Below are 263,778 nucleotides of genomic sequence, written 5' to 3'. Positions count from 1 at the left end.
CACGTCCACCAATGTTATATATGCCAGCAATGCCCCTCTGCTATGTACATCGGCCAAACTGGACAGTCTCTACGGAAAAGGATAAATGGACACAAATCAGACATTAGGAATGGCAATATACAAAAACCTGTAGGCGAACACTTCAACCTCCCTGGCCACTCTATAGCAGATCTTAAGGTAGCCACCCTGCAGCAAAAAAACTTCAGGAACAGACTTCAAAGAGAAACTGCTGAGCTTCAGTTCATCTGCAAATCTGACACCATCAGCTCAGGATTAAACAGACTGTGAATGGCTTGCCAATTACAGAACCAGTTTCTCCTCCCTTGGTTTTCACACCTCAACTGCTAGAACAGGGCCTCATCCTCCTTGATTGAACTAACCTCGTTATCTAGGTAATAGGTAATAATTGGAGATATACCAATCTCCTAGAACTGGAAGGGACCTTGAAAGGTCATCTAGTCCAGCCCCTGCCTTCACTAGCAGGACCAATTTTTTCCCCAGATCCCTAAGTGGCCTCCTCAAGGATTGAACTCACAACCCTGGGTTTAGCAGGCCAATGCTCAAACCACTGAGCTATCCCTCCCCCCTCTAGCTTGCTTCTTGCTTGCATCTATAAACCTGCCCCTGGAAATTTCCACCACTTGCATCCGAAGAAGTGGGTATTCACCCATGAAAGCTCATGCTGCAAAACGTCTGTTAGTCTATAAGGTGCCACAGGATTCTTTGTTGCTTTTACAGATCCAGACTAACACGGCTACCCCTCTGATACCTTACAAGGTCGGGTTTCTCCTCGCCCCTGTCTCTGCCTCTTTGCCTTAGATTCCTGCCCAGCCTCACCTTTGCTGAAAACTGTAACTCCTAGAACCCATCACTGGACGTTTGCAGACTGAGGCAGCTCAGGGTACCTTTAAGCCAAGGTAAGATGATGAGAACCAGGTTCCTGCACCCCCAGAAAAAGCTCCAGATCTCAGCTTCCCTGCAGTGGGTTGGGAATGGCTCTGAAAAGCCGGGGGGCATGTGCCTGCCGCAGTGTCCCACACAGGATCACTGGCCTGGGTCCTGTCTCTCTTACTCCAGTTTTTACATCAGTGTAAGTCCCCTGACTTTGGTGGAGTTACTACTGATCTGCGCGGCTGGAAGCGAGGAGAGAATCGGGCCTGGTGTTTCTTTGGGAAGATCTCGGTGCCGGCTGCCTCCCTGTAGAAGACCAGGCGTCAAGGCACCAGGCCAGGCCCTGGATTTCTAGCATGGCATTGTCTTGATTTCAGCAGAGGCAGGAGAATTACTCAGCTTTGCTTCATGCTCTTAGCACATCCACCTCTCCCCCAGGAGAAAGCAACAGCAGCCCTGGATTACAAACCCAGGGTAGGGAATGCAACCCCACCGGGTTCCTGACTGGCCTCTCCCTTCTTCTCACGTGGGGGGGCTGGGCTGGGATTACCTAGTGGGACCTTCTGAATTGCTAAAGGCTCTTTTATTGCGTAGCCAGGTTGGCTTGTGCCATCCCCCTTAGTCATCACTAAATCCTCCTGCCAGGCTGCGTTCCTGCAGCGCCGGGCAGCTGGGGAAGCAAAGCGCTTGGCTGGCAGGAGTGAGACACAAACATCACAGATTAACTCCTTGCTTTGCAGCAGGGGGGGCGGGGCAGGCCATTCCCATCGCTTCTGTTAGGAAATGCCCCACGCGGGGGAAAACATGGGCCCCACCCTCGTTTCTGGGGGCCCGGGGGCGCTCAGCGCCCGCCCTAAGGCCGGGGTGAGGGGCGGGGCGGGGGGGCGTGGAAAGGGTTAAATGGCCGATGTCACATCGTGCGTTCCCGGCTCCGCCCCCACCCGTGATGCGGAGCGGTTTGAAAATCACCCCACTCGAAACCCCTCCCCCCGCAGCCCATTGAAAGGCGAGTCCCCGGCCCCACGTGCACTTGCAAGCGGCCAGGGCTCCCGCCTGCCCGGCTCCGGATTAACGCGCCCAGGGCTCCCGCCTGCCCGGCTCCGGATTAACGCGCCCAGGGCTCCCGCCTGCCCGGCTCCGGATTAACGCGCCCAGGGACTCCCGTCTGCCCGGCTCCGGATTAACGCGCCCAGGGACTCCCGGCCCCACGCGAGCATGGGACGGGCAGGGGTCGCCGCCTCGCTGCTGGCTCTGGGGTTCCTCGCCCTGCGCGGGCTCGCGGCGAGCTCCGGTAAGAGCCCGCCTGGTCGGGGGGGGGGGGGGGGCTCCGAAGTGCCCGGTTCGGCTGCAGCCCTGGGGGTGCACGTGGGGCGCGGGGCTGGGGGGTTCCACAGTGTCATGTTGGGGCTTGGAGCCCCCGGCTGCAGCGAGATGGGGGGACCCCGCTTTCCTGGGGGGGGGGCTTTTCTACCCCCCATTGCCTCGGGGGGGGTTACTGTGAAACCGCTTCCTCCCTGCAGTGTTTCTCATTCACTCTCCGGGGGGGGGCACCTGGCCAGGGCGGGGCTGGGAAGTCTGGGGGGGCTCCGCCCCTCTGGACCCCCCCGAGCCCATCTGTCTCCACCTGTTGCTTGTGTTCTCACCCCGTTTACACCCATGGCTCCCCCCGGCTGGGCTCGAACCGAGTGACTTACTCCGGATTGACACCCGAGCGCCGACTCAGACCCTAGATCTTGCTGGGGGGGAGGAGGGCTCAGTTCCCCCCCCCCTATGAGTTACTGATCAGCTGTGCTCGGATGCAGCGGGGACGCGCCTGTGGGTTGAACGGGGGGGTTGGGGTCCGAAGTGCCGTCGAGGGGCGTTAGGAGCCCGAAGCCCCCTGGGGAGCTGGGCCCGAAGGGAAGGGCTGCGGGACCCAGCGGGGAGGGGGCTCTTCCCCCGGGGGGGGGGAACGAACAGCTGATGACCCCTGGCTGGTCGCAGGGGAGCGGGGGCTGGCCGTAGCATCTCGCCGGGGGCGCGGGGAGGGGTCTGAGGGGTGCTTGGTGGGGCTGTTTCTGGGGTCTGAGGGGTGTAAGGTGGAGGGTCCTGCTGGGGCTCTGAGGCCAATGGGGTGCTGGGTGGGGAGCTGGGGTGCTGGGTGGAGATCTGAGGTGAATGGGGGTCTGGGGTGCATGCTGGGGTTTGGTGGCTGTTCTGGGGGTGTAAGGTGGAGGGTCCCTGGTGGCGATCTGAGGTCAATGGGGGTGCTGGGTGGGGCTGTTTTGGGTGGGGAGCTGGGGGGTGCATGGTGGGGCTCTGAGGCCAATGGGGGGGGCTGGGGGCTCTGAGGGGGGCCTGGTCTGTGGGGGGCTCTGGGGGTAACAGGGTTTCACACAGCGGGGGCACTGTCAGGGTGGGGACTGGAGAACATGGCGGGGACTTGGCTCTGGGGGGGCGGGGCCACTAGGATGGGCGGGAAGGGACGGGGGCGGGGCCCCGCTCCACCCCAGCCTGTGCGCACTGGGCTCTCCCCTCGCTCATTGGCTGTGGCTGCAACTGGCCACCCGGGTGGCCCTCCCCCTTTGGCCAATGGCAGCTGAGGTGGGCGGAGCCCAGCCTAGGAGCCCCCATCGCAGCCCCCTCCCCACATGACCCCTGACCCCCAGGGTCTCTCTGTGACCCCATATGGCCCCTCCAGTGTCTGCATCAACCCCTCCCACATGAGCCCCCCCAGTGGGTGTTTACCCCCCCATCCCATTCTCTCCCCCCATAAACCCAGGGCTGCCTCCCCCAAGAGCCCCATGGTGCAGTGTCACCCCCCCAGCCAGGGGGAGCGGGACCCAGGGCATCGGCCCCTTTGCTGACTTGGGGTTGTGGCTGATCCCGATATGTCAGGGGGGTGGGGGGGGATGGTTGCCCTGACTGCGGCAGGGCCCTGGGGAGCTGGAGCCTGGAGTTGTCCTTAGTCACCGATTCTTAAAATCCATAAACGAGCCTCAGGGTCACGGCCCTGAGTGCAGAGCCCCTTGTCAGGCAGCCTGTGGCGTGTGTCCGAGGGGCCCTGCTTGGAAATGCCCAGGCCTGGTCCTGGTACACAGGCACATTTCCGTGTCATCCCCAGAGTGCTCAGTGCTTCATGAGCCAGGATCCTGCGTCGCTCTGCATCTTGTGTCCTTGCTTACACCAGTGCAAGGGGCTAAACCTTTCTGACTTGGCAGCATCCTGCACCTCAGTGTTCGGAAGGGCTTTGTCTGCACCCAAATGCCTGTTGCTTAGAGTGTCAGATGGGCGTTTCCTTGCTTACACTGAGTGGTGTTTCACTGCAGTCTTTTTATGACCCCCTCCCCCCATTTTTGTGCAAAATCGGGTGCCTGGCAAAATTTCACATTCCGCATTCTTGAGTGTCTAGCAGTGTAGTCTGCACGTTGGCGCTTTGGAAGCGTTTGCTAGGTCTCTAAATGCTCCTGGCCTGAGGTTTACATGGGTTTGGTTCAGGAGCTCTCACCACCCCAGGAGTTCACTCCTGCATGCGATGTTTTTACACAGCCCTCTCCTCAGGCGCTGCTCCCTGCAGCCGGGGAATGGGCACTTGTGCTCTGTCCAAGAAAGCAGCGCAACTCGGTTGTGTGTGAATTTGTAGATAGTTGTTATGCCTCTGCAGGGAAACATCTACCTGTATGTTCAGCAACCCCAGGTGTGGCTGTAGCATGGCTGTGCACTCCCAGTTATCTCTGTAGCCAAAAATCCTAGTTAGCTGAATCCACAGCCTCCCCCGGTGCAAACACTGGATCTGGATAGCGAACATTGCTGAAAATTGGGAGTGTCCTGGATAAGCTGTAGTGAGTGTAGGGTGTTTCATTCAGCAGGAAAGGAAACTTGTTGCTCATTTTACAAATCTGGCTCATCTGGGATTTCCCTGCCTGTTGTGTAGAGAGTTTCCACAAAAGGCTGCCTGTCGAATTGGGGCTGCTTCTCCCCGGAGCTGAACTGCGCGGGCATAAGGTTAGACAAAGGGCTAAACTGATGCACCTAGAGATGCTGATAGGTTCTCCTGTAAATTCCTCTAGGCGTCTGTCTGCCATTGACTGTCAGCCGAACTCGGGTGCCTCTGTAAATCTGGTCCGAAGTCTGTAGAGTCATTACAGTTACTTTGTAATTACTCGGCTTTGGCCTGATTTCCCTCTTCCCCCACCCTGGACTCCTGCCAGCTGGGCTAATTGACTGGTGCCCTTGGTCTTCTGGAGTGGGATTCCAGGAAAGGATTCCAGGCCCTCTGGATCCGTTCCCTTGCTTCTCAGCTTCCTTCTGAAGGCTGAATGGCACCACGCTGGGTTTCAATTGCTCCTGCTCCAGTGCAACCCACAGCACAATGCCACTAATGAATGCACATGGCTTTTTGGATCGAGTACAGGCTCTGGAGTGAGTGTTACTCATTCATCTGTCCAGGCGCTGTCAAGGGCATGATGCCGTTGCTACACGGAGGTGATGCTCCAGACTCCTGTGCCAGGCAAAGGGGCTTTGCAGTTGGCTTTGCCAGTGGTTTGAGGAATTTGACTGTGTTCCAGGCATTCTTACAAACTAGGCAGGGACTCGAGTGATGTTTTATCCTGAACTTGTGACATGAGACTGATGAAATGGAGAGTAGCTACAGGCTTCTATAACCAGGACTTGCTAACAGTCTGTAGCAAAGTGGAACCTGCCATGGAAGTGGGCTGTCATGTGAAAGGGTGACTTGAGCTGCCAAAAAAAAATCCAGCCCTAAATCTACAGCTGGAGCAAACAGAACATCACAGTTCTGCAGTGAAAAGCGTTTAAAACTTGCCTAGATTATTGTCATACCACATGCATCTGCTGTCTGCACAGAGCGTGGAGAGCAAAAGGAATTATTGCCTAGTGGCAACATGTGTATTTTTCTCACCTGGTCCTAGAAACAAGAAATTAATTTTTTATTTGATTTTTAGGGAAGATAATTGAGGATGTCGATTTGAAAAGGAAGTGGGGGCTTTTGGGGTTTTCTTTGAGTTGCTTAAACTTTTTAATGTAAATTTCAAAGGGTTTCCCAGATGTGTGTGTCTGTTCTGACCAATATGGCAGCGTCTCTTCCATTTAGAGCCCAAAATACCATCTGCAAACCACCCATTCCCAGGGTCAGTTGACCATGGTCCGATGGGATGCTGGGTGCCCCGAGGCTGGGTTCAGAAAATCAGTTCGGAGAGTCTTGTCATCTCACTCTCTTCTCCTGGGGCTCAGCGGTCGAAAAGTCTCCTCAGTGCTTTCTAGTTTTCTGTTGGCACAGCAATAAACTGGTGAGCCATGGTTCAGTATGTAGAACATAAATCGCCATCAGGCTGCACCCCTTGCTGTACAACCAGCCGTGCAAAGAGATGGAAACCTGGGGAGGGCTGCTCTCCGCCGTCAGTCGCAGACAGGGCCTCGTGGGCAGAGCAGAACGAGTGGCTTTCTCTGGCAGTGCGTTGGCTGAAGTATTCGTTCGAGCAGCCTCCGTCTCTTGCTGGGTTAAAGGGAAGTAGGCTGCCTTTACTGGCAGCGCTGTTGCAAATTGTGCCCGACAACCCTTCTAATAACCTTGCTTGTGCCCTGCCAGTTTCCCACATCAAAGCTCTGTGTCGGCTCAGCATTACCGTGGTGTGGCAGCGCTGTATGGCTCTCGCAATTGAGGCATGCGAGGGGCGGGAAACGTTGAAATCTGCAAGTGTCGCTCCCACTTGCCCGGGGGGAGCTTTTAGGGGCACATCGCCAAGTGAAGTTCTCGAGCCCTGATCCTGGTGGGCTTAGCTCTGCTGCGGGAGCAGCCCCAAAGCGAAGCAAGTGCATGGATGTTCCCGGGCCGCATCGAACAGGGAAACTGCGGTGTCTCCAAAGTGAAGTGAAACCAGGGGATGTCTCAAGTGCCGCTTTGATGTGTCTGACCTAGTAACAGACGGAGCTGCGAGCTCCTGCTGGGCGGTTGTAGGACAGAAGCCTCTGATCCCCCGAGGGTCTAGCATTTGGCATGGCTGCGTGGGGTTAAATGGACCGCTCTAGAGGTTGATGTCCAAGGCTTTCGACCGCATTAGGCGACCGTCACGTTGCTGAGAACTGGCTTCCCTGGATGCAGATGCTGTCTGCTTTCTTGGATCCTTCTGCCCATCAGCTGACGCGCGTCTGACCCTTAAAACACTTGTGCAGAGTAGAGTCTCCCCTCAGCACCGGTGATCCCTCTCCAAGAGGCGGTAGCTAGACGGACGGAAGAATTCGTCCGTCCACCTAGCGCTGTCTCCACGGGGACGTGGGTCAGTGGAACTATGTGCTCAGTGGGGTGGATTTTTCCCACCCCGAGGGACGTAGTTAAACCGACCTCACTGTTTGGCGTAGCCAGGCCTTTGTGGTGTCTGTTTTTGCAGCTCCCCTCAAAAGAGGCAGGGTTTTGGAGCTGGGTGTCAGTGACCTTCCCCAGGGCGAAGTCCGATCCAGCAAAGCCCTGTTAAAAACCGAAGGCAAGTCCCAGGTGGCGTGTGGTGCCTGTCGAGAGGAGAGGTGGTGTGTGGGTTGCACTTTTCAATGCCTTCCTGCCGGAGCCGCAGCTGCCATTTTGTGTCTCTTCCTTCACAGGAAGAACGTTACCAAGCAGCCAACTCTTGGCCTCTCAGGGGGCCTTGCTACCTGATCGCTCTTGTTCTGAGGCCAGGTGAAATAAGCCATCTAGGCTGCCCGGCGCACATCTGTTTCAGTGCCACACGATTTGCAAATCCGTCCCAGTTCCAGATCCTGGGAAAGGCACTATGGTCAGGGCTGGCTAGAAAATACTCCTTTCTAGAAAGGCTCCAGTCTGCCAGTGTCCCTCATTATTGGTGCAACCCAATAAAACCCGTAACAAGGGGTCTACTAGAAATGGACCAGCAGCTGCAAAATCCAGCTGGGGGTGTGGGGAGGCTTTTACTTCAGGCCGTCTGATCACCGGATTTAAACTCCGGTGACACGCCCGGGGGTGCGTGTGAAGGCAGGGGATAGATTTCCACCTTGTGCCAGAGATGTCCCCATGGCTCGGTCGCCTGATGGTGTCTTGTTTGCGTAAGGCTACGGCCGGCAAACACAGAAGCAGCGGTGGAGCCAGGCAGGAGAAGTAATTTGCCCTTTGAGAGCTTATCTCGGAAGACGAATAGCTGGGCCGGGCGCTGGTGGCGTGATCCTGGCTCCTCCTCGCTGGGACGTCTGTGACACGGAGCCGGGGCCGTTCTAAGGGCGTGTGTGAAGTGAGGGCTTGTGAATCAGCTGAAACTCGGTGGCGTGCAGCAGAGCGGAAGCTGTAGTAACAGTACAAGCGGCCGTGGGAGGGAAACCCAGTGCGCCGTGAGTCAGCTCATGCCTGCGATGTGCGTGTGTGTTTCACGGGGTGTGGCGGATGCCAGTCAGGTGCTTCCCCGGGGCTGGTCCATGGGGTGCGGGAGCGGGAGCCTGCCAGGGCAGAACAGCCTAGTGCCCAGCTAGCCTGGTCTCTTGGAATCATTGCAGTCCAGTGTAACTCTCTGCGGCCTGCAGCGGGACTGTCCCTTCAGCTACAGCTCGGTGGCTGGAGCACTGGCCTGCCAAACCCAGGGCTGGGAGCTCAGCCCTTGAGGGGGCCACTTGGGGGTCTGGGGATTGGCCCTGCTTTGAGCAGGGGGTTGGACTAGGTGATCTCCTGAGATCCCACAATCCTGAGTTGAGCCCCATGAGATCTCAAAAGTGGAGTCTCTTGGTGTAGGACCTGGGTGGTCCAGCAGTTAGAGCACTAGCTCTGGGTTCAAATCCCGGCTCTGCCACAGACTCCCTGTGTGACCTTGGCCCAGTCTCTGCGCCTCTGTTCCCACCTGGATAATGGCCCTGCCCTGCCTCTCAGGGGTGTTTTGTGAGGATAGACACTAAACACTGTCAGGTGCTCAGCTGTTCTGGTGCTGGGGGCCAGAGAGGGACCTTGGGTATGGCTGACATGTTTGAGATTCCCCCAGCAGCCGGGGGCAGAGACGGCTTCTCTTTTAAAGCTGATTTTGGGGGGAAGGGGTAGGAATGTAAATCACCAGACCCCAGAAGCTGGGTCTTCACAAAGGCTGTCAAATATCCCAAGACATGGCAAGCATGGGCAGGGCTGAGCCGTTCTGTTCTCGAGTCCGGCTTCTGTCCCACCGGAGCAAGGCGCCGTCTGTCTCCTAAATCCCGTGTTCTCCACGGGCTGCCGTTCCCCTGCAGCAGCACCGAGCATGGCCCCGTTGGGTCCCTTTTAGACTGGCGCACGCGGCGTGCTTTGTAGCCGCGAGCCAAGACGTGGGAACTTCGGAGCGGAAAAGGTACCCTGCTTTCCTACCAAAAACTCCCAGCTCCTCTGGTAGCTTTCACAGCCAAGCAGAGAACGTTTAAACAATCTGCTGAAACTCTGTCACTCCCCCTCCGGCCCCTGGATCCTTTTCATCCCGTGCGGTAGCGCGTCTGGCTCGGACCCTTCACGGGTGCTGTCGTCCCTGACCCAACACCCACTTCTGCTTAGAAAATAATTTTGTGGGTGGGTCATAAACCAGTGGGCAGACACAGGAAGAAGGGGGGGTCTCTAGTCTGGTGAGGGTATTTCTTAGCACTGGCTGAACACCGGCTCCCTCTCTCCTGTGGCTGGTGAGGAGAGTTAACTTCCTTTCCTCTCCAGCGATGCTTTTCCCGAGGCGTCTGCTTGCGTTGGCGAAAGGGACCGAGGCTGGAGGAGCGATTCTCTAATGCCCAGCTGGCGTAGGGAGACGGGGAATTGCTGGGTTACGCTTCACGGCCGCGCGCAATGCCCGGGCGGGTTCTGTAGCACCACACGGGGACACGGTGCTTTGCAGAACGCCTGTAAATAGACACTGGTGAAATCTGGGCCCACTGAAGCCACAAATTCACTCCCTGCATCTGCCGTGAAGATCTTTAAAATGTGGATGCGCCCAAGTGGGGGACCCCATCCCCATGGAAAGTGGGGATCCGGCTGGAGCTGGGATAACGGCTTGTGTCCACAGATACTGAGACCTTGGTTGGCCCCTCCCATTCTCAGCTGGGTTTAGGGGCCAGATGCTCAGCTGGTGTGAATCAGGATGGCTCCCTTGGCATCAGTGGGTCTGTGCTGATTTACACCAGCTCTGGCCCGTTCTCTCTCCTGCTGCAGCAGACAGGCAGATGGGGGATCTGACGGGCTTAGGGAACTTGGCCTGTAGGGTCTGGTCTGTCTCCGGCAATGCAGCTGGTTCCTGATGAACGTTCCCGAGCGGCTGCTGCTCCCCATGGGAGCCCGTCTCACTGGCCTCTCCACAGCTAACCCGGGGGCCTCTTGTTTCCCTGGCAGCAGAGGAGAAATGCAGCAAGACGGAGTTCCAGTGCCAGGACGGCGAGTGCATCCCCTCCAAGTGGGTGTGCGACGGCAGCCCGGAGTGCAAGGACGAGTCCGACGAGTGGCAGGAGACCTGCAGTAAGTGGCCGCTCCGGGTGGCCGAGCGGGGAATCGAGGGCCGATCTCTTTGCGGGAGGAGATGCAGAGCTTGGCTGGCTCTGCCTAGCGAGGGGGGGCACCCCTGGGGGAGGGTGAAGAGCTGATAAAGGCCAAAGTTGGCCCAAGAAGAAATGGAGACAAACTGGCCAGGGATCGACGGTGGCCAGAAAGGAGAGGGAGGCTTTGAACTGTGGGAGGGAGGGTCTGGGCCGGCCGGGGGGAGATGACAGGGCAGCCCGTGCTAGCAGGGACTGGCCTCGTGGTCCGTGTTCCCTGCACCCAGTGCCTCTTCGTTGTCTCCTCCAGAGTTGGTGACGTGCAAGTCGGAGGAGTTCAGCTGCGGGGGCCGCGTTAACCGGTGCATCCCGGCCTCCTGGAGGTGCGACACCAAGGCAGACTGCGAGAACGGCTCGGACGAGCGGGATTGTGGTGAGTCGCGCTCGGTGTCAGCGCCGACGGCTCGAACAGGACGTCCTGCACGCCTGGCTTTACAAGGCAGCACGGCCTGGCGTGCGAGCAGGCGGGCGGGGAGTTTCTGGTGCTGGAGGAACTGGCTGGGTCTAGGGGAACACTGGGAATTGTGATTTGCGGGCGGGGGGGGTCTGCTCCCAGCTCTGGGAGGGGAGTGGGGGCTAGTGGCTACATCGGGGGGGACTGGGAGTCAGGCCACGTGGGTCCTATCCCCAGCTCTGTTGCTGCTTTGTGGTGACCTTGGGCACCTCGCTGCACGTCAAACAGGGCTGGTGCCTAGGCTGCAGTCAGAGGCGCAACCGCTGCAGGCGTAGACGGAGCTGCAGCCGCTCCGGGAACGGCCTCCCAAGCTGTTAGGGGGGCCGAGTCTCCCTCTCCAGTCCCCCGGCGTGGGCTGCCGATTCCCCCCCTGCCCCGCCTTGCCCCTCTCTTCAGCCCCCCCCGGCGTGGGCTGCCGATTCCCTCCCCCCCCCCGCCTTGCCGCTCATTTCAGCCCCCCCCCCCCCCCCCGGCATGGGCCGCCGATCACCCCCCTGCCTTGCCCCTCTCTCCAGCCCCGAAGAGCTGCATGGACGACCAGTTCCAGTGCCACAACGGGCAGTGCGTCTCCTTGGCCTTCGTCTGCGACGAGGACCACGACTGCGAGGACGGGAGCGACGAGGCCGACTGCCCCGCTCCGACCTGCAACCCCGACATGTTCCAGTGCAACAGCTCCCTCTGCATCCCCAAGCTCTGGGCCTGCGACGACGACCCCGACTGCCCGGACGACTCCGACGAGTGGCCCCAGAACTGCGGCGGGCGGGCGGCCCCCACCCCCGGGCCCTGCTCGCCGCTGGAGTTCCACTGCGGCTCCGGGGAGTGCATCCACGCGCAGTGGCGCTGCGACGGGGGCCTGGACTGCCGGGATCGCTCGGACGAGGAGAACTGTGGTACGTCGGGCGCTGCCGATCCCTAGCCGCACGGGGAGGGCCTGACGCCTGTTGCCGGCTGGTGGCCAGGCAGAGGCTCCCGGGAAACTTCCTACTGGCCCAGTCCCCTTCCTCCCAAGTGCCTCTAGTGGGGCAGCCTCGGGAGAAGCCTGGGACCGCCCCACATACTGGTTTGGTGTGGGCGCGTCCAGGCTGACGCATGGTGGGGGTGGGGAAACCAGACTGGGTCAGGCCAAAGGTCCATCCAGCCCAGTGTCCTGGCTGCCGACAGAGGGAGTGACCAGAACAGGGCCGTTCTCGTGTGCTCCGCTCCCAGCTTCTGGCAAACCCCATCCCTGCCTGGCTGACCCTGCTCAGGGGATGAATTGGGAGTGGCTGATCTGATAGTCAGGTCGCCCACCTGCCTCCTGGCAAGCGACCGCTGCGAGCGCCCCTCGTTCAGCTGGCACGTGCCCCCACCGGGGCCGGCTCCAGCCCAGAGACGCTGTGCGCTCTTTGGGGTCGGATTTAAATAGAAACCTGCATTGGCTTTCCCTGGGCGCCGGGCTGCCTTTGCGGCTGGGTCCCCAAGTCTCTGCCTTCCTCTCCGTCCCCTCAGCGAAGCCCACGTGCCGCCCGGACGAGTTTCAGTGCAACGACGGGGCCTGCGTGCACGGCAGCCGGCAGTGCGACCAGGAGTACGACTGCAAAGACCTGAGTGACGAGGTCGGCTGCAAGAACGGTGAGTGGCGCAGGGTGGGCACGGCCGGCAGACCCGCGTGGCCTGGCATTCGCCGAGCCCAGGGCCGCCACCTGCCGGCTTGAGCCGGGTCACCGCTGCTCTCCAAGCTGTTCTGAGATCAATAGTTCCCGTTCTGGCCAGAATCTCTAGCCAAACAAGCTCCTGCAGTCACAGGTAGTGCCGCCTGGGACCTCGCATTGTGATTTGATGGCAGAATGCTGATGTGGGACTATAATGTAACTGAGATGTGCTTCATGCAAAAGGTCTCTTGTAAGGGATCATTACAAAGCTTATAATCTACTGCGGGTGATCATCCTATTTGTCTAAATGTACCACTCGTGTATCTGAAACAAGGATTAGAACTCCGGGGCCTATTGTGATTATGCAAAGTGGGGGCCATTAATGGCAGTTTGGAATCTTGCTGGCTCCCATTAATCAGGACAATTGACTGTAAATGGCTGTTTACTTCCTGTATCCCTGTGTGCTGGCAAGGGGGCAATGGAGTCTTGCAGTGACATGTGATCACGTCACCTGAACTGGAATCCATCTTTAACCTGGTGCTTTTCCAGTGAGAAGGAGGGGGTGGGAACCCAGAGAGGGACAAAGGATTCCCGCCGTATGCAAAGGATATTTAAGGGGGTGGAACAGAGCAAAGGGGAGGCCATCTCGAGGAATCCCCCAGCTACCACCTGAGCTGGAACAAGGCTGGACCAGGGGAAAGGATCAGGCCCAGACTAGGAAGGTGTCTAGTCTGTGAAAGAAGCTTCTTGAAACATCTGAGGGTGAGCTTGTATCTGTATTCAGTTTTATTAGTGTACTAGGCTTACACTTGCGTGTTTTGTTTTATTTTGCTCAGTAATTCACTTTGTTCTGTCTGTTACTACTTGGAACCACTTAAATCCCACTTCCTGTATTTAATAAAATCACTTTTTACTTAACCCAGAGTATCTATTAATACCTGGGGGGGGCAAATGGCCGTGCACATCTCTCAGTGTTTAGAGGGCCAGCAGTGTGACTTTAGACCCCATTGAGAATTGGGCATCTGAGTGTGAAAGACAAGAACGCTTCTTAGTGGCTTTCAGTTAAGTCTGCAGTTTTGGGGCACGTGGTTCAGATCTGGGTGTCTTGGAGCAGATGGGTATGTCTGGCTCTACGAGACAGGGTGCTGGATTCCCAGGCTGGCAGGGAAAGCAGGGGCAGAAAGGCAAAAAATATCTGCCGGGGGACACGCACCTCCTCCCTGGCAGCGTGTCCGTTCCAGCGTGCCTGGAGCAGCCTCGGACTGGAGGGGGGCGCTGGGTGTGCGTGCCTGTGTGACTGATCGCCATCGGGGGGGGAGGGGTTGCGGGGCTGGGTGTACAAGCGTGCCAATGAGAGAGACAGACAGACAGACTCTGTCCCTGTCCCTTGCTACTGCAGCTGGCTGGCGTGGCAGGCTCGGGCTTTTTGTTATGCACGAGGCAGGCTGGAGGCAGAAATGTAGCAGCCTGCCTGCTAGGAACATTGTTAACGTCCCTATTGTTAGTTAACGGTTCCCATTCTCGGTCAATTCCCCTGAGAGTTTGAAGACCCCTCCAATTGCCAGAGTGGTGTCAAGGAGCAACTTCCTACCTGACGGGAAGGGATCCTCCGCTAGGAAGATCTGCGCTTTCTCGCTCGTTTCCTGTGCCAAGGTGGCATCATGGGGTTTGATTTCGGCTCTGGATTTATTTTTACTTTGAGGGCAAGTAAAACCCTTCCCAAGCAGTCAATACAATGTCAGGACAGTCGGAACCCGGCACCTCCCAGAGTACCCAGCTGGGTCCAGGACAATGATTGATTAGCAAAACTGTGTGACTTCCATGTGGAGTTAGATGCTGTGCTGAGCTCCTAGCTGGAGGAGAGGGAAGACTGACCACCCCAGCCCTGGCCTCTCTGCACTGCTGGAGGTGGGGCGCTCCGCTGGCAGACCTCTCCAGGGCTCGTCTCTCTTGCAAGAGAAGCCCAGCATGAAACTCAAGAGTCTCCTTCCTTCCTTCCTTCCAGTGACTGCCTGCGAAGGGCCTGACAAGTTTAAGTGCCGCTCTGGGGAGTGCATCCCTCTGGACAAAGTGTGCAACCGGCAGCGGGACTGCAGGGACTGGTCCGACGAGCCCATCAAGGAGTGCGGTAAGAGTTTGCTCGGTCGCGCGTTGGCCGTGCTCGAAGACGCACAGCTAGTCAGACGAGGGCGTCGTCCTTTCCGGGGAGCCCAGCTGGCTCCCCAAGTTTCTTGCAATTGGGTCTCTCGCCTTTGCTGTTGACATGCTGGATCCTACAGACTCTCGGGTGGGTTTCAAGAAGGGGGTGGTGAGTGTCGCGCTTACAAACGCCTCCGCTTGGGGCCAGCGCGGTGTGTCGATGGCCTTGGAGGGACGGGCGGGTTAGGTGACCATGCTGGACAAAGCTTTTCAGCTCACGCACGTCGGTCTCTTTCCAGATACAAACGAGTGCCTGGCCAACAAAGGCGGCTGCTCCCACATATGCAAAGATCTCAAGCTTGGCTACGAGTGCCTGTGTCCTGAGGGCTACCAGCTGGTTGGCCAGAAGAAATGTGAAGGTAGGTTCTCCACCCTCCCGCCAACTGCTGTATATGGCTTTAAAACCCACCCCCAGCTGCGGGGACCAGTCCGGAGCAGTATTTTTAATTGCCTCTCGCTGGCCATGGGGGAGATTTCTGTGGCTTTGAGGGGTAATGTCTGCTTCTAAGCAGCATGCGCGGAGTCCGGGCACCGCTCCCAACGGCACCGCGGCTGCAAGTGCCGTCTGACGAGTGGGGCCTGATCTGGCCACGTTCCGCACAAAGGCAGGTCTCCTTGGTGTAAACAGACATGTGGCTGCCAGTCCCGCCTGGCTTCGCTCAGCTGACTTTGCACAGGGCCCTGCTGATGAGTAAGGCGACCTCTGGCCTAGCCCTGAAATTGGGGCAAGTCGGTTTTTATTACGGTGGTAAATGTAAATGCTCCTCTGGGATTGGGACACAGCGAATGCATGCGGCTCTCAGCCTCCTGGGAGTTAAAGAAATAACTTGATTTCTCTCTTTTAAAATCTCTGCTGGGACATCCTGTCTCTTGCGTTTCGAGGGGTTTTTAACTGCTTCCTCTTGGGGGTTTGCAGATATTGACGAGTGTCTGAGCCCCGATACGTGTAGCCAGATCTGCGTGAACCTGGAGGGAAGCTACAAGTGTGAATGTAACGAAGGCTACCAGCTTGACCTCACTACCAAAACCTGCAAAGCCATCGGTAAGTCAGCGACTCCTGGTTCTTGGGGATGCCTCGTTTGAGCGACACTCCTGTGTCTGGGCCAGGCTGCAGTATTCTTGGAAAACGGGGGGGTTGCGTCCCAGTGCGATGCAGCATCTGGTTCCTAGTCCCTCCGTGAAGCCAGGCTGTTTCGGGCCTGCCAGGCCTGGCTCTCGGCAGTCCCTGCTTTTCAGACGCTTCCCTACCTTAAGATCAGGTGACTCTCGCGGAATTGGAGAGCGGGACGTTTGCTTAAGAAAACTGTTGCGAGTGGTTAATGAGAAACCGACTGGCTGTTTCCCAGCGCCTGGCGGTGTCAGGCGGAAACAACCCTGCGGGATGGGGGCTGTGGCCACAGTTGTCGCCACGGCGACAGCAGGTGTCTTGGTATTACTGTCTCTGTCGCTGTGAACTTCCAGCTCTGCCTGGCGGTTCCCCGTTCCCGTCCGTGAAGGGCCCTGGCCCGTCTTGCCCGGTGGCTGCCTGCTGGCTGGCCCTGTCTCATGGCCCCTGTCTTCCTTCCCGGCCCTGCCAGGCACCATCGCGTACCTGTTCTTCACCAACCGCAACGAAGTGAGGCGCATGACGCTGGATCGCAGCGACTACGGCAGCCTCATCTCCCACCTGAAACACGTGGTGGCCCTGGACCTGGAAATCGCCCAGCGCAAAATCTACTGGTCTGACCTGTCTCAGAAGAAAATCTACAGGTAAAGCCGGTTCTGCCAGGGCAGCCTGGCTCTGCTAGCGCCGGGCACGGCCCCAGAGCCCCACTGAGCAGGGGGAGCCCGACCCGGCAGGGTGTGAAACTCGCCCCAGCTGATGGACCCTCCAGCGAAGAAACTAATCCCGTTTCCCAGTGGAGGGGGGTCCACATAGTGAAACCACGAGCCCCTTCATGGGAGCCCCAGCAGAGATGCCTGTGAGGTCTCCTCCCTAGGCTGGGAGCGGGGCTGGGGGGAAGCTGGCCCCACGGCTTAGAGCCGTCGGTCTTCAGGACTGTTGATCTGGCGTCTTCTCACCAGTGCCAGTTTGCCCTTGATTCTCCGCGGGCGGAAACTGACGCAGTTCCTTGGCGTTCGTTGGCGCTGCACCGACGGGCCCGTTGGCGCTTGGTACCGCTCCTCCAGTGCCGCTGGGTCTGAGCCCCTGGCTCTAACCCGTCTCCTCTCCCCTGCAGCACCCGGCTAGACCAGGCTGACAACTCCACCCACCACACCACTGTGATCAGCACCGGCCTCCGAGCCCCCGACGGCATCGCCGTCGACTGGGTCCACGGGAACATCTACTGGACGGACTCAGCGCTGGGCACCGTCTCCGTGGCCGACAGGGAGGGCGCCAAGAGGAAAACCCTGATCGAGGAGCCCGGCTCCAAGCCACGTGCCATCGTGGTGGACCCCAGCCACGGGTAGGTGGCCTTGAAGCCGTCTCGTGTGCAATGGGAGGAGGGGAAGGGGCAGTCGGAGCGTCCCTGAGCAACGCAGACCGAAGAGACGTCTGGTGCCCTGACAGGAGAATCCAAATGGAGATGGGCTCGAACTCCGTGACCAGACTCGGAGCTGTCTCCCCCGTGTTGCGCTAGCTTGGCGGGTCCCCGGTGAGTGGTGCTTTCTAATCTCCTTGTGCCTCCCTCCTGGCAGCTTCATGTACTGGACGGACTGGGGCAGCTCTGCCAAGATTGCCAAGAGCGGGCTGAACGGCGTGGACAGCTTCCCCCTGGTGAAAGACGGCATCGAGTGGCCGAATGGAATAACTCTAGGTACGTGGGGGGGGTGTACGTGGGTCCCACTGTTCCCCGCCAGGCGGGCGCACGGAACTGAAGGAACCTTCCCTTGAGGAGAGCGCAGGTGGAAACGGATCGCAAACCAAAGGGAATCTGACCAATGTGGTTTCACTGGCCTGGGCACATGATGCAGTGACCCCTTTCAGCCCCACGTTTCCATGGGTCGAAGAACCACCATCAGGGCTAGAGTCTAGAGGAGATGCTTAAAGCTCTTTCCGGTGTAACGAGCTGGGCAGGGGAGGGCGTCAGTAACACACAGAGGGGGGTTTATTGGCTAAGTCTGGGAGCCCAACACTAAGCTCCTCAGGGAGTGAGTTTCTTGGGAGCTTCTGAAAATCCGTCCAGGCCACTTACTGAAGGCCAGAAATTGTCTAAAGTGAGGCTCCCGCCTCGATCGATGACGTGTCCCGTTTAAATCGGCCGCGTGGAGGTTTCAGCACACGTACGAGGGGCGCTGCTGGGTCTCTGGCCGCTCTTTGCTCCCCAAAGCTCTGGGAGCGTTGGCCCAGACTGGAGCGTAACGTGTTCCTTTCACGTGGCTGGATTCTCCGTGGCTTGGCTGAATGGGGAGTCGGCTTGTCTGAAGGTCTCTGCTGTCCTGGAGCCTCCGGAGCCTTCACCAGCCCTGGGTCTATTTCAGATCTGGTAAACCAGCGCCTCTACTGGGTGGACTCCAAGCTGCACTCCATCTCCAGCGTGGGTGTCGACGGGGGCAGCAGGAAAACCATCCTCGAGGACCAGGAGAGACTGGCTCACCCTTTCGCGGTCACCGTCTTTGAGGTGAGTCTTGGGTCGAAGCTCCTCTGTCTTGGATCCGCCTTGCGAAATCCACGGTGGAAACTTAAACGTCCCAGGCACAAAATCAAGGGACCTGCCCCTGGCGTCATGGGGCTCCCCACTTTCAAAGGCAGCTAGTGACGCGGGTGCCTCGAAAGAGGCCGGGCTTTTCCCCCTGCCACTGACCAGTCGCTAAAGCTCTAGCCCCTCTCCAACCCTAATTCAATCCATGGGGTCGACTGTCCCACTTAGAGGAGGAATGTCTGGGACTGCCTGGACCTTGCACCATGCAGAGATCAGTGATGCAACTTGCTCTGGATACAGAGGCCAGGCGTTTGTCTGCCTCTTTCAATATTTGCTCATGTCACTGGCACACGCTGTTGGGTTTTTTCGGTGGGTGGGTGTCACGAGGAACCTGTGGCTAACGAGAGGGGCCTCTTTTTTGATTCTCCATCTCGAATCCCACTTCAGGATAAAGTGTTCTGGACGGATATCCTCAATGAAGCCATCTTCAGCGCCAACCGCCTGACCGGCACCAACGTCACCCTGGTGGCGGAAGACTTGTTTTCCCCGGAAGATATCGTCCTGTATCACAACCTGCGGCAGCCGGCAGGTACGGCAGGTGCTCGGACCGGGGTGTGTGGGACTCTCTGCCGCCGCGTTGGGATCTCCTTGCAGAATCCCTCCGTCCGTCCCCGGAGTCCCACCCTGTAGCTTTTGGTGCTCAGGCCTATGCTCTCTGTGCCCTCCCAGGCGTCAACTGGTGCGAGAACCACCCTCTCCCGAATGGCGGCTGCGAGTACCTGTGCCTGCCTGCCCCCCAGATCACACGCCACTCACCCAAGTACACCTGTGCCTGCCCCGATGGCCTGCACCTCGCTGCGGACATGAGGAGCTGCTCCAAAGGTACATGGGGGAATCGGCCAACGCTTGTGGGGCCAGCTGCCGGCTCGATGGCTTTCCCGGTGCGTCTGTGCCGAGCTTTCTGTAGCCGGCCCGGTCCTGTTGGAGAGGGAGAGTGTTCCCTGGTGGTTAGAGCAAGGGAGCGGGGAGCCAGGACTCCTGGGTCCTAGTCTCAGAGTGGTCGTTGACTTTCCCTGTGTGATGCCGGGTGTCACTTGACCTCCCTAGGCTGCCAGTAAAGGGGGCAGAGAAACCTCTCTTCCCTCCCCTCCGCTAAGTATTAAATTCCCCTCCCAGATCCGGAAGTCCCCGCCGCCGCCGCCAGCACCACGCCTCTGGCCCGGCTGCTCACCACGACCAGTGCGCTGAAGCAGACGGCAAGGCCACCGGCTGCCACGGCTGGGGTGCCGAGCACCCATGCCAGGGACGGCCCCAACCCCGACCTCACCACGTCAGAGATGGTCACTCTATCCCAGCAGGGTAAGAATGCCTTTCTATTGGGGGGGGGGCCCGACATCCTCCCTTGTCCAGAACCATAGCTAGAAATGTGCTCTAGCGGTTAGAGCAGAGGGGACTGGGAGTCCCGACTCCTAGGTTATGCTCCCAACTCGGGGAGGGCAGGTGGTCTAATGGTTAGAGCTGGGTGTTCTTGGTGTCAGGACACCTGGCTTCTGTTTTCGGTTCTGGGAGAGGAGTGTAGTCTCATGAGTAGACGCCGGGGAGAATGGGAGTTGGGACTCCTGGGTTCTAATCCTGCCTAGGCACCAACTTGCCTGAGGTCACTGGGCTTCCATGCCTCAGTTTCCCCACCTGTAAAAGGAGGCTGCCGCAATCAGCGGCAGAAGAGCCGGGAGTCAGCCAGTCGCTCTGCCAGATGCTGTGACCAGTGGGATTTCTGTGCAGCGCCTGGGATAGACAAACCATCCTGTCTCGAATGGCCGCTTGGCTCCGGCCCCTCTGCTGCAGCTAACTGGCTTCTCCCCTCTTCCAGCTCGCAACGAGGTTGCTGCTGAGACCAACCAGGACAAGCACAGCGGCCGCACTGCACTCTCCGTTGTCTTGCCACTGGGTAAGTTCCTGTTCCTAAAACGCTGGGTGCCCAGAGCAGCCGCCGCCTCCTCTCTCTGTGAACAAAATCGCCGGGGGTTGGATCCTGGCTGTTCCTCGCCTTGGCTGCCGAGGCGTCTGGCCGTGGCCATTGGGTTCAGCGGCCCACCCTGGTCTGGAGGCGGGAAGGAATCCCTCCTAGGAATGCGTGAGGGACCCCTGGGGTGGGTGCCTGCCTCAGTTTCCCCATCGGTGCAGTGGGGAATAGCAGCGCTGCTGTGGGGATGAACACATCGTGAGTCAGTCATAGTCCCCAGCAGCAGGGTCTAAGTACCAGAGAGAGAGACCTCAGTTACCTCTGATCCTTCCTCCCCTCCCAGCGGTGACTCACTCTGACCTCCGCTGAAATGCTTTGCTGGATCAGGACCGGCTGGGGGGTCCTCTGTGCTCCATGGGGATTTCACATCCCACTGTACCATTGCCTCACGGGAGCAGGGATTGACTAGAACTTCTCGGGGCTTGTTTAATTCCTGCCATTACAATGTTCCCCCTCCCCCCTTAGTGCTCATTAGCTTAATCGCCTTTGGTGCTTTCCTGGTGTGGAAGAACTGGCGCCTCAAGAACATCAACAGCATCAACTTCGACAACCCCGTCTATCAGAAAACGACGGAGGACGAGGTTCACATCTGTCGGAGCCAGGATGGATACACGTACCCGTCGGTAAGCGGCTCCCTGCCTCGGCTGGCCTCCCAAATCCAGCCGCACAAGCCAGTCCCGCCCAGTACGCGAGCCGGGAGGTCTGCAGTGCCCCTGAGGGGCAGGTGGCAAGGAGCCCGTGGCCCGAGTATGTCCAAGAGCCGCAGGCGTGGCCGCGCGCAGGGCTGGCAGCCAGCAGGGCTGGGCCAAAACAACGGGTCTGCTGTGTCGGCAACTCCTGAAAAGACACAAAATAAGTTTCTGGGTTTTTTGTCACCTGCCTTGGCCCTGAAAGGAATTGCGTAGACACAAAGCTGATCCACACGCCCACATTTCACGTGGGACGGGGCCAAGTTCCCTGCTTCAAAACTGCAGGGAAATTGACTCCTGTAGTTGAGAAATATTTGTGCGGTCGCTGAATGTGCTTTGTCAAAAGTTTTGGGTGGTTTTTCCCCACCCAGCTTGGGGCTTTGGCAAAGTCCCTGCTCGTCTCACTGATAATATTTCACACCTTCTCAGGATGCCTGGGAATACACTGCCCCCACCCAATTGGAATTGGAGTAGCTTAACTGTGTCCTAGCCCCTATACTGCCAGCAGCTAAGAGGAGTTCTCCTTTAGCACAAGCAATTTCTGAAGCAGAAGTTCCTGCATCCTATTTCCCAATGGCCGATGCATCCTGGCTAGTCAGAGCTTCACCCAATAGGTCTGAAGCAGCCGCTTCGTTTGGTTTCTGAGGCTTAGCTGGATCCCTGCCCCGTATCTCGTCCGAAGGAGAAACCTTGGGTAACGGCTGAAATGTGTTTCCTTAACAGAGACAGATCGTCAGCTTGGAAGACGACGTCGCGTGAACCTGGGACGTGCCTCCTGCCAGACTTTGCTGCTCGTTTCACGGGAGGGAGGGACGCACCACGTCTTTCTCCTCCCTGACTTTCTTTGATTCTTTAACGACCGTCCAACCCGCCCGCAGCGCCGCGCCGCTTCCTGAGTAACTTGATGGCCTGCGCTGCTTGTCCCGAACACACCGTTCGCGTGGCTCTCGGGGGAGGAGACGCATCTGGTTTGACTCCTGGGTTTTTATGTTTTATATATTTAATACTTTCTGTATCAGATGCAGTCTATTCCCCCACCCCCCTCCGGGACGTACCTGCTGGTTTTCTTCCATTTGATCTGGGACAGGAGGAGGATTTTTCTTACGTGTGAAGGAGAAAAGAAATCGGGCCGGTGGAAAGAAACACGACTTCTCTGGCTGTAAGCTGGGAGTCCACACGCCTGCAGCGGGTCAGTTTCACTGACGGACTAACGGCAGGGAGGCAGGATGGAGCCAGATCTGTATCAGGGACTTAAAAACCAAATCGGTGCTGCCATCCCGTCTGTACTCGGTGTCTGTCTGCGTGCGCCCCCTCTGGGGGATGGATGTTTGCTTAGATCTGGAATCCCGACACACACGTACCATGTCCCTATCCTGCTTGGAGAAAAGTCTTCAGACCCTCTCTTTCCCTCCCGGGGCAGATACGGCACGACCCAGGTGCTTCTCTCGGTCGGTGACGCTGGCATGGCTCGTGCTGAACACGACGGTTCCTCAGAGATGGGCTGGTTGGTGCAGTCGCCCTTCGCCGATTGTCATCTCCGGGTTCCACTTCTCCCCCACCCGCCTTGCACTTTTTTGGGTTCTTTTCAGGGGGGGTGTGTATTTTTGGTAACATTTTTTGCACAGTCTTTTTTGATTTTTCCGTCCCTGCCACCCTCTTGCGCTGCAGGGCTGGCGGAGCGCAGGGGCCGCAGGGAAGAAATCCAGGTCGGGCTCGAAGAGGCCTCGTTGCGTTGGCCTCTGCGTGTCTGGCTGGGAGGGCAGAGAGGAACGGCCTGTGCTGGCCGGGGCAGGAGGAAACGTGCCATGAGCGTCTCCTGCCTCGTTTTACCGTTTACAGTTGCCACTTGCCTTAGCACTTTGAGTCTTGATAAGGTCTAAGCCGGCCGCACCCCCCCCCCCCTTCTGCTTAGTCTGAATCCCTTTTACAGCCCCCCCCCCCGAAACTGCCTTTTTTATTTAAAATACAAACACAAAGTGCAGGACTCGAGTCAGCTCGATTCTGCACCTACCAAAAATACCCAGAACGCAAAGTCTCTTCTAAGCCTTCCTGAGCGAGGGAGCTTTGTGCTCTAGCGCGTCCGTGAGTTACTGGCGTTCCCTGTGCGCGGATATGGACCGATAGCCTGGTCCTGCACTGGGGCCACTTGCCTCGCAAACGTTCGCAGGGTCAGGGCTTAAATGTGGCCTTGCTGCTTGGAGTCGGCCCCGTCCCCATTCAGTCTGCGGGGGGGACTCTGCACGGAGGAGTTTGAATGATCGAAGTGCAGGGAAGCCGGCGGAATGTTACGAGATCTAAAGGTTAAAGTTCACAAAGGGACACCTCTCCCCGCCTCGGCGTAGCGCTCGCGGTCCCTCGGCCGGGGACCAGGGCTACGGAGCAACGCAAAGAACTCGCCTCTTGGCCTGAAGCTGTGACAGATTCAACGTCTCTTATTTTGAAGGGTGTAAATAGCCGTGTACAGCTTATATATAGTATCTATTGCCACACACCATGGCCTGTGTGTGTTTGTATATGTTTGGTCGGAGCTGTTTCCTGTATGTAAAATATGATTTATTTATTTTCTTGATTTTCATGGCTGCTGAGTTAATTCCATCCTTCATCCCCTCTTTCTGTTTTGTTTTTGGGGGAGGTGGGGAGGTGTCTCCAGCTGCCATCAAATCTTTCACTGTCTAAAGGGACGTTTGCACTACTGACCGGACTCCATGCCACAACCAGCGCCTACTGGGGAAAAGCGTCGGCTACAGTCGATAAGTGTCACAGATTTTTTTTTTTTTTTTAAATCTTAAGTGTTTAAAATTTCTAGTCTAATATGATCAATTAAATTTTTGGAATGGAAACGATCAGTAGAAATATCACTGTGTCCTTCTCTTCGTAATTAATAGAATCTGAATTAGTCGCTTCTCCCTTCCTAATTGGGGGTGGGGTGGGGCGGTAATGTTGTGGGGGTGGTTTTGTTTTTCCTTCAGTTCTTCTGACTCTCAGTTCAGGAAAGCTTGAATTGCCTGAGACCTTAGCCTGTGCTCAAAGCTAAGGGCCTGCTCTCCTGAACTGGCTCATTTTTAATTTATATAAAACCCAAAGGAGCCTCTTACGAGGTCTGTAGGCTGCATGTTTCCAGGTTATCTCCCCACTGGGCACACCTACTTGTAAACTGCCTGGCTGATATTAATCATTAACTGTGTGGCATAGATTAATCTATTGATCTGTCAGCTGCCCTCTAACAGCATAACCCGTGCATTTAAATGTGACCGTCTGGCTCCATAGCCAAAGAGAACCCTTACCCTGGCACTTTTTTATTTATTTTTTTAAATAGACATTACTTGTGTACTACTCCCCAGCCACTTACCCTCCAGCAAGGGGGTTTGATGGTAGCTGAGTGGATGCAATACGATCAATCATCAGATGCTAGCTACCGGGCGCACGACTTTCCTGCTGATTTCAGCAAGGGCTGCTGTGAGCCAGCCTGCCTTGCTTGCAGGCGGAGATGGATCAGAATAGGCTGCGGTCTGTTTCATTCCCCTCCTCGCCTGTAGTATCTGTTGTAACCAAACCTGAGCTTGTTCTTCAGTGATTTCGGATGCATCCCCTGAAGTCTCGCATGTGACTTCAGAATAAGGCACAGATTGGCTGCACTCACACAGCCCTGAACCACAGGTACTTAAAGGAGATAAAAACACCCTCTGGTAACTCTTTTTCCCCTCTAAACTTTGCCTTCTCTATGACGACTGCAACCTATACCCGGAACGCAGGTTTTGTTCTGCAGCTTCTGTCCTCCGTTACCTAAACCAACTTCTAATAGTGGGCCCTCGATCCACCGTGAACTGGGGGCTTTCTGTCAAATACAGAGACCTGTCTAAGGAGGGGAGTTCTGCACTCGGGTCCTGGGGCGCTGCTGAGGAAAGGGGGCCCCAGATGTTAACTCCACACGTGGTTCTTGGCTTTACCAACAAGTGATGGATGGCAGGAGAGATTTCATTTATTTATTGTGATGGACAAAACTTTTCCCCTAGGCTGTGGCTCAGGCCCAGAGGACAGAGCCTGCAGCATGGAGAACGTTCCCTTCCCCTTGCAGAGATGCATCCAAAAATCAGCTTACTCTCCTCCCCTTCTCTGCCCCCAGCTGGCCTCCTGCTGAAAGCCGGGAGCGCTGCCTGTTGGAAAGGGACAGGAGCGTAAAAATCGCACTAGTGATTTGAGGGGGAGACGGGTGCCTGGCTCGTCCACAGCAGGTTTAGTGATGTGGCATGTTCTTGTTAACTGCATTTGCCCTGATCTTAGCACCACAGGCCCCGGCTCTGCTCCTGGGGCTCTCGAAGGACCTGTGGGTTTCTGAGCTCTAGCCAAGCCTCCCAGTGAGACAAGGGAGAGGAATCGAATAGGGACAAGCAGGGATGTTTCAAAGGAACCTAAGGGAATTAAACACCAGCTCGGGTGGGATTTGGGTGCTAAGCTGTTCTAAGACTGTTGGAAAAACCCTGCCTGAAAACTGCTCAGGTGAAACTTGTCCTAACTCTGGTTCCACAAGCTAAACCCACCTGCCTTGTGTGTGTTCTCTTCCCCTCCTTCCCTTCCAGCTGTGTGGCCTGTTTCTACACAGATTCTTCATATGGTGCTAAAGTGATCTCCTGGCACTTGCCTCCTTCAACAGCCCTGCTTCGAAATGTTGCAGCAAGTTCCTTTTATGCTCATATAAACAATCAAAATGCACCAAAGAAGTTCTACCTTCCCCACCCCCCACCCCCAGGTAAATTCCTCCTTTCCTGAAGGCTTGGGGGGGGAGCCTGAAAGTTGTAGGGCCCAGGACTAGTTGGGGTTTCTTAGCTGCTCACTAGTGGGGAAAGGGGTGAGTGAGGTATTGGAGGGGTAGGGGAGCTGCAGTGAGAGGGGCTTCTTTCTCCAGGAAGCAGCCCCCAGGGCCATCTGTCCTGCCCCCCGTCACAGCTCAGTCTGTGCCCTTCAAGCCTTAGGAGGAAGGAAGCTTCCCCTGTAGCTGAGCTGCTGTTAACATTAACCCTAGCACTAGTGGGTGCCCTGGTGTAGACAGGCCTCCTGCGTTCCCACTGCTGTTCGCTAAGCCAGCTTGGAACAGGTTTTGCCGTCGCTGCCAGTGCCCGGGCTTCCCCTGTACGGGGGAGAGTTTGGAACCGGTGACCTCTGGGGGGGCTGCCTTCTGCAGCATCAGCAAGAGACTGAGCTGGGGCAGGAAGCAAACCCAAAGCTGGCAAAGGGCTTATCCCCCCTGGGCCTTTGGCTGGTGCAAAAACCCCAGGGCTCTCGACCCAGATCCCACTGACTCCAGGGGAAGCTGGAGCCCACGTGCTGCTGCAGCGCTGGTTCTAGACTAGCAGGTTCTTGGGGGTGGGGATTCTGGCCCTGGTGAGGGCCGTTTAACCAGCTGGTCTCCCCCCCCCCCCCATCACTTCAGGCACTTTCTGCTTCCCCCTCCTGCCAGGGGCCCTGGGTGCTGGGGGAGGCCCAGGCAGAGCCCCTGGGGTACTTGGGCCGGGAGCAGGGTTTGCAGAAAGGCTCGGGCCGGGCTCCTCCGCAGGAGGGGAGATGTCTCAAGGTCCCGCTCCTCAGGCAGGGCCCAAGTCACGGCTGTGTGATCGCCCGGGGGGGCTTTCAGGGCCGGCTGCCGCCTCGTGCCTGGGTTTGGGTCGTGCTTTGGGAGCCAGGGCGAGGAGGAATCTGCTTGGAGGGAGGTGCCCTGGCCTGGCCTCAGCTGTGTTAAAACCTGCCTTAGCCCCACCCCCTCCCTGCCAGACAGCACTGACCGAATCAAACTTTAAATGCCACAAACCAGCCCCTGGTGTCTTTCCTCTTCATTGCGCTGATGTTCCCATTGGCCTGGGCCGGGGGAGGGGGGTTGAGGAGCTCAAGGGGGGGTCCCAAAACTCTCTCCCTGGCAGCTCTGTGGAATGAGCCGGAATGCTCCCCTCCCACTGTTAACCACCGTGCTTTCCACGGGGCCAGCCCCAGTTTGCAGACAGGGAAACTGAGGCACAGAGAGGGGGCGGGGAATTGACTTGCCCAAGGTCACCTTGCAGGCTGGTGGTAGCTCTGCTGAACTAACAGCGATTCGGTTGAGGCTGCCTGAGCGCAGTGAAGCTGCTTCGCTTTCTGTCTCCAGGGGCGAGTTGCGTTAACACGTGGGAGAGCTGCAGTTTGATGTAGATTTGCTGCTGGGGGTGGGGGAGGCAATTGGACTCTGCGCTGCTGTTGTGCAAATATCTTCTGCAAATCATTTTATAGGCGAGTTTGCAAAGGGCGGCTGTTACCCTCACGGCATCGCGCTGCAAACATAACCGCACCGGCTGGCAGCCTGCAGCGTGTAAGCTTTCTGCTTGAGAATCCCCAGCGCCACCCCCACAAACCCAAAACCAGCGCGAGACAAAGCAGGCTGCTCCCTCTGGCAGAGGTGCACAATTTCCCCCCCCTTATGCTAGGCTGGGACACAGATCACAGCGTTTCCTGCTGCGTCTCCCTGCTAGCAGCACCAGGAGACCCCTGGGACGTACGGTATCAGCCTGCAATTTTAACACACTTTGCCCTAGGCCAGGCTCCGGGTGCCGCTTGCCTCTCCCTGCTGCCAGAGAGGGAAGCAGATAAATAAGGCTTGAACTTTGTGCCAGTGGGCACTGCTCCCTGCCCGCCAGCCTACGCCACAGGGCAGGGGACAAGGACGCTCACCAGCCATCGCTCCCACTGGGGCTTGTCCATGAGCCCGGCCAGCTGTGTTTGAAGAGCGAGAGCTGCAGGGACACTAGAGCCGGCCTCACCGCTCGCTCCCACCTCTGAAAGGGCCTCGGGATTTGTCAGCAGAGACAGCTGGGGAGTGCGATTTGGGAGCTGGGCGTCAGGACTCCTGGGTTCTATCCCAGCTCGGGGGGGGTTGAGCGTCAGGACTCCTGGGTTCTATCCCAGCTCTGGGAGGGCAGTGGGGTGCAGTGCTCAGAGCAGGGTGTCGGGACTAGACCCGGGAGAGGTGGTTTGGGTTGGGCACGGGCAGGGTTATTCACAGCATCGATACCCATGAATGTCAGACCCCAACCCCTGAGACTGGCTGACAAATGCAGACTTGTTGGAGAGAGTGTGTGTGAGAGAGAGAGAGAGAGTGAGTGTGTGTGTGTGTGTGTGTGTGTGAGATGCTCTTTTCTCCACAACCAAGAGGGTGAGAAATCAATTCATTTTTTAAACTGAAACCTGCGAGTCTCCCTGTCCCTGTCTGGGGTGCACCCAGGCTGTCGCCCCCTGCCCCGTACCCCCGAGTGCCTCCCCAGACCATGCCACTGGCCACGACAAGCCTGAGCTCTGGGTACCGTGCAGCCCTAGGCCGAGGCGTTGTGGGGTGCTGGAGCCTGGATCTCCGCTGGCTTCCCCCAGCCTCGGTTACCTGGGCCAGTGCCGCCTCGCCCAGCCCCAAGCCGTGCGTGTGGGACAGGCCAGCCCCGGCCAGGCCCGCTCAGCCGGACGGTCACCTTCATTGCCCCGTTAAGGCGTCGCTAGTCAACGGTTTGTTCCGTTATGCGGCTGTTCACACACAGAGTGAAACTAACCCCGGGTGGTACCAAGAGGAGGCAGGAGTTTGCGTGAATTCCCGGCTCCGAGGTGACGACAGACGCAGCAAAACGTCTCATCCTACAAGTGGGGGGCCCGGGCTTTGCTCATGGCGGCTGTTACCCCCCACCGCCCGTCCCCTCGGCCCGGCTCGCGCCCAAAGCCCCCGGGGCCTTTGGCTCCACAGGTGAAAGGGGGTCTCTGCCCCTGTCTTTTATAGTCCTGTGAGCCGCTGGCGGCTTCGGCAGGGGCCCCGCGAAAGGCCGTTGAGTGGAGCTGTGACAAAGGCAACGGGAAGGCGGCTCCGGGCTCTTCAAATGCAAACTGCTCCGAGTCCTGCCAGCGCCTCCCCAGCGACCCTGAGGCCCGTTTAACGCCCCCGCCCGTGTTTAGACCAGGCCTGTTGGATGCCATTTGCCGGGGCAGCACTGCCGGGTTTTTGAGCAGATGCTAATAGCGTCGTACAGGGAGCTGCTGAATTTACCCATCACAGGGCCCTGGACATTTCACTATCCGGGTAGCGACGGGCCGGGTTGTTAGTTTTCAAACGAGCCCCCACAAGGCAGGATGTGCGTGAAGACTATTGCAATAGTGTGTCGGGGTCAACTGGGTGGGGGGCTGAGGGGTTCGGTCACACTCACATAATAACATGACTCCAGGAGCTGGGGCTTTAGGAAAGCCGGGAAATAGTGCAATGCTTGATTTACAAGCAGTCAAGCTGGTGGCACTGCAGCCCCTGCCAAAGCTGGGGTAGAACCCAGGAGTCCTGGTGCCCAGCCCACTGCTCTGTTAGTTCAGTGCTGGTAAATCCCAGCGGCTCCAGCTAACGCCAGCCCAGGGAGGGCAGCCAGTGGCCAGGTGGAGGGCTAGAGCTGTGTATGACTGGCACGAGGGCACCCCCTAGCGGTGGGAGACAGGGTAGCCCTGTTTTCCACCAGGGCAGCTAGCCAGTGACCCTGTCAGGGGAGCAGGGGCTAGTGGTTAGAGCGGGGGGGGGGCGCAGCTGAGAGTCAGGACCTAGGGGCTCTAGCCCTAGCTTGGGGGGATGTACTGCTTAGTGCAGTGTGATCGTGAGGCAGTTGCTATACCGTTCTGTGCCTCAGTTTCCCCCTCCAGCAATGAGGCTGGGCCCAATGCCCCCCCCGCCCCACCCCTTCAGGTGATTTGTGAGCTCCCTGCTAAGGCCTCCCATGTGCCCCAGTGACTTTCATTGGCACACAGACACCTAAGTCACTTAGGCTCAGGTGCCCAGCCCCCCCCCCCAGTTGCTGGCACCTAAATCCCATGGGGGCGCAGGGCCTGAGGCACGGCCGAAGCTGGTCCCGTGCGGGGGGGATGGGCCATAGGGCGGCAGCAGCTCCAGGCTCCTGGCCCTTCACCCTCGCCCCAGGGGCTCCCTGCTGCTGCGGGACGGGACGTGCTGCCCCCCCCCAGCTGGGGACGCTTGGCCTGGGGGGGGTCCAGCCCTGGCCTGTGCTGGCGTCGAGCAGCCTGTGTGGCCAGTGCCAGGGGCTCCCCTGCGGGGGCAGGAGCCTGGGGCTGGCTTTGCCCTGCCCTGGGCAGGGAGCGTCGCTGGCCCGGGGTTTGAGACGAGAGCGTGAAGGCCGAGCGCTGGCTGGCCAATAACGCGCCCCAGGTGAGGCTGCGATTGCATGGCTAGACGGCCCCGTCCATAGGAGCTGTATTACGGCAGCAGTTAGAGATACAGAGACTGAGATTGTCCACATGGCCTGCTGGGTGCTGCCGAGAGCGGGGCCCCGTCACACCGGGCACCGCCCAGACCCCGGCTGAGATCAGGGCCTCGTCGCGCCGGGCGCTGCCCAGACCCCGGCCGAGATCAGGGCCCCGTCGGGCCGGGCGCTGCCCAGACCCCAGCCGAGATCAGGGCTGGCGCCGCCCAGACCCGGCCGAGATCAGGGCCCCGTCGGGCCGGGCGCCGCCAGACCCGCCGAGATCAGGGCCCGTCGGCCGGGCGCCGCCCAGACCCGGCCGAGATCAGGGCCCGTCGGGCCGGGCGCCGCCAGACCCCAGCTGAGATCAGGGCCCGTCGGGCCGGGCGCCGCCCAGACCCGGCCGAGATCAGGGCCCCGTCGGGCCGGGTGCCACCCAGACCCCGGCCGAGATCAGGCCCGTCGGGCCGGGCGCTGCCCAGACCCCAGCTGAGATCAGGGCCCGTCGGGCCGGGCGCCGCCCAGACCCGGCCGAGATCAGGGCCCGGCCGGGCGCCGCCCAGACCCCGGCTCAGATCAGGGCCCCGTCGCGCCGGGCGCCGCCCAGACCCCAACCAAGATCAGGGCCCCGTCGGGCCGGGTGGTGCCCAGACCCCGTCGCGCCAGGCCCTGCACTGACGTGCTGTGAGAAAGTCTTTGCCCTAAGCGCTCACAGTCTAACCAGACAAAGGGAGGGAGGGGAAACTGAGGCATGGAGGGCAAAGTGGCTCAGCCTAGGTCACCCAGCAGGCCAGTAGCAGAGCTGGGCCCAGCCCCACCCGTCACTGCCCTGATGTTTAACGGCCCCAACCCAGCGCATCGGTTTCCCAATAGCTTTATTTTGAGCAGGTTACAAGTGGGCTGCAGGTAATACTGACATCAGCGAATACACCTCTTGGTATGTGCGACTAAACAGGCCCCCCCCCCCCCCCCCGCCACAGCCCAGTGTGCGGGGGAGGGGACCGATACCCTGGGCAATAAACACGCCGGGGGTGGGGGCGGGGGGGGTCAGGCAGCAAACAGAAGCTACAGAGATAGGTTTGTACCGCGGCTCTGCCCCGAGCCCCCAATGTTCGGGGGGGGGGGGGAAGACGTCACCCTAAAAGCCCACCTGGATCGTACCAAGGCAGCGTGTAGCTGTGGGAACTAAACCGCTGCAGCCAGCCGGGCCCTGCTCCGCGGCACCCGCCTGCACCCGCCTGCACCCGCCGAGCCCCAGCCCCGGCCGGGCGGTGAATCACCTCGCGCCTTCGGGGCGTTCGTGGCGTCGATTCATCTACAGACCGGCCTGGTGCCTCGGCTGGGAATTGCTGTTTAAAGCGCTGGCCACACACCTCGGGGCCAAGGCCTTGCCCGGCCTCTGCCCGGCCAGCAACGCCTCTGGGGAGGGGCTGGTATCGAAAAACGTTTTGTCGTTGCAGTTAAAAGCGATATAGCGCTAGGTAGGTACATAGAGCGAGGAGGTGCTGCCCCCTACTGGCCAGGTAGGGTAATGAAGCCATCCAAATTGCCCAGCCTGGCATTTTTAGGAAGGGTTTTTTTTTAAAAACCTGCTCCCTTTAAAGTCGATTCTAGAAACAGAGCCCCAGCTGCTTCCATCACAGAAATAACACTGAGTAGAGAGAGCTGTTTTAAGTGGGGAAAAAAATCCAGAGGGGAAACTGAGGCACAGAGCGACAGACTGTGACTTGCCCAAGGTGTCACACACAGGAGGAGTCTGGGTCTGTCACCTGATGCTGGACGGAGAACCCACAATGCAGCAAAGAGCCCCCCCCATCTCCAGCCAGACGGGGGGACGGGAGGGGAGCCCCCGGCTCGCGTGACTTTCCATGACGTGTGGAATGGCCCCGGATGGGAATCCGGTGTCTGCCGGAGGCAGGCCAGGGCGATGCAGCTGCTGCTGGAGTGGAGCCTATCAACCTGGCCGTGGCAGGCCCAGTGGTTGTGGGTCCTTCCCCGTGGGACCAAAGCCAGCGGAGACACAGAAAACGCAGCTGCCAGATTTCCGCCGCCGAGCTTGTCTCCGGCTTCCTTCGTCTCGCGTCCGTGCTGCCCCCAACGCCCAGCAGCAAGCAGCAGCCGCCCCCGGCTCCGGCTGGGGCAGAGGTTCCAGTGGCTCGGCTCGGCCCACAGGAGGGACGGGCCTGCGTGAGTCTCAGTGCTCGGGGTGGACGGGTTCCCTCGAGACCCACCCTCTTCCTCCCCCCACATCTTGATCGGTGTCTTCGGGGCTGCCGGGGATGGGGGCCGAGGGGACACGGCAGGTCCCTCCTCCGCTACTGAGCCTCGGGGGGCAGGACGGCTGCTGCGGCCTCGGCTTTCAGCGGCTTTGGGGTCCCCTGGAAAGAACGTTTCGGCTTCAGTGTCGACCTTGGCCCCGTCCGCCTGCTCCCTGGCCCCATTTTACAGCTGGGGAAACTGAGGCCTGGAGTGGGGCCGGGACACGCCACTGGTCATGCACAACAGATCCAGAATTCGGACCCAGGGCTGCCGAGTCCCGGCCCAGGTCGGCCGCTCAGCCGTGCTCAGGGAACGTCTCTGAGAGCCGGGATAACGGCCCGGCCCGGGGTCCAGCCGGCTCCAAGCTGCGCCGGCTGCTCCAGAAGAGCCCAGCATGTGTGTGGCCCACCCGGCTCTGTCTGCATCTGCAGGTGTCTGTGTGTGTGACACGCTTCCCCACAGACCCCCTGGGTACCGCCTGCCCCCCAGGCAAGACACTGCCCCCCCATCCCACCCCCGAGAGAGGACACCAGGCTCTGCAGGCACTGGGCTGACCCACCCGCTCCCGCCTGGCCGAGGGGCTGCCGGCCCCCAGCTCCGCCTGGCCCGCTTGCTGCCTCTGCCCCCCGGCTCCCCCTGCTAGAGCCACTGGGGGCTGGGGGAGCCGGCGGGGGGCACCGGAAAACAGGGCCCAAGCCCAGGAAAGCTGGACACCCCCTTGGCATGGCCCTGCTCCGGGAGGGCGGGGGGGGTTACACGCCCCAGGCCAGGCTCTGTCTGCACCCGGGGGAGCCATGCGGGGGGCGGGGGGGCACCCGTCACTCACCGGGGAGGGTGGCTTGGCGGAGTTCATGTGGGCGTACAGCATGACGGCAATGTCGTTCTGCCCGGCCTCCAGCGCGATGGACAGGGCCGTGCTGCCGTCCTGCCGGAGGGACGGGGTCAGCGGCGGCCGGCGGGGACGGCAGGGGACTGACTCGCCCGGGCCCCGCAGCCCCCCCGATGCGCCTGCCCCCTCTGGCTGCCCCGAAGCAGCGAGCACCCACCCTGCCCGGCCCGAGACGTGGGGCTCCCGCCCGTAGGGGAATGGGTACGCGGTGGGCTGATGCATAGGCCAATATGCAAATCAGGACATCGCCTCGTTAGCACAAGCTCCCCCGACCCCCGCAGAGTATCTGCACAGCTGGGGCTCCCCCCGTCCCCACCTCGAGGGCCCCGGCCGGGCGTGGCACTCACGTGGTCGGCCAGGCCCACGTGGCAGGCGGGCGTGGCCAGCAGCAGGCGGGCGATCTCGGCGTGGCCGTGTTCGCAGGCGCACATCAGGGCCGTTGAGCCGTCGGCGTCCTGCAGGTTCACGTCGGCCGCGCAGGCCAGCAGAGCCCGCACCATGTCCTGACGCCCGTGACTGACGGCCAGCATCAGCGCCGTCTGCCCCGCCTGCGGGGAGCCCGGGGTTAGGGCACTGTGGGCTGGATCCATGGGGCGGGGGGGCAGGGCCGGGGGGCCGGATCTCTTGAGAGATCCGTGGGGCGGGGCGGGGCAGGGCTGGGGCCGGATCTCAGGAGAGATCCATGGGGCGGGGGGGGCAGGGCCTGGGGGCTGTATCTCAGGAGAGATCCATGGGGCGGGGGGGCAGTGCCGGGGGGCCGGATCTCAGGAGAGATCCATGGGGCGGGCGGGGGGGGGGGCAGGGCCGGGGGGCCGGATCTCCGGAGACATCCATGGGGGGGAGGAGTCCACAGGGGACAGGAGGGTTGGGGGATGCCTGTGCGGGGAGGGGAGAGCGAGCGGGAGGGGTTGAGGGAGGAGACCGTAGGGAAGGTGGGTGGGACGGGGGCTGTGTGGGGTTGAAGGGGTCGCACCCAGACTAGTTCAGCTGCCTCCCCGGCTGCGCACCGGGGCGCCACCGCGGCCAGGAAACGGCTCCTAGCCACAAGCCAGGGCATTTATCATCATTAGCCAGCGAGACCCCAGGCCCCTGTGCATCCAGCCCCCACCGGCCAGTCCCGGCCTGCCCCCAGCCCCCCGCACTCCCAGCCAGATCCCCCCCCCGCGCCCCCGGCCTGCCCCCGCCCACACCTGGCTGGCTTTGGCGTTGACGTCCCCCAGCTGCAGCAGCTGCCGGATGGTGGCCATGTCGGCGGCGGCGCGGGTGGCGGCCAGCGCCGTCAGCATGATGGCCGTGTAGCCCGCCTTGTTCTGCTTGTCCACGTTGCACAGGCCTGGGGAGGGAAACAGAGTCAGTAGAGGGGAGACCCCCCTGGGCTAGAATAGAGCCCAGGCGTCCGGGCTCCACCCCGCTCTAACCACTAGGCCCCAACCCCACCCCCCAGTGCTGGAAAAGAAACCAGGAGTCCAGGCTCCACCCCTCCCCACTCTAACCACTAGCCCCCACAGCCCAGCTCCCTGGGCTGGAATAGAACCCAGGCGTCCGGGCTCTACCCCCGCCCTGCTCTAACCACTAGCCCCCACCCCCCGGGCCGGACCTCCCCGCCGTGGCCCCTCACCGGTCTCCAGGAGGCGCTGGACCACGGGGAAGTTGGAGTGCGAGACGCTGTAGTGCAGCGCCGTGTTCCCGTTCCCGTCCGCCATGTTGAGGACGAACTCCAGCAGGCGGGGCGAGAGGGCGCGGTACGCGGCCAGGCGCCCCCCCACGGCCTCGGGGGCGGCCTCCCTGTGGCACGACAGCTGCAGCCAGTCCTGCAGCACCAGGGTGTAGGCGGCCTTCTGGGGGGAGATGGGGAGAGGGGGGTCGCCTGCAGCCTTTGGGAGGAAGTGACATGGCCCCTGCTCTAACCACTAGACTCCACTCCCTTCTCAGAGCCGGGGAGAGAACCCAGGAGTCCTGGCTCCCAGCCCCCCTGCTCTGACCAGCAGCCCCCACTTTCCTCCCGGAGCCAGGACAAAACTCAGGAGTCCTGGCTCCCAGCCCCCCTGCTCTAACCACCAGCCCCCACTGCCCTCCCAGAGCCAGGACAGAACCCAGGAGTCCTGGCTCCCAGCCCCCCTGCTCTGACCACCAGCCCCCACTGCCCTCCCAGAGCCAGGACAGAACCCAGGAGTCCTGGCTCCCAGCCCCCCTGCTCTGACCACCAGCCCCCACTTTCCTCCCAGAGCCAGGACAGAACCCAGGAGTCCTGGTGTGACGTCGCACTCCATATGCTTATGGAAATATGCTAATGAGTGTGACTATAATGTAACTGGAACACGTTTTATGCAAAAGGTCTCTTGTGCGGGGTCATTACGAAGCTGTGCATCTCTCTGTCAGTGTGACAGAGGACGGACACTTTACCCTGGATACGCTTTATACGGAGTAAAACGGCTGATTTGGGGTTTGGATCCCCATGGGAGCTGGGGGTCTGGGTGCTGGAGACAGGTGACTTGCTGAGCTGCTTTCAGTTAAGGCTGCAGCTTTGGGGGGCCGTGGTTCAGACCTGGGTCTGGGTTGCAGCAGGCTGGTGTGTCTGGCTCAACAGGGCAGGGTGCTGGAGTCCCAGGCTGGCAGGGAAAACGGGCGCAGAGGTAGACTCAGCACAACAGGCCAAGGGGGTCTCTGTGACCGACCCCGTCACCCCTGGCTCCCAGACCCCCTGCTCTGACCCAGGACAACGGGGCCCTGGGGTCTTTACCCTCTAACCCTAGTACAAGGAATGAACAGGAGCAAATCTTTGCTGTTTAACTCGCCACCCCCACCCCCGTTTCTCTCAGCGGACATGAACGAGGATCCTCATTTCACGGTGGGGCCACGGCAGTTTCACCTCCTGGTGCTGCTCTGCTTTGCTGGCAGAATCCTGCTGGGGAATTTCCCGGTTTGAGCCCCGCTGCGGCCCCTTTGGCCGGGCTTCGCGTTGTATAACCCCTGGCCTGGCCCTTCCCGGGGTGCTCCCTGCAGCTGGCCAAGAGGGAGGCAGCATGGCCCAATGGGTAGCGCACTGGCCCTCAGGAGCCTGGGGATCTCCTCCCAGCTCTGCCCCAGGCCCGCTGGGTGAGCTGGGGCAGGTCACGGCCCCTCCCGGGCCTCAGTTTCTCAGATGATGAACCTGTGACCTGCTTTGCAAAGGGATCTGAGCTTTAGGGATTATTCTTGTTAATTCCTCTGCGTCCATTAAACCACCTGCCGGGCAGGAAGCTGGGCCGTGGCTTGCGGCCCTCGGCTGGCGGGGTGTGTGCTGGGCCAGCAGAAAGCAGCGAGGACCCCGGAGTCCTGCCTGCACCCGCCGCCTGCACCAGGAGAGTTCACTGTCGTCCCCCCCAGTCGCTGCTCTGTGAACGGCCCTGGGTTTAGATCCCGCAGCTCAGGCAGCAGCAGCCTGGGCTGTCGCACCCTGAGGTCCCAGGTTCGAGACCCGCACACAGGCCCCTTCTCTCTCCCTACCATCTCCTTGTCCATGAGCATGGCCGGGCTCTCCAGGTACTTCTGCAGGGTTTCACAGGCCGCTAACAGCTCCGGGCTGAGTCCTGTCCTGCAACGAGAGGTGGGAGCTAGTGGGGTCTTCCCCACTGGGGGGGGGGTCCTGAATCTGGGAGGGATGGAGCAGGGGGTCTATATGGGGCAGTGCTGCTCCTGAGCCCTGCAGAGGCAGCTGGTCACTGAAAGTGGCACCCAAGGGGTTATGTCGGGTCTAACGGGCAGCAGGGCCAGGGCAAGGCAGCCGGAGGTGAGAGCTGCACGGCCGTGGGGGTGCAGGACAGACGGAAGCCATTAGCCCAACCAGGTGCCGAAGACGTTAGCCCAGCTAGGATCCAGACAAATCCCTGCCACAACATTCCCCTCTCAGAGCTGGGAGAGAACCCAGGAGTCCTGGCTCCCTGGTCTAACCCCTGCACCCCCACCCCCCTGCTCTAGCCACTAGCCCCCACTCCCCTTGCACGAGGGTGCAGACCCCTGTATAGTTACCCAGTGTCGTGTCCTGGTGCTGCTCTGGGGGGTTCCCCTGCTGTTACCATGTCGCTCTCTGCAGGGACTCTCTGGGGGGCCGGCGCCGGGGGCCTGGGGGTCTCCGTCTGCCCCGCAGGGAGCCCCTCACTGGCCTCATGGTATTCGCTCTCCGTGCTCTCGTTGTCAGAGGAGTTCTCGGCCGTGCTGGAGCCCGAGGAGGTGGACTCATACCTGAGGTGGGGAGCGGGCTCAGAGCTGGCAGGGCAGCACCAGGCCTCACGCCCCTCCCAGAACCCAGGAGTCCTGGCTCCGCCCCCCCCCCCCCGCTCTAACCACTAGACCCCACTCCCCACCACAGCTGGCAAATAGAACCCTGGAGTCCTAGCGCCCAGCCCCCCTGCTCTAACCACTAGGCCCCTGTGACGTTATTGACATGAACTGTGACCGTATAGATCATTGTTGCAGCCACCGGGATATAGTTGCAGCAAATCTTGTACCAAGGAGGCCCCGTGAGGTGTCTGTACAGAGGTGATGATTTGCTGGTTACGATGATGCTGTGTGTGTGTGGGTGGGTGTGTGTGTGGACTGTTGGCTCTGTACTTGTGGCTCAATGTGCTTTGATGCTAAGTAGCCTCAGTGAAGCGTTTGGTCGGCGTCTTGAGAAGGGGCTTGGGACGAGCAGGGAGCCGGGCGGATTTGACCTGGGAATGTCGCAGGGGGGTTACACTGGGGATGGGGGCGTCCCTTGAAGGAAGATCCCTGAGCTGTTACCTGAGCCAGGACGGGGGTGGGGAGAAGTGACACCTGCCCGGGAGACTGAACAGAGGAGAGGAGGAGCGGGGTGGGGGGGAGAGCTGCTGGAGGGGTTTTAGTTTCAGTTGGGGCTGGGGGTGCAATGCAGGGAACCCCAGGCTGGGGTCTAAGCTCCCTGGACCCCCCAGAAGGATTTGATTGAGGGGTCCTGGCTGTGCCTACACGCTCCGCTTGGGCCCGTGTTCCTGTCGGCCAATAACCCTGCTGTGTGACTGGCTGGCCGAGAGTCCCGGGGAATCGCAGGAGTGGGGTGCAGGGCCCCGACTCCCCCCCACTCCGTGACAGGGCTATTTTCAGAAAGTGCCCAGTCAAGAAACACCTAACGGACACTGGACGTTGGGAGACGCCAACCCACCGCTGAGCTGTCCTGGGAACATTCAGACTAACATGGACACGATGGCGTCGGCCTGTAAACTGAGTCCTGCAGGGACATGTGACCTGCCCATGTGACTCCAGACTCCATCTTGCTGCTGTGATTTTCCACAGTAAGAATGGAGGGGCCTTTCCACAGCCAGAGAGTATAAAAGGCCCTAGAAACCCCTCCATTTTGTCTTCAGTCCTGCTTCTGACCTCTGGAGGGACCTGCTACAAACTGAAGCTCTGACCAAAGGCCTGACTGACCCGTCCCAGCGGGGGATGTTCCAGAGACTTGATTTGAACCTGCCGTTTACTCCATCCCTGCTCCAAGCCTGAACCCAGAACTTTGCCCTTACAGGATGTCACTGATCCCATGTAACCAGTTCTAGCCCTCGGCTGTATCTGTTCCCTGATTTTAGATCCTAAAGGCTTGGCACCAGCGTGATTTGTGGGTCTGATTTGTAGAGTGACCTGGGTCTGGGGCTTGGTCCTTTGGGGTCGGCAGAACCTTTTCCCTTTTCCTGGGGCCTTGGTTTTCATAACCATTCGGCCCCATAGCGAGTGGCCCTGGTGGGGACACTGGAGTGTCTGAGGGAATTGCGTGTGTGACGTGTGGTTCGCCAGTGGGGTGAGACCGACGTCCCCTCTGGCTGGCTGGTTTGGTGCCCCCCAGCCTGGGCTCTGACTGCCCGGCTCTCGGCCATTTGTCCTGAACTGACGCTCTCAGAAGTGTCCCACCAAAGGCAGCATCATTACAACCCCATTTCCTGAAACGCCAATAGAACCCAGGAGTCCTGGCCACCCCCCCCCCTCTCCTGCTCTAACCCCCTACACGACATGGCCACCGGGGGCGGGGGCGGCTCCGCCCCCCAGCGGCCGTGCAGCCGGCTCCGTGGTTCCCCTTACCCGCCGTTCACACCCACAAACTGGAGACGTTTCTTGCCCGCCAGCTCCGGGGCCTCCTCCTGCCTCTTCGTGCCAGATCTGAGGCCCCCCTGAGCCGAGGCTGCGGGGAGACGAGCAGAGAGGCAGGATCAGGGTGGGGAATGGGACATGGGGCCTTTCCCTGCTGCGGGGGGCTGGATGGGGGGGCCTGGCACGGGGGGGTGAGGAATGGGCTACGGGGCCTTTCCCCTCTGGGGGTGCTGGATGGGGGGAGCCTGGCATGGGGGGACACGGGGCCTTTCCCCTCTGGGGGTGCTGGATGGGGGGAGCCTGGCATGGGGGAACACAGGGCCTTTCCCCTCTGGGGGTGCTGGATGGGGAGCCTGGCATGGGGACACGGGGCCTTTCTCTGGGGGTGCTGGATGGGGAGCCTGGCACGGGGAACACGAGGCCTTTCCTGCTGGGGGTGCTGGATGGGGAGCCTGGCATGGGGGAACAGGCCTTTCCCCTCTGGGGGTGCTGGATGGGGGCCTGGCACCGGGGGACACGAGGCCTTTCCCTGCTGGGGCTGGATGGGGGCCTGGCATGGGGGGGGAACACGGGGCCTTTCCTCTCTGGGGGTGCTGGATTGGGGGGGGACAGGGCACAGGGCCTTTCTCCTCCATTTAGCCCAGCCCCCCAGTAATCCCCCCCAGCACTGACCGGGGGCAGGGAGCCCCTAGCTGACGGGGGAGGCAGGCCACGGCCCCCCCCCGATGCCTGCGCTGGGCCCTACCTGGCGAGGCTCCGCCGCCCGGGCCCGTCTCCCCCCCGCCGGGCTCGGCCGCGATGCTGATCTTCTTGACGCCGTGGACGGGGGCGGCGTGGGGCGCGGCGGCGTGGACGGGGAAGGCCGTCTCCACCACCACGGCCTGGGGCGGCTCCCCCAGCGTCAGGGCCCGCAGGCTGCCGTACGGCTCCTTGGTCTCCAGGCTCTGCGCCCGCTGCGGCCGGTGGGCCACGCCCGTGGCGGTGCTGGCGGCGATCTCCGGCTCCCGCTGCACCTGGATCACCTTGACCGTGTCCGCCTTGACGGGCACCTCCTGCTGCTGCCAGCCGGGGCGTCCCTCCTGCCCGGCCGTGCCCGGCGGGGCCCCCTGCAGCTCCCGGAGCGCCTGCTGCAGCTGCTTCTCCAGCACGGCCACCTTGGCCGCCAGGGCGAGCTCAGCCTGGCGCTGCCCCTCCGGTGCCAGCTCCTCCTCGCACACCCCCACCCCCACGCTCCGCCTGGCCCCCGGCTCCGACGTCCCCACCCCCACCGACCTCACCTCCCGCCGCTCTGCCGCCGGCGGGGGGCTCAGGGGGGCCGAGCCCTCCGTGCCCCCCAGCGGCGAGGGGACCCCCTCCTCCTCCGGGATCTCGATGTAGAGCTCGCTCCTGCCTTTGCCCTTCCCAAACCCGCCCGGGTGGCCCAGGAATTTCTGGCTCTTCAGCTGGACGCTGAGCTGCCGCTTCTCCTCCTGGAGCACCGAGATCTTCACCTGCAGCACCGGGATGATCTTCACCTGCTCCTCCAGCTGCCGCAGCTTCTGCAGCGCCACGGCCATCTGCTCCCGCACGTGCTGCAGGTGCCCGGGGCTGGGGGACACGGGCGTCGACAGCCCCGAGCTCAGCGGGGTGAAGCCGGCCTGCGAGCCGTTCAGCCTGCCCGGGGGCTGCCCGCCCACCAGGGAGCTGGTGGAGCCCGAGAGGCTCCCCAAGCCCCCCGGCCCGGCCCGCTCGCCCGCCTGGTCCTCCAGCTTCTTGCGGGCGTCCAGCAGGGTCTTCTCCACGCGGGCGTTGAAGGCGCCCGTCCCGCACTGGGGGTAGAAGCCGGGGGCGCAGTAGGAGTAGGAGGAGTGGCGGCTGTCCAGGCTGGCGTTGGAGCACAGCGACTCGGTGGACGTCCACCAGGAGCCGGCACCGCGGGGCAGGGAGCCGTAGCGGGGCCGCCGGTGCACCGGGACCCGCCGGATGGTGTTGCCTTTCTCGATGTCGTCCACGTACTTCAGGAAGTCCAGGTCGAGGCGGTAGCCGTACGGCGTCTCCACCGAGTAGGGCAGCTGCGGCTCCTGGGCCCCGAAGGCGGTGGGGGAGGTCGGGGTGGGCTTCCCTGCAAGCGGGGGGAGGGCAGGGGTCCATGGGGGGCACTGGGACTGCACAGGCATTAGCTGACTCCCCCGCCCCCGTTTGCAGAGAGAGAAACTGAGCCACTAGACCCCCAGAGTCCTGGCACCCAGCCCCCATTTCACCAACCCACTCCCCCCCCAAGCTGGGGATAGAACCCAGGAGTCCTGGCACCCAGCCCCCACTTCACCAACCCACTCCCCTCCCCGAGCTGGGGATAGAACCCAGGAGTCCTGGCACCCAGCCCCCACTTCACCAACCCACTCCCCTCCCCGAGCTGGGGGTAGAACCCAGGAGTCCTGGCACCCAGCCCCCACTTCACCAACCCACTCCCCTCCCCGAGCTGGGGGTAGAACCCAGGAGTCCTGGCGTCCAGCCCCCACTTCACCAACCCACTCCCCTCCCCGAGCTGGGGACAGAACCCAGGAGTCCTGGCTCCTAGCCCCTCCCACACATTAACCACTAGACCCCACTCCCCTAGCTGGGAAGAGAACCCAGGAACACTGTTAGGCCCATGGGATCTGGGTTTATCCAGCTCCTTGAGCCCTGGAGAAACCCAAAGATCCTTAGAAAACTCATTTACCATCTCTAGGTGCCCAGGCAGCTTCCTTATCACATGGGTAGAGTGCAGCCACCTCTGGGGTGGGGCACAGCAGCCGTTAATACTGCGATCACTTGCCCAGCACTGCAATGCACCCGCCTCTGGGGTGGAGCGCAGCTGCTGACAACACCCCACAGCACCGCTGCACCGGGCAGGAAGCGAGGCTGCTGTATTCTACCAAAACCACATTCAGGGCAGACTTAGGCCCTGACTCCTGGTTTCACACCTGAGCTCTGGAAAGCCCCGAGCACAAGCACTCACCGGGGAAGCCAGACTCCATGTGCAGCACCTGCGCCATCCTGGCCCGTGTCCGAGCCTCAGCCCGTCACCGAAATCCCGGGAGCTCTTAGCAAGCGGGACGACGCGGCCCCTCGACCTGCAATGAGAGGCAGCGACGCGGCTGGGAACACGGCTGGGGGAGGAGACAGAGCAGGGGGCCCATCGAGCTCCAGGCCCCCCTATTCCCGAGGGGTCTGCCTGGCCCAGGAGTCCTGCCTCAAACCGCTACACGCCCATGCCCCTCCCAGGGCCGGGGAGAGAACCCAGGAGTCCTGGCTCCCAGCCCCCCTGCTCTAACCCACCAGTCCCCACTCCCCTCCCCTCCCCTCCCCTCCCAGGGGCCAGGGAGAGAACCCAGGAGTCCTGGCTCCCAGCCCCCCTGCTCTAACCCACCAGCCCCCACGCCACTCCCAGGGCCGGGGAGAGAACCCAGGAGTCCTGGCTCCCAGCCCCCCTGCTCTAACCCACCAGCCCCCACGCCCCTCCCAGAGCCGGGGAGAGAACCCAGGAGTCCTGGCTCCCAGCCCCCCTGCTCTAACCCACCAGCCCCCACGCCACTCCCAGAGCCGGGCAGAGAATCCAGGAGTCCTTGCTCCCCGCCCCCACTCCTCCTCCCAGGGGCCAGGAGAGAACCCAGGAGTCCTGGCTCCGTCCTAGCCCCCACCCCGCTCTAACCCCAGCCCCCACTCCTCCCAGGGCTGCGGGAGAACCCCGGCGTCCTGGCTCTCCCAGCCCCCGTCCCCCAATCCCAGTTTGCTTAAAGCCTGACTCTCCAAGTCCGCCCCCCGCCCCCCGGCTCTCGCCCTCCCGGTGACCCAGCGCCCAGACCCCCCCAGCACTTTCCCATCTGCTGCGTCTGGTTTCCTGGCCCCGCCAGGCTGGGCCGGGTGCCAGCAGCCTGGATCCCGTCCTCCCCCATCCGCTCGCTGGGGGGTCCTATGGGGCGTCCGGCCCCAGCCTGCTCAGCCAGCCGCGGGGGCAGGGACATGGCCTCCCGCTGACCCACTGCGTCCCCTGCCCGGCGCCTCCGGACCTCCCCAACCTACACGGGCTGAGACTCAACCAACTCGTTCCACTCCTGCCCCCAAGAGCCCTGGGCCGGGGCGGAGGGGGACAGGGGGGCCCTTCCCCACTCCAGCCACGCCTGGATCCCAGAGCAGGGACCCCCCACCCAGTGTGGAGCCTGGGACCCTCCACCAGCTCCCACTCCCCTCCCAGAGCCGGGGAGAGAACCCAGGAGTCCTGGCTCCCAGCCCCCCTGTTCTAACCACCAGCCCCCACTGCCCTCCCAGAGCCGGGGAGAGAACCCAGGAGTCCTGGCTCCCAGCCCCCCTGTTCTAACCACCAGCCCCCACTCTCCTCCCAGAGCCAGGGAGAGAACCCAGGAGTCCTGGCTCCCAGCCCCCCTGGTCTAATCACCAGCCCCCACTCTCCTCCCAGAGCTGGGGAGAGAACCCAGGAGTCCTGGCTCCCAGCCCCCCTGTTCTAACCACCAGCCCCCACTCTCCTCCCAGAGCTGGGGAGAGAACCCAGGAGTCCTGGCTCTCACCCCCACCTGCTCTAACCACTGGACCCCACACCCAAGCCAGGCATTAACGTGAGCTGCTTGGCCTGGCAGCTCAGCTGGGGCCTGCTGGGGATCTGGCCCCCTGGCACCGTCATGCCAAGGGCATTTCTGCCACGGAGCCGGGCGCAGAGAACCGGGGATGGGGGCCAGGGAGCCACAGGGATTTTCCAGCCCCCTGGCCAGGCTGAGCTCCTGGCAGGGTCATTCCCGGTGCCAGGCCTCTGGAAAGTCTGACGCTGGGCAGGGGAGGGGGCTGGGAACTGGGCCATGACAGCGTCTCGCTGGGAGGGGGAAAGCGGCCCCCCCGGGGTCGGTCCGGCCTCCCTGGGATGGGGCTGGATCCCTCTGCCCAGCACATCGACGCCTGGCAGCGGGACAGGAGCGCGGCTCGGGGTGGGAGATGGCGCTCCTTTCCCAGAGCCGGGGAGAGAACCCCGGAGTCCTGGCTCCCGGCCCCCGGCTCTAACCACCAGCCCCCGCTCCCCTCCCAGAGCCGCGGAGAGAACCCAGGAGTCCTGGCTCCCAGCCCCCCTGTTCTAACCACCAGCCCCCACTCCCCTCCCCGAGCCGGGGAGAGAACCCAGGAGTCCTGGCTCCCAGCGCCCCCGCTCTACCCATTAGCCCCCACTCCCCTTCCAGAGCCAGGGAGAGAACCCAGGAGTCCTGGCTCCCAGCCCCTCCGCTCTACCCATTAGCCCCCACTCCCGTCCCAGAGCCAGGGAGAGAACCCAGGAGTCCTGGCTGCCACCCCGGCTCTAACCACTAGACCCCACTCCCCTCCCAGAGCCGGGGAGAGAACCCAGGAGTGGGGAGCTGGGGTTGGGCTCTCGGGGTGCACCCGCCCCCCCCCCAGCCCCGCGTTCGCCCGCGCCCCCCACGCACCTCGGCAGAGCCCTGCGCCGGGGAAGCTGCCGGGCCAGGGGGGAGACACACGGCCCCTCCCGCCAGCGGAAACGCACCAATGGCCTTGCTGGACGGGGGCTGTTCACAGCCCCCCCCCCCCGCCCCCCCCGGGCAGCCGCCCATTGATTTTTCCATGTCCCGCTGGGGTCGATGGGCCTTTGCCTGCCCCCTCCCCCAACAGCCAACCAGGGAGCAACAAAATCAAGGAGGGAAAATAGTTCACAGCCCCCGCCGTGGCCATGGTGACCGAGGTGGCATCACCCGCCGGTTGCCGGGGTTCACCGGGCTGCCGGGGCCCAAGCGATCTGGTAATGGGGGGGGGGGGGCGCCAGCAGGCGGGCGGCTGGGGCTGGGTGGGAGAGTGTAGGGGCTGGGCGGGGTGTAAGTGCTGGTGGGGCTGGGCGGGGGTGTGAGGGGCTGGGGGCCTAGGGGTGTAAGGGTGAGGGTCTGGGCAGAGAGTGTAAGGGGTGGGGGCGGCTGGGCAGGGTGTAAGGGGCGGGGGTGCAAGGACAGGGCGGCGGGGATGTAAGGGGGGGCTGGTGTTTTGAAAATCTGGCCCGACTGTGAGTGCCGTGTCCTTGGCCCTTGTCCCCGCACATGCTCCCATCTCGCCAGACGCTGCCCCCCAGGCCCTGCTGCAGCGATAAGGCCCATGGGGACAGGAGGGTCCCGGACCCGCCCCAGGAAGAGCAGGCCCAGCCCCACCCGTGCCGGCAGCCCTGGGGGGGGGGGGGCTCCAGAGCTAAAGCATCAGATGGAAAATAAAACAAGCGGTTTAAAAATAGAAGCGGGGAGGGGCGGGGGCTTTGAGGCACAAACCCAGGAAGCAGCTTCTGGGGCCGGAAGCCGCCTTGGCCTGGGGGGGGCGGGGGGGCAGAGCGCAGGGATCAGGCCCTCTGCCCATTTCACCAGAGCCCTGCCCCCCCCCAGCTCTGCCGGTGCCCCTCACTCCCGACCCGCAGCCCCCGCCAGCCCAGCCCTGGGCTCCCCCCAGCTCTGCAGCCCCCCCTGCTCTGCCGGTGCCCCTCAGTCAAGGAGCTGGGGGGGCACAGAAGTGGAAACCCAAGTCTCTTTCCCAGCCCAAGGCCCCCCCGGCCCCAGCCCCGGCCCCTTTGGTGACTGATTTGAGAAACAATCTGGGGTTTATAACCCAGCTGGAGGGAGCGGGAGGAAGCAGGAGAAATGGGGGGTGGGGGGAGAGCAGGGGAGGTGTGGGGAGGGAAGAAGGAGCAGATAGGGCAGTGGAGGTGGGGGGATGGGCGATAGGGGAGACTGCAGCAGGCAAAGGGGGATCATGGGAGTGGGGATGAAGGGGTGGGTGGGAGCACAGGGAGGGGTGGCGGAGGGGATGGGCAGTGGGGTAGCACAGGGGCTGCGGGATGGGCAGCAGGGGAGCAGAGAGGGTGGGGATGGGCAGCGGGGAAGAACAGGTGGGGGCAGGAGAGAGGATGGGCAGTGGGGAGGAGCACAGGCAGTGGGGGCAGGAGAGAGGGATGGGCAGTGGGGTGCACAGGCAGTGGGCGGGCAGGAGAGAGGATGGGCAGTGGGGAGCACAGGCAGTGGGGGCAGGAAAGGGGATGGGCAGTGGGGAGCACCGGGAGGGGGATGGGCAGCGGGGATGGGAGCACAGGCGGCGGGGATGGGCAGTGGGGAGCACAGGCAGTGGGGTGGGGATGGGCAGTGGGGAGCAGAGGGTGAGGGGTGCGGGATGGGCAGCGGGGATGGGAGCACTGGGGCGGGGATGGGAAGTGGGAGCAGAAGGAGGTGGGGATGGGCAGCGGGGATGGGAGCACAGGCGGCGGGGATGGGCAGTGGGGCGGATGGGAGCACAGGCAGCGGGGATGGGCAGTGGGGATGGGAGCACAGGCGGCAGGGGCTGGGCAGCGGGGGGATGGGAGCACAGGCGGCGGGGGATGGGCAATGGGGGGGATGGGAGCACAGGCGGCGGGGGATGGGCAATGGGGGGGGAGCACTGGGGGCGGGGGCGGCCCGCACAGCCCGGGTCCTTTCCGTATATGGCAGCGATTTGCTCTAAAAATAAACAGTTTCACAGGCGGCTACGTGAGAATTTCCTGCCGCTGGGGCCAGGCTCAGCCCCCCCCCGACCCCCCTGCAGCCCCCCCAGTCGGGGACACTGAGGCAAAGGCAACTCGTGGCCCTTCCCCTAGGGGGCGCTGGCTCCCATCCAGCCCCGGCCGGGGGGCTCGGGCCTGTGTGTGCCCCCCTGTGCGCCGAGCGTGGCAGGTCTCAGCCCAGGCCCGGGGGGGGGCGTTACCCCCAGGGCGCCAGACAGGGAGGCAGCCCGGGGCCTTGGCTCTGGGACCGGCTGGGACACAGCCCCCCCCCCCCCACGCTCCCCCCTGCCCTGCCCAGAGCGGGGTGCCCCCTCCCCCCGGCCAGCCCTTAGCAAAGCTGGGGACCCCCCTGCCCCGCCCACCCGAGGGGCAGCTGCTTCGGGGGGGGGATGTTGGGGGAGGGGTCCTCAGGGGAGCCCCACGGGGGGAAATGAACCAGGCCCGGCTGTGTCGAGGACGTTACCTAACTGCCCATCCCCCCACGGGTCCCCGTCCCTTCCCTCCCGAGCCCCTCGCCCCACAGCTGCGCCCAAAGGCTCCCCCCGACCCCCCACGGCCGGCGACCCGCTCTCACCCCAGCCAGCGGCGCCTCCCGATGGCTCTGCCTGTGCCGGGGCAGACGGGACGCCAGCACCATGCTGCCCCCGGGCACTTCGCCCGCCCGAGCCGTCTCCACCTGCCCAGCGACGGGCGCTGCCCTGCGGAGCAAAGGCACCGAGTGTCAGCCACCGAATGGAGGAGAACCCAGGAGTCCTGACTCCCAGCCCCCTTCCCGCTCTAACCACTCGACCCCACTGCTCTCCCAGAGCTGGGGAGAGAACCCAGGAGTCCTGGCTCCCAGCCCCCTTCCCGCTCTAACCACTCGACCCCACTGCTCTCCGAGAGCTGGGGAGAGAACCCAGGAGTCCTGGCTCCCAGCCCCCTACTCTAACCACTAATCCCCACTCCCCTCCCAGAGCTAGAGAGAGAACCCAGGAGTCCTGGCTCCCAGCCCCCTGCTCTAACCACTAATCCCCACTCCCCTCCCAGAGCTAGAGAGAGAACCCAGGAGTCCTGGCACCCCTCCCCCTTCCCGCTCTAACCACTCTGCTCTCCCAGAGCTGGGGAGAGAACCCAGGAGTCCTGGCTCCCAGCCCCCTTCCCGCTCTAACCACTCGACCCCACTGCTCTCCCAGAGCTGGGGAGAGAACCCAGGAGTCCTGGCTCTCAGCCCCCTGCTCTGACCACTAATCCCCCCTCCCCAAGCCAGGGAGACCCCAGGAGTCCTGGCTCCCAGCCCCCCCCCACGCTAACCACCAGCCCCCAGCCCCCTCCCCGAGCCAGGCGAGACCCCAGGGCTGCTCTTGTCCCCACCCCCGCAGCAAGCTGCCAGCTGGTGCATTTAGAAAAATCAGCTCTGCTCCCAGCCTCTGCCCCCTGCCCCCCCCGTGGTGTGGGGGGGTTGATCCCCCCTCCCGAAAGCCCCACTGAAGTGACTGGGGGAGGGACAGACCGCGGGGGAGGGAACGGAGCCGGCGGGGGCTGGCGAGCTGCTGGGGGGGGGACGCCCCCTTCTCCTTCCCTCCGATGAGTCACCCCGGAGGCCCGGCCGGCGCTGGCTGGAGCTGGGCCCGGGAGAGGGGGGCTGGGCCGGGGCTTGTCCGGCACTGGGGGGGCCAGGCTCAGGGCAGGCCTGGCACGGAGCCCGTCACTTTCCAGCCAGGCTGGGCAGGGGCCGCCGGGCCGCTGGGGGGGGCTTGGCCGGTTCCCGGGGCCCCGGCTCCCACACACTGGAAAATCCGTCGCTCCTGACCACAGCCGGTGCCCTGGGCCCCACCAAGCCCTGGCTCCCGCCCCAAGTGCAGCCACCTCTGGGGTGGGAGGCGGCCGGCAGGCGACCCCCTGGCCAATGCCCCAGTGCAGCGCTAGGGGGCGCTGTGCTGCAGGGTGGGGGTGGGGCAGCAGGGGACCGAGCCCCCTCCCCCGCCATGGGGATCTCCTCCGTTGAAGGAGCCAGAGTGGGGCTGGGGGGGGGGACAGGCAACCCCCCCCCACCGCCCTTGGATCCCTGCTGGGAGCATTTTGTGGGGGGGACACTTCACCCAGCAATGCCAGTGCCCCTCAATCCAGACTCAGCCCCCTGAAACCCCAGCCCTGGGTCCCCCCCCCACCTCAGCTCTGCCGGTGCCCCTCACTCCCGACCCGCAGCCCCTGCTAGCCCAGCCCTGGGGTCCCCCCCACCAACTAGCTCTGCCGGTGCCCCTCACTCCCGACCCGCAGCCCCCCGTGTGGCTTTGTCTATAGAAGGCCAGGAGGCCGGGGCGAAGCTGCCACATTCCTGCTTGTTTTGCAGCCGGGAGCTGCTGGGCGCTGGCTCCGGGACACACCCGAGGGGCGGGGGCCGCGCTGCCGGGGTGTGTGTCTGTGTCTGTGTTTTCCATCCCCCCCCCCACCCCGTCCCTCCAGCCCAGCTCAGGGTGTCCGGAACCCCCAGGGCACCCGGGAGTTGGGGTGGATCCAATGGGGTTAAAGGGACCCCCTGCCCACCACCAGCCTTGCTGCATGTGCCGGGTGGGTGGGGGGTGGCCTGGGCGTCAGGACGCCTGGGTTCTAGATCCAGGCCTGGGAGGCGGGTTCTGGGCCCCCAGCTCACACCCCGGGGCCCTGTGTCCCAGTGCTCTCCTCACAGGTGCCCCGTACAGGGCCAGGCTGCCAGGCTGCGGCTTTGGGGGGTCACAGAAGGGAAACTCTCCCCCACCCCAGACTTCAGCACGGCCCCTTTAAGGCAGATCCGCTCCCCCCGCCTCCCCGCTGCACAGCCCTGGGCAGCACATGGAACCAATTAGTCCGGGCTGGGCTCACATGGGTCCGGGCGGGGGCTCAGGTTTCAGCATCAGCCGCTCACGCCCGGAGCTGTATGCATGGGATCCCAGCGCTGCCGCGCAGAAAGGCAGCTGCCTCTGGGGTGGGGCACAGGGGCTGGTTATACAGGGATCCTTCCTCTGGTGCGGAGATGCAGCTACCTCTGGGGTGGAGCATGGGGGGCTGGTTATACAGGGATCCTTCCTCTGGCGCGGAGATGCAGCTGCCTCTGGGGTGGAGCATGGGGGCTGGTTATACAGGGATCCTTCCTCTGGCGCTGAGATGCAGCTGCCTCTGGGGTGGAGCATGGAGGGCTGGTTATACAGGGACTCTTTGCCTGGTGCTGAGATGCAGCCACCTCTGGGGTGGGGCGCAGGGTGGTTATACAGGGATCCCAGCTGGCGGACTCAGCTACACAGCTGGGCAGGATGGTGCTGGCGCCGGGCTGGGCTGGTGCCAGGGGTGGAGCGGGTCAGCTGGGCCCAGCCTCGGGGGGGGGGTTGGGGGCAGGGGGGGGCAGTGAATCTGAAACCCGTGATTGCTCCTGGCTGAGGCACCGCAGTGGGTTTTCTCAGACGCCTGCGTCCAGCTCTGTTCTAAGCCACGGGGGCCCCCAGTGACCACCTGACCTGCCCGGCTCTGACCCCCGCTGACCCCCCCCACAGCAAGTGCCCCAAAAGAGGAGGGGCCATGGCTGGGGGCACCTGCCTAGCAGGAGCTCCGGGCGCGGCAGCCCTGGCAAGGCCGGTCTGGTCCCACCCACGGCGCGCTGGGCCCTGGGCCGCTGCTGAGAGCAGTGACCCCTCCACGGTGCCCATCCCCGGGGCGTCCAGGCCTCGGACGCCACCCTCAAAGCCGGCCCTGTGGCAAAGACCTGGACGGGCTGCCCCGAATCCCAGGCCAGTGTCCCACAGTGGGGATGGGGTCAGAGGCCGGGTGAGGGGCTGCAATGGGGGGGGGCCACGCGGCAGCCCCACAGATTTTGGATCTCCTGCCCCGTCTCTGCCCCAGGGAGGAGCTGCAGGAGCAAAGGGACTGAACCGAGCCCCCACCCCCATCCCGGCCGGAATCCCCCCCCCAGCTCCCCAGCCCCATGCTCCAAGCTCCCCCCACAGCCACAGGCCCCGCCCGGCCCCCTTAGGGACTTTTCCTACTTCCGCCTGGGCCTGGCGTGAAAGCAGCGATTGTCCGACCTTCCCCCGCCGCCTGCACCTCGCTCGCACAACGGAGCCATTCAGCCCCCTCCCCCTGCAGCGGGGTCCGGCCAGTGCACAGGGACCGGGGGGGGGGGCCGTGGGGAGAGCTGCACCTTGGGAGACGGGCCCCCCAAAATGGGGGCGTCCGTGTGAATCCTCCCCTTCCGGCCGGCAGCAGTGGGGCTCCACAGAGCTGGGGCTGGGAGGGAGGGGCAGCAGGTTGTGGGGCAGATTCTGAAATAGGGGGAAGGTTGGGGGACCCTTTCCACTCTCCCCACATGGCCCAGAGCCCCCCCCAGCAGGCAGGACCTAGGCCAACCCCCCCGATGCCGTTCCTGGCCCTAGCGCTGAGACTGGGGAGGGGGGGCAGAGAGGCTGCAAAGGGGAAAAAACAGCCGCATGCTTCAGGGCTTCAGCAGCCGCAGGGGTCAGGAAGGACCCACCGCTAATGCAGGGGCGGGGTCCTCTGGGGCATCAAGTGCTGGGTCCAGGGATCCAAACTGGGGTGGCAAGGAACAGGGGGAGCTGGGCCCATGGGGCTGGGCTGGGGGGGGGCTGGTCTGGGGAGATGGGCTGTGCCAGGAAGGATCCCACAATTCCCATGGCCCCTGGGAACAGGCTCACCCCCCTGCCCAGAGCAGCCCCAGCCCAGACCCTCCCCCCAAACCCAGCCAGTCCCAGCTGGGGCCGCCGCCCCCAGTCCAGACAGAACTGGGCCAAGCAGCCCCCACGGCCCAGGGCAGTGACTGGGGGGGGGTCAGGCTGGGGGCTCCTCGAGCTCCAATGAGGGGAGACAGAGATTGGCTGATGTAGGTCGGACCCCCAATCCTCCCTGCAGGCCAGGACCCCCAGTCTTCTGCCCCGTCCCTCCCCTGCCCACAGCCCTACGACCCCACAAGCCAACCCCTTCCCATGGTCCAGCCCCGCAGGCTGAGCCCCCAACCAGCTCAAGGTCGTCTCCCAGCACGACTGGGCCCAGCTACCCGCGGCCCCTCCCTGCCCAGCGCTGAGGCCGGGGGTCGGGGGGGGTGCGTCTCCTGCCCCATTGTCGTGCCTGGGGCGGGGCAGGATCGGGGCCCAGCCCCCTGCTTGGCCCCCCCAGCCCCTCGGCTACCCCGCAAGGGGCCTGCGCAGAAGCTGAAAGCAGCAGCTGTTGGGGCCGGGCGGCCGCCCCCGCGGTGCTGCAGTCTGGCTTGGGAGCCCGGACACCTGGGTTCCATTCCTGCCTCTGATCCCCTGGCTGAGTCCTTCCCCCCCCCGTGCCTCAGTTTCCCCCATGTCTAGTGAGACTGTGAGGTCTCCAGGACCGGCGCAGCCTTGCAGGACGCGTCCCAGTGCCCAGCACAATGTGGGGACACAACGGGGCCCTGATCTCAGCTGCGGTCTGGGCAGCGCCCGGCACGACGGGGGCCCTGAATTTGGGGGGACACACAATGGGGGGTCCCTGGTCCCAGCCACGGCTGCCCGAGGACTTTCCCCGAGCAGCTCCTAGCGTCCCCCAGGACGTGGCCACGGAGGAGTTAAGTGCTAATCGCCCCTAATCGGCTAATCCCGGTTCTGATCCTTCCCTTCTGACATCACACGTCTCAGCTGCTCCTTGGCAGTGTCCGTACAGCCGCCGCGCCCAGCCTGCCTGCCGGGGCGGGGGCCTGGCCGGTCACCGGGCCCTGGCCACCCACCGAAACGCCGCCCGAGCCAGACCTTCGCCTCCTGAACTTAGCACTGGCCCCGCCCCCTAAATTCCACCCCCTTAACGGCCCCCAGAGCTGGGATTCTCCCTCACTTCCTGTCCCAAACGGCTGCCGCGGTGCACACCAGAGGCAGCTGCATTCCATGCAGGAAACAGGCTCTTGTGATTTACGGCCCCGATTCTGCAACTGCTTTTGCTGGTGCAGAACTGGGATTTTAGCCTGGGAGCTCTAGGCTCTGCCCCTCTGTGTCTGCAGCACCCGGCCTGCCAGGGCCCCAAACTCAGCCGTGGCCTGGGGGCGCTGCTCCGACATACGCCGTAAACCTCCCCTGCTTCTTAAACCAGGGGCATTTCCACCCGGGAGGGGGCGTCCAGGGGAGATCTGGCCTCCAGCGACCGCAGGAGAAATGAGGTATCCCTTGCTAGATACTTAGTGTCCAGAGACCCGGGCAAGGTTGTGACTCCCCATCGGGCCGGGTGCCGCCCAGACCCCGGCCGAGATCAGGGCCCCGTCGCGCCGGGCGCTGCCCAGACCCAGCCGAGATCAGGGCCCCGTCGCGCCGGGCGCTGCCCAGACCCAGCCGAGATCAGGGCCCCGTCGCGCCAACCGAGATCAGCTCCCTTGAGCTGGGTGCTGCCCAGACTCACAGTCAGACCCAGTCCCTGCCTCTGGGATCTCCCAATCAAGGGGTCACGCCCCCCACGTTACCCCCGGAGAGGCAAAGTGAGCAGCCCAGGGCCACCCAGCAAGTCGCTGGCAGAGCTGGGGGGTTTGACCCCGATCTCCCAGCCCGGCCATGTGCCAGAAGCACGACACCGTCTGCCCTCTCTCCCCTGGCCCCCCTGGCCGCCCCGTATCCCCTCCCCCCTCGCCCGGCACCCTCACCTGGCGCCCAGATGTGCACGAAGAAGCCAAGATGCCCATCCCAGGGCGGCTGGCCAAAGCCTCTATGGTGGGAGGCCAGGCCGGGCCCAGGGACCTGACTCTGGCGGGGGCGAGCTAAGAACCAGACGGGGGTGGGGGCCCCGGGACCCTGACCGGGAATCGAACTGCAGGCCGGGGGGGGGAGCCCCCATCCCCCTCCGATCTCAGCCCCCAGAACTGGGCCGCTCCCGCGTTTCCCGTCCCCAGGGCTGGGGAAGCCGCTCAGTGAGCCCCTGCCCGGCTGGCCCAGCCCCCCCGCCCGCCCGCGAGGGGTAAAGCCGCTGGAGTCTGATGACAAACATCTGGAGCTGGGAGAATGACCAGAGCTCCCCTCCCCCCGGCTCAGTCCAGCGCAGAACTGGGCCCTTTACAAATCTATCCGCTGGCTTCCGCCCGGAGCCCTCCCCGCCCCCGGCTCCCCCTCGCCGGGCTGCTGCAAGGGGACCCCAGCAAATCCGCTTCCAGCCTCTTGCAGAGCCGCTTGGCCGGGAGTCGGGGCCCCTGAGGCCGCCCTGGGCCCCTCGGATGGACCCCGGCCGGCCCCATCGCCGCCCCGGTGCACTTAGATTTCCCGACCCTCCGGGCCCCTCTCCGGCTCCTGCCCCACGAGGGGCCGGGGAATTGGGCTGGAAAGTCGCCCGGCGAAGCAGGGCCGGGCTCGTGGCTCGCTTACCTTGGGAGAAAGCCCGTCCCCGCGTGGGACTCGCCGCCCGGCCGACCCGGCGAAGGGAGGAGACGGCGTCGGCTTAACGAGACCCAGCGGGTCGGGGGCGTCGGGTCGGGAGACCAGACGGGACGGGGGTGGGGGGTAACGGGGCCTATGTAAGACAAAGCCCCCCAGATCGGGACCGTCCCTGTGAAATCGGGGGACGGCGACGCCTCGCGGGGCCCAAATGGGCTTTGACCAGGGGCAGAGAAGCGGGTGAAGTGCCCTGAGCGAAGGTCCCTGGAGCCGGGACGGACGAGCCCTGCTGGCCGCAGGCCCCAAAGGCGCCGCGGTTCCCTCCGGTTCCCCGCCTTCACCCTCGACGCCGCGCCGGCCAGGAGCCCCCCAGGCTGGCACCGAACCAGCCGGGCGCCGTGGGGGGAACGGGCGGGTTGCCCGGGTCTCTGGCCTGCCCAGGGCCCAGCTGTGCCCCGGGGGCCCGGCGGCAGGGGGCTCGGGGGGGTTTCGCAGGGGCTGGTACCTTTCCCTCCGCTGTCAGTTTCCAGGGCTCCCCGGCACAGACTCCAGAGCTCTGCAGTGACCAGCCAGCCCAGCTCCCGGGGGCTGCCTTGGTCCCGCCCCCCCCGCCCGGGACACACCCCCCAGCTAAAAGGGGCAGCGCCCGAGCGAGCAGGGCCCGATCCGGCCTGCGAGGAGCAGAACCAGTCCCCGGCTGCAGCCCACCGGGGAGCCGCAGAACCAGGAGCCCAGAGCGGCTGGGGATGGGCCTCGGGTCCGGCTGCCCCCGCGCTCCAGGCAACGGGGATTTGGGCAAAGGGGGTGCGCTGGGCTGGGCCCATCAGGGCAACGGGCACGTCCTGCTGGGGGGCTGGGAAACGCCCGGCACGACGGGGCCCCGATCTCGGCCGGGTCTGGGCAGCGCCTGGCGTGACGGGGCCCTGATCTCAGCCGGGGTCTGGGCAGCGCCCGGCACGACGGGGCCCCGCTCTCGGCCGGGGTCTGGGCAGCGCCCGGCGCGACGGGGCCCTGATCTCGGCCGGGGTCTGGGCGGCGCCTGGCGCGACGGGGCCCCGATCTCGGCCGGGGTCTGGGCGGCGCCCGGCCCGACGGGGCCCTGATCTCGGTTGGGGTCGGGCAGCACCCGGCGCGACGGGCCCTGGTTGGGCCGGTCGAGGCCCCTGCTGTGCTGTGTAACGTTCCAGGGGAATCTGTGAGGATTGAGGGGCCCAGTTTCAGCCTCCAGCAGCACAGCGAGTGGCATTTATTAGGCGTATTACGGTAGTGCCCAGGGTGCCCGTCCCCATGGCGGGCGCTGCACAGACCCAGAACACAGCGCCAGCCCCTGCCCCTTGCGCTGCCCCACTGCTGGGCTCCCCGGGCGGCTGGGAACGAGCCTGGCAGGAGTTAATTGGCAGCGGCTGGTGACCGGCTCCACGGGCCTGGTTCTAATTTAGCTGCTTTTCCAGCTCTTGGTGCATTTTTGCTTGGAGCTGAAACGTCGCACGAGGAGTTTGTGGCTAGTGATAATGACGTGGGTTAGAGTTACATGGGTGGAGCCCGGCCGAGATCGGGGCCCCGTCGGGCCGGGCGCCGCCCAGACCCCGGCCGAGATCAGGGCCCCGTCGGGCCGGGTGCTGCCCAGACACCGGCCGAGATCAGGGCCCCGTCGCGCCGGGCGCCGCCCAGACCCCGGCCAAGATCAGGGCCCGTCGCGGGCGCCGCCCAGACCCAGCCGAGATCAGGGCCCCGTCGTGCGGGCGCTGCCCAGACCCGGCCGAGATCAGGGCCCGCCGGGCCGGGCGCCGCCCAGACCCGGCCGAGATCGGGCCCGTCGCGCCGGCGCCGCCCAGACCCCAACTGAGATCAGGGCCCCGTCGCCGGGCGCCGCCCAGACCCCGGCGATCGGGGCCCCGTCAGGCGCTGCCCAGAGCCCGGCGAGATCAGGGCCCGTCGGCCGGGTGGTGCCCAGACCCCAGCCGAGATCAGGGCCCCGTCGCGCCGGGCGCTGCCCAGACCCAGCCGAGATCGGGGCCCCGTCGTGCCGGGCGCCGCCCAGACCCCGGCCGAGATCAGGGCCCCGTCGGGCCGGGCGCCGCCCAGACCCCGGCCGAGATCAGGGCCCCGTCGCGCCGGGCGCCGCCCAGACCCCAGCCGAGATCGGGGCCCCGTCACGCTGGGCGCTGCCCAGACCCCGAATCAGAGACGTTCCAGTCCCCAAGCAGCTCCCAGTCTGCCCGAAGGAGACTCGCTGCTCAGCCACTTGGGGAATGGGGTGCGGGCAGGACCTGGTCGGGGCCCCCGGGAACCAGTGGCAGAGGTGGGGGCAGGACCCATCGGCACAGTGCCCCTCCCCCGAGCGGCTCTGCCTCCTGAGGCTGGGGTTCGGCTGCACCAAACCGCTGGGTGCTGCTGCCAAACACGGGCCCCGATCCTGGAGCCTGGACTCCACCGGGCAGCCCGGGGCAGATCCTGGACGGGTCGGGCCCTTGGCCTGCACTGGGGCTCCGGGGGAGGGTGCAGGGAGAGTTGGGTTCTGCAGCTGCCTCGGCCCCGACCCAGTGGGGGCAAGTTACACCGTCCCGCTGGGCCGCTGGCTGCCCAGTTAGACTGCGCGCTTCGGGGGTCGGGGTGCGGGCGGCGCCCGGCCCGACGGGGCCCTGATCTCGGCCGGGGTCTGGGCGGCGCCCAGCGCGACGGGGCCCTGATCTCGGTTGGGGTCTGGGCGGCGCCCGGCCCGACGGGGCCCTGATCTCGGCTGGGTCTGGGCGGCGCCCGGCCCGATGGGGCCCCGATCTCGGCTGGGTCTGGGCGGCCCCTGGCACAGTGGGGGCCCCGATCTTGTTTGTTGCTCCAGCTGCCTCCTCCCCCCCCCAGGGGTAGCCGGCAAACCCAGCTGTGCCGATTCCTCACCCAGCTCGGCTGGATTTCGGCCGAGGCCTGGGGCAGGCGGCGTTGGGCCCTGTGAACAGCAGCTCAGGTGGCCCCAGCTCTGCCCTGCCCCCAGGAGAAGGCGCCCGGCCCTGCCGACGGGGCTCGGCCCAGCGGGGGCAGAGAGAGGGGCTGGCAAGGGACATTTATCCCCGGGCCCCGCGAGCCCCATGGAGCCTGGGCTGCAGCCAGATGCATTTGGCACCATCCTGTGCTGGCTTCGTTTCACTCGGCTGCGCCCGGCCGCTCCTGCCGGGGGCCCATCGCACCCCTGGGCCGGGCCGGCAGCTCTAGGGCTGGAAAATCCCCCCTGCCCCCCCGGGAACAGGCCCAGCCCGACCCAGCGACTGGCCCAGGGGCCTGGCACTGAGCTGGGCATTGATCCCAACGTCCCGGCCTCCATCTCAGGGCCCCTCCTCCCCCTCCCCACACCTGGCCTGCTGGGGCGACTCGCCGATACCGGCACCTCGCGCCCTCCCCGCGAGGGTCCCGTCAGCCCAGCCCCTAACCCTGCTGAGGCCCTTCACTGCCCCCCGCACCCATCAGCAACTCCTGCCCCGGTGCCCGTGCCTGAGCCGGGCCCCCTCCCCTGCGCCAGCCGTTGGGGCTATCAGGGCTGGGCGCTATCACCCAGCACATGCCGCCCTGGCAGGGGCCTGGCCAGATCAGATGCCACAAGCTGCAAGCGGGCGGGGTCGGTGCTCCAGGGAAAGGGGGTGAGGCCTGGCTCTGCCACTGGCCTCAGTTTCCCCTCCAAAGCCTTGGTGAGCGTCAGCTCTTCAGGCAGGGACTGTTGGCCCAGCGCTCGGCCCGAGGGGGGCCCCACACTCCTGGGGGGCTGGCAGGGGGGGCTGCCCAGCCCCCTTCTTTCCCCCAGGGCCCCGCTCTCCCTCGGCCCCACAAACCAGACTCGGCTCCCGGGAATTCAAACAATCCAAAGGTTTTTGGTTTTATTGTTAAATCACTTTATAAATAAACCCCCGGCCGGCGCCTCTCCGCAGCCGGGCAGACGCGGGGGGACGGGCCTGGGCTGGGGAGGATGCTGAGGGGAGACCACGTCCCCCTGGCCTGGCCCAGAGCAAGGCAGGAGCCAAATTCAATGGGGTGCACGGGGGGGGGGGGTCCAGTTTGGGGTTAACGCTGGTGGCTCAGACAGCGAAGAGGGTAGGGGTGGGGTAACAGCCCGGGGGCAGCTGTGTTTGGAGGGGGGCAGGGAAGGCCTGGGCTCCCCCCCGGGCCCTGGTGGAGGTGAAGGGGGCAGCAGGGCCCCCCAGGGTACAGCTGGCTGCTGCTGGGGGGCGCGGGGGGCCTGGCGTTGATGCTGCCGGGCCTGGGAATCCCCTGCCCGCCCCATACGTGGAGGGGCCCATGCCTGGCAGCCCCCCCTCCCCAAATCTCTGTCCCCCTTTGCTGGGGGCACCGCCCACCCCTCTGCCAATACACCAGCCCCCCCCACTCACTTCAAACAGCCTCCCCTGTGTCCCCCCCCGCCCCACTCCTGCCACCCCTGGGTTAATGAACATCCCAGCTGCCCCCCCCCCCACCAGGGGGTCAAGGGACGAGATCGCAGAGCCGGGGGCAGGGGGGGGGCTCCTCCGGGTGAGAACAGAAACACACAGAGGCGAGTGGGGCAGGAAGTGAGGCCCCCCCCACCCCAGAGGTTGGGCTTGCCAGGCACTTGGGGGGTTGGAAGGCTCCTGACGGCCCCCCAGGCACGGGCGTCTCGCCGCCGCCCCAGGAGGTGTGGGGGGGAGGGGCAGGATCCTCAGGCACCACAAGGGCCGTGGGGCCCCTGGCTTCAGACAGGAGGGGGGTGGGGGGGGATGAGGAGCCAGGACTCCTGGGTTCCCTTCCCAGCGCTGGGAGGGGGGCCTCCGCGGCCTGCCCCGCTCTCTAGCCACAGGACCCAGTCGGCCCACGGGCGGGATCCTGGCCAGGTGCTGCCCGTGTCCGGGGATCCGCAGGGGGAGACGCCCCGGGGGCAGCTCGCTGAGCTTTGGTCCAGATGCAGGGTCCCCGGCAGGATCGGGGCCACCCCACCTCTGCCCCAGCTCCTGGGTAAACAGGCTCCCGCAGCACCGGGCCCGGCCCTGAGCCCCTGCCCGGAACGCCCCCCCCACACCCCACGGCCTTTGACTGGGTCGAGTGGTCTCCCCGCAGAGGGCAGGGTTTGCGAGTGGGCCTGGAGCCGGGGGAGGCGGGTTGGGCTGGCTCCACGGGGGGGGGCTCAGCAAGGCACGCTGGAGGCTGGGAGGGGTGTCTCCCCCCCGCCCCCTCCCCCCGGGCTGGAAGAGCGGACGCAGCCGGTCCTAGGTCCTCGGGGATCCCGCTGGCTCCTCCTGGCACCTCCAGCTTGACCTGTTCAGAGCGTTTCAGGGGGGACGGGACCCCCCAATGAATCCAATGGGTGAAATGAACACATGGCAAATCCGCCCCCTACCGAGCGGGTGGGGGACCCCGGTCACTGCCGGCTGTGGAGAGACCCCAGGGAACAAGCCAGTCCTGGATTCCCAGCTCGGGGAAGGGAGTGGGGTGGAGTGGTGAGAGCCAGGACTCCTGGGTCCCATTCCTGGCTCTGCCACAGGATTCCCTGCGTGATCCTGGGCAAGTCCCGGCTCTTCTCTGCCTCAGTTTCTCCTCTGGTCCTGCGTGTTGCGGCTGGGAAGGAGCTGGCCTGGCGCTGGGGGGGGCTCACTGGTGGGCGGCGCGCGGGACGAGGGGGGCGTAGAGCTGGGGGATCCGGCGGCTCAGCAGCGGGAGCAGCGACTCCCGGAGGCGCAGGTAGTTACGCTCCAGCTCCCGGTGATACTCGCGCTGGTCCGGCCCGATCAGCGACTTGTTCTTCCGCAGGGCGTCCTCGCACCTGGAACCGGGGGGGCTCTGAGCACGGCCACCAGGGGTCCCAGCATGCACTGCTGCTCCCCCCGCGGAGTGCAGGCTCAGGGCCAGAGGAGAGGGATCTGGGGGGCTCGGAGCCCACAGGAGGGACCCCAGGAGGGGGGAGGGGGATCCCTTCTCCCTTCAGGGAAGCCCCTGCCCCAGGGGCCAGGACCCACCTCCTGGGGGTGAGGCCGGCCCTGGAGAAGGGGGGTGAGGGGCTGGGCAGGGGGATGGGTGGGCCGTGCGGGTGGGGAGATGGGGGTGACGGAGGGGGAGGGGGGGCTGGTACCGTTTGGTGAAGTCCCTGAAGCAGAGACGCAGCTTGTTGTGGTGCCGGTAGAGCCGGGGGTCGTCCGGGATCTCGGCCAGGAACACCTGGGCCACCTCCAGCGGGCCCTGGGCAACGGGCAGTGGGTCAGCGCCCTGCCGGTGCCCCTCACTCCCGACCTGCAGCCCCCGCTACCCCAGTCCTGCCCCCCAGCTCTGCCGGTGCCCCTCACTCCCGACCCGCAGCCCCCGCTACCCCAGTCCTGCCCCCCAGCTCTGCCGGTGCCCCTCACTCCCGACCCGCAGCTCCCGCTTCCCCAGCCCTGCCCCCTCCCCCTCAGCTCTGCCGGTGCCCCTCACTCCCGACCCGCAGCCCCCGCTACCCCAGCCCTGCCCCCCAGCTCTGCCGGTGCCCCTCACTCCCGACCCGCATGATTCAAGTCCTGGCACAAGGGTGAAAGCTGCCCTGGGGCAGGCCCAGCGGGGCAGGGAAGGATCTGTGCCCCCTCCCAGGCCGTGGCCGGTGCGTGACCCCCGACCCCCCCGCCCTGCCCGGGGCGCCGCCCGACCTGGTTGACGGTGGTGCCGACGCAGCCCTGCAGCACCATCTGCAGCATCTTGGCGTCAGCCGGCTCCTGGTGGGTGGCGAAGGCCAATTCCTGCATCTTCTTCTGCAGGTCCTCGATGGCCACCTCGATGGGGGTCAGGATGATCTGGGGGCACCGGGGGGGGTCAGCTCAGCCCCCCCAGTCCCTCAGGCCCCTGCAGCATCCTGCCCCCAGCTGAGGCCCCCCCATCCCACGGTGCCCCCTGCCGAGTCCCCACTCCCACCCCACCCCACAGTGCCCCCTGCCGAGCCCCCCCCTCGCTCCCCCCAGCCCGGCACCCACTGCCCACCCCACCCCACCCCACGGTGCCCCTGCCGAGCCCCCACCTCACTCCCCACAGCCCGGCACCCCTGCCGACCCCCACCCCACCCCACAGTGCCCCCTGCCGAGGCCCCACCTCATGCCCCATAGCCTGGCACCCACTGCTGACCCCACCCCACCCCACAGTGCCCCCTGCCGAGCCCCCACCTCACTCCCTGCAGCCCGATGCCCCTGCCGAGCGCCCCTCCCCCACCCCACAGTGCCCCCGGCAAGCCCCCACCTCACTCCCCGCAGCCCGATGCCCCCTGCCGAGGCCCCACCTCATGCCCCATAGCCCAGCACCCACTGCCGAGCGCCCCTGGCAAGCCCCCACCCCCCGGCGCCCCCCAGCGGCACCTCCTCCTTGTGGACGACGGGCAGGCGGGTTCGGATGTAGGGGAAGGCGTGCGAGGTGGTGAGCAGCGTCTTGCGCTTGTGCTGCTCGTGCAGCTCCCCGTGCGCCCGCCCGTCCCGCGTGAAGGGGGTGCAGAACAGGAAGCAGCGCAGGCCGTAGTTCTTCTCGAAGTAGGTGACTCGCTCCTTCAGCTCGTAGGTGTCGAAGAACGGCTCCACGTAGGTCAGCTGGATGTAGGCCTGGGGGGCGGGGGGAGGCCGTGGGGATCTGCCCCCCAGCCCCAGGGAGCCCCATGCCCACACCGCCCTCCTCACGGCCCCAGAGCTGGGCGAGTCCTTGTCCTGCTCCGTGCCTCGGTTTCCCCCCCGCCTCGTGTCAGGGCCTGTCTCGCTGTGTCCAGGCAGCACCCGGCACGACGGGGACCCCCAATCTCAGCTGGGGTCCGTGCAGCACCTGGGGTGTGACGGGGGGCCCTGATCTTGGCAGCCTCCGCTGCAGTGGGGGAGGGAGGGGCCCGATCTCGGCCGTGTACCCCAATGGGCCCAGGCAATTTACCTTGTTGGGGTCCAGCTTGCCCTTGTCCACGGGGTTCGAGTCCTTGATGATCTCGACCAGGTCGTCCCCGAAGCGCTCGGCGTAGAACTCCTGTGTGGGGAGAGACCCCCCCTTCTATGGGGCCGGGCCTGGAACCGGCCACTTTCCAGCCAAGGAGCCTCCGGCCGGCACCCCCAGAACAGCCCTGGGTCCCCCTGGCTGGCAGCGGAGGGACCATGGAGGCCCAGTGTGTGTCCTCCCCCACCCCACTGTCCCGGGGCAGAGCTGCCCGAGCCGCAGACAGGATTCGCCTCGGTGCCCAGGGACCACAATGACGGGCAGAGGGGGCAGGGTTGCCTGGGGATCAGGGGTCTGTGAAGGGGGGGCACCGAGTCAGGCTCCCGGGAGAGCTGCCAAAATCCAGCAGGATTTCCCCCCACCCCGCTGTGGGGAGCCGGGGGGCAGCGCGAGGGGCAGAACCAGCCCACGGGACACCCCGCGCCCACCCCGACGGGGCTCCGGCCGAGGGGGAGAGCAGGGGCCATTTCCAACCGAGTCACAGCCCCCAGGTCCCCCAGTCCTGGGCTCCCCCCCGATCCTGCCAGTGCCCCTCGCTCCCAGCCCCCCGCCCCCGCCTCACCTCCAGCCGGTGGGAGATCTCGGCCAGCTTGGTGATGGACGGTTCTTTATACACAAACTCCTGCTCGTCCAGGTCCCCGAACTTGCTGCCGTAAAACCCGACCCGGAAATACGTCCCGAACATGCGCTGGGGCCTGGGGCAGAGCAGGGCCGGTGAGTGTGGACGGGCAGGGCCCGGGGGGCTGGGCAGAGGCCAAGAGCCGGGGGCCACAAGCACCTCATGGGCTCGGCTCTCCCTTAAGTGCGGCCACCTCTGGGGTGCAGCACGACAGCTGGATACAGCAACAGCTTGGGGGCAGGCGCGAGCGCCCCCTACTGAGCCCCCACCCCTGCCCACGGCCCAGGGAACCCCCCCAAATGGGTGGGATGCCCCAGGGGGGCGACTTACCGCAGCATCGAGGCCGGGGAGCAGCAGCGGGCAGGACCGGCGGCCGGGGAGAGAAGACGAGAGGCAGCAGGTTAGCAGGGGGCAGCGAGTGGCTCCTGGCATGGCGCTGGGGGGGGGGGGGCCCAGGACAGATTGCCACCCCCGTTGCAACCATGCAGCCCCCCCCCGAGGCACTGCCACCCCCAGCCACCTCCACTTTGACCCCCTGTTCAGAGGTGAAAGGTCACCAGGGTCACAGCCGGGGGTCGCCCTGGACACACTGGGGCGGGGGGGGGCTGCACCCCCACCCCCTTTGGGGATTCCCTGTCCTGACCCATAGCTCTTCCCAGCCAGGGCTACCCGGCCCCCCAGCACGGAAGTGGGTGCTAAGCAGGGACCAGCCGAGCCTGGTGACTCATCACGCCCAGGACGACCGCCCATGGCCGCGGTCACTAACCACTAACCGCTAGGCCTCGCCCCCCTCCCTGAGCCAGGGAGAGAACCCCAGAGTCCTGGCTCCCAGCCCCACCCCCCCCACCAGCCCCTACTCCCCTCCCAGAGCTGGGAGAGAACCCAGGAGTCCTGGCTCCTAGCCCCCTCTGCTCTCACCACCAGCCCCCACTCCCCTCCCAGAGCCGGGGATAGAACCCAAGAGTCCTGGCTCCCAGCCCCTCCATTCTAACCCACCAGCGCCCACTCCCCTCCCAGAGCCGGGCAGAGAACCCAGGAGTCCTGGCTCGCAGCCCCCCACCCCACGTTCTAACCACTAGACCCCACTTCCCAAGCTGGGCAGGGTTAGAAACAGGCCCTTCCGCCAGGCAGCCCGGCCCATGCAGGGGGTGGGGGTCGGGGGCTGCACACACTGGCTTGGGGGGGGGCGGGGGCGCACACACATACGTGTCCTACCTCCCAGCCAGCGCTCTGACAGGACGGGCGCAGGGTGGGGGAGAGAGCAGGAGAGAGAGCACGTCAATTGCCGTCGGGACCCCCCCGCCCCCTCCCCCCGCAGCGCAGGATCGGGGCCGCGCCCGCATCACGCCCCGACCCCCCCGGACGCTGCAGGCGGGGCTCGGGGGTGAGGCCTGACCCATCGGAAAACACTGCCCCCCACCCCACCCCACCCCAGAGAACCGGGCATCCCCGAGGCAGCTCCCCACTGCAGCCAGCCGGGCACCCCCCCTTCCGCCTTCAGGGGAGGCTGGGGTCCACTCCCCTGCAATGCACATCTCTGCCAGAAGGGGGCGCTCCCACCAAGGGACCATGCCCACACGACAGCCAAGGGCCCCCCCTTCAGGCTAACAGAAATCACTCCATGGTGCAGTGCGGGAAACTGAGGCACAGACAGGCAGGGACCTGCCCAGGGACGCAGGCAGACAGTAGCAGAGGCAGGGAGAGAACCCAGGAGTCCTGGCTACCAGCCCCTGCCGCTCGAACCACTAGACCCCACTCCCCTCCCCGAGCCGGGGAGAGAACCCAGGAGTCCCGGCTCCCAGCCCCCTGCTCTAAGCACACCCGTCCCCTCCCCGAGCCAGGGAGAGGACCCAGGAGTCCTGGCTCCCAGGCCCCCTGCTCTAAGCGCACCCGTCCCCTCCCCGAGCCAGGGAGAGGACCCAGGAGTCCTGGCTCCCAGGCCCCCTGCTCTAAGCACACCCGTCCCCTCCCCGGGGAGAGGACCCAGGAGTCCCGGCTTCCAGCCCCCTGCTCTAAGCACACCTGTCCCCTCCCCGAGCCAGGGAGAGGACCCAGGAGTCCTGGCTCCCAGGCCCCCTGCTCTAAGCACACCCGTCCCCTCCCCGAGCCAGGGAGAGGACCCAGGAGTCCTGGCTCCCAAGCCCCCTGCTCTAAGCACACCCGTCCCCTCCCCGAGCCAGGGAGAGGACCCAGGAGTCCTGGCTCCCAGCCCCCTGCTCTAAGCGCACCCGTCCCCTCCCCGAGCCAGGGAGAGGACCCAGGAGTTCCGGCGGGCGCCCACCTGGCTGCTGATCTTGCCGAAGGCGTCCTGCAGTTTGCCGTGCAGAGCCGCCAGCTTCTTGAACTCCCGGTTGGCCTCGTGGATGGGGATGAGGATCTTGTACACTTGGTTCACTGCCTCGTACAGGCCGCCCTGGGGGGGGTCAGACGGGGGTCGCAGCCCCGCAGGCACGTGAGCAAAGGGGGCAGGGACCGTAGAGGCCAGGCCCTGCCCCTGCCCGGCTCCCCCAGGCCCAGACACCCCCTGGCAACCCCCCGCACTGCCCCCCCCCCAGGCAGGCTCCCTCCCTTGGCCGGCAGCGGCAGTAGGGCCGTTCCCTGGGCGCTCACCATGGTGAAGAAGGCGGCCGCCTGCTCCAGCAGCCCCACCAGCCCCAGCTCGGTGAAGAACTTCCCGGAGCAGATCCCCTCCTCGTCCGGGGCCAGCACGTCGTCCGAGACGGCCGACTCCTCCAGCACGTTGGACGAGATGCCCTGCCGGAGACGGGCGGTGAGAGGGGCTGGGGGGTCGGTCAGCGCGCAGGCCTGCCTGGGGATGGGGCAGGGAGGGGACTCTAGTGGGGGGGCTGAGAGCCAGGACTCCTGGGTTCCCCCCCCAGCTCTGGGAGGTGAGTGGGGTCTAGTGGTCAGAGCAGGGGGCTGGGAGCCAGGACTCCTGGGTTCCCCCCCCAGCTCAGGGAGGGGAGCGGGGTCTGGTGGTTAGAGCAGGGAGCCAGGACTCCTGGGTTCTCTCCTCAGCTCTGGGAGGTGAGCGGGGTCTGGTGGTCAGAGCAGGGGGCTGGGAGCCAGGACTCCTGGGTTCTCTCCCCGGGTCTGGGAGGTGAGCAGGGTCTGCTGGTCAGAGCAGGGGGCTGGGAGCCAGGACTCCTGGGTTCTCTCCCCAGCTCAGGGAGGGGAGTGGGGTCTGGTGGTGGGAGCTGGGAGCCAGGACTCCTGGGTTCTCTCCCCGGGTCTGGGAGGGGAGTGGGGTCTGGTGGTCAGAGCAGGGGGCTGGGAGCCAGGACTCCTGGGTTCTCTCCCCGGGTCTGGGAGGGGAGCGGGGTCTGGTGGTCAGAGCAGGGGGGGCTGGGAGCCAGGACTCCTGGGTTCTCTCCCCGGGTCTGGGAGGTGAGCAGGGTCTGGTGGTCAGAGCAGGGGGCTGGGAGCCAGGACTCCTGGGTTCTCTCCCCGGGTCTGGGAGGTGAGCAGGGTCTGGTGGTCAGAGCAGGGGTCTGGGAGCCAGGACTCCTGGGTTCTCTCCCCGGGTCTGGGAGGTGAGCAGGGTCTGGTGGTCAGAGCAGGGGGCTGGGAGCCAGGATTCCTGGGTTCTCTCCCCGGGTCTGGGAGGTGAGCGGGGTCTGGTGGTCAGAGCAGGGGCTGGGAGCCAGGACTCCTGGGTTCTCGCCCCGGGTCTGGGTGGTGAGCTGGGTGTGGTGGTCAGAGCCGGGGGCTGGGAGCCAGGACTCCTGGGTTCTCTCCCCGGGTCTGGGAGGTGAGCGGGGTCTGGTGGTCAGAGCAGGGGGCTGGGAGCCAGGACGCCTGGGTTCTCTCCCCGGGTCTGGGAGGTGAGCGGGGTCTGGTGGTCAGAGCAGGGGGCTGGGAGCCAGGACTCCTGGGTTCTCTCCCCGGGTCTGGGAGGTGAGCGGGGTCTGGTGGTCAGAGCAGGGGGCTGGGAGCCAGGACTCCTGGGTTCTCTCCCCGGGTCTGGGAGGTGAGCGGGGTCTGGTGGTCAGAGCAGGGGGCTGGGAGCCAGGACTCCTGGGTTCTCTCCCCGGGTCTGGGAGGTGAGCGGGGTCTGGTGGTCAGAGCAGGGGGCTGGGAGCCAGGACTCCTGGGTTCTCTCCCCGGGTCTGGGAGGTGAGCGGGGTCTGGTGGTCAGAGCAGGGGGCTGGGAGCCAGGACGCCTGGGTTCTCTCCCGCTCCCCCTGGCAGGTGGGGCTCACCTGGAAGGAGACGCAGCCCACGGGCAGGTGGCGGGAGTCCTCCAGCATGCTCAGGTACTCGGCCACCAGCGCGGCCGCGTGCACCATGCACTGCGCCGCCTCGGCGTGGTTCCCCTGCGACGAGTGCTTGGCCGCCATGTTCTGCAGCCACGTCAGCCGCAGGTCCGGGGAGTTCTGGTAGCCCTTGGCGATCCTGGGAGAGAGACGGGCTGGGAGCCAGGACGCCTGGGTTCTCTCCCCAGTCTGGGGATGGGGGGGCTGGGAGCCAGGATGCCTGGGTTCTCTCCCCGGTCCGGGGAGGGGGGGCCTGGGAGCCAGGACGCCTGGGTTCTCTCCCCAGTCTGGGGATGGGGGGGCTGGGAGCCAGGACGCCTGGGTTCTCTCCCCAGTCTGGGGATGGGGGGGCTGGGAGCCAGGATGCCTGGGTTCTCTCACCGGTCCAGGGAGGGGGTGTCTGGAGGGGCTGGGAGCCAGGATGCCTGGGTTCTCTCCCCAGTCCTGAGAGGGGAGGGGGTCTAGTGGGTTAGAGCGGTGGGGGCAGGGCTGGGAGCTTGCGGCAAGTCTCCCCTCTCTGCTCCTCAGCCCCCCACTTCTCTACCGGGAGGTGCCACTTCCAGGGAGTTGGGGGGGGCTGTATTCCTGCATGGAGGGGGGTGGGCAGCGGGTGAGGGCAGGACCATGAACCTGGCTGGGGGGTGGAGAGGGCTTGTGGGAGGATGGGGGCGTGGCCGGGCAGGGGGCGTGGCCATGGCCGGGGCGTGGCCGGGCAGGGGGCGTGGCCGGGCGCTCACCTGTACATCAGGTCTATCAGCATCTCCGGATCCTCCTGATGCTCTTTCATCTTGACGGTGTCGGTGAGGATCATGTGGAGGTTGAAGACGAGGTCCTGCACCTGGGGAGGCAGCGGGCTCAGACTCCCCCCTCCCTGCCCATCACCCCACACTCTGGGGGCACGGCTGGGCCGGGGGGCCGAGAGTCGGGGAGCCCTTGGCCGGGCCAGCCCCAGGCTGTAGAGTGAATCCTGTGCCCCCCCCCGCTACCTTGGGGACAGGCCCCACCCGGTACCCACTCAGCTACAGGAATGGGCCCTGGGGGGGGGAGCCTGTCAATGGGGGCAGGTCCCACCCCCACTCGGGGCCGCCCCCCGTACCTGCTCAGAGAAGCTGCTGTCCCGCAGCCCGGCGTCCTCCTCGGCGTAGGTCAGGATGGTTTTCAGCGAGCGCCGGAGATGCTCCTCGTTGAAGTTGGACGAGGTCCCGACGAGTGAGGACAGCGACATGGTCACCTGCATCTTCACCCGGGCAAAGTTCTGCGGGAGGACGGGGGGGGGGTCTGAGCCGAGGAACCCGCAGCGCCCCCTGCTGCTTGGGCACAGCGCGCCAGGCTCCTGGCATGGGGGGGAGGGCAGGGGATGCCCAGACAGCCCCTGGGATCCCGCTGGCTGGCTGTGCCCAAGTTCCCTGGCGGCCTGGCCCAGGGGGGATCCCCAGAGTCTCCAACAAACCGCCCCCCTCTTCCACCTGCAAAGGAGCCGGCGGCGTGGCCCAGCCGACTGCTGAACTCCACCCCAGAGACAGCCGCATGGCCGGGGGGCCTGCACTCACGTGGCCGATCTCGAAGTTCTGGCGCATGAGCAGGTAGAGGGAGGCGCTGGCGTGGGCACGGATGGCAGCCACCCGGCTGCTGCAGTGCCCCAGGAGCCGCAGACACAGGTCGGCGCAGAGCTCCGTGTCCTCCTCGAACAGCATCTCTGGGAACTGTGCCGCGGGGAGAGGGGTTAGAGCCCCTGGACGCCTGGGTTCTCGCCCGGCGCTGGCAGGGAGCGGGGGGCACTGGGAGCCAGGACGCCTGGGTTCTCGCCCGGCGCTGGCAGGGAGCAGGGTCCAGTGGCTGGAGCAGGGGGCGCTGGGAGCCAGGACGCCTGGGTTCTCGCCCAGCGCTGGCAGGAAGTGGGGTCCAGTGGCTGGAATGTGGGGGGGGGCGCTAGGAGACGGGATGCTTGGGTTCTCGCTTGGCACTGGCAGGGAGCGGGGGGCACTGGGAGCCAGGACGCCTGGGTTCTCACCCAGTGCTGGCCGGGAGTGGGGTCCAGTGGGCAGGGGGTTGGGGTCCCGTCCTGGCTTCCCCACTCCCTCTGGATGGAATGACACGAACCCGGGTGCGACCCCCCCAGAGCCAGCCCAGCCCAGCCGCCTGTGGGATGGGCCCAGGCGAACCCCTCCCCCCTCCGATCTCCCTTCTCCCCGGCAGCCCGGTCACCCCCCAGCTCCCCTGGCTCTATGCTGGGGAGCCGCGGGGGCCCCGCTCACCTTGCTCACCAGCGCCCTCTGGGAGGCGAAGCAGTGCTGCAGGAAGAGGGCGCTGGGCGTGCAGGCCATGCTGTGCAGCAGCACCCGCAGCACCCCGTCCAGCACGCTCTCCCGGGCCTCCGCCAGCAGCACCGTCTGCGGGGACACGGCCGTGAGGGCGGAGCTCGGGGGCAGGGGGCGGAGCTCGGGGGCCGTGAGGGCGGAGCTCAGGGGAGCAGAGGGGCGGAGCTCGGGGGAGCAGAGGGGCGGAGCTCAGAGGGGCCTGAGGGCGGAGCTCGGGGGCAGGGGGCGGAGCTCGGGGAGCAGGGGCGGAGCTCGGGACACGGCCGTGAGGGCGGAGCTCGGGGGCAGTGGGGCGGCGCTCGGGGGCAGGGGGCGGAGCTCGGGGGAGCAGTGGGGCGGAGCTCAGGGACACGGCCGTGAGGGCGGAGCTCAGGGGCAGTGGGGCGGAGCTCAGAGGGGCCTGAGGGCGGAGCTCGGGCAGGGGCGGAGCTCGGGGAGCAGGGGCGGAGCTCGGGGACACGGCCGTGCGGGCGGAGCTCGGGGGCAGTGGGGCGGAGCTCGGGGGCAGGGGCGGAGCTCCCAGGGGAGGGGAGCCTGCCATGGGGCAGAGCTTGTGGGGTATTGCCAGGGTGGGGGGCCGGGAGGCTGAAGTCTCCTAGGGAAACCAGTGCCTGATGTTCACAGGGGGCAGAGGCTGGGAGCCAGGACTCCTGGGTTCCATCCCCAGCTCTGGGAGGGGGCAGGACAGGTCAGCAGCAGCTGCTGGGGGGCGCTGGGAGGGAAGGGGGTAACTCCACCTTGCCCCCACCTGGACGATGATCTCCAGCGTGTCCAGCACCACCAGGTTGGCCTCGGTCGCCAGGTTCCCCTCCACCAGCACCTCCTGCTCCACCTCCTCCCGGCTCCTGGGGGCAGAGTGGAGCATCAGCGTCCACCCCTCCCACCCCCAGCCCGGTGCCCCCCACCCCTCCACCTCCCAGCCTGGAGCCCCCCAGGGGCAGCCCCCCACAGTGCCCGGGGCTCCCTGGCGTCGCTCCCTGCCCGGTGCCCCCAGCGCCCACCCACCCCATGGCCCCCCAGCATCCATCCCCCACCTCGACACCTCCCCAGCAGCCCCCAGCCTGGAGCCCCCCAGGGCCAGCCCCCCACAGGGCCCTGGGCTCCCTGGCATCACTCCCATCCTGGTCCCTGCCTGGTGCCCCCAGCGCCCACCCACCCCATGGCCCCCCAGCCTCCATGCCCCACCTCGACACCGCCCCAGCAGCCCCCAGCCTGGAGCCCCCCAGGGCCAGCCCCCCACAGTGCCCGGGGCTCCCTGGCATCACTTCCATCCTGGTCGCTGCCTGGCTCTCCCCAGCCCAGGGCCCCCCAGCACCCCCCACTGCCCCGCCCCCAGCATGGCACCCCCCAGCATCCTCCCACACCACCCCCCCCCCCCCCAGTGCCCCCAGAGCCCCCCCTCCCCTCCCAGCCCGGGGCCCCCGGCGCCGCAGCACACGCACTTGTCCACCTTGTCGGAGTTCGGGCGCCAGTGGGCGAGGTTCTTCCTCCAGCGGACGCTCTCCTGGCCCCCCAGGGGGCGGCGCTCTGCGGGAAGGGGGTGTCAGGAGCCGCACGGCAGGGGCAGGGCTGGCGGGGTGGGGCGAGGGCAGGGCTGGCGGGGGGCAGGGGCAGGCTGGCGGGGCGGGGGCAGGGCCATGGCTCACCCCGGCTGCGCCGCACCATCTCCTGGCGCGCGCCGACGGTGCCCAGAATGGCCTCCTCCAGCCGCGCCTTCATGTCCAGCGACTTCTTGAAGGCCAGGCTGCTGATGCGCTCGAAGGCCTTCCTGCCCTGGGGGTGGGGGGCGGGTTAAGCACTGGGGGGGCTGATGGAAAGTCCCCTGGGGAATCGGACCCCCGGGGAATCCCCCCAGCCCACTGGGTCCCCCCCCAGATCTGCCCCCCGCCCGCTGGATCCCTGCCCCCAGATCCCCCCAGTCCACTGGGTCCCCCAGATCCACCCCTGCCCGCTGGATCCCTGCCCCAGATCCCCAGTCCACTGGGTCCCGCCCCCCGAGATCTGCCCCCGCCCGCTGGATCCCTGCCCCCAGATCCCCTGCTGGCCCACTGGGTCCCCCAGATCCACCCCCACCCGCTGGAACCCTGCCCCAGATCCCCTGCCGCCCACTGGGTTCCCCAGATCCACCCCTGCCTGTTGTATCCCTGCCCCCAGATCCACCCAGTGCACTGGGTCCCCCAAGATCTGCCCCCCGCCAGCTGGATCCCTGCTTCCAGATCCCCCCGATCTGCTCCCCACCCGCTGGATCCCTGCCCCCAGATCCCCCCGGCCCGCTGGGTCCCCCCCAGCCCCCCACCTTGTACTCGAAGCAGGCCACGCAGAGGTAGAGCAGGTCGAGGAGGCGGCCGAGGTGCAGGGGGGGCAGCTCCGCACACCAACTGTGCAGCGCCCCCGCGTCCCCGTTCTTCAGCACCCACAGCAGGCAGGCCAGCAGGGTGCGGCTGGCCTCCGCCGACAGAGTGCCGCCCGGGCGGGGGGGCTGGGGGGAGAGACCGGGTCAGTGCCCATCCCCCACCCGGGCGGGGGGGAGAGACGGGGTCAGCGCCCATCCCCCCTGGGCGGGGGGGCTGCGGGGAGAGACGGGGTCAGCGCCCATCCCCCGTCCAGCTGGGGGGAGAGACGGGGTCAGCGCCCATCCCCCCTGGGGGGGGGGGCTGCGGGAGACGGGTCAGCGCCATCCCCGCCCAGCTGGGGAGAGACGGGTCAGCGCCCATCCCCATCTGGGCGGGGGCTGCGGGAGGACGGGGTCAGCGCCCATCCCCCGTCCAGCTGGGGGGAGAGACGGGGTCAGCGCCCATCCCCCGTCCAGCTGGGGGGAGAGACGGGGTCAGCGCCCATCCCCCGCCCGGCCGGGGGGAGAGACGGGGTCAGCGCCCATCCCCCGCCCGGCCGGGGGGAGAGACGGGGTCAGCGCCCATCCCCCGCCCGGCCGGGGGGAGAGACGGGGTCAGCGCCCATCCCCCGCCTGGCTGGGGGGAGCTCAGGACCGTACCCCGTGGGGCGCCCTCCAGCAGCTGCCCTGGTTTCACTCACACAGCCGGGGCCGGGCCCTTCGGGGGGCCTAGGATCGATCCTGGGGGCAGGCCCCCCGCCCGGCTGCTCACTGGGGACAGGCCTGCAAGGCCAAACGAGCCCACAGATGCCACCCACCCCCAGGGGGCGCTGTGCTCGAAGGGGCTCCCGGCTCTGGGTGGGGGCTGGCAGCCAGGACGCCTGGGTTCTCTCCCTGGCTCTGGGAGGGAGGGGGGACCCCGGGAAGGGACGCTCCGTCTCGAGATCGGGGTGCTCCGACTTCCCCCCCCCCCCACGGGTACTCACGGCCGCTGGTGGCGGGAAGGGGCTGGCCCGGTGGGCGTGGGGCAGGGGGGAGCCGGCAATGGCCATGGCCACCGACTGGCTGATGGTGCCGCTGTCGCCGTCTCCTTCGTCCCCCAGCACGGTGACCAGGCGCCCGCGCGGACTGTGGTTCTCTGCGGGGGGAGAGCGCAGGGCTGGGGGGCGTCGGGCACAGCCAGCCCGGGGGCTCCCCGGACAGAGGAAACAGGACAGGCTCAGGAGCTCGGACGCCTGGGTCCTCTCCCTAGCCTTGGGAGCAGGGGGATGGGAGCCAGAACTCCTGGGTTCACTCCCCAGCTCTGGGAGGGGGGTGGTGTCTAGTGGTTAGAGCCAGGAGGGGGGGTGAGAGCGAGACAGGACTCCTGGGTTCTCTCCCCGGCTCTGGGAGGGGAGTGGAGTCTAGTGGTTAGAGCCGGGGGAGGCTGAGAGGCAGGACTCCTGGGTTCTCTCCCCGGCTCTGGGAGGGGAGTGGAGTCTAGTGGTTAGAGCCGGGGGGCGGTGCTCACCGGTGAAGTCATAGAGCTGTGGCAGGGCATCCAGCACGATGCTGAGGAGGGGCAGGTAGAGCTGGGCCACGTGGGCGCGGGCGGGGGGGGTGGCGTAGCGGGCGTCGGCGTCGTGGCTGCACAGCAGGTTGTGCAGGGCGCTGATGACCTTCTTGTGCAGGAAGAAAACGCTGGCAGGGGGGAGAGCGGGCCTGGGAATGAGACTTCCCCACTCGAACCACTGCACCCCACTCCCCTCCCAGAGCCGGGATAGAACCCAGGAGTCCGGGCTCCCGGCCCCCACCTGCTCTAACCCACCAGTCCCCACTCCCCTCCCAGAGCCGGGGAGAGAACCCAGGAGTCCTGGCTCCCAGCCCCCTCTGCTCTAACCACTGCACCCCACTCCCCTCCCAGAGCCAGGGATAGAACCCAGGAGTTGTGGCTCCCCCCTCCCTCTAACCACTGCACCCCAGTCCCCTCCCAGAGCCGGGATAGAACCCAGGAGTCCGGGCTCCTGGCCCCCACCTGCTCTAACCCACCAGTCCCCACTCCCCTCCCAGGGCCGGGATAGAACCCAGGAGTCCTGGCTCCCAGCCCCCTGCTCTGACCACTGCACCCCACTCCCCTCCCAGAGCCGGGATAGAACCCAGGAGTCCTGGCTCCCAGCCCCCTGCTCTAACCACTGCACCCCACTCCCCTCCCAGAGCCGGGATAGAACCCAGGAGTCCTGGCTCCCAGCCCCCCCCCGCTCTAACCACTGCACCCCACTCCCCTCCCAGAGCCGGGATAGAACCCAGGAGTCCTGGCTTCCCCCTCCCTCTAACCACTGCACCCCACTCCCCTCCCAGAGCCGGGATAGAACCCAGGAGTCCTGGCCCCACCCCCGGGAAGCTCTCACTAGCTCTGGGCTGGAGCCCGGGGGGACCCCGCTCACCCTTCAGCGTCCGGCTCCAGGATGAGCGCCAGCTCCGTGAGCACCAGCCCCGCCAGGAAGTGCTGCCGGCGGTAGGGCCCGGACAGCTCGAACATGCCGGCCACCCGCTGGTCCTGCGCCGGGCTGGAGAAGGCCGAGCCCTGGGGGAGCCGGCGGGAGTGAGCCGGGAGCACGGGGGGGGGGGGAGCCATGGGGGCGCGGGAACCGCCTGGCCAGGATCCCCCCCCCCCGGCAGTCCCGCCCACCGGCCGGGGGCTCCCCCCAGCTGTGATGGCCGGGCCAGGGCTGCCAGAGCTCGGAGTGGCACCTCCCGGCCCAGCCCCCGACCCCCCCCGAGACAGAGCCCCCCGGGCCCAGGACACAAGATGGCGCCGGGCGGGACTGGTACCTGGGAGGTGGCGGAGGAGACGGAGGGCGAGGGGGAGGCGGGCGGCGAGAGGCGGTGCCAGGGCAGGTTCAGGCTGACGTAGTGCTCGTGGCTGCAGACGATACGCAGGAAATCCACGCGCAGCGCCACCAGCGCGGGGGGGTTCTGGGCGCTCGGCAGCCGGTTACCGATCTGGGGGGGGGCGCAGCCTGTGACGGGGGGCTGGGCTCCCAGGGACAGCCCAGCGGCCGACAGCTCCCCAGTTAATCCCCCCGGCTCAGATGTCCCCCTCTGACCAGTCCCTTTCCTGCCTTCCCCCCATCACCCCCTTTCCCGCCTGTCTCCTCCCCGGCCCAGCTGTCCTCCCCGATTGCCCCCTTTCCCGCCTGCCCCCCACAATCACCCCCTTTCCTGCCTGTCCCCCCCAGCCCAGCTGTCCCTCCGACCGCCCCCTTTCCCGCCTGCCCCCCACAATCACCCCCTTTCCCGCCTGTCCCCAGCCCAGCTGTCCTCCCGATTGCCCCTTTCCCGCCTGCCCCACAATCACCCCCTTTCCCGCCTGTCCCCAGCCCAGCTGTCCCTCCGACCGCCCCTTTCCTGCCTTCCCCACAATCACCCCTTTCCCGCCTGTCTCCTCCCCGGCCCAGCTGTCCCTCCGACTGCCCCCGTTCCCGCCTGCCCCCCACCATCACCCCCTTTCCTGCCCGCCCCCCCCGCCCAGCGGTACAAGCCGCCATGCCCCGTGCTGGGAGGTCCCTGGCTGGCCTCCCGTAGCCCAGGGGCACATCCCCCCCCACCCCGGTTCCGAGGCTGCAGCTCCAAGTGGAGAACCGCCCACCCCCAGCCGGCCCTGCCCGGGCCTGGGGAACTCCCAGCCACAGGACGTCCGACGGGAAGCTGCCCCAGCCCACCTGCTTGTAGTAGATGCGGACGAGGCTGAAGACGAAGCCGCGGTCCATCAGGGAGAGCAGGTCGTTGAGGAAAAAGGCCAGGCTGCTGTTGAGACGCTCCACCAGCTCCACATCCTGCTGAGGCAAGGCCGGGGGGTGGGGGTTAATGCCCCCCAGGGACACGGGGCTCCTGGCAGCACAGGAGCAACGGGTGGGGTGAGAGCGCAGCCGGGGCTGGGGGCGAGCAAGGGCAGGCGGAGGGAGGGGCAGCCAGGGGATGGGGATGGATAATAGGGGGCTGGCCGGGGGGCGGCCGGACAGGGAGGGGGACACTGGGGGGTTACAGGAGGCTGGCTGGATGGACAGATGAGCAGGGGATAGATGAAGGCGGCGGGGGTGGGTAGCTAAGCGGGAAGGGGGGCAGGGGGGCCAGAGCCGTGGGGCAGGTACAGTGTCCAGGGGCCGGGGGGGGGAGGGGGCACCGACCTTCTGGTAACGGCTGACGATCTCGAGGCTGACGGCGCCCACCAGGGCGGCGACGTCGTCCACGAAGCGGCTGGGGAAGCGCAGCCGGCGCGGCGCCTCCAGCTTCTCGGCCTGGTGCAGGTGCAGCGCCATGGACTTCCCCTGCGGGCGAGAGCCGCCGGCGCTGGGCACGGGGACCCCTCCCTGGAGCCTCGCTCCCCGCCCCCCGGACTGCCCCAGGGGCCAGACGGAGCGGGGGGGGGGCAGGACAGTGCTAGGGGGGCGGCTCACTGGGCCAGGGGCCCCCGCGTCTGGACCCTCCCCAAGAGGCGGTGCTGGGGGGCTGCCAGGCCAAGGCCGACGGGGGGCGGGAGCCCGGACACTAGGGGGGCTGCCGGGGCAAGGCTGACGCAGGGCGGGGGGGGGAGCCTGGACACTACGGGGGCTGCCAGGCCAAGGCCGACGCGGGGGGGGACACTGGGGGGCTGCCGAGCCAAGGCTGAGGGAGGGGCCCCGCCCCCCAGCACTCACCAGCAGCCGGAAGAAGAACCAGGCCTGGCGTATCACGGCCTCGCGCACGGTGCTGGTGCTCACCACCCACTGCAGGGCCAGCTCCTCGTGCAGCAGCTGGGAGGACACAGCCGGGCGGTTACCGGGGGGGGGGCACGGCCCGGCACCATGGGGGTAACACCAGGGGGTGGGGGGAGCTCGTCTTCCCCTCCCCGCACTGCTCCTAGGCCTGGCCCCAGCAGGAATTTACCCCGCTGCCTGCGGTGCTCAGCCGGCCCCCATCACCCTTCCTGCTCTGCAAGCCACTCGGCCTCCCCACCGCCCCGCGGCAGGCCGGGCTCTGACCCCGCAGCACAGGAGGGAAACCGAGGCCCAGGGAGATTGAGCTACGTCGGTCCAGCCCCGGTGCCACGAGCCGGGCCTGGCTCCGGCAGTTCTCCCGGCCTGGGAACGGTTCCCCGCTCCCCACCGACGCCTGCCTGGGCGGGTCACGCAGCCGAAACGCTCTGGAGAGGCGCCTGGGGTGGAGGTGTTAGCGGCTCCGGCCGGGACAGACCCTGGGCTGAGCACGGCCCTGCCGGGATCCCTTACGGCACGCGGCCGGTCTGCAGCGCATTCCCCCCCCCCCCGTGACACACTGGGCCCCCCCGTTAGCTCATGGCTATCCCTGGGCACCGGGCCTGCCCTTGGCTAGCGGGACCCCCCCCACCGGCCTGAGGCTGCGAACCCGGAGGGGAACGCGGCCCAGCCGAGCGCTCCCTGGGCACGCCGGCGCGGGAGGCGGCTCACACAGACATGGCGAAGGAGGGGTCGATGGTGACGGGGCACAGGGCAGAAGATGGATGGAGAGTAACAGGCAGGAGATTTTAGCTGGCGGGTGATAGATGGAACCTGTCCGAAAGGAACCTCCCCCCGACCCGGATTCTCTCGCTGTCCGGCCGGGGAGACCCAGGGCTCGGAGCCATTGTGGAGCTCGGGGATTCTGAATAATGCATCGGGCGCGGGTGGGATCAGAGCCCGGTACCGATTCAAGGCTTTACCGACACTGGGATTCTCCAGGGCAGGGCTCCGTGCACGGACTTGGCGTTCATTAACGAGGCCTCGTGTCACCTCAGTGAGCCTCAGGCAAGCATTATCAATGGGGAAACTGAGGCACGGAAAAGCGACATGATGTACCCCAGGCCACACAGGACGTCAGTGGCAGGGCTGGGCTGAGGGCAGGGGACCGGACTCTGGGCTCCCAGTGCTCCAGCTCTAGCCATTACATCACTTCCCGCTCCTAGAGCCAGGGATGGAACCCAGGAGTCCGGGCCCCCAGCCCCTGCTGCTCTGACCACTAGACCCCACTCCCCTGCCAGCACTGGGGACAGAACCCAGGAGTCCGGGCCCCCGTGTCTGTTCCACGGGTGGATGCAGGGGTGTCGGGGGGGGGGTGTCTTTCCCAGGAGCCCGAGGATCAGCTGTAGCTGGGCAAGAATCATTTACCCCCCCCTCAGCCCCCCGACTTTTGCTCGGCCGCCCTCCCGCCCCCTCTACCTTCTTGGCGGTCGGCCTGGTGGGGGCGGCGGGCGCGGAGGAGCGCTCCAGGAAGGAGGAGAGGCGGTTCGAGCTTCGCTCGCAGGCCTGTGGGACGCGGCGGGCGGTGATGATGGAGGAGAGGAGCGAATGGAATGAGAGGATGGAGCAGAGGAGAGATGTGATGGACGAGCCCCCCCCCACCAGTGCCCCATGGGGGTCTGCGCCGGATCTACCCACCCACCCCGGGCGGAGGTGCAGAGCGACGTGGAGAGGCGCCGCAGTCCTCGCCCCTCCCCACTGGGGGTCAGCGCTGCGCGGGGGGGGGCCCGGCCGGCAAGCGAAGCGGAGAGGGGGAAGGGCACCTGTTTGAGGTCGGCGCTGGAGCTGGGCGGGTTCCGGCGGAGCACGGCCTTGGGCCCGCCGGGGGCGTAGGCCGAGGTCACCCAGGAGTGCGAGCGGTCGATCCCCTGCACCGCGGCCGCCGGGAGAGGAGAGAGCAGCGAGAACCGTCACCGGGGGAGGGCGGATTCAGAGCCAAGAGCAGGACCCCCCCCCAGCCCCCTCCTGCCCAGCCAGCCCCCTGCCCACGGCGGGATTTCAGACGGGAACCGGCCGGAAACGCCCCACCCAGAGCCCCCAGCCCGAAAGCACCAAGCGGGGACGGTGGCAGGGGACGGGGGAGCCGTGCCCGACCGGCGGCGAGCAGGGATCCCAGGGGGCTGATTCCACCCCGGGGGGTGCAGAGCGGCAGAGCCGGGAAGGGGGTGGGGGTGCCCCTGCCCTGGGGCACAGCCAGCGCCGGCCTTACTTTGCTGCCCAGGATCTTCTGGACCTCGTCGTCGGGGGAGCCGGGCGTGGTGGCCAGGTCGGGGTTGCTGTTGCTGATGCTCTTGGAGCGCGCCAGGTTGAGGCTGGCGGGGCGGCCGGTGGCGCGGGACAGGGTGGCACATTGGATGGCAGCCCCCTGGGGCGGCGTCCCGGCCTCTGGAACAATCACCCGGGGGGAGTCAAGGGGGTGGGGAGGCATTTTAACCCCCTTGGAGAGCCGAGGAGTCCTGGCTCCCAGCCCCCCGCTCCCCTCCCAGGGCCGGGGAGAGAACCCAGGAGTCCTGGCTCCCAGCCCCCTGCTCTAACCACCAGCCCCCACTCCCCTCCCAGGGCCAGGGAGAGAACCCAGGAGTCCTGGCTCCCAGTCCCCCCTGCTCTAACCACCAGCCCCCGCTCCCCTCCCAGGGCCAGGAGAGAACCCAGGAGTCCTGGCTCCCAGCCCCCTGCTCTAACCACCAGCCCCCACTCCCCTCCCAGGGCCAGGAGAGAACCCAGGAGTTCTGCATCTCAGCGCGGTTTCCCTCCTCAACTCTGCTCCCCTTCCCGAGGATCCCCCCGAGGAAACACTCCCAGACCCCTCCTGGGATCAGACCCCCCCATCCCCCCTGGGAGCAGCCCGCCTCCTCCCACCCGCCCCTCCCCAGAAGCAGCGCCTGCCTCCATCACACCCCTGGGAACTGGCCCCCAGCAGCCGCCCCTGCCCTGCCCCCCCCAGACACACAGCCCCATGGATGTTAAGGGGCCCCCCAGGGGCCCTGCCCCCCCAGGACACACAGCCCCACGGATGTTAAGGGCCCCCCCGGGAGCCCTGCCCCCCCCAGGACACACAGCCCCACGGATGAAGGGCCCCCCAGGGGCCCTGCCCCCCCAGACACACAGCCCCACGGATGTTAAGGGCCCCCCCGGGAGCCCTGCCCCCCCAGCTCACCGTTCCCCGCGGGCGGCGTCTCGGCGGGCAGGCGGAAGGCGAAGTGGACGTAGGCGGCCAGCAGCGGGTTGTGGCCGTGCTGGCCCTGGCCGGCCTCCAGGCCCCGGTGGATCTGGTTCACCATGATGGCCACGGCCTCGAAGGCGGCGCGGCCCAGGTTGACTGAGGGAAGACGTGAAGGGGGCAGGGGTGAGCCAGGGTTGGGGGCAGGGCTGGGCCGCAGGACTCCTGGGTTCCTCTCCCTGGGGCACGGGTGCAGGTCCCCATCAGTCCTGGCCCCGTGGGGGGAGCCCAGCACTGGCACACGGGACTCCTTGGCTCTGCCTCTGGCCTGCTGGCTGAGCACATGCAAGCCACTGCCCCGCCCGGTGCCTCAGTTTCCCCATCGGGACAGCAGGGCTAATGCTCCCCTGGGGCTTGGGCCGATTGCGGGGGCTCCGACACGCCGGCGTCACGCGGCCCGGGTCACACACGGGAAATCCACTGCAAAACGCCCCCCCGATTGGCTGTCTTCCCCTCTGCCCTGCCCCTTGGGGAGAACAGCCAATCAGAGCAGCTGCAGAATTCTCCCCCCCCCCCCGGATCACAGGGCGAGGTCCCCGCAGGGTGGGGGCTCCGGGCACCCCCTGCTCACAGGGCGGGGTGGGGGCCCCGGGCACTCACCGATCTGGCCCCCGATGACGGGCGGGCGGGCGATGAGCAGCAGCAGCTTGTCCAGGAGCCGGTGGCAGTGGGCGAGCAGTGGCCCCAGCCTGGCTCCCCGTAGCCCGGCCACGCTGGCCCGCAGCTCCCCCTCCACGCTGCCCTCGGTCAGCACGGCATCCCGCAGCCGCACCGGGAAGTGCCCCTCCTCCAGCACGTGGCCCAGCGTGAAGAACTTATCCAGGGCGGGGTCCTGCCGGGGCACAGGGGCAGGTGGCACCGGGGGGCTCCCGCCTCCTGGGACCTCCGGGCACCGGCCGGCGCCGCTCTGGCCTCTCGCACTAGCATCCGTCCCCCAGCGCGGGGGGGCCAAGGAAATGAACCCAGGAGTCCTGGCCCCCCAAGCCAGGCTCCAGCTCCCCACGGGCGGGCGGGCACGTAGCGCGGGCACAGAGGGATCAGCCCCGTCAGCCCCAGAGACGCCGTGTCCGGCAGCCCAGGAGGGGCCGCGAGCGGGCACGGCGGGATTGCCAAGAGCTGGGGCGGCGGGTCCGGAGCTGATCCCAGCCCCAGAGACAGGCTGGGCCTGAGGCCGGGGGGCAGGGCCCAGATCCTCAGCCAGGCCCCCGGCCCCCCCGCAGCCTGGCAAAGCGCCCCCCATGCAGTAACTAGACGCGGTGCCCCCCATCCATACAGAGCACCCCCAGCCTCCCTACCCCCCACTCCCTGACCTGCCCCCTGGGGAGCCCAGTTCCCACCCACCCCATTCCCCCCCCCAGCTCCAGCCCCCCAGGACGTCGGCCCCAGCCCCGCCCTCACCTGCGTGTGCACCGAGGACACGGCCAGCAGCTCCACGTGAAACACCCCTTTGTGGTTATCGACCCACTTCATGCCGGGGAGCTGCACCTGCCGGCGGGGAGGGAGAGCCGTGGGCCCCGGCTCCTGACCGCTCCCGGCCCGGCCCCCACTCCTTCCCCCTACCCCCAGGTCCCAGCTACCACCCCATCCCCACGGGCAGAGGGCACGGATGCCAGGCAGGGGTGCAGCGGCGCTCCGTCCCGGGATCTGACCATGCCCCTGCGACTCAGTTTCCCTGCCAGCTGCAGGGTGGGTGGTGCCCAAAGGCAGGACATTTCCCCCCCCGACGTAGCTCCGGTCTCAAGGGGGCTGGCTCCCCGATCCCGGCCTCACTGGGGCAGGTCCAGACTGGGTCTGCCGGCCTGGATGGCCACCTCCCAGACCCCAGCCCGAGCCAGCCGGTGCCCCCTAGGGCCAGGGCTGCCCCAGACCTGCCGCGCCTACTTACGTCGGGGGTGAGGACGGAGTAGCTGGGCGGGGGCTTCTCCACTGACACGGGCAGGCAGAGGGGCCCCGTCCGCAGGCGGCCGTGCTGCAGCAGCGGGACCCACTGGCAGGAGAGAGCAGGGATGAGACCGGGGACCCCAGGGCTGGGGAGGCGCCCGGGGGGCAGGGACAAGGGCTGGGGGCCCCAGGGCTGGAGAGGGATCGGGCGGGGACAGCGGGGCCTCCAGCGGCAGGGCTCTGCTTGGGCTGGGAGGCGCCCGGGGCAGGGATCGGGCAGGGGGCCCCAGGCTGGGAGGCTCCCGGGGCAGGGATTGGGGCGGGGGCAGGGATCGGGGCAGGGGCCCCGGGCGGCCGGACCGTGTATCCGACGGGCGTCTCAGCGGGCGCTCGGCAGGCTGGGAGGCGCCCAGGGGCAGGGATCGGGGCGGGGGGCCCCCCGGGCGGCCGCACCGTGTAGCCGACGGGCGTCTCCAGCGGGGCGCTCGGCTTGGGCTGGCAGCTGACGTGGGAGAAGGTGAAGAGCAGGTGGTGATTGTCCGTCAGGGCGGGCGGGAGCTGCAGCTTGAACTCCTCGTAGAACTCGGGGCACCTGGGGGGGCAGCAGGCAGTGAGCCCCCCGCGGCGTCCCCCGACCCCCACGCTCAGGCACTGAAACCCCCCAGTCTCCAGGCTGGGGGGCTGCCCTGGGGCCCGGCCCACGTCCTGGGGAGCCCCAGGCAGAGACCGGCCCGGCCCGGTGCTCCCCACCCAGACACCCTCGGACAGGTTACCGTATTACCTGAAATAGCCCCCCATCCAGCTTAGCACCCCCACCCCCTGACACCCCCGGACGGGTTACCGTATTACCTGAAATAGCCCCCCCCCCGCCATGCCTCGACAGCTCACCTGTTGTGATACACCACGGCCGTGTAGGCCTCTTTGGTAAACTCGCTGCAGCTCGACTTGCCGAAGATCACCTGGGGAAAGAAACGTTACACCGGGCAAGGGGGGGCAGACAGGCAGGACAGCCCCAGACTGACACAGCTGCGAGAGATGGGAGAGGGACAGCGCTGCCTAGGGGGTTCAGGCACCGGGCCTAACCTCCCTGGGATCCTGGAGAGACTTTAAGCTCTGGCCAGACGTTTCGGGTGCCCCCATGTAGCATCGCTGAGCTGGGGCCCCCCCCGATCTTGGGGCTGACGTGAAGCGCCTCAAAGGGCCCTGAGTTTGCAGGCACCGCGTCCCCCCCCCGGCAGCCCCGGTGTTTTTGGGGTCTCAGGCCGGGCAACCGGGGGGGGGGGCAAAGCTCTCCGGCCAGCCCCTGAAATCCCGAGATCCCTTTGAAACTCCCCAGCTGGGCTGGAGGCTGCGGCTCGGTGAAGCCCCAAGAAGAGCCGGAGCCTGTTGGTGCCACGGACCCAGCACCCCCGGGTGCCCCGGGACGGTGCTTTGCTATAGGGCCAAGGCCCCCCAGCCTCCTGCTCGGCCAGACTCCGCTGCCGGGCCGCAAGCAGGGAGGGGCGGTGCCAGGCCCATCTCCGCTTCACCCCATGAGCCGTGGCTCCATCTCCGCTGCCCCCGAACCGGGCTGGGGGCAGGTGTGTCAGGCCGAGGCCGGGCGCCAGGAGCCGGGTGCCCTGGCGGCTGTCGCTCCGGGGAGCTGGGGGCTGGGGCCGGCACTCACCGACAGGGCCTGGCTGGGCTCCTCGCCCGCCATGAACTGCACTTTCACGGCGATGTTGCGCACGGAGCCCTGGCGGCTGCTGAAGTTCAGGCTCTGGGGGTAGACGTAGAGCAGGTTCCTGGGAGGGGGCGGGAGAGAGACACGCAGGGGGTCAACAGGGGCCTGGCAATGTCCATTCACAGGGTCCTGCCTCCCAGAGGCCTGTGGGAAGAGCAGCAGCCCCATTGCAGGGAGGGAAACTGAGGCACCAAGAGGGGAGGGGGCTTGGTGCCGAGGCAGAGGAGAGAACCCAGGTATCCTAGCTCCCAGATGGCGCTGCGCCCCCACCCCCGGCTGTGCCGTGGTGCCTCCTGACCTGACCCCCAGCCCGCACATGGCTGCCCGCTGGTGACCCAGGTCACACTGATCACGGGGCCGCTCCGGGGCGGGCATGCAGCTGAGCAGGCCAAGAGCCAACGGGCAGCAGGGGCCCAGGAGTGCGGGGGAGGGGGATGAAAAGGCGGAGGGGGGGGATTTGCTTTGAGACCCCCAGCTCAGGTGCCCTCCCCTGCTACCCTGCACTGGACTGGACTGCCCCAGATCCTGTCTCAGCCGGAACCCCAGTCTGGGAGGGCAGTTGGAGGGGGGGGCTGGGAGCCAGGACTCCTGGGTTCCCTCCCCGGCTCCGGGAGTGGAGCGGGGTCTAGTGGTTAGAGCGCGGGGAGGGGCAGGGCTGGGAGCCAGGACTCCTGGGTTCTCTCCCCGGCTCCGGGAGGGGAACAGGGTCTAGTGGTTAGAGCGTGGGGGGGCGGGGCTGGGAGCCAGGACTCCTGGGTTCTCTCCCCGGCTCCGGGAGTGGAGCGGGGTCTAGCTGTGTGTGTCAGGAGCTCTATGGTCGCCCGCTGGGGCTCTGCTCCGTTATTAACCCTTCGCTGCTGCCTCTCTGACGCAATCCCCTTTCGCAACTGCCCTGCCCCAGCCAGGGGCTCCGTGCCCCGGGGCAGCCGTCAGGACAGGGCGCTGGACCCGCGCCAGCTGCCAAAGTCTGCTGGCACCGGAGCCCCGGGGGCGGGGAGGAGTCTCACCAGACACCCAATGCCCTGCCCCACACCTCCCCCCGCCCCCAGGCCTGTATAAGGCCATCTCCTGCCCTCCGGCGCCCGGTGCCGGAGCGATGCTGAGCCTGCTGCTGCTGCTGCTGCCCCTGCTGCCCCCTGGCGCGGCCCTGCCCCCCCCGGGGGTGGCCCCGCAGGAGGAGGTGGACATCCTGGTCTATGGGGTGCTGCAGTTCAGCCAGGCGCTGCACGAGACCTACGGTGCCACGGGGCAGCGGCTGGAGCAGGCCGGGCGCCGGCTCAGGCGCTGCCAGCACCTGCTGTGGGCCGTGCAGCACCAGGCGCGCCAGGCCCGGCAGACCATGGACGAGCTGCGCGAGGCAGTGGAGGGGCTCAAGGTACCCGCCTGGGGGAAGTAGGGGTGAGGGGGTTGGGAGCCAGGACTCCTGGGTTCTATTCCTGGCTCTGGCACTTCCTCAGCTTGAAACCTCGAGGTTCACATCTCTGCCTCGGTTTCCCCGGCTGTACGGCAGGGGGTGATGGGTTAGAGTCTGCAAAGCCTGCGGGAGGCCAGGCGGGGAGGAGGAGGAGACCGCTGGATCCTGGCCCTGGGGCTAAGAGGATTTGGGGGTGTCTCCGCGGCTGGGGCCAGGTGTCTATTAACCCCCAAGTCTCCAGGTCTCCCACTTCACCTGCCCAACGGAGGGCGCCCGCAGCCCCGAGGGCAGGATTACCAGCCCCAGATGGGGAAACTGAGGCACAGGGCAAGATGCTTTTGCTGCTCTCCCCTCCCCCCGCCAGGCCGAGGAGACGGCGCTGGGGCTGCAGACCCACAGCATGGCCCAGGCCTTCCAGGCAACGCTAGCGGGGCGCCTCCTGCTGGCAGAGCGGTTGAAGGAGCTGGAGGAGACGCTGGCTGGCCTGGAGGGGAGGGGCCCCCGGCATGGGGCCACGGAGCTGGCTGCTCTCAAGGTAACACGCGCACGCTGGGGTCCTTCCACACCTGGGCCCCGGGAATTCCCGGCTCCAGATGCTGCCCTGACCCCCCCTCGCCCCGGGCCTGGGCGTGAGACAACCCTAAACCCAGCCCTGGCCCGGCCTGCACCGCTGCTGCCAGCAGGGGGGGCTCTGAACCGTGGGCTCAACCCTCGCCTGGGGGGGGGATCAGCACGACCCTGTCGAGGGGGGGGGGAAGCGACCCCAGCCAGGATCTGGCCCCAGCAACCCCCAGGGAGTGACGCCGACCCACCCCCGCTGGGATCCGGGCACCATGATCCGTTGAGCCCCAGGCCCTGATCCCCCCGGGCTGCTGGGCCCCCAGCTCAGGGGTGATGGGGGGAGGCAGCCCCCGGAGGGGGGGCATGGGGGAACACAAGGGGAGCGGGGGAGGGAGTGGCTGGTGGGGGAGGGGGAGCAAAGGGTCACCTGGCACGTGCCCCCGGGAGCGTCTGACCCCCGGCTCTCCCCAGACGCACGTGGAGCGGCAGAACCTCACCCTCCAGTCCCTGGCCGACGTGGCCAGGCAGCAGCAGCAGCAAGCGGCCAGGCAGGCAGAGCAGCTGGCCCGGCTCCGGGAGCAGGCAAGGCCCCCACGGAGGGGCGGGTGGGGGGGGGCTCGGCTTGGGGGAGCATGGGGGGGGCATGCTGCCCACGATCCCTGGCTCAGGCACAACCCCACCCCCACCCCCGGCCTCTGCAGCCAGGGGGTCTGAGCCAGGCTGGGGACCCTGGGTCTGCCCGGAGCCCGAGCGGGGGCGGCTCCCTTGGGTGCTGCTTGTGGGGGCGGAGCCCAGGTAGTTTCCCTGAAAAGCCAGTGGGTCCCCCCCCCTCCGGCTGCCCCACGATGCCCATCGCCCCCCCCACCTGCTCTCAGCCTGCCCGCTCCCCCCGGCAGATGGAGGGTCGCGCCGGCGCCAGGACATGAACGGGCCGCGCGGGACGGCTGAGGAAAGCCACACGGAGCGAGGGACCCCGGCTCCAGGGGCCGCTGCGACAAGGGGCCAGGCAGCGCCAGCCGGGCCGCTGGAGCTGGGAGGACCCCTGGCTCCCGAGGGACGGACACGCCTCCCGAGGGCTCTGGCACCGAGCGCCGGAGCCTCCCCCCCCCCGGAAATAAATGAACCCCGGGCCGGGGGGAGCCGCCCTCCTCCTGGGGCTTATTGGAGAGAAAGTGACTCCAGCTTCTACAGGGGTGTTGGGGAAAAGCTCCCCCCCAATACAGCCCTGCTGGTGCCCCTCACTCGCAACCTGCAGCCCCCGCTATCCCAGCTCCACCAGAGAACCTGTCCTGACCCACAATCCCCCTTCTCCCAGCCCTGCCCCCCTGCTCTGCCGGTGCCCCTCATTCCCGACCCGCAGCCCTCCACTATCCCAGCCCTGCCCCCCCCAGCTCCACCAGAAAACCTCAATCCTGACCCAGAATCCCCCTTCTCCCAGCCCTGCCCCCCAAGCTCTGCCGGTGCCCCTCACTCCCGACCCGCAGCCCCCCACTATCCCAGCCCTGCCCCCCAGCTCCACCAGAGAACCTGTCCTGACCACAATCCCCCTTCTCCCAGCCCTGTCCCCTGCTCTGCCGGGTGCCCCACTCCCGACCCCAGCCCCCACTATCCCAGCCCTGCCCCAGCTCCACCATAGAACATGTCCTGACCTCATTCCCCCTTCTCCCTGCCCTGTCCCCCTGCTCTGCCGGTGCCCCTCACTCCCGACCCGCAGCCCCCCACTATCCCAGCCCTGCCCCCCCAGCTCCACCAGAGAACCTCAATCCTGACCCACAATCCCCCTTCTCCCAGCTCTGCCCCCCCACAGCTCTGCCGGTGCCCCTCACTCCCGACCCGCAGCCCCCTGCTATCCCAGCCCCTGCTCCCCACACCCCATCTTTGTCGTTGGCCCTTCGGGGCCAAAGATCAGACTAACCCCCAGTCACATTTTCCCAGTGGCTTTTGTGGGTGCACTCGGGGTTCAGGGCTGGTAGCCAGCCCCCCCCCTCGCCGTCCCAGGGGTCCCAGCAGACGCGCCCGGCCCTGCTGATCAGCAAAGTGCCCATGTGATGGCCGATGACGCCATGCCCGGGCGTCACTGGGCGGCCAGTGACGCCCCAGGAGAGGGCAGCGGTGCCCACGGGTGCCCACCTGTAGGTGGTGTGGGGGACATACACCTCCCGGGCCGGGAACTCCAGGATCTCCTTGGTGGGCCGCACCCGGGGGTCCGGGTAGGGCTGGACGTGCAGCAGCTCCGGGGAGAGGCAGTAGTGGGGGCTCTCGGGCGCCGGCGAGATGTCCACCTTGAGCTGAGCTGGGGAGAGGAGGCGACGGGCCGTGAGGATCTCAGCGCTATGGGGCCGGTGCGTGGGGCAGACCCCCACGGCCAGAGCCGGCCCGGTGGCTGATGGGAAGGGAGGGCCGTGGCTACGCTAACCCACAGGACTGAGCCCAGGGGCTCGAGGAAGACGTCAACAGGGGATGGTGCTGGGTGCCTGGCCCAGGGCAGGGAGAAGGTGGGACCTGGGAGGGGCGGGGCTTGGGGGATCCATGGGGCGGGGCTTGGAGCTCCCCTCCCCCAGGGCTGCCGGAGGTTCCTTTGGCCTCGATGTAGGTTAGAGCAGCCGTGAGGGCTGCCCTGGGTGCAGCAGCCCCCGTGGGTGTGGCTCTGCGGCTGCCCCTGGGGGGCCTTACTGCTGCATTCGGGCCCCTAACCCCCCCGCAGTACACAGAGCCCGGCGGTGCCCAGCCGTCCCCACCGCCCGCGCCGCCCCCGCCAGCCGCACCTGTGATGGGCCGCAGCCGGCGCAGCAGCGAGGACGGACGCCTCATGTCCGCCAGGAACTTGTACAGGTCCTCGGCGCTCAGCCGGTCGCCCTCCTGCCGGGGCCGCGCGGGCGTTAGAGCAGAGCAGGCTGCGGCGTCTGGCCCCACCCCCCAGAGCCACACGGCTGCCAGGCCCCCGAAGCAGACACCCCCTGGCCCCGCCCCCAAAGCAGACACCCCCCTCTGCCCCCTGGGGGCCCCAAGCTCCGTCCCCAAACCAAATGCAGCCCATCCCACCCAGACAGCGCCACCCCCAAGCACCCTCCATCAATCCCCCGCGGCCAGCAGGGGGCGCCGCCCGTTACCTGTTTGAAGAAGTTGGTGACGGTGAGGGTGGCCGGGCGGAAGCCGGCGAAGCTGCACAGCTCCTCCCCGGCGCTCATGCGCTCCAGCGTCCTCCGCTTGCGCTCGTTCCAGGTGCCCCGGCGCTCTGCCGGGGGGAGGGGAGGGGTCAGCCGGGCAAAGGGGGCTCCCGGCGGGCGGGCCCAGCAAAGCCCCACGGGACGCGCCAGCCAGAGACTCCACGGGGCCTGCCGGCCACCCAGGGAGAAGCCCGGCAGCACCCAGCCTCCTCCCTGGTGGCCCCCAGCTGAGCTGGACAACGAAGGATTTTTTTGCAGCCACCTCTGGGGTGGGAGGCAGCAGCTGCCTGAACAGCCACTGGCAAGAAACCTGCAGCGCAGTGTTCCCATGGGGAGTACTGGGGTGCGGCCGGCGCTCGGCCACGGGTAACAGGAGCCGTTAACCACCAGCAGCAGCCAGGACCCGGCTTTAGCTCAAAACCTCCTGCCCCACAGCGCCCCCTAGTGCCGCCCTGGGGACCTCTGCCCCACTCCCTGCCCCACAGCGCCCCCTACTGGGGACCTCCCTGCTTGCCAGGGGAGAGTGCCCCCTGGGGACCTCCACCCCACTTCCTGCCCCACAGCGCCCCCTAGCGCCGCCCTGGGGACCTCTGCCCTACTCCCTGCCCCACAGCGCCCCCTAGCGCTGCCCTGGGGACCTCCCTGCCTGCCACGGGAGAGCGCCCCCTGGGGACCTCTGCCCCACTCCCTGCCCCACAGTGCCCCCTGGTGACCTCTGCCCCACAGCGCCCCCTACTGCCACCCTGGGGACCTCCCTGCCTGCCAGGGGAGAGCGCCCCCTGGGGACCTCTGCCCCACAGCGCCCCCTAGGGCCAGCCCTGCCTGCCAGGGGAGAGCGCCCCCTGGGGACCTCCACCCCACTCCCTGCCCCACAGCGCCCCCTAGGGCCAGCCCTGCCTGCCAGGGGAGAGCGCCCCCTGGGGACCTCCCCCCCACTCCCTGCCCCACAGCGCCCCCTACTGCTACCCTGGGGACCTCCCTGCCTGCCAGGGGAGAGCGCCCCCTGGGGACCTCTGCCCCACAGTGCCCCCTGGTGACCTCTGTCCCACAGCGCCCCCTACTGCCACCCTGGGGACCTCCCTGCCTGCCAGGGGAGAGCGCCCCCTGGTGACCTCTGCCCCACTCCCTGCCCCACAGTGCCCCCTAGGGCCAGCCCTGCCTGCCAGGGGAGAGCACCCCCTGGGGACCTCCACCCCACTCCCTGCCCCACAACACCTCCTAGTGCTATGCTGGGGCACTGGGGCCAGCACAGGTCCAGAGGGCAGAACGCCCCCACCCAGCCCCGCAGCGCCGCGGGGACCGTCGCTCCGCGAGGTCTCCGGACCGTGCCCACGCCCGGCTCAGGCGCCGGAAGCCAGAGGCTGCGCCCGCCATCCCAGCCGGGCTCACCGCTCTCGGCGTCGGCGGGGTCGTGCTCCAGGGACCCGGCGGTGCTGACGATGTTCAGGAGGTGGATGGCCGTCCAGGCGAAGGGCATGCGGAACCGGCCCAGGCGGCTGCAGAACTGCTCCGCCGCCCCGCGCAGCTTCTCCAGCTTCTCCTTGTTCTGGGGCAGGGACGGGCACGGAGTCACCGGGCGGGGTAACCCCGGCTCACCCCGACTCCCAGACCGAGCCCCCCGGGGATCTGGGGAATCGCACTGCTGCTGTCAGAGCGGTACCCCTCGGGGGGGGGGAGCCAGGACTCCTGGGTTCTCTCCCCAGCTCTGGGAGGGGAGTGGTGCTGAGTGGTTAGAGCAGGGGTGGGGGGCTGGGAGCCAGGACTCCTGGGTTCTCTCCCTGGCTCTGGGAGGGGAGTGGTGCTGAGTGGTTAGAGCAGGGGTGGGGGGCTGGGAGCCAGGACTCCTGGGTTCTCTCCCCGGCTCTGGGAGGGGAGTGGTGCTGAGTGGTTAGAGCGGGGGTGGGGGGCTGGGAGCCAGGACTCCTGGGTTCTCTCCCTGGCTCTGGGAGGGGAGTGGGGTCTAGAGGTTAAAGCAGGGAGAAGGGGGCGGCAGGGACCCACACCGGCTTTCCCAGGTGAGCCGCCCTGCAGACGGGGCTGGGTCCGGGTCCGGGTCCGGGGGCAGCACCTACCTTGGCCGCGTCCGTCTCCTTCATGACCATGTAGGGCTCGCAGCAGTCGCCGATGTCCCCCTGCTGCAGCACCTTCTCCAGCTGGGGGAGAAGAGAAACGAGTGACCACTGGGGAGGGGAGTGGGGGCCAGTGCGTTGAGCGGGGGGGGCTGGGAGCCAGGACTCCTGGGTTCCACCCAAGCTCTCGGAAGGGAGTGAGGTCTAGTGGTTAGAGCCGCACGGACGTTTGCAGGCAGCGGAGAGGCCAGGTCACGCCCCCCCTCACCTTGATGACCAGGAAGATGTCGGGGGAGGGGTAGGTGATGGAGAAGATGGCGGAGCGCGCCAGCGTGGAGATGGCGGGGTGGCCGCCGGGCGCCCGCAGCAGCCCCTTCACCTGCTCCGAGTTGAGGTCGAAGTAGAAGTTCTCGGAGATCTAGGGACAGAGCAAAGGTGAGAGCAGGGGACAGCGCCTCCGTGCGGGCTGGGCTAGGCCCCGCCCCCTGGTCTGTATGGCCTTGGCCCCGCCCCTCAGCCCCACCCCCTGGTCAGTACGGCCCAGGTACTGCCCCTCACCCCGTATCTCTGCCCCCTGGCCAGTACGGTGCAGGGCCCGCCCCTCAGCCCTGTCCCCTGGTCAGTATGGCCCAGGCCCCGCCCCTCAGCCCCGCCCCCTGGCCAGTACGGCATAGGGCCCGCCCCTCAGCCCTGTCCCCTGGTCAGTATGGCCCAGGCCATGCCCCTCTCCCTGCATCCCTGCCCCTGTGCCCAGTAGGTAGAGACCCAGCCAGGCCATACCCCTCACCCTGCGTCCCTGCCCCCCTGGCCTGGCACACGCCCCAATGGGGAGGGGCCATCGGGTACCTTTTTCTTTTCCTTGATGTCATACAGGGCGAGTGTCCCGAAGATGGGCTCGATCTCGATCTCAAACCTGGTGCCGGAGAGATGGTGAGTGCGCCAGCCCCCCCCGCCAGCCCCACACCCCTCGGCACTCAGGGGCCAGCTCGGAGGGAATGGGGTCTAGTGGTTAGAGCAGGGCGGGAGGGGACTGGGAGCCAGGATTCCAGGATCTGCCACTGACTCACTGGGCCGCCATGGCCAAGCCCCGCCCTCAGTGCCTCAGTTTCCCCTCTAACAGACATCACTGCCCCCACATGCCCCCCCCCCCCGAGGTTCTAGGGATGAGTAGGGCTCAGCATGCACGTCCAAGGCTGAGCTGTTTGCTCTCACAGCCAGGCCCCCCCCTCTCATTCCCCGGGGGGAGACAGGGGACACCCCCCTGCCCCCATTGGACTGGCCCAGCCCACAGGGCAGTTCGCTGGGCTCTGGGCACCTCCCCACAGCGGGGATGGAAATGCTGCCTCCCCCCGGCCCCAGGGAGCCCCCACGGCCCAGTCGCTGCAATGATGAGGGGCGACGTACTTGAGAGACAGGCACTTCACCAGGATCCGCTGGCCGAAGTGCTCCCGGGGGACCTCGGGCAGGCTGCAGCGCTCCACCGCCTCGTCCTGCCGGCCAGGGAGCAGCAGTGAGAGCGGCCCCTCGAACCCAGCACCCACCTGGCACCCCCAGCCTGCCCCACGCGGCCACCCAGACCCTACCTTTATACCCACTGCACGGGCAGGCCCTGCGCAGGCACCGTGGCCTCGTGGAGACACCGGGGCTCTATTCCCTGCACTGCCATTGACCACAGCTCTGTGCCTCAGTTTCCCTTCCCCCCGGTATGTTTAGACTGGGAGCTCTTGGGGCTGTGACGTCATTGACATGAACTGTGACCGTATAGTATCAGAGGGGAGCCGTGTTAGTCTGGATCTGTAAAAGCAGCAGAGTCTTGTGGCACCTTATAGCTTTCGTGGGTGAATCCCCACTTCGTCGGATGCATCATGTGACCGTATAGATCATTGTTGCAACCACGGGGATATAGTTGCAGCAAATCTTGTACCAAGGAGGCCCCGTGAGGTGTCTATACAGAGGTGATGATTTGCTGGTTACGATATATATGAGAGAGAGAGAGAGAGAGAGAGAGTGTGTGTGTGTCTGTCTGTCTGTCTCTCAATGTGCTTTGATGCTAAGTAGCCCCAGTGAAGCGTCCGGTCGGCGTCTCGAGCCGGGGCTGGTCTCAGGAAGTGCCCGGTCAAGAAACACCTAACGGACACTGGACGTTGGGAGACGCCAACCCACCGCTGAGCTGTCCTGGGAACGCTCAGACTAACATGGACACGATGGTGTTGGCCTGTAAACTGAGTCCTGCAGGGACATGTGACCTGCCCATGTGACTCCAGACTCCATCTTGCTGCTGTGATTTTCCACAGTAAGAATGGAGGGGCCCTTCCACAGGCAGAGGATATAAAAGGCCCTGAAAACTCCTCCATCTGGTCTCCAATCCTGCGTCTCACCCTGGAGGGACCTGCTACAAACTGAAGCTCTGACCAAAGGCCTGACTGACCCGTCCCAGCGGGGGATGTTCCAGAGACTTGATCTGAACCTGCCGTTTACTCCATCCCTGCTCCAAGCCTGAACCCAGAACTTTGCCCTTACGGGATGTCACTGATCCCATGTAACCAGTTCTAGCCCTCGGCTGTATCTGTTCCCTGATTTTAGATCCTGAAGGGTTGGCACCAGCGTGATTTGTGGGTCTGATTTGTAGAGTGACCTGGGTCTGGGGCTTGGTCCTTTGGGGTCGGCAGAACCTTTTCCCTTTTCCTGGGGCCTTGGTTTTCATAACCATTCGGCCCCATAGCGAGTGGCCCTGGTGGGGAGACTGGAGTGTCTGAGGGAATTGCTTGTGTGACGTGTGGTTCGCCAGTGGGGTGAGACCGACGTCCCCTCTGGCTGGCTGGTTTGGTGCCCCCCAGCCTGGGCTCTGACTGCCCGGCTCTTGGCAATTTGTCCTGAACTGACGCTCTCAGAAGTGTCCCACCAAAGGCAGCATCATTACATCTCGGCTCCGGCACTCACTCAGCTCCGTGCCTCAGTTTCCCCTCCTCCGGGAGCTCTTGGGGCAGGGCCCAGCCCAATGGTGGGCCCCGATCTCGCCTGGGGCATTGGGGTGCCACATTCACACGCCCAGGAAAGGGGACCCGGCCCGTTCCCTGTGGCTCACCTCGTCGGGGGCGGGGAAGAGCGCCAGCAGCTCCGGGTGCCGGTTCTCCTTGCGCAGCTCCTCGTTACAGCGGTCGAGCTCCTCCATGGCCGTGTGCCCCAGCAGGGCGGGCAGCAGCGGGTCAGCCACCGAGTTCTTCAGGTCGAAGACGCTGGAAGCCCAGCTGCCCCGGGGCGTGTCGTCCAGGGAGGGCGAGCGGCGCTTCAGCTCCTCCTGGGGGGGGGTGGAGGGGTGAGGGGGTGTCCTCCCCCCCCAGCCCAGACCCCCCAACGCGCCCCTCTACCCCCATGTCCCTCCAGCCCAGCCCCCGCTCCTGCAGAGCCAGATGATATCACTGACCCAGCCACGGATCCCCCCCAACCGGGGCCACGCTCTGCCCGGGGCCACCCTCCCTCGCCCCCCGGCCTCACCGGCTCCTCCGCGGCCTCGTCCTGCTCGAAGACCTGCCGGGGCAGCCCCCTCCGTCTGTGGCGCTGCCGCTCGGCCGTGTTGGGGCTGTACATGGTGCTGAGCTGCTGGTACCTGCGGGCGCGGGGAGCCTTGGTCACACCCCACTGGGGGGACGGGGAGGGAGGACAGAACCAGCTGTGGGGCTCATCTGTCCCGTATCGCCACCCCTGCCCTCTGACATGCCCGGATCGGCCCGGCCCAGCCAGAGAGGGGCAGGGCCCCGGCTCAGAGCACAGGAGTGGGTGCCAGGAACTAACCACCCCGCTCTGTGCCTCGGTTTCCCCATCTGTAAAACAGAGGGTGGCACCCCCTGCTTCCAAGGATTCAGCTGCTGTGTGCCTGTGAGGAAGTGGGAATGTGCTGGCTGGTTTCTGGGAATGCTGAGTGGGGAGCACTGACCTGGGAAGGGGGCAGGGGAGTTTTGCTGGGACGGGCTGCACTGGGGAAGGGAGATACCTGAGCATGTAACCTGAGAACCCAGGAGGGGGGTTGGAGGCCAGGTGACACCTCTGCCCGGGACACTGAACAAAGGACACAAAGGCTGGGGGAGGAGCCGGGAGAGGCTGAGTGAGAGGCTGGAGGGGGTTTCAGTTTGAAGCTGGCAGGGAAATGGAGAGGGGCCCCGATGGGGCTGAGGCCTCCCTGGGGGCCCAGATGGACCTAACTAAGGGGGGTCCTGTTGTCTGTACCCGCAAGGCCTGTCTGGGACCGTGTTCCTGTCATCGAATAAGCCTCTGTGTTACTGGCTGGCTGAGAGTCCCGGCTGACTGCGACGTGGGGGGGCAGGACTCGGTGGCCCCCCCAGGGCCCTGCCGGGGCCGACTCGCTGGGGGAAGCGCACGGAGGGGCACGTGGTGAATGCTCCAAGGGAGAGGAGGCTCCCCAAAGTCCTGCTCCCTGGCTTTGGGGGGAGCAGCTGCAGAGCAGCGCCCGGGGACTCCGGGACAGTAACCCGGGCGGGCGGACGGACAGAGGGGGCAGAAGCCAAACAGCCCATTGTCCCCCGGCCAAGCCTCCGGTCACGCGGCAGAGCCGGGCTGGGCTGACAGAGCCCCGGGCACCAGCAGAAACAAGGTCCCTTTCTCCAAAGGGCTGAGCGGATCCGGTTAGCAGGAGTTTGGAAGCCCACAGCGGGCGGCTGGCTCCGGCCAACCCAGCCAAGCGCCAGCGAGCTGGGCCCATCCCCCTGGCCTCCCGCCAAGCACGGAGCGGGCCAGCGATTTCCGCGGGCAGGAGAGGGGCCGGGAGACCCGCCCGGCTCCGAAGCGCAGCTCCAGGCTCGCCCTGCCCCCTCCGCCAACTTACTTCCTCCGCACCACGAGCCAGTCCTCCGTGTAGACCTGCACCGCGTCCCGCACCCGGGCATCCAGCTTCCTGGCGGGAGGGACACACAGGGCTCGCCTCTGAATCAGCGGGTGGAGGGAGGAGGGCAGGGGACACGCGGGCAGCGGGCACACAGCAACCCCAGGGGCCTTTCCCAGGACACCTGGCTCTGCTGCTGGCCGGTTGGGTGACCTTGAGCAAGTCACTCTGCCGGCATTAAATTAACTAATGATAACTCTCTAATGAAGCCTCGTCACAGCCCCCGGGAGCAGGCAAGGAGCATTATCCCAGCCATGCGTCCAGGCCGGGGGAGAGGGACCTGCAATGCCAAATGCCCCATCTCAAAGCGCCCCCTTGTGCAGCAGAGGACGGGGCTGTGCCAGGCACAGGGTGTGCACGGCAAGGGGGCGAGACAGAGAGAGGGCGGGGGCTGATCACGGGGCTGGGAGCCGAGAATTCACGAGCTCTGATGCCTCGAGTCCCCGCACCTGACCGGTCTGTATAGCCCAGGCCACGCCCCTTATCCTGAGTCACCACCCCATCCAGTCTGTATAGCCCAGGCCACGCCCCTTATCCTGAGTCACCGCCCCATCCAGTCTGTATAGCCAAGGCCATGCCCCTTATCCTGAGTCACCACCCCGTCCAGTCTGTATAGCCCATGCCACGCCCCTTATCCTGAGTCCCTGCCCCCATCCAGTCTGTATAGCCAAGGCCACGCCCCTTATCCTGAGTCCCTGCCCCCATCCAGTCTGTATAGCCCATGCCACGCCCCTTATCCTGAGTCCCTGCCCCCATCCAGTCTGTATAGCCAAGGCCACGCCCCTTATCCTGAGTTCCCACCTCCCCAGTCTGATCAGTCCCCCTGGTGCCTCAGTTTCCCCAAGGAGAGGACAAAATGCCCCAAGATGTAGGACCCTGTGCTAGACGCGCTGCCCCCTGCTGGTGGCTGGGCAGTACTGAGACGCTAACCCGCGTCGCCCTATCCGGGGCTGGGGGTCTCTTGCAGCACCACACAGGGCCAGGTGATTATCGGGGCCAGGTCCCACCCCCCTCCCCCTGTTCAATAGCAAGCCCCAGCCCAGGCACCCACCCCTCGTCGGGCACCCCCGGTTCCAGCGTGCGGCATTCCCGCGGCTCCCGGACCACCTCCACGTCGTCGGCGGGGAACTCGACCAGGTCACGGAGTGGGCCAGGCTCCAGCTCGGGGGGGTGGGCAGCCAGGTACTCCTCAAAGTCCACCGGCTCCACCACCTCCGTCAGCGGCACCTGCGGGGACAGACCGGGCAGCACAGGGCTGCTCTCCGCAAACCCCACCCCACCACTGCCCCCTGCTGGTCGCTGGAGCAGGGACGACCCCTGTGTGGCCCCCCAAGCGCTCCCCACAGCGGTGGGATAAGCTAAGGTTAGAGCAGGAGGCTGGGAGCCAGGACTCCTGGGTTCTCCCTGGCTCTGGGAGGGGAGTGGGGGCTGGTGGGTTGGAGCAGGGCGGGGCTGGGAGCCAGGACTCCTGGGTTCTATCCCTGGCTCTGGGAGGGGAGTGGGGTCCCGTGATTGGAGCAGGAGACTCAGGACTCCTGGGTTCCTTTGCCAACTCGGGGTGCGATCTGGGGTACCATATCAGTGCCTGTCTTTCTAACGAACCTTGACTGAGCGGGGAGAGCGCCCCCTGCTGAGCTCCTGGCACCCCAGCCTGGCTGAGAGAGAGTCAGGATCGACCGGGAAAAGAGCGCCCCCTAGAGCCCCCCCCCAGCATTGCTCCTGCAGCCCCCCAGCGCCTGCCCCCCCCCACTGGTATCCTCCCAGCCTGGCCACCGAGAGGCGGCAGGAAACCAGGCAGCTGCCGGCACGTGGCTGGCCAAGGGGGCTCTCTCAAGGCTCCCGGGCTGGGCGGGGGCCACGCCGGCTGACGGGAGGGGGCACGGGTAGCACAAGCCATCTGTGCCGGAGGAAATCTCAGCGCCGCCCTGCCCACGAGCGCCTACCGGGCCGGCACTAACCGGGCAGGAAGTGAGGGCAAGACACCGAAACCACACAGGAAAGGGAAGGGGAAACCAACGCGGTTAGATCTAATGCGCGCTGGAGCCCTCCCCCTTGGCGCCGGGGCCGGCCTCCCGCCTGGGGCTCACGGAGGCCAATGCCGATGCTCCGGCCCCGAGCCTGGCAGCACGTGGGACTGGGAGATGGATGGAAATGCCCCGTTCTCCACAGCATGACCCCCGCAGCGCATCCCCCCCGCTCTAACCCACCAGCCCCCACTTCCCTCCCAGAGCTGGGGAGAGAACCCAGGAGTCCTGGCTCCCAGCCCCCCTGCTCTAACCCACCAGCCCCCACTTCCCTCCCAGAGCCAGGGAGAGAACCCAAGAGTCCTGGCTCCCAGCCCCTCTGCTCTAACCACTAGCCCCCTACTCCCCTCCCAGAGCTGGGGAGAGAACCCAGGAGTCTTGGCTCCCGGCCCCCCTGCTCTAACCACTGCACCCCACTCCCCTCCCAGAGCTGGAGAGAGAACCCAGAGCCCCCGCTCTAACCACTGGCCCCCACTCCCCCCCACGGGTTCGCTGCTCAGAAAGGCAGCAGCTGTGGGACAAGAGGCAGCATGGGAGAGGGGCCAGGAAACAGCTGTAGAGGAGGAGCCGGTGCCCTCCGCCTCCCTGCCACGGGCCCCTCGCTGAGCCCCCGCGGGACCCCAGCTCCCGGAGCTGAACGGAGAAGGGACGACGGGGAACAGGGGCGGCCGTGGGGAATCGCGTGGCTGGCTCCCCGCCCGGGTGGTGGGGGCCCAGCAGCCCCCTCGGGCCTCGCCACGGCCCCATGTCTAGCGGGGGCCACGAGCCGGCTCCGGCCACGACTCCCAGCCCAGAGTGGTGGGCGGGGCCTCCAGGCACGGGAAGGGCGGGGCCAGGGGTGGAGTCCCAGGACATTCCCATGATGCTTAGGGAAGAGCCAATGGCAGGAGCCGGCGCTAACGTTCCCCAAGGTGGCTCTGTCCCCCTCTAGTGGCCGGGGGCGGAGGGGGGCAGGGCGCCGGGGTACTCACCAGCTGCTGGGACCCGCTGCGCTTCTTGGAGAGCTGGGGGGACCCGCCGTGCTCCCGGGACACCTGCTTCCGCACCTCGGCGGCCACCGTCCTGCAAGAGACCCGGGTCAGGGGCCGGAGCGCCCTGGGCTCGGCCGAGATCCCGCGGGGCCGAGAGCCGGCCGAGGGGGCTGGGGGTGCGCACACGGGGCCACTCGCTAGCCTGGGGCATGGCGGCACCCACGACGCCTCGCCACATGCAGCCGCTCAGACCAGAACCCAGGAGTCCTTCCCATGCCCCAGGCCTCCGGTCTAACCACTAGGTCACACTCCCGCTCAGACCAGAACCCAGGAGTCCTTCCCATGCCCCAGGCCTCTGGTCTAACCACTAGGTCACACTCCCGCTCAGACCAGAACCCAGGAGTCTTTCCCGTGCCCCAGGCCTCCAGTCTAACCACTAGGTCACACACCCGCTCAGACCAGAACCCAGGAGTCCAGGCTCCCAGCTCCTGCTCCCGTGAACTCCCCCCTCTGTGCCCGGCTGCGGATTAGATCAAACACACACAGCTGAGCCGGAGGAATGCACTCCCAGCCCCACGCCAGCAGCTGCTGCCCCCCCATTCCCCACCCAGGGCTGCGGTGCCCCCAGCCCCGCCCACCCCGCCCCCCATCACAGCCTCAGCTGGGCACCCGGCAGGCTCTGAGCTCCCCTCCACGGATCATCCCAAGGCCTGGGGGTGGCGCCGGCGAGCCCGGGGAGCCTCCTTGCTTCACCGCGGCGTTTGGTTTTTAATTCCCCTTCCCTCAGCGATGCGCTCTGAGGACACCAGGGCTCTGCTACTGACTCCTTGTGTGACCTTGAGTAAGTCACTGTGCTGCCCTGTGCCTCAGTTTCCCCACCTGTAACATGCAGATAATGATCCTTCCATTTTTCTCTCACTGGGTTAGGGACTGTCCCTCGCTCGGTCTGTGCAGCGCCCGGCACGATGGGGCCCTGATCTCAGCTGGGGGCTGGGCAGCGCCCGGCATGACGGGGGCCCCCGATCTCGGTGAGGGTTCCCGGGGGGGGGGGGGGCACGTCCTGGCAGACAGGCACTGCTGGGAGCGTGTGAAAGGAGACGGGCGAGCCCTGCCCCGGCTCCCCACACCGCCAGGTGGCCCCGCACCCGGAGATCTCCCCACGGCGACACAGAGACAGCTGCGAGTGGCACCTGCCTGCACGGAGAGAGGGGTGTTCGGAGAGCAGGCGCCAGCCGGGCCGGGCAATCCCGGGGGGCAGCTGCTGTCGTCTCCTAGATCCCCCCTCAAATATCACTTCACCCCTGCCAGGCCTGTACCAGAGCGAGGGGAAAAGGGGGGAGCTAGTGCTTCGAGGGGGGAGTCAGGACTCCTGGGTTCTCTCCAGGCTCTGGCAGGGAAGCGGGGTCTAGGGGTTAGAGCAGGGGGCTGGGAATCAGGACTCCTGGGTTCTCTCCCAGCTCTGTGAGGGGAGCGGGGTCTAGGGGTTAGAGCAGGGGGGCTGGCGGTCAGGACTCCTGGGTTCTCTCCCCAGCTCTGTGAGGGGAGTGGGGTCTAGGGGTTAGAGCATGGGGCTGGGGGTCAGGACTCCTGGGTTCTCTCCCGGCTCTGCGAGGGGAGCGGGGTCTAGGGGTTAGAGCAGGTGGCTGGGGGTCAGGACTCCTGGGTTCTCTCCCGGCTCTGCGAGGGGAGCGGGGTCTAGGGGTTAGAGCAGGGGGGCTGGCGGTCAGGACTCCTGGGTTCTCTCTCCAGCTCTGCGAGGGGAGTGGGGTCTAGGGGTTAGAGCACGGGGCTGGGGGTCAGGACTCCTGGGTTCTCTCCCGGCTCTGCGAGGGGAGCGGGGTCTAGGGGTTAGAGCAGGTGGCTGGGGGTCAGGACTCCTGGGTTCTCTCCCAGCTCTGCGAGGGGAGCGGGGTCTAGGGGTTAGATTTCAACTTTTCAGTGGGAAAAGAAAATATCAAATCAGTCAAACCAGCAACTTTCAGCCCCAACCTTCCCCCTCGGAAATGGGGCCGGGGTCCGTTGAGGCAGAGCTAAGAATCGAACCCAGGTGTCCGGGGCCCTGCCCAGCACCTTCCCCACAAACGGGGCCTGAGTCAGCTCTGTAGCGCTTGAGGCTCCACACTTCTGGCCCTGCCCCGACGGCCGGAGGCGCCCGCAGAGGCGAGTGCAGAGCTCGCTGAGCGAGTGACGGGCTCTGGGGGGAGCTCCCTGCCCCCCGAAGAGCCGAGCGTCTCCAGGCCAGTGGCTCAGAGCGGGTCCGAAGCCAGCGGCTCCCCGGGGGCCCAGTTCTCCCAGCGAACGGAACAGCCCAGCCCAGCTGGCGCTACCCTCGCTCCGGCCTGGGACTCAGCACAGGGCCCGGCTGAGCACCCATCTGGCTGGGGCTGGCAGTGCCAGGCGGTGCCACCCACGTGACTGCACGCTACCGCCGGCTTGGCAACTGGGCCACGGCGCAGCAGCTGCCGGCCCGGCCTCCCCGGCTCAGCCCGGCTTCCTGGGGAGCCAGATGTTTTTCCAGCCGGCTCCTCGGCCAGGCTCCCACGCTCCGGCAGCGGGGCGGGTTCCGGGGCGGGGGAGGGAAGAGGAGTCGTCGGGGTGGCCCCCAGCTCCCCGGCACTGCAGGGCGCACGGCCACACGAGGGGCTTGCGGCTCAGAGCCTGGTGCAGACAAGGCCTGAGGGTCACAGCCCCCCCCCCGGGGGGAAAGCTGACTGGCCCCCGGGGACAATACAGCCAGCGACCCCACCCCGAGGTTTTAACGGCGGGATTCCTGCAGGCAGCGCCCCAGGGCAAACAGGGAAAGGTGCGCCGGGAACGGAGCCCCCATCCCACGCACAGGGGCCGTTAACACCCGAGCCCAGCGGGGGGCTCGGCCCCCTAAGGGAAGTGGCGCCCCCCAGCTGCAGGGGAGAGCCGGGATTTCGTCAGGACTCCAGGGTCCCTCCCCATCGCTCCCATGTGCCAGGGCCCCGGGATTACAGCACATGCAAAGGGTGGTACCCACAGCAGCACGGCGCCCCCTAGCACCAAGCTGGGGCACTGGGCCCCAAAGGGGGGGAGAGCGCCCCCTACAGCACAGGCTAGAAGCATCAGCCTGGGGAACAAATCTTCCCGCCGGGCTGGAGTCCAGCAGCCAAAGACCCCCCGGGCCCTGGAATCCACGAGGCCAGGCGAGCGGTCCAGCCCCCTCCCCTCCTCCGGGCCAGGCCCAGCTGCCCCTACCGGGGCAAAGGGCAGGGGAAGCGGGGCAGGGCCGTGTCTGGGGGAGGATGCGGAGGCTGGAAATAAGCTGCAATCGGCCCAGCCCTGCGGGGGGAGGCGGGAGGCGTATCCGTCCGGCTCCGAGGTGCTGGGATCCAGCCAGGAAGCCTGGCGGCGACTGGCTCCCACTCGCCGGTAGTGCAGGAAGATGCTTTGGGGGAGAATCCGTGCGCTGGCTATGGGGGAGGGGGAACCCGGCTGCCTGCAGCCCCACACCAACACCGGCCCCCCTTTAGCTGAAGGCGTCAGGCCCCCAAGTAACTCAGCGGGAGCTCGGCGCCTAAATCCCTGCCTTGGCTCTTATCCAGCATGGCCCAGGGGAGATCATTCATCCCCCCTTACAGACGGGGAACTGAGGCAAAGAGAGATGCCGTGCCCGATGTCACCAGCAAGGCCAGGATTGTGAGCTCCTGCATCGCCCGGACCTTTGAGTCACAGCTAGGGACTCCGTCCTCCCCACACCCTGGGAGCTGGGGCAAATGGGAGGGGTTGGGGTAGGTAGGGACAGGGTGGGGAGGGGACAACCACCCTGCGTTCCTGGGAGCAGCTCAGAGACAGGCTCCAGCTGCAGGCTGGACAATGTATTATTCATGGACACTGTGACAGCACCTTGTAGCCCAGAGATCGGAGCGGGGGGAGGCTCCCCTGCCGTGCCGGGTGCTGTCCTGGACTGGGGGGGCTCCCCTGCCGTGCCAGGTGCTGCACAGAGTCCCTGCCGGAAGGGGCTCACAGTCTGACTAGACAAAGGGTGGGGGGAGGAATTTTATGCCCATTATTGCAGCTGGGGGAACCGAGTCCGAGAGAGTGGAGGGGAAGGATGGTGCAGTGGTTAGAGCGCTGGCCTGGGACCTGTGAGGCGCCCAGAGGCCACGGGGATGGGGGTCAGACAAGGGCCCGAGACAGGTAAATGAGGAGACTTCCCCAAGGGAGCCTGCAGCCCGGGCAGGTCCCACACCCGTCTCTTGCCCCCTCAAGCTAACCCCACGGGACGCCCCTCTGCCCGCTGCCTTCCCCGGGAAACCCAGGGCAAGCGCAGCCGCACGCCCTGCTGCCCGGCCCAGCCCGTCGCACACACACCCACCACCGGCACCTGGCGAGGGAAAGAGGAAGCCGAAAGCAGCCCCAGAGGTGGGGGAGGGAGAGCCCAGGGCACTGCTGAATTATTCACACACCTGCTCCCTGCTAGCTCCCGAGCTGACCCGAAGGCCCCGGCATTGTCCATTTCGCACCCTCCCCCCGAGATCCTGCTCTTACTCCTTTAGTTAGTGCCGGGCGAGTGCCGGGCACTGAGCTGGGTTGGGGGGGGGGAAAGACACGACACAAATCCAAGACTCCGGCCGCAGAATGAAACCGCCACAGTCCAACGTCCACGAACTGCTATTTAAATCTGAATGGGTGCGCGGGCAGGCCCAGCTCCTCGTCTTCCACCTACGAGGCACCGGCACTTTGCCAGAGCACCAGCCCCACACTTTGCAAACTACACACACACACCCCCGACACACACCCGCCCCCCAAGCAGCAACACAACAAAGCCCAGCGATTAAAAACTGGCAGGCCAGCTCTGATCCCCACGGGGGGAGCCAGGAAACGGGCCAGAACTTCCTTCCGCGATGAAACAATGCCCGCCAGAGCGGGGCTGGCCGAGGGCCGGACGGGGAGGCGGCCCCAGTGACCGTGGCGAGGGCAGGTCTTGCCTGGACCCAGAGGGTGGTGGCGCGTTAGGCACACCCGGGTTAAGGTCCTGGCGGAGACGGGGCACTTGTCATGGCCGTGCGGAACCGAGGGCCAGTCCACACTTCCCAGCGATCAGCTCAGCCTGTCCGCACTAGGCTCCTCGGAGGGGGCAGCCAGCGCCCGCTACGGGCACCCTCTCAAAGCAGCGTCTACACAAGGCTGCAGCTGTGCCAAGGTTTTGTGGCGGAGGCGAGCACCCACGACCGCTGGGCTGGTAAAACCCGCCTCGCCCAGGGCACCCTCCTGAAATACACCATGTCTCCCGCCCCACAGGCAGCCTGGCGTCTCGAGCGCCGACCCAGCCCCGTGCAGCTCTAGCATTTCACGCCTGGCACAAGCACGTGGAAGAAGTCACCAGTGCTCCTTACAAGGGGAGAGTGGGGATTCCTGGCTGCCCCCTCCCCGCCATCTTCTGGGGCTGGGGCTCATTTCACATTGGGGGGGGGTTGGGGAGACTCTAGTTTTCAGCCCCATCAGCGCCCAATCCCACATCTTTGGAAAGAGGCGAGTGACGCTCCCACCCGGCAAAGGCAGGAGGGGTGGTCGGCTCATACTTCCATGGGGGGCGGGGAGGAGATGTCAGCTGGGACCCCACAGTGCACAGGGTCCCTCCCCCACGGACCCACCCCACCAAGGCCGTGCTAGGAAGCTGTTCAGGATTCTATCCCCCTCCCCCAGTGCACATCCTGGGGACTCCCCCACCTGTTCAGCCTACGCCCGGCAGGAGGGGGCCCTGCTGGGAGCAGGTTTTGGGGAACACCAGGCTATTGGCTGTCAGAGGGGACGGGAACATGGCGCCCCCAGTGCATAGGGAGCTGCAGGACTCAGGGGTGCCCCACGGGGGAGGGATCGGGGTTGGGATGCCTGAGGATGGATAGAAAATGGGGGGTGCCCCATGAGGGAGGAATTGGGGGATCAGGGCTGGGGGTGTCCATGGGTGGTTGGGAATTGGGGGGGGTCCCACAGGGCCCTGTGGGGTCAGGACTGGGGGTGGCTGCCCATTGGCTGGGAGTGGGGGCCCCTGGGATGCAGAGGTGCACAGAGTGGGGTGCCCATGGAGTAGGTGCCGGGTACCATGGGGGCAGTAGGGGGGTTCCGCTGGGGCTGTGGGACTGGGTGCCCTGAGGGGGCTGGGTGGGGGGTGCCCTGGGGCCGGGGGTGCCTTGGGGGCCGGATGCTGGGTTGGTGCACGGGGCTGTGAGTGCTGGGGCTGGGTGCCCCAGGAGGCTAGTTGGGGCGCGGGCACTGGGTGCCCTGGCTGCTGGCTGGGGAGGCTGGGCGCTGGGTGCCCTCGGGGCTGCCTGGCTGGGGGTACTCAGTGACCAGGGTGATAGGTGCCTGGGGGTACACAGCACTGGGTGCCCTGAGTGGTGGGTGCTGGGTGCCCAGGGCCTAGCTGGGGTGGGTGCCCTGGGCAGGTGGTTGGGGGTGGGGAGGGGCATGCTGGGGGTGCCAGGATAGGTGCCCAGGGGAGGGGACACTGGGTGCCTGCGGGGCGCTGGGGCAGGATGGGTGCCCTGAGGGGTGGCTGGGGGCTCTGGGGGCAGGATGAGTGCCCTGGGGAGGGGGCGCTGGGTGCCTGCAGGGGCGCTGGGGGCAGGATGGGTGCCCCAGGGGAGGGGCGCCCTGGGGAGGGGCGCTGGGTGCCCCGGGGGCGCTGGGGCAGGATGGGTGCCCCGGGGCAGAGCTGGGGGCTCTGGGTGCCCGGGAGGGGCGCTGGGTGCCCCGGGGTCCTGGGAGGGCTCTGGGTGCCCTGGGAGAGGCGCTGGGTGCCCCAGGGGTCCTGGGGGCTCTGGGTGCCCCATGGGGAGGGGCAGGATGGGTGCCGGGGGCACTGGGGCCCCGTGGGGGGCGCTGGGGCCCTGGAGGGTCCTGGGAGGCGCTGGGTGCCCCGGGAGGGGCGCTGGGGGCAGGATGAGTGCCCGGGGGAGGGAGCGCTGGGTGCGCTGGTTGCCGGGGGCCCTGGGGCTCTGGGTGCCCCGTGGGAGGGGCGCTGGGTGCCCGGGGTGCTGGGGCTCTGGGTGCCCCGTGGCAGAGCTGGGGCGCTGGGTGCCGGGGGCGCTGGGGGCCCCGGGGGTCCTGGGGGCTCTGGGTGCCCCGTGGGGAGGGGGCGCTGGGTGCCCCGGGGTCCTGGGGCCTCTGGGTGCCCTGGGGAGGGGCGCTGGGTGCCGGGGGCGCTGGGGCCCCGGGGGCAGAGCTGGGGGCTCTGGGTGCCCTGGGGTCCTGGGGCTCTGGGTGCCCCGTGGGAGGGGGCGCTGGGTGCCCCGGGGGGGACCTGGGGGGGGCTCGGGGTGCCCCGTGGGGAGGGGGCGCTGGGTGCCGGGGGGGCGCTGGGGGGCCCCGGGGGTCCTGGGGGCCTCTGGGTGCCCTGGGGAGGGGCGCTGGGGGCCGGGGGCGCTGGGGGCCCCGGGGGCAGAGCTGGGGTCTCTGGGTGCCCCGGGGGTCCTGGGGCTCTGGGTCCTGGGGGGGCGCTGGGTCCTGGGGGGGCGCTGGGTGCCCCGGGGGGGGTCCTGGGGGGGCGCTGGGTCCTGGGGGGGCGCTGGGTCCTGGGGGGGCGCTGGGGGCCCCAGGGTCTCTCACCGGTTGATGCGCTGGGCGAAGGCCCGTCGCTCCGGGGCCGCCATGTGGCTCCGTCCCGCTGCCGCCGGCTCCGCTCCGCGCTGGGCGCCCCGGGCCGGGCCGGGCTGGGCAGGCGGGGCCGAGCCGGGGGCGGCACCTTCCGGGTCCGGGCGCCGGGACTGCGCCGCCCCCTGCCGGCCGGAGCCCTATAGGGGCAGCGTCCCCTATGGAGACCCTATAGAGCGCCCCGAGACAGCCCTGCCCCGGGCGGAGACACCCCCCCCGGGAGACCCTATAGAGAGACCCCCTATGGACAGAGACCCGTCCCCTACACATATGAGGGAGAGCCCTGAATAGACCCAGCTATAGGCAGAATCCCCTATAGAAATGCACCCATAAAGACAGAGACACCCCATAAGGAACTCTGTACAGAGAGCACTTCCCCCATAGAGAGCCCTCAGAGACAGAGACCCTTATAGGGCACCTATAGACAGACTTTTCCCCTCTAGTGAGACCCCCTATATAAACAGTGCCTTTACAAAAGACACCTATTAACAGCATGATCCCCTATAGAAATACAGCTGTAAAGGCAGAGAGACCGTTTCCCCTAGAGAAATCCCATCAAGGCCCCCTTTCCCCTGGAGAAAGAGCTCTGACCCTATAGGGAGTCCCCCACCCCCATCCTTTAGGGCGATCCGACTCCTCGCCCTCCAGTGCAAGGAGTGGGGCTGGGTGTCGTTCATTCTGTGGGGCTGGTGGGTCGGCCTGTTGTTAGCTGTCCTGTATTATAGGGCAGGGCGCTGCCCAGACCCCAACCAAGATCATGGCCCCATTGCGCAGGGTGCTGCACAGACAGACATTGAGAGACAGACCCTGCCCCAATTAGCTCACAGTCCAAAGAGACAAAGGGCAGGAGGGGAAACTGAGGCACATAGCAGGCCGGGGATTTGCCCAAGGTCACCCGGCATCTTGAATGCTGCCTGCAGCTCTGGTCGCCCCGGCTCAAACAAAATATATTAGAACCAGGAAAAGTACCGTGAAGGGCAACACACATGATTCGGGGGATGGAACAGCTGCCGCATGAGGAGGGAGGAATAAGACTGGGACTGTTCAGCTTGGAACAGAGATGGCCAAGGGGGGATCTGAGAGGGGTCCATAAAATCATGACTGGGATGGAGGAAGTGACTAAGGAAGTGTTATTACCTCATCACATGACACACGAACCAGGGGTCACCCAGTGAAATTAATAATCAGCAGGTTTAAAACAAACACAAGGGAGTATTTCTTCACACAACGCACAGTCAACCCGTGGAACTCCTCGCCAGGGGATGTGGTGAAGGCCAAGAGTATAACAGGGTTCAGAAAAGAACCAGATAAGCTCACGGAGGGTAGGTCCATCAGTGGCTGTCAGCCAGGCTGGGCAGGGACACAGCCCCATGCTCTGGGCGTCCCTAAACCTCTGACTGCCACAAGCTGGGACTGGACGACAGGGGATGGATCAGTCGATAATTGCCCTGGTTTATTCATTCCCTCTGAAGCATCTGGCACCGGCCGCTCGCAGAGGCAGGATCCTGGGCTCGGCGGACTATTGGTCTGACCCAGTACGGCGGTTCTGATGTCCAGACCAGTTGCCTCCCGAAGCCTAGTCCAGCCCTACCCACCAGGCCTCGCTGCCCCTTTCCTGATCTGTAATGCGCTGCTGGGCTCGTGTCTCTGGATGCCAGGCTGGGGCGGCCTTGTGTGCAGAGATGCTGTGAAACCATCGGAGATGGGTTGGCCGGGCGGTGAATGCCAAGGTGGCAAGGACAGGTAGGTGAAGACGGCCTGGTCTAGAAACACAGGAATGGCCAGAGTTACACATCAGATTCAGAGGGTGAATTGGGATTGTCCCGCTCTGTAGAGGGGATAAGATTCAATTAGAAACTGAAGCGGGCAGATCTATAGATCAGATGGGATCAAATTAACTTGGCTTGGATTCGATTACAATAGGAACGAACGTTTGCACAGAGCAGATTGAATTAGCTACAAACAGGGTTAGTTACAATGGCTCGGCCCGGGGTATCCCGTCTCCGACAGCGCCAGCTGCTTCAGACGCAGGGTCGCAAAGCCCTGCAGAGACGTCCCTTCGCGACCCGGGGCAGCTCCAGGCGGGCGGATTCTCCAGCCAAACCAAAAGCTCTTTTCAAAGTTTTTTTGTTTTCCAATCTATTAACACGGGGACAGATCCTGAGCTGGTGTCAATCGCCCGAGCCCCATGGATTGATACCGGCTGAGGATCTGGCCCAATAAACCTGCTCCACGGCGCTGAACGGGGGACGCTCATTCTCCTGACGGGAGGATTGAAGCCAGACACAATCCAACTGGAAATAAGACACAAATCTTTCCTGGGGGGTGCGTAAGCACTGGGGGCGGGGGGAACTCCCCAGGGAAGTGGTGGATTCTCCGGCGCCTCGTGGCTTCCCGTCCAGCCTCGCTGCCCGCCTGGAAGATGCCTTAGCTGAGCACAAGCAACTGGGCTCAGCACAGGGGCACCTGGGTGAAACGGGACAGCCCGGGCTGCCCGGGAGCTCTGGCTAGACACAGCTGGGCCAGGCAGCCAGTGGGCCCTGGCCCGGGCTGGCCCCTGGCACTGGAGATGGCTGCTGGGTTGCCAGTCACGGACGGGGCCTGTAACCGAGCCATGACACGGGGTAACGGGGCCGTGATGGCGCCCGGATAACGCTCGGCGGTGCCCTGGGTACAGCGAGGCACCCGCTGACCTCCCTCCGCAGGGCACTGGCTTGCCAGGCCCGGCAGGAAGATGGAGAAACATCACCCTCTAGTGACGCTTTGCAGAACAGCCGCATGAACCGCAGGGGTGTGTTGGCCAAGCTTGGGGTGAGATTTTCCCCTGCTCCAGCGAGCAGTGGCCCCGCGTCCGTCCTGCTGGAGCCGGGCAGTAGCTGACAGCTGCGGAGGCATCTGCCCTGATTCAGGTCAATGTTTACAGGCTTCCCGGAGCTGAGTCAGCAGCACAATCAGAGCAGGGGCCCGTCTCCGAGAGGGGCCAGTACCAGCTGCTCCGAGACACCCTGCTGCAGAAGGCAGAGGTGGGACATCCAGCCAGGGGACAGCTCCTTCCTGACCACTGCCTGCAAAGGTCTGCTCAGGCCCTGAAGCATGAGGCTTTATAACCCATCCTAACTCACGCTGGCTTTGAATGTTCTCACTAAACCAAGAGCCCAGTGGATGGAAGAGAACTCAGGACAGGGCGGCAGCAACCTTACGGGCAGGTCTGCTTGTGTTCTGGGGGCCTGATCCCCTACTGGCGTAAATCAGCCTCAAGCCAGTTCAGTCAATAGAGCTGCTTTGAGTCACAGCGGGCCAGGATCCGGCCCCAGACACTACAGTGCTGCTTGTTAGATAGATAGATAGAGGGGGTGGATGGGGCTAGATAGATAGATAGATAGATGGGGTGGATGGGGATAGACAGACAGACCGAGGGGGTTTTTGGGGATAGATAAATAAACAGACAGACAGACCGAGGGGGTGAATGGGGATAGATAGACAGACAGATAGACAGACCAAGGGGATGTCTGGGAACAGACAGACAGACAGACTGAGGGGTGTTTGGGGATAGTCAGACAGACCGACCGAGGGGTGTCTGGGAACAGACAGACAGACCGACCGAGGGGTGTCTGGGAACAGACAGACAGACCGAGGGCTGTTTGGGGACAGACCGACCGACTGGGGGGTGCCTGGGGACAGACAGACAGACAGACCGAGGGGTATTTGGGGACAGACAGACAGACAGACTGAGGGGGTGTATGGGGACAGACAGACAGACAGAGAGACCGAGGGGTATTTGGGGACAGACAGACCGACCGACCGACTGAGGGGTGTCTGGGGACAGAGACAGACCGAGGGGTGTCTGGGGACAGGCAGACAGACAGACAGACTGAGGGGTATTTGGGGACAGACAGACAGACCGAGGGGTGTATGGGGATAGACAGACCGACCGACCGAGGGGTGTCTGGGAACAGACAGACAGACCGAGGGGTGTCTGGGGACAGGCAGACAGACTGAGGGGGTGTCTGGGGACAGAGCAACCGACCGACCGAGGGGTGTCTGGGGATGGGGGGATCTATCTGAAGAGCTCTGGGAAGCTCGTCTCTTTCCCCACCAGCAGTTGGTGCAATCCAAGGCCCCCAGCCCCGTCTCTCTGGAGGGGTCGGTCGATTCCTTTCCTGCACTGCAATGAAATCCAGCCCTTCGGCCGCGCTCCGCATGAGCATCCGGCAGTCACGGGTCACCTCTGACAACTCTCGCCGTGCCCTCCCTGGGCCTCGGCTTCCCCAGCTGTAAAGCGGGAATAAGAATCCTTTCTCCCACCTTTCATCTGTTCAGACTGACTCCCTCTCTGTGGCTGCGCAGCGCCCGGCGCGACGGGGCCCTGATCTCGGCTGGGTCTGGGCAGCGCCCGGCGCGACGGGGCCCTGATCTTGGTCGGGGTCTGGGCAGCGCCCGGCGCGACGGGGCCCTGATCTCGGTCGGGGTCTGGGCAGCGCCCGGCGTGACGGGGCCCTGGTCTTGGCTGGGGTCTGGGCGGCGCCCGGCCCAATGGGGCCCTGATCTGGGGCAGGGTCTGGGCAGCGCCCAGCGCGACGGGGCCCTGATCTCTTCTGGGGTCTGGGCAGCGCCCGGCCCGACGGGGCCCCGATCTCGGCTGGGGTCTGGGCAGCGCCCGGCGCGACGGGGCCCTGATCTCGGCCGGGGTCTCAGCCAGGTCCTAGTGGCGTTACCATAACACAGATAATAATAGGTGGGGTTTTCCAAAGCTCCTCTACCCAAGTCCCATAGACTCCGGGTAACTCCCCTGAATGCCTGCGCCCCCCGCGGGCTCGAGGGAGCCCCACGCCCCGTTCCCCTGGGCCGACGTCCGGCCGGGCCCAGGGCCCCACGGACAGCCCTGCCCTCGCCTCGGGAAGCGAAGCGTTAACGCTGCGGCCGGGTGTACATGTATTCCCCTCCCCCCGCCCGGCTGGGAGTTCAGGCGGGAGCAGGTGGGGCGGGCGATGAAGTCCCAGAAGCAGGCGCAACCCCAGCGCAGAGAGCGGAGCTTGAACCACGGAGCCGCAGCTCACTGTGTGCGGCAGGTGGGGAGCCACACCCTGTGGGTAGGAGACACACACCCGCACGCACACGCACACTCACCCGCACACACACACCCCTGCACACACACACACTCACCCGCACACATCCGCACACACACACACACTCACCCGCACACACACTCGCGCACACACACACTCACCCCTGCACACACGCACACTCACCCACACACACCCGCACACACACACACACTCACCCACACACTCACGCGCACACACACACACACCCCTGCACACACACACCCGCACACACCCCTGCACACACGCACACTCACCCGCACACACACCCCCCTGCACACGCGCACACGCACACACACACACAGAGCAAACTTCCCAGCCCCCGCTCCAAGAGGTAAGAGCTTTCTGCATGGCCAATACCTGCGTTTCTCTTGCTTGTGTAGCCAGCTCCTCCGCTGTAGCTTGGGGAAATCGGGGGAGTGGTGCCCGTCTCACGCCAGCCGAGGATTTGGCTCTGGGAGATCCAGGCCTGGGACGGCGTCGCTTGGCTCATCCCGTCTGGATTGTCCCGCCCAAGGGACGAGGGTCTGGAGGGCCTGGGCTCCGAGGGGCTGGCGGGGGCCGATGGCGCTTCGTGTCCCGCCCGGGCGCTGGGCTGAAGAGCGTGTCAGGGTCCAAGCCAGCCCCATGGTGCTGCTGCCCGTTCTCCCCTCCAGTCGCCAGCCCGCAAGGGCAGCGCCCGGATTCCGGCCTCCCGCGGCTCTGACTCTGGAGTTGCTCCCCCGAAGCCGGCGGATTCGGGAGGGGGCGAAGCTGGCTGGGAGGGGGCATCCGGCCCCGCTGCTGCGACTGGCGAGGAGGGCAGAGTCCAGGCTGGCTGGCAGCGATGCCCAGGTCTGGCTCGCGGGTACGCCTGTGTGCTGAGGGCCTGCTCTAAGTGGTTTCTATCCCCCCGCCCCCCTTCGTTCCAGTCCAGGCGGGCACCTTCCATTAGCGCTAATGGCAGGAAGGCACCGGCAGGCCCGGGAGCTCTGCAAACCCACCGTGGGAGGGAGGGAGGGAGGCCTTGCACCCAGATCTGCAGCTGGTGTCACTCCATTGCCTGCAACGCAGCCGGTTTACCCCCGCTGGGGTCCCGGCAGCTCGTGGTTCGATCCAGCGCCCCTGACACATCAGACCCTTTCCAGCTCGGTTCTGCCCACCCTGGTTTTTACCCCCGAGGCGGGTTGGACGGAAGGGGGGTTCTCGTCACTCCGGGAACTCTTGCCCCAGCTGCTCCCTCCTCCCAGGGAGACGTGATCTGACGATCACGACCTAATCGGGCTTCCCAGCGCAAGTGGCTGGTGAAACACCGAGGCCAGGACCCTCTGGTGGGCTTCTGAATCATACCAGAAGCCAAATGTGTGTATGTGTGTGTGTGTGCACGTGTGCATGTGTGTGTGCGTGTGCATGTGTGTGCGTGTGTGTGAATGTGTGTATGTGCATGCATGTGTGCAGGCATGTGTGTGCATGTGTGTGTGTGTGTGTGTGCATGTGTGCATGTGTGTGCGTGTGTGTGCATGTGTGTGAATGTGTGTATGTGCATGCATGTGTGCAGGCGTGTGTGTGTGTGCAGCCGTGTGTGTGTGTGTGCAGGCATGTGTGTGTGCATGTGTGTGTGTGTGTGCGGGCAGGTGTGTGCGTGTGCGTGTGTGTGTGCAGGCATGTGTGCGCCTGTGTGTGTGTGCGGGCAGGTGTGCATGTGTGTGTGCAGGCAGGGGTGTGTGTGTGCAGGCGTGTGTGTGCAGGTGTGTGCAGGGCTGTGTGTGTGCAGGGCTGTGTGTGTGTGTGTACACAATGTGCTGCGGTCCCTCACCAAAGGCTCTCAAGCAAAGTGAGCTGTCATGGGATAAGAGGGAAGCTGCTCTCATGGATTGGAAACTGGTTACAAGACAGGAAACAAAGGGCAGGAATAACTGGTCAGTTTTCAGACTGGAGAGAGGTAAATAGTGGGGTCCCCCAGGGTCTGTACTGGGCCCAGTCCTAGTCAACATTCATAAATGGTCTGGAGAAAGGGGTAAACAGTGAGGTGGCAACATTTGCAGATGATACAAAACTACTCAAGATAGTTAAGTCCCAGGCAGACTGCGAAGAGCTGCAAAGGGATCTCACAAATCTGGGTGACTGGGCAACACAATGGCAGATGAAATTCAGTGTTGATACATGCAAAGTGATGCACATTGGAAAACATCATCATGAAATGATGGGGTCTAAATTAGCTGTTATCACTCGAGAGAGATCTTGGCATCCTTGTGGAGAGTTCTCTGAAAACAGCCACTCAATGTGCAGCAGAGTCAAAAAAGCAAGCAGAATGTTGGGAATCATTAAGAAAGGGAGAGATAATAAGACAGAAAATATCATGTTGCCTCTATATAAATCCATGGGACGCCCACATCTTGAATACTGCGCGCAGATGTGGTCGCCCCGTCTCAAAAAACATATATTGGAATTGGAAAAGGTTCAGAAAAGGGCAACAAAAATGATTTGGGGGATGGAGCGGCCGCTGTATGAGGAGAGATTAATAAGACTGGGACTTTTCAGCTTGGAAAAGAAACGACTAAGGGGGATATGCTAGAGGTCTATGAAATCATGACTGGTGTGGAGAAAGTAAACAAGTGTTATTTACTCCTCATAACACAAGAACTAGGGGTCACCCAATGAAATTAATAGGCAGCAGGTTTAAAGCAAACACAAGGAAGTATTTCTTCACACAGCGCACAGTGAACCTGTGGAACTCCTTGCCACAGGATGTTGTGAAGGCCAAGACTAGAACAGGGTTAAAAAAAACAACTAGAGAAGTTCACGGAGGCCAGGTCCATCAATGGCTCTTAGCCAGGCTGGGCAGGGAGGGTGTCCCTGGCCTCTGTTTGCCAGAAGCTGGTAATGAGCCACAGGGGATGATTCCCTGTTCTGTTCATTCCCTCTGGGGCACCAGACACTGACCACTGTTGGTAGACAGGACACTGGGCTAGATGGACCTTTGGTCTGACCCAGTCTGTCTGTTTTTATGTTATCAACAGAGGGGCCAGTGCTTTCTGGTGGGGTGTGTGGGGCAGGAGAGCAAAGGGTGAAACTGCAACATCGGCAGGAGATTTCCTGAAAACCTGAAATCTGACCCGGTTTGCGAAAATGCTGGGTCTCTATAGATGTGTAGTTCCCAACATGCAGCTCTGCCAGTGCCCCTCACTCCCGACCCGCAGCCCCCTAGTATCCCAGCCCTGGGCTCCCCACCCCCAGCTCTGCCGGTGCCCCTGACTCCTGACCCCCAGCCCCCTGCTAGCCCAGCCCTGGGCTCCCCCCCGCACCTCAAGCTCTGCTGGTGCCCCTCACTCCAGAGCCACAGCCCCCTGCTATCCCAGCCCCAGGCTCCTTGCCTAGCTTTGCCTGTGGCCTCACTCCTGACACTCTAGCACTGTGGACAATAGATTTATCCTTACCCCCCCACAGTGAGGGTTATCCCCATTTCACAGATGGGGAAACTGAGGCACGGGGCAGGCATGACTTGCCTGCGTTTCTGTGCCTGCTTTGAACGCAAGTCTCACCAGCGGAGCGCTGGGCTCCTGCTGCAGATGGAGCTTCAGCGCCAGCCATCAGCACCCACGTGTCTCTGTCAATGCCCCTCAGCTCCGGCCCTCGGCCCCCTGCCGTCCCGGCGCTGCAGACCACACACAAGACAGGGAGTCAGGCTGACCCTGCTGGACAGGTTTCAGTGCCCCGCCCTGGGGCTCCTGAGCTCTCCTAGCGGGAGGCTGCCGCTAGCGGAACCCCCAGGATACAGGGGTGCGGGCGGTTCCCAGCCAATTGGCTGCTGCCAGGCAACAGCCTCAGCTGCAGGGAAACAAGGGGCCAGGAGAAGATGCTGCAGAGGTGGCCTTAGGGAGCAGCGGTGCGGGGAGGAGCTGTCCCATCGCTGGCTGCTGGGAGACGGGCGAGGCCCTGCTCCAGGCTGAGCCGGCCAGTCCTTGGCGGGAGCCGTGCGCCGGGTGGATGCTGGATGTGATGAGGCTGCAAGGCTCAGCAGCCCCTGCTCCCAGGCTCACCCTGACTCAGTACCCACAGCCTGGGCTGGGCTGGCACGGCCCCCAACGGCTTGGGCTGGATGGGAGGGAAGGCTGAGCACCGTCACCCTGAGCCCTCCCCACCCCCTCTTCCCGGCTCAGTGACTTGCTTCTCCAGGCCCAGCCCCCCCGTCTATAGCTTCCACATTTCGGGGTGGGGGGGGCACCGCTTGGGAACCGGCCCGGCTCCTGAAGCAGCGAGGAGCTACCGAGCAAAGGTCCTTGCTGGCCCCAGCCCGGGGCACCCGTGACGTGAGCCCAGTGCCAAGGAGCCATGGCGGGAGGAGGGGCCCGACTGTCTCACCGCGGCCGAACGAGACCCCGCGGCCGAAGCCAAAGCTGGACAATTCAGACTGGAAAGAAGGGGCAGATTTTGAACTGGGGGTGGGGAGGAATTAGCCATTGGAGCAGCTGCCCCACAGGGCCAGGGCAGATTCTCCATCATGTGCCCGCTGTCAGTCAAGACAGGACGTCCTTCCAAATCTAGCACAGCCGGACGTGAGGGGCTTGAGGCAGGCATTGCTGGGTGAGTTTCTAGGCCTGCGCGCCAGAGGGGGTCAGAGGGAGCATGGGCCAGTGCCCAGAGCAGGAGACTCACAGACTAGGGTTCTAGTACCCACGCAGCACCTGGCCTGGCACGGCCCTGCCTCAGTTTCCCCAGCTGGCTAATGAGATTAGCCTCATTTTGCGGAGCGCTTCGCGACCTACGACAGAGGAAGCTACATAAGAGTGAGGTATTGGTCTCAATTGTCCCATCTGGCTTTAAAACCCAGCAGCCGCCTTTATGGTGCTTTACTCCTGCTCCGGGGGGAAAGCGAATCCCTCTCTGCTTTTTACTGCGGTCGCGCATTCGGTGGTGGGTTAACGTTCTGAGCCTATTACAGACATGAGCAGCTCGTGTGATCCGTGTTCACGGCTTCCTAGATCCCCAGGCCAGAAAGGACCATTGCGATCTTCTGGTCTGACCTCCTGGAGAACACAGGCCCTGGGGATTCCCTCCATCCGTTCAGACCTGAGACAAAGACCCACCCTGATCTAAAAACTGCCAGTGCTTACAATCCCGGGGAAGGCTGGTCCGGTGGGTAATTACTCTCCCCAGTACAAATTTGCGCCTTACTGCCAGTCAGAACTGGTCTAGCTTCAACTTCCAGCCATTGGCTTTTGTTAGATTGAAGAGCTCCCTGTAGTCACTGACCGAGTCACTGCTGTCAGCTGGTAAGGTCCTCGGGGGATGATGTTCTAGACAGTTATGAGCCCTGGCTGTAAGCGATGTCAGTGTTTGACAATTGAGGGACTATTTATGAAAACGTCTGACCGCCAGGTACTCATCTTTTATAGATTCCTTGTAAATTGGAAGCTGCATACAAGGTGTGATTACACTGCAACCTGGCCAGGGGGGAAAAGTTATTTCATATCCGCGTCTGGAACGCGGCTGAGCCGCACCGTTCAGAAATCGTCACTGTGGCCTTTCGAAAATCATGAGCTGTTGTTTTTCGTTTAAGCAGTTCTCTGGGGATCTGTTTCTTTGCCTTCCGTTTGTTGAGTCTTTGGGGGTCACACCTGCAAGCTTCTCGCTGCAGCCGGGAGAGCTAGAAATCTGTTTTCTTTTTTTTTAAATGAAAACTGTGAGGCTCATAAAATCACCTGACTCCAGCAGCTGAGGCTTTAAGAAAAACCCCAAATATAGTGAGAGATGGCAACACTATAAAGAGTGGGGAAAAAACACATCTCTGTCCCCTGTGTGGTCAGCTTCACCCCCAATCACCCTTCTTATCTCAGGCGGCTTGGACAAGTCTGGGCCTGAGAAGGCTTTGCAGGGTCGGAGCAATAACCGTATTTATTGTGTGTATTACGGTAGTGCCTAGAGACTCACGCCGAGACGGGGGGGCCCCCTGTAGTGCCAGGCGCTGCACAGCCCCCCACCCCCCCAACTGAGCGGGGCCATGCTGACCCCCCGTCTTTACTGCCCCCCTTCTCCTTTCCACGTAGGTGCTGGAAGATGGGCTGCTTCTCATTCCTGAAGCTGATGATGTTTGTGTTCAACGGCGTTATATTTGTGAGTAGGCAAAGCCCTGGCTGGTGGGCTGGGGGCTCTGATCCAGGGTGGAAGGGGAGGAGAAGGCCCCTGCAGGCTGGGGGTAACCCTGGGAGCTGCAGTGCAGCTGGAGAACGGAGCCTTGCGCAGAACGTGGCCCCGTACGGCCCTTTTCCACGGTGGGGAATGAAGGGAGGCCGCTCGCTGCTCACCAGCCTCTCTCCTCTCCCCCCCAGCTGAGCGGGTTGGCCGTGCTGGGCATTGGCATCTGGGTGAAGGTGGATGGAGGCTCCTTTGTGCAGATCCTGGGGGCCGCCGCGCCCCAGCTGATGCAGCTGATCAACGTGGGGTACCTGTGCATCGCCGTCGGCACCTTCCTGCTGCTCATGGGGTTCCTGGGCTGCTGCGGGGCCATGAAGGAGAGCAAGTGCATGCTGCTGCTGGTAGGGCTGCAGGACAACGGGGGGGTTGGCGGCTAACGGACAGAGCACTGGCCTGGGATCCAGGGGTCTCCGGGCCCTCAGGCCAGCCAGCTCCCCTCTGTGCTTCATTCTCCCCAGTACGCAGCGGGGATAACAGCCAGACCTGCCTTTGCGCACCACGTGCTCCTGGGCAGAAGGGTTGTTAAGGGGGTTGGCTAGGACACGGGACATTTTGTTTCCGATTCTGGCTTTGTCCCAGACTCCGAGTGACCTTGGGCACAGCGCCGCTGCGTGCCTCAGTTTCCCTTACCTACAATGGGGACGTAGGTCGTGGCAACTTCTGCCAAACCAGTTCCGTCTTTGTCGGGCTCCTGGGCGAGGGTGGGCAGGAGGAGGGGCAGGACCTTGGGAGCCAGGATCCAAAGCCCGGGGTTTGAGTCTTGAGTCAAGCCGAGGGGCAGATCCAGAGATGGAGTCCAGGCCAAGGGCCAGCGCCCGGTATCAGCGCTGGGGTTCCAGGGGTTGGGTGAGAGACAGGTTGGTGCCAAGGTCAATACCGGTTGTACAGAGGCAGAGAAGCAGAACCGTCACATTGTTATCCTCTGGGTGCTTCCTGGGACGCCCAGGGGCTTACGGAGGATCAAGGAGCCGATCAGGGATTGTTAAACCAACGGTCAGCTGGCTTTCTCGGGGCAGACCGGCCAATGGTGCGCACCCTGTGGGGCTTGCAGATTGCCAGGTAGACAGCATGAGGCGGTGGCTGGCTGATCACTCTGCAGGCCTGGGTTTGAGTCCCACCGTGGAAACCGGTGAGATATTTCCCACAAAATGATTTTTCCAGTTCATCCACCAGCTCTGCCCCACCCCTGCCATCTCTCCCGGTTGGGAGGTGGGAACATTTCCCTTTCAAGGTTTTTTTGGACATTTTCACCCCCAAAATTCCCACTGCTGTTGGAAATGTGCAGGGTTTTGCCCAAAACACTGCACCCCTGAAAGCCGGTGCGGGGAGGGAGAATTGGTTTTCAGCAACCGGTGTTTTGTGGCTTGGAGAAATGTCAGGTTTTGATAGAAAAATACCAGAACTTTTTGTGGGAAGGAGGTGGATGAAAACCTGAAATATTTCTAAGAAACATTTGATGAAAATGTACAAAATTTTGTCAAAATTTCCAGGGGGGGGATATAATTTCCCAGCTAGCTCTGAGCTCAGACTCTTCCAAAAGTCGGTATCTCCGTAGCTAACACCAGACCACTCACTGTCTCCCCTCGGGGCTGGAACCCAGATTTACAAGGTAGTTCAGATGCAGATTCCTAGATCCTCCAGCCCGACCTCCTGTATAACACAGGCCCATCGACCTTTCCCGACTCAGTTCCTGTTTGAGCGAGAGCAGATCTTTTAGAAAAACATCCTGTCTTGATTTGAACGCTGCCAGCGACGGCGAAGCTGCCCCAGCCCTTTGGAACTTGTTGGAATGGTTAATTACCCTCCCGGTTAATAACCTGCACCTTATTTCCAGTCTGAATGAGTCTAGCTTCGACTTCCAGCCGCTGGACCTTGTTAGACCTTTGGCAGCCGGACTGCTGAGCCCTTTAATAAAACAGGCACTTACTGGAATGTAGAAAGTGCCTCAGTGAGTTGGGTGCCTAATTCCCATTGGCTCTGCATCTTCAGTGCCTCAATACCCAAATCTGGCCCTTGGCCGCTGTCAGGGTTCCCTCCCCACTCTGAGCTCTGGGGTACAGATGTGGGGACCCACATGAAAGACCCCCTAAGCTTATATTCCACCAGCTTAGGTTAAAAACTTCCCCAAGGCACAAATTCCTTACCCTGGGATGGTATCGCTGCCACCACCAAGTGAGTTAGACAAAGATTCAGGCAAAGGACCACTTGGAGTTCCTGTTCCCCCAAAATATCCCCCCAAGCCCCTTCACCCCCTTTTCTGGGGAGCCTTGAGAGCAAACAAGGTGAGCACAGACCAGCCCCTTGGGGTTTTTACGACACTAAAAACCAATCAGCTTCTTAAAAGCAGAACTTTATTATAAAGAAAAAGTAAAAGAAGCACCTCTGTAAAATGAGGATGGAAGGTAATTTTACAGGGTAATCAGATTCAAAACACAGAGGATTCCCCTCTAGGCAAAACTTTAAAGTTACAAAAAAAAACCCAAAACAAACCAGGAATAAACCTCCCTCTTAGCCTAGGGAAAATTCACAAGCTAAAACAAAAGATAATCTAACGCATTTCCTTGCTATTACTTACAATTTGTAACCATACATGCTTAGTTCAGGTCTGGCTTTCAGAGATGTATTTTCCCTGCCCTGGTTCCTCGCTGTCCCGGAGAGAACAAACAGAGCACAAAACAAAAACTTTCCCCCACCGATTTGAAAGTATCTTCTCCCCTTTTGGTCAGGTGCCACGCAGGTTATTTGAGCTTTACAGGTGAAGGAGGGATTTGATGCCACCCTGAGCTGTGTGTTCATGACAGCCACGTAGGTCCGTTGCTGACGTGACCACCCGCGAGCCGCCACACCTGGTACTGGCAGAAGTAGCAGCTCTTGCCTGAAGCCCCTTTGCTCCAGCCCCCGGGGATGGCTCTTGCAAAGGGGGAGGTCTCTGTGCTGGGCACGGGCGGCTTTTGATCTTGGTCTCTCTCTGTCTCCAGTTCTTTGTCATTATCCTGATTCTCTTCATCGCGGAGGTCGCGGGGGCCGTCGTAGTCCTCGCCTTCTCTTCCGTGGTAAGTTAAAGGCTGGGCTTTGAGAACATCCGAGCTGCCAGCCTGGGGCAGACCGGAGCCCATCCGGCCCAGGATCCTGTCTCCACCACTGCCCAGGGAGTGTACAGAACAGAGCAGTTCGCTGAGCCGCCGCTGTCTTCCACTCCCGGCATCTGGCGTTGAGTCAGAGCCCCACGGGCTGGGAGCTGTTCGACTGCTCTCCTCCGCCTCGAAAACAGGACCCAGGGGGATTCTGCTAAGGGAGGTGGAAAGTCCCAGGAGTCAGGATTCCTGGGTTCTCTCCTGCAGCACCCCTGGGGCCCTGGCCTAGGCGTGTCTCCCTAGATGTTGTAAATAACCATGTAAATAACAAGGCCTTGTACTCACTGAGCCTAGAGGCAGCTGAGTGAGCCACTGAACAGAAATTGTTTTAAATATTGTTTTGGGTTTGGGTGGGTTTTTTTTACCCTTTTGGGGTTTGTTTAGGTTTTTTTTGTTAAATTTAATTAAACGTAGAAATGAAATGTTTTGACTTTTTAGAAGACACCCCCCCACTCTTTTTTTTTTGGCTGAAACTATGCAGCAAATTCAACCAAAACTGCATTTTTGGCCAATAAGCATCTCCCCCGCCCCCAATAATAATTTGTCCCGCTCCAATCCCAATGACTTTTCCCTGGGTCAACATTTAAAACCCCTGTCAAAACACAAGATCAAGGGGACACTGACTGGAATCGAAAGGTGGCAACCTCAAGATTGATTGATAGAAATATGTTTTCACACAACGTGCTATTGGTCTGCGGAACTCTCTGCCACTGGATGGTGCTTAGGCTGAGAACATAGCAAAATTCAGAGAGGGGTTGGATGATTACATGCCTCCGAGCAGCAGAGTTGTGATAGTTAATGCAAATAAAGGGTGCTGGGAAGGAAATTGATCTTATACCTTCCTCTGAAGGGTGTGACTTTGGCCACTGTCAGAGATGGGATATTGTGTTAGATGGACCATGGGTCTGATCCAGGCTGGCCGTCCCTGAGTTAAAGAGAAGATAAAGTTATAACACTAGTCTGCCCGTGTGTCTCCCGAGGGCTGGTGTGGTCATTTAAAAGCCTGGCTCATTGCACTGGGAGTTGTTTTGTTGGTCTGCAAAACTCAATAAAGGAAGAACCAAACAGCTCCCGAAAGACAAGGTGGTGCCAATCTGTGCATGTCTCTGGGTTCCAGGCTGATATATTCATTGAGCACCTGAAAAACTGGGCTGTGAAAACCCTACGAGAGGATTACGGGAGGCGGGATGATGTGACTGCAATCTGGGACACAACCATGAAGGAGGTGAGCAGCGCGCATTTCGGCATTCCCCCCGGAAGAGATGGATTTGGCCAGCCGATGCACGGGGGGCAGGGGGAATTCCACCAGCAGTGTGTGGGGGTGGAGGGGAGAGGAAGCTCCATGCTGGAAGGCCCTGATTCAGCAAAGCCCATTAGCACACATCTCACTCCAGTGGGACTTGAGCACATGGTTGAAGTTAAGCACCTGCAGAGGCACCTCTTGCATCACTCCTAGGGGTGTGGCTGGAGGGCTTTTGTGCTCTGGATAGTCTAAGCTGGCCCATTGGGGAGCTGGAAGGATCATTAGCTGCATTTTCCAGATGGGGGAAACTGAGGCACAGAATCTTGCCCCGGGTCACCCAGGGACTGTACAGCTGAGCTAGGAACTGAATGTAGATCTCCTGCGTCCCAGCCAAGCTAAATGCAAAGCCACCCGCTCCCGTTAGCGATCCAGCCTCTGTGATTCACTCTCTGGGCAGGGCAAGGGTTTTACAACACTGCCTGTGTGAACAGCCGCATCCTCCCAGCAGTCAAACCATCCTGGCCGTGAATCTAAACCGTGGCTGCGGCTGTAAACCAGCTGGCGTTCTCGTTCTAGCTGAAGTGCTGTGGCTTCAACAACTACAAGGACTTCAACAGCTCCTACTTCTACCAAACTCACAGCCAGACTTATCCCACGGGCTGCTGCCTGCCGCCCAAGCATGAATGCCTGGAATCTGAACTGGACAGCACCAAGCAGGTAAGGAAGAGAGCTTAGCAAGGTATTTGCCATAGGAGTGGCGCTGACATACGCGGTCTTCCAAATTCTTCTTTTTTTAGCGTTCTGAGCAAGTTTTCAGTCTTGGGAAGAAATTCTGTGTTCTTCGTTTTGGGTTAGCAAGACTCTGGGTAGAGTTTGCTGTCTGCCTCGGGCTCTGATTTGTCAGTTCTTGAGGCAGAGTTGCTCCCGGGAAAACTGGTTGGATTGAGATTCCAAGACAAAGGAATTGCCCTGCTTGCTGTCTGGTCACCTCTATGAACTCTTCTGCTGGGAGATGCTGCATCTCCACTAGGAGAATTTGCTGATAAAGCTGCATAGCTCTATCAGCCAACCCCGTCTAGTATAGACCTGGCCTAAGAAGAAACTTTCCCCAGGACAGTTTGTGGAACTGCCGTTGGTTTTTCACACCAACAGAGCATCTGGCCCTAGGTTTGATATTATAATCTCATCCCTGGTTAGCGAGCTGCTATGGGCCGTTGTGGGGAGAGGCTGCCACTAGTGCCGAGAGGAGATGCACTGGCCCCATCACCAGGACCCGCTGTTGCATCTGTGATTCTCTTTCCCTTCCCAGGGCTGCTTGCATGAGTTCCAGACCTTCCTGAGCAGGAATGGGAGGATCGTTGGAGGGGTGGCGTTAGGAATCGGTGTGCTTGAGGTACGCTTGACGCTTTTGTGGCATACTCATGGGCTAGGATTCATGAGAACTGGCTCTGCTACTGCCTTGCTGGGTAACCTCTGGCAGGTAACTCCCCACACCATCACTCACCCCTGCTCTGTGCCTTGGTTTCCCCATCACTGTAAAATGGGGGACAGTCATCTTTCCTTGGATCGTGCCCCTCGGCATCTTGGCTTGAAAAGTTTGGCGGTGTCAGAGCTCAGGCGTGACGTTGAGAAGCCGGGGATATGGCGGGATAGGCGTGAGAGGCATTGGAATAGCTGTTCGGGGAGTGGAGTTTAAACAGCCCCCAGCGTCACACCAGGAGTGAATGGCTGTAATAGCTTGTGGGCCACTCCCATGAACTATGAGCCGAGGGCTGGAGAAATGCCGTCCTTGCAGTACGTTCACACTGCACCCTGAGCTCTGACTGCAGTTTGAGCCCAAACCTTGCTTCCGTCCAAGCACACATCAGTGTGACTTGGGTCGGCAACCGCTCAGGGCCGGGTCCCAGCACCCTGCTAAGGGGGGTGGTTCTGAGCCCGAGTCCTGCTGAGGCTCGGGTCTGAGCCCTGTCACTTTGCAGTGTGGACACAGCGCAAGCCACAAACCTGAGTCAGAAGGTCAGCGGAGCGCAGTGTGGACGTGTCAGCCCGGCTGTGAGACCCGGGTCTAGCCACTGTAAACCCAGCTCGGAGGCTCAAGTGCAGGCGCGGAAAGAGGCCACAAGTCCAGGCCCTGCAGCCCCGGGTTTACAGTGCAGTGCGGACGCGGGGGATTCTCTGGCCTGTTCTACAGGATGTCAGACTAGAAGATCTAATGATCTATTACAGGGTGGCCAACCTGAGCCTGAGAAGGAGCCAGAATTTACCCATGTACGTTGCCAAAGAGCCACAGTAATAGTCAGCAGCCCCCCATCAGCTCCCCCCGCCTCCCGCCCACCGGCAGCCCCGCCGATCAGCGCCTCCCCCTCCCTCCCCGCACCTCCCGATCAGCTGTTTCGTGGGGTGCAGGAGGCTCTGGGGGGAGGAGCGAGGGCAGGGCAGGCTCAGGGGAGGGGAGTGGGAAGGGGTTGAGTGGGGGCAGGCCCTGTGGCAGAGCCAGGGGCTGAGCAGTGAGCACCCCCGACCCACTGGAAAGTTGGCGCCTGTAGCTCCAGCCCCGGAGTCGGTGCCTGTACAAGGAGCCGCATATTAACCTCTGAAGAGCCGCACGTGGCTCCGGAGCCGCGGGTTGGCCACCCCTGATCTATTATGATCTGAAAATCTATGAACTCTTTGTAAATGTCTCCCTCTTTGTTCCCTTGGTTCCCAGCTGGCAGCAATGGCCGTTTCCCTGGTTCTGTATTGTCAGATCGGGACAAACGGCTGAAAAACGAGATTTCCACCGGAAACACAAAACGCCTCTCCTGCCGTCCATAACGCCTCCTGCCTTTGCCTCTTCCTGATGTTCACTGCGAGAGAAACCTAACTTTTCTTATTCATAACTAATCACTGATATTTCCTGTTAATCTGTAATAGCACTGAGCAATCAGATGGGTACGACGCCACTGAGACTACAGTGAAAATTGGGATGGTATCTTTTCCATGCTATTTTTTGTGTATGTTTCAATGATAAATTCAATCTGATTTGATTTTCTTGTGTGCTCAACAAGAAATTAGCTTAAAGGTGGCAGTCTAAACATCTAAAAGCAGAGAATGAAACCAACATGCCCCCTACCACGTGTTATTGTAGACCTTACCCAAAACACGCACTGACTGAGGATCATTTATGTAGCTCTTACAGTACTTCCTTTCATTTGTCACATGCTTTGAGCAGTGACACAGTGAGCCATGTTGACGTTTTAACGTACTCTCATTGCGTCTGAGTTGCAATGAAAAGGGCAGGTCACCCCTTTCAGAGTGACTGATTCAGGCTTTCTGCAAACTCAGGCAGATGTCACTGCATCGGTTACTTCACATTTTGAAGGTTTTCTTTGCAGCCATAACAGCTAGAGACTGGCTCCCTCCCCACTTCTTTTAATGAAAGCAGAGACTTGGGGGAATAATTCTGAATTCCATTCATCCCTCTGTGCTCACTACAGCTTTAAACATGCCTGACAATCTGAGAAACACTTCAACGATGCACCTTTACTGATGTAGCACATCACAAACTTGAATTCTAATGAAATATTTCATCTCCCTTTTTCCTCCCCCCTTGTGTGTGTTTGGAAAAGATCAAGTCAACAATGTGTCATTGGTTTTCTGCATCCGACCATGTTTTTTCTGCCAAAGTCTTGTATTTGTATAAATTAAATATCCCTGATCTTTCTATGCAGACGTTGTCAGCTTGGCTATTGCGAGTGGCTGTTTGAAAGTGACGGGGTTCTGGGAAGAGCAGAGCTGGGTTTTGGAGGGGAAAAAAGAAGATTTCCCTTTGCTCATTTTGGAGTGAAATTCACCCTTGGGATTATGGACGCACACGATCTTAAATTCCCCAGGGGTGACTCTTATCCTTCTGGAATTCAATTGTCTGATTAATTTCTCAAAGGAAGATGGGTTTTTGGTGCCTATTTATTGTTTGTGTTATGGTAGCACTCAGAGGTCCCCTGTGCAAACAGTCCCTGGCCCCCAAAGATTCTAAAGAGACAAAGGAAGGAGAACTCCATTTTACAGATGGGGAAACTGAGGCACGGGAAGAGGAAGTGACTTAACCAAGGTCACACAGGGAGAGCCAGGAACAAACCCCACGTCACGTGAGTCCCAGTCCCACCCCTTAACTATCTCCCGCTGAATGGAGCTGAAGAGTCGTGGGCTGCATGTTCCAGCATGTGCCGCTCAGCCTGCTCCAGCCCCCGTGCCCTCTGCTGGCACGGCCCTGCTCCTGGCAGGGGGTAGCAGGGGGTGGCAGAGGGGTGGGGTCCCACACACGGGACCTAAAGAACAGCCCTCGGTTTGTGGCCACGGACAGAACGGGGTCCCCTATTGTTCTGGGGGGAAGATACGATTTAGTCCCAAGCCACAGACCTACAGCGATGGGAAACTGTGGACCCTACAGACACCCTAAAGCCGTCCCAAGGCACAGCCCCTATAACCGTCCTGCTCTCTGGCCCCTAGGGAGGAAGGAGGCAGACGCTGTCTCACAATGGAGCCTGCTCCCCATCCCGCCTCCCCCCCCGGCCCCTTCCAACAGCCATCGGGCGACGGTTGGAATCCCAGCAGGCGCCGGGCGAGCCGGAGTGCAGGGGCCCGGGCCAAGGACACGTGATCCCCGGGGCACATTGCAGGGCCGGGAGCCAGGCCGGCGAGGGCAGGAGGCTCAGGGGAGCCAGCCCAAGGCCCCGTGGGTGCGTAAACTCACACTCCAGGCCCTGAACCAGCTCTGAGCGAACGTGCTGGCCGCTCCCTCAGCTCCAGGCTTGTGAGTTTCGATCCCGAGGCCTGGGTGGCAGCTACACCACACCGCCCGCTAGGGCTGCCGGCCCCTGGACGCCCCGGCCTGGATCGTGGGTGGGAGGCGAAGCCCTTGACGCAGGGAAGGGAGACGGAAGCGCCAGCATCGGCCCCCTGCTAGCCCTCTACGCGGGGCGAATTTCCCCCACAGCGGAGTCCGGGCTAAAGCTAACGGTGGCTGTGAGGGGGGAGAAGCGCTCTCCTTCCCACAGCCCAGACACTGTAAGGCCATGACAATCGTCGAGTCCTGAAATCTCCCCCTGGATTTTCACACGTCACGGGGACCCCGCTCCCCCAAACTCAGTGACAACCTCTCAGCGCAACCACTGATCATTATTTATAGGATGCGCTGACTGGGGCCTCGCTGTGCCAGGCGCTGCACGGACCCTCTCAACTAAGATCAGGGTCCTGGTGTGCCAGGCGCTGCATAAATGCACAGCAACAGACAGTCCCTGTCCCGAGGAGCTTCCAGTCTAACTCGACAAAGGATTATTACCCTCCCCGCCCTGAGATAGGGAAACTGAGGCACGGAACGATGCAGTCACATGAGGGGTCTGGATCAGAGCCAGAAAGCAAAGTCCAATCTCCTGGCCCCCAGGCCAGTACTCACTAGACCAGCCTCCCTGCCTAGCATCAGCTTTTAAATCAAAGCATTTGCCCCATCATAAGTAAAAGCCTCCAACAATGTATTGTGCTGCTAGTGGGTTTAACCTAAAACCGAGGTGGGAATGGATCTGAGACGAAGCTGTTTGCAGCAGCAAGTCCAGCTGAAAATCTCTCTGCCGTCTCTCCAGCCTAGAACCCAGCTGGCCGGTTTTCACCATGGCTCCCCCGCGCACTGGCTATGCCACTCTGAAGACTGTCATGATTTGCTTCAACACCGTTGTCTTTGTAAGCCTGTGTTTTCAGACACCCGTTTATTTAGGTGTATTATGGTGGCACCAGGGTCCCATGGTGCCAGGGGCTGCACAGACCCAGAGTGAGAGACAGTCCTGCCCTGAAGCGCTCACAGCCTAGCCAGGCACCGGGTGGGAGGGGAAACTGAGGCACAGAGCGGGGAAGAAACTCGTTCATGGTCACGCAGCAGGTCAGGGGGCAGAGCAAAGAAGAAAACCAGCCAGTCCTGTGCCCAGCTGCCTCCCCCAGAGTTTAGGGGCTAGATTCTCAGCCGGTGTAAATCTCTGTCGGCACTGATGGAGCTACAATGATTTACATCAACGGGGGATCTGCCCCTCGGCCTTCAGGTAACGTAGCCTTTCACCCGAAGTTCACGTCTCCCCACGGCTGGTGGGAACTGTGGGTCGTGCTCAGCAGCCTCCGTTCAGTTCTTGAGCGGGGAGGAGGGACTGGCCGTGGACCGGCACAGAGGGGGCGGCTCGCAGTGATGTTCACGCCCCTCCGGCACCGGGCTGGCATCTCTGCTCCCTGCCTCGGGCGAGTCGGGAGCATGGCCGGAGCGCTCAAGCCGGAGGGCCCACGCACGTACTGGTTCGCTACGTTTATTCTCTCCCCAGGCTGTTGGCTGCACCATGGTGGGATTGGGCCTGTGGATTAAACTGGGGAGCGCCTCCTTCGTCAGGGTCTTGGGCGCCAGCTCGGTGTACTTTGCCCACGTCGGGTACTTCTGCATCGTGGTGGGCAGCATGGTGGCGGTGCTGGGGTTCCTGGGCTGCTGGGGCGCGGTGACGGAGAACAGATGCCTCCTGCTGACGGTGAGTGCACACAGCCGCTGTCGGCTGGGGCGGAGTCCCGGCCCGCGAGGGGGGTGAGCCAGAGCGTGCCGGTACGATGCACCCATTGGCACAGCCACGGGATTTACCCCCTACATTTGGCCCTAGACGTCGCTTACACCATAACTAAACAGCCGTCTCCCTTGCAGTCACAAGCTGTTCTTTTCCATCCTTAGCGGGTGAAACTCACGCCCGTTCAGAGGGAGCGGGACAGTCCGCAGCCCTCTCTGTTCTGGGGGGACTCCGACTACGCACGCGCTGCTTTCTACCCACGTGAGCGCTTTGTTTAGCAGACAGCCTCTCAGTCAGCAGCTGGCAAGACTCTTCTGGGTGGGCATGACCCCCTAGCCCCTGACCTCCTGTTCATCCGGGCAGCCACAGCCCCTCTGAGCTAAATCCTTTGATTGACTCCTGTGCCTCACCTGGCAATCCCTCATGATCTTCCGATTTCCTCTCTCTCACAGTACTTCTTAATAATGCTGGTCATCTTCATCGCCGAAATCACAGCAGCTGTCGTCGTATTCGCTTTCACCTCCTTCGTGAGTATCCAGAATTCCCTTCTGATGTGGGAAATTCTCATTTTCCTTGACAAAGTTTCAGGCCCCGATCCTACAAAGAAGAGTCGCTTGGGTCTGGGTCCTTTTTCCAAACGGGGAGACATTTCGAAAGGGAAGTTAAGTGGCCAACTTTTCTGAGTTCCTTGGAAAATCCAGGAGTCACGTGGGACCCTAAACATCTAGTGACGTCTCGTTCGAATCACACTGCACCAAAGAACGAGCCCAGAGTTTCCAAATCTGGAACTTTTGGTGGCCAAATAAAAGAATGTTGACAAAATTTCCCCTCCGAGTTCTGATCACCTGGACTCTGAGCACAGGTGGAATTCTGACTAACTGTTTTGTCAAAAATGTCATCGCACATAAAGAAAAGAAAAAGGAAATCGCCCCTCCCACCAGCTCTGTCCCTCAAAACCAACTCACAGCTTTAACTGAGGTCTACCCACTCCTTGTGCTTAACCGATTAAACGGTTCCTCTTTGCTTTAGAATTATTCCTACCGCATTATTCTTATTGTTTATAAAGGCAAATTTAAATATGATCGATTCTCCTTTGGCTTGGATATACATCTACAAAGGTAAGGCCCAGACCTTGCACAGATTCACAGAATTTAAGGCTCAAACGGATTGTTATGATCTAGTGCGACCTCCAGCGTAACATGGTCCAGAAAATTTCACCTAGTTATTCCTGTATCCAGACCAGTAACTTAGTTGAGTGAGCGTCTCCTCTAGAAAGATGTCCTGCCCTATCCCTTGGGAATCTGATCCACTGGCTAATTACCCCACCTGTTCAGTACCTGCACCTTATTTCCACATGGGCTTCATTTACACCCACCCACTGCAGGAGCCATAGATGTCAGGTGAAGTGCGTGAGTAAATCTGTGCAGGATCGGGGCCCACACTAGGGCCAAAGTGAGCTGGCTAGTCTGAGGCTGGCCCGCGGCTGCGTTGCTGTCTCTGGGCTAGATATTCAGCGGGTGGCCAGCAGCTCCGCTCCGCTGCGCTCGGTGGAGCAGCTCCAATTTACCCCACCTGAGGCTCGCTCCCTGAAAACCTTTGGCCACACTTTGGGATCTGAAGAGAAAATATTTTCTGGCTCTAGACCCGTTTCATTCCTCCCGTTCAAGGCTCGCAGCATCGTCCTAGACAAATCGCTGGCTGCCTTGAAGAAGAAATACAGCGGCTACAAACACGATGATATTGTGTCCTATGGCTGGAACGCATTCATGCTGAAGGTAGGGGACCCGCCGCCCCCCAGGCCTCCGGTGTCAAACGACTCAACACATTTGTTCCCATGTATTACGATAGCTCCGAGAGGCCCTACCCAGTGTGCCCGGTGCTGCACATACACAGTGACAGTCCCTGCTGTGACAAGGTGGTGTGAGAGGAAGGACAGTCTAGTTGTTAGGACAGAAAATCCTGGTTCAATTCCCATCTCTCCCATGCACTCCTTGTGTGACCTGGGGCCAGTCACCTGGGCTCCCTGGGCATCCGTTCCCCATCGGTACCATGGGGATCATAGCAGAGAGGTTGGGAGCAGATGCCCAGCTGGTACATACACGCCGTAGACAGAGAGCAGAATTTACACTCTAAAGAGGCAGGACAGGCGAAAGGGAGGCTGGCCGTATGCCCACCCTACAGCCAGGAAAAGAGACACACAGATTTGCCCAAGTGGTTCTGTAACACAGCTGGGAACTGGATCCCACCCACCCTTCAACGCTAGCATCTAGTGAGTCTCCAGGCCAGATCCTCCGTGTGAATCAGCGCTGCTCTGGGGTCAAAGCAGTCAAGCCAATACACATGTGCTGAGGATCTGCTGTGTAGATTTTGGGGGCCAGAAGTTTCACACAGTCTCAGGCCAGATGAGATCGCCAGTCTGAGCCCCCATTCAGCACAGGCCACAAAGCCACTCAGTGACTAGTGAGATCAAAGCAGCCTAAGCCTCAGAGACAAATGTCTTGTGAGCCACGGGCAGAGAATAGGGCCCACCAAGGAGTGACCGATGCCTGCGGCCCCTGCCATGGCAGGCAACTGCTTAGGTGAGACAAGCCCCAGGACCCCAGTAGTGACCTACACCCCACACTGCGGAGGAAGGCGAAAGAGCCCTGTCAATCTGAGCTGGGGTTTCTTCCCAACCCCAAATCTGGTGACCCTGAGCACGTGAGTGAGATTCACCAGCCAGACGGAGGAGTCTCTGTACCAGCCCAGAGCACTGGTCCGTCCTGGCTGGTGTCTCATCTCGCACTGTGATTGATTTCTGACGCTTCGCAAGAAGGTGGAAAAACCTCACCCCAGAATACAAGATGGGAGGATTTTGCTCATCTAGTCTGACCTGTCGACCTCAGGCCTTAGAATTTCACCCAGCGTTTACCACGCAGACATTTGATAGCAACTGAAGGATTAAACATGCTTCTCCTCTGGTGAAATCACCATGTGAGCAAAGGAGAATTGATCAGGGCTGCCCAGGGGTGGGGGCAAGTGGGGCAATTTGCCCCAGGCCCCGGGCCCCACAGGGGCCCCCACGAGAATATCGTATTCTATAGTATTGCAACTTTTTTTTACGGAAGGGGCCCCCGAAATTGCTTTGCCCCAGGCCCCTCAATCCTCTGGGCAGCCCTGGAACTGAGGACGTTCTGTTGGGATACAGCCAGAAAGGGAGGTAGGAGGGAAAAATTAAACGCTGGAGACCCTGGCCTCTAACAAACCCTGTTGTGTGTCGTTCCCAGCTGAACTGCTGCGGGGTTCAGAACTACACAGACTTTGCCGGCTCTGCCTTTCAAATACGGACCAACCTGACTTATCCCAAAAGCTGCTGCAAAGATCCAACGAGCTCCGCATGCGACGGACGCAACGTCAGCAGCGTGGTCATCAACCAGGAGGTCGCGGCCCAGCTTGGGGGTTGAAAAGGAAACTGTGGGAATAGTGCTGTTAAAAGCCTAGCCTGGGTCTGCTGGAGTCGGAGGGAGCCAGGGAGCGTGTAGGGGGAGTGATCAGCACCCTGACCTTGCAGCGAATGCTGCCTGGACGTCTCCCTGCACCCACAGGGATCTCATGGCCGGATCGGTGCCCATGTGCTCTAAATTCAAAACCAGAAAGCACCTTGCACACCCCTTAAGTGAAGGCCGTGGGGCCTAGTGGGCAGGGCACTGGGTTGGCTCTTCCTGCAGCATGACTTTGGGCAAGCCACTCCCCCGTGCCTCAGTTTCCCTCTCTGTAAAGTGTGGGGGAATAACGATACAGACCTCTTCTGGCAAGTGCTTTAGCTCGATGGATTTAGGCACAGCCATAGGCTGGTGGCCAGTCAGCCCCCCAGGGGCTAATTCCACGCCCCGCCGGGAAGGGAAGATACCACAGTTTGCCCAGCAAGTGTGCTGAAGCCAGTGGGATTCCACCGGGGGATGGGCTGCCATCACTTTTTGTTTCCAATTGCTCTTAGAGCAGCCTGCGCCTCACCGTGTTTTTCACCCTTCAGGGCTGCTTCCGCAAGCTGGTTTCCCTGATCAAAGAGAAGAGCCTATTGCTTGGTGGAGCTGCCACCGGAGCTGCCCTGCTGGAAGTGAGTTTAACCCAGTTAGCCTGGTCTTAAAGGGACGTGTTCACTTTTCAGTACTCCGATGAGGCACAATTAGCCAGCTGTGCACAGATCGACCATGGGTATGTGCAGCACCTGACACAGCGGAGCCCTGACCTCAGTTAGATGCTAAGGGGTTACACATAAACATAAGAACAGTCAGACTGGGTCAGACCAAAGGTCCATCTAGCTCAGCGTCCTGTCTTCTGACAGTGGCCGGTGCCAGGTGCCCCTGAGGGAATGAACAGAACAGGGAATCATCAAACAATCCAATGCCTGTTGTCCAGTCCCAGCATCTGACAGTCAGAGGTTTAGAGACAACCAGAGCACTGGGTGCATCCCTGACTATCTTGGCTAATAGCCACTGATGGGCCTGTCCTCCAGGAACTTATTTCATTCTTTTCTCAACCCAGTTATACTTTTGGCCGTCACAGTATCCCCCGGCAATGAGTTCCACAGGTTGATTGTACGTTGTGTGAAGAATTGCTTCCTTTGCTTGTTTTTAAACCTGCTGCCTTTTCATTCCATTGGGTGACCCCTGGTTCGTGTGTCATGTGACGAGGTAAATACCTCTTCCTTATTCGCTTTCTCCACCCCAGTCATGATTTTATAGACCTCTCTCAGATCCCCCTTAGTCGTCTCTTTTCTACGCTGAACTGTCCTAGTCTTTAAAATCTCTCCTCGTACGGAAGCTGCTCCATCCCCTCATCATTTTTATTGGCCTGCACTTTTTCCAATTCTATATCTCTTTTTTTGAGCTGGAGTGACCAGAACTGCAGGCAGTATTCAAGGTGTGGGCGTATCGTAGATTTATATAGAGGCAATACGATATTTTCTGTCTTATTATCTATCCCTTTCCTAATGATTCCCAACATTCTGTTAGCTTTTTTGACTCCGCTGCACATTGAGTGGATGTTTTCAGAGAACTATCCACAGTGACTACAAGATCTCTCTCTTGAGTGGTAACAGCTAATTTAGACTCCACCATTTTATATGTAGAGTTGGGATGATGTTTTCCAATGTGCATTACTTTGCATTTATCCACATTGATTTTCATCTGCCATTTTGTTGCCCAGTCACCCAGTTTTGTGAGATCCCTTTGTAACTCCTCGCAGTCAGCTTTGGACTTAACTATCTTCAGTAAATTTGTATTGTCTGCAAACTTTGCCACGTCACTGTTTACCCCTTTTTCCAGATCAGCTATGGATATAATGAACAGCACTGGTCCCAGTACAGACCTTGGTGGACCTCGCTAGTTACCTCTCTCCACTGTGAAAACTGATCATTTATTCCTACCCTTTGTTTCCTATCTCTTTGATCCATGAGAGAACCTTCCCTCTTATCTCATGACTGCCTACTTCGCTTAAGAGCCTTTGGTGAGGGACCTTGTCAAAGGCTTTCTGGAAATCCAAGTACACTATATCCACGGGATCACCCTTGTCCACGTTTGTTGAACCTCTCAAAGAATTCTAATAGATTGATGAGGCATGATTTTCCTTTACAACAGCTGTGTTGACTCTTCCCCAACAAATTGTGTTAATCTACGTGTCTGACAATTCTGTTCTTTACTGAAGTTTCAACCAATCTGCCTGATACTGAAGTTAGGCTCACCAGACTGGAATTGCCAGGATCACCTATGGAGCCTTATTTAAGCATCGGCGTCACATTAGCTACCCTCCAGTCCTCTGGTACAGAAGCTAATTTAAGCGATAGGTTACATACCACAGTTAGTAGTTCTGCACATTTGAGTTCCTTCAGAACTCTTGAGTGATACCCTCTGGTCCTGGTGACTTATTACTGTTTGATTTATCAATTTGTTACAAAAGCCCCTCTATTGACACCTCAATCGGGGACAGTTCCTCAGATCTGTCACCTAAAAAGAATGGCTGAGTTGTGGGAATCTCCCTCACATCCTCTGCAGTGAAGACCGATGCAGAGAATTCACTTAGCTTCTCTGCACAAGCCTTGTCTTCCTTGAATGCTTCTCTTACTTTTTTTTATTTGGGGGATACATTTAGTTTGAGCCTCTATTATGGTGTTTTTAAAAAGTTTCCATGCAACTTGCAGGCATTTCACTCTTGTGATTGTTCTTTTTAATTTCCAATTTAACTACCGTCTTCATTTTTGCATAGTCCCCCTTTCTGAAGTTAAATGCTCCTGTGGTGGGTTTCTTTGGTATTTTCCCCTAATAAGGATGTTCAATTTAATTCCATTTTGGTTGCTATTACCAAACGGTTTAACTGTATTCACCTCTTGCACCAGGATCCTGTGCGCCACTCAGGACTGAATCAAGAATTGCCTCTCCCCTTGTGGGTTCCGGGACAAGCTGCTCCAAGAAATAGTCATTAATGATGTCTAAAACTTCTCTCTCTGCATCCCATCCAGAGGTGACATGTTCCCAGTCAGTACCGGGATAACTGAAATCCCCCATTTTTATTGTGGTTTCCGTTTTTGTAGCCACTCTAATCTCCCTGAGCATTTCATAACGACTAGCACCATCTTGGTCAGGTGGGCGGTAGTATATTCCTACGGCTACGCTCTTATACAAGCACAATTATGTTTGATTCATTTCAGATTTTTACTATACTTGACTCTGTGCTTTCTTTCACATATACTGTCCCTTCCCCACAGGTGCAACCTATTCTGTCATTCCTATATATTCTGTACCCTGGCATTCCGGTATCCCACTGATCATCATCATTCCACCAAGGGTCTGTGATGCCTGTTCTATCAATATCATCATTTACTACCAGGCCCTCAAGTTCAGCCTTCTTAGTATTTAGACTTCGTGCATTTGTATACAAGCACTTATAACATTTGTCAGTATTTCGTTGTCTGCCTTCATGTGAGGTAACTGAACGGAACTTTTTTCATTTGACTGTTTCTCTTCAGTTCCTACCTGTACTTTATCAAGTTCAAGCCTCGCCTCTTTACTAGGATATATCGTATCCCCTTTAAGAAATACTCCCCTGAGGCATGTCTCCGTCTGAACCGGGTGCTCCTCTCTCTGCACTTATCAGCTTTCCCCCAGCCCTTAGTTTAAAAACTCCTCTGCAACCTTGTTAATTTTACATGCCAGCAACCTGGTTCCATTTTGGTTTAGGGGGAGCCCATCCTTCTGTATAGAATCATCCTGCCCCAAAAGGTTCCCCAGTTCCTAATAAACCTAAATCTCTCCTCTGAACACCATTGTCTCATTCATTCATTCTAACTGTCTAACTGGCCCTGCACACAGATCTGGAAGCATTTCAGAGCATGCTACCATGGAGGTCCTGGACTTTAATCTCTTACCTAACAGCCTAGATTTGGCCTCCAGGACCTCTTTCCCACCCGTCCCTATGTCTTTGGTACCTAGACGTACCAAAAATGTATGTAACAATAATCATGAGTTTAGGCACCAAGGTTGGAACATTTTTTACGTAATCCTTAAGAATTTTAGACATTCCGTCTATATTTTTTTCTCTCCCACTGCAGCTAGCAGCTATGATGGTCTCCTTAATGCTGTACGTTAAACTGTGATGACAACATTTGAAGAAACACAGCAGGAGGACTTCCCAAACCCTTGGAATTGTGTTGCATCAGGGCTGCACTACATTACAGCAAAGCTGAAATAGTACCAAGCACTAACGATCCTGCCCCAGAGCCATCATTGGGACTTTGCCACTGACTTGCATAGGAGCAAGACCATTCATTTGCCCAGTTTTCAGGCTCCATAGTTACAGAACAGAAAATCCTGGGAGCCATATCAATATGCAGGATCAAAGTTTCTCCAGAGCTTTGAATATGGAAACCACTCTACACATGCGCGGTTATTAGTGACAAATGTACTGAACTATTTATATATTTATTATTCTCCATCCCCGGGGGGGAAGATACCATTTAAACAGAGATAATAAACATGGGGAGACTGATTGCTAGGGTCTCTGTGTTTTTAAATGTGTCTCATCTTCCTAAAATACCGATCAACAGCTTGCTTACCTGTCTGAGTAGATATCAGCTTTTAATTCAGAACAGGCAGGTGTCTTTTCGCCAGGGGCCTGGAAAGGACTGAGAAAGGGATGCCGCTTTCAGACCACTGAAGAGAAAAGGAGAGAGAATGGAGGATGTTGGGCTTAAGGGCTACGTCACGTTAGGAATACCAATATAGTATATGGCAAAGCGCTCCTAGGGCGGACACAGCTATGCTGGCAAAGTGGTACCGTTTATTATAAAGTGCAGTTTTGCTGGTATAACTGCGTCTACACTAGGTGCTCCTGTGAACACAACTGCCAGTCAGAGGTCCCACCTCTTCCCACTGCTGACTGACACAGCTATGCCAGCAGAGGTCTCTAGTGTAGACCTGGCCTAGGGCTCTGGAGATTCATAGACTTTAAGGCCAGAAGGGACCATTGCAGTTATCTAGTCTGACCTCCTGTATAACGCAGACCAGAGACCTGCCCCGAAAGACTCCTGCATCCAGCCCATCACTTCTGGTTCTGACATAGGTACAGTTACAGAAAGCGAATACCCCTCTCATCAGGACAGTGACCCTTCTTCCCGGTGTCAAAACCAAATGCAAATAAGCCATAAGCCCAACCACCAAAAGCCCAACCAGTGACTAACACAGCCCAGGGCCTGTGTCTAGGAAGAAGGGCTAGAAACCCCCAACGGAGCAGAGGGTTATTGTGCCTTTCTTGTGGCCCTGGCAAACAGCAACCTTGGGGCAGAAGTTGGGAGTGCCAACAACCATGAGGTGAGAGGTCATGGTCTCAGGTGGGGGAGTGACAACTATGGAGGGCAGAGGTACAGCTGGGGGGGGGCAACAACCACGAGGTCAGAGGTCAAATCCCATGGGAAGCAAGTCGAAGGGGAAAAATAATTGAAGACAGTTGGCAGTTTTTCAAAGAGACTTTATTAAGGGCAGAAGAGCAAACTACCCCCCTGCAGAGGAAAGATAGGAAGTATGGCAAGAGACCACCCTGGCTTAACCAGGAGATCTTCAATGATCTGAAACTCAAAAAAGAGTCCTACAAAAAGTGGAAACTCGGTCAAATGACAAAGGATGAATATAAACAAATAACACAAGTACGCAGGGACAAAATTAGAAAAGCCAAGGCACAAAACGAGATCAAACTAGCTAGGGACATAAAAGGAAACAAGAAAACATTCTACAAGTACATTAGAAGCAAGAGGAAGACCAAGGACAGAGTAGGCCCGTTACTCGATGAGCGGGGAAAGACAATAACAGAAAATGTGGAAATGGCAGAGGTGCTTAATGACATCTTTGCTTCCGTTTTCACCAAGAAGGTTGGTGGCGATTGCACGTCTAACATAGTGAATGCCAGTGAAAATGAGGTAGGATCAGAGTCTAAAATAGGGAAAGAACAAGTCAAAAATTACTTAGACAAGTTAGATGTCTTCAAATCACCAGGGTCTGATGAAATGCATCCTAGAATACTCAAGGAGCTGACTGAAGAGATAGCTGAGCCATTAGCGATTATCTTTGAGAAGTCATGGAAGATGGGAGAGATTCCAGAAGACTGGAAAAAGGGCAAATCTATTGCCCATCTATAAAAAGGGAAATAAGGACAACCCGGGGAATTACAGACCAGTCAGCTTAAATTCTGTACCCGGAAAGATAATGGAGCAAATAATTAAGCAATCAATTTGCAAACACCTAGAAGATAATAAAGTGATAAATAATGGACAGCATGGATTTGTCAAGAACAAATAATGTCACACCAACCTGATAGCTTTCTTTGACAGGGTAACAAGTCTTGTGGATGGGGGGACGTGGTAGATGTGGTATATCATCACTTTAGTAAGGCTTTTGATACTGTCTTGCGTGACCTTCTCATAAACAAACTAGGGAAATACAACCTAGATGGAGCTACTATAAGGTGGGTGCATAACTGGTTGGAAAATCGTTCCCAGAGAGTAGTTATTAGTGGTTCACAGTCATGCTGGAAGGGCATAATGACCCCTGCAGGGATCGGTTCTGAGTCCAGTTCTGGTCAATATCTTCACAGATGATTTATATAATGGCATAGAAAGTACACTCATAAAGTTTGTGGACGATACCAAGCTGGGAGGAGTTGCAAGTGCTTTGGAGGATAGGATTAAAATTCAAACTGGAGAAATGGTCTGAAGTAAATAGGATGAAATTCAATAGGACAAATGCAAAATACTCCACTTAGGAAGGAACAATCAGTTGCACACATTCAAAATGGGAAATGACTGCCTAGGAAGGAGCACTGCGGAAAGGGATCTGAGGGTCACAGTGGATCACAAGCTAAACAGTGTAACGCTGTTGCAAAAAAAACAAACATCATTCTGGGCTGTATCAGCAGGAGTGTTGTAAGCAAGACACAAGAAGTAAGTCTTCCACTCTACTCTGTGCTGATTAGCCTCAGCTGGAGTATTGTGTCCAGTTCTGGGCACCACATTTCAGGAAAGATGTGGACAAATTGGAGAAAGTCCAGAGAAGAGCAAAAAAAAATGATTAAAGGTCTAAGAAAACATGAGCAATGAGGGAAGATTGAAAAAAACTGGGTTTGTTTAGTCTGGAGAGGAGAAGACTGAGAGGGGACATGAGAACAGTTTTCAGGTACATAAAAGGTTACAAGGAGGAGGGAGAAAAATTGTTCTTCTTAACCTCTGAGGACAGGACAAGAAGCAACGGGCTGAACTTGCAGCAAGGGCGGTTTAGGTTGGCCATTAAGAAACACTTCCTGTCGGGGTGGTTAAGCATGGGAATAAATTGCCAGGGAGGTTGTGGAGTCTCCACCATGGGGGATTTTTAAGAGCAGGTTGGACAAACCCGTCAGGGCTGGTCTAGACAATACTTAGTCCTGCCCTGAGTGCAGGGGCTGGACCAGATGCCTCTCGAGGTCCCTTCCAGGCCTACGACTCTGGAGCTTGGGAGTGGGGGGCGACCCTACGAGCACGGGCCAGAGGTCAGAGGTCAGAACCACCGGGACAGTGGTGGGCGTTGGGGGGGGTAGGAGCCGGAAAGCTCTGCCTTTGGGGTGGGGAGCAAAGGTCACGGCCTCACCGCTGGGTCAGAGGTCACAGGCTCAGGTAGGGGGCAAAGGTCACAGGCCAGAATGGGCAGCCCCATTGAGGCACAGGCCATAGGCTGGCTAATGATCCCAGAGAGCTCACCTGGCTCATGCCCAGGCAAACCCACACACCCAAAGGATTATGGGTAAAGAGCTCTCTAACCTGATACCCGCCCCCATAGAAGCTGGTAAAGCCTGACTCTCTTCCAATGTGATTGGCCGATGTAGCTGTCAATCTGCCTAGAGCTTCAATCAATTTCCACTTCATTCCCTTCAAAGTCCCACCTTTCTTGCCTCCCCAACGCCACTGGGCTAACATATGATTCCCTTCCTTCTATAGATCCAGAGTCCTGTCCATCATCTATCGCCCCACTTTCATGTACACATTAACCAATAGATTTCCAAATAGGCGGAGTGAAGATGGATGAGTGACAGAATATGAACCAATCAAATTCTGGACTCATTGACTTATCCTCCAATAGGGAGGTATATGGGACATATTACTTTTTATTGGCTTAATCTACCTATCAATCAAAATTAAACCCACCCCCATCCACGCACCAATAAGGAGATACCTTGAGCACTTTACGTTTCTGATTGGTTTATGTACGTGTCACTCATTAATAAGAACCGCCATGCATTGCACCTTCCAATAACGAAGTAGCGTGTAGAATCCCTTCCCCGTGAATGGCTCAAATGCCTGTCAATGAAATTCGCTCCTGCCTTTTCATCCTTCAATAGGTGCGCCGGAGACACCGGGCCTGGGCATTTGCCATTTTTTATTGGTCTATAAAAATGTCAATCAATTATAATATCAGCCCATCCTTAATCTTCTCCAATGGGAGTCCAAAAACGAGCTACTCTTCATCTCTGATTGGCTTAATCTCATATCAATCAATATGGGCTCTCGCCTACTTGTCCTCCAATAATAGAGCAAATTCAGAGACCCTTCCCTGTGCGATTGGATGAGTCCTCTGTCACTCAGTTTTAACACCCGCCTCCTATTCCTTTAATAGGCCAGTCAGGTAAGCCGGCTCCTTCCTTATCGGGATTGGCTGCGTGTCGTTGTCACTCAGAGCGCTCCGCTTGTGTGACTGGCCTTCGAGCCTCGCGGGGGGCGGGGATATCGGCGGAGTCCCCGCCCCCCATCCCACCGTGCTTTGCGGGGGTGTGTGGAGAGCTCGGCCTGGTTCCCGCGTTGAGCCCTCGCCGCCGCCGCCTCCTCAGCGTCTCTCGCCGGCCTCAGCCGCCGCCATGTCGGACTATAGCCCGGCCGGGCCCCCGCCCTCCGGAGGGCCCCCCGGTGGGGGAGCCGGCGGAGCCGGAGCTGGGGGCCGCCTCGGGCGGAGCGGGCGCGGGGCCCGGCCCGGGCGGAGCGGGGGGCCGCCCGGGGGGATCCGCAAGGACGCCTTCGCCGACGCCGTGCAGCGGGCCCGACAGGTGAGGGGGCGGCGGGGCCGGGCCGGGAGCCGGGGGGGCCCGGGCCTGAGGCGCGATGGGGCGGGAGAGGGGCCGGAGCCGTGAGGGTTAGAGGGGGTGGGCGGAGGAAGGTGAAGGGGGAGAAATGGGGGCTGGGATGGGGGCCGAGGAAAGGGTGGGAGCCGCGAGGGCTGCGAGCGGGGGTAGAATTAGGGGAACAGGTCCGGGAGCAGAGGGAGGGGTGAGAGGGTTTGGGTTATGGGGAGGGAAGGGGTCTGGGGTCTGGGAGCAGAGGGGGTGCAGAAGGGTATGGAGGGTGGGGATGGGAGGGAGGGAAGGGGTGGGGAAGGGGTCTGGGAGCAGGGAGGGGGTGCGAAGGGTATGGAGGGTGGGGGGATAAGATGGGAGGGAGGGGGTGGAGGGAAGGGGTCTGGGAGCAGAGGGAACGGTAGGGAGGGTGGGGATAAGATGGGAGGGAAGGGGTCTGGGAGCAGAGGGAAGGGTATGGAGGGTGGGGATAAGATGGGAGGGAAGGGGTCTGGGAGCAGAGGAAGGGTATGGAGGGTGGGGATAAGATGGGAGGAGGGGTGAGGGGAAGGGGTCTGGGAGCAGAGGGGAGGGGGTGCGAAGGGTATGGAGGGTGGGGATAAGATGGGAGGGAAGGGGTCTGGGGGTCTGGGAGCAGAGGGAAAGGTATGGAGGGTGGGGGGAAGGGGTCTGGGAGCAGAGGGGAGGGTGGGGAAACATTATGGGGGATAGGGTGGGAGCGGAGGTGGGGGTATGTGTTAGGGAAGCAGGGGGGTGGAGGGAAGGGGTATGGGTTGTGGGAGTGTGGGGATTAGATGGGAGGGAAGGGGTATGGGGTCTGGGAGCAGAGGAGAGGGGGCCTGGAGTGTGGGGGATGGATATGGGCTGTGGGAGGAGGGGGCCTTAGGGGGGTGAGGGAGGCTGGGAGGGTTGGTACCAGGGCTGGGGGGAATGGGGTGGAGAGAGGTATGTAGGGAGGAGGGGAATTGGGCACTGAGGGAGGAGTCTGAGGTAAGTGTTGGGAATGGGCTGGGGTCTTAGGCATGGAAGGGGAGGTGAAGGGTTGGCGGGAACTGGGGGAGGTGATAGGCTGAGTGAAGAGGGGCAGGAAGGTGAGGGGATCCCCCAAGGTGGCCTACTGTTCCCCCCAGGGGGGTAGGATACTCACTTCTATCACCAGCTCGGGGAGGGAAAGGTCAGAGTTATTCATCTGCATTGAGCTTCAGGATTTCATGGTCCATACTGAGGTTATTCTTAGCCTGGGTCTCACTTCTTGCTTCATGCATGTGGAAGAGAGGGATGGCCAGGTTCCTGGGTCTCTTCCTTCACATGTGGCCAGCAGAGAGCTCAGCTCAGCCCTCCCCTATTTCTGCCTGCAGCACCCACTGGGGCCTCATCCCTAGTCCCACCTTAAATAGGCACTTGTTTGGGATGGCCCTCCTTAATTCTGGGGTTCCTTCCGTTCTTGTTGCAACATGACCGTCCCAAAAGGAGAAGGTTAGCACTGTTAAACCACCAACCACCTAAGGACAAGGTTATCTAACCTAATGGGCAGTAGGGCTTGATGTCCTCACACATCCCAACTTCTGCAGGTGTCCCTTGTTTTTCTGACTTTGCAAGGCTAACAGAATGCTATAAAACCCCAGAGCCATGGGCCGCTAGCCCAACTGCTCAAACAAGCTTCTCACACGCAGTCTACAAAAAATAGCCACCCAACATTTGGGAGACAGGGTGACACTTCCCACTGAAATTGTGGAGCCGATTAACATCTTTATCGGTAGGCAAGCCACTGCAACTCATGGCTTCATTTCCTCAGACTACAGAGGAAGCAGCGTAAATGCTGACAAGTCAGTCACAATTCAGATGAACGATTGCATTTGCAGAAGGAATTTCTCTACATTGAAAATGTCTGTATCCTCCTATGACTCGCGGGCACTGGTGGTTGGACATAGCGCTGAAATGTGGGCTCTGCTACCATGCAGGGCAATCCTGCAGTAGTCTTGCCACTGCAAAGAAGTACTGAGATGCTGGTGACCTGGCAATATGTCTTATGCTAATTTTCTTCCCAACTTTTAGGTGTATATTTCTGCAATGCTAAAATCTTGGCATATTAATGCATCTGTGTGTCAGATGGATGCTTCCATATAAAACTGACAACTTAAGTTTGGGAAATGTATTTCTGTATTTTTAATGTCTTGGATGCTTTGTGGCTGGCTCTTGAAATTTGACTTAAAATGAGAATATTAATTGTTTGTTTTTAGGGGATCAAGGGGCAAAGCTCACTTCGTTCAAAAGTGAAGGATCCCAAAAGTGAAACAAATGTGCAACCTTAAATCAGGAATAAGTTTGTTTTTAATAAAATGAAGAGGTGGGTGGGATGGTTTAGTAGACTAATAATGGGGTGTACAAAGCTTTTCGCTTCTGTGTCACTGATTGAAGTCCAGTCCAGTTTGATAGCTACCAAAAGTGCTTACCATCAAATTGTGTGGCTGGGCTGGGGAGTTTAAGAACAGGTGTGCACTTAACTTTTGTCAATAATAATGTCAGTTTAGGATGTGATTTATAACGACACTTTTATACTGACAAAAGCCCTAGCGTAGACCCAGTTATGCCAGCAAAGAAATACTTTTCCAGAATAGCTTCTTTCCTTTGGAGAACTGTGTAAACTGTCCCGGTACAAACACTCTTAATCTGCATCACCACTAGAAGAGTTTGTAAAGAGAGCCCTGCGTGGGACTATTTTTTTTTTAAAAATCCTGCTCCTATTCTGCCCTGCAATACCCACTCCCACCCACTCCTACATTATTTCTTGCATTTTTATCCCACTCCCACCTGGAAAAAAACCTTAGATCCGACAAGAGAAACAGATTCCCTCCATGCTACTAAAAACAAAAAAAGTCAAAAACAATCCCATCAGTTTCTTTCTCTCTGAAAAAACGGAATTCAGACCATTTTTGCCATTAAAAGAATAAAACAAATCTTTAAGCATTTAGAGTTTTCCGGCAAATTACCGCAGTCTGGGGGGTGGGTTTTTTTGCCCATCCAATTGCATCTGCACAAAGTAAATTTTACCAGTTCCTGGTATTATGGCAACAGGTCCTGCGGGACCTGCAGGATTCCAGTCCCGCTGCAGGGCTCTGTTTGCCAGGTTCGGTATCTTGTAGCTATCCCAGCAAACCTTTTCTGGTAGTGATTAGGCTTCAGTTGGCTTCTCAGTGAACAAGTGTCCACAACACACATCACCAGAGTTCAATGGGCTTCCTCACCAAAGGGGCGAAGTATTGAGTGGGCCATGGAAACTGAGCTGTCCTGTCCTCTGCCCCAAGGAAGAGTCCCTCCAGGTCACTTGAGAATTGCAGTTCTTCCGGGCAGGGAGAGCCTTTTGTGAATTGTACAGCAGCAAGCTCGCTGTCAGCACTTAACGATAATCACTAGTAGTAGTGGATGACACACATTGCTCGGGGCATTGTAGGGAATCTTGCCTTGCTGTTGGACTACCGTGGCTGTACTCGATTTGGCTAGGTAGAGAACTTTGATCTTCAGTGCTGTCAATCTTATGAACACTATAAAAATGACTTATCTGCCAATACCCAAGCACAGGATTTTCTCTGTCCTGCAACAGCTGAGCACATCACCATGTCCTCTACTGTCTTCAGGTGCCTGTGGTGGTGTCAGCTCCTGTTGAGCAGAATCCTAAACTTGAGTTGCAGCAGGTAAATAAACAAGGGAGCTACTTCTAAGAATCAGTTGAAAACCGATGTTAATGCAGTGTTAAGGTTGTGAATTTAAATGGGAAATACAAAATATCATCTGGTCGTCTTAATTCTATCCTATTGGATCTTAATGGTATACATTAATCTAACCAGTAATCGAAATGATGCATATTTGTTGGTACCAATTATTAGTGAATATACTCGTTACACATTTGTCTTGTGTGCACAAATTCAGATTCTCATAAAAACACTAACTATTGCAATGCTTGACTTCTTAATTAAAATTTGCAACCTTCATGTTGTATTAATTTTTTTGCATTTAATTTCCTAAGTTTAATGAAAGAGGGAAATCTGTCTGAGTTGTGTACACTCATGTTAATGCAAAAGTAATGCATGCGCACACCTAAGAGACACGAGTGTGTACTGATGCTTCCAGAGAGTTAGCTGGAGTGGGAGAAATTTGAACTGAGCGTGAGCTAACAGTTCTACATACAAGAAACACTGTTGTGACCCTGCATCCTACCTGAGAGGTAGGAATGGGACAACATCTGTCTCAATTGGAGTTCAAAAGTGGACCCTTAGCTAGTGAAATTTGCTGCTGCACATTCTACTTCCACGCTCTAACTCCAAATAATTTGAATGTGGTATAGGGCTCTTGACTGAGAGTTCTGTCTGGTAGGTATAAAGACTGAAGGTACTGCCACTTTTGAGTTACATCAGTGAACAGAAACATAGGAAGGGACATTTATAACGTGGTGTTAAATAAGGGTTTTTTTTTGCATAAAAGTCGCATTTTGGTTGAAATAAAGTACAAATCTTTCAGCCCCAGAAAATGTTTTTCAGGAAGTTTAAGCACATGAGCTATTCGTATTTAGTAGCTGCAATTTTTCAGCTTTAATAGTGTTTGCTACATGCAAATACAATAACAAATGTCATTAACTCTCTATATAGACCTAGGTTAGAGCATATTTTTTTAGTGCTGTAATAACATTCTAGCCCTCGCTTAGCTTAAGCGTGGTTGTTTAATGTAGTCATCTGAACTGTGTAGTCTAGCCTAGGACTTTTTAAATGGCATTGCCGTTACTGTGTGGTATATTTAATGGACTGAAGGTCCTAGGGCTTGAGAATTTTGTTTTTGCTAATCCAGTTGCTTTTACTTTCCCCATTGTTGCTAATTTCTGGAAGGATTTTCCCTTTGGTAGTAACTGTACAATGCCAACTGCTTTCTTTTCAGATAGCGGCTAAAATTGGGGGTGATGCAGCTACCACGGTGAACAACAACACTCCAGACTTTGGGTTTGGGGGTCAGAAGAGGCAACTGGAAGATGGAGGTACTGCAGGGTGTTCGTTGTCTATATTTGAACAGCACCATTATGTGATGAGAGTGCTGGGCCTTAGTGATACTTAGCACTTACATAGTGCTGTAGATCTTGGGGGGAGGCTTTTCAGTGTATCCCTATTGTACAGATAGCACAGATGAGAAGTGACTTGCGCAAGCTCTCACATAGAGCCACTGGCCGAGCTGGGAGTAACCCTCAATGTCTCTCTGCACTCTTAGTCCAGTACCCGCTCTACTCGAATCCATGGCCATCTCCGATTCCCATATCTGTAGAAGTGCCAGGGCCCTTCAGCATGGGTGAAAGATTCCTTGGTGTTGTCTAAGCACAGGCTGGAATGTACTACATAAATGCTAGTTGTTGTCATAGGTGCTTGGATTTAGAATATTACTTTTTATTTTGATAAGTTTCCATTGTTTAAATGTTCTGATGGTTTCCTTAATGAGGATGTACCTAGCTCACATCTAGCCCATCATACTTCAGGAGTTGGTCTCCTATGTCATGTGTCAGCATGTGGAGACGGGAGGCCACCTGTAAGTACTGGGAAGAGGTTGGCTTGCATCTAATCTACTCCCTTCTCTTTCAAACAGACCAGCCAGAGAGCAAGAAACTGGCTGCTCAAGGTGACTGTAAGTACAACTTACGTTAAAAGGGATGGGAAAATAACATTATAGCTGGTGCCTGAGGAGGTGCAGTTAACCACCTATAAAACCCTCTGATAGCTGGTGCTCACCTGGAGTGGGTGTTCCACATTGAGGCTGAGGAAAATAAGAGAGGATTGGGTGAAAGGAAGGGGAAGATTTGGGCTAGAAATATGTAGGAACCTGTTTTTAACCTGCTGGGATTTTTATCTTCCATAGTCTGCCTGGATAGTGACTGATTTGTTGTTGGCTTTGTGGTATTGGTCTGCATTCTGGTATGTGAATTCATAACCCAAAACCTCTCATGGTTTTTCTTTTCAGCAATGTCAGCTCAACTTGGACCGATCCATCCTCCTCCCAGGTAAACTCTACCTTCATCCTTCTCCCCCACCCCAAAGTCACAAGGCCTGTGAATTTGAACTGTACATTCAGAACCAGATTAGTAACACATCTCTTGTACTTCAGACATCTGCAGGAGGGGCAACATTGTGATGCCCCAAAACTTAACCAGCTGCTTTGCTCAGATGTGAGGCTTACACTTCGAGTCGTGTGACATGCCATTGGGGAGACTGGTCACTCCTGGCATGAGTGGGCCGTGTTGGTAGTGAGGGACGTGCTTCTTGGCCACTAGCGCGGTATTTCTAGCTCTTGTGCAGCCTTTGCTTTAGGTTTCGTAGCTTTGGCTTCTGTAAAACCAGAGCACTGTGTGCAAATGTTGAACAAATGGACTCCAGGACACGTAACTAGTTTGCCGTGCGTAACCCTGACACTCACACATCCCCTAGACAGGTGTCAGTAGCTCAGTCACCTTCCAATCGGTCTGTCCTCCCAGGAGAAGGGAAGTCCTTTTTTCTTTTGTTTCTGATCGATGCAGGTGACTATCGGTTCCTTTTTTGTTACCCTCCCACTCCTCACTTTAAGCCGCTGACCGTTTCCCTTTGCAGGTCTACAGTGACTGAAGAGTACAGAGTACCTGATGGCATGGTGGGACTCAGTGAGTATTAGACAGGGAGGGAGCAGCCTGCCGTTGCTTTAGTGAAAGGCTTTCACTGTTACTTTTACTCACAAATACCATCCTGGCTTCTCAGTGCCAGTTGCTGAGTTTTTTGCAGAAAAGCTCAGTTGTTCTTGGCTCTCTGCTCTGATCCCCATCACTGTGTTGGGTGACAGCTATCCAAGATCTCTGACTAGCATTTGAGTCTTATCCTGACACTCTGGCAACTCTGGTGTGGCACTTGTGCCAGCCAGGAGAGATGCAGGGTGGAGCATTTTGTTTTATTGAATGCACAGGCTCGGACTCCCTGCTTTAAATGGTAGGGATTAGATACTGAGGGCAACTTCCTAACTGGGTGTTGTCACCGTGGTTGTTGGCACTTCCATTGTGCACTGAGATTGTAGTCTGGGCAGTGGCATGGATTCACAGGAGTGTTGTGATGGGCTCCGTGTTGCTCTCCCGGGGAACAGGAGACGTTCAGTCTTGTCTGGCTGATCTGAGAAGCAGTGACTGGCTCTGAAGGGAGTCCAATCTAGACCTTTGCCAGAAGGAATGGTGGCTTCCGCGTGATGCTAAGCAGGAGAAAACTGGGCTCCATTGCATACAAGATCTGAGCCCAGGAAACAGTTGGTTTACAAGATGCGGTTTCAATTGGCTTGGCTTTCTGAGCTTTTTGAGGCTAGAGGAGGAGTTGGCTGAGTTTGGGTGTACCAAACTCGCCTTCAGAGGCTACTGATTCCTTTAGGCTGCCCAGGCCCTGTGGTGAACAAGGCCCTTCTGAGAGTCTTGTTTAACTAGATTTAATATTTGAATCGGTTGCTCGTCTTCCCCCTTCTGATGCCCATAGACTCGCACTGGGCTGGAGCCCTGCATTCTGTGCGCTGCTGCTTCAGTTTCCCCTTCTCTAGAAAGGAGATAATGAAACTCACTCGCCTTCGTAGAGTGCTTTGAGATTCATGGTTGAAAAGTGCCATACGTTAGTAGCTGTGAGAGCGAAGATCATCCTAGAACCTGCAGTGTGGGGGGGGCCCTCCCACTACATTGTATCTGGACATTATTTTTACCATTTCTCCAGTAGAACGTAAGGCTTCTATCTTCTGCATGGAGATAGATGGATATTGGATTGTTTTCTTTTTAAAGTGGTTACAGATTAATAGACCATAACTGAATCACGTGAAGCAGTTTGCTTTGAGGTCTGTCTGCTAGTGACATTTCCTTTCTCTGTAGCAAGCCAGTGTTGCTTAGCAGTTCTTCTCCTTTCCTTTCTTTTTCCAGTTATAGGCAGAGGAGGTGAACAGATCAACAAAATCCAGCAGGACTCGGGCTGCAAAGTACAGATATCGCCAGGTATGGACTGGTGCTTCTTGGGAATCCTTCATGGTGCAAGAACTCTGCCGAGCGCTCCTCAATGCCCAGCTAGACTTGTCTTCCTGGGCCCCTTCATTTGAGGTGTAAATTTATACTAGTGAACATCATTACCCCTGTGAGCAATGGATGTGGTAGAGTCTGTCTTCTGATGTCTCTAGTATGTTGTCGGCCTCTGTGGCAATTCCTGGGTGGAGTTCTGTACAGCCCACATTATGCAGGTTAGACTAAATGATCATCATGGTCTTTTCTGGCCTTAAAACTCTGAATCAAAGAATGCCCATGGCACCAGGTGTTCCCCAGAAATGTTCTAATGTGTTCCCGGGAGCGTATGTGGTTTAATAGTGCGTTAGACAGCCCTGGCCATGTCTTCCCTGGGATGCAGTGAGTTCGCTCATCTATACAATATTGCCTCGCTACTGTAGTGATGTCCTATAAATACCAGGGGTCATTGATATAAAGTGGCAGAGGCCGTCAGCCCCAGCAAGTAGAACAGAATTTTGAGCCACATGGCACAGTGTGCATCTGCTTAGCGAACTCAGCCACCACAGAGCATTCCCCCTTCAGATCTCTGCCCAGTTATTCCAGCTCCTTCCCTGTGCCATGGGCACATTGTTTTCTGAAACCTGTTGCCCAGGCAGAGCTCTGACTTGGTTTGTAGGGAGAGAAAGCATAAGCACATCTGTAGAGGTGCCTGTGGGAACCTCCAGGCGAAATGCCCTTGGAGCATGTCATTTAACGTTGTCTCCTCCTACAGACAGTGGCGGATTACCAGAGCGGAGCGTCTCTCTGACTGGATCCCCAGAATCTGTCCAGTGAGTACACCCCTCTTTTCAACTATGGGCCCTGGTGCAGCTGGGAATCGGCTGTCTGTCAGGCAGGGACTTGTTGCTGAACTCTAAGCGCAGATCTTCAGAACTTGCTTTGTGTTTGCTGCCTCTCCTCCCTCACTGACAAACCACTGCCAGTGGTTCTCTGTCACCTGCCTTCTGCCGCGCTGTCCTGGAGGTTCTGCTGCTGTTTGGTGCTTTTCTTCTTGGGAACGTCCCCTGTCTTCAGTGGGGACAAGGGCCCTATAAAGTTAGTGGGAAGAGACCCTGAAGAAAATTCATAACCCTTCCCAAATAGTGAAATTCTGGGTGGGAGGTTTGCAAGCAGGTGCCCCGTCCTTAGAAGGGACTGGTAGCCTCTTGCCTTGAGCTGGGCAGTTGACAGTTTGGCCATAGGATGTAAAACCAAAATACCCAGCTTTAAGTAGGAATCTCCTGACCTTACAGCTCAGGGCTCTTGGTGACAGAACAGCAGTGTCTGCTTTGGTTTATAATCATGGAGTTAGGGTGTAGCACAGGGCAGCCCAGGGCAGCATGGCAACTGGGCCTGCCTTCTTGGCAAGGCATTGCTGTCCTTGACTGAACAACCCCCCTCTGGAATACTCAGGGCTAGATGGAAACCTGCCCAGTGTGTGGTATCTGGGCTGTCCTCAAGTCTTGAGACTTGGCATGGTGGGATGGGAGCTCACGGAGAGGGAGGCATCCCGGAAGGGAGCTGGATGGGCCGCTGCAGTGCCGGGGCCTGTCCTGTGTATTGCATTATTAGTGCAAGGTGTATGAGGCTGATAAGTGCGCTTGCCCCCTGCTCACCACCACTGCTGGGCTTTTTCTTTCCCCTCACAGGAAGGCGAAAATGATGCTGGATGATATCGTGTCGCGGGGTCGTGGGGGGCCACCTGGCCAGTTTCACGACAACGCCAACGGGCAGAACGGCACAGTGCAGGAAATCATGATCCCGGCCGGGAAGGCAGGGCTGGTGATCGGCAAAGGGGGAGAGACCATTAAACAGTTACAGGTAAGGGCTGGGAGCCACCCAGGCTGTGGGGCAGGTGGACAGAGAACTCCCTGTGGTTAGAGCAGGGGGCAGTGCACCAGAGCTGCCTCTTTTCCCCGCACTTAGCAATTTCCTCCTCCTCCTCCCTGTCTCGTTAGCGCTACCTGCATTGGCTCAGCCCCCTCTAGCATGGTGCCTTTGTAGCCTCTTAATCCTGAGCATTGAAAGGCTTGTGCTCTAGGGCCACTGATTCCTTCCGAAATTCTGGTCACTCACTAATGCGGTGTGTCCAGCTGGGCCTTGTTAGCTCAGGTGGGGTCCCTGGTCCTTCGCCTCAGGCCGTCTGCAAGAGGGGTTATGTTGGTGGTGGTCCACCAATATAAGCTGGCCTTGGCACCCATCTCACTTACCCTGGTAAGTCGCTCTTGCAAGCCCCAGTTTGCACTGGAGCACCCCTGTGCAGACTTCCCTAGGCTGGCTAAGCCCCAAGGCAGCTTTTCTTAGCTGCCTCCCTGGCATCTCTGGAAAAGTGCAGCAGGAACAGAGGGACACTGAGTCACACGTGCATCAGCCAGGGCACAGGGAATCCTGCCTAAGTCAGCACGTGTTCAGAAAGCTTCACCACTGGAAGGGCTGAGAGTGTAACTCAATGGAAGCCTAAAACCCTGGAGATCCCAAAATCTACAGGTAGGGGCTTGTGCCCTCGGCAGTGATGGTTCCAGGGCTGCTCTCCACTGCCAAGTGCCGTATCTGTAATGGAACCAGAGTTCATGACACAAGCTGAATTCTGGGGTGAGTCTCTTGAGACCAGGGTGAAGTTCCTGGAGTTGGGTAGTGGGGAAGTCTGGTCCCTTCTCCTTCCCCTGTCAGAGCTCAGGTCACCATAGGCTGTGGCAGGTGCACAGCATGCTGGAGAGTTCCAGCTATCGACTTGCCCAACCCCTGGCTGATTTCTTCCAATCTCCACCCCAATGCAGGAGCGAGCTGGAGTGAAAATGATTTTAATTCAAGACGGTTCCCAAAACACCAATGTAGACAAACCCCTTCGGATAATTGGAGACCCCTACAAAGTCCAGGTAGGTCTGGCTGGCTCGCCCTAGTTGGGAGTGTTTGTGTATGTAACCATGTGTGTGGAGAGCAAGGGCAGGAGGTTGACTGACTGCACTGTGGCTCTATTTCCCCGTGGGGAGGGCTTGTTGTGGATGGTATAAGGGGGTTCCCGTTACATGGTCCCTTTATTGCAGTGGCTCTCAACCTTTCAGACGATTGTACCCCTTTCAAGAGGCTGATTTGTCTTGTGTACCCCAAGTTTCACCTCACTTAACCACTTGCTTACAAAATCACTTTTGTATTTTTAAGTCTATCATTGCCCGCTATTACTGAACAAGTGGCTACTTTCTCACTTTACTGTATAATTATAAAATAAATCCATTGGAATATAAATATTATACTTGCATTTAAGTGTATAGTCTATAGAGCAGTAGGAACAAGTCCTTGTCTGTATGAAATCTTAGTTTGTTGGGACTTGGCTAGTGCTTTTTCTGTAGCCTGTTGTAAAACAGGCAGATCTCTAGATGAGTTGATGTATCCCCTGGAGGACCTTGTGTACCCCTGGTTGAGAACCACTGCTTTAGTGGTCAGTGGTTACTGGCCTTGGGGCCATTCTGAAAGATCTACTTTGGCTCAAACCTTATAAAAGTACTAGTGAGTCTCTTTGATCTCTCCAGAACGATTTACACGTTCAGAATTGCTTCACGCACACATCTCCCCCAGTGAAACCACTCTGGGTCCCACAGCACAACCTTGTTTAGGACAGGAAGTGAATACTGAATAGTGTCTGCTTGAGGAAGGATGGGCTTGTGGTTAAAGCACCAGGGTAGGAGTCTGGAGATTTGGCTTGTAGTCCCAGCTATGCCTCTCCACTGGCTGTGACACGGTGATGGGCATCTTGCGAGGACATGGACAAGTTGTTTCTTTTCCCTATTTCCCCAAAATTACACTTAGAGTGGAAATGAATTTGATGTAAACTTCTGAGCTCCTCAGATGGTGAGCACAGTACAGGTATAAATGCACTGAAACGATTACGTTAAGCAGCTAGGGAGTCTGCCAGTCATTGCAGACACTGTATATCCTTGGGCAGTTTGACCTCTGTCTGCTTATACCTCAGTAAAAGGGGGCTGACTATACCTGCCACACAGCTGTAGTGGATGTTCTGCTACTTATAAATTACTGAGGTCCTCTGTGAAGGTGCTGGGCAAGTGCGAAGCAGGCGCTCTGCCACAGTGGCCTAACAGTACCTGCATGGCTAGGTAGAAAGGACTGAGGCTGAATTTGGGAATTGCCCAGGAGACTGGGAACAGAGCAGTGCGTGCCTGAACTATGCACCGTGGCTGGGGGTGTGCGTGTCACTCCTGGGTCTTCACTGGAGCAGCATTGTTCCCAGCCGCTTGGTAGCAGCTATGGCTTTCCGGGACCACTGGGATCCGTTCTGTGTGGGGCCCCTGGGATTAAAGTCCCTTAACCAAGCCAATGGTCCCCATGTATTTAAAGAAGGAATTCTTGACCGGGTGCCCCAGGTCCATGCAAGCCTCAGGCCTGCAGCGTGAGGGTCACTGGTTCCCTGGGCTCATGTTGCTGTTTCTTGTTTGCAGCAAGCATGTGAGATGGTGATGGACATCCTGCGAGAACGTGACCAGGGAGGCTTTGGTGACCGAAACGAATACGGTTCCAGGATCGGCGGAGGAATAGATGTAAGACCGATGTAGCGCGTTAGTTTGGGGGACAGTCTGCCTGCTGCTGGTTCTGTCAAGGGAGGATGTTACGTAGTCTGACAGTAGGGGGCAGCAGTCACCAAACAAAACCTTGGGCCTAGTGTCCTAGGAAACGACTTCCTGGGTCTTAGCCGTTTTTCCTGTTCTCCAGTTAATTTTGCTCTTGACCCTTGCTCAGGTCCCTGTGCCCAGGCATTCTGTCGGGGTGGTGATTGGCCGTAGCGGAGAGATGATTAAGAAAATACAAAATGATGCTGGAGTTCGGATACAGTTCAAGCAAGGTCAGAAGCCTAAATAGCTCTCCTCTTCCCCTTCACCAGAGAATCCCTCCAAACCCATCACCTGCATGGCTAAGCATCAAGATTCTTGTCTACCAAAAACTCAGCCTGGGTTCTTCTGCACACACGTTGCCTTGGGTGTCGATACCGTAACTCACATCATTCAGTGATCCCTTCGGAGTTCCTCATTCATATCAGCACCATACTAGACTTTTGGGGGCGGGGAGGGTATTTTTCCTGAAAACCAATAAAACGGATTGTTTTGCTTGGAAAAAATCCCTAGACTTGCCTATCCAAGCTCACACCTGTGGGTTAAAGGGTCAGGAAGGAATTGTCTTCCCCCATACATGAGTGCAGGAGCCCAGTGCGTTATGCAGAGTGGGATGGGATGGTGGCCTTTTTCTGAAGCAGCAGGTATCAGCCACTTCCAGAGGTGGATAACCTGGTTTAGGGAACCAGTGGTTGACCTTGGGTGGCAAATCCTGTGCTCTGAGCAGTCGTTAACAGATTTCACTCAAGAGGTTAATTTCCCACATAGTTTAAACATATCACTTCAGCAATCTGCTTCTTCAGGCTGATTGGATGTGTCACCTGCCCTTACACCCACTGATCCTGTGTTAATGAAACGGGCACCGTGCATGCGTAAAAGGCAGACGAAGCGCATTTTAGCATGGTCCTCGCTGTCCAGATAGTCTTAATCCGGGAGGTTGGCGCCTGGTACTCGTACCCAGTCCATACAGCCCTCTACCATGGTCCCTGAGTGCCACAGCTGAGGATGGGTGCAAGGGGGATACTATTTTGCAGAGATGCTACTACTTCCTTTTACACTGCTGCGACCACAATGGTAAACCTCATCCCCTGCTAATGCCAAGTGTTCTGGGGCCTGGCGCTTGCCCAGAGCCCTTGTTTTGAGCAGTCAGGCATGGCAATGGGTACCTTGCTTTGCTGAGCTGGCTCCTGTGCTTGTTTCAGATGACGGGACAGGTCCTGAGAAGATTGCCCATATTATGGGGCCCCCAGACAGGTGCGAGCATGCTGCCCGGATTATAAACGACCTCCTGCAGAGCCTTCGGGTAGGTAACGCTGGGGTGCCCCACTCCAGCATACCGCCCTAGACGGGGCCGACTCCCCACCCAGTGTGTGTGCCTTAGCAGAAAATGCATCCTTATTAGCTGGTGAATAGAGTGATTCAGGGAGACGGTCTCAAAGCAGCTTGGTAGATCAGAATGAGACCTACCATGGGACAGGTTTCCCTGCTGCTGTGGGGTTCTTACACCTTCCTCCAAAACCTTGGGGGTTGCGTCTACTGGGATGCTGGGCTAGGCTGGCCTCAGGTGTGATCCCGTCTGGCTGTCCGGACGTTCCTTTCACCAACAAAGGAGTCCTAAAGAGAACCCGTGCCACTGCTTCTGCTGTGTGATGTATAAAGGGGCCTGAAAAGTCAAATTTCTTCCTACTTAGTTCTAGGTTTAAAAACAAATCAGGACTGATCTTCCCTGGTTTTGGCAGACCTGTGGGAGATAGAAGCTCTGTTTATTGCAAGCTCTTAATACTGTAATTGAAAAGCTGAGTGTTGCCAATTAGGGTTCTTTTAAATCAAAATGTTAATTAGATGTTAACAGAAACACTTAAGTGGTGACTCAGGGCATGTCCACACTAGGGGAGCTACAGTGTCACAGCTGAAGCATCTTAGTGTAGACCAGGGGTCGGCAACCTTTCAGCAGTGCTGTGCCAAGTCTTCATTTAGTCACGTGCCAGTCAGACATGTCAATGTTTTTAGAAGGCCTCTTTCTAGAAGTCTATAATGTATAAATAAACTATTGTATGTAAAGTAAATAAGCTTTTTAATATGTTTAAGAAGCTTCATTTAAAATTAAATTAAAATGCAGAGCCCTCCCGACTGGTGGCCAGGACCTGGGCAGTGCAAGTGCCACTGAAAATCAGTTTGCGTGCCGCAAGTTGCCTACCCCTGGTGTAGACGCTTCCTACAGTGACAAGGTTTCTGTTGCTGTAGGTAATCCATCTCTTGGAGAGGCAGGTCTTCTGGTGACCTAGCCGCTCCTTTGCTGAGGGTTAGGTCAGCGTAGCTACAGCACTCACAATTTAGATCGACCTAGCTAGGTTGCTAAGTGTAGACGGGGCCAAGGCATGCTCTACAGACTCTTTACTGATTAACTATTTCAGGTGTCATTGTTTCTTCTGAAATAGTTACCCCCGTGCAACCCATAGCGTGGATGCTGTTAGAATAACCTTTAGTTCTTATCAGTAGATCACAAAGGAGATCAGTATTATCCCCATTGTACAGATAGGGAAAGTGAGGCACAAGGAGGACTTGCCCAGTCACTCAGCAGGGCAAAGCTGGGAAGAGAACTCAAAGCTTCTGAGTCCCTGGCCAGTGCACTCTTTACTAGACCACGCTGCGTTCCCCTTATCTGTGCCTCATACCAGTATGGCTTGGGCCCCTTGTCAGGCTTGACAAAGCCCTGGCTGGGATGACTTAGTTGGGGATTGGTCCTGCTTTGAGCAGGGGGTTGGACTAGATACCTCCTGAGGTCCCCCCTTCCAACCCCGAGATTCTATGATTCTTTCCCACAAGGGAATAGCTGTACCGGAGAACTGCCCACACGTGCCATAGGTTGCCTACCCCGTCTAAACTGACTATAAAAGTGTAAAAAGTATCGGCGAGAACCTTATAGACTGTGTGTTTGGAGAGGCCGACTGAGGAAAACCTGACCTTGCAGAGGGAGTGAGATTTCCTTGGCTTTCAGTCCATGCCCACAGCCTGCCCCCAAGTGTTCGCGCTTTGTGCTCTGGGGGGCTCGTGACCTGGCACACACCCGCTTTTCCTCCCTCAGCGGGTCGCTTTTAAAGCTCAAAGCGCCTGAACCACCAGACTGATTTCTCTCCCCCCGCCGGCATGAGTGCCAAGATGTTCACTGCTGCGGTTGGCTGCCAGTGACCCTTCCCTGAAGCTTTCTCTGCTGTTGTCTTGCAGAGTGGCCCGCCGGGTCCCCCTGGCCCAGGAATGCCCCCCGGAGGCAGAGGCCGTGGCCGAGGGCAGGGTAACTGGGGGCCTCCTGGAGGAGAGATGACCTTCTCTATCCCTACCCACAAGTGTGGGCTGGTCATTGGCAGAGGTGAGTGTCCTTTGCCATCGGCTCTTCTTCAGACAGCGGTTCCCGGCGCCTCCCCTGCCACCGCTCCAGCCGAGCCAGAGCTCACAGCTCCACCCTCTCTTCCAGGCGGGGAGAATGTCAAAGCCATAAACCAGCAGACGGGGGCGTTCGTCGAGATCTCCCGGCAGCTGCCTCCCAACGGAGACCCCAACTTCAAACTGTTCATCATCCGAGGCTCCCCGCAGCAGATCGACCATGCCAAGCAGCTCATCGAGGAGAAGATCGAGGTGGGTGCGGGGAGAGCCCCCAGCTTCCACCTACCCCCCCAGCGAGGGGGCAGCAGAGCACTGGAGGCTGACCCGGGGCATCGTGGCTCTCAGCACTTACGGATTATTTCCTCTCTCCAGGGCCCCCTCTGCCCAGTTGGACCTGGGCCTGGGCCTGGAGGGCCCCCGGGCCCTGCTGGCCCAATGGGCCCTTTCAACCCAGGACCTTTCAATCCAGGGCCACCAGGAGCTCCCCCTCAGTAAGTACTGGAACCTCCTGCCTCTTTGGGGGGCACGACATGCTGCAAAAAGGCACTTGTGGTCGGTCTTTAAGGGGGTGGAATGAGCAATAAATCCAGGGGCATCTGGTGGCCTGACGGGGGCTGCTCCCCTAGTGTCCAGGGAATCCCATGTAGTGTCTAGTGCCTGAACTTTGGACCATCCTTTCAGTCTGGGAGCAAGAAAAAAACAAACCCTAAGTTCTGCTGGGGAAGCTGCCAGCCAAGGGCCCCTCTCCTGGCCTGTTCTGCCTGCGAGCGCCCCGGGTGGGGAAGATGGGAGAATGGATAAGACTACAGAGACCTGGTGCTGGATCTTGATAGAGCAGGAGCAGGGCTGCAGGGAGTTAGTCTTCCCTGGTGCAGAGTAGTCTTGGGCTTGTCCTTGGGTGGAGGTGGATGCGAAGACGTAGCCTGTAAAATAGGTGGGGTTAACCCCACCAGATCTCCAGAGCCAGCTGGCCTCTCCCATCCTCGAGAGCTGTGCAATTGGTACTTTCTGCTAGGGTGGCACCGAGGAGCCCTGTCACCACCCTGGAGCCTGCAGTGCCAGGCCCTGGACAAACCCAGACGAAAGGGAGCAGAGCAGAGCAAAGCCTCGGTCCGTCAGAGGGACCAGCTAAGGCCCATGTGGCTCCTGTGGGCTGCAGCAGGGATCTGAGGACCGTGCTTTGGGGAGATGAGCAGGGGCTGCCCCAGCTGTACAGGGGCCTTTCCACCCTCCCAGTCAGCATGTCCCAGCCAGGTTCTGCTCCTCCCTCCTCATCAGTGTCTCCCACTTCTTTCAGCCCTGGGGCTCCTCCCCCCCACCCATACCCTCCCCAAGGCTGGGGGAACACCTACCCGCAGTGGCAGCCTCCGGCCCCTCATGACCCAAGTAAGTACCTCGCGAGGGTGGGCGGGCAGCCCCGTTAGCCATGCTGGCCGGGGCAGGAGGCAGGGTCTGTTCTCATACGTGGCTCCTTTCCAGGCAAAGCAGCAGCGGCAGCAGATCCCAACGCGGCCTGGGCAGCGTACTACTCGCACTACTACCAGCAGCCACCTGGCCCTGTGCCCGGCCAGCCCCCAGCTCCCACAGCGCCCCCCGTTCAGGGCGAGCCGCCGCAGCCGCCCCCAGCCGGCCAGTCCGACTACACTAAAGCATGGGAGGAGTATTATAAAAAACTAGGTAATGCCCTGGGGAAATCATTGTGCCTGGGGGAGGGGGGGGGCACTAGAGCTCGGGCAGAGGCAGCCCTGGGTGAAGAGCGCTCTGCTGGATGGCAGCAGTGACTCGAGGGTCTCAGCCCAGCTCCCTGTGACCCAGGACTGATGCTAGTGCAAAGGCTGAGCATTGAGGGGCCTGAGGACTGAACTCGAGGCAGGGCTGAAGCAGACTGGCCTGGCCACACGCGTGGGCGGAGGGTGGTGCTAGTGACAGGCCACTGGCTGATTTCCCCAGCACTGAGCAGTCAGACCTGTCCAGAGAGGGAAGGGCTCTGAGGTCAGGTGGAGAAGGGGGTTCAGAAGATGTAGGACCGTGGGGCGGACCCCGCAAGGTAGCAGTGTGCCCCGCCGAACCCGTGTGAACATCCCCACTTGGCAAAGCCAGTTCGTGCTGGTCTCAAACCCACTGGGTAAAGGGGGCGGTAATACTGCCAGGCTCCTCCTCCCTCTCCAGCTGCTCACTCCCCATGCCCACCTGTCCGGGGTCCCTAACGCCTGTCTCTGCCCACAGGCCAGCAGCCCCAGCAGCCCGGGGCACCCCCACAGCAGGACTACACGAAAGCCTGGGAGGAATATTACAAGAAACAAGGTGAGTGAGGCCTGGAGCTCCTCTGGGCGGGGCTGTGTGCGAATCAGCGAGGAGAGCCCAGCTCCTGTCCGCTGACCATTGGAGACATGGGGTAGCCCTGTGCCCCTGGAGTCACTGACTCACCCGCTCTTCTCTCCCCTGTCCCATCGTAGCAGCTCAAGTGGCTACTGGTGGAGGACCAGGGGCACCCCCGGGCCCTCAGCCAGACTACAGTGCAGCCTGGGCAGAGTACTACAGACAGCAGGCTGCCTACTACGGACAGACACCAGGGGCTGGGGGCCCAGTGCCACCGCCCACGCCGCAGGGACAGCAGGTGAGTGATCGGCCATGTGCCCCGCTGCCTGCCTTCAACCCCCAGCTGTAGCTCCTCCTGCCTGGGTGAGACCCTCGGTCCCACAGGAAGTGCTTCCTGAGCGGCATCTTTGTGCTCGTGCACCGGCTCCCACATCGGTCGTCGACGGGGATTCAACCCAGGACACCTCGACCTACAAGCATGAGCTGCTACTGCTTGAGCTAAAGGACCCAGTCCATTAGCTGGAGGCAGTAGGAGACTCGTAAACCTCTTCTATGGATCCGCCGCTAGGTGGCAACACAGACCCACGCTGTTAATGTGGATTTACGTTGACCCGTAGACACCGGGGTGGGGGGGGTGGCCAGAGGAGATGGGAGCTCAGGGAAATGGACAGAACTGGTAAAAGATTCTCCAGTTTCCACTGGGCTCTTAGCTCTGGCTCACAGGTCCATTTTCGGGGCTAGGACTTCTTCGTAGGGTTAGGGGTTGTCTTATCCATTGGGGGATGTGGGAGGGATCACTTTGTTAGCCCTGGTAGTTCGGGGAGATCGGGCTGTTGGAATACAGCGAACTCATTCAAAGAGAACCTGGGTGCAGATTCCTACGTTTCTGACCAGCTTCTCCTCCCTAAGGTGAGCGCATGCTCGGCAGCGCTGAACTGAAAGCTGCTGTTTGCTGACCCAGGGAGCTAGATTAGCTCCCGCTCAGCCTCTAGCCTGTCCTGCTGCAGCTCTCAGGGTCTCAGGCCTAGCACCAGGCTGACCCTGCACTGGGCCAGGCTTAGCGGTTACATTCTAGGGCCACGTTTTTCAGAAACTGAAGCCTAAAAATCAGGTTTCAGCCACATCTAGGCACCTGACTAAGTGACTTTTCCAGCAGTCTGGTGATTTCACTTACTTAGCTGCCTAAATATGCTGAATTTCAAGCAGCCCCCTTTAGAAATGCTTCCCCAGGCCAAGACTTTCATCTGATCTTCAGGACTGACCAAAGCTGCTGCTTCTGAAACCTAGATTCTCTTCCAGACTCGACCTGCCAATTTCCCCTTTTCAAATGCCCTGCTTCAGTGGTGGGATTTCCTAGTGTGCAGGGGAGTTGGGAGCCGAGGGCCAGTTTTCGCTCCACTCCCCAACTCGGCAGCGCATTGCCAGTGCCGTTGCAGCAGAGGGTGACCCTGTGTTGCTTTCGGACTCTTCCGTCCGGAGCGATGTCTATCAGGGGTAACTGACTCCTGTCTCTCTCCCCGATCCTTGCAGGCTCAGTGAATTGAATGTGAACTTCCCACCTGTGAAACCCTTTTTGTTTTTGGAAAGAGATGGCCGCTGTTGGGGAAGGGAGCCGGCCCCTGGGTCTGATTGCTGGGTTTCTTAGCGGAACCTCGGCTGCTCCTCCTTCGATTCTCTTTAAAATAAAATAAAATAAAAAAATAAAAATATCTGAATCCTTCATGTTGAGCCAGCTGTAGAAGATAGCGAACTAAAACTGCTGCAAGAACTCAGCCCTCCTGAAACACACGTCGATTTCAGGGTAACATGTTTTTTCTTTTCGTTTTGTTTTTAAAAAAATAAAAATAAAAAACTTTACAAGGAGAAAAAAAATCACTCTGCTTTTTAGTTAGAGTTGGAACATTCCTCGAATAAGGTGTCGGTGTTTCAGATAAAACAACCCCTTTCCCCCTCCCATTTTCCCACAATTGGGACTGGTCTGTCATGTATTTTGTCTGTTCGAGAGGAAACTGAAACAAACAAAATTGTACGCTCAGTTTTTACTTTTTACCGCTTGTTTTTAACTTCACAAATAAATGATAACAAAACCTCCCTGTGTCTGCTGGGTGGCATCTGTCTGTCCATAGGGTTTTGAAGCGGATTGTTCTCATGATATAGCTGTTGTAAAACCTGATGAACTAAGAGCTCCTGTGGTTTTTTTATAGTTTGAGCAGGCAATTGTGCTTTGTTAAATAAAATGCTCTTTTTGTTTTGAAACCAACTCTGCTGCACTGTTTCCGAACCGAGCAACTGGCGATACGCTGCGCCCTGGGTAGTGCCTGTTCCGGGGGCTTTATGCCGCTGCCCCTCAGCAGGGTATCTGGCCTGTTGAGCTGAGGTTACCTCGTGGGGTAAGGAATTGCTTCTGCTGACCGTTCTGAGGAACCGGTGGAGCTGTGCTCGGTCCATTCAACAGCTGGTCTTGGAGCAATCCCAAGGGGCTGTAGCTTCACCTCTGATGCAGTGGGAATGGACCTGCCTACGTAAGGCCTGAGCGCCTCCCACCCATCCATGTTTGGGCAGCAGGGCAGAGCTCTGGTCCCCACTGGAGGCACAGACTGTGCCTTGCCCAGATTCCTCAGGGGTCAGACCTTGCACCTGGCTTCCCCAGCCCTAGGGTCCAGGGCTTAGGGCACGAGCCTCCTCTGCTTATGGACAGATGAACCTCCTCCGGCTTGGACTCTCTGGCTGGTGCAGGAGGTTGTCCAGGCAGATGAGTGAGGGGGACCCGTTGCTTCCCCCGACTCGCTCTGGAGGGTCAGGGTAAGACAGCGAGGGCTGGAGAGCGCTGGCTATCAAAAGCAGCTTGGAAAGGTTCTTCTCCATTTACCTGCTGGACAGTCCCTGGCTTGGGGTGACGCAGGGGGAAGCCTTCCCTGGAACCAGTTCCTGTGTCAGCTCTGCTAGCCTCCCTGTTCTGCCCAGCCAGCTTTAGGGGAGAGCGTGGCACACAGCCCAATTTCAGACTGATGCAGACGTGGGGCTTTGCCAAGCCCCTAGGAGCTAAATCCCCCCCCTGGAGTGGGGTGAGCATTCTCCCTCCATGGGAGACTAACCCGAGCCCGGGCGGGAGAACTGTTACCCTCGTGGGGGCCCTGCATTCCAGCTCTCCCCAGGCGCTCGGCCCACAGGCAGAGCCAGCCTGCTGCTGGTGTACAGGAGAGTCTCATCTTACGCACATTTAACATGCACAAATTCAGCTTTGTGCAGTTGGCAAAAACAAAACACATTTAAATAAGACTGAAAATATATTATTGCCCTTATATAAATCCATGGTACGCCCACATCTCGAATACTGTGTACAGATGTGGTCTCCTCACCTCAAAAAAGATATTCTAGCACTAGAAAAGGTTCAGAAAAGAGCAACTAAAATGATTAGGGGTTTAGAGAGGGTCCCATATGAGGAAAGATTAAAGAGGCTAGGACTCTTCAGCTTGGAAAAGAGAAGACTAAGGGGGGACATGATAGAGGTATATAAAATCATGAGTGATGTTGAGAAAGTGGATAAGGAAAAGTTATTTACTTATTCCCATTATACAAGAACTAGGGGTCACCAAATGAAATTAATAGGCAGCAGGTTTAAAACAAATAAAAGGAAGTTCTTCACGCAGCGCACAGTCAACTTGTGGAACTCCTTGCCTGAGGAGGTTGTGAAGGCTAGGACTATAACAATGTTTAAAAGGGGACTGGATAAATTCATGGTGGCTAAGTCCATAAATGGCTATTAGCCAGGATGGGTAAGAATGGTGTCCCTAGCCTCTGTTCGTCAGAGGATGGAGATGGATGGCAGGAGAGAGATCACTTGATCATTGCCTGTTAGGTGCCCCTGAGGGAGTGAACCTGGCATTGGCCACTGTCGGCAGACAGATACTGGGCTAGATGGACCTTTGGTCTGACCCGGTATGGCCGTTATGTTCTTAAATACTGTACCTGTGGTGCGGGTGGTTCCACCCACCATTAACTCCATGTAACTTTGACTATTTTTGCTTTATGGGCTGACAGCAGAATGTAACCCAGCGTAAGATGAGACTCGCCTGTATTTTTCCTTAACCTGGGACTTGTGCTGAGTGTCTCTCTCTCCCCTCCCCCCCCCCCCCTTGCTGTTGGCTTTTAAGACTCCGGCTTTGTGTGACCTGTGTGCAATGTGTGTGTTGTGTGGAAAGCAGGTTTCTTTCAAAGCTGGGGCGCTCCTCACTCCCATGTAGCTGGGTCTGAATTCACGAATTGGAGAAACACAAGGACTTTCAGTAATAAGCTGGGTGTGTCGATGGATGTGATCTCCTCTTGGCTGCTCCTTGGCCAGTCAAACCCTCCCCACTCGCCAGCCCAGCTGTCATGCAGCCCTGCTCCTCTAAAGGGGGCTGCTGGGGAAAGGCGCAGGTCTGATTCAGGGGCTGGGGGGTGGAGTAGGGAGGTAGGGGTTAGGCCAGGAGGCTGGTGAGCTAATGGGCTGCTCTAGGAGGCAGAGCAGGGAACTGTACCCTGCTGTGTTTGCCTCACTCAAAGCAGCTGGTGGGGGGGAGCTGTGGCCATCTCCCCTGCCCTGGGGTAAGGAGGCTCCCAGAGTCATTTGCTTTTTGCCCTAGGCCAGACCCACCTTGCCTGGCTTTCCTGCCTGTGTCGGATACTTCCCTTGTCTGCAGGCTCCTGGCTTCCTGCTGCCTGTTTCTGTGCAGCTGGGCCCCTGCCTCTAGCTGTGCGGCACCTTGGCTGCTTGCGGACTATCTGCAGCAGCAGCCGCTGCCTCTGGCTGGGGACCCCCTCAAAGGGACCTGGACCCCTGACTTAAGCATGTGGTGTCAGCTCTGGGCAGCAGGGGGCGCTCACGCCCTAGCCCCATGGGGTGGGGCAGGTGCTGAGGGCTGTCGGGGTAGGGCAGCTGCAAGGCCAGGACCCAAACCTCAGCCTTTATTTGAACACAGTCCCGGCCCCGGGCAGGGCAGCAGGCACCTGGCCTAACGGAGGCTGTCGAGGACGGAGCAGCACTTCGCGAAGATGGCATCTTCCGGCTCCTCGCCTAGAATCTGCAGGACATGACAGAGCAGCTGGGGGGGAGCAGCACGTGCCATGGGGCCCTGCAAGCCCCCAGCTCTATTTCCCTCCCCCTGGCCTCACTGAGCCCCTGCCATTAGTACCCCACCCCCAGGAAAGTCTTTGGGGTCCCTGTGCTGGGGGCATGCGGCACTAGGCTCTGCTGAGAGCTGCTGGGTGTTGGCAGCTTTGGGCAGTCCAGGCCCAGCCTCCCACCCCCAGCTGACAGCAAGTTCCTCCAAGGGCTCTCAGGCACGAGGGGCCTGCCCACTCGCTCAGCCCCTGGGTGGTGTTTCCACGCGCCTGGTGAGCGGTACCCAAGATCCTGGTAACCCCAGGGGAGAATTAAGCTGTTGGCATAGGCTGTGCCAGGGAAGGGGCCATCACCCCTAATTCAGAGGGGCAGGGCCCTCCCCACGCAGGCAGCCGGCAGCCTGCAACGGGCTCTGCTGGGCCGTGGGGGGAGAAGGGAAGGGGAGGGGTTAATGCCCAGGAGGTCTGTCTTGGGGTGCCCCCACCTACGTTTCTGAGCAGGTTCTTCTGCTGGTAGTAGCTGATGACGGGCTCGCACAGCGAGTAGTGAGTCTCCAGCCGCTGGCGGATGCAGCTCTCGTGGTCGTCGGCCCGATGGCCGGTCTGGCCCCGCAGCAGCAGCCGCTGGATCATGGTCTCCGTCGAGCAGTCCAAGACGATCACGATGTTGGGAGGACGCCCCACCTGCAGCACGGTAACCCCCCCGCCCTGTTCAGGGGGCAGCCCCTTGCAGGCTGCTCCCTGGCCAGCCACCGGGAGTGGGGAGCAGCCCCAGGGCCAGTGCGAAATGGGCACCAGGCCGTTCCCATGCAAGGTGAGAGGACGGGGTGGGGGCAGAGGCCCTGGAGCAGGGGGAGCTAGGCCAGTGTGCCAGCCCATGACGGAGCCCTCCTGGGTCTGAGTTAGGGAAGTGGCTGCGTCTCCAGCATGTGCTCAGCCCCTCTGAATGCCTCATGCTGCCTCCCTCATCTACCTCCTGGGAGTCAACCCCCCCCCCCCCGCTCTGGCCAGGGGCTGCTGGGCCTTCCTCCCCCCATGGCACTTACCACACGCTCAAAGTCCTTGGCCTGGTTGAGCTCCCGGGGGAAGCCGTTGACCAGGAAGCCCTTCGCCTCCTCTCTCTGCAGCAGGTTGGCGTTCAGCAGGTCGAGGACGAAGCCCTGGGGAGACGGGAGCCCCCTCAGCACTGGGGGGAAGGGCTTTGTCCGGAGCCACCCCTGGCTGTGTGAGCCAGTGCCCCACCTCCCCTTGCCCATGAGACTCGGGCACTGGAGGGACTCCAGACCCCTGCTCAGCTCCTGGCCTCTCCCATGTGCCTGCCAGGCACCAGCTGGGCTGGATCCGGAGTGGTAAAGGGGAGTGGGAGAGGGCTGAGCAGGGCTGGGTATGGCAGGGGGCAGAGCCGGCAGCCTGGCGCTTGCAGAGGGCAGTGAGAGCCAGCGAGCGGCTGATCCCTGCAGCCCATACTGCCTGGGGCAAGGCGCTTGCACCGGCAGGGCTCTTCTGCAGCCTTGGAATGTTTCTGGGGGCCCCGAGGAAGTGCCAGGCGCTGGGCTGATGGGTGGGATCATTCCCCCGGGGGAGCTGGGGGCTACTGCAATCCGTGAGGGGTGGGGTGGGATGGGGGGGAGCCTCACTGAAGGCACCAGGGCTCCTTTCAGCATGATGTCCTTGATTTGGTGCCCCTGGCGCGTGGGCTCGCTGGCTTCCGCCCGCAGCAGGTTCCCCATGCCCAGGTGCTGGAACTGGTACTTGGCAGCCAGCCTCTCACACTGTGTCCCTTTGCCGGAGCCTGGGCCTCCTAGCACGAAGATGATGACTTGCGACTTCAGCATCGCTGCGGTGGGTGAGAGAGGGAGAGAGAGGTTGGGCAGGGGGAAGGGGGGAGACGAGGATCTCCCAAGGTGCAGTGGGCAGGCCTGAGGCTGCTCAGTTCCGTGAGATCCCAGCCCAGAGCAGGGTGGCTGCGGGCACACAATAGGCACTATGGCTGCTGCTCGATGGGGAAAATAAGGCAGGGGAAGGGACCTGGAGTGCCTGGCAGTGGGTACTGAGCTAGACGGACCCTGGTCTGGTCGTGTGGTAACTCCCCCATCTCAGCCATGCAGCAGACATCAGCTCCTGAAAACCCTTGTTCATTTAGTGGAGGGGTGACTGCCCTGGAGCCGCTTCTGTAAGTATCCCACCGCTCCCACCAACGTGCCTCAACCCTGCCCTGGAGAGAGCTCTCTTGTGGCAAGCTCGCTCTCCGTGGCCCACCGCCTACCCCCATCAGTTGGTGGATTTGGGGCTGTGTCTGGCAGGAACTAGTCACCCCGCTGGCTGATGGGAGTCCCAGCTCGAGGCCCTCGGCTGGCAATGCCCAGGAATGGCAATGGGAGAGCCAGGAGCAGAATTTGGGCCAAGGCCTTTCAGTCACTGCCAGCTGTGACAAAGCAGCCACCTCACTGGGACCTGTCCCCGTGAGCAAGGCCTCTGGGACAGCCAGGGTTAAAATGCCTGCGGAGCTGTTCCTAAAAGCCAAGGGCCACCCCATCAATCGCATTCAATCATTCTCTAGTGATGTCTCTACTCCCTACAATGAACGAGCAGTTATGGGCTACATAACGCCCCTCAGATACCAAGAGGGGCCAGACAAGAACACAGATGGGAGAACCAGCGGAGCTCTGTTCATTTCTAGCTGGGATCAATGCGGGGAGGAGCCGGGCCTGACCTTGTGGTAGCAGATCGGCTTCAACGTGCAAAGAGAACCCTTAGAAAACCCAGCCCAGCCCCATCGCTCCAGTGCAGTCCTTTGAAGCTACTGAGCGTTGTTCTTTCTCCAAAGGAATTTAGTGCTGTGAACAGCTTGGGCTGGTAGCCCTGGGGCCCGGCATTCAGTATTTATCTCCAGAACTGAGACCGACTCGCTCTCCCTTATGCAGAAACGCTGTGCTGCTGGCACTCGCTGCCACACGCACACACCCTTCCCTGGCACAGATGGACACACGCACTGCCACTCCATGTGCGTCCATCTCCTTCCGACTTTCTGTGCCAAGCAGGGAATGAGTTTTGATCATCACCCGTGGGAGCTGGATTCCAGGTGGTGAGGCTGGGCTGATGGGTTTCACACCCCATGCTCCCTCCAAGCCAACATCCAGCGTCCCTATTGCAGTGAGATCAGGGTACACCCCAGACCAGTGCCTTCCCCCTAAATCCCAGCCAAGCTCAAGTGCTGCTAGCAAATATGCACTGTTTTCCACGTGGGGCCAAATGCCCTTCTGCTGACCTAAGCAAGAGTTCCCGGAAGAGTCATACGGTAACAAGACAACAAATTAAATCCTCCATCAGGGCCCAGCCTCACCATTGCTTGGGCGGATTTGTCCCTTCCCATAAAGGCTATTTCCCAGCCTTCTCTCGGCTCTGACCACTAGACCCTACTCCCCTCCCAGAGCTGGGAATGGAACCCAAAGCCCTGGCTCCCTGGGCTCTAACCAGCACGACATACCCACCCATTCATACATTTTGATGCCTCCTGAAAGCACAGCAAGCCCCACCCCGCCATGCCCCCAGAGCCAGCTCGCCATTTACCCTGCAGTTCGGGATTCAGAGGCTTGGCAGTTTTAGGAAGCCGGGCCTGGCAAAGTCCCATCTTCCAGGGCACTGACCGTTCCTCCGCTGCACTCCCTTCCCGGGGGCCCCCCCAAAGGTGCTGGCCTGGCCTGCAGCCCTCAAGCTCCCGTGTAAAACTAATCTGGCCATTTTAGCCCGGGCCCTGCTGCTTAGCCAGCTGGGCTTTCTGATGTCACAAGGCAGCTATGAGCTGGCCTGTCGCCTGGGGACAGGATCAGCTGAGCTGGCGCTGGATGCGTGGGAGGCGATTCCAGTCGGTGCTGGAAGTGGGGGGGAGGCAGAGAGGAGGCCAGAGAACGTGGCCTAGTGGCCAGAACAATAGAAGCAAGACACCTGGGATCCCTCCCAGCTTGGCGACTCGCTGGGCCTGTTTCCCCCAGGGGAGGGGGCTAGTTTCCCAGCTCCGAGATCTCCAGACGGGCCTAGTGACCCCCTCCCCCCCGACTGTGGGCAAGAGGCAGGAGAAGGGCCCAAGGAGACAATGGGGCTGGTTGGCAGGGCTTGGGCGCCAGGGCGGGGCTGGGGGCAGGCGCAGCCTGGCCAGGATCCAACGTAAGAACAGCTGCATTCCCCCCTCCCCGCTGGGGGTGACAGGCCCTGTGTCCCCCCCATCCCCCACCACTGGGGGCGACAGGCCCCATATCCCCCCTCCCCCACCCCTGGAGGGGGACAGGCCCTGTGTCCCCCCCCTGGGGCGACAGGCCCCGTGTCCCCCCCATCCCCCACCCCTGGGGGGGACAGGCCCCGTGTCTCCCCCACCCCACCCCCGTGGAGGGGACAAGCCCAGTGTCCCCCCCTCCCCTCTGGGGGCGACAGGCCCCATGTCCCCCCATCCCCCACCCCTGGGGTGACAGAGCCCATGTCCCCCTCCCCCACCCCTGGGTCCACAGGCCCCATGTCCCCATCCGCCACCCCTGGGGTCACCGAGCCCGTGTCCCCCGCCCCCACCCCTGGGTCCACAGGCCCCGTGTCCCCCCATCCCCCACCCCTGGGGTGACAGAGCCCGTGTCCCCTCCCCACCCCTGGGTCCACAGGCCCTGTGTCCCCCCATCCCCACCCCGGGGTGACAGAGCCCGTGTCCCCTCCCACCTCTGGGTCCACAGGCCCCATGTCCCCCCATCCCCCACCCCTGGGGTGACAGAGCCCATGTCCCCTCCCCACCCCTGGGTCCACAGGCCCTGTGTCCCCATCCCCACCCCTGGGGTGACAGAGCCCGTGTCCCCTCCCCACCCCTGGGTCCACAGGCCCCATGTCCCCCATCCCCACCCCTGGGGTGACAGAGCCCATGTCCCCCTCCCCACCCCTGGGTCCACAGGCCCCATGTCCCCCATCCCCACCCCTGGGGTGACAGAGCCCGTGTCCCCTCCCCACCCCTGGGTCCCTGGGTCCACAGGCCCCACCCCTGGGTCCACAGGCCCTGTGTCCCCCCATCCCCCACCCCGGGGGGGACAGGCCCCGTTTTCCCCCATCTACAACCCCCCGGCCGTGATAGCTGCCCCCGCCCCCGAGGCCGTCGTGGGGGTAACTCCGCCCCTTTTCCCGGGGGGGCGGGGCACGTCCGTGCAGGTTCCCATGGCAACCAACAAGGGAGGCCTACTTCCGGTGCGAGGAAGCGCCGGCTTCCGGTTATGCGCGGTGAGCGGCGCACGCGCAGGAGCCGCTCCGTAATTGGCCTGGACGGGGCGCTTGGCGCGGGGCAGCGTCCAGCGAGGCCGGCGGTGGCCGCGGCCCGTGCGTGGCAGGTGGGGTAAAGGTCACGGGGGCAGGGGTCGCTGAGGGGGAGGGTCAGTAGGGCTGGGTTAAGGGTCACTGGGGGTCAGTGGGGGGGGCTGGGGTAGTGGGGTCACTGGGAGGGGGCTGGGGTAAGGGTCACTGGGGCTGGTGGAGGGGGCTGGGGTAAGGGTCACTGGGAGGCTGGGAGTAGGGGCTGGTGGGGAGGGGGCTGGGGAGTGGGGTCACTGGGGAGGGGGCTGGGGTAAGGGTCACTGGGTGGGGGTCACTGGGGCAGGGGTAAGGGTCACTGAGGATAGGGGTTGGTGAGGAAGGTTGGCACTGGGAAGGGCGCTGAGTGGAGCATGAGGTCTGGGGCTTGGGATGATGGGGGTGGGGGCTGTGGCTGGGGGTGCCTGCTGGTTGCCAGGCTATGGAGTGGAGAGCCGGGTGCGTGGTGGGGCAGAGCGAGGGGGAGAGGCTGAGCCATGGGGTGCTGTGGGGGGGGGCTGGGCAAGGAGGGGGCTGTGGGGGGGAGCATCAGAGGTACAATAACTCCTCACTTCAAGTCACTCTGGTTAGGTTGCTGATCATGTCTTTGGCAGCTGCCTGCTTTGTCCACTGCTTGCAGGAAGAGCAGCCTGTTGCAGCTCGCTGCTGGGGGCTTGGAACCAGGGTGGACTGGCAGCCCCCCCATCAGCTCCCCCAAGTTCCCTGTGCAACAGCTGCCAGCAGGCTAGCGATTGCAGCTACCCCTCCCCCCACTGCCATGTGCTGCTCCTGCCCTCTGCCTTGGAGCTGCTCCCCAGCCTCCTGCTTGCTGTGCAGGGGGGAGGGACAGGTGGGGGGCTGTCAGGGTGTCCCCCTCCCCCCCTGCTCCTACACCCCACTTACTCCTTCTTCTCCATATAGAGCAGGGTGGGGACAGGAGGGAGAGAGACAGAGACAGCCTGGGCAGCAACTGCTCTCTCAACTTCCTGATCTGCTTAAAAAGACAATGCAGTTAAGAGTGGGTCAGCTTCCTTAAAGGGGCTGAGTGCATCTCTCTCCCACACACAAGGTGTGTGTCTGCTATGCTGGCTCCCCTCCCCTCCATTCCTGCTGCTGTGTAGAGTGAGAGGCTACATTAACAACAATGGGTTAACCCTTGAGGGCTCAGCTGAGTGCTAGTTCCTCATTTAGCAGCAAGGCATTCCCTGGGAAATATCCCACCCTCTGACTCCACCACCTCAACCAAGCTTCACAATCATCATAGCTGAGAACAGTATTAAATTGTTTGTTTAAAACATATACTCTGCTTGTGTGTGTGTGTGTATATATAAATATAAAAATATGTAGTTTTTTGTCTGGTGAAAAAAATTTCCCTGGAACCTAACCCCCCGCCATTAACATTAATTCTCATGGGGAAATTGGATTCGCTTAACATCGTTTCGCTTAAAGTTGCATTTTTCAGGAACCTAACTACAATGTTAAGTGAGGAGTTACCGTATGTGGTGATTGTTAGGGGGCTTCTTTAAAATGCTGGAAGTCATTCAAGGCCTCTGCTTGCAGTTTAACCCTCCTAGGGCCTGGAAGGAAGCACCCTAGGGGAGGGCCAGGCCAACTCGCCCGTGGGAGGGGGCCGTAGAACTGGGCACATGAGACACTGGTTCCGTGTTGTGTCTTGGCTTTATACCTTTGTCCAATATCATTCCCAGCACCAACCAGCAGACCCCACTCCACTCCCAGCGCTGGGAACAGAACCCAGGAGTCCTGGCTCCCAACCCCCTGCTCTAGCATGGCTTCTCCAGCGGAGTTTCTGGCCGTCTGTTCTTATCCCCAAAGTTCCCTGCTTGTGTCGGCGTCTCCTTGCCTCTGCCCCTTTGAGGATTTTTGATTCTCCTGGCTCCCTCTCCCAACCTCACGCGGGTTCCTGCCAGTGCTTGCTCTGCTGACATGCTGGAAGCACTGACTTGTTGTTTCTCTCTTAGAGCCTTTCCTGGAAGCCCAGGTGGACTCGCGCAGCGCCATCACTGCCAAAATGACCTCCCTGGTAAGTTGTCAGTTTCCTCTGTTTCCCAAACCTGGAGTCGTCGTAGGTTTGGGAAATGTGCCCTGTCTCCTTGGCCTAGACTGATAGGCCCATCTCGTTGGGGATCCAGTCTCTGAGTGACGTGTCCTGAGTGCCCCAGAGGAAGCTGCTAACCCCTCATCGCCTGCCAACTCTTCTTATGTGAAAATCCCTTCCTGAGCCCAGCTAATGCCCTGAAGCACGAGGACAGAGAGCCCTTGTTAATTTCTCCCCAGCTAGCCTCAAGCATCTCCTGTGTCCCCGGCTGTGATCAGGGAGGGGGGGCTCCCTGACTAGTCCTTGGGTAACACCCCCCCCTGAAATGAAACCTCAATCTTTGTTCTCTCCCCAGGGCACGAGTAGCCAGTCGGTTACAGAGTATGTGGTGCGAGTACCCAAGTGAGTCCGTTCTCTCAGATTTCCCAGCCCTCTCAGCTTACGCGGCACCTTGCTGAAAGCTTAGCTCCCTGGGGAAAACAGAAAGCCACAGTTTAAGATGCCAGAGTTGAGAGCGGAGGTGGGGGAGTGTCCCTTGCATTGCTTGGTCAGATCAAGCTTAGGTCACTATGCTCTGACAACGGCTGAACCGAGTTGTAGGTCTCAGCCCGTCTCCCTGGCTGTCCAGCCTCTGTTTTGAGTGATCTAAGCACCATGCTTCCTGCCGAGCCCGAGGCCACGTATATTTGGCGTATTATGGTAACTCCCCAATTGAGATCAGGGCCCTTTGTCCCAGACCTTCATGGCATCTGCCCTGAAGAGCTTGCAGTTTAAATAGACAAAGGGTGGGAAGGGAAACTGAGGCACGGAGCGGGACTGGGGTTTGCCCAAGATCCCCCAGTAGCGCGGGGCAGGGAATTGAGCCACGCCACCTGTTGTATCATATAAACTGCTGGCTCCTACTGGACCCTGTGGTGAGTTCAGTACAGAGACGGGGGCCTGAATGGGACCTGGGGGCCAAATGCCCCAGGGAGGGGGGCAGGGCTGAGGCACGCTGGCAGCAGTAGCCCGGGTGCACTCAGCATAGTGCCAGGCTTGCAGCGGGGGGCGTGGGGATGTCACTAGCTCCTCGAGCTGGAGCTGCTGGCCGCTCAGGTGTCTGCCCTCCTCTTGCTGCAGAAACACACCCAAGAAGTACAACATCATGGCCTTCAACGCCGCCGACAAAGTCAACTTCACCACCTGGCACCAGGTAGATGCCCCCAGCCCCACACGGCAAGGGCAGCCTGCCCGCTGCTTGGAGGCACTGCCAGGTGCCGGAGCTCCCTCTGCGCTGACGGCCTGGCCACTCGAGCCAGGTGCCGGACTCCGGAGGGATCGATAGTTGTGACTGCATCTGGGGCCGGGCCTGCCAGCAAGGCTAGAAATCCTGGGCACGGTGTCCCCCATAATGCAGTGGGCCACAGGGCAGCCTCTGGCTTCCCTGCCATGCTGGGGAACACGTCAGGGTCCATCTGGGCCCCCCCCTTGCACTGATCGATCCCTGATACTGCAGAGTCCTCTCAGTGCCCCGGGTGCAGGGCTGTTCTCTGGGCCTGGCGAGGGGTCCCAGGAGGTGGTTCTGTTTCAGCCCTGAACCAGAGCGTTCGCTCTGGCTCTTAGTGCGCAGAGCTGTGGGCAGCCTGGGCTGAGTCATGGCATGGCCATCGCTAGCTCAGTGCCGCAGGGAGCTGAGCGGACACTGCCGTGCAGCGCTGAAGGACCGGACGCAGCGAGGCGACCGAGCTGGGGGGCTTTTCTTTCCCCGGGGCCGGGGAGGTGACGTTCTCCTTTGCTGCCTCCCGCAGGCGAAAATGGAGCGAGATCTCAGCAACAAGAAGATCTACCAGGAAGAGGAGATGCCGGAGTCGGGGGCCGGCAGCGAGTTCAACCGCAAGCTGCGGGAGGAGGCACGCCGCAAGAAGTACGGCATCGTCCTGCGGGAGTTCAAGCCCGAGGACCAGCCCTGGATCCTCAAGGTCAACGGCAAAGCTGGGCGCAAGTGAGTGCGGGTCCCGGGGGCTGAACCGTGAGCGCTGGGTCCAAACACAGGAGCCCCTCCAGCCTGCGCTCCAAGCCCCAGCTGTGCTGGCCAGCAGCCTGCTTTGGGGGCGGTTAGAATGTGGCCCTAACCCCATGCCACGGGGCAGAGGAGGAACCCAGGAATCCTAGGTCGCTGTGTCCCTGCTCTGACCACTAGACATCACTCCCTCCGAGCCAGGAGTGGAGCCTGGGAGTCCTGCCTCCCCAGCCCCCTTGCTTTAACCACTGGGTTCCGCTCCCTACCCAGGGTCCTGGCTTCCAGCCCCAACTGCTGGGCCATTGGACCTGAATCCAGCTCTCCCTTTCCCTCGTGCCCAGGTTCAAAGGGGTGAAGAAGGGCGGCGTGACCGAGAATGCCTCCTACTACATCTTCACGCAGTGCCCTGACGGCGCCTTCGAGGCCTTCCCGGTCAGCAACTGGTACAACTTCACCCCCGTGGCCAAGCACCGCACCCTGACGGCCGAGGAGGCGGAGGAGGAGTGGGAGCGGTGAGTGAGGGGCACGGGCTGCCCCCTGCCCTGCTGTCACCAGGAGTCCTGGCACTCGGTACTCTGACCCACGAGACCCCACGCCCCTCCCTACAGGGGGACTAGAACCCAGGAGTCCTGGCGCTCGGTGCTGTAACTCGTGAGACCCCACGCTCCTCCCTACAGGGGGACTAGAACCCAGGAGTCCTGGCGCTCAGCGCTCTAACCCACGAGACCCCACGCCCCTCCCTACAGGGGGACTAGAACCCAGGAGTCCTGGCGCTCAGCGCTCTAACCCGCGAGACCCCACGCCCCTCCCTACAGGGGGACTAGAACCCAGGAGTCCTGGCACTCGGCGCTCTAACCCGTGAGACCCCACGCCCCTCCCTACAGGGGGACTAGAACCCTGGCTGCCAGGCCCCCTGCTCTACCCACTAGACCCAAACGGGGATTGTCTCTGGGATTGGCTGACACAGGAAGGTCTGTGTTCCTGGCAGCTCGGAGCTGGAGGATGGGCTGGGGGTGCAGTGTCTGGGTATGACGCGTGCTGCAGCCGGGGCTCCTTGCGGCCTGCACGGCATCACAGGGTAAGGACTCCCCTCTGTGTCACCAGCCAACCGACTGGCACAGGCCCAGCTGCTGCTAGAGGCTGCCTCTGGCCCTCTCCCTGCCGCTTCCAGCAGGGCAGGCGTGGAGCTCAGCACTGGCCTCTCTGGGTCCGGCACCCTCCTTCCAGCCTGGTACCAGGGAGCCCTGCTCCTTTCCCTGTGGATCATACGGGTTTGGGGGGGGTCCCTTCTCCCCACCCCCTTGCAATCCCAACAGCAGCCCCATAGGACTGGGTTTCACCCTGTCCCGGCAGAGCCCCTCTCCCCTACGGCGGGGTCAGGCTGTGGAGGGGGTCTCACCCCCTGCCCTCTCCCTCCCAGGCGGAACAAGGTGCTGAACCACTTCACCATCATGCAGCAGCGGCGGCGGAAGGACCAGGACGACGAGGAGGAGGAGAAGGAGAAGACGAAGAAGAGGAGCAGCGAGCTGAAGATCCACGACCTGGAGGACGACCTGGAGATGAGCTCAGATGAGAGCGAGCTGAGTGATGCCGATGGTGAGGGGCCCTGGGGACTGAGCCAGCCTTGGGACCCCCAGCCCCCCTTCTTTCTGAGGTCACTGAGCCAGCCCTAGCCTGGGCCTTCAGCCTGGTGCTGCCCCCTGCTGGGGGTCACGGGCGTAGAACAGCGACTCCTTTCTCACTCCTGGCCATGGTCTCACCCTCACTTGAAACTGGGGGGTTTCAAGTTGAGGACCAGCATGTATCCCCCCACCCTAAAATCCTAGGATAGGTCTCCTTTTTGTTGCCACCACCAGGTCAATTTACGTGGGCCGGGACACCCCTGTTTTCCCCCTCCTCTTTCCAAAGACGTTCCCTGGGGGAAACACAGATCAACTCACAGAGGGAGAAACCTCCCCGTCTCCTCCCTCCCCTCTCTGCCCAGAGATGCGCTTGTCTCACCACCGAGAGAAAGTTTCTTAGCCCCCTCCCCCTGTATCCACAGTAGAAGGGATTTAATCAAATCTTTATAGAAAGAATTTATTAAAAGAAAAACAAGAAAATACACAATCTCTGAGTCCAAGCTGGACTTTCACAGGGTATAACCTTACTAATTTCTGGAGAGAATCCTCTCTCCTTCTCAGTACAAACAATACAGGCAGAATTAAAAATAATCAATAACAAACACACAGAATTGCAAACATAGGATTATCAGATGAGGACACAAAGTACCTTTCTAATACTCACTATCTTGACTAGAAGAAAGTAGTTCAGAAAGATGGAAACTTGTAGAAGACTTGATTAAAACATCTGGATCCTTGTAACTCCAAAGGGCTAAGAACAGCACACACCAGAAGAGAGAGAAAAAGTCCCCCTAGAATTTTTTATTTTCTCTCCCCCGATTGTCAGTCAGGTCAGGTGTAGGGGTACAGGTACTGTGTTAACCCTTTACTTACAGGTGAAAAACTTTAACTAAACTATTTATGACACGCCCCCCAAAAAGTGGGATTGGGATTCACTGGATTTGATTTCCTAGACATGCACTATTACATAGACTAGTAAGCATGAAAACATGTGAAGAACACTTTTTAACCACTTGATTCTGGGAAACTTTCCCGAGAGAGTGCATCAGCAACTTTGTTGGAAGCTCCTGAAATGTGTTGAATGTCAAAGTCAAAGTTTTGGAGAGCTAAGCTCCAGCGAAGAAGTTTCTTGTTGTTTCCCTTGTTAGTGTGAAGCCACTTTAGCGCAGCATGGTTAGTTTGTAGCTGGAACTGCCGGCCCCAAACGTATGGGCGTAGCTTTTCCAGGGCATACACAATGGCGTAACATTCTTTTTCACTGATGGACCAGTGGCTTTCCCTCTCAGACAGTTTCTTGCTGAGAAACACGACAGGATGGAAGTTGTGATCCGGTCCTTCCTGCATTAGAACCGCTCCTACCCCGCGTTCAGATGCATCGGTGGTAACTAGGAAGGGTTTGTCAAAGTCCGGGGCCCTTAATACTGGGTCAGACATGAGCATCGCCTTAAGCTGGGTAAAGGCTTCCTGACACTCATCAGTCCACTTAACTGCATTTGGCTGGGTTTTCCTGGTCAGATCAGTTAGTGGGGCAGCGATTTGGCTGTAGTGTGGTACAAATCGCCTGTAATAGCCGGCCAAACCTAAGAAGGATTGGACCTGTTTCTTTGACCTTGGGACAGGCCACTGTTGGATAGCCGCCACCTTGGCCTGTAGGGGGTTGATGGTTCCTTGACCCACTTGGTGACCTAGGTAAGTCACTCTGTTTTGGCCTATTTGACACTTTTTGGCCTTAACAGTTAGTCCTGCCTGCCTGATGCGCTCAAAAACCATTTTCAAATGTTCTAGGTGTTCAGGCCATGAATCAGAAAAAATGGCCACATCATCGAGGTATGCAACTGCACAGTCTCCCAATCCCGCTAGTAGACCATCCACCAGCCTTTGGAAGGTGGCAGGTGCATTCCGCAGTCCGAAGGGAAGCACATTAAATTCATACACCCCTGCATGGGTGATGAAGGCAGATTTTTCCTTGGCGGGTTCATCTAGTGGTACTTGCCAGTACCCCTTGGTTAAGTTAATGGTAGAAATGAACTGGGCACGTCCCAACTTTTCCAATAGCTCATCAGTGCGTGGCATTGGATAGTTGTCTGGACGAGTTACAGCATTTAGCTTATGGTAGTCCACGCAAAAGCGTATTTCCCCATCTGGTTTGGGAACCAGAACCACTGGAGATGCCCATGCACTGGTAGAAGGGCGGATGATACCCATCTCCAACATGTTGTCAATCTCCTGTTTAATAGCAACTTTGGCATGAGGTGACACCCGGTAGGGTGGTGTTCTAATCGGGTGAGCATTACCTGTGTCAATGGAGTGGCAGGTTTGCTCAGTCCGTCCTGGGTTGGCTGAGAACAAGGTGTCGAAGTGAGTGCACAGCTCCTTGATCTGTTGCCGCTGTAGACATTGCAGGGTTGTGGAGAGGGTCACCTCTTCCACACCACCATTTCTTTTACCTTCGTAGTAGACACCTTCAGGCCACTCGGTGTCATCTCCTTCCTGGACTGTAAACTGACAGACCTGTAATTCTCTGGGATAAAAGGGCTTTAGAGAGTTAACATGAAACACTTTAGGCTTTAAAGAGGAATCAGGGAATGCTATGAGGTAGTTAACAGCTCCCAGGCGCTCCTGGACCATGTATGGTCCTTCCCAGGACGCTTCCATCTTATGGGCCTGTTGCGCCTTCAGGACCATGACCTGGTCTCCTACCTTGAAGGAACGCTCTCTGGTGTGTCTATCATACCAGACCTTTTGCTCTGCTTGGGCATCCTTTAAGTTCTGTCGAGCAAGGAACCAAGAGTCTCGGAGGGTGTTTTGAAGGTTGCTTACAAAGTCCAGAATGTTATTTCCTGGAGGAGGTGTAAACCCCTCCCATTGCTGCTTCACCAGCTGTAATGGCCCCTTAACCTCATGGCCATACACCAGCTCGAATGGTGAGAATCCTAAACTGGGATGTGGAACAGCCCTGTAGGCAAACAGCAACTGCTGTAACACTAGATCCCAGTTATTGGAATGTTCATTTACGAATTTACGGATCATGGCCCCCAAAGTTCCATTAAACCTTTCCACTAGACCATTAGTTTGGTGGTGGTACGGGGTGGCCACCAAGTGATGCACCCCTTGAGTTTCCCACAGGTCTTTCATGGTCCCTGATAGGAAATTTGTTCCCGAATCTGTAAGAATGTCAGAGGGCCAACCCACCCTGGTAAAAATGTCAGTTAAGGCCTGGCACACAGTTTTAGCCCTGGTGTCGCCTAGAGCTACTGCTTCCGGCCATCTGGTCGCAAAGTCCATGAAAGTCAGTATGTACTGCTTTCCTCTGGAGGTCTTCTTTGGGAAAGGACCCATAATATCCACAGCTACTCGCTGAAATGGGACCTCAATTATGGGAAGTGGTTGGAGAGGGGCCTTGACCTGGTCTTGGGGTTTTCCTACCGTTTGGCATACCTTACAAGACCGGACGTAAGTGGCTACCGCCTTGCCCATCCCCTCCCAGTCAAAGGACCTTCCCAACCTGTCTTTGCTTCGCTTCACCCCAGAATGGCCACTAGGATGCTCATGGGCTAAGCTTAAGAGCTTTTCCTGGTACTTGGTCGGAACTAGCAACCGTTTTTGAGGATGCCAGCCCTCCTGGTGTCCACCAGAAAGAAATTCCTTGTATAACAGTCCTTGCTCCACAACGAACCGGGATCGGTTAGTAGAGCTGAGAGGTGGTGGGTTGCTGCGTGCCGCCGCCCATGCTTCCTTGAGGCTGTCATCGGCTTCCTGCTCAGTCTGGAACTGTTCCCTTGAGGCGGGAGACACCAGTTCCTCTGGAAGCGATGTAGGTGATGAGGTTGTTTCCGTTGACTGTGAACCGCTCTCTGCTGGTGCACGAGGTGTTATTTCAGGCTCTGGCTGAGCCTCTAGGGTAGGGTTGTCTGCTGGCTTTTCCAGTTCAGGCCCGTTGTCGCCCTCTGGCGGTGGAGTTGTAAGCGCTGGCTGCTCTTCCAATTCCGGTCCTGGGACTGGATGTATTATGGCTGCTGTAGTTGTTAGTATGGGAGCCGGTTCCACCCTCTCTGGTAACACAGACAGGGTCTCGGTGGATGGCTCAGGAACAGGGATGGGTCCGGCAGCTCGTCTGGCTTGGCTGCGTGTAACCACTCCCTCTGTTTTTGGCTGTTCAACGTGTCGGGCCAAGTCATTCCCCAGTACCATGGGAATCGAATGGTTGTCATAGACAGCAAAAGTCCACTTCCCTGACCAGCCCTTGTACTGGACAGGTAAATGCACTGTAGGTAATGTTACAGGTTTTGACATGAAGGGGCGAATTGTCACTTTGGTTTCCTGGTTGATGAATTTGGGGTCCACGAAGGTTCGGTGGATAGCTGACACATGTGCTGTAGTGTGTCTCCAGGCGATAACCTCCTTTCCGTCCACTCTCAAAGTTTCCCTATATTCTAAGGGTATTTGAGAGACATCTAGGTCCGGATTTCCTTGGTGTGAAGGTGCAAGGAGTTGCACTCGGTTTAGGTTCTTTGGGCATTTGGCTCTGATATGCCCCAGTTCATTGCATGTAAAACATCGCCCACTTGATGGGTCACCGGGTTGTGTTGGTCTACTGGAGACTGGTGAGGTAGAAGAAGAGGTAGGGTGTGACTGTCCTTGGGGTATAGGTGTGGGCTTGATTGGCCCTCGATGGTAGGGTTTAGTCTCGGTGGGTACCTTGTGGGATTCGCTCCCCTTGGCAGTAGCTTTCGTGTTGTCTACCGATGCCATCCATCTGGCTCCAATCTCCCCTGCCTCAGTGAGAGTTTTTGGTTTACCATCTTGTATGTAGCGTCTAATGTTCTCAGGAACACCATCCAAGAACTGCTCCATCATTATCAGGAGCTGTAGGTCCTCTATGGATGTAACATTGGCTCCTGATAACCAGGAAGAATAATGCTTTTCAAGGTAGGAGGCGTGTTTTGGAAATGACACCTCTGGTTTCCATTTCTGGGCTCTGAAACACTGACGGGCGTGATCAGGGGTTATGCCCATTCTGTATCTGGCCTTGGTTAGAAACAGTTTATAGTCGTTCATTTTGTCCCTAGGCATTTCAGTTGCCACCAGTAATAATTCTCCGCAGAGCTGTGACCTCAGCTCTACCATGTATTGGTCTTCAGGGATCTTGTACCCAATGCAGACCCTTTCAAAGTTTTCTAAGAAGGCCTCAACGTCATCACCTGTCCTGTAGGCGGGAAATTTTCTCCGAGAAGGTTGATCAGTAGTTGGAAGAGGGGTTGGATTGGTTGGATCATTCTGCTTAGCCTTTGCTAATTCCAGCTCTTTGTCCTTTAACTCCATTTGTCTTCTGTGCTCAGCCTCTTTGGCTCTGTGGTCAGCTGCTTGTCTCTCCAGCTCCCTCTTGTGGTTAGCTTCTTCGGCTCGTAGTTTCTCTATTTCTCTGTCTTTTAACTGCATTTGTCTCATGTGCTCAGCCTCCTTGGCTTTTTCTTTCATTTCCATCTCCTTGAGTTTTAATTGTAATTCCTGTTCTTGTAATTGCAGTTCTTTTTGTCTTGTTTCCAGTTTAGACGCGGCCTTGGCACTCATTGTGTCTGTGTCCTGGTGCTGGCCACACCCCTCTGCAGTCAGTGTACTTCTGTGTTGCTTGCTTCAATTGCTTGGGTTACAGTTTCTAACCCTGCCTATCACTGACTAAACAAAGAGAAATCAAATCTTTTGTTTTGCAAATTGTGTTTTGTGAATGTACTGCTTTGTACTGAGAAAGAGGAGCCAAAAAAAAATTCTCTGTCCCCCTCTCTCTCTGAGCTGTTGCTAACAATACCTGCGAGAAAAGTCTGGTCTATTTCCCTCACGGATCTGTGTTCTCCTGCCTCCTGAGCATTTCAGAAGACCCAGGAAAAAAAAAAAATCTGGCTTGAGGTTTCCTCCCCCCGCCCCCCCCAAAACCTGTTTTTCCCGCTGGACGGAAATCAGCTCTGACGAGCACAGCACTTCCCCCCCACCTCGGGAATCCTGACTGGTATCTCGTCTCACAATGGATGAAAGCTCCTCAGCAGGAGAGCTTTGTAACAGAAAGCCCTGCAAGAAACTGAAAATCCTTCTAACCCTGAAACTGCCTCAGAGTGCCTTTGGTAGAAAAGCCGTGCCTCTCTCTCTGGGTCCGGAAATCCTCTCTCCTCCTCAGTACAAACAATACAGGCAGAATTAAAAATAATCAATAACAAACCCACAGAATTGCAAACATAGGATTATCAGATGAGGACACAAAGTACCTTTCTAATACTCACTATCTTGACTAGAAGAAATTAGTTCAGAAAGATGGAAACTTGTAGAAGACGTGATTAAAACATCTGGACCCTTGTAACTCCAAAGGGCTAAGAACAGCACACACCAGAAGAGAGGGAAAAAGTTCCCTCCTAGGAATTTTAAATTCTCTTCCCTGATTGGTCCTCAGGTCAGGTGTTCACCGGGTACTATGTGTTAACCCTTTACAGGTGGAAACTTAACCCTTAACTAACTATTTATGACATGGGCGTAGAACAGCGACTCCTTTCTCACTCCTGGCCTGGGAGAGGAGCCCTGCGTCCCAGCTAACGGGTGACCTGGCTACTGCCTAGGCCTGTGTCCTGAGCCCTGCCAGCATCTGACCCCTGTGCCTTGGAAGCGTGGCGCTACCCCTCTGAGAGCCCGCAGCCTGTCACGAGTCCCCATGCAGAACCCTGGTGTCCTGGTTCTGGGCCCCTCCCTCTAACCCCACAGCCCCTCTTGCTGGGCCTGTGGCTGTCACCTCCCCCCCAGGTCCTGCCACTGAGCCCTGTTTCCCATAATGCTGCAGGGGAGAAGGTGGCCAAGCCCCAGAAGAAAACCCCGCTGACCAGGAAGAAGAAGAAGAAGAAGGGCTCGGACGACGAGGCCTTCGAGGACAGCGACGACGGAGACTTCGAGGGGCAGGAAGTGGATTACATGTCGGACGGGTCCAGGTAAGGATGGGCCTTAGGGGCGAGGCCTGCTCCGCCCCTCCCCGCCGGGACAGGGTGCCTGGCTCAGCCCCGCTCAGCTCGTCACCTGGTGCTGCCTGTGCCCATTAAGCAGCATGTTCTGTTCCCCACCTGCCCTGGGAACGTAGATCTCAGCTGTACCCTGCACAGTAGTCTTGGCAGAGGCACGTTCCCTCCCCCACCCCCTTTGTGCCAGGCTGTCCCCCATCAGCTCCCTCTCGTGTCTTGCAGCAGTTCGCAGGAGGAGGCAGCAGTGGGGAAGCCCAAGGTGACAAAGGAAGAGGATGGTCCCAAAGGTACGTGGCAGATGCGGGGCCCCGGTTGGCACCGCTGAGACCTGGTGGCAGCAGCGGCACCCGTCAGAGCTCAGCGGGGCCCTTGGTGCCGTCGCGACTGGTTGGAAATTCTCCGTCGAGGCTGCTTTCCGGTGGAGAATCGGGTGTTCGACCGTGTTCTGCAAAAAGCGTCCGTTCTCCGTGCAGAAACCCGGTTGCTTAAATAGAAAACTGGCAGGTGAAATAGCTGGCTTGGGTTGTGCTGCCCCAGTGCCTCGTGGGACACGGGGATTCCGGCCCCCACTTCCCACCCCCTAACCTCGGCAGCACCTTGGTCCTGAACTGGCTTGGGGGGGGGGGGGTGTTGGCTGTTCAGCGCTTGTGCCCCTGCGGGAGGGGCTGCAGGGTAGGAACGGGGCCGCGGGGCCCTGGGTTGGGAACGCCCAGTACGATCGCTCGGTCGGCCTGGCGGCGGGGGAGCTCGCTGCTCTGCGGGCATCGAATCCGGGCTGCAGAACGGCTCCTTCCTGAGCCCGCTGTCGGTTGGCTGCCCAGGGATCGACGAGGCGAGCGAGAGCAGTGAGGAGAGCGAGGAGGAGAAGCCTGCCGAGGAGAAGGAGGAGGAGGAAGAGGAGAAGAAGGCCCCCACCCCTCAGGAGAAGAAGAAGAAAAAGGGTGAGTGTTTTGGGGAGGGAGGGGGCTGTACCAAGGGGGGCCAGGGGTGGTGGTCTCTGCTGCTGGGCCATCAGATTGGCACTAAGCTACGCAGGGTCTTGGGGGGAGTGAGATCTAGGGGATAGAGCTGCGGGGTGGGACTAGGACTCCTGGGTTCTTCCCCTAACTGCCACTCAGTCACTCAAGCCCCTTGGTCCCCCCCCCAGGCAGGGCTGGGGCTGAGCCCCCATGGGGGGGGTCTGGGGAAGGAGCTATGAAATCACTTTGAGAATCCCTCCTCGTTAACCCTTAGAGTGCCGGTATCTAGCAAGCGGCCTCCTCCAAAGGGAGCTGCAGAGGGGACAGGACTCCTCCCTGTGCTGCCCCACATCCCGCCCTCAGCTGATGCTGTGCCAGCTGGCCCGAGTGCGGGGAGTTCCCCTCACTGGGGTGGTGCTGTGGCTGGAACTCCTCCCCCACCTCACAGCCCAAGGCTTCTGGTTCAGGTCTCTGGCTGGACTGAGCGAAGAGCCCCAGGGTGGCTGGAGCCAGGGGCCATGGGAGGGCAGAGAGAGAGAGAGAGAGCTCTGACCCCGAGCACCCCATGGGGCTGGAGATTGACAGGTGATTCAGAGGGGAGGGACTTGCTCTGACCCCGCCCACACCATGTGTTGCAGACAGCAGTGATGAGTCGGAGACCTCGGAGGAGAGCGACATCGACAGCGAAGCGTCCTCGGCACTCTTCATGGCGGTAACCCCGACGCGCGTCCTTTGGGAGGGCGGGGGGCTGGCTGGGTTGCCTGCTTGGGGGCTCTGGATGCTCGGGGCCTTGGCCAGTTCCCAAACCTTTAGCTCGTCTTTGAGCAGCGTCCCGTGGGTGCTCTGCGTTAGGTGTTTGCGTCCCTGTGCCTAGGATCGCAGGGTTTTGGTAGCAGCGCCCGTTTGGGCCACACCTGTGCTCCCGTCTTGCGCCCTGTGTGGCAGCTGCGTAGCGCTGTGCGGCCCAACCGCCCTTGGCCTGAGCCTCCTAGCGAGTTTTCAAGTGCCCTGGTTCTCGTTTCGTAGCGTTGGTTACCATCTTCCTTTCCTTCTTCCTTCCTTCCTTCTAACAAAACCACCCATTTTTTCCCCTTTCCTTGTCATTACCCCCCGTAGGTTGATTCCAATCAGGGGGTTATGCCCGGATCCCCCGGATTCAAACGGTGCCTCTCCTGCCAGGAGGCCATCCCCGTCAGCGACGGGCACCCCCGTTGCCTCCCATGCTTGGGAGAGGCACACTTGCCCCAAAAGTGCGAGCACTGCCTTAACCTTAAGGCGCGCAGTCGGAAAGCCTGTGACCTGAAGCTAAAACCCCAAATGAAGGAGAGCCTGCTGCAGCCAGCCTCAGACCCTGGGCCTGGGACCCGCCCTGGACAACAGTCACCATCAGCACCAGCTGCTCCATGCTCCCTGCGGGCTACGAAGAGGAAATCAACCAATTCCTCACGAAAAGACGCTAAAAAACGAGCCCCATGTTCGCCCACCCAGGAGCCGAGGAAAAGAACGAGGTCCCCAGCGAGATCGGTAGCTTTGGCACCGACCGGTGTAATACTGAGCACCTATGACGCCCCTGGGACCTCCGGTATCGTCGACGCCGGTAAGTCCAAGGACCCCAAGAGGGCAAGACGGGACAAGACTGCACCGTCTGATGACCGAGGCAAGGAAAAGCCCAAAGCCTCAAAGACGGAACCGACCAGCCACACGGCACCGGGCACTTTGGCGGCGCCGCCTGCTGGGCATTCAGCGGAACGCAGAGCAACCCTGGCGCTGACAAGACAGTCGGCACCGGCGCCGACACAACTGCCTCCCACGGTACCGAAGACACCACAGGAGTTTAGAGTCCCAAAAGACGGATTTGTCTCTGAGACGCCAGAGTCTCCACCGCTCCGTAGCGCGACGGCTGCGGTACACACCAGACCCACCCCCTCACCGTCGCCGTCCAGGGCTGCTCCCCCCTTCTCCAGTGGAGACGAGGAGGAAAATGATGCTTATTCTGTGCCTTCACGCAGCTGCTCTTCGCGTCGGGGTGCGGCACAACCTGACTCTTCTGCCCGCCATAGGTACCAGGAGCCCAGAGGTGACCCAGTGCTCTGGTATGGACACCCATGGATGCCCCCCTTCATGCCGATGCCCCCACAGTGGCCTTGCTGGGATCCATGGGCTGCTTACGGGCAACAGTTTTCCAGGCCACCCACTATCCAGAGGGAGAAACCGAGGCACTCCCCGTCGTCTTCAGTGTCCAGACCTCCTGAGCCTGAAGGAGAATCTGTCAAGGAGCAGGAGGAAAGGCCCGAGCAGGAGGAAAGGCCCAAGCAGGAACCTACGCCTGCACCCAATATACCGTCGTCCTCAGCGGCCAAAGCAGTCGTGCCTCCCCCGCCGTTGTCGGCTGATGATGATTTCCGACAGCGTCAGGAGCTGTTCAGACGGATAGCGGATTCTTTCCACATCCTATTAGAGGAACCAAGAGAGTCGCGGTGCATGATTGTGGATATACTGCCCACATCAACCAAGATCGGGCTGCCTATAGTTAAGACCATCTTAAACTCAGCTAAAACAGTCTGGCAAACTCCAGCCACGATCCCTCCCACCTGTAAGAGGGCTGAGAAGAAGTATTTTGTCCCCTCAAAGGACATGGAGTTCTTATCTTCGCTGCCCACACCGAATTCAATGGTGGCCTTGGCGGTGAACGAAAGGGAGAGTCTACGTCTGAACAGCCCGTATGACAAAGATTGGAAGAAACTAGATTTGCTGGGCCGTAAAGCGCACTCCTCAGCAGCTCTCCAATTCCGAATTGCCAATTACGAGGCGTTCATGTCAAGTTATAACCACAAAAACTATTCAAAACTGAACGAATTTATTCAATATATCCCAGAGGACAAAAGAAAACAATTCCAGGCGGTCGTGACGGAGGGCCAGCTGCTGGCAAGGACGGCATTGCAAGCGTCCCTCGATGCAGCAGACACGGCGGCCCGCTCCATAGCAACAGCAGCGGTCATGAGGCGAGTATCATGGCTACGTCTTTCGGGACTCCCGAAGTACATACAAACTACAGTGGAGGATTTTCCCTTTGAAGGCTCCAACTTATTTGCCGACAAGACCGATGACTATTTCCGCTCCATCCGGGATGGAAGAGAGCTGCTGAGAGCATTACGTGTCTCCACACCAGTGCCAAGGAGACGGCAGAATAGATACCACGCTACCTCGAGATCTCGAACCTCTGCATTTCCCCCACCTCAACGACACTACGACCCGGAAATGACCGAGACCTCCCAAATGTAACTGCCCCCGACATAGTCACGTGCATCTCACCAACCCACCTCACAACAGAAAACTGGGTTGAGGCTCCGAGATGCCTCCCCCGGATCCATGTGCTGTGACCACCAGAAAACGTCCATCCCTTTGGCGACCGCCTGACCCCGTTCTACCCAGTGTCACCTTGGACAAGTGGGTGTTAGAAATGGTCAACAACGGATACTCAATGCCATTTCTCTCCTCCAACCCACCCATGCCCCCCACCCCCCGACACCTTCTGCAGGAAAAATTAATCCACTCGGGGGCTGTAGAACCAGCTCTGCTCCAACACCCCAGGTGAGGCTTTTATTCCAACTATTCCCTCATCCCACAAAAGAGCAGTGGGTGGAGACCCAGTCTAGACTTCAGAACATTCAACAACGACGATTCAGGATGGTCACGTTAGCAACAATAATCGCAACACTGGACCCGGGGGATTGATCTCGGCCCTCGACCTCCGAGACGTGTGTTTCCACGTTCCCATACACCGTCTCCTAGAGATTCCTCAGATTTGTTCTGGGCTTGGATCCTGGCCAGGACAAAGTGCTTACCTTGGGCCTCTGGCACCCGGGGTGTTCTCCAGGCTTCTTGCAGTGTGGTGCACCTCTGCCAACAGGCAGTTGTGATATTCCCATACGTGTCCAGCTGCCTTCTCAAAGCCCCCTCTTGAGACATCGCAGTCCTGGCTACACAGAGAACTAGGGACCTTTTCTCACAACTAGGCCTTCAAATCAACACTCGGAAGTCAACATTGACGCCTGTACTGCATCCAGAGTTCATTGGGCCCTACCCTGCCGCAGTGGAGGCCAGAGTCTTCTGACCAACGCACAGACTTGCCACCCTAGCCAATATGATCTCCACGGTACCAAGCCAGTCCGCAGGTATCAGCCAGAACATGTAGACGACTACCAGGGCATATGGCAGTGCCCATCTGTGTTGTAAAACATGCCAGGCCGCACAGGTGTGGCTCCGGACAGAATACGTCCCGCACAGACACAACTTAAACAAATCTCTCCCCAAGCCAATCTTATCCGTGTGAATGGACAAGATTCCAGACCTGGTGCGACAAAAAGTGCGTTTCACCTAGAACCTCTCCCTTGTCACTGGTACTGGACTGCATCTGGGAACGAATAGGGCCAGGGCTGTCCAAGTTCAATCCGAATGCATCTTGCAGCCATCCCGGCCTTCCACCGCAAGGTCGCTGGTCATTCGGTGTTCACCCACCCTGGAACAAGACGGTTTCTCAGAGGAATTTGAAATCTCTACCTTGAAGTATGAGATCCCACTGCACCTTGGGTCCGTAACCTAGTCATGCGATGCCTGACTGGACACTCCTTGGAGCCCATGATGACCTACTTGCTTGTTCATTGGCTGTCTTCACTGACAGATGTTTCTCGTTACCCCCTCTCAATATAATCTTCTTCAAAGATAGTTTTGTTGAGACCTCATCCAAAGTTACTTCCTAAAATACCTTCCTCACTGCCCCTGAATTGGCCTGTTCGCCAGCCATTGTTGTTCCTGAACCACGTAGAACTAAACGTTCCACACGCTAGAAGGGCGCTTGCCTCTGACCTCCAAAGGACTAACCCTTTCAGAAAGTCACCACCATTACTCCTTTCTGTTGCAGAAAGATCAGAGCTCAGCTGTATCCAAACAGACTTTCAAAACAGGTTTCCGACTGCATTCGCCTTTGCTGTCGTCAATGCGGTTTGCCGCCGAAGGCACGCCACACGATCGATTTCCACGTCTCTAGCTTTCCCGACCCATGCACCAATCAGACGTTGGTAAAGCAGTGACCTGGGCGTCGGCACGCACGTTCCCAGAGCATGACGCCATAGTGCGAGTCACGACAGCAGGTGCTCGCTAGGACTGCCCGTGTGATCGTCGCTAACAAATCCAACCCCGAAGCCTTAGCCCTCCAGCGTTCTCCTGTCACCTAAAGTGGAGCACCCCCAGGGACACGACTCGCCCTGTGTGGTAGCTGAGGTTCTTTGAGACGGGTGTCCCTGGGGGTGCTCCACTGCTCGCCCTCTTCCCTCTGCTTCGGAGTTCGGCCATGGGCTCTGCGGTAGAGAAGGAACCGAGGGTGGTTGAGACGGGGGAGCGCGTGTGTGGCCCGAACGGGCGCTGCTATGGAAAATCTCTGATCCTAGGCGCAGGGAGGCGGCACCCGTAGGGACCTGCATCTCGGAGAACCCCGGTTACTGCACAGGGTGAGTAACCTTTTCTCCCCAGGCGGCCGGCCGAGAGCTAACTTCCCTCCTGGCCTGTGTGCGCCGAGCTGGGGGTGTTCTCAGCCCAGCTCCTGGGGGGATGGGGCTCCCCCATCTTGCTGACCACTCCCCAGCTGGAGGCCTCAGCAGAGAGCCCAAGGCCCCAATTCCCCTCTCGCCCCAGAGGGGTCCCGTGCTTGACGGACTGGGGTTAGCTCCCAGACTGGGTATCTGGAGGGGGGATCCCTTCCCAGGATGCGGAGTGGCGCACTGTCCCCTCCAGCACTGCTGGACAGGCTGCCTTTTGGCTAAGACCCACCACTGCGGCCTTGATCCCGGCCCTTTCCGGGATAAGGGGGCAGTGACCCTGCTGCCCTGGCCACTGTGACTCCCTAGCCCTCCCCTCGGTTTTCACCCGGAGCCGGGGGTCATCTCCCCTTGCCTCTGTGCCGTCACGGAGATGACACCTCAAGTGTGGAGGATGTGGCGGGGGGGGTTCCTCTGCACAGCCCCCCATGCCCTGGCTTGGCTCAGTGTGGAGTGCACTAGGGTGCATCTCAGGACGATGCCCAATGCCGGCTCCTCTTCTCACCCGACACCTAGAAGAGGAAAACTCCACCCAAGAAGGAGCGGAAGGGGTCGGCCAGCAGCTCCCGGGGGAACAGCCGCCCAGGGACGCCCACCGTGGACGCAGGCAGCACGTCCTCCACGCTGCGAGCTGCAGCCAGCAAGCTGGAGCAAGGTAAGGGCTGGGGGGGGCTGGCAGCATGGGGCACTGCTAGGGCATCGGCCTCTGGGCTGGGGCTTCCAGGCCAGATGTTGGAACAGTCACAAACGCCAGCAGGGGGCAGCGTCCCCTGCAGCTCACCCAGCCCTTACACCAGCTGCCCAGGGGTCCAGCTGTTGAAGGAGGGGTCTGGGGAGACCCCCGTGCGGCCTGGTTCCCGACCTCGCCAGCAGGAGGAGCAAGGGCGCCTGTCGGTGAGAACCGGGGGCGGGGTCTGGCCAGGGCACTGAGCTGCTCCGTCTCGGCGCAGGGAAGCGGCAGTCGGGATCCGGTGACCTCCCTGCGGCCAAGAGGCTGAAACTGGACTCGGGACCTCAGACGACCTCGGGCAAGTCCACTCCCCAGCCGCAGTCGGGCAAGTCCACCCCCAGCAGCGGGTGAGTGGCCGGGGCTTCTCAGCCTGTGGGATTGGGGCCCATTGGCTAGTCCCTTGGGCGTGGGTGGGGGTTCTCAGCCTGTGGGGTTGGGGCCCATTGGCCAGTCCCTTGGGGGTGGGTGGGGGTTCTCAGCCTGTGGGATCGGGGCCCATTGGCCAGTCCCTTGGGGGTGGGTGGGGGTTCTCAGCCTGTGGGATCGGGGCCCATTGGCCAATCCCTTCGGGGTGGATGGGGCTTTTCAGCCTGCGGGATCAAGGCCTATTGGCCAATCCCTTGGGGTGGGCGGGGCTTCTCAGCCTGCGGGATCAAGGCCCATTGGCCAATCCCATGGGGTGGGCGGGGCTTCTCCGCCTGCGGAATGAGGCCAATCCCTTGGGGGTGGGTGGGGCTGCTGCCGAGTGCTGGGGTTGGCTGGTCCCAGGGGCAGGAGTGGCGGATGGAAGAGCCTTTGGGGCTGGAGGGGAGCCAGCGCATGGCCTCTGACTGGCTCGTTTGGGGACAGAGCCGGCCCCTGCCCCTGCCCCGCTGGGTGGTGCCCCCTTCGGCACCCGTGAGCCCAGAGCCTCCCGGGCTCGGCGCCCACTGCTCAGGCCCCGTTCTGCCCCCGCAGTGACGTGCAGCTGACGGAAGAGGCCGTGCGCCGCTACCTGACCCGCAAGCCCATGACCACCAAGGACCTGCTGAAGAAGTTCCAGACCAAGAAGACGGGGCTGAGCAGCGAGCAGACGGTGAACGTGCTGGCCCAGATCCTCAAGCGCCTCAACCCCGAGCGCAAGATGATCAACGACAAGATGCACTTCTTCCTGAAGGAGTGAGAGGCGGGGCCTGGGTAGGCCACGCCCCCATCCCCTCCCCCACTCGAGCCCAAAGGGCAAAGGTCATCCTCCTTCCTGGGCCCCCATGTCAGCTGTGGGGAGCCGGGGTCCTGCTCCCCAAGGGACCTCAACCCATCTCCCTCCGCAGCCCAGCTGTGGCTGCTTCGGGGTATGTCCCTGTTACCCCCCGAGAGATCTCGCTCGGGGCAGTCCCTGGGGCCCATCTCCCTCGGGTGCTCCCTGAGCCCTGCCCCCCAGGGAGCCTGCGCGGTGCCCTCAAGAGGGTTGTTTCTGTCTCTCCCAAGGTGGGACCAGCGGCTGTCCTGCCCTCTTGTTACAATAAACGGGTGGCTCTTCGTGGTTCTGACCTGCGTCAGGGATGGCTTATTGCTCGCCGAGGGCACACGCTGCGTGGGGTGGGGTCCTGCTCTGAGAGGGGCTTCTGCTCACTGCCTGCCCCACGGCGGGGGTGATTCCCTAGCGCTTGGAGTCCGGCCAGGGGCAGGGCCTCTGCTGCTCAGCCAGCCCTGTCCCCGTCTCCCCCGCTGCCCCCGGAAGTGGCTGCTCTGAGGGATGCCTGAGATGCCGGGATTAATTCCCCAGCCACGGTGTGCGGTTCGGGCGAGCATTCCAGCGGCTCGCCGTCCCCCGGCTGGGGGGACGCGTGGGCACCGGCCTGGCCCAGCACCGCCACCTTTTATGGTGAAGCCGAGCGTGGAATCCAGGCCCGGGGTGACTTCATCCACCCTGGGCTGAGCCCTCGCCATGGAGGGCCAGGCCCTGTGCATGCATCCCCCATGGGCCGGCTCTGCTGGGGGGCATCCTCGGCCAGTGCTGATGTCCTGGCTGACCCTAATCCTTGACCTGCGGGGCTGAGTCCCACCCCAGAGGCAGCCGTATTTCTGAAACCCGCAGTCCAGCTGCCGGTGTGCCCAGCTTCTGAAGGAAGCCTGCGCTCTCAGCCAGCAAGGGGGAACCGCCTGCAGGAGCAGTTCCTGGCCACCTGCCCCCCAGGGAAGCCAGCTGAGATCCAGCCAACTTGTTTCACAAGTGAGTACAACTTCTGCTCACTGCTGGGCCATGCAGGACTCGAGCTGGTGACATCTGGGCAAAACAGCCCGAGGCTGCTGCTCCTCCACCTGGACTGAACCTTGGCCTGGGGGGGGATCTGCTTAACGCTCCCCCCAGGTGCAGAGTGCAGGCCGTAGCCTGCCTGAGCTGTTTTTCCAGTGGATTAAGAGCTGAGCCGACGTGGAAAAGTCTCAGAGCCACCGGCATTGATTTATCATCCTGAGAAAGAACAATCCCCAGCCCTGCCCTGGCTGCTATTTATTATTTTTCCTCCGCTCCTCAGGAAAACCTCCAGGCTTTGCCCCAGGTGGGAGGCTGTGGACACTCTGTTCAGGCCAGCTGAGCCGGCGGAGGCGCTGGGTGATTTACTGGCTCCTTCCCCGCCTCTCTGCTGGGCGAGCTCTCCTGACCAAGTCCCCGGCATGGGGCACCTAGGGGTTGTGTCACTGGCCAGCGGCGGCCTCAAGTGCTGGGTTGGGATTTGGCACGTAGAGGCACCTGCCCTGGTCGCTGAAGGTGGCTTGGTGGGTTCTGGCTGCCAGGGGGGGGCAAAAGCCCCTTGAATCAGGGCCTGTTATGGGACTGCAGCCCTAACCCCAAAGCCAGGAGTTGCTGGTAGAACAGTCCACGCCGCTGGCACGTCTGAGCTGGGAAAGGAGGGTGGGGAAGCACTGGAAGGGGGTCCATGGGAGGTGGTGGAATCTCCTTCCTTGAAGGTTTTAAGGCCTGGCTTGACGAAGGCCTGGCTTGACGAAGTCCTGGCTGGGATGATTCAGTTGGGTTGGTCCCTTCCAACTTAATCTTCTCTGACTCTATGAAAGGTCCCATTCCCTGCCCCCTGGAGCTGGTCCCATTCCCTGCCCCCTGGAGCCGGTCCCATTCCCTGCCTAGGGGCAGGCTGGAGCCGCTGCCCCCGTCCCATTCCCCTACCCTGGGGCTGGATCAGAACCAGCGCTGCTTCCTGGACTCCCCCTCGAGTTTAGTTCCCCCTACACCCCCTCACTGTGGGCGAAAGCAGTGCCTGTTCCACCAGGGGCTAGCAGCCCTCAGCTGGGCTGGGCCGGGCCAGACTGAAAGGAGCCACGGCCTGGGCCGTGGGCACAGCCATCCTGCTCCACCTGGGGGGCTGGCAGTTAACAGGGCCTGGCCTGGCGGGGGGCCCCTGAGCCCGTGGGGCAGGGAGCACTGCTCTGAAAGCGTCTGGGGGCAGGGGGGTGCCTAGCCAGGAAGGCAGAGCAAAGGGCAGGAGGGCCGCAGCCCTAGAGTTAAGGTGATTGCCCAGCTGGTGCTGCGGGAAGGGAGTGAGCCCCAGGGGGGTTGGGCCTACGGGAAAGCCAGCTGCCCCCTTGATCCCACTGTGGACGGCCCCAGCCAGCAATGGCAGGACAGGGGTGGGGGGCAGTGAATCCTGCCCCATGTACCATGGACTGGGGCCCTGCACCACACTGACTGTGCCAGGCCCTGGATGGGGGGTTAGCTTGGGGGAGGGTGGGGACTCCGGGGTTCTGTCACCAGCTCAAGGAGTGTGTGAAGCTGGCGGGGGCTGGAAATCAGGGTCCCAGTCCTGGCTCTGCCATGATGCTGCTGTGGTGCCTCAGTTTCCCCACTGTGTCCAATGATGCTCCTGGCCAGGAGGCTGCAGCAGCACGGTGGAGCGCCATTAACCGGCTCCTGGGGCTGCCGCCCTCCCTGCTGCAGCCGGCTCCACGTAAAGGAAAACCCAGCGGTGATTTATCCTCGGCGCAGCCCCCGGCATTCCTCACATTGCTCTCGCCTTTCCCCACATGCTGCTCTCATTAGTCCTGCCGGCTGGGGGGGCGCTGGGCTGCAGGCGTCTGGCCCAGCAGAGCTCCCTGCTAAAAATAACCCGCTGGGACGGGCCAGGCCAGAACACCTGAGCCGCCTGCGCTCGGGTGGGCAGAGAGAGCTGGTGTGTCTGGCTGCCAGCTGCCCCCCCCCATGCCTCTGCAGCCCGCCTCCTTCAGCCAGGACTCAAAGGCTGAGACCTGGCTCCTCAAAGAGATTTAGGTGCCCAGCTCCCAGAATCAGGTGCCTAAATACCTTTGAGGTTCTGGCCCTACCTGGCCACTGAGTGGCCGTGTGTGGGGTGTTATTGACTAGCTCAGGGGCGGGCGCTGGCCCTGCTCTGTGTCCCAGCAGCTGGCAAGCCCCCCCCCCGCCAACGGGGTATTTATTTCTTGGTGCAAGCATCCATTGCAGCCCCTCCTCCACAGACGGTCCCCGGCCCCATCGCCATGGGCGCCGAGTCCAGACTAATGGGAGTTAAATCCCTTTGGCTCCAAGGGGTCAGAGATCGGCCGGGAGGCGCTGAATTCCGCGTGTGGCTCTGTGCAAGGTGAGGCCCGGGCCTGGATCTAGTAGCAGTGAGTTCCGCCGGCTTTTGGGCCGGCCACGGGGAGCGTTGTCTCCCAGGCGTCAGCCCAGAGGGGACGTCTAGTGACAGTACAATCCCCTCAGAGCCTCGCCCCCCCCCCCCCCAGAGTGTCCCTCTTCCTCACCTGTGTCTAGTTTTTCAAGGGTTCAGACTGCGTTATTGTTAATGGCAGCGCTAGATGCGGTGGGGCTGGGGGGAGGCAGCAGCAGGGGGGGTAGGCCGGGCTCTGAAAACCAGATCCCTGCGAAAGATTGAGGAGGGGGGAAGTCACAGACTAGGAACCACTAGACCCCACTTCCCTTTGGTGCTGGGAACAGAACCCAGGTGTCCTGACTCCCTCTCTTCCAACCACTCCCTCCGAGAGCCAGGAATAGAACCCAGGTGTCCAGACAACCCCTCCCCTGGGGGGTGTTTCCCCTCCAGCCTGGCAGGGCCTGGCTTCGCCGCCCTGCTCGCCATTGGCACGGCCGGTGGAGGAAGGAGTGGAAGGAATGTGCTCGCCCGGCCCCAGTCCCAGACGGCGCCGGCGCTGATTTATCCCCGGGGCCTGTGCCGCCGCGTGCAATCCCCCCGCCGCGGCCCGTTCCATACGCGGCAGGACTAAGCCGGGAACCAGACGGCTGCTCTTCCCCTCCGCCCCCAAAGTCGTCTTCCTCCTTCGCTGACCTTTCCCTCGGCATTCCCGGAACGCGGCACACGTGGAAGCAGCTGAGCGCCAGCCCCGGGGCTCCTACCTGCCCCACAGCCCCGCGGGGCAGGACGGGCGATTCCCCATGGCGTGACCTCCCCATGAGCCACCAGCTCACCCTGGGCTCCGTGGTGGATCCTGAGCTAAGCAGCATCCACCCAGAGTGTGTCCAGCTGCCACCCGCGGCGCGCAGAGATGACAGGCCCTGGGGCTGTGCATTAAGGGGGACACGTGCTAGAAACCTCTCGGATTTTCCAGCAGGAGTCTCAGTCAGCGCCGGCTTCGGGGAGTGGGATGGGAGCTGTGCACGGAGCACTCGCCTGTGAGTCGGCCCAGACTCTGCTGCTCTGGGGTGCCGGGGGAGGCACGGCTGGCTCAGGCCCGTGCTAGGAAGCCCTCGGGGGTTGCCGCTGCGGGGAAGCGGAGGCCCGCTGAGCACGTGTGCTCATTAAAGACTCCAGACCCTTCCTGCAGAGCTGGTGTCTGGCCAAACTCCCAGCCCCACCTGCCACTACAGCCGTGTAATCGCCTTCTGCGGCTGCCCGCGGGCCAGCAGCACTGCTGTGAACCAGCTGCCGTGCTCCACCCCAGAGCTGGGCGAGTGACCCAGGCAGACACCTCCCTTGTTTGACTACATGGGTCAGACAAGAAGGGCTGGATGGGCCCGCGAGCCGCCCAGCCCCCCGGCACTGAGGCAGGACTGGGTGAACCTAGGCCAGCCCTGACAGGTGTCCATCCAACCTGTTCTTGAAACCCTCCAATGATGGGGATCCTGCAGCCTCCAGAGCTTCCCTGCCCTGCACGTTAGAAAGGTTCCCTAACATGTCACCCAAATCTCCCTTGAGAGGAGCAGGAGCTTTCTAACGCCGGAGAGATTTAAGCTCTGGCCTAGGCGTCCAAGCCGCTGTGGGAACCCCCCGCGGGATGAGGGGTTCTGGGGTGCGAGGGCCAAGCCTGGGGCAGAGGATGGCAAAGGAAATCAGGCAGAGGCAGGAAGCGTTAGAGGCTGTGGCATGGGGGAGCCCAATTGCTGAGTCCCAGCGTAGGCAGCGGGGATGGGGCAGGTGACGTAAGGGGGATTTTCTCTCTGATTCAGCCCCAGGCTGTGCTGGGGGGAGACAGCAGAGGGGAAAGCCCTCGAGCCCCTGCGCCCCACAGCTGGGCTGGCTCCAGAGTTTATGGCAGATGCGTCTATGTGGACCAGGGCACGGGCTCTGCCCGAAGCGCACAGCTCTGGGGAGGTGACCTGCTCTCCGCTTAGTGTAACGGGGGCCGAGGCTGCCACACGCAGCGAGCTGGCGGCTCCGGGGAGCAGCTGGCACCAGTGCTAGGCAGGCTCCAGCCTTGGGCCGCACGGCCCCAAGCCGCCTTCTAGCTTCCCACATTGGGGCCTGGCCTGAAAAATAGGCCCCTGCCGATGTCCGGCTACCTGTCACCCCCAGGGCTCAATCCGGCGCCCCCACCTCCTAGGGCCAAAGGGGTTTGGGTGCCTAGCAGGGGCTTCCGCCCATCTCTTCCTCTCCCCTTTATCTAGCACCGGGAGCCGAGGGCCTGATCCTGCCAGCAGCCCACAGGGCAGGGGGAGCCCAGTGACTTCTCGGGAACCGCTGCAGAGGCCTTCCAGGGTCTGCCCCCGAGTCAGGGAGAGACGGGGGAGGAATTGTGGCCGGGGGAGGGCGCTGCCCCACACTGCCTCCTCTGGGCCCACAGCGGGAGGCTGGGCCGTGGCGACTGCCCCAAGCTGCATTGTGGGAAGGGGGGAAGTTGGAGCCAGCTGAGCATCGCTGCCTCGCAGAGCCGGGAGAGGGAAACCTGCCTGACCTGCTAGGTGGAACCAAGTCAAGCCCAGTAAATCCCGGCTCCATCCCATCCCCCAGGGCAAGGAGCCCCCCTTTCCGGCCGTCTCGCCAGCCAGACACAGGCCTGGGCAGCCTGGCCGGCCAGGCGCACTCAGGCTTTCCTAGCAGTCTGTTACCAGCCGGCTCAGCGTGTTACCCCAGCCCACCCCTGCAGCGACCCTGGAATTGATGCGCAATCCCCCTGCCAGCTCCCCCCGAGGTATTTGCACAGCAGATCTGGGTGTAATCAAGTCCAGGAATTTCCATTCAAGTATCCTGGGCTTTTTTTTCCCCCAAGATTTTCGGTTAACCCTTTCAGACGGGGAGAGGAGGAGAAGGATTTAACGCCAACGCCAACCCCACTGCTCCAACGTCGCTTTCAGTCCAACCCCTGGGGCCGGGGTGACTTGCGCGGGTGCATCTACCTTCGCTGAGAGCAGTTCGTGGCTGTGTTGCTGTTCCTCGCCGAGCCAGCCCAGCCCGCAAGCATTGTACCGTCCAGAGGCAAAGCCTCTGTCCCGCCGGCAAGAGAGAGACCGGCTCGCATGCAGGGATCAAGACACCAATGCCAGAGACTCCGCTGGGAGTGAGTCTCCTTCCACCCGCCCGGCCTTTGGCCCAGCACGGAATGTTTCCAGGGTTACGAGGAGTTAACGCCGGCCCTGCCAAGCCCCCGGGCCATCCCAAGGAGGATATAAATTAAGAGATGAGCCACCTTCCTTTCAGAAGCCAACCCGGCTTAATTGGGGAAGGATGGACTCATCCCAGCTCCTCTGCAGCGTCTCGCTCCTCCTCCTGCTCAGACCCGCTGTCTCCCAGCCAGCGGAAGGCAAGAGGCCCCTGCTGATGGAAGAGCCACAGCCGGGTACCAGCATCAGGGACCTGCTCTGGGCGCTCCTAGGTATGCGACGCTTTCCGTGCTATTCCCAGGCTGGGCAGGGCCGGGGGGGAGGGGGGGGAGGCTCCCGCTTTGTACTGTTCTTTCCCCAACCCCAGTGATTTCTGGGCTCAGGGAAACCGGCCTCAAGCCCTGGAGACCAAGCTATGCCTGGCACTTATCCGGCACCCCCAGCATCTGGGCACCTCCCACGTGTGAGTAGATTTATCCCCACAACGCCTGGGAGGCAGGGCAGCCCTATGATCCCCATTGCACACGTGAGGAAACTGAGGCACAGGAAGGCTACAGTCACACGGGGAATCTGTGGTGGAACCGGGAATTGAACCTGGGTCTTAGTGACCTAGTGTCCTAACTACCGAGTACACCCTCTGCGCTCACACGGGAGAGCGGGTAGCAGAGGGATGAATTTTCCCCCTGGCAGGTTCAGTCCCCAGGGCCACTCAGTGCCTGCTAAGAGGTTAGCTAGTGGCATGGCAGGGGGTTATATACATTAAATGACTGGATTAGACTGAGCGACTCTGCTCTCTAACCCCAGCCATCGGACCAGCAGACCGAGAGCGGAGCAGCAGAAAGACGCACACGCTAGATGTACCGTAACGTCTGGTAGATGGGAGGGAAATTACAGCTATAAATCCACTCGCCCCCTGGGCGGCGGCACTCAGATACCGCAAGAGATGAGCATGGAATGAATGTCTGGGTAGATCTGTGCAGGGGGAGAGGGGGTTAAACCCAGCCCTCAGTTCACTATCAATGGCATCACTCAATTAGCTGTACAAAGTCCATCAATCCTCATGCTTCAGGGCTTGAGGTGAGCAACAACAGGGGGGGTCAGGAAGGTACTTCCCACCCCCACCCCCACCCAGTCCAATTGTTAAACCACCAGCCATTGTGGATTTAGTCTCTTCCTCCGAAGCATCTAGCACAGGTCATGGTTGGAGTCAAGAGGCCAAACTGCGATGGGCTGTTGCTCTGACTGGATGCGGGAGGGCTACAGGTGGTGTGAATGAGGCGGGGATATGAATCCAGACACCCATTGGTTGGAACCAACGGGGGAGGATATGGGACTCTCTGGCTTGCTCTGATGCAGCCCAGGGGGGATCCTGGGCTAGCAGTGTGGGTATAACAGATCCTGTCTTCCCCTCCTAACAATACAAACCTCTGACTTCTCCAGCTGCACCCACCGCAGGATCGCTGCATGCAGGGTCCGAGTAGCCTCCTGTAGGATCCCTGGCATCCCCAGTGGTTTGAGCCGCTTCAAGCCTGACAGTGCAGAGCACTCAGCATCGCTTCTTAACTTTAAAAGATTCCGCCAGCCTCTCTAGCTCCACAGCCGGCCAGCCGAGATCACCTTCGCTCCTCTACCCCGGGATCGTCCTTGTCCCTTCGGGGTGGCTATTCGGCCAAGCTCTGTCACCCCGGAGCCTTCGCCTCTAACTCAGTCCCTGCAGCCACTGGATTGCTGCTGCTGCCGCTCTCCGCTAAGCTCCCTGCAAAGCGTCTCCATCTCCCCGGGGCTGAGTTTGTCCAGAACTTAGCACCGGAGCTGAGATGCGCAATGGCAGACGGGATTCTCCCCTCTTTGCCCGGTGCAGTCTGAGCCGTAAAGGGGCTCCCCTCTTCCCTGCTCAAGGAGGTGGTGGGTGGAATTGCACTTGGGATTCCAGGTCTGGTCAGTGCCTTCAGCAGCCCTCCCCAGTTTGGCGTGATCTCTGTCTCTCTCTCTTTCAGAGACACACGTGCCAAAGGGACCTTCCCTGCACATCCCGGATGACCCTAGAAACCTGCTGCCCTACGCCTCCCCCGGGCCGGCCAAGCGCCGTCAGAAACGGAGGCCGCTGGCCGGCAGCCGCTTGTGGGAGCAGCCAGAGGAGCAGGAGTGCCGGCTGCGGAGTTTGCTGCTGCGCGTCAAGGACCTGGCCCTGGGCTACGACTCCGAGGAGACCATCCTGTTCAAGTATTGCAGCGGGAGCTGCCCCAAGGCCCGCACCAACCACGACCTGACGCTCTCCATGCTGCTCCAGAAGAGCGAGATCCCGGCCCTGGGCGACGAGAAGATCGTTGGCGACCCCTGCTGCCGGCCAACGCACTACGAGGACGTGGCCTTCCTAGACAACAGCCACCAGTGGCACGAGGTGGAGAAGCTCTCGGCTTCTGCCTGCTCCTGCGTGGGCTGATGCTGCTGGCGGGAGGGTCTCTCAGCAGGGCGCGCATAGCTCCAGTGTTAGAGCAGGCAGCTCCTTCCTCCCACACCCTAGAACCCGTAGCCTGAGAGGAGACCAAACTCCACCCCACAGATCCCACAGGATGGGGGCCGTGGCTTCCCCCTTGAAGGGCACCCTCGAGGGGTGGGAGAAGGGAACGGCTACTACCACTACCGGGGATGTCAATCAAAACAACAACGACGTTCACCTTACAATGCCAGGCCAACCCCCTCCTTCCACTCAGCCGCCAGCCCCATCCTGTTTCTTTGCATTACTGAGATGCTAGCGTGTTTGCTAAGGCCTGGAACCTCAAAGGCATTTAGGCTCCCAACTTCCACTGAAACCAATGGGAGTTAGGAGCCTGAATACCTTGGAGGATCTGAGACTGAGAACCTGCCTGGAGGAGGCGTGCATGGCTCATCTACACGCAGGTGCAGGGGGAGAGCTGGACGATACAAGAGATATTTATGGATTCCTAAGTTATTTATTTATTTGGTTTCTTCCACTAAGGGCAGGGAGGGCCAGGGATCTCATTCCCGCCACCTCCCGACCTGAGCTTGTTAGAGTCCCCTTTTAATTTATTGCTTCTTTCCGCTAGTAGAGAGTCGGGGATTGTATTTGTTTGCTCGTTTTCAGGCATGTCTTGGGAACGGCTGAAACGTACATGGTGGTTTCAGACTAATAAAACCCGTGAAACTGATCAAAAGACGTGTGGCTATTTTGTGGGACAGGTGGACAAGGGTTACTCCCTTTGAGCGAGCCCAGGGTCGTCCCTTAGGCAGACCACAATGGGGCCGTTTGCTGCTGGCCTTTCGGCCCTGTAACAAAAATGATTAATAACTTCTGAGAAAAGGTTCGTGTTAAAATAAATTATTTTTACTGAGGGAAATTCGCCAAAATTCGCCAGCGGTTCCCTTTAAAAACAAACAAAAGCGGCAGACTTCTGTCTGAATTCTATCTACCTGCTCTTGGTAAAGCCACCCCAGGCCCGTAACAAAGATCGCAGGGGAGATGTTTCTATTTTAGATTTCACTGGTTGGGTTTAACATGGACTCTGCAGCTTCCCGTGCCCTGTGGGTAGTCAATACGGCGCATTAAACCATTCAGGAATTGCACTGCCGATGACACAGTAGGTACCTGGGTGGTTGTCGAGGGAACACACATCCGCAGACTCCTCCACGGCTGCGTGTTGAGGGGAGAAGTCTCCTGGTGTAGTCTTGGCTATAAACCCCCACAGACATGTCCCTTTGAGCAGGCTGGAGCGAAAAATGAAAACATTCAGCTCTGCTCCAGCCCAGAGAGGGGAGGAAGGCTGTTTCCAATCCCACGGCTCCACTAGCGTCTCTAGCCTGGCCTACGTAGCAGCTGGCAGCACAGGCAGGTTCCTGCAGATGACGGAAATCCTCCTCTCTCGGGGGATCTTCTGGCCGTCAAAAAAGGACTCCTCGTCTTTGAGGATCTCGTGGGTGAACTCGTAGCGAGCCGTGCCTCTGCGAAAGGAGGGAAGAGAGGAAGTCTGGCTCAGCCCAAGAACCACTGGCCTCTATAACATATGACTAGGGAGGCCCACCCTGCTGTGCCACAGACTCCCTGTGAGACCATGGGCAAGTCACTTAGTCTTTGTGCCTCAGTTTCTCCAGCCATACATTGGGTATAAAAGCCCTGCTCTGTCCCACCGGGGGTTGTGAGGATAAATACAGTCCTCCGATAAGGCCAAAAATGGGCCTTAGATAGAACCTCTAAGGGTGAGTTCAGTGTCTATGGCACATTCAGTCCTCGGCCTCTGCACTGAGACTGAAATCAGGGTGCCCAGTCTCCACTCCCAGCTGCCACTAAGGGAGGCATTGCAGCCTAGTGGTTAGAGACTGGGAGTCAGGAGACCTGGGTTCTGTTTCTGACTCTGCCACTGGCCTGCTGGGTGACCTTGGCTACGTCACTTCGCTGCTCCGTGCCTCAGTTTCCCCATCTGTAAAAGGGGGATAATTTTACTGACCTCCTCTGAGATGTGCTGCTGATAAGAGCTCTACAGGACCTAGGGATTATTAACAACGTCCCCCACAAGAAACTAACTCCTCTCATACGGCACCTCCTTTGGCACCTCTCACAACGTTCTACAGAGCCAGGCGCACCCTGCCTCTGACGGCAGAGATGAGGCGCCGGCACGTCTAGGGCTTGCCACATCCTCACCTGATGGGCCACGTTACCTGAGGATGTACAGCGAGCGGCGCGGCAGCAACAGGTCCATCCAGTCCTCTGGGTTCTGCTCGCTGACCAGCCGCATCACACAGGAGGACAGCAAGGACAGGCCTGCAATTGTGCAGCCGCAAAACTAATGCGCGGAAGAAAAGGTACGATAAATGCCAGTAATGCCGCCGGGCATTTCTATCGCGTTTCTCGTCCTAGCCCTTTGGGACCCAGCATGAAGGTCTCCCACCCGGCCAGCGAATGCCACCACCTCTGGGGTGCACACTGCAGCTGCTTATCAGCGCACAGCAACACAAGGCAGTTTTAGGACAGGGAGTGAAGAATCACATATTCAAAATGAAACTGCAGGGACGTTTAGGAAGAGCCAACGATTGACCTAATGGAATGAGGCCAGGAGGTGGGGATACCCCGGGATTTCAGATCTGAGCTAGGTGCCTTTGGGCATTATTGGGGGGGGGGGATGCTGGGCAAAGGGGAGTTTGAAAAAACCCCTGGGATCATCACTGCCAAGTGTCCTGGCTTTGCTTTTATCCTTCACCCAGAAGAGCAAGCCATGCTCTCATGCTGGGGTCAGTATGGATCAGGGGAGCGCCCCCTCCTGAGTCTCCCACCCCGCCTCCCCTAGCACCGCACTGGGGCACTAGCTCAGAGACCCCCCCACCCGCCCTGATCCCTACGGACCAAAGGTTTCGCTTCCCAGCACCGACTTGCCCGTATGCGGCTTAGGATGAGCGATGAAGCCCAAGGTGCTCTGGCTGAAGGACAAGACCAAATGTCTGTTTTCTACCCCCAGCCCCTTCAATCCTCCAGCCTCAGCTCCCTCCAACCAGGTCACATTTGAGCCCGGCAGCTTCACCTTGACACTGTCTATGTGAGGTTTGATGTAGCCGCTTTTATCCAGGTCGAGGACGTGGACTAGCGAGAGCTGCGACATCCCTGGCAGGAAGGCCGTATCCCGGACCCGCTGCAGGATTTCCCGGCTCACCTCACTCCACTGGGCTATCTCTGTTTCCCGGAAGCCATGAATGGCCTGGATGAGAGAGCGCCATGGTAACGGATTGGAGCATCTCAGCTTTGTCCTGTGCCCACGTGTGCCCAACCCCGACTGAGAGGGGTGCTCCTCTGGGTGATGATTCCCTGTGCCCAGCGCTATCCAAAACCTGGGGCCAATCTGAGCCGTATCAGCCCCCTCCTGCACTGGTTCCCATGACCCCACTGCAGCACCCCCCATCCCTACGGTTGGGAATTCGCTCTGTTCCCCACTCCCCCTATGCCCAGCGAGCCAACGTCCACCCTTCACATGCCCAGCCCTTCCCCACATCAGGACACCTCAACAACTGGGTGGCCAGCTGCAAGCCAGCCACTCCCCTGTAAGGCCCACCAGCTGCCTGCCCCCTGCGCCCATCCCAAGACACCCTCCCCCCACAGGAGCCCAGAAGCCATTCCCACCCCATAACCAGCTTGCTTCCCTTTTTCCACCAGGAGCCTCCTCTCCCCCAAGAAGCACGTGCTCGACTTAGACCCGCTAAGATCACAACGCCCCAAATACCCAGGCAGAGCCCCCACACAATGGCAGCTCAGCCCCCGTCAGCTCCGATGGAGCCCAGCTTAGCCCTAGTGACTGCAGCCCCCCAAGGTTCCCTGTTCAGAGCCCACAGCACTGCCCGGGCAGCCAGACCCCGGCTTAGAACAATCAAGGAACCCCCCAAACTCCCCTTTGCGCAGAATCCCACCTCCCCCCAATAATGCCCACCCGCTAGCTCCCTCCCACCCCTGGGAGCCCAGCCCCCCCATGTTCCCTCCCCAAGGCCCCCAGAGCCCAGCCCCCCCCCCAACACTGAGCTCGCTTCAGAACCTGTCTCCCTCCCCAAACACCCAGCTCCTCCCAGCCGCACTCCTCCAGCTGAGCTCCCAGACCCCCCAGCCCCCCCCCCCAGTTCTCCCCATCGCCCAGCCCTTCTTCTGCCCCTCAGGCTCCCAGCCCCGCCCCCCAGACCTCCAGCCAAGCCCCGCCCCCTCCCCAGCTCCCAGCCCTGCCCCCAGACCTCCAGCCAAGCCCTGCCCCTCCCCGGCTCCCAGCCCCGCCCCAGACCTCCAGCCAAGCCCCGCCCCTCCTCGGCTCCCAGCCCCGCCCCCAGACCTCCAGTCAAGCCCCGCCCCGCCCCGGCTCCCAGCCCCGCCCCAGCCAAGCCCCGCCCCAGCCCCGGCTCCCAGCCCCGCCCCAGACCTCCAGCCAAGCCCCGCCCCTCCCCGGCTCCCAGCCCCCAGCCAAGCCCCGCCCCACCCTCCCCAAGACACCCTCCCCGGCTCACCCCGTCCCAGTGGTCGAACTGGTAGCGGCGGCGGCGCAGCTGCGGCTCCAGCTCTTGGCCCAGCGCCGCCTCCTCGGGGCCGCTGAGGAAGTCGGGCCGCACCCGCGCCTGGCCCCGCAGCCGCCGCGCCACGCCCGGGCCCGAGGCCCGCAGCAGCGCCGGGGCCTCCCCGCACAGGGCGCGCCGGGGCCAGGGGCCAGGCCGGGCCGGGGGCAGGCGGGCCGCGGCGCGGTGCATTGTGGGCGGGGCTGACGGAAAGTGGGCGGCCCGGTGCATTGTGGGAAGGAGCGTCCCTGACCTTCCCTCCCCCCGGTGCATTGTGGGAAGAGCGGAACGGGCGTCCCTGATCGTCCCCCCCGGTGCATTGTGGGAAGGAGCAGCGTGGGCATCCCTGACCTTCCCCCGGTGCATTGTGGGAAGAGCGGAACGGGCATCCCTGACCCTCCCCCCAGGGCATTGTGGGAAGGAGCGGGATGGGCATCCCTGACCCTCCCCCGCAGTGCATTGTGGGAAGAGCAGGATGGGCATCCCTGACCCTCCCCCCAGTGCATTGTGGGAAGGAGCGGAACGGGCGTCCCTGACCCTCCCCCCAGTGCATTGTGGAAGAGCAGGACGGGCATCCCTGACCCTCCCCTCAGTGCAGTGTGAGGGATTAAGTGACTTGACAACTGCCCTGGTGCATTCTGGGACTGAGGGACAGCCCTGTACGCGCCCCAGTGCATGATGGGAAGCAGGGTCAGACAGGAAGGGGCGTCAGTCCGTGTGCCCAGAGGTGCAGGACAAGGGCAACCCTGCTCCATGCAGACTCCTTGGGCAGCTCCAAAAACAGGACAGCTTCTTCCCCCACCTACCACGCCCCCAGAAATTGACCCAAATTGGACTGGCGAGGCTGGAGCTTGCTTTGGCCCTCACCTATGCCACAGCCCCTCAGCCGAGCTGGCCAACCAAACCCCTTCGCTATCACCCCATTTTAAAGACAAAAACCATTCTTCATTGAAATGTCTCTTTATTATGAGAACTATAAAAGTAGCTAAGAACCCCTCCCCCCACACCAGGACACAGAACACCACCACTCAGGGGAGGGGAAATCCCTTCTCCATTCTTCAAGGCCAGTTTTTCACATTCACAATCCATGGGTTGGGTGGGAGTTTGCTAGCACCCAGCCTTGAGGGGGTTTCAGTGGAGAAAGGCACTGAGCAAGCAGCGTTTAACTGGCTTTTATAGAACAGCCCAATATTTAAAACCACGACCGTTAAAAAAGTAAAAATATCAGAGACTTCCAGTAAGGATAAAAAGCTTACAGGCAAGGAGTAGGGATTCCTCTCCAAAGAGAATTCCCAACTCGTGAGCTCGTAGTGAGCTCTCATCTACCAAGTTACAACCCTCACAGGCTGCCGCTATGGAGCTCTGAGCCGGAAGGTAACACTCAGCAGGGTGGATTAGATCTTCCAAGAAGGGGAGAAACACCCCCCCACACACACACAGCCACACACAAATGTTACTAGTGGTGCTCAAAGATTGTGCAGCACTGGGAGCAGCTGACCCTCTTCTTCCACCAATGGAGGAGCTGGGTGGGAACAGTGGGCTGAGGTCAGGTTCTTCCAGGTAAACGCAGCAAGGGGCTAGAAGGAGCTGTCTAAGAAATGGTCCAGAAGGTCACCGCTAACGGGCCAGAAGTCCTCGCTCTCCGTCTGGCAGGCTGTATCTTTGTGGCTTTCCCTCTGGTCATTACTCTGCGTGGGGGGCGGGGGTCTGTGGGGAGATCAGGATGAGAGATTCAGAATCATGTTCTACTACGTCCTGGATTCCATTTTCTTTCCCTTACACATGGGGACACGGAGAAGGTCCCAAACACAGCGCAGGAGACATGGCAGCTGCTCTTAATGCCTGAGTCCTACTGGCGGGTGTAGTTGCTAATGAACTCCCCTCTACTCCCTCCCCCCACACCCAACCTCCAGCTTCTCCCAGATTCCCACCCTCCACCTCCCATTGGCGGCGGCTTCCCCAATCCTTGGCACAGGTCCCCGTCCTGGTGACTCCAGCACTTCACAGCCAGACTTTTGTGCATCTCCTTCCCCTTCCTCAACAATGAGGCCCTGTGCTGGGCCCTGGGGGGCCGTCATCGCCTGCTTTCCAGCCAACCCATGTGCCGCTCGTGACCCTCTAGGGCTGTTCCACGTCCCCAGCCCAATAACTGCAGCAGCCGGGCTCGCTCACTGGTTAGATCAGTGGCAGCTGAGTCTGGCTGCAGTGAGGCAGCTGGCCATAGCGGTCGGGAATTACTAGCTTATGCCTGGTCCACCTCGCAGAGCGCGGCCTTCCCCCGCCACCCCGTACCCGTTATCCGGGATGAGCTTCAGCACCCTGAGCAGCTCCGCCGTGCTGGGGGTGGCAGGACTGGGGGCGAGGTGCCTGCCTCTGACCAGCACTGCTGGGGTGTTGGCCTTCGGGTAGGGGGTGTAGGTGGGTTTGTTCCATTTCTTTGGCTGGGGGAGAATCTCCTGTTCTGCAGCTGAGGAGGAAGGGAAAGGGAGGGAGGTTAGACGCAGCAGCCATGGGGCCTGGCAGTGGACGGGAGGGCTGCAGACACGCAGCGCTCACACGCAGGAGTGTAGATACAGCCGGTGCTGGGTGTGCGAGGGCCTTCGGTCAGGACTGCCTGGAGGAGGAGTCCAGACCTTCTGCCCCAGCTCTGCTTCCAGTCAGGTGCCCTTCAGGGCAGGGTCTGAGCCAGGGGCAAGCAGCAGGGTTCACAGCTTCCCCACCCGCCCTCCCTGCCCAGGGCAAGGGAGCTGTGATGCTGGTAGACGGTGCTGAGATCCCACCACAGGGCCCTAGAGCCTCTCCCAGGGTCCCCTTGGGAGCTGCAGAGCCTTTCCCAGCGGCGGTGGGAATCCACGTGCCTCGGCCAGAAACCCAGGTGCTGGTCCGGTCCGACTCACCTCGTGGGGCGAGTGGGGCCGATTGTCTCCGCCCGGGGTCTCTGGGTCCCAGCCCCGCCATTGTGCTCAGGAAATGCTGCTTCAGGAGCAGGGCTCGTTCCTCCTCAAACTGCTTCCTCTGGCAGGAGAGGGGACGAGGAGAAATAAGATGCCAGGACGCCGGGGGAGGGAAGGCCACTTTCGAGACCACGGCAAGATCCCCATAGACGACTCCTTCCATCCCCTCCCCCTTTCCCCACTGCTCACGCTCCCGACTCCAGCAACTTTTCAAACGGCTTCCCTGGGTGCCAGCCCCCAAGCGCTCCCCACCACCCGGCCCTCGCCCCTGCATCCCTCTGCACCAGCGACCCTTGGGCCCGCCAGTGGCTAAAGGGGCGAGGCATCTGAACGCCATTGAGAACCAAAGATACAGGCCCCACCCACCCACAAAATGACCCACAGAGCCAGCAATCCAGAAGCCGGCTCACGGAGGAGGATGCTGTTTAGCGAGCGATCCCCCGTCCCCTTCCCACCTCGTGCCCCAGGCGGATGGCAGCTTCCGTGAAGTTCTTGCGCTCCTCCTCGAAGGCTCGCTTCTGCTGCTGGAACGCCTCCTGCTCCTCCTGCAGCCGCTGCTGCTCCTCCAGGAAGTAGGAGCCCCTCAGGTTGGCCGGCAGCTCATTGTTGGCAGCTGCGATCAATTGCTCCTGGGAGGAGGATGGGGAGAGATGCCACGGGCCTGAAGAGGCAGCAATCCCCTGGAGGTGTGGCTAGCGGGGAATCGAACCCACCGCCTTTGGGTCACAAAGCACCAGCTTCTGCTGTAGTACATGCTCCAACCAACAGAGGGAGACAGAGACTGAGCGGCAGGTGGAGGTGATCTCTGAGTTGGAGCAACAACTACAAAGAGCCGGGACAAGCTGGGAAGCAGCTGCCAAAATGTGGTGAGTTGGAAAACTGGGTTTTCTTGCTCCGGCCTGCAGGCCGGGGGCTCTGCGGGGAAGCTGCCATCAGAGGCAGTCAGCAGACAGCGCCCCCGGAGTAAGGGGGGGAGTTGTCCCTCTCTGTCTTAGGAAGCAGCCTGTTTTGTCTCTCTCTGGTTTTGGGCTGGTGTGTGAACACAGGCCATGGGACTTCCCTGAATTCGTTCCCGTTTGAACTAGAACCGAGATGTCCCATTGCCAGCAGTGGAGAGTCACCCCCGGCCCTCAGTAAGTTGTGCCAGTGGTTAATTAATCCCCTTCGTTGTTAAGGAACGTACGTCTCAGTTCTGTCTGCATTGGTCTAGCTTCATCTTCCAGCCATTGGCTCCTTAGGCCTTTGCCTGGCAGACTGACGAGCACAGGTAGGTACTTCCAGTCGGTGATCAAGTCACCCCCCCCTTTGTTAAGCACCCGGCGTGTCTCTCTGGGAGGCAGGTTTTCCAATCTTTTAATCCTTCTCGTGGGTCTTCTCTGACCCCTCCCCTGTTTATCCCCATCCTCCTGGAAGGGTGGGCACCAGATCCGGAGCCAGGATCCCAGCAGCGGGTGGGTGGGATGAGCTCCAGGACCACTGGCGTAGAGCTGCCTGGTTCGGCCGCTCAGACAATGCCATGGGATGCTCCCATCTCTTGATTGTGGCTCAGGAACCTGGGGCCCACCCGTGGGGTACTCGGGGGGGGGGAGGGAGTTCCCCCTGCGAGGGTGCTCACCTGGAAGCATTGCTGCTGCAAGGCAATCAGCTGCTGGCTGTCCTCAATCTCCGCCTTCAGCTTCATGATCTCCTTGTCGTGGTCCGTCACGCTGATCACATGGTCCCCGCCCTCGGCCTCACACCCCTGGGAACCGGCGGGCACGGCTGGAAGGACGGAGCAAGGGCAGCTGAGCTCCAGAAGGTGCGACTGTGGGGGAGGGGGTCTGGGCTCCCTGAGTGGAGCCAGGACCCTGAGTGGAGCCGGCCGCTCGGGGGAAGATTCTCCACCACCACCAGGACTGAATGAACAGACAGGGCAAGACCCCCATCCTGGCCCAGCGAGGAGGAGAGTGGGGATGGGGGACCATTGGTGGAGACACCCTGGAGTGAAGCCCCCTCAGCGTAGGGACTGGGGGTCTCTCTAGGGCTGGGACAGAAGAGAGGATGTGGGGAGGGGTGAAGGTCTAGGGCAGGATATGGGGACAGCAGGCGGTGGGGGTGCACGGTTTGGGCTCCCTCTCCGGAGAGACTGGGGGGATTCCTCTGGGCACGTTTGGGGCGGGGCCATGGTGTAACAGACGCCCAGCCCGTCACCTTGTGAGATCCCCATGGGGGGGGGGGGAGGAGGACCCCAGATGAGATCACAGCTGGGGGGGCGGGGGTTTTCGTACCCTGACTGCCCAGACTTTCCACATGGCTGCGCCATTGGTCCTGGATGCTGCGGGTCAGCTGCTCCCGCGTCGCATCAGACGAACAGGTCCCCTCCGGCGCCGGCTCCCCTTCGCCGCCCTGCGCGTGGGGGGACGGGGCGGGATGAGCGGCCGGGGAGGCAGCAACCCCCCCCCCCCAGCAGCCCCCGGAGGGCAGAGCTCACCTGGGCCGCGCTGGCAGCGACACCGTCCTCGCCCAGCAGCTGCTTCAGCTCCGCGTTCTCCAGCGTCAGCTCCTGCAGCTGCTTCTCCTGCGCCGCCAGCAGGGAGCGGAACATCTCCTCCTCCTTCCTGCCCGGGCGGGGAGCGATGCCACGGGGAGCTACCCACTGAGAGCCACCAGTGTCTCCCGGAGCCCCCCAGCACCGCCCACCCCCAGCATCCCCCAGAGCCCCCCAGCACCCGCCCACCAAGACATCCCTACTGCTCCCATTCACCCAGACCCTCCCTTCCCCGCCACCAGCCCCATCTCCCCTCCACTGGCCCCCCTCAGCCAGAGCCCCCTGGACCCCCTCCCCCGAGCCCCACCTTCCAATGTCCCATCATCCACTCAGCCCCTCCCCTCCAACTGCCTACACACCCCTCAGCCTCCCTGAGCCACCACAGAGGAACCCCGCCCCACACAACCTCCCCGCATTGCTCAGAGCCAGCCACGCAACCCCTCCACCCGCCAGGCACATGCCAGCTGCCCTCGTCTGCCATGTCCAGGGGCCACCTCCACCCAGAGCTCCAGGTGCCAACCACAGAGGCCACGGCTCTTACTTGCTGAGCGACTTCCCAGTTTTCCAGGTTGCCCTCCTGCCGTCTGCCCGGCCCAGGCTGTTGAGAATCTCCATGGCTGGAGGGAGCAAGGGGGGGACTCTCAGAATGACAGCCCCAAACGAGCTAACCCTCCCCCCGGCTCTAACCACAGAGCCAGGGACAGAACCCAGGAGTCCTGGCTCCCCGCCCCCTGCTCTAACCACTGGGTCCATTCACCTGACAGTGCTAGGGATAGAACCCAGGAGTCCTGGCTCCCCGCCCCCCACTCTAACCACTGAGCCAGGGACAGAACCCAGGAGTCCTGGCTCCCTGCCCCCTGCTCTAACCACTGGGCCCCACTCACCTGACAGTGCTAGGGATAGAACCCAGGAGTCCTGGCCCATAAAGTCCCCTTCTCTAGCTACCGTACAATGCTACCTCCCCTGAACTTTAGCTTTCTGCTGAAATCTTCTGCCTCTAGCAGGAAGATCCCCAGAGCCCTCCGCAAGGACCACTCACCCACCACCGAAATGCAGCTGCCTCTGGGGCGGAGCGTGGCAGCTGTTTAACAGCCGCAGAGAACGCAGCAAGTGGAGAAGCCTGAATCCCATGGGCACTGCAGCAGGGAGGCAGAAGGTAGATCCACAGGGGAGGTCACCCCCACCCACCCCGGCACTCCCCACTCACCCGCCCGCCTGTCCCTCTTGTCCGCCAGCTGCTGGCTCATCTTCTCCTTCAGCCGGCTCAGCTCCTGCTCCTTCCTCCTCACCTCGTGGCGGTGCTGTGCCCCACGGCTGGCGAGGGTGGCCAGGAGCTTCGCCACCTGCTGGGCACCCCAAGGCACCGATCAAACCGGAACCGCCCCGGGGGCAGGGCAGCACTCCCCCCTCCCTTCACTATAACCTCTGCCCTTCTGGATCATGCATCGCTGCTGGCCAGTGCTTCAGCCATGCCCCCAGGTGGGTGGGTGTTGGGGGTGTCCCTGGGTGGGCAGGGAGTAGGGAGGCAGGGCTGCTGGGTGGGCGGCCAGTGCAGGGGGTAGTGCCCCAAGGCGTGCTGGGGGGGGGTGATGCCCCAGCCCCTGCACCAGCCCCTTTGCCCAGCTAGAACCCAGGCTCCGATCACCATCGCTCAGGTGCCTTCATGACCACAATGGCTGCTCGTGTGTCACTAGCCTGTGGAACTCCCTGCCACAGGAAGCCGTCGAGGCCGAGAACTCAGCCAGGTTCCAAGCGGGCCGGGGAGGTGATACGGATACCAACCGCCAACTTGTAAGAGTTAATGCCCAGAGGTTAACCCAAGCCAGTGTCCATGAGGGGTCAGGATGGGACTCCATGCGGGGAGCAGATTATCCCATAACTGCGTCGGTGATATTTCTACCCCCCAGCCGAAGCCTTTGGGGCCTGTCCCCTGTCTGAAATGGGAGACGGGTCCCACCCACTCTGGCGGTTCCTATGCTCCCCTTCCAGCGGGGGAGTTGGGAGGTCACCGTGGGATGGGGCAGCCGGGTGGGAAGACCCCCCCGTCCCGCGCCCCCTCACCTCGTCCTTCTCTCCTTTCAGCGAGGCCAGCAGCTCTGTGTTCTTGGTCTGCAGCTGCTGCTCCTTGCTCTGCACAGCCGCGATCTCCCTCTCGCAGGCCTCCACTTGCGCCTGGCGTGGGAAAAGGAGACGGCGGATGCAGGGCCGTCAGCCTGTGGAACTCTCCGCCACAGGGAAGCAGCTTGCCGGGGTAGCATCCTGACCCGCGGCGATGCAGGCCGAGAGGGGCGGCCCGATCACAGGGCTCAGGGGACACGGCAACAACCAATGCAGGGGGGGGTCCCACTGCCACCAAAAACCGCACCGGGCTGTTGGTGGGCAATGGCCCAGGGTGATCTGTCCCCTCGGCTGAACCCGCTGGTGCCTGCCGCTGCTGGAGAAGGGGCACAAGGCTGGGCGCCTCCTTCGTCCGACTCGACGCGGGGGTGGGAGTCCGAGCCAGATGGGCCCTTTCCCCGACCCGGTGCAAACCACAGCCCCCTCCACACCCCGGCTCCCCGGCACCCACCTTGAGCTTGCTCTGCCGGCTCCTCAGGTAGCCCAGCTCGCCAGCTCGCCTCAGCTCCTCGGCCTCCATGGCGCCCAGCTTGGCGGAGGCCTCCCGGTAGCGCCGCAGCAGGGCCCAGGTGCTGTTCACCAGGGCCCGGAGGTCAAAACCTCCCTCCGCCCAGAGCGGGGCCAGCCCCAGCCCCGCCACCTCCTGCAGGGGCAGACGGGCCAGACCGGGGGGCGGGGGGGTGTCAGATCTGGATCCCAATTAGCCCTGCCCCTTCCCCACTTGCGACCCACCTCCCCAATGGGCCCCACCCACTCCCACTCAGCCCCATCCCCTCCCCAGTTATATCCCCCCATTAGCTCCCTCGTGCCCCCATCCCCTCCCCGATTACCCCAAGGCCCGACCAGTCACACCCCCAGCTTGCTCCGCTCCCTGCCCAATTAGCCCCACCCCTGCCCAGTTGTAGCTCCTCCCCACTAGCTCCACCCCATGCCAATTTGACTCCCCCCAGCCATTGACCCAGGTCCCCACGCTGAGGGTCCCCAGGGATCTGTACCAAGAAGGGCTGGATTCCAGGGCCAAGCCGGCTGCAGCCTGGCTGTTGGCAGAGGAATCCCCCCCGGGCTGGAGAGGTGCCTTTTCTTTGACCCAGGAAATTCACAACGAGTGTGGGATCCCCCCATGAATCGAGTGAGGAGGGTTAACGGGGCCCACCGCAGTCAAGGCAGGAACCAGCCCGTTGCCCAAGGAATATTAACCCCTCCCTGCCCGGCACCCGGGACGCCACCTGCCTCGTTGAGGTACGAGATGCAGTGATCAATGTTGGCGCTCCAGCAGAAGGCCCCGCTCGGCTCGCTGCCCCCCTCCAGCAGCTCCAGGGGGCCATCGAGGTCGGCCAGGCTGGCCCCCACCAGGGAAGAGATGCCCGGCTCGGGGATGTACTTGGCCATTAAATCCCTGGTCTCTGCAGTGGGGGAAAGAGCGAGACTGAAATCTGGGCACCAGCAGGGAGACCGGGGTGAGGGAGCTAGCCCAAGAGGTCAGAGTCCGTCAGGGACACAGCTGAGAACAGAACCCAGGAGTCCTGGCTCCCAGCCCCGCCCCCGCCCCAACCATCAGACCCCACTCCCCTCCCAGGGCTGGGAATGGAACCCAGGAGTCCTGGCTCCCAGCCCCGCCCCCGCCCCAACCATCAGACCCCACTTCCCTCCTAGGGCTGGGAACAGAACCCAGGAGTCCTGGCTCCCACCCCCACCCCAACCATCAGACCCCACTCCCCTCCCAGGGCTGGGAATGGAACCCAGGAGTCCTGGCTCCCAGCCCCGCCCCTGCCCCAACCATCAGACCCCACTCCCCTCCCAGGGTTGGGAATGGAACCCAGGAGTCCTGGCTCCCACCCCGCCCCGCCCTAACCATCAGACCCCACTCCCCTCCCAGGGCAGAGAACAGAACCCAGGAGTCCTGGCTCCCCACCCCAACCATCAGACCCCACTCCTCCCAGGGCTGAGAACAGAACCCAGGAGTCCTGGCTCCCAGCCCCGCCCCCGCTCTAACCACCAGACCCCACTCCCCTCCCAGGGCTGGGAATGGAACCCAGGAGTCCTGGCTCCCAGCCCCACCCCTGCTCTAACCACCAGGCCCCACTCCCCTCCCAGGGTTGGGAATGGAACCCAGGAGTCCTGGCTCCCAGCCCCGCCCCCGCTCTAACCACCAGGCTCCACTCCCCTCCTAGGGCTGGGAATGGAACCCAGGAGTCCTGGCTCCCAGCTCTGTACTGGAAGCACTGGATCATGCTGTTTCAAGCCTAGACAGGCAGAGAGAACCATCAGGAACCCCACTCCCTAAGTCCCTCCTCTAACCACTGCACCACGCTGCCCCCCAGGGCTTGGCACTCCGATATGGAACCAGGCGCTCCTACCTAACCGCTCCCTGCTCCGAGTCAGGGCCAGGATCCACCCCGATCCCCACGGGCACCTGACCCTACTTCTACTGAAATGTTTGGCTTGAACTCCTGAGTTCCCAGGGGCGTGGGGTGCAGTGGTTAGAGCAGGGGGGCTGGGAGCCAGGACTCCTGAGTTCTCTCCCTGGCTCTGGGAGGATAGTGGGGGCTGGTGGGTTAGAGCAGGGGGGCTGGGAGCCAGGACCCCTGGGTTCTCTCCCTGGCTCTGGGAGGATAGTGGGGTCTAGAGGGAGAGGGATGGGTGGGTCAGGATTCCTGGGTGCTATTCCTGTCACTAGGGGGGATTCGGGGTCTAATGAGGAAGAGAAGAGGGTTAAAGAAGCAGGTTTGGGAGTCGGGACCCCTGAATTCTGTTCCCAGCTCTAACTTGAAGCCTGGGTCCCATCCTGTAAACCCTGTAATGTGTCCTCAGCCCCAGAGCCAGATGATGGTGCTGACAGTTACCTGGCGATGGCTCTGCCTGCTGCGCCGGGGGGCACCCCGAGTTCTCCAGGGCTCCCCACTGCAGACAAATGGGAACTGAGAGGAAAGGGGGAGACGCTCCAACATCTTCCCAGATTGGCAGGAAAAATGGAGGCTCAGGCCCCCCACCCCACCCCAAGGGGCACCCACTGGTGACACCTCCACAGGGCTCCTGGCCCAGCGCTGCTCCCTCCAGGAGCTCAGAGCCCATCCAGCCCCTGATCCCCCACAACCCTCCACCTCCAGCCCCTCACCTTCCACCTCCAGCCCCCCCAATCCCAGCCCCGACCCCCCACAACCCTCCACCTCCAGCCCTTCACCTTCCACCCCAATCCCAGCCCCACCTTCCACCTCCTCCCCATCCAGCCCCTGATCCCCACAACCTCCACCTCCAGCCCTCACCTTCCACCTCCAGCCCCCAATCCCAGCCCCGACCCCACAACCTTATACCTCCAGCCCCCACCTTCAACCTCCCTCCCCATCCAGCCCATCCCCATCCCCTCAATTCCAGCCCCGACACCCCACAACCCTGTACCTCCAGCCCCTCACCTTCCACCTCCTCCCCATCCAGCCCCTGATCCCCCACAACCCTCCACCTCCAGCCCCTCACCTTCCACCTCCAGCCCCAATCCCAGCCCCTGATCCCCACAACCTCCACCTCCAGCCTCACCTTCCACCTCCAGCCCCAATCCCAGCCCCTGACCCCACAACCTCCACCTCCAGCCCCACCTTCCACCTCCATCCCCAATCCCAGCCCCCACCTTCCACCTCTCTCCCCCCATCCAGCCCCTGACCCCCACAACCCTCCACCTCCAGCCCTTCACCTTCCACCTCCATCCCCCCAATCCCAGCCCCTGACCCCCACAACCCTCCTCCTCCAGCCCCCACCTTCCACCTCCCTCCCCATCCAGCCCCTGACCCCCATCCCCATCCCCTCAATTCCAGCCCCCGACTCCCACAACCCTCCACCTCCAGCTCCTCACCTTCCACCTCCATCCCCAATCCCAGCCCCCACCTTCCACCTCTCTCCCCATCCAGCCATCCCCTCAATCCCAGCCCCCAATCCAGCCCCGACCCCCACCTCCAGCCCCGATCCTCACAACCTTCCACCTCCAGCCCCGACCCCCATCCCCATACCCTCAATCCCAGCCCCCAATCCAGCCCCCAATCCCCACAACCTCCACCTCCAGCCCTCAATCCAGCCCCTGACCCCCATCCTCAATCCAGCCCCTGACCCCCACAACCTTCCACCTCCAGCTCCCCACCTTTCACCTCCAGCCCCACCCCCTCAATCTCAGCACCCCACCTCCAGCCCAACTCCTCCAATCCCAGCCCCCCACAGTCCAGACCCCAACCTTCCACCTTCAGCCCCACCCATCAACCCATCCCCCCAACAACCCACTCCATTAGCCAAACCCAGCAACCCTCCCACACACACCTTCCAAATATCCATCCCCAGGCCCCCAACCCAACCCCCTCCATCCCCAACACCCCTTAACTCCAGCCCCCTGTAACCTACCCCTGCTCACCCAGCTGATCTCCCTGTGGGAACAGCAAACAAAAGCCACCTCCCTGGCCCAGGGAACCTTTCAAACAGCTCGCCTCCCCGCGCCTCTCCCATTGGCCATTCTGCCCCACTTTGTGGCTTTCCATTGGATGAGATGGCAGCAGGGCTAGCCAATGGCATTGCTTAAGCGGGGGGGCGTGGCTCGGGAGAGGGGCATGCTGGGAATTGTAGTTGGTGGCTGTGAAGCCCACGTGGCGGGAGGGAGGCTGGTGCGCCTGGCTTGAGGGGGATTGAAGGGGCTCTGGGTACAGAGGGGGATTCTGGGGGAGATAGAAAGGGCTCTAGAGGGATGCAGACACGGAGTTATATGGGGCAGAGGTGGTGGCTATAAGGGATAGAGTGTGTGTGCATCAATAGACGGGGAGCGTAGAGGGACACAGGGGGCGTATAGGACGGGATATGGGGCTATAGAGCTGGAGATACACAGACTTTTTCTCCTTCTCGTGTGCAAAGCAGGAGCCTGGTTCTCGTTCCCTGCACCCAGAGCTAGTGCAGAGTCTCTGCGAGCCACTCGAAATGGAGCCGGGCCCCCACGGGGGCAGCGCTGCCCCTGGGGGGCAACCAGGGGCCTGGTGCTGCAGGACACAGGGGCGGGGAGCTCTGGCCTCACTGGGCACTCAGGGGCCGGGTGCTGCAGGACATAGGGGCGGGGAGCTCTGGCCCCACTGGGCACTCAGGGGCCAGGTGCTGCAGGCCATGGGGACGGGGAGTTCTGCCCCCTGGGCACTCAGGGGCCGGGAGCTGCAGGACATGGAGGAGCTCTGGCCCCGCTGGGCACTCAGGGGCCAGGTGCTGCAGGACATGGGGGCGGGGAGCTCTGGCCCCACTGAGCACTTAGGGGCCGGGTGCTGCAGGACATAGGGGCGGGGAGCTCTGGCCCCACTGGGCACTCGGGCCAGGTGCTGCAGGCCACGGGGACTGGGAGTTCTGCCCCCCGGGCACTCAGGGGCCGGGTGCTGCAGGACACGGGGGTGGGGAGCTCTGGCCCTGCTGGGCACTCAGGGGCCAGGTGCTGCAGGCCACGGGGGCGGGGAGCTCTGGCCCCACTGGGCACTCAGGGGCCGGGTGCTGCAGGACACGGGGGCGGGGAGCTCTGGCCCCGCTGGGCACTCAGGGGCCGGGTGCTGCAGGACATGGGGGAGCTCTGGCCCTGCTGGGCACTCAGGGGCCGGGTGCTGCAGGACACGGGGGCGGGGAGCTCTGGCCCCGCTGGGCATTCAGGGGCCGGGTGCTGCAGGACATGGGGGAGCTCTGGCCCCGCTGGGCACTCAGGGGCCAGGTGCTGCAGGCCACGGGGACGGGGAGTTCTGCCCCCTGGGCACTCAGGGGCCAGGAGCTGCAGGACACAGGGGTGGGGAGCTCTGGTTCATGCCCCACTGGGCACTCAGGGGCCGGGAGCTGCAGGACACAGGGGAGCTCTGGCCCCGCTGGGCACTCAGGGGCCGGGAGCTGCAGGACACGGGGGCAGGGAGCTCTGGCCCCGCTGGGCACTCGGGCTGGGAGCTGCAGGACACGGGGGCAGGGAGCTCTGGCCCCGCTGGGCACTCAGGGGCCGGGAGCTGCAGGACACGGGGGCGGGGAGCTCTGGCCCCGCTGGGCACTCAGGGGCTGGGAGCTGCAGGACACGGGGGCAGGGAGCTCTGGCCCCGCTGGGCACTCAGGGGCTGGGAGCTGCAGGACACGGGGGAGCTCTGGCCCCCCGGGGCCCGCAGGGGCCGGGAGCTGCAGGACATGGGGGAGCTCTGGCCCCGCCGGGCATTCAGGGGCCGGGTTCTGCAGGACATGGGGGAGCTCTGGCCCCGCCGGGCACTCAGGGGCCGGGTGCTGCAGGACACGGGGGAGCTCTGGCCCCGCTGGGCACTCAGGGGCCGGGAGCTGCAGGACACGGGGGTGGGGAGCTCTGGCTCCACTGGGCACTCAGGGGCCGGGAGCAGCAGGACACGGGGGAGCTCTGGCCCCGCCGGGGCAGGGGCTCAGCCTAGAGCAGTGGTCCCCAACCTTTTTGTGGCCAGTAGCACATTCAGGTTTTCGGAAGAGTGTGGCGGGCACCAACAATTTTTCAAGGCTTATTTTGTATTTGTCCATTAAATAATACAAAACCCATCACATTTAATGTAACATAATAGATGAATCCAGAGAGAAGCCACGAGGCCAGAGAACACTGGCGCCCGCAGCCCCGGAGTTCTGTCCCCGTCAGGCGCGGGGCTGCGGCTTGTCTCCCCTGCTGGGCACCAGGCGGGCGCACCGAAATGCCCCAGTGGGCGCCGTGGTGCCCCACTGGCCTAGAGGGCCAGGGGAACCCCTCAGTCAGTGCTGATCCCAAAGCCCTAGGATGGCACTAGGGGGCACTGTGCTACACCCAGGAGGGAAAACTGAGGCCCGGCCCCCTGTGCCCGCAGAAGAGCCCATTCAATCTGCACCGGAGTCCACACCAAACCCCCCTTTATGCAACTTCCTGCTGCCTTCCCTAGAATCCACCCTGCAGTCAGCCCCACGGGCTCGTCTTTACCCCTTGGCCTAGACGACCACGCAGGACGGGACCCGCTTGCTCCCCTCTCCCCCTCCTCCCAGGCCAATGCCCCATCGCTCCAGGTCAGACGTTCCCTGTGCTCCACCTGGGCTTGCTTTAGAAGACTCAGACCCCGGCCCTGTCCCACCCCTCCCCAGGGCAGAGCACGACCCAGGCCAATGCATGATGTCACCCTTCTACAAGAGCGATCATGGACCTGCCCTGCCCCACCCCAGAGGTGGCCGCATTTCAGTCCAGAGTGACCCAGACCCTTGTGCGGCCTTGCTGTGCACTGTTAAATTGCTGCTGCGCTCCACCCCAGAGGTGACTGCTGCAAACCCTGCTTGGGGTCTTTCCACAAACAGTCCTATGCAAAAAAACACCCACGCTGGTCAGCCAAGACCTGCTGAGAATCAGTCCTGAGCAGGGATTGTCCCAGCTGCTGGGGGGAGGGGGGAGAAGCACACAGCACTGGGCTATTCTCTGCTCCCTGCGGGTCGGTGGGAATCAGAGCTCAAGTTAGAGCCGCCCTCAGGCTGCTCCAAGAGACACAAGGGGACCAGACATGGGGAGCATAAAGACACCCCCCCCCCATCTTAAGAAATATTTGTCTCACGCCTCTTCACCTGCTGCCGTTACAGGGGAAAGGACCCAAAACAGAGTGCGAACAGCTTGGAGAGTTTAATTAAGTAACAATCATTCAGCTAACGACTCTACACCAGGAAGGGGGCGTGTTCTTGTGACCCAAAGATACCAAAATAATCGGCCCCTGCCAGACACACCCCAGCTCGGCCCAACAAATCTCGCCAGCTGCTGGTGGGGCAGCAGACGGGGATGCCCAGTGTGGTGTATGGGGGTGATTTCCTCTTGCATCCATGTAGCAAGCGGGGGGGGAGGGGATCCCAGCATGGGGCCCTGCCACCCCCACCCCTCTGCTTCGAGGGGTTGGTGCGTCCCAGCTTCCTCCCTCCTGGCTGGAACAATCCCCAGCCGCCTCTGTTGGTTCCCATCCAAGCCCAGAGGGCTCTCAGGGCTCAGCCGAGGAAGAGGAGGAAGGTGGGGAAGGCTCTTTCTGGACCAGCTCCGGCTCGTCCTCCCCGTCGTGAGGGGGGTGGACCAGCACCTTGTCCAGGATCCCGAACTCCTGGGCTTCCATGGGGCTCATGTAGCGATCTCTCTCCATGGCGGACTCTGCAGGACGAGAGCACGGGGAAGGTGAGGGGTGCCCTGGGCTGGGGGTGGGGGGGAGCCTCGAGACCCTGGCCCAGGGCACATCACCCTCTAGTGGCTGACCCAAAGAGAGAGGGGGGAGAAGAGCCATAACACTGCAGCAGCCATTGGAGAGCCCCCGGGAGTTCCCACAGCTGGAGCTGAAGAGCAGAGGGGTCTAGCCCCATTGGTGCCTCTGGGGCTCTGGAGTTAACAACCCCCTGCACTGCTTGAGATATTTCACCCCATCAGCCCGGCCTACGGCATCCATTCCTTCCTGACCCCTGCAGTAGCAAGTGGCCGATGCCCTGAAGCATGAGAGCTGATCGCCCTGCCTTCAGGGTCTGAACTTTGACCTCTCCACACAGGGGGAGGGGGGCGGGGTCTGGATCCAGGCCCGTGGGTGACAGGGGGGCCCCACTCCCTCCCATTTCACCCACAGAACAGAGACGTTTTGGGAAGCCCAGTACAGCTGTCCCCGCCTTCCCCTCCCCCATCAGCCTCTCTCCATTGGAGACCCCACGGGGAGATTTCGGGGGCACTCACCGATCACCTCCAGGGGCTGCTTGGTGTGCTTGGCGTACAGCGCATTGATCTGCTTCTTCAGCGTCAGGATCTCCTCGGCTTGGATGGCGATGTCCGTGGCTTGCCCCTGCGGGGAGGCACCGTGAGGTGCAGCCTGGCTTCACGGAGCCCCCACCCCGACTAGTCCAACTGCAGCAGGGGCAGAGCACAGCTGCGCCAAACTCGTCCCAGGCATTGGCTGGGAACGATCGGGGGGCTCTGTCCACTCGGGGACGGCGACCTTAGGGTCAAAGGTTCCCCCTAACCCAGAGGGACCCCCAAGACCAGCAGCCAGAGGGGAACCCGCCCCCGTGGTCCAATCATTCCTCAGCCTCGTTCGCAGCAACGTGGCTGCTCAGTGCCTCCTGGGGCGGGCCCCGGCAGCACGGAGACTGATCCTGACCCCAAAGGAGCCCCCGCCCCAGGGCCCCCCCTCCCGCCAGGGGGCAGATCGGAGCCCGGACTCACCCGCGCCCCTCCCGAAGGCTGGTGGATCATGATGCGGGAGTTGGGCAGGGAGTGCCGCATGCCCTGGGAGCCGGCCGCCAGGAGCAGCGACCCCATGCTGGCCGCCTGCCCCACGCACCAGGTGCAGATGGGGTTCAGGATGTACTGCATGGTGTCGTAGATGGCCAGCCCCGAGGTCACGGCGCCACCTGGAGGGAGAACCGGAGAATGACGGCGAGGATCTCTCCGGGTCACCCAGCCCGGGGGTGGCTGGAGGGAGCAAGGCCCCAGCACTGGCTGTGGCGCTCCCGGCTGCTCCAGTCCCAGGCTCGGCCAGCAGGGGGCACTTCGGGGAATGGCCGGCTGCTCTCAGGGTGGCGCTCGCGGCCGGGCTCCCACTCACCGGGGCTGTTGATGTACATGTGGATCGGCTTCTTGTTGCTCTCTGACTGCAGGAAGAGCAGCTGCGCAATGACCAGACTGGCCACCCCGTCGTCGATCTGCAGAGGGTGGAGAGAGATGTGGCAGCGACCTGGGGAACTCCCTGCTGCAGGGGCTTGGAGAGGCAAATGCAGCGGCTGGGGCAGTTTGAGTTTTTTCCCCCCCAAGGCCGAATCATTTCACGACCATTAACTCTCGTGGCTCAGAGCGGGAAGATCGAGGGAGGCAGCCTCCTGCTTTAGGGAGCATGGCTGTCAGGGGTCAGGAAGGAATTCTGCTAGCTCAAACCACTCCTCCCCACCATGTGGGGTGGAACGCCTCCTCCGATGCCCATTGGTCTGGCCCAGTCCATTATTTGGGGGGGGGGGGTGGATACAGGGGGTAGAAAGGCCCACTGGTCTGACAGCACAGCAAGAGGGTTTGCTGGCCCCTGGTCCAGTGTATGTGTGGGGCTCTGGCCCTGCAGGGCACTAGAGTGGCTGACCCCACGCCCCCGTTAGAAACAGGGGGCCCCCCCGCTTTATCTCCTGTCGGGTGGGGGCTGCGCAAGCCCAAGGGGGCTGGGCCAGGAGCTGCCACGGACACTCACCGGCCCCATGACGCACACGATCCTCTCCCGCAGCAGCCGGGAGTAAATGTCGTAGGCTCTCTCGCCGCGGCCCTGCAACACACACCGGGAGCTCAGCCCACGGCCAGCACCCCTCACGGGGCAGGGAGGGAGTGCGGGGGGGGGGGAGCACAGGGGCACCTGGGATGGGAGCAGGATTCATGATCGTACGTGGGAGCCCTGGTTTCGCAGCTCACAAGTGAAATGAGTTTGGTAGGGCTCAGTTCAGCTGCTAGACAACGTTAACAGCTCAGCCCAAAAGCCAACACCTGACCAGGCTCTGCCCAGAGAGGCCCAGGGCTGGGCTGGCAGGGGGCTGCGGGTTGGGACTGAGGGGCACTGGCAGGGCTGGCCGGGGGGTGCGGGTTGGGACTGAGGGGCACCGGCCAGGCTGGGCTGGCTGGGTGCTGTGGGTTGGGACTGAGGGGCACTGGCAGGGCTGGGCTAGCAGGGGGCTGCAGGTTCGGACTGAGGGGCACTGGCTGGGCTAGCAGGAGGCTGTGGGTTGGGACTGAGGGGCACAGGCAGGGCAGGGCTAGCAGGGGGCTGTGGGTCGGGACTGAGGGGCACCGGCTCACCGTCTGCTCCACCACGATGGGGATGAGCGGGATGCAGCTCACAGGCGTGCGGTGGAGGCTCCGGGTCGCGGCCACTGCCTGGCAGCCAGGCCGGAGGGCGCGCTGGGGACAGAGACCCGGCCGGTGAAGGGAGAATGAACAGCTGCCCCCAGCTCGGGGATAGTCACTTCCTAGCACTCCTGCCCCCTCCCCCCCAACCTGCTCTGTGCCCAGCCCCCGCTCCACACTGCAGCACCCCCCTGCCCTGCTGCCACCGGAGCCCAAGGCAGGGACCCCCCCGTCCTTTCCAAACAGGGGCCTGCCCCCGGCACCCCTACACCAGGGAGGGAGCTGAGCCCAGCAACACCAATGGAATCCTCACTTCCTGCTCTAACCCACCAGCCCCCACTGCCCTCCCCGAGCTGGGCAGAGAACCCACGAGCCCGGGCTCCCCCCCCCCCTGCTCTAACCCCCCCCGCCCCCACTCCCCCCCCCGAGCTGGGAGAGAACCCAGGAGTCCTGGCTCCCAGCCCCCCTGCTCTAACCCACCAGCCCCCACTCCCCTCCCAGAGCTGGGCAGAGAACCCAGGAGTCCTGGCTCCCAGCCCCCCCTGCTCCAACCAAGTCCGGGCTCCCAGCCCCCTCTGCTCCAACCACCAGCTCCCACTCCCCTCCCTGAGCTGGGCAGAGAACCCAGGAGTCCTGGCTCCCAGCCCCCCTGCTCTAACCACCAGCCCCCACTGCCCTCCCTGAGCTGGGCAGAGAACCCAGGAGTCCTGGCTCCCAGCCCCGCTGCTCTAACCCACCAGCCCCCACTGCCCTCCCCGAGCTGGGCAGAGAACCCAGGAGTCCGGGCTCCCAGCCCCCTCTGCTCCAACCACCAGCTCCCACTCCCCTCCCTGAGCTGGGCAGAGAACCCAGGAGTCCTGGCTCCCAGCCCCCCCCTGCTCTGACCCACCAGGCCCCACTCCCCTCCCAGAGCCAGGAGAGAACCCAGGCGTCCGGGCTCCCAGCCCCCACGTGCCCCCGCCAAACCAGCCCCCCCCCACTCACTGCTATTCTCAGCAGCATCTTCTCGCTCCAACCCAGCCCCTCCCCTTCCCTGCCCCGCGACCCGGAAGTGATACCCTGCCCCTCCCCTCAGGAGGTGGAGCCTGTGGGAGTCATGGGATCAGGCGGGGTCTAGTGGTTAGAGCGGGGTGTGTGTGTGTTGCGGGGGGGGGCGTTAAAAGCCAGGACTCCTGGGTTCTCTCACCAGATCTGCGAGGGGAGTGGGGTCCAGTGGTTGGGGGAGGGGCTGGGAGCCAGGACTCCTGGGTTCTCTCCCCGGTGCTGGGAGGGGAGTGGGGTCTAGTGGTTAGAGCAGAGGGGGCTGGGAGCCAGGACTCCTGGGTTCTCTCCCTGGCTCTGGGAGAGGAGCAGGGTCTAGTGGTCAGAGCAGGGGGAGGCTGGGAGCCAGGACTCCAGGGTTCTTCCCCCCCGTCCCCCGCCAGCATGATGACTTTGTGACCCAGTGGACTGGCTTTATGCGGTGGTCTCATTGTGACCAGGACACAGCTGCTGACCAACACCCCCCCTAAAAAGGGCGACGCTGTGTCCAGAGCCAGCCTGGCCGTGATGGAGGAAGTGAGACAGATGATGCCTCAGGGTCCTGGCAGAGGCTGTCACCCCCCTGACCGTGTGTGGCAGCCCTGTGCCAAGCCACCCCTCCAGCTACCTCAGGGTCTCTAGTGCCCACCTCGATTTCATACCCCATGTTCTGCATCGCTCAGTCCATTGGGGAACCTGGCAGAGCCTGCAGCCCCCGCACACACCACACAGGGGCAGCAAGGAGCGAGGAATAGCCAGGCAGCCAGTTAGAAGTTGGGGGTCCAGGGTGGGGTCTCTCCAGCCCAGGTGCCCCCACAGGCTTGGTGCCATTGTGGCACACGTTGGAGGCACAGCAGCCTCTGTAGGAATTGGGCTGAGACCTGCCCAACTCGATACACGCAGGGACTGCAGAACAGGCTGGGTGTGAGAGGGGAGTGGGGGCAGGCCGCAGAGCCAGGCGCTGGCACTTGGGAAGGGCACCAGGATTTACGAGGTGTTAATTGGTGGCGTGTGCCTGTCCCCACACAGCGCCCACGCCCAGGGTGTGAGAACAGAGGGTGAAACCAGGCAGTGATTAGATTGCAGAGATGTCTCAGCTACCGGGGGGCAAACCTCAGATGACTCAGATCGCGCCCTCTGGTCTCCCCCTAGACCCCAATGCCCCTGCTGGAGAGGAGGATAGAACCCAGGAGTCCTGATTCCCTGTACCCCATTCTCACCACTAGACCCCTCTCCCACCCCTTCTCTGAGCTCAGTGTTTAGAACAGGGAATTCTCACTTTGGGGGTCTTTGAATCCAGGGTTCACTTTGGGATTTAACTTGTATCTCATGCTGCTCCTCCCCTAGGCAATGAGATATAGGCGTTAAAGCAGGGGCAGGGTAGGGACCCTGGACTCCTGGGATCTGTCCCTGGCTGTGGGAGGGGAATGGGGTCTAGTGGTTACTGCAGGACTCGGGGGGTTTATTCCGCACTCCACGGACACGCTGTGTCCTGGGGTGAGGCGCGCTCGGTGCCTCAGTTTCCCCTGTGTAGCCAGAGGCAAACACCTCCTGAGTTCCCCAGGAAGGGCCCCAGGAACTGAGCCCTTTGGGCCAAGTCCATCCAAGATGTTACTGCAGGGCAAAGTGTTATCACCCGGCCTCCTCCCCGCCCGCAGTAACTATCCCAAGGCGACTGGGAAACAAGATCGGGCGCTCCCCCGTGTAAGCGTCATTCCCTGTCCCCCGGGCGTGGGAGGGTGCGATCCAGAGCTGGGGGGAGTGCAAGGTGAAGGACACCAGGCGCCCAGAGCAGCCGGGAGAACACGCCACGGAGAGGGGACTGGAGAAGCTTGGTTATAGCAGGGGGAAGGGTGGGGGCTGGGAGCCAGAACTCCTGGGTTCTCTCCCTGGCTCAGGGAAGGGAGTGGGCTCTAGTGGTTAGAGCGGGGTGGGGGAGCAGGACTCCTGGGTTCTCTCCCTGGCTCAGGGAGGGGAGTGGGGTCTAGTGATTAGAGCGGGTGTGTGTGTGTGGAAGCAGGACTCCTGGGTTCTCTCTCTGGTTCAGGGAGGGGGGTGGTCTCTAGTGGTTAGAGTGGGGTGGAGGGGGTGGGAGCAGGACTCCTGGGTTCTCTCCCTGGCTCAGGGAAGGGAGTGGGCTCTAGTGGTTAGAGCGGGCGGGAGGGAGCAGGACTCCTGGGTTCTCTCCCTGGCTCAGAGAGGGGAGCGGGGTCTAGTGGTTAGAGTGGGGGGGGGGGCTGGGAGCCAGGATTCCACTGGAGTCAATGGGACCCTCCCCAGCTGGTGGGGCTCAGTGGAGCTGGTTTGCTTTACAGCAGGTGAGGATCTGGCTGCTTGGGAGACGATTCGGGGCCCGGGGCCCGGTGCAAACTGGGGAGGAAATTCCCCGTTGGCCTGGTGGAAATACCCGGCGGGCGGAGCGAGCCCCACCGCTGTGGGGAGATGCTGTGGTTGCCAAGGGTCAGTGCTGAGGTTTGGTCCCCGCCTGGGGCTGCCAGGCGTGTCCCACTCAGCCCATGTGAGTCACAGAGCGTGAGTCGCTTCTGCCTGGCGTTGATTCCTGGCACTCCCTGGGCTCCAGCAGCAACCCCAGGGCTGTTGGGTGCCTCAGCAGGGCCCCTGGCTCCCCCCCAGAGCAGGGCGCAGGCACAGGGTGGGGTAGGTCTATTGTCCATTGGGCAGTCACGTCTCTAACCCACTTAGAGGGGCACATGGGGTGCGGGGGGGGGGGGTATGGGGCCTGTCTCCTCTAGGGGCCACTGGCTCCAATCAGGCCCCAAGTCAGGAGGGACCAGAGGCTTGGTGTGAAATGAGTTTGGGGGGTCTCAGGACAGGCCCCCGCGATTGGGGTCCATAGTGCTAGTTGGCAGGCGCTCCTTGCTCTAACCACTAGACACCACTCCCCCCCCCCCCGAGCTGGGAAAGAACCCAGGAGTCCTGGCTCCCAGCCCCCACCCCCTGGCTCTAACCACTAGACACCATTCCCCTCCCCAAGCTGGGGAGAGAACCCAGGAGTCCTGGCTCCCAGCCCCCACCCCTGGTTCTAACCACTAGACACCATTCCCCTCCCCAAGCTGGGGAGAGCACCCAGGCGTCCTGCCTCCCCCCCCCCCCCCCCTCTAACCACCACTAGACACCTCCCTCCTAAGCTGGGAAGAGAGAGTCCTGGCTCCCATCCTGTTTCATGTGGGAAATGTTATGAGGCCAAAGTCCCAGCTCCCAGAGGCAGCCACTGCTTCAGTTTGGGCTTCCCCCGGGGAGGGCAGTGGGGTCTAGTGGTGAGAGCAGGGGGAGCTGGGAGTCGGGACTCCTGGGTTCTCTCCCCATCGCAGGGAGGAAGCAGGCGCTAGTGGTTAGACCCTTGGCTCTGGCGCAGAATTCAGCTCCCTGCCCCCACCCTGGCAGATTAGCGGCTGTTTCCATCCCACTTGCCCAGCACCTTTTCTTCCCAGACTTTTTTATCTAGAGAGGAAAAGAAACAAAGAGCCCGTTCAACATTAGCTGCGCAGCCCCGGCCCCAGCCGCCCATGGGCACGGCCCCCGCAGGGCTGGAGCACCCAGCTCCCAGCCCCCCCGCGCTGTGTGAGCTCACCCCGCTCCAGCCCAGGGTCCAGGCGCTAGTGCCAGGCCTCTCACTTCCCTCGCCCTGATCTCGGGCCGGGGCCGGGCAGTGCCCGGCCCGACGGGGCCCTGATCTCAGGTGGGGTCTGGGCAGCGCCTGGCACGACTGGGCTCTGATCTCAGGTGGGGTCTGGGCAGCGCCTGGCATGACTGGGCTCTGATCTCGGTCTGGTCAGTGCAGCGCCCGGCGCGACGGGGGCCCCAATCTTAGGTGGTGTCTGGGCAGCGCCCGGCGCGACTGGGCCCTGATCTCAGGTGGGGTCTGGGCAGCGCCCGGCACGACGGGGCCCTGATCTCGGCTGGAGTCTGGGCAGCGCCCGGCGCGACGGGGCCCTGATCTCAGACAGGGTCTGGGCAGCGCTAGTCAGGATCTGAGCGGTGCCTGGCACAGTGTGGTCCTGATCTCGGTTGGCCTGGCCTGTCTGTGGAACACCCTGCCTGAGGAGGTGGTGAAGGTTAGGACTATAACAATGTTTAAAAGGGAACTGGATAAATTCATGGTGGCTAAGTCCATAAATGGCTATTAGCCAGGATGGGTAAGAATGGTGTCCCTAGCCTCTGTTCGGCAGAGGATGGAGATGGATGGCAGGAGAGAGATCACTTGATCATTGCCTGTTAGGTTCACTCCCTCTGGGGCACCTGGCATTGGCCGCTGTCAGCAGACAGATACTGGGCTGGATGGACCTTTGGTCTGACCTGGTACGGCCGTTCTCATGTTCTTATGGCACAGTGGGGAGCTGATCTTAGTCAGAGCCTGGTGCCATTACCACGGTCTAGATGGGCCCTGACCATTTGCTCCTCCATAGCGTCCCAGAAGGCGGCTGTACATGGGCAATTTTTTCAGTCGAATGGGCCCCCAGTTTGAAGCCAAAGAAGCCTCCCACGCCGTGCACTCCCTGAATTTCACACTGATTTCCTGCCCCCGTCTCTGCACCCTGCCCCAGCCCATTGGCTGGGATTTCACCCTCCAGCTCTGCTCTGGAAGGAGCTTGCATGACCCAGAGCTGGCGAGCCACAAGTCAGGGCTGTGTGCGGCTTGCCCGAAGCTACAGGGGGGCTTTGCTCCCAAAAGGAGCCCCACCAGGTGCCCCCCAAGCCTAGCACCACTTTCAGTGAGGAGAACAAGCTTCAGCCGTGGCCTGTGGCTTTTAGCCCTGCACGACAGAGTCAGGGACACGCCAGAGATGCCAGCTCAGCCTCAGGGCCAGGGACTTATCTGGGGCTGGGCTGGCTCGGTGCCAGCCAGCACGCTGGCCACAGGCCCACACGGGCCCATCCTTTGCTGACAGCTGCCCTGTGTATAAGCCGGCCTTGGAGACGTGGCTTGAGACCTCCCAGCTAAACAGCTGCGGCTTATCTGTGAGTAGATCCGGCACGTCGGGCTGCTTTCTCCATTCCTCTGTGGAGCGAAGCCCTGGTCCCTCTGCCCGGCGCCTGCCTCCAGTCCCGTGTGCACCTGTGGGGAAGCCAGATGCACCCCCCCCATGGTGACACCACATGGCACCGGCTGGGTCTGCATCCCGCCAGTGTGTTTGCCCAGGCGGCAAGGTGGGGTCAGCCCAGGGGAGCCCGCAAGTGAATGCCAAACTGATCCCATAAAAACAACGAGGAGTCCGGTGGCACCTTAAAGACTAACAGATTTGGGCATAAGCTTTCATGGGTAAAAACCCCACTTCTCCAGATGCATGAGATTGATCCCGTGGCCGAACACGGCTCCCACTGACACGAGCTTCCGCAGCCGCTGATGGGGTCGCTGCTTTACACCTCTGCAAGGGAGGGGAGGATCCGACCCCTGTGAACACCCAAGGTGATCAAAACCCAGCCAGCTGTCATATCACCTTGATCTCTGTGCCGCTCCCTTGAATTGCTGCAGGGGAGCTCGGCCGGTTGCTTTCACTCTGTGCATGCCGGCCCCGCTGGCGTAAACCCTCCGCATCGCTCCAGGGCAGCCAGGCCAATTTACACCCAGCAGGGAGCTGGGTCCAAGGCTGTTCCCCTCGTTATTAGTGGTTATTGAGTAATCAGAACCTCAGCTGCACTTTGACGCCTGAACGGGGGTTACGGCCATGCGCTGGTTCACTCCCCGGGGCGGGGTGGGGCGGGGCGGAATGGTCATCCCTCTTTGTCAGACTAGGGAAACTGAGGCCGGGAGGGAGGCAGGGATTTGCCTACGGACAGAGGCCAGGGGGTGTGTGTGTATTTTTCCCCCCAGCTCCATACACCATCCTCAGTGAAATGTACAAAGGGATGGGAACTGTAACCACTGAAAACGGGCCCACGCACTCCAGCTCAGGGGCTGAGGTGTGGCCAGGCTGATGCCACTCGCCTGCCAGCTGGAGCCACAGCGGATGGGGGACTATGACACCCTGCTGTGATAGCTGCTCACGCTGGGGAGGCTGCCAACTCTGCACATCCCTGGGCTTGACCGAACTGGGGCGTGGCTGGGCCTTTAAGCCCGTCAGATCCCAGGTGGCTGCAGGTGCCTGACGTCTGCGTCACTTAGAGCAGCTGGGAGCGGCTCTATTTTATAGCAGCACAGGGCTGCTCTCCAGGCCTCTGCAGTGGTGAATTCCCAGAGTAACCTCTGCCATGGGGCCTCCCAGCTCTTCCTACCATCTACCCAGCCAGCCCCTCCCCCTTGATCCGGTCTGTCCTCACTCAGGCAAAACGCCCATGGAAATCACTGAGCTGGCTCAGGCAGTGTCGTTACATAAAACCTAATTAATCTGATTACTGTTGATGAAGCCGACAGGGTGGCCCTGCTGTGACCGCGCAATCTTGACCACCTTTGTGTTACTCCACTTTGAATCGTGGCAGCAATAAGTCAAGTCGCTTGGTGCTTTTGTTTTCATTTATTGATTCTTTTTCTTAAACCCTTTTCGCTTAAAACGCCCTGTAGCTTCTTCCCAAGATGATTTCATGCCTGTGCACAATCTACTCTATCGGCTTGTTTCAGAAGCGACTGCTTCTGGGGAGGAGACCATTTGAGGCTTACTACGTTTGGGATCAAAGTTGTACTAGTGCTTTGGCCAAATGTTCATGATTTCTGCCGCGGGACGCATTATCATCCCACTATTTAAAAAGATAGAGAAACTGAGGCACAGAGTGGTGAAGTGACTTGGACAAGGACATGTAGGAAATCAAGGCCACACTAATAGTAATCCCACCCAGCCCAGAGTTCAAAGTGATGGAGATTCTGATCCACACGTTTTACGTTCAATAGAGAACCAGGTTCTGATTGCCTTTACACTGCCTCCTTTGAGTGATTCTGGAGTCACACTGGGATAGCTCAGATCAGTGCCTAGTCCAGAGTATTAAAGGCCTCATCCTTCCATGGATCCAAAATCCCTTTAATTTGGGATTTGGCTTGCTCTAACAAATAATCAACTACAATGTGTTTCACCTAGGTCTCTCCTGATTGGTCCATGGAGAAAGCTGGGGTGGGAGGAGGTGAAGCGAAGTAGTTCATCACCCAATCAAAGCAGCCTGGGTGGTCACATGCATTAAAGCTTTGTCCAATCAGGTAGGTGGGAAGGGCACACGGTGGTTCCAGTAGTGGGATCCTGGAAGGATCAAGTGGGGGGTAGGTTCTGGAGCAGGATGCGAGATGCTGGGATGTGTCCCCCCCCATTTTCTCTCCCTTCCCTCCTCAGCGCTGCTCCCTACTCCCGGCTCTCCTGGTTGCTGACAGCTCCTGACTCCCAGTGCTGGATTAAGGCACTTTTCTGGCGAAGGCTCCGGGGGCTTTTCTCCACCTGTGGCGGAGATGGGACAGCGTAAGCCACTGAGGACAACAAAGACAGAGATCTAGCAAATACATGGCAAAAGGGGAGAGGCCTGTCCCTGAAGCAAGGCAGGCCACGTGTCCATGCTCCCACTGCAGGGGCAGCTCTGGAACAAACAAGGATTGCATACCCGTGGCGGGGATCGAACCCTTGACCTTCCACCGCAAGGGGCTGCTGGGGGACCCAGGCTGCTGTAGTTTCTGAACCAGCCACTAGAGGATGAAAGGGACCCGGGCACCAGGGGACGACGGTTGTGTGTGCCCCCAGGCATGTCTGTTGCGAATATTGCGTGAACGTGGGCAGGCGTCCGTGTGAGGAGGAGCAGGTGCAGGCTCGTGTGTGTGTGAGTCCGTGTGGGTTTGTGCGTCTCTGTGTTCTATGTATGGGCGCAGCGCTCCCGGGTGGATTCATGTGTGTACGTCTGCAGGGCTCCGTGGTTGTGGATGCACGAATGCCCCCGCTGCACGTTGTATTCAAGTGTGCAGTTGAGCGTGCACGAGGGGCTCACGGCTGTTACCGTATGTCAGCCCGTGTGTGGCTGCATGCACGCAGCTTGCAGGAGTCAGGACACTTCGACTGAATGTCCCCCCGCCCCCCACCAGGGCTCCTCAAGGAGTAGCAACGGCTCTGGGCTCTTGCGTGTAACTGCGTGTTGGAGCATGTGTCTGTGGCCAGGCAGGTTCCGTGCCGTGTGCGCCTCTGTGGGCACTTCCCCATGTTGCCACCTTCACACGTGTGTTCATGGGTGTTGATGCCTGTTGGTGGCAGAGCACGGCCCCCAGGGGTCACCGCCTGGCGCAGTGCCCTGGGGGGACAGAGGGGCAGTTACCTGGTCCAGCCCATTCTCTTGGGGGCTCTCCGACACGGCTGGGGGAGGCCAGGTCACATCGAGCTTCCCGCAGGACAGTCTCTCTGCAACGAGAGGGAGGACAGTGGGTCAGGCTCCGCGGGCTCCCATTGCCTCCTTGTGGGGGCTTTGCCAGGCTCCCGCCCCCCGGATTCTGTACCCTAATACGTCTCCCCCCCAATAACACTGCCTGCCCCCCTGAGACTCAGCCTCAGTTTCCCTGTCCCCCACCTCACACCATCCACCCCAGCACCCGGGTTGGGGGATTCACCCTGCCCCAGGGGCGAGAGGAGGCTGCATGCAGGTAGGCTAGGGCATTGGGCCAGCATTCAGGATATCTGGGTTCTGTTCCCGGCTCTGCCAATGACCCACTTCTGCCCTCTGGGCCTCGGTTTCCCCTCCCTCCCTGTGTCTCTTTAGACTGAGCCCTGTGGGGCAGGGACTGGCTCATTAGTTAGGGCAGTCCTGCACAGTGGGGGGGGGATGGGGCCGGAGGGGGTGTGTGTGTGTGTGTGGGCCTGGTCTGGCACAATGTGGCCAGATCTGGTCAGCAAGGGGACAGGGGGGGGCCCCAGTCTCAAGGGGGAGGGCATGCAGCACCCAGCACTGTGTGGCAGTGTGTGTGTGTGAGGGTTGATGTGTCTGGGTGAAACACTGATCACTCAGCTCACTGGTGAAACACTGATCACTCAGCTCGCAGGCCGGCCAGGCCTCCCAGCCCGAGCCCTGCTCCCAGGCCCTCTCTGAGCCCTGCCTGCGCCGCCAGCCTGCCCCAGGCCCGCGCCCGCTCTTTCCCCTTTCGTTTCTAGGCGCTCGTCGGCCCGCGCCCCCCCCGCCCTGCCATGCCGCCTCCACCCGCGTCCAGGTACCGCTCCTGCAGGTGCAGCTCCTGGGTTGGGTTGGCTGGGGCCTGGCCCCCTGGGATCCTCTCTCCTCTCTCCGACAAAGCCAGAGAGACTCCTCCACCCTGGCCCGGACGTGCACGACACATGCGCAGGGGGCAGGCACGGGGACGGACGCCTGGACGGGTGCACTCGTGAGGAGGCCTGGGAGACAGGCAGAGAGGTTCCGTGGAGATAAAGCCCATCTGTGTGTCCTGTCTCCCTGTCTCTCTACAGTCCTCAGATGAGGCTGCATGTGCAGGTAGGCGGCATTGGGCCAGCATTCAGATATCTACTATCTTGGTTCCGTTCTGCCTATGACCCCTGCCTCCTGTACCCCTAGATCCTCTCTGCACCCCCATCCCCACATCACCTGCTTCTTCCAGGCCTGCGCCCTGGCTGGCCGCTCCTGCCGCCTGCCTGCCGCCTCAGGCCCAGCCGACAGTGCCTCTGCTTCTGCAGCTCCTCTTCCCTCTTCTGGGCCTCCTGCACCTCGAGCTCCAGCCGGGACTGGGGGCTCCTGGAGCGCAGTCTGAAGAAGGGGCTGCCTTGGGTCGAGGGGCTCTGCTCCAGGGGGGGCTGGCGGCCGGGGCTGGGGCGCAGCAGGATGCTGGGCTCCAGGATGACCACCTTGGCCCGGCTGTTGGCCTCGGTGGTGAACCCCGGACCTGGGGCCGGGGGTCTCAGCTGCGCTGCTGCAGGCGACCCGCCGCTCGGGGGGGGGAAGGGGGGCTGGGGGCTGGTGCTGGCATCTTCTTTCTCCTGCAGCCTGGGGGGTGCCTCCCCCGTGCGGGCCCAGCTGCACCAGGCCATCAGATGCTTCCCTCCCGCTCCTCCCGCTCTCACTCCCGCTCTCCCTGGCCCTGGCCCGCTGCACTGGCGCTCCTTGGGCGAAGGCGGGGCGCTGCTGCTGGCCCTGGCCACCCGCACCCGTCACGGTCCTCCTGGGTGCTCACGCCTTGCTGGGCCTGCCGCCTCGCCGCCTCTGCCCCTCTCCGCCTCAGGGTCCCTGGGTCCTCCGGGTCCTGGTGCTCTCGGATCTCCCCACCTGGCTTATCTCCCCACCTGGCTTAAGGGCCGAGGAGATTCTCCATGCCCCATTTCTCCTGCTCCGAGGCAGCTCCTGGATCTTTGGCCCCAGCTGGGTCCCCGGCACTGGTCGCACTGGCAGCCGATCTCACCGACCGGCTGGATCTTTGGTACCGGTCAGATCCCCGATACCAGCTGGAACTGCAGCACCAGCTGGAGCTGCGGCACCGTCTGGCTCCCTGGCACCGTCTCCCCCGGACGAGGTCTCTCGGGGCCCAGCAGCGCTGGGTGGCACCTCGCTCAGCTCAGATTCCAGCACAGTCCCGGCTCCGACCTCACCCCGGGGTTTATTGTTGTCATCGGCTCCACCTGCTGAGCTGCCAGCTGGTCCCTCCCTCCAGCCTTCCCCGCCCCCCGGCTCCCAGCTGCTGTCGCACACCAGGTGGGCAGGCCCAGAGGAGTCACCAGTTGCCACGGGAGACCTTGGCACAACCGCCTCAGGCCTGGCACTTGCTGCCCCCTGCTGGCTGCAAGGGGCAAGGTCCCCTGGTGCCAGCAGGGGTCCCCCTGGCACCGGCGTGCCAGCCGGCTCGAGTGGACAGCTGGCATCCTGGCCCCCCTGGGCACCAGCGCTGGCCAGTGCCAGGGGTCCCGGTTCCCCAGCTGGCTGGGGATCCTTTTCAGACTCCTCCGCCAGCTGCTCCGATCCTGGGCCGCTGGCCAGTGACTTGTGTCCGGGCACCTTCTCCCCACCCGCCTCTGTGCCCGCCGCCTCGGCGCTCTCCTGGCAGCCCTGCTCGGAGCCGGCGCTCAGCTTTGGCTCCCTGGGGTTCGCTTGGCAGACAGCGTTGGCAGCTTGAGGCGGCTCCGAGGAGGGGGCGGCACCGGGGGGGTCACCAAGGACGTCACCATTGCTGCCCTCCCCTCCGCAGGCTGGCTGGCCTGGGGCGTCAGCGGGGTCTGGCTGTGCCGGGGGAGCGGGGCAGGTGCCGCGGTGATCTGCCTGGCTGCCCCCCTCCCCTGGGGCAGCAGGGGACTGTCCATGTACTGGTGCCTCGTCCTGGCCAGTGGCCTCATGCGCCCCAGGTTCCCTCTCTTGTGTGATGATGGGGTCAGCGCCGCCTTCCCCTGGCCTGTGCCCCTTCCCGGGGACATCCATGCCCTCCCTGTCCGTGCATGGGCCAGCGGGGGCATCCTGCTGGCACCCCCCTGGGGCAGAGGGTGGCAGGGACACGGTCTCCGTCGCCATCAGGGCCAGGCCAGGGCTCTCCAGCGAAACCTAGGGCAGGAAGAGAGGCCAGGGTGAGTGCCTGGGGCTGCCCCTCGCCAGCGCACACCAGGGCGGGAGAGGGGAGATTAGATTTCGGGGGCAGCCTCAGGGGTTTGGGGTCAGAGGGGAGCAGAGCCCGGGAGGGGCGGCTTAAGGGGCGTAAACGTGGTGGGTGCCGTGAGAAACCCGAGGTTCTCAAACTCCTCCTTCCCCCAGCTGATTTTCCACTTTGCCAGGGTCACCCTGAGGACGGAGGCTTGTGACGCGAGGGCGCCCGCTGCTGGCGCCTGCCTGGTACCAATGTGAAGGGCTCCCCCAGGCATCACGGGGGGGGGAGGGGGGCATCCTTCTAGCTTTAATTACCAGAAGGGCAAGAGGACCTGATTGGGGCACAGACACCAGCTCCTCGTCGCGGGGGCAGAACAGAATCCCTGCGCCCATCACCAGTGGTGTCAGGGCGGCTGGCGAGCGCTGATCACCGCAGTCCCAGGGCAGGACGGTGCCCGCCACCCCCTGCGAACAATCACTTCGGGGCAAGGAGAGGCAGCGGGCTTTCCCCTCCCCCTCTGCACCCACCTGGGCGCCAGCTCCTGGGGGGCTACAGGGCAGCGAGGGGGGGGGGAGCAAACAGCGTCTCGCCCCCAGGCACGCGGCAGATGTGCAGGGAGCTGCACAGGACCAGCCCACTGAGCGGGGGGAGGGGGGGGGCCAAGATCGAGGGATATTCATAAAGTGCCCCCCCCTCTCTTAAATGCCTCCCGGATCAGGACAGCCGCGGGGTACCATCAGCGTCCTCCCGCTTTACACCTCACTCAGCCCCCCCTCCACGTGTCAGCCTGCCCAGCAGAGGGGATTCACTCCTGGCCCCTCCCTCCTTGGCTGACCCCCCCGCAGCTGGACCCGGCGCCCCTCACTCACGTTTCTCCGGGTCCGGGGGGGGGGGTCCCCGTTTCCCGGTGCCAGCCCCTCGCTGCGCACCTGGCCCGAGCCGCGCAGCCCCTGGGCGGCTGCAGCAGGAAGGTGCCCGGGCCCTGCGGGCCCTGCGATTTATCCCGCCCGCTGAGCCAATGAGACGCGCTCTGCTAATCTCCGGCCGGCGGAGCCCGGGACCGCCCAGGCCCGGAGCTGCCCGTGGCGAGCGCGGCCCCCGGCGCCCCCCGGCCCTGAGCACACACGGGTGCTATTAACCATTAACCCGGGCCAGCGCCTGGGAAGGTGGGAGCGCACCTGCCCCGCTCCCCCAGCGCCCCCTGCCGGCCGGGACCGCCCCCCCCAGCGCACCTGCCCCGCTCCCCGCAGCGCCCCTGCCGGCCGGGACCGCCCCCAGCGCACCTGCCCCGCTCCCCGCAGCGCCCCTGCCGGCCGGGACCGGCCCCAGCGCACCTGCCCCGCTCCCCGCAGCACCCCTGCCGGCCGGGACCGGCCCCAGCGCACCTGCCCCGCTCCCCGCAGCGCCCCTGCCGGCCGGGACCGGCCCCGCAGCGCACCTGCCCCACTCCCGCAGCACCCCTGCCGGCCGGGACCGCCCCGCCCCCAGCGCACCTGCCCCGCTCCCCGCAGCGCCCCTGCCGGGACCGGCCCCAGCGCACCTGCCCCGCTCCCCGCAGCGCCCCCTGCCGGGACCGGCCCCCCAGCGCACCTGCCCCGCTCCCCGCAGCGCCCCCTGCCGGGATCGGCCGGGACCGCCCCAAGCCAGCGCACCTGCCGGGACCGCCCCAGCCAGCGCACCTGCCCCGCTCCCCGCAGCGCCCCCTGCCGGCCGGGACCGCCCCCCCAGCGCACCTGCCCCGCTCCCCGCAGCGCCCCTGCCGGCCGGGACCGCCCCCAGCGCACCTGCCCCGCTCCCCGCAGCGCCCCTGCCGGCCGGGACCGCCCCCAGCGCACCTGCCCCGCTCCCCGCAGCGCCCCCTGCCGGGACCGGCCCCCCAGCGCACCTGCCCCGCTCCCCGCAGCGCCCCCTGCTGGCAGCGGTCGGTCTGGAGTAGCCAGGAGCTCCCTTCGTTCTCAACCCTTCTGGGAAGTCCTCTGAGCAGCTGCCCAGCTCTGCAAATGCCGCTGCTGGTCCCCGGGGGCCGGTGTCTCCGCTTAGCTCACCTGGCTGAGTGCGGGTTACATGTGCCGAGTTGTCTGGTCTCAGCCTGGGGGGCGGGGATTCACAATCACTGACTCCCGGGGCAGCTTTCCAATCACCTTCCCCTTCCCCACGCACAGGGAGAGGCCTCAGCGGTTGGGCGATGACTGCGGTATGGGGTACTTGACCCACAGATGGCACACAGCGCAAAGGCTGCGCTGGGAGGGGGACTGCCTGGTGAAGGCGGATGGACCATTCTGTGGTTTTGGAACTCAGCTGGGATGCAGGATACCTGGGTTCTATTTCCAGTTCTGCGTGACATGGGGTATGTCACATCGTGGCTCTGGGCCTCAGTTTCCCCATATTTACTGTCATCTGCCATGTCAGTTTGGATTGTTAGCTCTGCAGCGCCGGTTCTCACTAAATGCCTGTGCATCACCCGGCACGACGGGGTCCTGATCTCGGTGGGGGTCTGGGCAGCACCCGGCACGACGGGGCCCTGATCTCGGTGGGGGTCTAGGCAGCATCTGGCACAGTGGGGGCCCTGATCTCAGTTGAGGTCTGTGCAGCGCCTGGCACAATGGGGCCCTGATTTCAAGTGGGGTCTGTGCAGGGCCGGGCACAATGTTGGTCTCGCTCTTGGTTAGGGGCCTCTGGGATTGGGTGGGATTGGGCCATCCATGCCAGTCAAACAAGGGTGCTGCATCTCAGCCACCTGGGGAGGAAGAGAGCCCAAACCCACCCAGGTTGACAGGTTCCCCCATTGCCCCCTAAGAGAAAAGTGGGAAGGTCGCTGCTGGGAATGGAAATGGTGGGGGGCAGGGGGGAGGTTCGGCAGGGATCCCACCAAAGCGGGAGAGCATAAAAGGGGAGTGGCGAACTTTGGGGTCCCCCAGGGAATATGGGGTGCTCCCTTTGGAATACTGGGAGCCATGCCCCACATCCAGGCAAACCTGTGAGCCCTCTAAGACATAAGAGCCCCTCAAGTTTGGAATGGGGGGGGAGAGCCTGCTCCCACAATCCCTTGCAGGGGTGAGTAATGGATCTACAGTAGCCTCGGGGGGCAGAATGTCAATGTATCTCCCCCCACCCGCAGATTCTGCCCTCCCATTTAACACCCCTGTTTCCCCGGCTGCCCTCCCACCTCCTGGCCCCGGGGAAGGTACCTCCTGGCCCCAGCAGGCAGTCACCTTGCTGCTGACTTTGGGCAGGTGTGTACCCAGCCGGGCATGTGATCCAGGTGTGGGGGGAGGGATTGGAGCTGGAGTCTAGCCTGGCACAGCAGCCAGGCCAGGGTGGAGCGGTGGGGGGGGTCATCGGCGCTAAGTACCCCCCTCCCCCAGCTGTTTACATAGGACTAGAGGACACTCAAGGACTCAAAGGCTTTGCACAACCCCTCTCAGCTGCCTGGCAGGGACCGGATCCAGCTGCTGAGCCGCGGGTGGGAGGGACGGGCAGGGCCTGGCAGTCAGCGGCACTGCCCCAGGGTTTGGGATCGGCTCGGTCGCCTCTCGTTTTGCGGGTGTCGCAATGGCCGGGGCTGGCGCAAACAGGATCGGCAGGCAGGGGCACGGGGGCATGGGACATGCCAACCTGCCCATGCCAGCCACGAGACATTGCAATCACCATGGGGAAGGGGAGCAACCACAGGGAAAGGTGGGGCAGGCCAAGGTTCTTCAGAGATAGGTGTGTCCCCCGCAAGCAGGCCGGAATGGGACAATCTGCCCCCATCAGGGTCTCCTCCTCACACCCCTGCCTTAAACCCCCAAAGCACATGGTATTTTTAACTCTTTCAAATCTCTTTGCTGGCAGAAACCTCTGGGCCTTCTCCTTAGCAGTACAAACTTCCAAGCCCTGTTGGATTCTCACTGGGTCCTCGGGCCCCACACCGTCCAGTGGGAGGGAGTTCCACAGGCTCCTTGCAGATGGCATGAAGGAGCATTTCCTTTGAGCGGCTTTGCATTGGCTCCCTGCCCTGCCAAGGAAAGAGGCGCAGGGGGGTGGCATTGTCACAGGCGTCAGGGAATTGAGCTCCGGGGCTGATCCTGGGTCTGGACAAGAGCTTCCTTGTCTTAGAGGGAAGCTGAGTCCAGGGCCAGGTTCATTAGGGTCATGGCCCCTATGCGCTCGGGCCTCACCGCTTCCCAGTGCAGATGGGCAGAAAAGGACCCAGGTTCCAGCGTCCGCTTTGCTGAATGAAAACACACTGGGAGGTTTCTCTGCAGGTGGGAGCAAAAGTCTAATCGGGCACCACCTGGTGGCAGCAGGGTGAAGGTGTGCGTAGGGGTGGGAGGAGTTGGTCTCAGGCTATTACTGTACAGACACACAAGGCGGGTGAGAGAAATATCTCCGGAGAGAGTCACAAGCCTTCGCCGAGCTCTTCTCCAGGCCTGGGGAAAGTGCTCGGAGCATCAGGGCTAAATGCAAGCGGGACAGCTTAGCAGAAGTGGGTCACACACATTCCAAGGGATCATGCAAGGTGAGGTGGCCATTAACACCTCTCCGGTCCTGGGGGGGGGGGGGAAGGAGCTGGGGGGAGTTTTGTGAAGATAAGAACGGCCAGACTGGGCCAGACCCATGGTCTGTCTAGCCCAGCGTCCCATCTTCAGACAGTGGCCAATGCCAGGTGCCCCAGAGGGAAGGAACAGAACAGGGCAATTAGTGAGTGATCCATCCCCTGTCGGCCAGGCCCAGGCCCAGCTTATGGGGTGTAGTGCCGTGGTTCTCAACCGGGGGTACCCTCCGGTCTGCCAGGGGGCAGATCAATTCATCTAGAGATTTGCCCAGTTTTACAACAGGCGACATAAAAAGCACTAGCCAAGCCGGGACACACGAACATTTCATACACACAAGGACTTGTTTCTACTGCTCTATAGACTATACACTGACATGTAAGTACAGTATTGATAGTCCAATGGGTTTCGTTTATAACGACATGGTAAGAATGAGAAAGTCAGCAACTGTTCAGTAATCGGGGGCTGCGACACTCTGGTATTTTTATGTCTGATTGTGTAAGCAAGTGGTTTTTAAGCGAGGTGAAACTCGGGGTGTGCAAGACCAATCAGACCCTGCAAGGGGTGCAGTCGTCTGGAAAGGTGGAGAGCCGCTGGTTCAGTGGGTTACAGATTGTTGTAATAAGCCACAAATCCAGGGTCTCTGCTCAGTCCCTGATGTTTAGTGTCTAGCAAAGGTCTGAATTTAAGCTCCCAGGTGTTGGGCAGGTTTCCTGGCAGGATGAGGACTGGGAGGGGAGCAATGGAGTGATCACGCTGTGAAGTGTTCACCCACGGGTGATAGGGTGTCGTTTTTCCGTTTGAGTTCGTTCAAGAGCACAGCGATTTCCCGTCTGCCCCCACACCTCCAAAGAGTCGTAACCGGGGCAGTTAGTGCCCTGGATGAGGTCTGGCTCACGTTGTGAGAGACGTGTGTGTGTGTGTGTGTGTGTGTGTGTGTGTGTGTGTGTGTGTGTGCGCACATGTACACTGGTGCCTCTCTGTACCTCTCAGCATCGCTCTGAGAGACCCGTCCAGCGCCCCCTGAAATTGGCTGGCTGGTGGCTAGTACTCGGTGTGTGGGAAGGGGCCGTGAAGCCAAATGGATCCCCCTCCCTAAACCCCCTGTTTGGGAGAGGAGCTGTGATGCTAAGGGGGTGCCCAGGGCCCACACCTGGGAGAGGGCAGCTGTGATGCTACAGGATTCCCTCCACCCCCCTCCCAGCCCCACATGGCAGAGACCTGCGAGACGCGCAGCCTTCCTGGGCAGCAGAAAAACGTATTTCCTGCCCCTGGATTTTCCAGTGGTGTGATCTGAGGGAGGGGGTGTCCCAGGCTAGATGGGCCCTGTAACCGGGTCACTACCTCTCGTAGCCAGGGGAGGCGCAGCAGCAGCCCCAGCCTCAGCTTCCCTCAGAGATTCTCCCCCCGGCTAACACTCCAGTGCGGGGAGGGGTCGTTACCACAAACCCCATACTCAGCTCACGCAGCCCTTCGTCCAGCCGTCGCTCCGTTTCCCCCACCCCGCTCCCGAGCTAAAGTCTCCCTGGTTGTCTCCTCTCTGGCTCAGACAGCTCGGCAGGAAACCCCCCTCTGCAGCCCCCGCCAGCCCCTTGGGCCTGCTGCAGGGGCCTTGGGGTTCTCAGCGGTTTTCCCTCCCAGCCCTTTGCTGAGGTTCCTCTCCCCAGCTTCCCCCCTGCTGATGCTAGCGGCCTGGCCAAATCCCATCTTCATTTTCCAGTTGACCAGCCCCATTTCCCATTAAAGGGCCAGGCCGCCCTGGGACGGGCCCATTGGTCTGACCCAGCACAGACGTTCTTAGGTTCAATGCAAAATCACCTGACCCAGACTCGGGGAAATGTCCCTTATGCCACACGCCCCCCGCGATGGTGGGGACCAGAGCAGCGGCCGGGGGACACCTTCCACACTGACCAGCAGGGGCAGGCAGCGAAGCCAGTGGCACCATGCACCCCAAAGGTGCGGGACGCGGGGGAATGGGGGGGGGGCTGGCCTAGCTGGGCAATCCAATGGAGTCTGGGGGGTGTGGGGGAGCTGCACTGGGATGCATGCGGCAGGATCTCTGAGCTACGGTGCACGCAGGACCCCCGCCTGCAGGGGCTGGAGAAGGCAGATCCTGGTGGCACGACCCCCATGCCCGCCAGGGGCGTTCTCCACCGGCTGGTGATGCTTCTCCACAGAGCAGCTGTGGAAATCATGGCCTGCAACCATCCGCTGCGAGCCCCGCGGTGCGACAGCACGGCCAGCCGGCCCCCCCTTTGCCGACCACTGAAAGTCCCCAGTGTTAATTTGTTACAGCTTTACGGACTCGGCCCACCCAAGCCCCGTTCAAGAGATGGTGTGGTGCCCGCCACCTCGCTGCCTGGCTTAGCACCGCCGGGGACCAGCATGTGTCTACGTGTAGCTTCCTTTACTGTGCCGTGTGCTTCACCCGCTCCGGGCGCCTTTCCCATCAGCCTGCGCCATGCGCTGTCTGCTGCGCCCGGGCACGGCGGGCATAACACCCTCCGATGCAGTGGTGCCCGGCTGTGGCGCCTGCCACAGGGCCCTCGAGAGACAGGGCTGCCAAGCCATCCCCTTGCTCCAGCTGCTCCCGGTTGCAGGGGGGATCGCAGGGTCCCCCAGCACGTTGGCTGGACGGTCCTGCTCAGAGGGAGCCGGAGAGGGACCGGGGATCTGCACTCCCACCGGACACGCATGTGGGAGAGAGAGCAGACAGGTGGCTGAACAAGGCAGCCCAGGAATGCTGGTAAATAATTCAGCCAGACAGCTGATAGTGTCTCCAGATCATACCCAGGAACGCGGGCAGGGGCCGGGACAGGGGGGCGCGGGAGAGCTCTCTCAAGGGCGTCCAGACCCGGAACAGCTCCAGCTCCCTCCGGGAAATCCACCTCCCTTGCCCAACGCTCCCTGCCTGTACCATTCGCCTGAGCCCAAACCGGCCTAACCTGCTCTCCCGAGCCGCCCCCCCAAAGCCGCGCCGGGGAAGGCAGCTCGCAGGCAGGGAGCTCAGTGCCAGCGTGAGGCGGAGGGAGAGATTTGATGATGCCGCACAGTTGACTTGGCGAGCCAGAGGGCGGAGCGCCGGCAGTCCTGCCTAGCAGTTCCCCCTGGCTGGACGGGGGAGGGGACCCTGCCAGGGGTCTACAAGCTTCACCCACCCCACGGACCCCGGTAGAGTCAGCGGCAGCCGCGGCAGCGGTAAGTGGAGGAAGGGAGGGACCCACTATCGCGGGCGCCTGTGAGCTGGGGACTAGGGGGGCGAGGGAGCAGAGGGACAGAGAAGGCTGCACGGCCTCAGGGGATAGGAGCCGAGCTCTCCCGAGGCTCTCGCCTGGGCTTTGACCTCGAGGCCACCAGTTCAAATGCAGCCCAGGGCCAGAACAAACCACACGGCCCCTCGGTGGGTGAAATGGGCTGGTCGGGTCTCAGCCCAGGTCCCAGTGGCGACGGAATAACAAGTAGGAGTTAACCAGGCAGGGAGGCCAAAGTGCCAGACGGACCATGGAACCTGAGCTCATGCCTAGAGGGGGGCGGGCCTGTAGCAGCATGGGGGGGGCGGGGTTAGTGGCAAGCAGAATATTCCCTTGTCCCCACACATTGGCCCTCTTGTGGTCTGGAACCCAGGAGTCCTGGCTCCCAGCCCCCCCTTGCTCTAAACACTAGACTTCCCTCCCAGAGCCGGGAGAGAACCCAGGAGTCCTGTCTCCCCCCCCCCGCTCTAACCACTAGACTCCCCTCCCCTCCCATAGCCGGGAGAGAACCCAGGAGTCCTGTCCCCCCCCGCTCTAACCACTAGACTCCACTCCCCTCCCAGAGCCGGGAGAGAACCCAGGAGTCCTGTCCCCCCCCCGCTCTAACCACTAGACTCCCCTCCCCTCCCAGAGCCGGGCGTGAACCCAGGAGTCCGGTCTCCCAGCCCCCCTTCTCTAACCACTAGATGCCACTTCCCCCCCAGAGCTGACTCCCACCCCTAAATCCAGAGCAGATCTAACCCCGGCTGCTCCTGTAGGTGTGAATGGGAGCAGGAGGGTTTATAGCCATTCAGCACTACCCAGGAAGTGCAGTACCGCCCGCTGCCACCTATCAGAATGGGGGAGACAGAGAGCCGAGATGCCCCCCGAAGAAAAGGCGTATGTGGCTGAGCTGCCCGTCGGCAAACTCCTCCTCTGCTCAGCCCGGCCTTGTTCCGGGGACTGTTCTCCCGCTCGCCCCCAGAGGGCGCCCCCCAGTGGGTTTGCTGGGCGGCGCAGGGGAAGGATGCTCTGCTCAGAGCTCAAAACCTGGGCAATTCCAGCCCCTTCCGCAGCTGAGCCCTTTAGGACACCGCACCTGGGGCCCCTGATTTGTGCATTGCAGGTCCTGGGCCGGGTCCCCGGCTGCTGGACCCCCAGCTAAGGAGCAGCACATGCTCCCGGCTCCGGCGATCCCTGGTTCAATCCCCTGGCCAGGGCTCCTGCAACACACGCTCATTAGAGGTTCCAGCCACTTCCGGATCTTCCCTCCAGCTGCTGTCCCTAGGAAGGAGCAAATCCGAAGTCATTAGTCTGAAGGCCTGGGAGCCCTGGCTAAGTGCCTTGCGGGGGAGCGGCTGACTGCCAGAGCATCGTACCAGGCCTCTGAGTGGAACAGGTTTGGGGGGACACTCCCTCCTTGATGTCTGGGGTGCCCGGGAGCCCTGCCAGGGCTGGGGCTGGCTAATGACACCCTACGAGTCAGGGCTGGCCCTTGGGCTGGGCTCTCTGCTGACAGGTGCCTGGGGTAAAGCGCCGTCAGCCGTCATGGCTCTGCAAATCACCACAGGGATCCCGCTCTGGCTTGTTAAGCCCGTGGTGTGGAAGGGATCGGGATCTTCCCTGTATCCGATGGCACAGAGAGGCCAAGGGCTTGCCCAGCGTCACTGCGAGCGAGTTGGGAATAGAACCCAAGAATCCTGACTCCCAGCCCCCACTGCTCTAACCACTTGACCCCACTCCCCTCCCAGAGCCAGGAATAGAACCCAGGTGTCTTGGCTCCCAGGTCTTTGCTCAGGGCTCTAGGCTGGGCTGCCTCCCGAGTCCCAGCACCTTTTGTACTGAAGAGCTTTTAATTCCAAAGGGGAGAGATGCCAGGCAGTGCCATTTGGAGCTGTTTGGACAGAGGGCTCCCACTGATGTCCCTGGGGAGAGAGCCCATCTGGGGTCTCCGCTGCACTCACTGGCGGTCACCGGAACGATGGAATTGGGTGGACCTGCCTGTAGTGAGTTTGACAGGTCTCAGTCCAGTACAGCAAATGGGACTCGGAGCCCAGACTGCTCTCAGCCCCTAGGGAAGGTCCCTCCAGGGGTGAGATGTAGCAGCTGTGTAACAGCGCACAGCAACCCCACACAGGCATGGCTCACCCAACGCTCACATGCAGCCACCTCTGGGGTGGGAACGTAGCAGCTGTGTAACAGCACACAGCAACCCCACATAGACACGGCTCACCCAGCGCTCACATGCAGCCACCTCTGGGGTGGGACGTAGCAGCTGTGTAACAGCGCACAGCAACCCCACACAGGCATGGCTCACCCAGCACTCACATGCAGCCACCTCTGGGGTGGGAACGTAGCAGCTGTGTAACAGCGCACAGCAACCCCACACAGGCATGGCTCACCCAGCACTCACATGCAGCCACCTCTGGGGTGGGACGTAGCAGCTGTGTAACAGCGCACAGCAACCCCACACAGGCACGGCTCACCCAGCACTCACATGCAGCCACCTCTGGGGTGGGAACGTAGCAGCTGTGTAACAGCGCACAGCCACCCCACACAGGCACGACTCACCCAGCACTCACATGCAGCCACCTCTGGGGTGGGACGTAGCAGCTGTGTAACAGCGCACAGCCACCCCACACAGGCACGGCTCACCCAGCACTCACATGCAGCCACCTCTGGGGTGGGACGTAGCAGCTGTGTAACAGCGCACAGCCACCCCACACAGGCACGACTCACCCAGCACTCACATGCAGCCACCTCTGGGGTGGGACGTAGCAGCTGTGTAACAGCGCACAGCCACCCCACACAGGCACGGCTCACCCAGCACTCACATGCAGCCACCTCTGAGGTAGGATGTGGCAGCTGCATAATGATACATTGCCACGCGATGCAGGAATGGCTCACCCATCGACATGCAGCCATCTCTGGGGTGGGATGCGGCAGCTCGGTAAGAGCGCAGAGCATTGGCAGAAGGGGACAGTGAGTAGAAACACAAGGCGATTTGCATCTTCTGAGGCTGCTGACCTAGCAGAGAATTCACGCAGAGTAGACACAAGGACAGGAGCCAGGTTAGCCTGTTGCCTGGAGTGCCTCGCTGCCTCTGTGGCTAGGTCTAGTTGCTTAAATACACAGGGACTTCACTCCCTCTGGCCCGTCCCTGGCTCCCGCCTCAGCTCTGGCAGCCGGTCTGTGGCTGGGGACTGTCAGTAAAGCAAATGGGTTTGAATTCGATTAGTGGCTGGGGAGAGGACCAAAGTAAAACGCAGGGTGGGGGAGTAACAGAGCGAGCCAGCAAGAAAAAGACAAGGACAGGGAGGATAAACCAGTGCCCGGATCTTAAATATCTCTGTGGAGTCTCATCTTGAAGAATCTCTTTATATAGATACATATCCCTTTGTGCAACAGTGCAATGCAGCCACCTCTGGGGTGGTGCATGGCAGTGTAAAACGGTACTCAGGAATTTTGTACAGGGATCACTCACCCAGCACTGAAATGCAGCTGCTTCTGGGGTGGGTCATGGCAGCTGCATAACAGCGCACAACAATGCCACACAGGGCTGGCTCACCCAGCACTGACATGCAGCCACCTCTGGGGAGCCTGTATGTAGAAATGGACCCTGTCTGCATCAGAGTGTGTATGCATGGGGGGAATGTAGCAAGCGTGGGACCTTGCCAGCGGAGGGAAATGTGTTAGGTGGAAGGAAGGATATGGCTCCAGCCCACTCCCTTTCTCCCTGCTCTATGCCGACCCTGTGCCTGCCTCCTGGGATGTGTCCACGGCCCCCTCCCACCCTGGGCCCACTCCAGTCCAGCTCCCTGGCATCTGCCAGCCTCCGCTCTCCCTGATCCTGCAGTTTGTCAGTGTCCATTATTAACCTGGCTGCTGATGGGCATGGGGGCTGGACAAGACGGCCTCATGTAACCTCAGGGGCAAAGGGACCCAGCTCTGATCGGATACTGTCCCCTCCACCTCCTTCCCCACGGCCATTTCCCCACACCTCTCCCTGCCAATGCCTGCCCTGAACCATCCTTCTGAGGGGGTGGGGGGGAGGGGGGGCGAGGTTACACCAGCATCAAAGTCCTGCCAGGATAGCTCATTTCCCTCAGGAAACTGGTGTAAGCCATAATAGCTCTCTTTCTGATAGAAGCTGCTGTAACCCACCCCAGAGGCAGCTGCATTTCAGTGCTGGGAGAGCGATCCCTGTACTGTGCTGCTGTGTATTGGAATACAGCTGTTATGCCTTCACTAGGGGAGTTTGCTCTGGTCTAGCTCCAGTGGCAAACCCTTTCTAGTGTAGACAGGAGTTCCTAGAGCGACGCTCAGCCCACGTCTGGGCCCCTGTGTGTGCGGGTGTCCCCGTGTGTCTCTGTGTCTCTCGCAGTGCGTGTGTGTCTCTCAGGCTGTGGGTACGACTACACTGCACCGGGAACCCGGGTTCCCACTCCGGTTTGAGCCTAGTCCCCCTTCCGTCCACACTCAAATCAGCCTGACTTGAGCCAGGAACCCCTCGGGACTTGGGCCCGTGGCCCCTGCTAAGGAGGGTGGGTCAGAACCCGAGTCTTGCTGAGACTCGGGGCGGAGCCCTGTCACTTGGCAGCGTGGAGGCAGGTCGAACGGCAGACCCGAGCCGGAGGGTCGGCGGAGCAGTGTGGACGCGTTAGCGCGGCCGTGAGACCCGGGTCTGGCAAGGGTAATGATGCAGCGTGGCCGGACGCCCAGGCACGGAGCCAGCGAGTCCCCCAGCGCGGATCCCGCTGTCCGCTGGGTCTCAGCGTCTGTCTGTCCGTCTCACGGCACGGCTGCGTCTCGGCGAGGGGGGGGGGGAACGGAGTGGGGATGGGGCACCCAGAGGCGCTGGTGGCTCCCCTCCCTTCCCCTCCCAAGCTCTGCGGCCTCGCACTGTCAGCCCTTCGCAGTGTGTTTGTCTGTGTGTCTATCACCCACCGCAGCCCCAGGCACCTGGGCCGGGTTGTGGGGAGGTGTCGCCCCCCCCCCCCCGGGTGGCTCGGCCCCCAGAGGAGCACAGAGGGGGCCCAGCCTATTGCTGAACGTGCTAGGACCTGAAGGGGTCCCTCTGCCCCGCCCGAGGGAAGCTCTGGCCCCGCTTCAGCAGCCAGTTGCCAAACCCTGTTCTGCCAAACCTCCCAGGGCGGGGGTGGGGGGCAGGACGGGGTCCCCACTCCGTCTCCTCCCAAGCCCCTGCCTCCTGCACAGAGCTGGGGGGAGGTGTGGGCAGCTCCAGAGCCAATGCCAACAGCTGATGTGCCCCCTCCCCTGCTCTGCCCCTGCTCTCTGCGCCCCACACCACAGGTGGCAAGGCCCCTCTGCTGCACCCTATTCCCCACCTGGCCCCGCCCCAGAGCAGAGACCCCCCCACCCCTCCCCATACTCACACCAGCCCCTTCCCTGGAATTTTTGCCCAGCTGGGTACCAAGACCAGGATCCTGCCAGCAACCCAAACGCCCAGGGTCCATCTGCCCCCGGCGATGCCCCCTCCAGCCCCTCCCAATGCCCCCCATACCAGCCAGATGCCCGCTCTGCTCCACAGTCTGTTCTCCCAGTGCTGCCACTCCCCTGGGCTCCCCTGCACGGCACAGGGCTTTGGGGGGGGGCTCTGGATTTCCTCCTCCCGTCCCTCTGCTGAACGCTGCAGAGTGCCCCCTGCTGGGAGAGGCCAGGACTGAAGTAGCCAGGCGCTCACCCCCCAAAACCAGCACCTCCTGCTGGGAGAGGCCAGGACTGGGATTGCAAACATAGCGACTTTGATTCAGCTGGGGGGGGAAGTGCCAGCTGATTTTCTAAACAGGTGTGAACTGATTTTTTAGCTCAGAAAGGCCTTGGGGGGGGGTGCAGAGGAGAGTGGACACCCCCCCCCCCCCACAGCGTGGTCCCAGCTCGCGCTCCCTGGCAGGGGAATCTGAGGCCGACAGCAACTTTGCAGGCCCCTTCGTCCTGTCCAGACTTGCTGCTGAATCCCTCAACCGCTTCTGGCCCAGGCGGGAGGCGGGGAAGGGACCCAGAGAGAGGGAATGGGGCGGGGGGGGGGGGAGAAGGGCAGGAAAAGGAGCACGTGAAGGCGCGACAGAGGGGGCAGGAGCGGAGGAGAAAGCTGGAGCTGCTCGACCTTTGGCCACGTCCCCAGGCTGGGTTTGTCTTTCAGAGGGAAGATGGCAGAGAGCTCCCTGTACACGCAGCGCCTAGAGGCCATCGTGGTGAGTGGACCCCTCCCCACCCGCAGGGACCCCAGCCAAGGCAGGCCTAGGGCCCCCCACCCCCTTGCCCTGCTCCGGGAGAATCCCAGCGAGTCAGCAGCCCAGGGCACAGGCGAGGCCCACAGCTGGTGCCCCACAGCCAGCGCTCCTGCCCAGCTCCCCACAGCGCCCCCTGCTGGGAGGGGCTGGGACCGGAGTAGCCAGGAGCTCCCCCCACAGCCAGCGCTCCTGCCCCGCTCCCCACAGCGCCCCCTGCTGGATGGAGCTGGGACCGGAGTAGCCAGGAGCTCCCCCCACAGCCAGCGCTCCTGCCCCGCTCCCCACAGCGCCCCCTGCTGGGGGACACTGGCACCAGACTAGCCAGGAGCTCCCCCCACAGCCAGCGCTCCTGCCCCGCTCCCCACGGCGCCCCCTGCTGGGGGACACTGGCACCAGACTAGCCGCGAGCTCCCCCAACAGCCAGTGCTTCTGCCCCGCTCCCCACGGCGCCCCCTGCTGGGGGAGACTGGCACCAGACTAGCCGCGAGCTCCCCCAACAGCCAGTGCTTCTGCCCCGCTCCCCACGGCGCCCCCTGCTGGGGGAGACTGGCACCAGACTAGCCGCGAGCTCCCCCGACAGCCAGCGCTCCTGCCCCGCTCCCCACGGCGCCCCCTGCTGGGGGAGACTGGCACAGGACTAGCCGCGAGCTCCCCCCACAGCCAGCCGTCCGGCTGTCCAGGCAACAGGTGCTGGGCGGTGGGCGACTTAGTCCAGTTTCTGGGCCTGCTGGAGCTGACAACTGGCCTGTTCGTCACAGCAGTGACCTCCTGTCTCTGCAGGCCCCTGGGCTGGGCTGAATCCTGGAGCCAGGAAGCTTTTAGCAGCCAGGGGAGTAACCTGAGCCCTGGCTCTCCCCCCTGCCCCCCCGCCGCACGCCTGTCATTAACAAATCAATTATTCAGCAGGCAGTGGCTCCAGAAGCAGCTTTTCTCCGGTTCAGGCCTTTCAGGCTGAGAGAGGGACCTGGAGGCCTGCCCAGCCCAGCGCAGCACCCTGGGAAAGGGGGATGGGGGAGAAGGGGGATCGGGCCAGGGGCCGGGATGGAGCAGCAGGCATGTGGGGGTAGCGATATGCATGTCCACACGACATGGACATGGGTGTGAGCAGCATTTGTACCATGCGTGTGCACACGGGGTGAATAGTGTCAGGAACACGCGTGTGCACAGAGGTTGTGATGCAGCAGGCAGAGGCATGTGCACATGGCAATGAATAGCAACAGAGACACTCGTGTGCACAAAGGCAAACGTGGGCATGGGTGAATAGTGTCAGGGGCACGTGTGTGCATGCAGGGTGAACAGCAGCAGGAACACATGTGTGTGCATGGGTGACTAGTGTCAGAGACACACATGTGCACTCAGAATGCACAGGAGCAAGGACACGTGTGTGCACAGGTGGGGAACAGGGTCAGGGACAACACGTGTGCAGATGGGTGAGTAGTGTCAGGGACACGTGTGTGCACACTCAGTGGGAGTCTAGTGTCAGAGACACACATGTGCACTCAGAATGCACAGAAGCAAGGACATGTGTGCACAGGTGGTGAACAGGGTCAGGGACAACACGTGTGTGCAGATGGGTGAATAGTGTCAGGGACAGTGGTGAACAGGGTCAGGGACAACACGTGTGTGCAGATGGGTGAATAGTGTCAGGGACACACATGTGCATGCAGGGTGAACAGCAAGGACACACGTGTGCATGGGTGAATAGTGTCAGGGACATGTGTGTGCACTCGGAATGCACAGAAGCAAGGACACGCATGTGCAGGGTGGTGAACAGGGTCAGGGACAACACGCGTGTGCGGATGGGTGAATAGTGTCAGGGACACGCGTGTGCAGGCGGGGTGGAGAGCAGCAGGGACACGCGGGTGCTCTGGTCCGGGTCTATCCCGTGCCAGCTCCGCAGGGTCCCCATTGGCCGCGCACGTGGGCTCCCCCCGCCCAGGGCCCTTTGTCCGCGGCTCGCCGCGTCTGGCCCCGCAGGGCGGCGGCTCCAGCCTCACTCGTGCTGCTCCCCGGCTGCAGGGGCGGCGCAAGGTGCAGGAGCGGATCCTCCGGACGCGCCGGGAGCTGGAGGAGGAGAAACTCCGAGCCCAGCAGCTCAAGGTACCGGGATTGGGGGCAGCGGGGGCGGTGGGTGGGGTCTATGGGGGGTGTTAGGGGAGCTGGGGGTGGGGTCTCCTTGGGGGTTAGGGAGCTGGGGTGGGGTCTCCTGGTGGTGAGGGGTCTGTGGGGTAGGGTCTCAGGTGGGGTCTCCTGGGGGTGAGGGGTCTGTGGGGGTAGGGTCTCAGGTGGGGTCTCCTGGGGTGAGGGGTCTGTGGGGGTAGGGTCTCGGGTGGGAGTCTCCTGGGGGTGAGGGGTCTGTGGGGGGTAGGGTATCGGGTGGGGGTCTCCTGGGGGTGAGGGGGTCTGTGGGGGGTAGGGTCTCGGGTGGGGTCTCCTGGGGGTGAGGGGGTCTGTGGGGGTAGGGTCTCAGGTGGGGTCTCCTGGGGGTGAGGGGGTCTGTGGGGGGTGTTAGGTGACTTGTTGGGGGGGTGTCTGTGGAGGGTGGGTGGGGTTAGGGGAGCTGGGGGCTGGTCTTCTGGGATGTGAAGGAGTGTGGGTGGCATCTGTGGGGTCTGGGAGGGGTATTTGGGGACTTTGGGGGTGGAGTCTGCTGGGGATCAGCCCAACAAAGGGGTGCCAGGATCCCTGTCTGCCTTGGGAGTTGCGGGGGCAGGGATTGCTTGCCAGTGTGGGGTGCTGGCTTTTGGGGGGCGGCAGTTCCTGCACAGGGACACACCAGCACCCCCACTCTGTGCAGCACATGGCAAACCCCTTGGCACTGATGTGAGCTGGGGGGGAGGGGCCATGTGCAGGGGAGCAACTCCCACCACCCCACTTATTCCTGTCTTGGGGCCCACCCATGGCACGGATCCTATTACCAGTCAGAGGCCACCTGCTGCCTGACTCCTGGGGCAGGTGGAGCCACCTGCCTGGCGCTGTGGAGGTGCTGAAGTGCCACAGGCCACTGAACCAGAGCATGTGTGTGGGCGCGGTGCAGGCGTGTGTACACGTGAGTAAGGCTGTGGATGTCTGCGTGTGTGTGCATGCGTATGTCCATGCCTGTGCACATGTGTGCATCCCTGGTCTAGCACTGTGCATGAAGCATGAGTAGCAGCAGGGTCATAGGTGCAGTTGGGGGGTGTGTGTGTCTGTATGTCCCCGTTTACATGTATGTACGCTATACTTGGACACATGTGTGCATGGAGCAGGAGCAATGGCAAGGAGACGTGTGCGGGGGGTGTGGGGATGTAATAGAACACATGGGGTGTGTTGATGTCCATGTGACTGCGTGACAGCATGGGTGCATGGCTGCATGTCGTGTGTGGGGGGGGGCACATGGGTACATGTGGCCACGATCCAGGGCATGGGGGGAGGGGCAGGCTGATAGAGGATGTTCTGCTCTCTCCTCCCCCAGAGGAAGTCCCTGCGAGACCGGTGGCTGATGGAGGGGTCGTGTCTGCCCCCCGAGAACGACCCCACCTCCCCGCTATGGCAGACACAGTCCCGCATCCAGGAGCTAGAGCAGGATCTGTCCAGGTAAGGAGAGGGCAGTGGGTACGTTGCAGGGGAGATCTGCAGCGGGCCTCTTCCCCGGGAGGGATCACAAAGCATTTTACATGCTTCACCCAACAGTGAAATGCAGCCACCTCTGGGGCGGGGCTTGGCAGCTCTTTAATGGCCACACAGCAATGCAGCACTGGGGATTACTCATTCAGCCTTGAGCTGCAGCCACCGGGCGGGGCAGGGCCGGTGATTAACTCCCACCCAGCAAGCTGCCTGGGGATTGCTCTCTCGATTCTGAAATGCAGCCATCTCTGGGGTGAGGTGTGCAGCTGTTTAACAGCCACACAGCAGTTCGGGATAGGAAGGAAGATCTGATGGGGATTTTAGGGAAGCAAGGTGGAAGCAGACAGATCTGGAATTGGGGATTGGCCGCCCAAACTTTTGGTGGGGGCCATAAGCCTTCAGTACTTCACCCCCTACCCGTTACCCAAGAGCTCCCCTCCCCTGCCTGGACCGGAAGAAGCATGCAAGTAAAACACAGCAAAGGAATCTGACATTTACAAAGCAGACAAACGGTCTGTAACCACAGAAGCTGTAGCATAGGCAAAGCGCTGAGGGAATCACAAGGAGGGCACGGGGCGGGGAGGTGACTGAATGCCGAGTAAGCAGCACTCCGCAGGATTAAATCACCACTCAGAACAATGGGCAAGAGACGCCACAGCTGAGCAAGTCGCACATGTTGAATTTGGAAGGTTTATTAAACCCTGGAACTTTTTATCCCTGCACATGGGGGGACCCCCCACCCTGGGGTCTGTCCATCTAAAGGGAACTTTGCAATCTCTCTGCCCGATCAGAGCTGCTTTCACCCAGCAATCTCACAGTGCTTTGCCAGGGCAGGGGGAAACTGAGGCACGGAGCAGGGCAGTGACTTGCCCAGGGCCACAGGGTGAGGCAGGAGCAGAGCTGGGAATGGAACCCAGGAATTCTGACTCCCAGTCCCCCCCGGACTAAGGCGTCCCTCCCCCGGCTCCCCCTTCTCCATCGTGTCAAACATAAGCTGCTTGTCGTCTCCTTCGTGGCCTCTCCCCACCGGACCAATTGTCTCTCATTCACTATTGAGCTGCCAACTCCCGTCTCCAGCGCCCGCCTGGACCCTTTGCAGACCAGCCCCGCGGTGCTTTCTCCCTGCTTGGGAGCAGCTCCCCGTAAACCCCCTAGAAGCACCTCATTATCCACCTGCAAATCCTCCCCTTTGCCGGGAGGCCTGCAACCAACCCAAGAAGGGCTGAGCTGTTTCCTTGGGCTGCCCGCCTTCCCGTAACCAGCTGGTGTTGCTTGTCCCAGATATAGAAGCTGTCAGGGCAGGGTCTTTTTGTCCTGTCTCTGCAGCATCTACCACAACGCAGTCTTGGTCTGTGACTGGGGCGCCTAGGCTTTACCGTAATACACCTAATCATAACCAGAGATTTTGCTTCTTAAAACCAGAGATCGGGCACCTAGGAGATCTGACTCCCAGTCCTCCTTGCTCCAACCCCTGGACTGTGCTGCCTGTGCATGTGAACCCCTAACAAACAAGAAGGATATTGGCAACGTGATATCATTGCAATGTGCCCATTTATACAGAACCCACCATTTCAACCAGCTGGGTTAGAAAAGCCAGTGAAACTGGTGTGCACATGGGAATAAACTGGCAGGGGTGTGTGCGTGTGAACGCACATGCTAGTTAGGGAGACACCCCTTCAGTCTGGCACCTATGTGGCTTAGCCTCTATTCTACTCCCAAATAAAGGAGATTTCCCTTTAGATTTTTATTATGTGTCGGTAGATCAGGGTTCCCTTGCATCAGGTGCTGCCCAGACAGTCCCTGCTCCAGAGAGCTCACAGGCTAAATACATAAAGGATGGGAGGGGAAACTGAGGCATGATGAAGGGAAATGTCAGGCCAGGGATAGAACCCAGGTGTCCTGACTTGCAGGGGCCTGTGCTTTAGTTTTTGCTCCTGGGCCATCATAAGAGGCCAATGGGGTTTTTACCCCCAACAGGCAGGGGCCAGGGCAAAATTCTACATGGCCAAACTGAGCTCAGCGTCTCTGCTTTCCTGGTTGTGGCCGGGGAGCAGGGTCGGCCCGAGTCCCCATGGAAAGGGACCCAGCCTGGGAGCTTTTCTCTCCCTCTCTCTGCAGCCTCCAGTCTCAGATGCAGCAGCTGGATAACCCGGAGCATCCCGGCAAGTCGCACGAGGCCTTGGAAGACGCCAAGCAGCCAGCAGGGGGCGCCTGTGAGGTAACGCAGTGGGGCAGGAGGTGAGGGGAGCGCGTGCTGCAACAGCCCAGGATGAGGGGGAGCTGGGGGGCAGGGGGACCCAGGCCGTACCCAAGCCAGGGGGAGCCCCCCTCTGCGTGCTCCCAACGATTAGCTCCTGGGTGGGCACATGGGGCGGGTAAGAGGGCGGCGGGGGATGGGGCAGGCTTAGTCCCCCTGAAGATATAGTGGGGTCCCTCTGTGGCTATGCAGACAGCACAGCCGGGGGGTGAACGCGCTGCCTGCGGGGGGCAGAGTCTCCTACCCCCCCAGCCCTCCCCTGCTACCCAGCCCTTGGGGGGGTGGAGGGGGAGTCAGAGCCCTTTGCTCCCTGGCCTGGCTTGGTGCCATTTCATTGAACCTGGCGGCTAAAAATACAATATTGGTTGTGCCCTGACATGCAAAAAATTCTGGCCACTGACCAGACGGGGCCCTGCCACCCATTGTCATTACCCCTGGTCAGGCCACTGGCCGGCTAAGCTGGGGGGGGGCCGTTCACCCTGCTGAGCAGCTCCTGTTCTGTCCCTTCCCCCACCTGGGTTAATGGCCTAAATTCTCCCCCCCAGGCCTGTGTCTGAGCCTCTGGCCTCTTTCCAGGACTCCCGGGTTCTCCCTGGGTTTCCTTTGGGCTTCGATCGCTTCCTTCTTGGGCTGCAAAAACAACCCCAGATGAAGCAAAACTGACCCCTGGAAAACAGGAGGCTGGAGCCATTCTGGGCCAGTAAATTGTCCCCAGTCCCTGCCCCAAGCTGTCACCCCCCCCTAAGGCGCCCGTGTCTCTCTTTCAGGCCCGGGGGGCTGGCTCTGCTTCGGCAGGTGAGTTGTTCCCTGTTGGCCGGGTCTGGTTTCCCCAGGGGGTCGTGGCTAGGTCCCTTCCTGAGGCTCGGGGGTGGGGGTCGTGGCTCAGGGAGGGGGGGGTTGGTGTCAGCTGCAGGACATGAGCCGGCGATGGGCTGGTGCCGCAGCGTGCGGGGAGGGAGCGGGATCCCGCAGCTCAGGTTGTGGGGGCCCGGGGGAGCAGCCGGCTGGGGAGAGGCTGCATGCCCAGGAGCCGACCACGTGGGCAAGAGAGGGGAACGACCCCTGCTCTGGGGGCTTGTGCCAGGGCTGCCCGTGGAGCACAGAGGCTGGTGACTGGGGGAGGGGGGGGGCGTCCCAATGTAATAGCGATGGGGCAGGGACTGAATGTGTCCTGGGGGCTCCTCTCCCCATAGGGGGTCCCTCTGGGGCAGGGCAGAGGAGGGAGGGCGCAGGATCCACCGAGCCTCCTTTCTCTTCCAACCAAACCCAGGTGGGGGGGGTTGTGGCTGCGAGACCGAACCTGCCCTCCCCCTGGCTCCAGTCCCCCCCAAGAGGGCCATGCGAGCGGCAGCCCGGGAGACCCTGGAGAACGGGGACGTGTCGAGAGCAGGTGAGCGTTCGGCCGGGGCGGGGCACCACGGCTCCCAGAGCCCTGGCCCAGCAGCTAGGCCAGGACTCGAGGGCAGCCGGGGCCAAATCTCAGCCTGGGGGTTCCTGCATGGGACACTGTGAGAGCAGGGGGCTGGGAGCCAGGACTCCTGGGTTCTGATCTCAGCTGGGGGATGGAAGGTTGGCGCAATGGGGAGATGAGGGTACTGGGACCAGCATCCTTGGGTTCCTTTCCTGACTCTGCCACAACTTCCCTGGTGGCCTTGGGCTATTCTACTAGTGAACCATTCCACGTAGCGCCCCCAAGGACACCCCGGCTGGGTCTCTGGCCTCTCTGCTGCCCCTCCTTGGGGCCAGGGTGTTACAAAAAAAACCTTGTCAGAGTCCCCAAAGAGTCAGTTCATCACCCCCAGATCTAGAGCACGGAGCCCTTAAAATCACACGACATCTGGTCCATCAGTGTAGCACATACCACACTCCGGTGGCTTGTTCACCTTCAGTCCTCTCCTGGCCTTCTGCCAGGCCCAGCCCCCCACTTCCCAGTGGACCCCCTTCCCCCCACTGGGAGGGCATGCTCAGCCGGGGAGCCTCCATCCCTCCATCTCCCCAGCTAGTCCCCGGCCCTCGGCTCCAGCTCAGAAGAAGGCAACTCCAACCTTCAGCCTGGCAAACTCTGGTACCTTCAGCCTTCCCCAGGGCCCTTGACATCCTCCTGCCAGGATCACTTCCCTCTCTGATTCTCCTGGGTCCCTTATAGCCCCAGCTGCTGCCCCCGCCCCCTTGATTGGCCCAATTGGGCACAGCTGTGCCCTATGTCACAGGGTGGCCAGGCCCTTTAAAGGAAGCAGGTCCAGCTCCTCTGTGCTGACAAGTCACCTCCCTGTTTGTGCCTCGGTTTCCCCACCAGTCAAATGGGACCGATCTCCCCCGCGGCCCAGCGTGGGGAGGCTCAGTCCAGAGAGGTTGGCGAAGCGCTTTGTAATGCGTGGAGGCGAAGGGGCAAAGCCCACAGACCCCTACAATAATGCCCACCTCCAGCAAGGGGCTTCCTGCTTGGGGACCAGTCTGAAGGATCCCCCAGGTGATGCTGTTGCCTAGAGACCAGTATCTCCTCAGCCACCTTGGGACAGGTCCTCCTCCCTCTGGAGCCATGGGGAGAGATCCAAGAGGCTGACCCACGGTCTCTTTTGCCTTCAAGGTCCCTTTGGCGTGGAGGGGATCAGCCCTGGGGAGGGCAAGACTGAAGCCAGCGCTGCTGCCCCAGGAACTCGGGATGACGGGGCAGGGGCCTCCCCCAAGCAGCCAGAGAAGCTGGGCATGGGCAAGGTGGAGATGATCATTAGAAACCACCTGGGCCAGGAAGTGGGCAGCATGGACGCCATCGGGCGGACGTCCCCCGAGACGGAGGGGGAAGCTCCCCAGGGAGAGAATGGGCTGGAGGAGGCTTGGGACGGAAGGACAGAGCGGGAGCCACAGAGCCCGCCTGCCTCTGCGAGTGACGCCCTGGACAGCAGGATGGAGGAGAGCGTGGCAGGGGAAGGGAGCAGAGAGGGGCCGGAGGGGGAATCCGGGGTGCAGGAGGGGGAGGCGCAGGCCCTGCCAGTTGAGAACTGCTGCCTCGATTCCCCGAGGCCCGAGCCGGACGGGGAGCTGGAGGAGCCGATCGGGGTCATGGAAGAGGGGGAGATCTCGGCTGAGCCTGCCAGGGGAGCCACGGAAATGGAGGAGGCAGAGGCTGCCCAGAGGACTCAGGGCAGGGCAGCAGAACAGAGGCCGCAGGAGCTGGGGAGAGGCCCTATGTGGCAGGAGCCTGCTAGGGAACAGGAGCGTCAGGTGTCCCCCGGGGCAGAGCATTCTCAGGCTGCAGGAGTGGGAGAAGGAGCAGAGACAAAGGCCTCTTTGCAGGACCAGATCCCAGCTCTGCAGGGACAGATCCCCTCCCCCCAAGAGGCTAAAGCAATTCTCCGGGACCAGATCCCAGCTCTGCTGGACCAGATCCCTTCCTCTCTGCAGGAGGCTAAAGCCCCTCTGCAAGACCAGATCCCAGCTCTGCAGGGACAGATCCCCTCCCCCCAAGAAGCTAAAGCAACTCTCCAGGACCAGACCCCTTCCTCTCTGCAGGAGGCTGACGTATCTATGCAAAACCAGATCCCAACTGTGCAGGACCAGATCCCATTGTCTGTGCTGGAAGTTCAAACATCTCTTCAGGGCCAGATCCCCTCACCACAAGAGGCTAAGGCAGCGCTGCAGGACCAGGTCCCTTCCTCTCTGCAGGACCAGATCCAATCTATGCAGGACCAGGTCCCTTCCTCTCTGCAGGACCAGATCCAATCTGTGCAGAACCAGATCCCTTCCTCTCTGCAGGAAGCTAACATCTCCCTCCAGGACCAGATCCCATCAGCTCTCCAGAACCAGATCCCATCACCCCAAGAAGCTAAAGCAGCTCTGCAGAACCAGATCCCTTCCTCTCTGCAGGACCAGATCCCATCATCTCTCCAGGACCAGATCCCTTCACCCCACAAAGCTAAAGCTGCTCTGCAGGACCAGATCCCTTCCTCTCTGCAGGACCAGATCCAATCTATGCAGGACCAGGTCACTTCCTCTCTGCAGGACCAGATCCAATCTGTGCAGAACCAGATCCCTTCCTCTCTGCAGGAAGCTAACATCTCCCTCCAGGACCAGATCCCATCAGCTCTCCAGAACCAGATCCCATCACCCCAAGAAGCTAAAGCAGCTCTGCAGAACCAGATCCCTTCCTCTCTGCAGGACCAGATCCAATCTATGCAGGACCAGATCTCTTCCTCTCTGCAGGAAGCTAACATCTCCCTCCAGGACCAGATCCCATTACCCCAAGAAGCTAAAGCAGCTCTGCAGGACCAGATCCCTTCCTCTCTGCAGGACCAGATCCAATCTATGCAGGACCAGATCTCTTCCTCTCTGCAGGAAGCTAACATCTCCCTCCAGGACCAGATCCCATCAGCTCTCCAGGACCAGATCCCTTCACCCCACAAAGCTAAAGCTGCTCTGCAGGACCAGATCCCTTCACCCCACGAAGCTAAACATTCATTCCACAGCCAGATCCCCTCCAGCCAAGAGCCAATCCCTGCACTTCACGGGGAGGTACCGCTTACCCCATCTGGCAGAGCACCAACCCCGGAGCAGGCGCCTTCCCGACCCAGGGAGAGCATGGCCCTGAAAGGAGGCAGCGGCACTGGCCCGGTTTCATCGGCTCCAGAAGAAACCACTGAAAACCTGGGGAAGCTCCACCCGGAGCAGCAGCCTCTGCTTAAGGAAGCCTCCGGGTGCCGGATGGGCTGGAAGCAGCCACAGGATCCCGTGGCCAGGAGCCTGCAGCCGGGAGCTGGCACCTTGAAGTCGCTGGCAGCCGTGAGCCCAGAGGCCCCGACATACACCACCGCCTCTGCCAACACCGCCTCTCCATGCCAGGGCAGGAGCGCCACCACCACCCGGCCGGGAGATGGGCAGGAGACAGGCAGACGCAAGCAGAAAACGTGCCAGTGCTGCTCTGTCATGTGATCCCGGCCCCGCCTGCCGCTGGGATGGGGCGTCGAGAGCCCCAGCCAGAGACCGGCCGATCAGAGGGGCCTTGCTCCAGTGCCTGGGGGCCCGTGCAGCCGCAGCTCACCCCTTGGTGTTTTAATTCCCCCGGGGAGGCTGTTCATTTGTTCTGCCTGGTGTTTTCCTACGGAGGGGTGCCTGGGGTAGGCAGTTAGTTTGGGGGGCACCTGTCTCCTGCTGGCAGGACATGGCTGCTGGCTGCAGCGCTAATTTCATGTCTGGTTGGTTCTGTCCCCAGCCCCTGCATCGAGGGGTCCTTTTCCTTCCGTCCCTGCCACGTCTGCCCCCTTCTGGAGCTCTGAGTGCTGGGCAAGGTGGGGGGGGCTCCTATTCCTGGGTGTTCAGGGCCCCAGCTCACACTTCTGCACACGCCTGTATACACGCACGCTTGTGTCCCCCCCCCCATGAATGCACATGCCCCTGCCCGAATACAAACCTCTGTGTACAAACGTGTCCACGCGCCCGGTCTCCCGCACACCCCTGAATACGCAGCCAGGCCCCCAGGTACAAATGCAGCTCTAGTGTGACGTGCTCACAAGTGCACGTGCACCCCCCAGTACAGAAGTACACACAGGCACAATGCTTACCCCTCTGCACACAGACACTGCACACGCATCACGGCCCAGACAGGTGCACTCACACTCGCACCCACACACAGGCCTGACACAATTGTAGGTGCACTTGGGCACTGCGGCAGGCACTTCGCACACCCAGACGTGCACACACGAGCAGGTGTGAGCTCAGCCTCCAGCTGAGCTGGGCACTGCCCGGCTGCCTGCTCCCCAACACGTCTTGGCCGAGAGACCTTTCCCAGAGTCGTCGCCGTGCCAGGAGGGGGCGCCCCGTGCAGGTCATGACGGAGGCCTCAGAAACCACCTCCTCCCCCAATCCTCAGCCCAGCTTCCAGCGCCTGCATCCTGCCCCTTGCAGGACCAAACCCCCTTTCCCAGCTCTGGCTCGGGCAGCCCTGGAGCTCAGTAATCGGACAGGCTGGAGCAGCCTGGCCCCGAGTCTCAGAGGTATTTCAGTGTCCCTGGGGATCTGGGCCTCAGATGCCACCGTGATGGGCATCAATAGAACAGCCCCCAAAGCTGGGTTTGTCTCTGCCCCCCCCACCCCCCTTTTAAACCGCTCTTGTTTGGAATGAGTGTGCGAGAGCCGGGCACACAGGCTAGCCTTGAGCTGACCAGCAGGGGTCAGTACTGAGTGATTCACAATTAAAGTCACTTTCAATGGGAAGCTGCTGCTTGTGACTGTGTGGGGGAGACCAGACAGCAAGTGTGAAAAATCGGGATGGGGGTGGGGGGTAATAGGACCCCAAAATCGGGACATCTGGTCACCCTACCCAGTGATGGCCTGCTGGGTTCTGTGCCCACCTCTGCCATTTTACTGCTGGGTGACGTTAGGCAAGTCCCGTCCCCTCCCTGGCCTCAGTTTCCCCTCCCACCCTCTTTGTCTCGGCGAGCGTTGCCAGGCAGGGACTGTCTCAGTGTGTGTCTGTGCAGTGCCCAGCACAGCGAGATCCCTGATCTCAGTGAGGGTCTGGGCAGCGCCCAGCCTGAGGGGGACTCTGATCTCGGTCGGGGTCTGTGCCCTGATCTAATAATAGGCACCAAGCGTGGGGATTATCCCCATTTCAGAGAGGGGAAGGGACCTAGGGAATCCCTGCTCCAGCCTTTAAGGTCCCCTCCCTCGGCATTACACCTTCCCGCCCAGTGCTGAGAATAGGACTCCTGGGTTCTGGTCCCAGCTCTGGGAGACAAGTAGGGTCAAGCGCATTGCAGTGGGGGGCTGGGAGTCAGGACCCTGCCTCCTGTTCTCAGCTCTCTAGCGGGGGTGGGAGGCTGGACTTCTGGGTTCTAGCCCCAGCCACGGCAGGAGAGTGTGGTGTAGTGGTTAGAGGCTGTGGGGGGGCTGGGAGTCAGCGACTCCAGATTTACCCCAGAGCATCCTTGGCCCTCAGTGCTGTTACTCTGGCTTTGCAGCACTGGTTCCACGTCTGGGCTTGTCTTATCGTGTGGGGCTGCCCAGATTTCAGCCTTCAGAGTGCGGCTGGGGGCAGCAGCTCTGAGCCCCAGTGCTGCAGTCCGGGCGGTGACAGCAGGAGACCGGAATCCTGCCTGGCCCCGGTGCCGCTGTCTCTGCCAGCACAGACTGTCCCATCACCCTAATGAAACCTTCCCCCAGGGCCAAATCTGCCCCTGGACAAGCTGCCAGCTCTGAGCACAGGCTGCTGGGCAGACACCACCGGGTGATGCTCAGCATCTCGCCTGAGCCTGGATTGTCCGTTTTAAACGTTTACGGAGCCGCTGGAGTGGATGGGGCCAGATCCCCAGCTGGTGTAGCTCAAGGTAGCGTCATTGGCCGTGTGGGGCTGTTTGACACCCGTGGAGGCTCTGGCTCTGGCTGCTGAATGAAATCAGTGGGAGTTCAGCACTGGGAGCTTCTCAGGGGCTGAGCAGGGGGTTGTGAATGGGTCCAGGTTTCCCCGCAGGTGGGAATTCAGCACATCCCAGTGAGGCTGCGGGGGTTAAAGTCAAGTGAATTGAGATCTGATGGGGGGGCAGGTCTTTCTCAGCTGGGGGAGGAATATCTCCCTCTTCTCTCTGCTCAATAGGCTGGGCATGAAATTAAAATCCCCCCCACCTTGGTTTGATGTCTGCCAAGTGTTGGCCTCATGCTTAAGGTCCTTAGTAGGGACTCAGGACACCTGGGTTCAATTCCTGACTTATGGCCTCACTCCATGACCTTGGCCAAGTGACTTCATTGCTGTGTGCCTCGGTTTCCCTTGTTTAGACTGTGAGCTTTTCCGGGTAGGGCTTGTTTCATTGTGTCCAGGCAGCGCCCAGCCCACCGGGGCCCTGTGAATGCACATCATTGCAGCTGAGGATTGTTACCAGTCAGCTGTAGCAGTGAGACTGGAACTCAGCTCCTGGCGCTGAAGGGGAATCGCTGTGAGCAGTGCAGGGCCTATGACACATGGCTAAGCCAAACCAGCAGAGGGCAGTGGCATTACCTGTGTTAGCCAGCTTGTTACAATATTAAGGGGTTCACCTCATTGGTCCCACATGGGGGGTGGTCTCTTAAGGGCCATAGTCCTGTATAGTCCAAGCAATTGCTCAGTTCAGGTCCCCTCCAATGCAGGTCCCAACCCCTCCCTTCATCTGTCAGGAGCACACAGGGCCTTTCCTACCCCTGCCAACTGAGCGCAACTCCCACCCCCCAGCAGGGGGGCTGCAGGGCCAATTCCCCCCACACTCCCACACGCCCTCCTCTGCGCTGCCCGCTCACCCCATTGAGTCGAAGCGACCGAGGCAGGCGCAGGGCTGAAGTGTCTGGCGTGCCCAGGGTGCCAGGGAGACATTCTGAGCACAGAGACCTGCCCGGCTGTGCAGCCCCCGGTGCTCCGAGGGCACGGCGGGTGTTGCTGGAGGACTGCTGGGTGCAGCAGCTCTGAGCTGGGGCC

General features: G+C 61.5%; 14 protein-coding genes and 1 long non-coding RNA gene across 39 annotated transcripts; 7 read left to right on the top strand and 8 right to left on the bottom strand.

The window, feature by feature from the left end:
* Positions 1 to 1,875: 1,875 nt before the first annotated feature.
* On the top strand, positions 1,876 to 23,878 carry LDLR (low density lipoprotein receptor). 2 transcript variants are annotated; one of them, XM_039514385.1, is made up of 19 exons: positions 1,876 to 2,046; positions 2,085 to 2,182; positions 10,214 to 10,336; positions 10,664 to 10,786; positions 11,383 to 11,757; positions 12,356 to 12,478; positions 14,504 to 14,626; positions 14,937 to 15,056; positions 15,614 to 15,739; positions 16,275 to 16,446; positions 16,917 to 17,144; positions 17,377 to 17,495; positions 18,160 to 18,299; positions 18,768 to 18,909; positions 19,050 to 19,202; positions 19,497 to 19,679; positions 20,191 to 20,268; positions 20,809 to 20,966; positions 21,756 to 23,878. In XM_039514385.1, exons 2-19 carry the CDS (start codon positions 2,107 to 2,109, stop codon positions 21,789 to 21,791), a joined length of 2,598 nt encoding a protein of 865 aa, XP_039370319.1. In that variant the 5' UTR covers positions 1,876 to 2,046; positions 2,085 to 2,106; the 3' UTR covers positions 21,792 to 23,878. The 2 variants fall into 2 exon arrangements, with proteins under 2 accessions (XP_039370319.1, XP_039370320.1); XM_039514386.1 differs by having other exon boundaries at positions 1,877 to 2,182; positions 10,217 to 10,336.
* A 7,381-nt stretch (positions 23,879 to 31,259) lies between these two features.
* Positions 31,260 to 54,939, bottom strand: KANK2 (KN motif and ankyrin repeat domains 2). Of its 2 annotated transcripts, XM_039515124.1 has the most exons (12): positions 54,865 to 54,939; positions 47,600 to 47,723; positions 42,463 to 42,577; positions 40,231 to 41,586; positions 39,477 to 39,576; positions 37,419 to 37,631; positions 36,897 to 36,984; positions 35,029 to 35,248; positions 34,601 to 34,743; positions 33,758 to 33,958; positions 33,348 to 33,446; positions 31,260 to 32,640 (listed from the first exon to the last, which is right to left on the bottom strand). In XM_039515124.1, exons 3-12 carry the CDS (start codon positions 42,497 to 42,499, stop codon positions 32,578 to 32,580), a joined length of 2,520 nt encoding a protein of 839 aa, XP_039371058.1. In that variant the 5' UTR covers positions 42,500 to 42,577; positions 47,600 to 47,723; positions 54,865 to 54,939; the 3' UTR covers positions 31,260 to 32,577. The 2 variants fall into 2 exon arrangements, with proteins under 2 accessions (XP_039371058.1, XP_039371059.1); XM_039515125.1 differs by lacking the exon at positions 47,600 to 47,723 and having other exon boundaries at positions 54,865 to 54,890.
* A 3,873-nt stretch (positions 54,940 to 58,812) lies between these two features.
* Positions 58,813 to 106,233, bottom strand: DOCK6 (dedicator of cytokinesis 6). 9 transcript variants are annotated; one of them, XM_039514358.1, is made up of 49 exons: positions 106,094 to 106,233; positions 98,519 to 98,609; positions 96,575 to 96,750; positions 95,467 to 95,535; positions 94,122 to 94,233; positions 93,712 to 93,924; positions 92,031 to 92,116; positions 91,473 to 91,539; positions 90,895 to 91,044; positions 90,630 to 90,710; positions 89,947 to 90,103; positions 88,501 to 88,625; positions 88,156 to 88,249; positions 87,521 to 87,683; positions 83,359 to 83,476; positions 82,581 to 82,651; positions 82,146 to 82,284; positions 81,697 to 81,798; positions 81,210 to 81,296; positions 80,412 to 80,643; positions 79,749 to 79,910; positions 78,801 to 78,976; positions 78,355 to 78,459; positions 78,011 to 78,097; positions 76,496 to 76,591; positions 75,986 to 76,126; positions 75,521 to 75,637; positions 74,631 to 74,801; positions 74,243 to 74,382; positions 73,330 to 73,499; positions 72,806 to 72,957; positions 71,784 to 71,966; positions 71,134 to 71,260; positions 70,930 to 71,014; positions 70,236 to 70,332; positions 69,425 to 69,559; positions 68,720 to 68,872; positions 68,266 to 68,424; positions 67,907 to 68,007; positions 67,116 to 67,308; positions 65,524 to 65,667; positions 65,195 to 65,326; positions 64,129 to 64,143; positions 62,857 to 62,982; positions 62,238 to 62,327; positions 61,685 to 61,921; positions 60,989 to 61,132; positions 60,442 to 60,548; positions 58,813 to 60,135 (listed from the first exon to the last, which is right to left on the bottom strand). In XM_039514358.1, the coding sequence occupies exons 1-49, from the start codon at positions 106,135 to 106,137 to the stop codon at positions 59,964 to 59,966; spliced, it is 6,294 nt and encodes a 2,097-aa protein (XP_039370292.1). In that variant the 5' UTR covers positions 106,138 to 106,233; the 3' UTR covers positions 58,813 to 59,963. The 9 variants fall into 9 exon arrangements, with proteins under 9 accessions (XP_039370292.1, XP_039370293.1, XP_039370294.1 ...); XM_039514359.1 differs by having other exon boundaries at positions 75,521 to 75,634; XM_039514360.1 differs by lacking the exon at positions 64,129 to 64,143.
* An 8,853-nt stretch (positions 106,234 to 115,086) lies between these two features.
* LOC120391124 (tetraspanin-1-like) lies at positions 115,087 to 125,479 on the top strand. 2 transcript variants are annotated; one of them, XM_039514483.1, is made up of 8 exons: positions 115,087 to 115,173; positions 117,267 to 117,333; positions 117,549 to 117,755; positions 120,393 to 120,467; positions 121,666 to 121,773; positions 122,368 to 122,508; positions 123,101 to 123,184; positions 124,499 to 125,479. In XM_039514483.1, exons 2-8 carry the CDS (start codon positions 117,277 to 117,279, stop codon positions 124,553 to 124,555), a joined length of 729 nt encoding a protein of 242 aa, XP_039370417.1. In that variant the 5' UTR covers positions 115,087 to 115,173; positions 117,267 to 117,276; the 3' UTR covers positions 124,556 to 125,479. The 2 variants fall into 2 exon arrangements, with proteins under 2 accessions (XP_039370417.1, XP_039370418.1); XM_039514484.1 differs by lacking the exon at positions 115,087 to 115,173 and having other exon boundaries at positions 117,208 to 117,333.
* A 917-nt stretch (positions 125,480 to 126,396) lies between these two features.
* On the top strand, positions 126,397 to 136,369 carry TSPAN16 (tetraspanin 16). The gene is made up of 8 exons (XM_039514482.1): positions 126,397 to 126,509; positions 127,410 to 127,506; positions 128,130 to 128,327; positions 128,810 to 128,884; positions 130,025 to 130,132; positions 131,624 to 131,776; positions 132,370 to 132,453; positions 135,943 to 136,369. Exons 2-8 carry the CDS (start codon positions 127,438 to 127,440, stop codon positions 135,985 to 135,987), a joined length of 732 nt encoding a protein of 243 aa, XP_039370416.1. The 5' UTR covers positions 126,397 to 126,509; positions 127,410 to 127,437; the 3' UTR covers positions 135,988 to 136,369.
* A 4,191-nt stretch (positions 136,370 to 140,560) lies between these two features.
* Positions 140,561 to 161,603, top strand: LOC120391011 (KH-type splicing regulatory protein). 3 transcript variants are annotated; one of them, XM_039514187.1, is made up of 21 exons: positions 140,561 to 140,948; positions 144,611 to 144,667; positions 145,902 to 145,998; positions 146,595 to 146,633; positions 146,967 to 147,006; positions 147,590 to 147,639; positions 148,915 to 148,986; positions 149,762 to 149,819; positions 150,678 to 150,849; positions 151,806 to 151,904; positions 153,480 to 153,578; positions 153,778 to 153,880; positions 154,850 to 154,950; positions 156,873 to 157,014; positions 157,120 to 157,280; positions 157,401 to 157,519; positions 158,326 to 158,414; positions 158,508 to 158,705; positions 159,255 to 159,332; positions 159,485 to 159,645; positions 160,878 to 161,438. In XM_039514187.1, the coding sequence occupies exons 1-21, from the start codon at positions 140,763 to 140,765 to the stop codon at positions 160,884 to 160,886; spliced, it is 2,130 nt and encodes a 709-aa protein (XP_039370121.1). In that variant the 5' UTR covers positions 140,561 to 140,762; the 3' UTR covers positions 160,887 to 161,438. The 3 variants fall into 3 exon arrangements, with proteins under 3 accessions (XP_039370121.1, XP_039370120.1, XP_039370122.1); XM_039514186.1 differs by having other exon boundaries at positions 159,485 to 161,603; XM_039514188.1 differs by lacking the exons at positions 144,611 to 144,667; positions 160,878 to 161,438 and having other exon boundaries at positions 140,763 to 140,948; positions 159,485 to 159,696.
* On the bottom strand, positions 161,223 to 168,490 carry LOC120391012 (adenylate kinase isoenzyme 1). Of its 2 annotated transcripts, XM_039514190.1 has the most exons (6): positions 168,021 to 168,490; positions 166,088 to 166,287; positions 165,497 to 165,610; positions 164,940 to 165,134; positions 164,337 to 164,410; positions 161,223 to 162,136 (listed from the first exon to the last, which is right to left on the bottom strand). In XM_039514190.1, the coding sequence occupies exons 1-5, from the start codon at positions 168,079 to 168,081 to the stop codon at positions 164,342 to 164,344; spliced, it is 639 nt and encodes a 212-aa protein (XP_039370124.1). In that variant the 5' UTR covers positions 168,082 to 168,490; the 3' UTR covers positions 161,223 to 162,136; positions 164,337 to 164,341. The 2 variants fall into 2 exon arrangements, with proteins under 2 accessions (XP_039370124.1, XP_039370123.1); XM_039514189.1 differs by lacking the exon at positions 161,223 to 162,136 and having other exon boundaries at positions 164,275 to 164,410.
* A 1,147-nt stretch (positions 168,491 to 169,637) lies between these two features.
* GTF2F1 (general transcription factor IIF subunit 1) lies at positions 169,638 to 191,244 on the top strand. 6 transcript variants are annotated; one of them, XM_039514340.1, is made up of 15 exons: positions 169,643 to 169,793; positions 171,743 to 171,804; positions 172,175 to 172,221; positions 172,939 to 173,011; positions 173,607 to 173,800; positions 174,160 to 174,330; positions 175,239 to 175,414; positions 182,261 to 182,405; positions 182,655 to 182,719; positions 183,254 to 183,373; positions 184,030 to 184,103; positions 188,839 to 188,898; positions 189,502 to 189,640; positions 189,936 to 190,062; positions 190,673 to 191,244. In XM_039514340.1, exons 1-15 carry the CDS (start codon positions 169,691 to 169,693, stop codon positions 190,875 to 190,877), a joined length of 1,761 nt encoding a protein of 586 aa, XP_039370274.1. In that variant the 5' UTR covers positions 169,643 to 169,690; the 3' UTR covers positions 190,878 to 191,244. The 6 variants fall into 6 exon arrangements, with proteins under 6 accessions (XP_039370270.1, XP_039370269.1, XP_039370274.1 ...); XM_039514341.1 differs by lacking the exon at positions 188,839 to 188,898; XM_039514336.1 differs by lacking the exons at positions 188,839 to 188,898; positions 189,502 to 189,640; positions 189,936 to 190,062; positions 190,673 to 191,244 and adding an exon at positions 184,508 to 188,447 and having other exon boundaries at positions 169,638 to 169,793; positions 182,658 to 182,719.
* A 6,093-nt stretch (positions 191,245 to 197,337) lies between these two features.
* Positions 197,338 to 200,654, top strand: PSPN (persephin). Its single transcript, XM_039513658.1, has 2 exons — positions 197,338 to 197,770; positions 199,496 to 200,654. The coding sequence occupies exons 1-2, from the start codon at positions 197,623 to 197,625 to the stop codon at positions 199,939 to 199,941; spliced, it is 594 nt and encodes a 197-aa protein (XP_039369592.1). The 5' UTR covers positions 197,338 to 197,622; the 3' UTR covers positions 199,942 to 200,654.
* A 168-nt stretch (positions 200,655 to 200,822) lies between these two features.
* On the bottom strand, positions 200,823 to 204,722 carry ALKBH7 (alkB homolog 7). The gene is made up of 4 exons (XM_039514712.1): positions 204,486 to 204,722; positions 203,030 to 203,203; positions 202,173 to 202,297; positions 200,823 to 201,458 (listed from the first exon to the last, which is right to left on the bottom strand). The coding sequence occupies exons 1-4, from the start codon at positions 204,720 to 204,722 to the stop codon at positions 201,323 to 201,325; spliced, it is 672 nt and encodes a 223-aa protein (XP_039370646.1). The 3' UTR covers positions 200,823 to 201,322.
* Positions 204,723 to 205,474: 752 nt separating this feature from the next.
* Positions 205,475 to 216,639, bottom strand: LOC120391175 (afadin- and alpha-actinin-binding protein-like). The gene is made up of 14 exons (XM_039514604.1): positions 216,520 to 216,639; positions 214,973 to 215,047; positions 213,360 to 213,532; positions 212,581 to 212,772; positions 212,073 to 212,183; positions 211,219 to 211,354; positions 210,553 to 210,628; positions 209,955 to 210,081; positions 209,752 to 209,869; positions 209,100 to 209,245; positions 207,940 to 208,113; positions 207,428 to 207,545; positions 206,823 to 206,997; positions 205,475 to 206,237 (listed from the first exon to the last, which is right to left on the bottom strand). The coding sequence occupies exons 3-14, from the start codon at positions 213,516 to 213,518 to the stop codon at positions 206,108 to 206,110; spliced, it is 1,662 nt and encodes a 553-aa protein (XP_039370538.1). The 5' UTR covers positions 213,519 to 213,532; positions 214,973 to 215,047; positions 216,520 to 216,639; the 3' UTR covers positions 205,475 to 206,107.
* A 3,089-nt stretch (positions 216,640 to 219,728) lies between these two features.
* Positions 219,729 to 224,060, bottom strand: LOC120391103 (caseinolytic mitochondrial matrix peptidase proteolytic subunit). Its single transcript, XM_039514445.1, has 7 exons — positions 223,945 to 224,060; positions 222,913 to 223,014; positions 222,317 to 222,388; positions 221,690 to 221,786; positions 221,308 to 221,495; positions 220,822 to 220,927; positions 219,729 to 220,257 (listed from the first exon to the last, which is right to left on the bottom strand). The coding sequence occupies exons 1-7, from the start codon at positions 223,960 to 223,962 to the stop codon at positions 220,094 to 220,096; spliced, it is 747 nt and encodes a 248-aa protein (XP_039370379.1). The 5' UTR covers positions 223,963 to 224,060; the 3' UTR covers positions 219,729 to 220,093.
* Positions 224,061 to 230,078: 6,018 nt separating this feature from the next.
* Positions 230,079 to 232,322, bottom strand: LOC120391147. Its single transcript, XR_005591231.1, has 2 exons — positions 232,216 to 232,322; positions 230,079 to 231,356 (listed from the first exon to the last, which is right to left on the bottom strand). It is a non-coding gene; the product is annotated as an uncharacterized LOC120391147 (long non-coding RNA).
* A 1,956-nt stretch (positions 232,323 to 234,278) lies between these two features.
* LOC120391214 (collagen alpha-1(I) chain-like) lies at positions 234,279 to 236,459 on the bottom strand. Its single transcript, XM_039514686.1, has 2 exons — positions 236,332 to 236,459; positions 234,279 to 235,422 (listed from the first exon to the last, which is right to left on the bottom strand). Exon 2 carries the CDS (start codon positions 235,390 to 235,392, stop codon positions 234,292 to 234,294), a length of 1,101 nt encoding a protein of 366 aa, XP_039370620.1. The 5' UTR covers positions 235,393 to 235,422; positions 236,332 to 236,459; the 3' UTR covers positions 234,279 to 234,291.
* Positions 236,460 to 242,887: 6,428 nt separating this feature from the next.
* On the top strand, positions 242,888 to 261,545 carry PALM3 (paralemmin 3). 6 transcript variants are annotated; one of them, XM_039514718.1, is made up of 9 exons: positions 242,888 to 243,195; positions 249,391 to 249,442; positions 251,501 to 251,581; positions 252,936 to 253,057; positions 255,206 to 255,305; positions 256,112 to 256,139; positions 256,615 to 256,734; positions 257,932 to 258,989; positions 259,035 to 261,545. In XM_039514718.1, the coding sequence occupies exons 2-9, from the start codon at positions 249,398 to 249,400 to the stop codon at positions 260,268 to 260,270; spliced, it is 2,790 nt and encodes a 929-aa protein (XP_039370652.1). In that variant the 5' UTR covers positions 242,888 to 243,195; positions 249,391 to 249,397; the 3' UTR covers positions 260,271 to 261,545. The 6 variants fall into 6 exon arrangements, with proteins under 6 accessions (XP_039370652.1, XP_039370654.1, XP_039370655.1 ...); XM_039514720.1 differs by having other exon boundaries at positions 257,932 to 259,214; positions 259,350 to 261,545; XM_039514721.1 differs by having other exon boundaries at positions 257,932 to 259,325; positions 259,527 to 261,545.
* Positions 261,546 to 263,778: the final 2,233 nt, after the last annotated feature.

The sequence above is a fragment of the Mauremys reevesii genome, linkage group 25 (genome assembly GCF_016161935.1).
Source record: "Mauremys reevesii isolate NIE-2019 linkage group 25, ASM1616193v1, whole genome shotgun sequence".
NCBI lineage: Eukaryota > Metazoa > Chordata > Testudines > Geoemydidae > Mauremys > Mauremys reevesii.
Note: the sequence above shows the minus strand (reverse complement) of the source record. Positions and strands in the feature narration are given on the sequence as shown.

Excerpts from the sequence above, each read along its gene's own strand:
- LDLR (XM_039514385.1), top strand. The coding sequence starts at position 2,107 with ATGGGACGGGCAGGGGTCGCCGCCTCGCTGCTGGCTCTGGGGTTCCTC. Across the intron at positions 10,787-11,382 it reads CTCGGACGAGCGGGATTGTG|CCCCGAAGAGCTGCATGGAC; the intron begins GTGAGTCGCGCT and ends CCCTCTCTCCAG. Across the intron at positions 17,145-17,376 it reads GTGGTGGACCCCAGCCACGG|CTTCATGTACTGGACGGACT; the intron begins GTAGGTGGCCTT and ends CCCTCCTGGCAG.
- KANK2 (XM_039515124.1), bottom strand. The coding sequence starts at position 42,499 with ATGGCGCAGGTGCTGCACATGGAGTCTGGCTTCCCCG. Across the intron at positions 37,632-39,476 it reads TTTGTGGGTGTGAACGGCGG|GTATGAGTCCACCTCCTCGG; the intron begins GTAAGGGGAACC and ends TCCCCACCTCAG. Across the intron at positions 36,985-37,418 it reads GCACCAGGACACGACACTGG|GACAGGACTCAGCCCGGAGC; the intron begins GTAACTATACAG and ends CTCTCGTTGCAG.
- DOCK6 (XM_039514358.1), bottom strand. The coding sequence starts at position 106,137 with ATGGCGGCCCCGGAGCGACGGGCCTTCGCCCAGCGCATCAACCG. Across the intron at positions 95,536-96,574 it reads CCGGGGGTGCCCGACGAGGG|GAAGCTGGATGCCCGGGTGC; the intron begins GTGGGTGCCTGG and ends CCCTCCCGCCAG. Across the intron at positions 65,327-65,523 it reads CGGCCGCCTTCTTCACCATG|GGCGGCCTGTACGAGGCAGT; the intron begins GTGAGCGCCCAG and ends GACCCCCCCCAG.
- LOC120391124 (XM_039514483.1), top strand. The coding sequence starts at position 117,277 with ATGGGCTGCTTCTCATTCCTGAAGCTGATGATGTTTGTGTTCAACGGC. Across the intron at positions 120,468-121,665 it reads TCCTCGCCTTCTCTTCCGTG|GCTGATATATTCATTGAGCA; the intron begins GTAAGTTAAAGG and ends TCTGGGTTCCAG. Across the intron at positions 122,509-123,100 it reads AACTGGACAGCACCAAGCAG|GGCTGCTTGCATGAGTTCCA; the intron begins GTAAGGAAGAGA and ends TTCCCTTCCCAG.
- TSPAN16 (XM_039514482.1), top strand. The coding sequence starts at position 127,438 with ATGGCTCCCCCGCGCACTGGCTATGCCACTCTGAAGACTGTCATGATT. Across the intron at positions 127,507-128,129 it reads GCTTCAACACCGTTGTCTTT|GCTGTTGGCTGCACCATGGT; the intron begins GTAAGCCTGTGT and ends TTCTCTCCCCAG. Across the intron at positions 130,133-131,623 it reads GGAACGCATTCATGCTGAAG|CTGAACTGCTGCGGGGTTCA; the intron begins GTAGGGGACCCG and ends TGTCGTTCCCAG.
- LOC120391011 (XM_039514186.1), top strand. The coding sequence starts at position 140,763 with ATGTCGGACTATAGCCCGGCCGGGCCCCCGCCCTCCGGAGGGCCCCCC. Across the intron at positions 144,668-145,901 it reads CTAAACTTGAGTTGCAGCAG|ATAGCGGCTAAAATTGGGGG; the intron begins GTAAATAAACAA and ends CTTTCTTTTCAG. Across the intron at positions 151,905-153,479 it reads GAGACCCCTACAAAGTCCAG|CAAGCATGTGAGATGGTGAT; the intron begins GTAGGTCTGGCT and ends TCTTGTTTGCAG.
- LOC120391012 (XM_039514190.1), bottom strand. The coding sequence starts at position 168,081 with ATGGGACTTTGCCAGGCCCGGCTTCCTAAAACTGCCAAGCCTCTGAAT. Across the intron at positions 165,135-165,496 it reads CCAAGGACTTTGAGCGTGTG|GTGGGGCGTCCTCCCAACAT; the intron begins GTAAGTGCCATG and ends ACCGTGCTGCAG. Across the intron at positions 164,411-164,939 it reads AGAAGAACCTGCTCAGAAAC|ATTCTAGGCGAGGAGCCGGA; the intron begins GTAGGTGGGGGC and ends CATGTCCTGCAG.
- GTF2F1 (XM_039514335.1), top strand. The coding sequence starts at position 169,691 with ATGCGCGGTGAGCGGCGCACGCGCAGGAGCCGCTCCGTAATTGGCCTG. Across the intron at positions 174,331-175,238 it reads GCGGAGGAGGAGTGGGAGCG|GCGGAACAAGGTGCTGAACC; the intron begins GTGAGTGAGGGG and ends TCTCCCTCCCAG. Across the intron at positions 183,374-184,029 it reads GGAGAAGAAGAAGAAAAAGG|ACAGCAGTGATGAGTCGGAG; the intron begins GTGAGTGTTTTG and ends CATGTGTTGCAG.
- PSPN (XM_039513658.1), top strand. The coding sequence starts at position 197,623 with ATGGACTCATCCCAGCTCCTCTGCAGCGTCTCGCTCCTCCTCCTGCTC. Across the intron at positions 197,771-199,495 it reads CCTGCTCTGGGCGCTCCTAG|AGACACACGTGCCAAAGGGA; the intron begins GTATGCGACGCT and ends TCTCTCTTTCAG.
- ALKBH7 (XM_039514712.1), bottom strand. The coding sequence starts at position 204,722 with ATGCACCGCGCCGCGGCCCGCCTGCCCCCGGCCCGGCCTGGCCCCTGG. Across the intron at positions 202,298-203,029 it reads CTCACATAGACAGTGTCAAG|TTTTGCGGCTGCACAATTGC; the intron begins GTGAAGCTGCCG and ends TCCGCGCATTAG. Across the intron at positions 201,459-202,172 it reads CGCTCGCTGTACATCCTCAG|AGGCACGGCTCGCTACGAGT; the intron begins GTAACGTGGCCC and ends CTCCTTTCGCAG.
- LOC120391175 (XM_039514604.1), bottom strand. The coding sequence starts at position 213,518 with ATGGCCAAGTACATCCCCGAGCCGGGCATCTCTTCCCTGGTGGGGGCC. Across the intron at positions 212,773-213,359 it reads GCATCTCGTACCTCAACGAG|GAGGTGGCGGGGCTGGGGCT; the intron begins GCAGGTGGCGTC and ends CTGCCCCTGCAG. Across the intron at positions 209,870-209,954 it reads TCGCTGCCAGCGCGGCCCAG|GGCGGCGAAGGGGAGCCGGC; the intron begins GTGAGCTCTGCC and ends CCCCACGCGCAG.
- LOC120391103 (XM_039514445.1), bottom strand. Across the intron at positions 221,787-222,316 it reads TCGTGTGCGTCATGGGGCCG|ATCGACGACGGGGTGGCCAG; the intron begins GTGAGTGTCCGT and ends CACCCTCTGCAG. Across the intron at positions 221,496-221,689 it reads CATGTACATCAACAGCCCCG|GTGGCGCCGTGACCTCGGGG; the intron begins GTGAGTGGGAGC and ends TTCTCCCTCCAG.
- LOC120391214 (XM_039514686.1), bottom strand. The coding sequence starts at position 235,392 with ATGGCGACGGAGACCGTGTCCCTGCCACCCTCTGCCCCAGGGGGGTGC.
- PALM3 (XM_039514716.1), top strand. The coding sequence starts at position 249,398 with ATGGCAGAGAGCTCCCTGTACACGCAGCGCCTAGAGGCCATCGTG. Across the intron at positions 253,058-255,205 it reads CTAGAGCAGGATCTGTCCAG|CCTCCAGTCTCAGATGCAGC; the intron begins GTAAGGAGAGGG and ends CTCTCTCTGCAG. Across the intron at positions 256,140-256,614 it reads GGCTGGCTCTGCTTCGGCAG|GTGGGGGGGGTTGTGGCTGC; the intron begins GTGAGTTGTTCC and ends AACCAAACCCAG.